This window comes from Pleurodeles waltl, chromosome 1_2 (genome assembly GCF_031143425.1).
Source record: "Pleurodeles waltl isolate 20211129_DDA chromosome 1_2, aPleWal1.hap1.20221129, whole genome shotgun sequence".
Lineage (NCBI taxonomy): Eukaryota > Metazoa > Chordata > Amphibia > Caudata > Salamandridae > Pleurodeles > Pleurodeles waltl.
The window spans coordinates 1,119,500,598-1,119,788,955 of NC_090437.1; the positions used below are offsets into that span (position 1 = coordinate 1,119,500,598).

The 288,358-nt window shown below is 45.2% G+C and overlaps 2 protein-coding genes across 2 annotated transcripts; one reads left to right on the forward strand and one right to left on the reverse strand.

The window, feature by feature from the left end:
- Positions 1-4,212: 4,212 nt before the first annotated feature.
- MED28 (mediator complex subunit 28) lies at positions 4,213-39,229 on the forward strand. The gene is made up of 4 exons (XM_069202250.1): positions 4,213-4,392; positions 27,068-27,134; positions 30,151-30,263; positions 38,818-39,229. The coding sequence occupies exons 1-4, from the start codon at positions 4,243-4,245 to the stop codon at positions 39,013-39,015; spliced, it is 528 nt and encodes a 175-aa protein (XP_069058351.1). The 5' UTR covers positions 4,213-4,242; the 3' UTR covers positions 39,016-39,229.
- An 11,589-nt stretch (positions 39,230-50,818) lies between these two features.
- LAP3 (leucine aminopeptidase 3) lies at positions 50,819-210,286 on the reverse strand. Its single transcript, XM_069202263.1, has 13 exons — positions 210,058-210,286; positions 178,729-178,838; positions 177,959-178,013; positions 157,814-157,919; positions 155,534-155,693; positions 117,694-117,858; positions 109,435-109,593; positions 81,227-81,351; positions 79,315-79,403; positions 70,470-70,572; positions 64,059-64,138; positions 61,516-61,628; positions 50,819-51,155 (listed from the first exon to the last, which is right to left on the reverse strand). Exons 1-13 carry the CDS (start codon positions 210,157-210,159, stop codon positions 50,960-50,962), a joined length of 1,563 nt encoding a protein of 520 aa, XP_069058364.1. The 5' UTR covers positions 210,160-210,286; the 3' UTR covers positions 50,819-50,959.
- Positions 210,287-288,358: the final 78,072 nt, after the last annotated feature.

Here is a 288,358-nt window from a genome sequence, read left to right on the forward strand (position 1 = left end):
TGTAGATAACTTCTACACTGGAGTGCAGTTGTTCAAGGAATTGTTTAAAGTGGACACTGTTGCTTGTGGCACAATTCGTTGTAACCGGAAAGGCTATCCAAGGGAGCTTGTTTGTAAAAAACTTGAGAGGGGACAGTGCTGTGCCTTGCGGAATGATTTTCAGACAAGAGGGATGTCTACATGCTAAGTACCATCCATGATGAGAGTACTTCCCCTGTGACTGTTTGGGGCCAGGTTGCTGAAGTGCGCAAACCTGTGTGCATTTTAGATTATAATAAGCACATGGGAGGTGTAGATAGAGTTGATCAGAGGTTGGAACCTTATACTGCTATTCGTAAGTCTTACGTTTGGTATAAGAAGTTAGCAATTCACCTCTTCCACTTAGCAACCTTCAAATCTTTTATTGTGTTTAGGGATAGGTCTCCAGAGTCAAAGATGACATTTGTGAAATTTCAGGAGTCAGTGATAGGGAACCTTATTGTGGTGGAACAGGCCAGAGTTCCTAGAGAAGCAGTGGTGGAGGATGTGGCTAGATTGAAAGATCGCCACTTGCTGAGCACATTCCTCCCACACCCAAAAAAGACTTTCCAGCTACAAAATGTAGAGTGTGTTTTCAAAGAGGTATCCAGAGGGAGACTCGAATGTACTGCCCAGATTGTCCTTCAAAGCCTGGGCTGTGTGTGGGAGGTTGTTTTAAGAATTACCACACCCAGAAGAATTTCTGGGAACAACCATGTGTGTAAACTCATGTCTGTTTTGTATTTTCATGTGTTCAGTTTCATGGTTAGCATTTCTGTCATGTACTTAGTTAGAGCTTTTGTGTTTGTAGTTTTGTAATTCTTTCTACTTAGTTAGGGGTTCCTCTGTTTAAAAAAAAAAAAAATGATGCCATTGTGTGTGGAGTGGGGCTTGGCTGAGAGTGTACATATTGACTTGCTGTTGGCTACTGCAACACACTGCCAGCCAAACACCAGTCCACACACTCCCATCAGCTGGTGTGATTGTTGTATCAGGCATGTGGGCGTATGTAAGTGATGGGCCCTTGAGTGGCGCTGTCTGTCGATGTGAGTGTTGTAATGTGCTGGGCCCGTGGCTGGCGGTGTGAATGGTCTTGTGCGTGTCATGTATGAAAGTTGTGTGAATGGACTGTAAAGCGGTAGGTGCCTTGTCGCGGCTTTACAGCTCACGAGCTGTGAGTCATTGGTTCAGTTTTTTGCCTTTCAGTTATTAACAGTGCATTTCATTTTTGTGAAAGCTCTTGTTAATAAAATTTGATCCACTGAACCATCACTCACCCTCGTGCCAAATCCAACCAGTATGTGTGGTAAAAATGACAAAACCTGCTCCGCTGTAATCAGGCGTCGCAGCACACCTGTGACACGCTAGGTGCCTCAGGTGGGACCCCGATGATGAAGCATGCCACCAACTTGGTTGGTGGGTGAGGGGTCTTTTTCACATAACCTAAGTGTGTTTCTTTTCACAATTTTAGTGTTTGGCACATCACGGACGTATGTGGACACATCAAAACGATATATTACAAAACTACCTGTGTTTGGGAGGAAGGGGGCACCTGTTTTTGGTCCTGGGTGCGGCCTTCATCAGGGAAACCTACCAAACCCAGACATTTTTTTAAACTAGACACCCCAAGGAGTCCAGGGAGGTGTGGCTTGCATGGAACCCCCAACATTTTCTTACTCAGACTCCTCTGTAAACCTCAAAATTTGCTTAAAAAAGCATATTTTCCTGACTTTTCTTTGTAGGATCACCGCTCCAGCACAAAATTCCTACTCCCCAGTGTTCCCCTCAGTCTCCCAAGTAAAATGACACCTCACTTATGTGGGTCCCCAAAGCAGAGTCAGTCTAAAGATGTATAAAAGAATATGTCCTTATAAACTCGCTGTGCTATCCCCTCTATCTCTACAAGTTTTGGGCCTTATTCTGTTGCAGGCACCTGGCCCACCCACACAAGTGAGGTATCATTTTTACCGGGAGACTTGGGGGAACGCTGGGTGGAAGGAAATTTGTCCCTCCTCTCAGGTTCCAGAACTTTCTGTCACCGAAATGTGAGGAAAACGTGTTTCTTTAGCCAAATTTTGAGGTTTGCAAAGGATTCTGGGTAACAGAACCTGGTCAGAGCCCCACATGTCACCCCATCTTGGATTCCCCTAGGTCTCTAGTTTTAAATAATGCACAGGTTTGGTAGGTTTCCCTAGGTGCCGGCTGAGCTAGAGGCCAAAATCTACAGGTAGGCACTTTGCAAAAAACAGCTCTGTTTTCTTTAAAAAAAATGTGATGTGTCCACTTTGCTTTTTGGGGCGTTTCCTGTCGCGGGTGCTAGGCCTACCCACACAAGTGAGGTATCATTTTTATCGGGAGACTTGGGGGAACATAGATTAGCAAAACAAGTGTTATTGCCCCATGTCTTTCTCTACATTTTTTTCTTCCAAATATAAGAGAGTGTATAAAAAAGACATCTATTTGAGAAATGCCCTGTATTTCACATGCTAGTATGGTCACCCCGGAATTCAGAGATGTGCAAATAAACACTGCTCCTCAACACCTTATCTTGTGCCCATTTTGGAAATACAAAGGTTTTCTTGATAGCTCTTTTTCACTCTTTATATTTCAGCAAATGAATTGCTGTATACCCGGTATAGAATGAAAACGCACTGCAGGGTGCAGCTCATTTATTGGCTCTGGGTACCTAGGGTTCTTGATGAACCTACAAGTCCTATATATCCCCGCAACCAGAGGAGTCCAGCAGACGTAACGGTATATTGCTTTCGAAAATCTGACATTGCAGGAAAAAGTTACAGAGTAAAACGTAGAGAAAATTTGCTGGTTTTTTCACCTCAATTTCAATATTTTTATTTTTCAGTTGTTGTTTTCTATAGGAAACCCTTGTAGGATCTACACAAATTACCCCTTGCTGAATTCAGAATTTTGTCTACTTTTCAGAAAGGTTGCGGTTTCTGGGATCCAGTGTTGGTTTCATACCCATTTCTGTCACTGGCTGGAAGGAGGCTGAAAGCACAAAAAAATCTTAAAAATGGGGTATGTCCCAGTAAAATGCCAAAATTGTGTTGAAAAATTGGATTTTCTGATTCAAGTCTGCCTGTTCCTGAAAGCTGGGAAGCTGGTGATTTTAGCACCGCAAACCCTTTGTTGATGCCCTTTTCAGGGGAAAAACCACAAGCCTTCTTCTGCAGCCCCTTTTTCTGATTTTTTTGAAAAAAAAACACAATTTTCACTGTATTTTGGCTAATTTCTTGGCCTCCTTCTGGGGAACCCACAAAGTCTGTGTACCTCTAGAATCCCTAGGATGTTGGAAAAAAAGGACGCAAATTTGGCGTGGGTAGCTTATGTGAACAAAAAGTTATGAGGGCCTAAGCGCGAACTGCTCCAAATAGCCAAAAAAAGGCTCGGCACAGGAGGGGGAAAAGGCCTGGCAGCGAAGGGGTTAAACTTTAGGTGTCTTTAAATACTATGTACTAATTAGTGAAAGTGCACTGAAAATGGCCGCTGCACCCTCACACATTACCGCGAGGGAACTGGAGGAGTGAGCCAAAGTACCTGCGCACACATGCTCGCAATAGCTACAAAAAACAAAGTTAATTCCTTCCTTAAACTATAGGTGTCTTTAAATACTATGCACTATATCCAATACCACAATCGCCGCCCTGGTCATAATTTGGCAGTCATTAACGCCGGTCGGCAGGGTTACTGCCACCATCGCCGGTGTGGCAGTCACCTGACCACCAATGTCATAAAGACCACCTAAATCTTTTCCAGCTACCAAACTTTAATTGGAATTTATTTAGCTGGAGGAGTGTGCCTTTAACAGCATTTCTATTTATCTCAATTAACAAGACTGGTGATGAGCACAAAATACACTGAAAAATGCTGCACGATGTCAACCCAAAGCCTGCATCCTTTCTTCACACATCCTTTCATCACACATTATCACTACACGCCTAAGAAAATACCCAACAAAAGACATTCACTGACTGTTAAACTAAGCGTTTAAATAATTTGCAGCAACAGCTTTTCTGTCTACCTAACAGTAAAAAGGATAACCCTCCACAGAATTTCTCAACTCTGTCTGTTCTCGCTCTAGATGCCAGTCTAACAAATCAGAAAAAAAATCGACGTGACCTGCGTGCTTGACACGTGATGCTGTGTCGGCGCTAGGGGGGCGTTGCTCTAGTGAACGCTAGCCACGCCTTATAATACAGATAGAAAATGGCGGCTTCGCTAAGCGGGATGTTTGCTGCTCAGGGCACCGGTGTACCGCAGGCGGGAGGTCTGCCTCCTGTGGGGCTGATGTCCACGCCGCCCGGCTCTAGAAACGCAGGAAATACGCTAGTAGACGAACTGGAGGCGTCTTTCGAGGTAAGGGAAACAATGGCTTTTTAAAGCTGTGCCGATGTTGTACTGCGTTTACACTTGATTCCTGAAACTTGACGTCGCAGAAGCAGGCACGGAGTTTGTGTAACGTGTCACTCTGGCGTCTAAGCAAGAAGCGAATGGTGGTGAGGGCCAGTGAAGTTCCAGTCTCTTGTTCCTCTGCTTACACATACTCAGTTGGATCGAAGACTGGGAGCTACTGAGCTCTCCCAGTTTGTGGTTTTATTTATTTATGCGGTGCATATCAGCTTGAACGGGCACCAGAGCGCTTCACAAGAGAATACAAGAAGACTTTATAAGACTGATAAAAGCAACAAGGAGAGCACACAGTTCCAGCAGTTTGTGTCCGGGGTGAAAGGTCAAGTAATTCGTTTCTGGACAGATTACAAAAGTCGAAAAAGGGAATGCGGCGAAATGATCAAGGCTATATCCAAAGTGCATCTCAAATAGGAGAATGTTGATTTCATCTTTACGTGGTAAAACGGGTTGTGCCAAGTGCTTCTGAAAGGTACTTTCAAATTATTGTTGCAATGCCATATAATGCCTGTTTAATGAAGCATTATTGACTGAAAATTCGAGGGTCTCGCAGGACGGGTTTGGTATTTCTCGATTCCACTTTCTATACCAGAGATTCTCAATTTTTCAACCAAGTTGAAGGGTGTGCTGTTGTGGGAATGCATGCACTCTTCAACTGAGTTTTTGCTTCATTGAGAAGCCGTTGTGACGTTTGGAGAACTGCAGACATGTGATCACATTTTCAGAGACCTCTTACAAAGCAGGTAGCTAAATAAAGCTTTGAGGAGACCAGGCAGGTGAGAGTACCTGTTTTCCAGTGTGGAGAAGACCAGCGCATGAACTACAGTTTTCAGGTCCTGAGGATGAACTGCATAATGTTCCAGTTTATTATCAGTTGATGGTAGGTGCTCTTTGCCATGAACAAGATTATTCTGAAGGTTAAAATGATTGTCCAGGATAAAACCCAGCGAGTTAGTGTACTCCACGATGCCCTGATTACAGTCCGTTCCACTTTTGAAGAATTGTATTGTCTGATGTCCGAGACATCTAGATTTATTTCTGTGCAATTAATTGTAATGTCTATTGTTTCTGAAGGGCAAGTAGACATTACATATAAACTAGGGATCGCACTGCTGCTCTCTCGTGTTAATAGCCGTGTCAAGAAGTCAGAAGTAGATCTTTCATCTCTTAAATGTGTGATGGCCTATGTTTCGGCATAAGCCCATGAGTGTAGTCACTATTTTGATTGTGTGGTCATCCATGAAGCCACCCGCAGGTAAAACGTTGCTTTTGATTGGTAGACCTATCCCGGGGATGCACCACAAAGCACTGAACTGGATCTCGTCATTTCTCACGGACAGGACCCAGAGAGTCCGCCTCCCGCTGTTCCTATCAGAAGCCTCCGGAATCACCTGTGGCGTCCCTCAAGGATCTTTGCTCAGCCCCACACTTTTCAACGTGTACATGGCCCCCCCTCGGCAAGAGTGCACGAACACACCACATCAACAGTCTCCTACGCTGACGACACTCACCTCATCTCCCTCACGAAAGACCCCGCTACTGCAAAGGACAACCTCCACAACAGACTCCACGCCATCGCCAGCTGGATGGAATCAAGCCACCTCGGGTTAAACACAGACAAGACAGAATTACTCATCTTCGGCACCAACCCCTCAGCTTGGAAAGACTCCTGGTGGCCCACCTCCCTAGGATCCGCACCCTCACCCACCACCCTCGCACGCAACTTGGGCTTCATCTTGGATTCCACTCTCAGCATGACTCAGCAGGTCAATGCCATTTCCTCTTCCTGCTCTGCAAAATCTTCAAATGGATTCCCATCGAAACCAGGAACAGTCACCCACGCCTTGGTCAGTAGCCAGTATCAAAGAGGATCACCTTCAAAATCCTCATTCATGCACACAAGGCCCTCCACAACACAGGTCCCGCCTACCTCAACGACAGACTCACCTTTCACCCCCCCCCCCGCAACCTTCGCTCCGCCAACCGCGCCCTGGCCTACGTTCCTCACATCCGTTGCATGACCACCTGGGGAAGATCATTCTCTCACCTTGCCGCAAAGACCTGGAACTCCCTACCACTCCACCTCCGCCTGACCCAAGACCTTCTATCATTCAGGAAACGCCTCAAGACTTGGCTTTTCGACCAATAGCAAACCCCCCCCCCCCCCCCCCCCCCCAAGGCCTTGAGACCTTACCGGGTGAGTAGTGCGCTCTATAAATCCCTGATTGATTGACAATACAGGCCCTAGGGAGCTGTTATTTGTGAAAGGTAGATTGAACAAGAGTGGCTCAACCTTGCAGATTTGAGACGCACGTCATGGAGCAGTGCAGTACCACTCCCATTATTACTGCCAGGTAAGAGGCTGGAGGCAGGGGTGCAGCTTGGTGAGTACGTTTTTGGCTGGGTGTGAACTTTAGATTTTCCGACAGTCAGGCTGGCATATGATGTTAAAATACACTGTATGACAACCAGGGTGCATGAGAGAGGCATATGGGCAGTGCAAAGGGAGATGAGTGCAGTTTGATGGAAGTAATAAGAGAAAATACAACATTCTGTAACCTTTGCTACTCAACTTATTCTTGTGTTAGTTTTGCCAAGATAACCCAGGCAAGGCAAATGGCTCTGGAATCTTCGCAAGCCCTCTAAGATGGGCAGTTGTCTCCTATGCGAAGACCTAGAAGTCCTTTTTGCGCCTCTAAAATTAGGTTTTGGGTCTGTTGAAGATCTACAGACTTGTCTCCACGTTTCAGGGTATACTTTCATTCGGGCTACTGGTGATATAGGTTCCCATACCTTAGGCATAAACCTGCCTCCCTTGCTGCTCATCCCACCATGAGCCCAGGCCCAAAAGTTTGCTTTATTACAATTGTGTATGAACAACAGTTACCTAAAATAAAATATTTTACACCATGTGAGACTTTGATGTAAGTTAGACTGCAGTCCGCAGATCTGTCTCATAATAAGAAAGGAGCTCTGACTCCAGCCCTTCAATGCTGAGTTAGAAAACCCGTGCCTTGCTGGAGAAAACATGTTGGATGTTATTCAGGCCAGAAATTCTAAGGCAGATCTCTGTATCATCTGGATATTGATGATCAAGCATTCCAGAGTTAATCAGTCTTTCCACGTGGGTTGTGTTAAAGTTTAAACAATGTTGGGAAAGGTTTGAACTCTCTGGAACCTCTTCTCCTAAGTCCGTCTTGCTGGAGACCGAGCTTCCTCTTTTAACTGTTTGTGATTAGTTAGACCAATATGAATCAAAACATTTTAGTGCAGCAGGGTTGAGTCCCATACGTTCTTTTATTATGTTAATCAAAGCAAAGTGGTTGACTGTTTGAGAGGTAGCCTAGAGGTCTAGGCGCACAAGTTGCTCGAGTCGTTGCCGGAGTCGAGAATGTAGATGAAATGGCCCATTGTTGGTAGGAGGGCTATTTCCGTTTTGTGGTCTTGTCTGAAAACAGATTATTAAGCACCAAGAGGGATAGTTGCGTAGATATGAAGGGAGAGTTTTGAAGCTGCACAGCTTTCTAAAACCTTCCTCGTGAAGGAAGAATTTGAGATTCGGCAGAAGTTGTTCATGTCATTGATACCAGCTTTGGGCTTTTTAAGGAGGTGCGGTTTCGGCCAATTTTTTAGACTGTCCGGGAAAACACCTTGCTTTTTCAGGGCAATCAGCTAATATATAACAGACAGGAGCACATTCAAATCTGCCCTGAGATGGTACCAGCAACTCATCTTGGGCGACTAAATACACTGCTGTGATGGATCGCATCAATGCAAGCACCAAAAGAAGTAAAGAAATGTTAACCACCATGGGGGAAATAATTCATCTCACCAGCATCCACCTTAATCTTGAATACCCATTCACAGGTTCTCTGCAATGATCTGTTAATTCTTCAGCAACAAAATCACTACCATGTACTACAACTTCATCCCACAGCCAGACCTCCTGATCCAGGTTCCGATCTCCTCTAAAGAATCAGCGCTGACCACTTGGCCCTTTATCACCTCAGACGAAACCGCTGCCACCATTAAGTTCATCTACTCATGGATCCCGTCGACGCTTGCTCTGACCACACCTTCTCAAGAGGAATCCACCCCATCAGCGCCATGGTCACAGCCATCCTGAACACCTTCACCTCTTCTGTGGCTCTTGGAAACACAGCAGACCTTCTCTTGCAGAACATCTCTGCAGACCCATCTAAGCTTTCCAACTATGGATTGATCTCCTTGCTACCATACCAGGGCAAAGCATAGAGAGAAGCACCAACAGACACCTCACCAAATACCTCAGTGACTACCAACTTCACAACACTGCTTGGTCATAATTCAGCGACAATCACAGCACACTGAAACTACCCTCATCGCCGCCACTGACATCTGCATGATCCAAGACGATGGGAGGCACAGACCTTTATTCTCCTGGACCTATCTGTAGATTTTGACACATCAGAATCCAAGGAACAAGTACTCGGCTGTGTCTGCTCCTTTTCACCTGGTAGTACTCTGTCAGCCTCACTTAAAACTCTGGTGCTGATCTCATCTGCTGAATTCTGCAAGGATCCTCGGAGAACAGCCCTCTTCAACGCTTTCATGATCTCTCTGGCCAGCATTATCCACTATCATGACATCAACATACTCTTCTACACCAGTGACACAAAACTCATTCTTTACTTTTGAGGACAATACACCCACCACATGGAACAAGTTGATGGCCTGCATAACTGACATCTGAAGACCAACTGTCTGTAACTGAACACAAACAAGACAGAAGTTGTGGTTTTCAGGAAGAATACCTTACCATGGGACTCCACCTGGTGGCTGATGGAGCTAGGACTCGCAACCACCTGAAGCACCCATGCCAAAAACCCTGAGGATCGCCATCAGGATCGCCATCAGCAGCAAACTAAAAATGACCGCCCAGATAAGCTTTCTCACTGTCCTAAGCTTCCAAAAACCCTAAGATGCTAGAGAAGACTTTTAAAGGGCTACCGATGGGCACCTAGAAAACGGTCATGAATGACCTAGGCACAAGAAGTCTAAGCTTTAAAAATACACTGTACTCCTGGATCAATGAGCAACTCACCAGAAGGCTGTAAACTATTCCAAACTTGTTGGCAAACATTCACTCATACTGCCTTGCTGCTCTCACATCAGCCACATCACACTACACCTGAATTAGCTCAGTTGGTTGTCGATATAATTAAGACTTTTCAGCCACGCCTTCAGGGCACTACATAACATTTGGCCCAACGTTGAAAAACTGCATCTGCTTTTACAAACCAGCTGAATTCTGCTAACATCCCATGCATAGAGAGAACCAGATCCAGACGTTAAGCCTTCTCCTGCATCACTCCTAAAGGGTGGAACAAATTGCTGGCACAAATTGCTTCCGTCTCACTCCCTAAAATCCGAAAGGTCTTTTCCTCTTACTTGCTTTTTACTGGAGCAAATTATTTTGTTTTTAAAGAAGTATTTTTATTGGTTTCATCAAATACAAACCAGCACCAACAAATGCCAAGGTTCTTGCCACCATCCGTCATGTCATAGTGGTGGTTAATGTCTCACATTACGATCAATTTAACATAATAGTAATAAGTCCACCGTGCATCTGCATATGCCATCAATAATACTAGCTACCTTCGCCCACTCCCAGCATCCCACCCCTTGTAACAATCACACCAGGATCAGATCATGTCTCAGTAGAATCCTCAGTTCCTTCATTGTCTGATATGGAGGCAGAGCATACCCCCTGTGGTTGTATAAAGTTTTCCAATAGTCCCACCGATACCGCAATGTCCTCCTGAGCCCTCTCATAGTGCCCACACCTCCTCAAACACACCTGTTTAGTATTTGCCCTCTAAACCACATCCAACACTCACTGTTGTTCATTCTGTCCAGCCTCAGCCATCCAAGCAGTCGCAACTGGACTCTTGGCCAATAACAGCATCAAATGCATGAATTTAAAAGCCATCTTTGGGCCCCTCAGTTGATGGCTGTCACCCCAACAAACCTACCATGGAGCCTACAGTCGCAGGGATCCACACCATGGTCTTCACATGAGTCTTCATGTTCCCCCAATAGTCCTACACCTCCGGGCAGGACCAACCAAGCCAAGTGCAGGAAAAGTCATCAGGGCACAACACCTGTAACACTATTCAGTCCTACCAGGATCTGTTCTATGAATCAATACCAGTGTGACGTATGTACGGTGAAGGTAATGGAAATGCAGGAGTTTAAATTGTGCATTACTCAATAATGTCTTCACCAGTGCACATGAGGTCATCAGTCAGCGCCCATAGGTCCTCCTCCCAGGCCTTGCGGGCCCCGAACAGTACCCATATGGCGTACGCTGTCAACACCTTGTAAAGGTGTCATATCAAGGGGCGAGACTCATCCAGTGTCCACCGACATTGAAGTGTAAGTGAGGGGCTTGGGGCCCTGGGAAACGTGTGCCATAATGTATATTCCACACAACCGTAATACTTGCATGCTGGAAAAAAGTGGGCTGGCCCTACCCAGCTGCTCTCAGAATCGATTAACTCCTTATTAATCAACAGATTTCTCCCCCCCCCCCCCAACAACTTTACAACCACCTGCCCTCAAGGCAGTCAAGACCACTATAGCTCCCAACATTGTAACTGCAGGGAGACCCTACACAACCAATTCATGGACAAACGCAGCCTTACGCAGAACACTTAGCAGCATGTTCCCAAAGTGAAGTGGTGTGCCTAATGAGATATGGGGCATTCTCTACATCTCTGACCACCCCTGCCAGCCCACCCCCCCCCCCCCCCCCCCCCCCGGCCAGGTCAAGAACTACAGTAGGGTCGATCTTTGAGGGGTGTGGATGATAACCATGCTCATCCATCAGATGGAGGCCAGTTCCCAACAAAGTGGGACCACTGGCAGTCCCCACCCCCCCCCCCCCCCCCCTTTTTTTTTTTTGTTTTTTTGTTTTTTTGCAGGTAGCCAGATACCCTAATGGAATCTCAGGGGACTTACCATGATTAAGTTGGAGTCCTGATATTTCCCTGAAAGCAGTTGCATATGACAACAGGATTGGTAGAGTCTGCCAAGGGGATGATAAGTAAATAAGGGTATCCGCATATAAGGACAGCAGGAGGGTGACCCCTACCCACTCTAATCCCCCATTCGGCCATATGTTGCCGGATCTGAACTGTGAGTGGCTCTAGTACAATGGCAAAGAGGAGGGGACAAGGGACACCCCTGACACATGCTCCTCTCCATCACCCATAGCACCTATGTCCCACCCTTATCTGGACAGAGGGCTTTGTATACAATAGACGCACCCAGGAACAGAAATAGGGCCCAAACCCTATAGCCTCCAACACCAGCATGAGATATTGCCATCTATCTGTATCAAAAACGTCTGTCTATCGTCGCAACTGTTATTTCTTCGTCACAACTCTCAACCTCACTTAACACATGCTTCAGTGGCCGCAGGTTCATGGAGATACTGTGACCAGGTATAAATCTGCGTTGGTCTGTATGAATCTCTGCAAGATCTTCAAATGGCTCCCAGTCTCCACCAGACGCATTGCCTCTCAAGCCCTCGTCACCAGACGCTTGGACTATGGCTATGCACTCTACGCTGGAATTACCTCTCGTCTCCTGAAGAGACGTCAGACTATTCATAACTCAGCAGCCAGACCCATCCTCAATAGCCCCAGACAGACACCCATCAGGCCTCACCTGAAGAAACTCCATTGGTTCCTTTTCCCCAAGAGATGCCAGTTCAAGATTATGACTCATGCCTACAAGCCCCTGCACAACCATGGAGCAGCATACATCAACCACCACCTAAGCTTCCTCCAGACTTCTGCGTAGGCCTGGTAGAACTCGGTGGGGGAAGCCATCGCACCCTGGTGCCTTGCCCCCAGCAGCCGCCCCAGTGGCATGCAAAGCTCTAACGTGAGGGCCACCTCCAAGTCCTTTGCCTCTAGGTCTTCCAGCCATAGTAGTGACAATGATACCAGAAAGGCCCTGACCGACGCCTGCAAAGAAACAGGATCACAGTATACCTGTTCCAGGTCGAAGCGCAATGTGTCCAATATACTTTCCTGTGTGTATGCTTCCTGACCCTGATGAGTACGGAGGTACAAAATAACAGGGTGTGGGTCCTCCCTCTGCGGAGCCAGGCAAGTAGATGCCTGTTTCTGTCCCCCTCTCTATTGAGAATCTGACAATAAAATTTGAGTGTAAATTGATCTAGTGTATCCCTAACCTCTGACTTTGTATGAGTGCTCAGCCAACCTCAACATTTGGACACATTACCATGTCAGGCGTGTTTCTCAGAACACAACATGTTTTGTTATTAAAACATGATACAGGCCAAAGAAGGTTAGATAGGTCATTCCCCCTAGCGGAACCATCTCAAGCTGTGTTACTTTATTGCCACTTTGCTGACCTCAGCCCTGTCTCAACAGCCAGCGGAGGAGATGGGCAGACCCCTGTTTGTGTTGTGGGTGTTCCTTCCATGGACTAGTATGGGCAGAAAGGGCCATCACTGCTAAGCTCTCATGTAGACTCTAGAAGTGTTGTTAGGGACTTGTAGTTGCTTGTCTATTCCAATATGCTGGGACTGTCTCACACTTACCGTCACCATTCTAACTGTGATCTTTCATCTTCCTAATAATCGCAACTCACATAGTTTTATCATAAATTGAAGTCTCTTTAATAAATGCATTGACAACTGTCTTGCATCTCTTTGCCTACCTGTGGTTGTGTGAGACTTGTACTACTGAGATAAAGAGATAGATCTGCCATCCACAACTTCCCAGAGAGTGAGTCTGTATGTGTCAGGCTGCCACAAATCACCTTTACTTTTCATGTTTGGGTTTAGGTGCTGCTAGCTAGGTGAAAGGGTTAGGCTGACAGCTATTAGACGGTGTGGGTTCGACTTAGTCCCCTAGACGCAGTGGTGTTGTCACCCCAAACTAACAGTCTTGTCTCCATGGTGAGAGTCCTATGACAGGAGCGTGATATGACAAATAACTGGTAAGGTGCAGGACCTCAATAACATCAATGCCCAACGAAGCCGGCACAAAGTTGTGGTCAAGCCATCTGTAAGTGATGTACATTGGTGAATAACAAGTTTAACCCTTGGACAAGGGGTATTTGGCCTGCCCCTATATCACAGAGACCCAAGTGTAGCACTGTCTCACAGAAAGCCAACATCCTCTTAGGTTTGGTGCCCTGTTTCGGGGGTGGGGATGTGCCTATCCAGCACCCCACAATTGAAGTCCCCTATCCACATCACTCGTGTGTCTAGCATTGATGCAATGATATTCTGCACCTCCTCCCCCGTGGACCAGATTGATCAGATTTTCTATGCATTTTTAGTATTGTATCAGTTAGTATGTCCCTCAACAGAGAGGTGAAATACAGTCTTTCTGTGTCTCCAGACAGCAGAGATGGGCATCAGTCCTCCTATGTATTTATTTTTACTTTTCCTTAGTCCAAGAAAGATGGCAAGTCACGAAACAGAGAGGAGAAATAAATGGTTGTTCTTCTGTGTCTTCTTGTAGCAGAGGTGCCAGGAGAGACTACAGTCCTTCATCAGTTTTAACATAAATACATGGCCACTTCCACAAACGAAGCAGGGATAGTCCTCTTGTGTTCTAACAAACAAGGAGGAGTTAGCCCTTCTGTGTCTCAAAAACAGGGAAGAGGAAGAGACAGCCCTTCTGTGACTCCCAGCAGCAGAGGGCCAGGGTATGCTGCAGTCCTTTTTTCATTCATATACACTGTACATGGTTGCTTCCATAGCAGATAGGAGCCTGTTGCAGCAAAGGAGACGAGGCCTCTCCTGCAACTGAGGGAGGCCGTAGCGACCCCACAGGGAATCCATGCAACAGGCAGGGGGAGGCGAGCTATGTAGGCTTCCTGCATCCTCTGTACGCCTCTTACATCTTCTTTTCTAGTGCCATACACACGTGCCCAGGAGATTGAAAACCCCACTGAGAGAACAGGTTAGAATAAAGGTACATTTTCGTTTGTAGAAACTTAAGACAAGCTGCTCCATGCTTCCTTCAGTGTGGGTGTGCTGTCAAATGGATGGTATCTGCAAATGGTAGATTTAAATGGGTTCTGATCTGTGTATGCAAAAATCCTTTATTCACATGCATCATGTTAAGAAATTCCTCTGCTTCAGTGTAAGTCTAAAGAGAAATGCATTTCTTCTCTGAACTGTCCTTACTGCTTTCTTATTTTTTTTTTTTATTTCTGTTAGTTATGATCATACATGGCCAGCCTTTCTTTATACGTTCAGGACTGCCAAGTTTCCGGTCTTTTTGTGACATTTTCATGCTTGCAGGGCAGTCATACGTGACACTTTATTTTAAACATAGTAATTGAACCTAGCAGAAACTGTTATCCCTTGAATAGCAGACCTCTCAATTTTCTAAGATCCATACATGAGTAGCTAAGCCAGTTGAAGTTATCGTCTGTGTTATTGGACTGCTAGTCTATAGCTATATAAAATCAGACCTACAAGTTCCTAAGCGCCAAGAAAGCCAGGTCTGACTGAGCAACTAATGCATGGACCTGGGTATCCTGACTACTTTGCAGTAACAAATTCTGTAAGGCATAATTTAGGACCCTTTTCAGATGACTGATCTAACAGCGCCAGAAACTGACCCTGGCAGCACAAATGGACTACCTTAAGGCATCTCTGGATATCAGGAGAACCCTGCAAGCAATAATTTGCTGGATTCTTGCCTGCCACCATGACCTGCCCAATGAACCATTAACACTATTCGCATTCCTCACAGACCATTATATTTTACATTGCTTTGGTATCTCATACTGTCTTGTCCATACATGAGAGGAGGTTGTCATTTTGTAAACCTTAAACTGGTAGCTAATGCTATTCTGTATTCATGTTTTGGAAACTACCAATATGAAAACACATACCTAATGGAAATACTGAACGAAGGTGACTGTTTCCCATATGTGCTAATTAGTCCTCATACAGAGGCTGAACATATTTTTAGCTGTAAAATGTAGTTTATTTAGATGTGAATAGTCTGTTTAAACCTACACACACTTCCAAATAATAAAACAGGATGAACAGTCTTATTACAGAGACTGAAAAGCAGCTGAGGACTATTGAATACAGCAAAAAAGTTCATAATTACCAATAAATTCACAGCGGCTGATTGAGGTGTGTGTACGTATATGTGTGTGTGTATACATATATTTTTTTTTTAGGTGTTTAAAATCTTTTGACGCTTTAATTATTTATATATATATATATATATATATATATATATATATATATATATATATATATATATATGGGGCAGTTCTATAAGGAGAAATCCCTCTGTAAGCAGGAGATTGCCAGAAGACTATCTGAACTGTCTATCTGTGACATAACCTCAAAATGATATAACGGCAATAGTCTTTCTTCAGTCTCCCTCTATATATTTTTCTCTCCTCCTCCCTATTATTTTGTCTTTATATTTCCCCTTATTATCTATTTTTTTTCTCCTCCCTATATATACATATAGTTTTCTCTCCTCTTCCCTTTTTCTCCTCCTTTCCTTCTCCCCCTTTTTTCTTATCATTTATTTTCTTTTTTTTCCGCCTCCCCTTTTTCACTTTAATCAGTGCTGTCTGAGACTTCAAAAATTTGAAATTGGTGTGTGTAAGTAAGAGAAGGTCAAAAATGTGGTTTTAATATTATATATTTAGTCTTGTTTAATTTAAGTGGTGTGTGGGGTTTGAAATAAGTGTATTTTGTTTTCACTGTGTAGTGATATATAATTGCAAAGTTGGTGTGACTATATATCCCATAATTCCCCATAATGGCATGCAACAGAAGAAACTATAAATTAAGTTGTAAATGGATCAATTACCCACCGTGATCAAGACCTTGGTGGTTGAAGCGCGTTGGTGGTGCTTGGGTTACTCGTTTCTGTTGTAAGAATAAACATCAAACACAAGGATTCCTGTGTGTGCTGTGTATGACGGTGTCATTTGGTGGACATTTGTTTACATGGCTGGCCCGTCCCTGACGCGAGCACCGACTTAATGGAGTGCGCCCAGACAGGGGCCATTTGGCAAAAGATATATATCAGTCCATTGGTACCTGTGGTCCACTTACATTTGAAAACACAGATGCTGGTCCCGCGATCACTTTAATCCTTGCTAGTACTCCTGGGACAGAACAAGGGATTAGTACCTAAAAGAAAAAACCTAAGCTTTAATGCAGTGAACGGAAACAGTTTTTTTTATATAGGTGTCTTTCTTCATTCCCTAGAGAAGTGTGTAGGTTTCTTCTCAAGATCTGTATATTTCTAATGGAAATATGTAAAGCAGACCATTTTAGTAATTGTTAGAGGAAAAGCGTTCTATTGCTCAATCTTGCTTGCTATAGAATGTAGCTCTTTGTATAATTATACTGTGTTTCCTAGCAACTTTGCCCATTTTCTTTCATTTTTTGGGGCTCTTTGCAGCTAAGTTATGAAATTTCTATGTGGTCACTGCAGGATAGCGAATGTAAAAAAAATCTTAAAGGCTTACCTGCCTTAACTACCTAAAGGATTAAAATGAGCTCTCACCGAATTGTTGCATTGGATAGAAGGCTAAGAATCAGCTAGTGCTGGTGAAAGCGGAGAAAGACGATTACACATACTTATTAATTTTACTTTGCCTGCGGAGCAAAGTGCAGCTAAATTAAACTGTCACACTCTACATTGTGAGCAGTTTAGGGAAGTAGGCACATTCCATGAAGTAACACTGGAAAGCTGATTGTGGTCTGACAGGACTGCGCCTTCCCCTTTCTCAAAACTGTCCTTTGAGGCACAAGCTGTTTATACTTCATTCCCATTATGAGCTACATGCACGAAAAAAAGATAGTCTCCCACATTGTTGGCGGTATGCAAATTGATGCCTGCCATCCTCTGGACTGGTCTACAAAAAATAAAATAAGTTCTGACAAGGAAATATATTTAGTGAAGACAGTTCTTTGTCAGATCTCTTTATTTTATTCCTTAAGAGCCACACACAAGATGACCAGCATTGGTTTGAAACATGTAATGAAGATGATTTTCAGTGGTTCTCTGCAATTGTGGTCTAGCCTTATGAAAGCAAATAGAGGCAATATGTTATGAGTCCCCCCCCCCCCCACCCCCACCCCACACACACAACAATAAAATGTTCTTTATTTCACAAAATCAGAAATACGTTTTTTTTTTTGTTTTTTTTTTTTAAGCCCTGTTCTGAAATCGCACTGGAAGTATGCTGAGTGCCTTCTGTTCCTGAGAACAGTAATGGGCATTACTTCCTTCAAGCCTTTCGACCTCTCAAAAGATTCAGGAAATTCAATCTTCGATTCTGTTGTATCCAGGAATGGCTCAGATCCAGTCCTTCTGATCATGCAAGCAAGCTGGGACATGAGGGCTCTTTAATGGTGCCTCCTCAGACAACGGGCCAGCACAAGGAAGGCTTGTTGGATGCCATCAGATCTCCTGGGACACGCAGCAGGTCAGGCTTGGTAGGGGAGGAGGAGAGCCTCAGGGTAGGGATTTTCTTCAGCTGCCAGTAGTTGTGGCCTCCGTGATCAATGCCTCTGCTTTAAGATTGGGGGCCGGGGGACCCTCCTCTGGAGGAACTGGAGATCAGAGACGTCTGATCTCCAGAAGAGCAAGTTCTGCACAACAATCTGCTTCAGCCGGGGGCAACTTGCTTGACACTCAAGGCTTTCTTTCCTTCCTTTTGGGCCTTGTTGGACCAGATCTTGACAGACAATATGACTGGGATGTGGTATATCTACCAGCAGGGAGGAGTAGGTCTGCAGCTTCTGTCTGGATGCTCTGCACCTCTGGTCATGGGTTCAGTCATGGTGTTTCACTGCTGTCAAATTATATACCAGCCTCCGTTGGTGTCACCTTGCTGATCACGAGCGGTGCCTCCACCCGGAGGGGATTCAGAACATCTTTGCCCAGTGGGTCGCCCCAGATGGATTTGATGCCACTCACAGCAGCATGCATTGTCTGGAGTTCTGTGTCCTCTAGTAACCATTGCAGGGAGCCATTGGGTTTTTTTTTGGTAAAGTTGAATTTTTTTCCTCTTTGTTTCCACTCATAACTTTGATTTCTTGAGTTCCGAGAAAAATTGCGAAGACTGAGCCCAAGTCATTTTAAGTAGGGTATGGTACACAGACCTTCTGTACTTCTCCCTCATGCCCCTCCTACTCCATCGCCATCTCGCCCCACCTACTCCATCTCTCTCTTGCCCCACCTACTCCATCTCTCTCTTGCCCCCACTCCATCTCCCTCTCGGGCAGATATTTTCTCCCAATGAGAGGGGGGGGGAGGGATCGGGTAAAAAAAAAAAGGCATTAATGTTGGGGTTTTGATACTTCCCTCAGATAATGATCACAATATTATTAAAGTTAACCCTCAAAAGTCACTACATTAACCTATGCTCAACCTTCTGGTAGCAATGGTGCTGCACAGAGGGGGTTAACTTGGAAGCAGTGTGTAAAGTATTTATGCAGTACTAAAACAGAAAAACTGTTGGAATGAACAACATAAAATCCCCACCAAAATTAGGAGAATAGAGTAAAATTAATTACCAAAATGACACCTATGACAAAAATCCAATAGAGGGAACCGAAGATATGATTTTTAAAAATAAATTTAAGTGGAAACTGTGCCAAGAAGCGCAAAATGCCACTGATAATCTCTAGCTGAGGTAGAGGAGGATCTAGGTGCAAGTTTTAATGCTAACTGCGACGCAGCTACACCAACCATGTTCGTCCTGGGCAAAGATTTAAACCCTCTCCCCTTTGTTCTACAGTGAATTGGGCTTAGAATAACATTTTCAAAATGTCCAAAAATTACATTTTTAGTTTCCTAGGTGAAAACAAACTTTATTAATCTTAATTTTGTATCCCAGTGCTTATTCCTATGGAACAACCAAACCTGCTACAGTGAAAATAGCCTTGAGGTGCTAATCCCTGCAAGGACATGTTTAATGTTACATTTCAATGTCTACATATTCTATTTTTAAAAACCATGCACCCTGCTCTATAGGCAATATGTCTTACTTAGGAATGACTTGATATTTAAAAGAAAGTTTTAGGCCAGTGAAAAGGGGTTATTTTGAAATGTTGAATTTGCAGTTTAAAACTACACAGGCAGGTTACACTAGACCTGGGACATGATTTATTGTGCCACTGTAGTGGTTGGCACAGTGAGTGCTAAAGTCCTCTTGTATATTTTAATTTCCAGGCCCTGGGTACACCTGTTGCGCATACTAGGGACTTGTAGGCATATTAAATAAACCGGTCGGGTTTATACCAATTTTATCATGTTTTAAGCTGAACACAGACACTTTACCGCTGGTTAGTTGGAGTGTGGTGCACAGAGTTCCAGCAAAAAGAGTAAAGGCAAACATCTGGGGGAATTACACGCGAAATCTGGTAACTGCCAAAAGGAGGCTGGACATTGAGCAGGGCAATTTAACTAACTCCAAAGGTGGTAGATGTAATTCTGTCTGCTCACTGTCATTCAAGACTCTGTACTCCGGAAGGTGGAATACATTTTGTTTTGGGCGGAAAGGAATGTGGGTCCCTTGAAAGCCCATTTGTTGGATATCCTGAGGTATACACTTACCTTTATATACCATGATTGCCCTGTGGAGACTGTCGAGGGATATTTAGCAGCCTTGCCGTGTTTTTTTTTTTTTTTTTTTTTTTTGCCCTCTTCATCTTCTGGACCAACGGTTCCTGTTCAAGTCCTCCCTTTTACGTTATCTGAAGGGTTTGAGAAATGTATTTCACCCACTTCCTTTGTTATGCCAGAGCGACCTCAAGCTGGTTTTAACCTTTCTTAATGGGTCTCCCTTTGAGTCCCTTCATAGTTAACAGTTGTGTCTGTTGAATTTTAAGACTGTTGATTTTTCTCGTAGCTATCACTTTGGTGAGACTTATCAGTGAGTTGCCAACGCTGAGTATATGCCCACCTTTTTCTACATTGTTTCCATACAAGTTAGTTCTTTTAACCAAAGCTGTTTTTTTTTTTTTCTTCTCTCCTCCTGATATTGTCACTCTTTTTAGTTGGGGCAGTCGCTCTTCCTTCCTCCTACCCCCTTCACATGCAACCAAAGAGGAGGAGATGCTGTGCAGGCTGGACCCGAAAAGGGCGGTCAATTCCTATATTGATGACACCTGGGAATTTAACTGACGGTTAAAGAAGAGAACCTTATTGGTGGGTCATTCTACACATTAAGATTCATTAAGTCTTAGCACAAAAAGAACCCCCTGAAAGTTAAGGGATCCATTTATACCAGAGTGAAGCTTTCCAAGGAGTCGTGCTGACCCTTTTGAAGGGTGGCAACATGGGCGTCCTTCATACTTTTTCTAAGCACTACCACTTAGATTTGGAAGTGTCAGGATGACCATTTGTCGTCTCCTGTCCTCCTGAACCTCCTTGTCTAACCATTACTTTAAGTTCCTCCTTCAAGTGAGGTACTGCTTGATGATCTATTCAGAAGGTGCGTAATCTGCAGGTAGAAGTATCAATCAGAAGAAAAAGTTCCTTACTTTCAGTAATGCTGTGTCTGGTAGATAATCTATCTGCAGATTTCTCACCATTCCCACCCTCCGCCCTATCTTTGGTTATATGCTACAATTAATGCTCTGTAAAAGGATGATCTCTTGAAATAAGGTTAAAAAAAGGTTCTTGCACTGCACTGACGTCTATGCCGGAGTGTTCAGTGACTTTAATACAAAATAACATCTGATGTTGACATGGAATCAACACCACCTATCTGCTTGCAAGAGCTATGAAAAGTTTCTGGAGCCTGGGATATTTGAAAGGTAAGGAATCTGCAAGTGAATAGAGTATCCACCAGATAGAGCATTACTGGAAGTAAGTAACTTGTTCTTTTACAGTTCGTCATCAAAAACGGTGAGAATCTGAAGTATGCATCAAAGTGTGTCTTAAAAAAGAACTCTATTCCTGGAGGTTCATTGTAGGTGTTTATAGACAGTGCACTTTGTAGTCTCAATTCATGGGCGATAAGAGTATTCACCTCCATTCAGGTTGCAGTGTACTTTGGAGATTTTGTTGGTTGAATGTAGCAAGCATCTAGGAATATGGTGCTACATGCATTTTTGAGACAGGGAAAGGGTCTCAAATATGACAGCAGGCCATTGTAGAGATGTTATTCTAAAGAAATTGAAAATGGGAGGATTGTTTTTGACAGGCCTTTAAGGGAGGTGAAGGATATAAGATGTTCTGAAGTCAAGAGTTTATGGTGTTGCCCACAAGTCCTGTGAGTGGTCTTCTGGTGGGTGTAATCTAAACGGGGAATGCATCTTGGGGAACAGTATGGTGCTCTGAATACAGACACGTGTCTAGTCATTTTTGAGTCAAGGGTGGCTTGAAGTGTTGATATTCGTGGTGTTGTGGGTGACTAACATTTCTAGAGTTTGATTTAATGAGAGCCTGGTAGTGCGTTTGGCGTTCAGGCATGTTGGCTCAGTTTTAGAATTGTATATATGTTGTGAGAAATGACCTGCCACACTTCAGGCCGGTTTCTAATATTTGTGCTAGTTTTCTCTTTTTTAAAATATTTTTTAAATATTTTTTATGTATTGACTCAACACAGAAATACTATAATTCACCATGCAATGTTTCATAAAAAAACAGCAGTACGTCATATAAAGTTTTAACTACTATATTTTATTTTACCACTCAGAATTGTACGCATTTTAAATAAAACCAGTGGAGTGATGCTTGTTTGGGCACAAAGTATAATCAAGGGGAAGTCATCCCACTGGTACTAAACCAGAGGAGAAAAAGGGCTTAGTGGGAATGGGATGTAGGGAGTCATAAGAAAGAAGGGCAGGCCATTTCAGCTAAGTTGAGGGTTAAAGGAATAAGGAGCTATATCTTTCCGGCTTTGATATGGCTTGAGATCAGAATCAGCTATTGGACCCGCTGTGCGCTTAAACTAGCCTGTGCATTTCAAATTATTAAATGGTTTGTTCTTAGACTGTGGACAGTCAGTGTGGTTGGGCAAGGAGCAAGCACTTCATGGTGTGGCACGGAAGGCAGGTGAGCAGAGGTTGGGTTGCACTGTGTATCAAAAATAATGGGGTGGATTGCACTATAAGTGCTGTCGAATTTGTGCAGCTTAGGAGAGGTGGAAAAGCTGTCAGCAAATCCTCAAAACCTGAGTAATAAAGTGTCCCATTCCATAAAGACAGGATATTTCCGGAGTCCTTGGTCCTCCTCCCTTCTCAACACAGGATTTTTGGCCTCTGCCCATACCTGGAGCAAAAGCCTCCCTGCCACTGGAGCAGTGAGCAGGGCAACCCCCCCAATGACATGTAAATATTCCCTTCTCTAAGACTAGGGCCAAGTTGAGGATGCATGTTTCAGGATGATATTTCACAGAGTGTAGGAAGCGGCCCAGAGTAAAGGGGTGCTGGTCCCGTTAGATGTGCATGCTGTGTAGTAACCTCAGCCCAATACTGAGCGGGTGATCACCATACCCACAACATGTGGTGTAAGTCTGTGTGTGTTGAGGGTTTGGCAACTGGGACAGGCAGTGTCTGTCCCCCAGGAGAGATAGTTTCGATTTACTTTTTGCTGACGTCAAATGGACTCTGTGTGTAACATGAGGAACTGTTTAAGTTTTTAATTTAACATTCTTGAAGATTACAGCTGACTAAGCAAGCTCTCTGTCCCATTTTTTTATCAATAAAGGGTTGGGCCAGTTCTGCCTTCTATTTCTCGTGAATGCGTGCTAGGGAAGTCTAGTTGTGTTCCATAAGGGCTCCAGACAACCAACTGACAAGATTGCAGCCATTTATCATAGCGTGTATGAGACAGCAGTTCCTTGGCTGTGATGTTCCAGGCGGAATTGTAGCTCACAGGACAGAGCAAGATCATTTTAAAAATTGTACCCGAGGTATGTTGCATTGTTAAGATTGTTCATTATACACCATTAAAGCACCATTGTGAGAAAGGTTGTCAAAGTTAACTCCCTTAGCCTTCCATTTCTCCAGTGTCTATTCCGATGATGCCCCTCAAGTACTTAAGGAACCCAGAATGGGGACAGCTGAAGCGTAAGGCAGTCACTAATGCGTATACTCATGCAATAACATGAAAACACCACTCTGAGGATGCGAGGTGAGGGGGGCACCCCCTACTCTGAGTAGGGTAGAATAAGCATACCAAGCAGCCCTTTGCCAAGAGGAAGGTATCAAAATTGTATCATGTTTGTGGTGTTCTGCAAACCAACTGCTTAACCACTGTACCTGAGATGCCAAATAATCAAAATCTGGAGTGCCGAGGCCTCCCCTGTTGGCTGATCCAATTTGGCCAGGGCTATCATACGATGGTCCCCTCACCAAATAAGGTTTAACAAGTTCAGTGAGTGAAAAACTGATGTCAATGATATTGGGTGGGGGGTGGGTTTGGGAGGTTGGCAAAATTGTACAGTAGGTACCAGAGGATGACTATTTTCGAGAGTACTGTTCTGCTAGCTGCGGAGAGTGGCAGGGTATGCCCAAAAGAGACCTGACAGCAGATACCAGTTACGGCCGTACCTTGTCAAAACGTCCTCCTCATCTTGACCGATCTGGATCCCCAAGTATTTAAATGCTTGTGGCTGCCAAGCAGAAGTCTGCTGCCCATATCTACTGACGTTGGCACACAGGCTGGAAATCTCAGCAAAATTTATGTAGGTAGAAATATTGGGATGGTCTTCCCTGGCCTCCAGAATATAAAGCAGTATATTGTCTGCTTATGACTAAACCACATGAGTTCTGTCCCGGGTGGTGTCCCCCATTCTGTGCCCCCCACCCCCCCTTCCTCACCCGACCAGATGAATGACAACCTGTTCTTTAGCCAGTTTGAATAAGTGGGGATAGCTTTGTGCTCCTCTGTTGCTCTAGAGTGGCGGAAGCAAGCTTCCCTGTCCTAATTCGTACAGCTGCCGTATTGTACAGGAGACATTTTTTAATTGTGGGATTTACGCAAGTAAATGTAGACCCAATTCAGAGACCTAAAGGCCTGCTGTAGGTCAAGTATGAGGAATGCTACTTGGGCCATGGTCCCAGGGCAGCCTCCAGGACCCCAAGAGCCTAAAAAAAAATTAAATACTTCTTTCTATCCGGCACAAATCCATGCTGATCAAAATGTACCATCCGTTGGGTCAAGGGGTGTAGGCATTCAGCCACAATCCTGCTGAGGACCTTGTAATCTGTATTATAGGTATTGTTAGTGGTGTATGTGAGGCGATGTGGGATGTCTCTACCTGGTTTAGGAATGGCTATTAGTGTGGCTTCCCAAAACAGGGGAAAGATGGACTGATAGAATTTGATTGGGAGACTGTCCGGGACCAGAGTTCTGTTAGTTGCCAGGAAACCATTGCTTCCTTAGTCCTTCTCTATTGAAATTGGTGGAATGCATTCCCGTTGTTGATCTGGTGATATGTGAGGCAAGGGAAGGTCTTTTAAGAAGGCTGTAATATCCTTGTCAGTAGCATTCAGAATGGGGCCACAAAGCTTTGCTTAGTAGTCAGTGAATACCATGTGAATATCTGCTTGGGTATGGGCACATTTTGTTGTGATTCAGGCAAAATAAGGACCTCGTAAAAGTAGATCTGTTTTGCCTGATCAGCCAGGCAAGGAGAGCACAAGACTTGTCCACCTCATTATGGGTTTGTGCAGTGTGAGTAGTGTGATTGGCACATCAGAGCTGATCCAACAAGATGTCATGCTTGGTTCGCGCTGCCCGGTGCACCTCCCAGATGGCATCATCCGGGATAGCCTGGGTCTCTAGGTAGAGCAGAGAATTCTCACCCTCCTGCAGCACCCTACGAATGCTGATCAATGCTGATGGAAGTGCCTCTAATCGTGACCTTAAAGATGTCACATTCAATAACTAGATGTAAAATGAGATCTGTTAACAGAAAGTAGCACTGAGTACGTGGTCTTCTAGTAGGAAGGGTTAAAAACTTTGGAGAGGCCCTGGCAAGAAAGAGGGTAGTAGCTAACTCAAAGGAACTGAGGAACCTCTATGGGCCTGTTTGTCTTTGCTAGAGGGGGGTCGAGCGAATAGAGTGCCAAGGAAGTGACAATGAAGCTGCGAGGATAGGACCCACCGGGGGGGGGCCTGTTCGTGTTTTTTTGTTTTGTTTTGTTTTTGTAATCCCAGAGTCGAATAGAGCTATCTTGAACCGGCGTGTGACCTGTGTGTTTTGAGGCTCTGTGTACAATTTCCTTTTATTAAACAAACCCTTCATGCAATATGTGGTTGTGCTAGTTGCAGAAGGTCTTTCGTTGCTTTGCAGTGTTAGTGTGACATTGGGACAGACTAGACATAATAAAATGGGGGAAATCAGGTAACCAAGTGTTTTGGAAGATACTGCAGTTAAGTTACTGACTTTCAGCGAGCTGAGCAGTATCTGGTGGTGAAGCTCATTATTAGTCAGTCTTGTTCAGAGGACAAGAGTAAAGAAGCTGCCGATGATGGAAGCATTGGTCACCATGCTAGCCATTGAAACAGTGAGGGTTACAGGAGAGTCGAGAATCAAGAACAGGAGTCTAGAATAAGTGCTGGAATAGCACTTTTTGTTGGGTACAGGATGTCACCTGCATTACTTTTGGCACCTTTGAGCACACCCACTCATAAAAACTCAGTTAAAGAAATACTCTTGAATTGAAATGTTGAGGAGCAGTATCAACTTATTTTGATGCTTGTACCTCATCTGGTACAATTGGTAGTGTGTATATTTTATCAGATCGGTAGACTGGTTTGAAATGCATATTAGAACATTGGAATGCTGGGGGCTCCATTGAAAACAATGGAGTGCTGCGGGCTTTTACTGGCCGGTAAAAGCCCGCAGCGCCAACATTCCAATGGTCGCTTTGTTCACAGCAACAGCTGTGAACAAAGCCTCACGGAGCCAGAGGGGATTTAAATCCCCTCGGGCTCCCTGAACATTTTTTTTTTTTTTTTAATAGAACATTCTGCCCTGTGTGGCCTTCGGCTCGGGCATTTAATGTGGGGAGCGTGCCTTTAATAGCCGGTAGAGCCCACTACGGCGGGTTCTAAGGCTATAGTAGTCGTCGGTGACCTCGAATTTCACCTGCAGGATGAAGTGCTGATTTATCCAGTAAGGCATTTGTTTGCCCAATTTCCACTTGTTCTCACTGCATACACGCTCTTAGGAGTCACAGTTATAGCACCAAGATGCACTTAAACAAATATGGTATATGGTTATTACTTATTATCAGCTTGATCAGGAAGACTTTGTTTTAAGAGAAAGTGTGCCTTTTCGCGTCATTTTGAAAAGTGCCTGGCATCTTCATTATTCTGGATAATATTAAGTGAATCCCAACTGTTAACAAATTGGCCTGTGATCTACATCCGATCGACATGTATGTGTCCTCTTGTGTTTTCCTGTCTAATGCATGTTCTCTTTTGGAAAGCTATTGCGGTTTTTGGGAAAATTTCCTTATTTCATTGTAGAAAACAAGTTGGTAAAAGCTTGACTGCATAAATATTGTTGTGTTTATACACAGTGATTGCAGCCTCCATTTTATAAAAATGAGATGCATTTGTTTTCATAGGCATGCTTTGCTTCACTTGTGAGCCAGGACTACGTGAATGGTACTGATCAGGAGGAAATCAGAACTGGTGAGCTATCTTGTTTGCTTCATAACATTACTAAACAACTACAAAGGGCTCTTTTAACAAAATGTACTTTCTTTTATGTGGGATTTTATATTTGAATTAACGTAACAAATGTTTTTCAGAATTACTATCTGTTAAATACTTAATTGTGCATTGGTTGGCAACTGTTGTTAGTTAATGGTGTTTTTTTTTTGGTCTGCCATAAAGGCAACTTTATTGCTAGCCTCGTGCCATATAAAAGGAATTCCTTCGTGTTCTAGTACTACAACGCTTACAACGGAGCTTTAAGTTGCCTGGCTTCAGCGGTTTCTCTTTTTTTTTTTTTTTTTTTATACAGTTACGTCTGCTGGACCCTTCTGGTCGCGGGAGTACATAGGGTGTTTCATTGTGTACTGGGTCTACAGCAATTCAGTTGGTAAAATAGCGAGAGAAAAATAGGTATCTAGGAAACCTATGTCTTTCGTAGATGGGCACAAGACATTGAGTTTAGAAGTAGTGGTTATTTGCACATCTTTGAATTTGTGGGTACCCATATTAGCATTTGAGTTAGAGGGCATTTCCCAAAATGACTTTCTTTTTACAAATAGCCTTATATTTGGAAGGCGCAAATGCAGAAAATGACAATTGGCAACAACACTTTTCCACTATTCTGTGTTCCTCTCTAAGTCTTCCGATTTAAAAAAAAAAAAAAAATGGTACAGCACTTGTGTGGTAGGCCTAGTGCCCGTGACAGGGAATGACCTAAAACGCAACATGGACACACCACATTTTCCCACTGAAAACTGAGCCTTTTTTTTTTGTTTTTTTTGCAGTGTGCCTAGCTGTGGATTTTGGGACCTAGTTCAGCCGGCACCTAGGGAAATCTAGCAAACCTGTCCATTTTATTTTTTAAAACTAGACACCCAGGGGAATCCAGGATGGGGTGACGTGTGTGGCTCTCACTTGGTTCTGTTACCCAAAATCCCTTACAAATCTCAACCTTTGACTTAATAAGCACATTTTAATCACATGTCTGTGATGGAAAGTTCTGGAATCTGTGGGAAGCCACAAACTTCCTTCTGTTTAGCATTCCACCATGTCACCTGATAAAAATGCTACCTCATTTGTGTGGGTAGGCCTAGCGCCCGCAACAGGAAACTGCCCAAAACATATTGTGTAGAGATCAGTATTATCTATCACATTATAACCTGGTTTTTGCAAGAGCGTTGAGGCTCCTCCAGCGTCGCATAAACTGAGTGACGGGGAGAAGTTGAAGGGAGACAGGACCTCTCCAATTTCTTCTTCTTACCTGTACCTGAAGATCTTGAGGAAGAAGAATAGTGGTGGCTTCGCGAATGATCAAGACCTTCCTCTCAAGTGAGACCGGGACCACTCTGAGCACGACTTCAGGTCATGGTCGCGCTCCTGGCACCACAAACCTGATGCGGATCAGTCACCGGCATCATGCGGTGACAGTCCTCGCACGGATTGAAACCAGTCTTTGGTGACATCCTGGACGCACCAAAAAACTCGACATAAGGTTCTAAGTCAGTCAAAAATAGACCAGGGTAGCCATCACAGCACCACAGTGCCTGTGGAGTCGACCGACGCCACCTACTGACACGCAAGGGTATTGCTTGAAGAAAAATGTCCAGATACAGTCTGACGCCTAGGGGAAATTCTAAGGTAAGGAATTTGTAATTAGAATATGTCTCTACCAGATATTTAGTTACCAAAGGTAAGTAACTTGTACTATATGTATATATAAATTATTTACATAGTTAAGGCTTCTTGAATGTTTATTAGTTGCTTCGAAGCTTGCATTTCCCCAAAAAGATGTCTAACTGAATTGTTTCCTGTAATCATGGTGCTGAATTAGTTTGCACACTATTTGACTTTTCCTTAGCAAATAAAGTTAGCTTTTTTGTCTTTCTTTCATTGCGGGTGACGAAATAGGCTTTCACAATAGCAATGCTGATCATAGACCATTAATCAGCTCACCTTTGCAGGGTCACTTAACCTTGATGCAACCATCTGCCAGTGGATTGTTGGGCCTTGTGGTTTGTAAATGTTAACAACCCTTGATGGCAATATAAGCCCACATTACATTGTTTGGTGTTCTATCTACACTCTCTTCAAGAAGCTTTGAGATAGCCCTCTCATCCATTGGTCTTGTCATTCACATGTTTTCCTCCGCCAACTATACTATGGGGCACTAGATCAGTCCACTTCAGCTATTGGCTAACGTCACTGTGAGTGACATCATCCTACTCTGTCTCAAGGAAGATATTTGCACACCGTTATTCCCACTAGTGCCACTGATTACTATTGCAGTGTGTGACCAATAAAGAGCCTGTAGTCCCACTTTTTTTTTTTTTTTTTTAAGTAAACTCAAGATGGCCTTTTAGTGCCCACAACAATAATGTTTTACAAAAACGATGGCAGCAAAGCAAGCACTGACAAACCAAAAAGGCTGGCAGGCAATGGCATACCTATTGGCTTTGTCAATGCTTGATATATTTTTGTTTTTTTCTGGAAATATTGTGTGAAGTGAGGAAAAATATTTAATCATCTTGTTCAGGTGTTACGTTTTGTAGCTATTTTCTGAAGAATTTAAAATTAGTTTGCGAAACGACACACTAAAAAGCTGCATGAACAAGCTACAATTGTACATATGCCTGTAATGCACAATATTGTGCATTTTACATCAGACATGTGTTCGTTACATTGTAGGCCATGAGCTCAAGTGGAGGATACAAAGCTTTTATAATTTGAACTTGCGTTTAAAAAAAAACGGTTTCATTTTTTTTAAATGCCTTGCACTTTTTTTCAACCTCATGAATAGGCTGAATAACCAAGTACAAATCCTATATTGATTGGAATTTTTATGATACTGTGTATACCTTGTAAATGATTATAAAGATAGTGAATCAAAATGGTACTAATTAATCCTAATACATTTGTCTCTGGTACCCTACACAATGATCAATGAAATGAGATGGATGATATGTAACAATGTACATTCTTTTTTCTTTTGCAGGGGTAGATCAGTGTATTCAGAAATTCTTGGATGTTGCAAGACAGACAGAATGTTTCTTCTTACAAAAAAGATTGCAGCTATCTGTCCAGAAACCTGAACAAGTTATTAAAGAGGTATGGTGGGGGATGAAAGAAGTATGCTGTGTAGGCGTTTCCTGTAGATTTTAGGGTATGTAAGTTCCATCTGTTTGAATGTCTACCTTCAACCACAGTACTTGTGTGGTTCCGGTAAGAATTCATTGACATTAGGTAGTTAATTTTAATTTTCTACCCCAAATCTAGAATTTTGGCATTCATAAAATAGTGTTTTTTTTTTTTTGTCCTTCAAGCTGTGGGCCAGACATGAGTAAAATATTCTATGCAGGTTTTCATGCTGTCATTGAGGAGTTAAATACAATAATAAACATGGGTAACCCTTGGCTCTTTTCACTGCTTGTAATGTTCTTTTTACATATCCTATTGTGAATGTTTCAATTTGTTTTGTATTTTTGGTGCTATTTAACTTATTTTGTGTCTCCATCCCTGACAAGGCTGGCACTAGGAATATTGTATTATATATATTATTTGGATAGGACCCTTACTTTGGAAAAAGTGGCCATAATTTTTCCAACAATTTAAGTAAACTTGCATACTTATCTTCATAAAAATCAATGCATAGTGGACATTCCTATGTGGGATGCTGTAGACAATTGGGAAGACATTACTCAAGAGAGCCTCAGGTTTCTTAAATCAGTTTCTTAGAGAATTTCAATAAAGTAAGTAATATGCACAAGATAACTAGCAATAATGTATTTCTTTATTGATTAACTTTTGTGCAGTTTGAAAAGTTCGGGGTGGCTAAACACATTACATAGAGCTATTGTTTCTCGTACGTAAAATGTGAACACAAGATGAAACCGGTCATATGGGAATCAGTGACATTAAAGACAATACAAGCTATATATGGTGGTGGGGGAGAGGAATCAAATCGAAGTTATGCACAGAGCAGCAGTACAAAAAATGTTGGAAAGATTGTGTTCTGACTCCACTATTTCTTTCAAAATGTGCATTTAAACTCTTTCTACAGCTTAAAGAATGTTATTTCTACTATGAAAATGAAAAGTTTTAGACCTGCTTGCATCATATAAATCCACTTTCTAGTGTTTTTGTTATAACTAAAATGTATCAGCTAAAGATAATTGAGCTGGCGCGTTTACTTTCATGATGGTGTCTCCTCTTGCGAACTTAATTTAAACATAGTTGTCTGCAGTTGTTATTTTCAACAATCTCTTGATTAGGCCCAATAAAAATCAAGATTATAGGTTAGAGAGGAGCTTTTCCATGAATATCACAGATTAGTTCATGCCAGCCAGATTGCATCATTTGCTCTGCCTAAGAGACAACCATCAGAGTGGCCTTAACAAGTTGCTGTTTATGTTCAGGAGGGTTGTATGACGGAACCACTCATGCCATTACCATACATGGTTACTCCAGTCATTACAACAGCTACAACACATTCAATTATGACAATTGTTACCATGAATATGCCTTTACCACGCAGGCCTTTACAACAAAACTCTCGTTGTAGAAGCATGTTTGAAAAAGGCATACCTGTGGTAAAAATTAAATTGGTAGGTGTGTGTGTGTGTATATATATATATAATATATATTTTACCCTAAACCACTTGCGCTAAAAACCCCTTACCACTCAAACCCATACCCACCCTAAAAATACCCTTACCACCTTAAAAAAAAAAAAAACTCGTACCGACCCTAAAAAAGGTCCTTACCACCCAAAAACCCATACCCAACCAAAAAATAGCCTTACCACCCAAAAACCATACCCACCCTAAAATTACTCTTACCACTCGTAAACCTATACCCACCTTAAACTCTAGAAAAGTGTCTCATAAAGTAGTAGGAACGAGTATTCGGGCCGGTGGCAACTCTCTAACTAGTTACTCTGATGCCGTACATGGGGTTTATTCTACTAACGGGCGGCACACGACCGGGCCCGTCTCGCGTTTCCCTGTTGCCACCGGCCCGAATACTCGTTCCTACTACTTTATGAGACACTTGGTTCTAAAAACTCAGAATCTTTCCACATTTGTGCTTACATGCACACTATGGATAACGATACTCTTCCAATTGGAATACTTTCTTTGCCCTGAAGAAGCCCATGTTTATAGGGCGAAACGCGTTGGCTGTTTGTCCTTGTGAATTTAATGGTGTATCAAGTAAAGCCTTGTGGAAGAAACCAACAGATCCTTCGTATTATTTGCCTGATTACATTGGACTCTCTGCATTTATTATTTATTTGACACATTGAAGTGGTGCACCCCCGTATTGTGTTTAATTATCGGGGTTTTTCTTTACCCCTTAGGCCCTTTTGTGCAGCAGTGGAGTTGCACACCACACGTGCTCAAACTAGATATTATTGTACAGATTGCAACGTATTGGAAAACAATAGGGATTGGTGCGTTTTCCTTGGGCTTGCTGCACTTTGTCTGTTCAATATATTTAATACTTACTTGTAAAACTTTTACAACAAATATGCCATTGCCATTCATGCCTTTACAATGAAGTCCATTGTAATGGCATGCGTGGTAAAGGCGTATTGGTTGTAAAGGCATACGTGGTACTGTCACGTGCATGGTTAAGCCTGCGTGGTAAAGCCATGCCGGGTTTAGCCTTCATTGGAGATTGTTTCCTGTTCCAGAGCTGCATTAAGGTGATAGGATATAACTACTATGCTTTTTCAGAACAGCACAACGGATCCATGCTGTTTTGTAAATGGGTGTAATGTGGGCACCATCTCTGGTGGAGAGTGTTAGACTAAGTTTCAATAACCACTTTAGAATTCCTTCTGTGTCCTTTTTAGCTTTCTTCACTGCCATACTGTTCGTATTCTGTGTGGTTGGCATTCACATTGTATGCACTAGGCTAGGATTTTAATTTTTTAAAAATAGGCATACTTTTTCTTAATGTTTCTTTTTTAATCGACAGCTCTGGCAGGAGGCACACTCAGCCCTTTCGGTCCTGCAGGACGTTGTGGTTTGAGCTATCCCAAGGATCCAGCACCTTAAGTGGTATTGCTTTGATATCTCTTCACAAGCTGAGGAATCTGTGGTTAGGAATATCGGAAGAACAAGTTACTTACCTTTGGTAATGTTTCTGGTGGATACTCTGACTGTAGATTCCTCACTAGCCATCCTACCTTCCTGTTCCATGGAATTAACACTTTCTTTGTCTTTAGAAAGGTCCCAACGTATACCTGTGGTGTAACAACCCTGGTGGTGCCGGGGGCCCCTGAGCTCCGGGGTGCCACCTTCCCACACTCTGCGCAGGAAGCGGGCCCTTGGCCTAAAAGCTCATGACCTGGTCCCGATTGTCAGGGGGTGGCTCAAGGCCACCGTAGTGAGCTGCACACCTTTAAATCTGATTAAGGGCTCCGTGCCAGACGGTACAGACCGAATTTTAAAAAAAGCTGACTTCAGCACACAGAGGTGGTGGCTATATTTGGCCTCCGCATCATTTCTGGGGCGTAACCTTAGCTGCACACTGTCACCTATTGGCGCATGAGGAAATTCTACGGATCTGGTCTGGCTCCTGGAAGGTATTCATAAGGTGAGTTTGGTGCAGTTAGAGTATGCATTTGAAAGAGCAATACCAAAGGTAAGTGGTTCATCTCAGGTCTGGTAGGCTTCCCAGTGTATTCACCCTGCAGGCTCTCACGTGTGCCTAGGTTAACCTATGCTATTGTTCTCCATCCGTTTTTTCAGGATTCCGACTGCTATCTCCTGCAATTACCCTTTCAAGACTCCACCACATGCAGTTGCCCTGTTTTAGGGTTAGTCTTGAGTAAGCTTCTCTTTGTGGGCCTGGATTGCCCCTACAGGGACCAGTAGTCCTCAGATTGCCCCAAATGTAAAGCGTCTGCCTGTTGGGGGATGTCCTGGGCTTGACAACGTTTTACCTTCCCTCCCAGTCCTCCCCTCGCACTTATGGATCCCCCCCCCAGTCTTCCTCGGTGTACAGGCCTTCCGTGACTTCCCATTTTCCACCATGCTTGCACAGGTCATTTTCATTTGTATGACTCGTTATGTGTTCAGCAAAAGTAGTCAACCCCTGGGCACTGCCACTGCAGGCCCCGAGTTCCATTTACTGGGGAAAGTCTCTCTCTGACCCTGCACTTCCCCCATCTGAGCTCTTGAGTGGCAACCAATTCTGAATAGGGATTGCTGCCGAAAGCTCACCTTACACTGGTGGTGCTCATATTCTGTACCCCTGGGGGCCCCTGCTTGCTTCACTACCGCAAGTGACTTGCCTACTTACCATTCATCATAGAAGGGTCGGTGGAGAATGGGCCTCTGAATGACCCCATTCCTTGTTCTCGCCCACTTGAGGGTGCACATAGGAGACCAAGTTGCTCCTACCCTCTGATGTGAGGGTAGTGTTTGCTTGGCATGTAGGATTCCTTTAAAGGGAAGGGTATGCCCAGACGTGGGTCCCTTGCTCACTGTGCCACTGGATTCAAGCTAGCCTGGCTGATTAAGGGTGATACCCTGACACCGGTCCCAGGATTCATGTTTCCGGTCCAGGGAGGACCTGGCTTGGCAGTTCGCGCTGGACTGTTCCCATGAGGAATAGGGTCAAGACTGATTTGCATATGGCTGGGTCCAAACTAGGGTGGCATGGTGTGCAAAAGAATGATGGATTAAGCCCAGATCTGTGAGTGTTTGCATTGTTCAGCACTCAGTCCTTCATCCTTTTTTTGTTGCTAATGATTCCTTTATAGGCCAGTCCTTTTCATTTTGGTATACACAACTGTGTGCCACCTACTTCCTAATGCTTAGATTCAAAATATAAAATGAGCTGTTTGTTTTAGTAGAACATTTTCTGACCTAATCGGCAATAGCTTTGCAGTTCTAGCAAATGTAAACTTTTAACTCTGCCTCCATTTTCAGCCATAGATTATAAAGCTTAACTGGGGGAAAGTCGGGGACAGAAATACTACCAGTATTCCGCCTTTGCTCTTAAGCAGATTGGCTGGGATGGCTTAGACCTGCAGAATTGTGAGAACTTTGAGAAGTTGATGGTGCTAAAGTATTTCTCCTCTGTTTGTCAGAAGGCAGCTACAGATAAAGATAAAGATCTTGTAGATGCAACAGCAGTGATTTTGCCTATTTTGGCTTCATTCAGATGTCTAGGAAGCGAAACCTGTCATTTGATGGTAAAACACCTCTGTGACTTTTTATTCCATATCTTTGTCAAGAAAGAGCAGTTACTTTCTGAGATTTGAAATCTGAGATCAGCATTCCGTCTGCCCTTTGACTGAGCTTAACACCAATAGATTTCACAACAATAGGTCCTGCTAGAGTGGGAGAACCAGCTTTCATTTCAGAGGCTCCACTTTGACCCTTACTTAGACAAGTAGATGACCAAGGCCCAGTTGAACAATGCCTGACATGTGAATCTTCCACTCATTTGTAACATTCTCCTTGATCTGGTATTTTTCGTAGCCCAAAAGCAGTCCTGTGTGCTCCCATCTCAGAGGATAATCTTGTAGCAGAAGATGTAGAGATTTAAGAAATCATTGTGGTTCCAGAAGCTTTTGTTGCTTGATATGCAGATCTAAATGGTTTGTTTCCAGCCAGGTGCTAGTGTCTCTTAATTAATGGCCTCCAGGGTTAAATCCTCTGGAAGGACACAATTTTAAGCCGCAACTGCTGCAGTTTCAGTGACCACACACACTTCTCAATGTCTTGGGATGCCTGTGGAGCTTTCTGCACAGTCCATCAGACTCGTAGCCTCTGGATGCTGAAGGACGTATCTATAAAATCAACCACATGGAGCTTTTTAGGCTTGAAGTCTTTACTTCCTCTCATCCGATGGAACATTGTCAACGCTGTCATGACACCACTGCAGTGTTTAATTAAAAAAAAAAAAGTAGGGGTGAACTCTATTTTACTCTCTGCACACCCTTGTAGTTCAGATGTGAGGCTGTCCTCTGATCCAAATGGTTACCTCAGTATCCACCCAGGTTTAGGAGAAGATAAGTGTTTAAGCAAACTTCCTTAGGAGGCCGCATCGTACACCAGACAAGTGGGATTTCAGTTGGGATGTTCTTTAGAATGAAGCTAGAGCTTCTCTAGAGCAAAACAGTTTGCTTAGAACAACACTCAGTTTTGTGTTTTGCATTCCACCTGAGATTGGAAGTAAATCATTGGCAGCTGTTCTTCTGAATTGGTCCCCGAGATTTTTAGTTTCTGGGCTTCTCATTTATTAGATACTTTCTAGTGGCTAAATTCTGGACACTCCAAACATTTGTTAAGGAATTGCTAGCTAAGGTTCACTTTCCGCTGCTTTGTTAGGTTCGCCATACCATTACAGAACTGGAGGGGCTGGTTCAGGAAAGGGTAGTTTTTACTTGCATTTCAGTGTATTTTAAGTAGATGTAGCCGTCCTGTATGCAGCTTGAAAGGATTCCACTAGACCGAAATGGCAATTAAAATAGAAACCCTTTGTCTCATTGGACACGACATAAAGCTGGTGTCCTGTTTCTCTCGTTGCCTCAGACATTACAAGATGTCTGTATGCAAAAAGACTTATTGTCCGCTTATAGTAGAGCCTGCACATTTTTTTATTTTTAACATTGGTTGGCTTTGTCACTTTCATTTGTTTGCTTTTTTATTTGTTAGGTTTTGTGGGCTTGCCTTCTCCTATTTGTGTCTCTCTCACCTGGAAAATGGCCTCTACTTACGTCCTTTCACTTATGTTTCAGATGCTGCCTTTTTCCTTTTTGTTTTAAAAACTCCACCAGAGTATGTTTTCTAGCTGTCTCCTTAGTGCATTTCTCTTCCCTTTGTGTTGCTGCCTCTCGTCTGTGGGTTTCTTCCCCCTCCCCTCTTTTGTCCACGTTTCTTCTCCCAAGCACCACTTGACTTTTTCTGGCCTGTGTGCCAGGCTGTTGGTTTTGGGACTGGTGCGCTCTCTTGGCGCACCACCTATCTTATGAAAATAAACCTTTTGTGAGGCCCACATCTAGGGTAGGCCCTGGACAGCCCAGAGGGCAGACTACAGTGTATTTAAAAGGTTGCACATGTACTGTTACGCTCAAAATGTCCTTGCAGTGGAAAAGTGCCTGCAGCCTCTCTGGTCACATGACTGGGTGTAGTTGGGATTTGTGTATTCCGTCTAGACAGCCACACATTCTGAGAACTTGGGTGTGACTGGATGGGACATCACTGGCAGGATGGGAGGGAGGAGTTGAGCCTAGCCTTTCTTACACTTGAATTGCCTGTATCTTGTCGCCACACGAAGTGCTTAACAACCCTGCATTATCAATTCTGCCTGTTTGCAGGTGGGGAGGGGAGGTAGAGAAGTCCATGCACTTCAAAGACACTATCTAGGAGCTTCTCCCACCGTGCAGACCAGGACATGAGGTATAAAAGGAGGAGCTCTGACACCACAACTTCAGCACACTTCAGGACCAGTGGATACTTTGCTAGAAAGGACCATTGTTCTGCTATAAGGACTTCCACTGCTGGGTTGTTGTTGCTGTGAAGGAATTGCTCTGCTTGCCTGCAGGACTCTTGCCTGGGTTCTAAGGAATGAATCTACATCTCTTGAGCCCAGAGAAACTTCAAAACCTAGTTGGCTGGCCTCCTGATCAGAAGTCGCAGGCACATAACAGACTTCCAGCAACCTTGAACACAGCACCTGGACTCTGCAATCTTGGAGTCCTGCCCTCCCAATTGGTGCCATTGCAGCCCTGATCTCTTGGAACTGGGCTTGAAGGTACTCCTGTCAAGCCAAGCTGTGGTCCTTATTGGAACAGACGCATAGCCATGCAAGCCCTCACCACACAGCTGCCAGCGTCATCAAAATCTATGCAGTGTGATGCCAAACCCCTCAGTCTCTCTGCACAGCTGCAAGCTCTTCTGTACCGAAGCGAGCTTTGTCGCACAGCTCCTCTTAAATGTTGCAAAGCTGTACAGCTCCTCATACAGGTGCAAAGTGATGCCAGGCCCCTCAGAGCCTCACCGCACAGCTTCCTCAGTACCGGTGCCAGACACTGCCAGGTCTTGCAAACCGCCCACCAGTATTTAAGGTACTTTAGTCGGTGGACCTTTTGGATCCCTATAGCTGGCCTGCGGTCAATCACGTTTGGCCTTAACTTTGACTTTGTCCTGGGGCGGCACGACCAAATAAACTGTTGTCACTTTTTAAGTGCTATTTTTACCTCCATCTTTAAAATTGCATATTTCAGGATCTTCTGTTTAGAGTTTTTTTGTTTGTTGTTCTGGTCTTGGTTTATTTATTACATTAAGCTGTTTTTCCACCCTGGTATGGAATACTTGTGTGGTGTTTTCACTGTTTTACTGCTGGAAGTGTTGCACAACTACTTTACACATTGCCTCTAAATTAAGCCTGACTGCCCTGTGCCAAGCTACCAGGGGGAGTCACAGGTTAATTGGGGGGGAGGGGGAGGGGAGGCTGTTGCATATGCCTTTCCCTTACTAAGCTTGTGTTTGCTGCTTGACCAAAACCCACACCCCAGTCAACCAGACCCAACGTAATCATCCTTAGTTTCACTTAGTGCTTCTCGTTTTTACTACTTTCTGCTCGTAAAGTGGAGGCTAGTCTGGCATAGTAAATTGATCTTTTTTTTTCCATTTTGTTGTAGGATGTTTCAGAACTAAGAAACGAATTGCTTCGTAAAGAAACATTGATTCAGAAACACCTGACAAAACTTCGAAACTGGCAGCAGGTCCTGGAAGATATCAACGTGCAACACAAAAAACCACCGGAAATGCCCCAAGGTCCCTTGGCATATCTAGAACAAGCCTCTGCTAATATTCCAGCTCCTTTGAAACAAACATGATCTTTTCTAATACCAGCATTGAGCTTTTGTATGTTAGGGATACACTGAAATAATACGCCTGCTGCTTTTCTTATTCACTCTGTGTATTCCTTACGAGGTAATTTTGAATTCAAAAGGAATTTGTATAATATCTTAAATGTTATATATTACTAGTGTTGTGGACTTTGTTACATAAACAGTTTGTATTTGTAAATAAAATGTTGTATTTATTGAACATGTGAGTATCTCCATGTATTCTTGTTTCTTACCAGATTAGTGTGATCACTAAATCTAGATTTATGGTTTTTGGGGGAGGGGGGGGGGGTTAAGTTTATTTTAACTAAAGGTTAGCAATAGTTGGAGTGCTCATCGCTGTCAGAACAATGTAGATACTTTACTTCATCCGTGTTTCTGGTGGAAGTAAAATATTTTCTAAACTTTCACCAGACTGTAAACCCCCTCCCCTCCAAAATAAGTTAACAATTGAGATTTTGAAGTGGGGGGACGATTAGCTATACATAGATATGGTACTTTAAATAACATTCCCTAACCCCAATGTTCATGCATTGTGGAGAGTATTTTATTGTACAGTTAATGCCACGTTATTATAGCACTGTGGTGCTGGGTTTCTGATAACATTGGCCAAGTAATCCTCTCTGGAGTTTAGGGCGAGTGGGGGAACCTCAACAGGTTTCAGGTCTTTATTTTAGCAAGAGCTAAACTCTTGTGACAAGGTCTAAAAGAGGGCCACTCTGATACCAAAGAGTAGAATTAAACTTATCTTGACTAAAGATAAGATGGAGGTAAAAAAGTGCATGCCAAAAATCTACCTGGCAAAGTGCCAAATGTTCTCTTGGGCGTGACTGTCAACAAACATTAACTGAGGTAGATAAGAGTCCAATTACACGTTATGGCCTTAGGGATAGTCCTGTCTGTGTGTGTTTTTTTTTTTTTCTTTTGTTTTTAAAGACCAGGTGGATTACTGAAACAGTACTCAGTTGGTCCTAAGGTGCTATCCTACATGGGACTGCATTTCAGAATTTGCCAGCTTCACTAAAGTTTTTGCAGTGCCTGGGGCAAATATGGGAAGAGAGGCACGCATTGAAGACACTGGTTAAACTGGCCTTTTAGGGTTAGTGTTATCAATTCAACCAGAGAGATCTCGAACTGTGGGAGCTTGGCAGATTGTTCAAACTGTTCCAGAATCATGCCGATCTGCTCTAGTCAGTGCAACCTGAACACAAGCCATTTGTGTGACAGGAGACTGCTTCCTGGCTATTCCTTGGGTGCAGAGGAGTATGGGGAATAACCTATGGAGATGGGTTGGGTAAGGTACAGGTTCTTACTGTTTCCTGTCTAAATGTTAAGGAACTGATGCACAACGTAGATTGTGCGCTTCTGTTTGATCTTCCTTGGTCTTGCTCTGCGGGTGATACAACCCTGGCCAGATACCCAGGTTTCCCCTCTCAGTGACATTCCCACTCTTTCTGGGAAGGAGTCACCTACTAATAAAGGCAACTGGTTGATCCTGGCCTTCAGCATTCAACAGTTTCCCCAGCCCCATGATCAGAAGCATCTGTTTGGACAATACGCTCTCTATTGAGAGCAGGTGCTGAACACTTAGCTTCTTGCAGGGTATCACAGGCCATCTGGCACTCTTCAGTGTATAGAACCTTCTTGGTTTTTAAATTTATTTTTTTAGGTGAGTTATGTTGGGAGGGGGGGCTACAGTGGTGCCATAACCCTCTATGAATGCACACTCAGAAACCAGGTCCATGCAGGTCCTGAGCGTAAATGATGAGCTGCAAAGCAGCCCAGACCTAGATTGCGAAAGTTCTGCAGTTGGTGCTCATTCAGTCATAACTTGTACACTCCTGGTTTAAATAGGCAGCCAATTAGGCTAAATCAGGTTTCTCTGTGTAGTGTAACCTCTGGGATAGCACCCTTGCTGAAATCCTGCACCACAAGAAGGGGGGGGGGGGGGGAGAAGTAGAAGTTGTGTTTGTACTGTAGACAAAACTCATCCATCTTCCTAACGCCATTGTTAGGTAATCCAAATAATAGGTGCACAGTAAATGTTCAAACAGCCTTTTGCCCTGCTCGCTCACGTTGATGCTGACTAAGCATTAAGCCAGCAAGGACTCTGCAAGTTAATTTATTAAGTAAAAAAAATAATAATACGAAGGAGGTCTAGTCTTCCTGAGCATCTGCACGTAATTTACAAAGGCTGCCGGTGGACAGCTCACTCTGTGACCATAGGCAACTAAAAAAAAAAAAAACTATCCATATGCTACAATCAGAAAAAGGGTTAAAGTGAGTGTTTGCTGCCAAAGTAAAACATTTACTGGTAAACTTGCGTGCCAAACATCTCGGGCTAGCACAGCTGCCCTGTTTCGGGGACTTTGGTCCATGCAACTAATGAGTTGAATGAGGGGAATGTAGCGGGACTGGTTTAAAAAATAAAAAAACTGCACTACAGAGTTTTAAGTAACCGGATGTGACTGTAAAGAATGGAAAATAGGTTTTCCAAAGTTCTTGCATGATGGGTTGAGTGAGCATGCCATTAAAAGGCATACATTGTTCGACGAAAGGCTCAAGAAATTTAGGACCAGGTGTATGAAAATAGTTTGATTTCCCAATTGCACATTTTTGCGTTCCACAATTAGGAAATTGCAAATAGCAATGTACTAATGTGTTTCAAACACATTTAGTGATTCCCAGTGGGTCACAAATGGACCTACCCCATTCATAGTCATGAGGTAAGTCGTAATTTGTAACCCATTGGTAAATGGCCAAATATCACAGGGATAATGGCCTGCAGGGGTTAGCAGACCACCATGTCTGTGATTGCATTTTTAAATAAAGCATTTTTTTAATGCAGCTCGTTTTCCTTAAAGGAAAATGGGATGTTTCAAAAAGAAAATACGTTTTCTTCATATATATTTTTTTTTTATTAGACAACGTATGGCCCAGGATAGAAAATGAGGATCTATAAGTGTTTATCTTGCACACTTGTTAGCTTTACCACGCAGTGTGGAGATGGGGATGGGGTGGGTGGTGAGAGGATTTTCCCTGAAAAAGTCGTAAGGCACACGTTTAAGCTCCAGAGTCTAAATCATTAGAACTGGTATTTTTGCAGTGCTTTCTGTAGCCCTTATAAAATACTCAATGTTGGGGGGCGGGGGGGCTAATATCTAAAGCCACAATTCTGCTCCCTTACCCTAGTGAAATGGATTAATCGTCTGACCGTCCTACCTTATCCCCACAAGGAACCAAACCTTGTAGGGGGTTGTTTAAGCCTCTTGCATCAAGCAGGGAAAGAAACACTTACCATGTATGCACCCGGATGCTGGTCTACCTCTGACTCATCTGGGACTAGACCTTCCCAGATCTGAGAGTGTGTGTGTTTACAAGTTGTTTTTCTTCTAAGTCTTTTTTTTTTTTTTTAAAGCCATGGGATCGAGTGACTCCTCGTGGTGATAGTGCGCATGAGCATGGACTCCTTTGTTAGAATGTTTTCCTGAAAGAGGGTGAAGAGTTGTATGTACAACTATATAAAAAGTAAATAAGATGCCCATGCAAATGTGTATATACATATGTACAAATAAGTACTGAAACGACTACAGGCTCCCAGGGAGGGTGCATGTGCATCTGCAGCACTACATGCCACAAACAGATGTACACTGGGTAAGTGACATTTTCCGTTCGATGGCATGTGTAGCTACAGATACACATGCTGTGCTTAGACTAAAAAGCAGTTCTCCTCCCAAGTAAGAGGTGGTTAACCTGTAGGAGTTGAAGTAGTTTAAAATGGTGTTTTTAGCACCGCTTGTCTAGATAACACTTCCACAAAGTAATGCTTGGTGAATGTATGTGGTGTGGACCATGTGGCTGCTTTGCATATATCGGCCACTGGTATATTTCCTAAGAATGCCATGGAGGCACCTTTGTTTTCTTCTCTCTAGTGGAATGTGCTTTTGGAGTTATTAATAGCTGCCTTTTTGCTTTGAGGTAGCATGTTTGAATACATTTTACAATCCATCCAGCTAATCCTTGTTTTGAAATGGGATTACTTTTTATGAGGTTGTTGGAAAGCAACAAAAAGTTGTTCAGTTTTCCTAAAGTACTTTGTTCTGTCCATATAATACATTAGAGCTCTTTTGAGATCAAGAGTGTGGAGAGCGGTTTCAGCAGTAGTCTGGCTGTCGAAAGAAGACTGGCAATTCCACTGACTGATTAATGTGAAAAGGTGAAACTACTTTAGGCAAAAAATTTGGATGTCCTAAGTACTACTTTGTGTACTTGGAAGAAAGGTTCTTCTAGATTAAATGCTTGAATTTCACTTACTCTTCTCAAGGAACTAATTGCTACCAAGAAAGCAACCTTCCATGTTAGAAATTGAATAGCGCAAGAGTGCATGGGTCCGAATGGGGGACCCAGAAGTCTTGAGTACAATATTAAGATTCCATAAAGGAGCTGGTGGAACTCTAGGTGGAATAATGCATTTGAGCCCTCCCATAAATGCTTTTAGGGCAGGAACTCTAAACTGAGAGGTATGTTTATTTTGTAGGTTGGCGCTATGGCTGTGAGATGAATTTATATAGAAGTATAGGCAAGATTTGCTTTCTGTATATAAAGCAAATAAAACACAATATCCTGTACTGATGGTTTAAGTGAATCTAGATTTTTAGGTTGACAGTAGTATACAAACCGTTTCCATTTATTTGCATAGCACTGTCTGGTTGTTGGTTTAGGTGCTTGTTTTAGAATGTCCATACATTTTAACGGAAGCTGCAGGTATCCAAATTCTATGACCTCAGGAGCCAAATCGCCAAGTTGAGCACACTGGGATTGGGATGCCCGACTTGACTGCTGTTTTGAGTGAACAGGTCTGGTAGCTTGTGATGTGGTACTACTGACAGATCTAGCAGTGTCGTGTACCAGTGTTGGTGTGCCCATGTGGGAGGTACGAGTATCCTGTTGAGGGAAGTGTGACACATTTTGTTGACCAGAAATTGAATTAACGGGAAGGGGGGGGGGGGGGGAAGGAGAGTGTAAGTAAATATCCCTAACCAGTTGATCCATAGAGCATTGCCCTTGCACTGAGGGTGTGGGTATCTGGATGCGAAGTTTTGGCATTTTGCTTTTTCGCTTGTCCATGTTTGGGCTTCCCCACATTTGAAAGTAATATTGAATTACTTGTGGGTGAATCTCCCATTCGTGTATTTGTGGCTGCATTCTGCTTAGGTCTGCTAGCTGGTTGTGTATCCCTGCAATGTATTCCGCTAGCAGGTGAATGTGATTGTGAATTGCCCAGTTCCATATTGTTTGAGCTAGAAGGGACAATTGGGATGAGTGTCCTCCCCACAAAACTGTTTTTCCAGATAATACATTGTTGTCTGTTCTTATTAAGACTATTTTGTGTATGATCTTGGTTGAAATGCCTTGATGGCTAAGAAAACACAACTAATAATTCCAAGTGGTTTGTGTGATTATTTTTTTTTTTCTTTTTTGTATTGAATCCCATTCCCCTTATATCATTAGATTGTTGAGATGTGCTCCCCAACCTGTCAGATGCATCTGTTGTGATTATGGTCTGTGCACTGGGTCTTGAAATGGCCTTTCCTTTAAGTTGTTGTGATTCCACCATTGCAGAGATTTGTAAGTTTGGCGGTCTAACACTAGATCATGTACTCGACCCTGTGCCTGAGACCATTGTTGCGAGAGACACCGTTGCAGTGGTCACGTTTCGCTGTGCATTTGGTACTGTTATGCGTGATGCCATCATTCCCAATAGTTTCATGACAAATCTTATTGTGTACGTTTTTATTGACCTGAACTCGTGATATGAGGTAGTGAAAAGTTTGTATCCTTTGCGGATTTGGGTAGGCTAATGCTGATTGGGTATTCAGAATTGTGTCTAGATCTGGTTGAATTTGTGCTGGTGGAAGATGAGATTTCTGGTAATTGATTGTGAACCCTAATGTTTGTACGGTATCTATTGTGTTCTGTGTGTGTTGTTGGCATTTTAGAATGGTGCTGGATTTTAATAACCAGTCGTCTAGATAAGGGAAGACCTGTATGCGCTGTCTTCTGAGGGGTGCCGCTACTACAGCTAGACATTTTGTGAACACTCTTGGTGCTGTTACTCCAAAGGGTAATACCTTGAATTGGTAGCGCTTGCCTGAAATTACGATCCTTAGATACTTGCGGTGAGCTGGATGTATGGGACTGTGGAAGTAAGCGTCTCTTAGATCTAGCACGGTTATGTAATCTTGTTTTTGTAGTAGGGGAATGACATCCTGTAGAGTGGCCATGTGAGAATGTTCTGACCGGATATATAGATTTAGAGGTCTGAGATCCAGAATGGGTCTCAGTACCATCCTCCTTTGGTATAAGGAAGTATACGGATTATACTCCTGTTCCTTAATTTGAGAAGGGAACTCTTTCTATTGCCTTCTTGAGTAAAAGAGATTGTACCTCCTTCTTTTAGTAGAATAGTGTGTTCTGGAGAGAGTCAGTGAGAACGAGGGGGAATATTTGGTGGAGTACAGATGAGCTCTAGGCAATAACCATTGCGGATAATTGAGAGTACCCATTGATCTGTGGTGAAGATTTGCCAGTGAGAATGGAATTGTTGCAGTCTTCTTCCCACAGGAGACGTGTGGGATTGTGGGATGTTTGGGAAGTCATTGTTTTGTGGGTGTGGTAGCACTCTGTGAGGCAGTAAACTTTCCTCCGGCTATGGTTCTAACCCAAAGAATTGATTAAAAAAAAAATATAAGCCTGCACCAACAGACCCAGTATACATTACCCAGCAAGTGCCACCAGACTCCATTGTGGTCAGTGCAGCTACGAAAAGGGCTAATAGTCAGTCTTCATGGGATAGCCCACCCCCTGACAAGAAAAGTAGGAAGTTTGATGCTGCGGGGAAAAGGTTAGCTACACAAACAGCCAACCAATGGCGTATTGCCAGTTCCCAGGCTCTGTTGGCAAGATACGACAGGGCACATTGGGATGAAATGCAAGAATTCTTGCAGTACCTACCGAAGGAATACCAAAAGAGCACAGCAAATTGTTGAATAGGGACAGGCTATTACAAATAACCAGATTAGATCTGCCCTAGACACAACCGACACTGCAGCTAGAAGTATCAACACTAGCGTAACAATCCGACAACATGCATGGCTAAGGACCTCCGGTTTTAAACCCGAAATACAGCAGGCAGTGCTTAACATGCCTTTCGATAAACAGCATCTCTTCGGACCTGAAGTAGATACTACTATTGAGAAACTCTGAAAAGATTCAGATACTGGAAAAGCCATGGGAGCCCTATATACACCACACCTTTTCAGGGTTCCTTTCGGAAACAACAGTTTAGGGGAGGTTTTAAACCACAAACTACAGAGGCTTCCACCTCCCATCCAAAACAAAATGCAGCAGTATTATTCAAGAGGGTCATTTAGAGGCTCTTATAGAGGGCAAAACTTTAGAGCCGGAGACACTACTACAAAGACAAGATTACATGACTGCTTTAGACTTCAAGGACGCCTACTTTCATATTCCCATACATCCAGCTCACCGCAAATACTTAAGATTCATAATATCAGGCAAACACTACCAATTCAAAGTACTTCCCTTCGGCATAACAACTGCTCCAAGGGTTTTCACAAAATGCCTAGCTGTAGTTGCAGCTCACCTCAGAAGACAACATATACATGTCTTCCCTTATATAGACGTTTGGCTAATAAAATCCAGCAATATTCTACAGTGTCAACAACACACTCAATGCACAATAAATACCCTACACACATTAGGGTTCACAATCAATTACCAAAAATCTCATCTTCAACCAGCACAGGTTCAACCTTATCTAGGTGCAGTTCTAAATACTCAAAAAGCATTAGCCTACCCAAACCACAAAGGATACAGGCTTTTCAAAACCTCATATCACAAATACAGGTCAATCAAAATTACACTAAGATTTATCATGGAATTATGGCATCATGCATAGTAATAGTACTGCATGCAAGACTAAACATGAGACCATTGCAACTGTGTCTCACAACAATGTTCTCAGGCACAGGATCTGGTGTTAGACAGCCAAACTTACAAATCTCTGCAATGGTGGAATATCAACAACTTAATAAAAGGGAGGCCATTTCAGGACCCAGTGCCACAGACCATAATCACAACAGATGTGTCTATAAAAGGTTGGGGAGTGCATCTCAACAACCTAACCATACAAGGGAAATGGAACTCAACACAATTAACTTATTACATAAATCATTTAGAAATGTTAGTGGTGTTCTTGGCCCTAAAAGCATTTCAACCTCAGATCACACACAAGACAGTCTTGATAAGAACTGATAATGTATTATCTGAAATTTTTTTAGGGGGTGGGGGGGTTGGGGCACGGAAACAAATTCATCCCAATTGTCCCTTGTAGCCCAAACAATATGGAAACGGGCAATTCACAATCAGATTTACTTACTAGCGGAATACATCCCAGGGATACACAACCAGTTAGCAGACCTATTAAGCAGGATGCAGCAACAAATACATGAGTTGGAGATTCACCCACAGGTACTTCAACATTACTTTCAAATGTGGGGAACACCAGACATAGACCTTTTCTCAACAAGCGAAAACATAAAAATGCCAAAACTTTGCATCCAGACACCCACACCCTCTGTCCAAGGGCAATGCTCTATGGATCAACTGGTCAGGGATATTTGCATATGCCCGCCCCCTCCCCCGTTAATTCCATTTCTGGTCAACAAAATGCATCACACCTCTCTCACCATGATACTCATAGCTCCCATGTAGGCACGCCAACACCGGTACACAACTCTCCTGGATCTGTCAGTAGTGCCCCATCAAACTTACAAACAGACCACATCTGTTGACACAGAACAAAGGTCAAATCCAGCATCCCAATCCCAGTGTACGCAACTTAGCGATTTGGCTCCTGAAGTCAGTTTGGAAATTTACACCTTCCATTAGAATGTATGGAAGTTTCTAAAACAAGCATGCAAACCAACAATCAGACAATGCTATGCACACAAGTGGAAACTGTTTGTTTACTACTGTCAACCTAAAAATATAGATCCACTTAAAGCATCAGTACAAGATATTGTGTGCTACTTGCTTTATTTACAAAAAGGAAACAGCTTTTTCCTCTATTAAAATTTATCTAACAGCATACCTACAAACCATACAACATACTTCTCTCTAGAGTTCCTGTCATAAAAGCTTTTTATGGAAGGACTTAAACGTATTATTCCACCAGAACTCCATCAGTTCCTGCATGGAATCTTAATATTGTACTCAAAAGACTAATGGGGCCACCATTTGAGCCCATGCACTCATGTGATATTCCATTTATCACATGGAAAGTTGCTTTCTTAGTAGCAATTAATTTATTAGGAGTGAGTGAGTGTACACAAAGTTATACTTAGGACAAACCCAAAATGTTTACCAAACGTGTTTTCACATTAGTCAGTGGAATTGCCAGTCTTCTTTCCACAGCCAGACTCAATTGCTGAAAGAGCTCTACACACTCTTGACCTTAAAATCGCTCTAATGTACTAAGTTGACGGAACAAAAGATTGTAGGAAAACTAAACCGCTTTTTGTTGCTTTCCAACAACCACATAAAAGTAATCCCATTTCAAAACACAGATTCGCTAGATGGATTGTGAAATGTATTCCAACATGTTACATTAAAGCAAAAACGCAACTTTTGATAACTCTTAAAGCACATTCCACTAGGACAAAGGGTGCCTCTATGGCATTCTTAGGGAACATACCAATGGCAGACAAATGCAAGGCTGCCACATGGTCCACACCACATACATTCACAAAGCATTACTGTGTGGATGTTTTATCAAAACAAGCCAATGTTTGACAAGCAGTGCTAAGAACATAATTTCAGGCCACTTCAACCCCTACAGGCTAGCCACTGCTTTATTAGGAGGATAATTGCTTTTTAGTCTAAGCACAGCATGTGTATCTGCAGCTACACATGCCACTGAATGGAAAATGTCAGTTACCCAGTGTACAACTGTTCGTGGCATGTAGTGCTGCAGATTTACATGCGCCTTCCTGCCTCCCCAAGTTGTTGCAGTACTAATTTGTACATATATATTTAGATTTGCATGGACATCTTATTTACTTATTACATGTAGTTGTACATTTACATCCTTTCACTATCACTTCTTCCTATACCCTGCGGGGAAAAAAAATCTAACAAAGGAGTCAATGCCCATGTGCACTATCACCGAGAGGCGGAGACATTCGATCCAGAGACTTGAAAAAGGACTTCTTCGAAGAAAAACAACTTGTAACACTCAGAGCCCAACACCCGATGGCAGGATATGCATAGCATGTGAATCTGCAGCACTACATGCCATGAACATATGTACACTGGGTAAGTGATATTTTCCATATAGATATATATAATATATGTGGCACACTTCAATTTTGTGCAACAGTGCACCTTTTAATAGGTGCACTGGGCACAAACAGGGAAAGTGCGCCCTACTATACAGCATGCGCGGGGGGGAAGAGATCCATCCCATTTTAGGTGGGTGCACTGAGTGACTGCACCAACCTGCAAGGGGAATTCTGTGGGAACTCCACCGCCCCCTTTATTCTTCCCCCCTCCTCCAGAGGGCTGCCTTTAGGAGGCACACAAAGTGGGCTTCCTAAAGGAATGTTTGCCTTTGAGCCAGTGTCCATAATACGGTCCAGGTGCAGCAGGAGAGTAATTCCTTCATTTGCATGGGGCCATGTCCCCATGCAAATGAGGGAATACCCTCATGATAGCATTGGTGCACATGTACCACTAGTGCGATCAATATTAAGGAAGGGAATGTGGCCCTTTCTTTAATACCATTGTGTCCCGTGGGCACACATGCCCGTTGCGGCCCAGGGCCTAATGTCTAACACAGCCCCTGGTTTCCTCATTTGTTATGCAAAAAATGGTTCTGAAGTTAACATTGAACAGTTGATAACCTGCTCTGCGCTCCACTGAACCAGGGCCTTGAAACTGTTGTGTTGGGAGCAGTAGGTGGCATCAGAGGCAAATCATTATTGGCTGCACAAGAAAAAGCTGAGGGCAGATTTGGTGGTAAGAAGACCTGACCCTGGGAAGTGGAGGAACCGTTTGTCAGCATAAGGGATTAGTTGATGCGCTTCAAGGGTGACAGTGGACTGTTTGAGGTCTTGACACCATCCATGCTCCTTCAAAGTGATCATGAATAGTAGAGGAGGAAATAGTGCCTGCTTTTCTCTGCACAGTAAGACAACTGCTTCTATATTTTGCAGACTCCTAACCTTGAAGCAGTGATTCTTAGTTTTGAGACAATACAATGAACCCCACTGGTGTTTCTATTGCCAGATGTATGAAGAAATTGGCTTTTCAAACACCACTCCAAGCATCACTGCAACAAAAAAGCGGGACCGAGTTCCTTTATTTTTTTGACTGCCAACAGCAAGAAAAACTACCCCTATCTTGGATAGCCTTGTGATTCCTCCACGGTAATAATTAATAGGAGCCAGATTTGTAGATCTGTTCTACAATGCTCAAGCATCGACACAGGCTGAGATGTAAGATTATTTGCAGACCAAAAAGGACCTCATCTGTGGGCAAAGAGACACACACACACACACTCAGCCATCATTGTGAATCTTCTCTCCGAAAAATCTCCTTTGTTGCAAAACATGACGGAAGTTGCATGTGAGGATTTAATTGTTTTCAAATTAAATACAAATAATTGGATCACTTCTCAAAATGAACAACTTTAAGAAATAGAGCAAAATCTATTTTAAGGATACCTTTATTCAAACAGCAATATGTTTATAGACCAACACAAATATATATATATCTCAACAGAGAAGACCTCCTTTATATGTCATCTGCATGATTTAACATTGGCTAGGTCAGTACACTACATTCTTTTCTAATTCTTTTGTGACTCTTCGGAGAGACGAGTTGCAAACTCAACTAAAGTCCTCGTGGGTCGCCCTGCCATGCCTTTGCGAAGGTAGGGCACCTCATCTTTGTTTGACATCACTCCAGCTATGTCCAGGTGCGCCCAATGAGAAGTGGTCACGAACTCCTTCAAGAATGCAGCAGCCGTGCACGCTCCTCCCGCCCTACAAACGGAGAAATACAATGCTTCTGAAAATGTCCAACGTAACATCTCACTTAAACAAATGGTAAAATCTAACTAAGTACTTACTAGCCGCCCCCCTTTCAGTGTTTTCGCTGAACAGTAAGTAAACTGCCCCAAAACTTGGCGGTGTACCAGAGGATTCCCAGGATAGGCCAATTATATTGGTTCGAAACCTCTTTAGAATATCATAAAATGACATGATGGTCTTATAATAATTGGTTAGAAATAAATGAAGGTTAAATAGCTAAGCCTCCCAATGCGAGTGTACAGATAAAGAAATTGAAAAATCGAAGAGAAGAAAGGAAAAGGAAAACAAATGTAGTGGCGGAAAGTTGATGCAGAAAGGTGTAGTTAACCTGTAGTTCTGCTCTGAAAAACAAGGTCAATAGTGTTTATTCCCCCAAACAAGTTACAATGGACCTTTGGTTTCTGCTCCGGGCAAAATACAGACAATGTTGACACCCATAAACAAGCAAACAGAAATACCGCTCCACCCACTGTTAAGGTCTGCTGAGAAGGATGTTAAAAGTGACTGGAAAGCTCTTACCTGTGACACTTTAACAACAAAAAAATCCAAATGTAACTACTTAATACAATAACTATAAGGGAAGTATCCCTTGAGGATGTCACAAATATGAGCAAATCTACAAGACGCATAATTTTAATATAACGGCACATTATTTTCAAGTTGCATTTGCATATATTCCTAACACTTAGACAATAATTCTCACTTCTACTTGGCACAGAGTAATGTAAACAAGCATTCCATGTAGTTTGGATTTTTTCCACTTCCCCGGCATCCACGTCCTTCGTGCACAGATCGTTTGCTGTTATGCAAAGCCCTAGTAGTACCCCATTCAAAGGTTCGATCTCTCTAAGCCACAGACCACATCTAAATTGTAGAAAATCACTTTTTGTATTTAGTCAAGACAATTTTACTCCTACTCTGAAAGTATCCATGTGTGGAGTCAATTTAATATGCACCTTCATGTTAAAAATTCTCTCAGAACGGTCGAACTGGAATGCAGTCCCAGAATGTCTGATATTTATAAAAAAAAAAAAAGCAGCCTTTTTTAAAGCATAATCAAAGGGAGCGCTCAACAAGACCCACAGCAAATAGTATGGACCTATGGTTGTATATCTTATTACGAATTATCAATTGAACAAGCCTTAAATTTGATTGTATGACCACTTTTCTCAAATGGGAGAACTCTGCCATCATCACTGTAGGTCAAGTTGTGTTACCCTGTATGTAGCGCCAGTCTGTCTAAGCCACTATGCCTTAGAGCATTTTGTACTATTCACAGTTTGGAGATGCTGATCATGTCCCCAGGCTCTGTCCTTCTGATGGGATTGGAATTGCCGCCAGTATCTAGCTACATGAGAATCTGGTATCCCAATTTTTATTTTAGGCCCTGACAATATGCTAATCTAGCAAGTGTTCAGAGGCCTAGGTCTGTCCATGACAATTGGAGGTCCAAGACCTGTCCTGTGACATGAAGGAATGCGTTAAGCACATCCCAATAGTAGACAACAGGATACTGTTTGCTCCTGACCTTGGTGCAGCACAAAGTGGGGGTTGGCAAGTACTGTTTAATTATTTATGGTTATATGGCAACGCATGCCTTTACCACACAAAGCAAGTGTGTGTGTGTGTATATATATATATATATATATATATATATATATATATGTTTGATGGCACGTGTAGCTGCATAGTCCTGCCATCTAGTGTTGGGCTCGGAGTGTTACAAGTTGTTTTTCTTTGAAAGAAGTGTTTTCGAGTCACGGGATCGAGTGACTCCTCCTCTTCGGCTCCATTGCGTATGGGCATCGACTCCATGTTAGATTGTTTTCTTTCCGCCATCAGGTTCGGACGTGTTTCTTTTCACTCCAATAGTTTGAGTCGGAAAAGTTCTAAAAACTCCCTAATTTGTCGGTATTGTTTCGATTGCGTAACATCTCTCATCGACACTTCGGTACCGGCGGATCCAACTTCTTTACTCGCCCTTCGGGACACCTGCGCCCAACTCTGGCCTGGTCGGGCCGACCGCATGGAAGCCTCATGGACCAGACCCCATTTCGATTTGGTCCTCAGTGCTACGCCAAGTTCCCATATACAGACCAACAACTGGTCTATAATCTTTGTCTTTCTCCAGAGTATCGAGAGGATACTTGTGAGGCCTGCAGATCCTTCCGCTCGAAGAAGACCCTACGAGACAGAAGAGCGCGAAGGTTGGAAATGGCGTCGAGAAGCACAGAACATCTTGACGTAGAGGAAGAGGAGATTATGCACACCGCAGTCTCCGTCCAAGGGTCCGATTCCAAAGCAGGAGTCTGAGGAGGACAGACCGGTCACGGCAGGACAGCACATGAGTACACCTGCCCCTGTCCAATCCAAGCCCAAACACAAGGCATCGGGAACGCCACTACCAGAAGGCCATGGCTCCACCCGCAAAAAGGCTTCCGGTGACCAGGCAACAACTTTGGCACCGAGAAAGGCCACGCAACCGAGGCCTTTGGATTTGAGCCGAAGCACAGGCTCCGAAACAGGCAAACACTGACACATCCGAGTCGAATCCCTTTCGGAGCTGAGGCCAACATCCACTCCCCGCCTTTCGATCCCGAGAAAACCGGCTTCGGAACCGAAAAGACCCATCTACACAGAGGAGCATGGACTTTTGAAACAACCTAAAGAAAGCCATAGATTTTCGGAGGAACTCACACAAATGGAGGAAATTGATGAAAGGCAGGCCAGAATTCATATTCATAAAGACAATGGCAAGATTATAACTGCACCTCCTCTGAAGACTAAGAGGAAGCTAGCCTTTCAAGGACAATTGGACACTGATCAGCCACCAGCTAAAGTGCCAAGGCCTAAGCAAAAATCTCCACCCCCACAATTTTCACCTCATCAGTCTCCTCCTCATTCTCCGCACCTGATTGTCTCTCCACCTACTACTCCTACACCTGCACAGTCTCCTGTACACTCTGCAGATTCACAACACGACAATGTCTACCCATGGGATCTCTATGATCCAGATCCCATTTCCGATAATAGCCCAGACTGCTCTCCTTCCAAATCATCACCACCACCACCAGAAGATAGCACTGGATACACTCAAGTTCTAGCTAGGGTAGCATCATACTACAACGTCACCATGCACACCGAGCCTTTTGAGGATGATTTTGTCTTTAATACATTATCCTCCACTCACACTACTTACCAGTCCCTTCCCAGGCTTCCAGGCATGTTAAAACATGCACATCAAATATTTCAAGAGCCAGTCAAGGCCAGGATCATCACTCCCGGAGTGGAGAAAAAATATAAACCACCTCCCTCTGACCCAGCATTCATTACTCAACAACTGCCCCCTGATTCTGTAGTTGTGAGTGCGGCAAAGAAAAAGTCCAACTCCCAGTTATCTGGTGATGCACCACCACCAGACAAAGCGAGCAGGAAATTCGATGCTTCTGGTAAATGAGTAGTCTCGCAAGCAGCCAATCAATGAAGAATAGCCAACTCCTAAGCACTACTGGCTAGGTATGATAGGGCCCACTGGGACGAGATGAAAGATGATATCCAGCATCTCCCCAAAGATCAACAGAAGAGGGCACAGCAAATAGTTGAGGAAGGGCAGGCTATTACTAACAACCAGATTAGGTTAGCCCTAGACTCAGCTAGGACAATCAATACTGCTTTTACTATTCAGAGATACGCATGGCTTCGGCCGTCGGAGTTTAAACCTGAAATCCAGCAGGCTGTCCTTAATATGCCATTCAATGAGAAACCGCTTTTTGGCCCTGAAGTTGATACTGCCATTGAAAAGATGAAGAAAGACTCAGACACCGCTAAAGGCATGGGTGCTCTGTAGACTACACAATACAGAGGTTCATTTCGGAAACCTCAATACAGGGGTGGTTTTAGAGCACAAACATCTGAGGCATCCACCTCACAATCCAAATCATCTTACCAGCTTCAGTACCAACGAGGTGGGTTTAGAAGAACTTATAAATGCCAATTCCCCAGAGGTAGGGGAAAATATCAGCCTGCAAAACAAGCCTCACAGACAAAATAGTGACTCGCTCCACATCTTCCCTCATCACACTTCACCTGTGGGAGGAAGACTGCACAGACAACTGGGTATTGTCTATTATATGCAATGGTTACTGCATAGAATTGGCACAAATTCCCCCAGATATACCTCCAAAACCACACAAACTCTCCTCCCAACACATCTCAATGTTGCAAGACGTACAGTCACTATTACTCAAACAAGCCATAGAGCTTGCACCACAACATCAGATAGGAACAGGGGTTTACTCCCTGTACTTCCTTATTCCCCCCAAAAATGGAACCTTGAGACCAATACTAGATCTCAGAACTCTCTATCTTTACATCCTATCAGAACACTTTCACATGGTAACACTACAAGATGTAGTCCCACTGCTACAACAAGATTTCATGGCAACATTAGACCTCAAGGATGTGTATTTTCACATACCCATCCATCCAGCGCACAGAAAATATCTCAGGTTTGTAATACAGGGAAAACATTACCAGTTCAAAGTGTTACCCTTCGGGATAACAGCTCCCAGAGTATTTACAAAATGCCTTGCAATAGTTGCAGCCTACCTAAGAAGGCAACACATCCATGTCTTTCCATATCACAACGATTGGCTAATAAAATCCAACAGTAATACACAGTGTCAAAACCATACACATTATGTAATACAAACCCTACACACTCTAGGGTTCTCTGTAAACTACTAAAAATCCCACTTGCAACCTGCGCAAATTCATCAGTATTTAGGAGCCACACTAAATACGCAAACAGCACTTGCAAGCTCAAGTCCACAAAGAGTGCAAACATTCCACAATGTATTGGCACAAATTCAGTCAAACCAACAGTACACAGTCAAATTTGTCATGAAACTGCTGGGCATGATGGCATCATGCATCGCCATTCTCCCAAATGCAAGATTAAACATGCGGCCCTTACAACAGTGCCTTGCAAAACAATGGTCACAGGCACACGGTCAACTTCAAGATCTAGTGTTGATAGACCGACAAACACACACATCGCTTCAGTAGTGGAATTCCACAAATCTAAACAAAGGGCGGCCATTTCAAGACCCTGTACCTCAAACCACACTTACAACAGATGCATTAATGATTGGATGGGGAGCACACCTCAACAATCACAACATTCAAGGACAATGGGACACCAAACACAAACAAATTCACATAAATCACCTAGAATTGCTAGCTGTATTCCTGGCACTCAAAGCCTTTCAACCTCTTCTCGTTCACAAACACATTCTTATCAAAACAGACAACATGACTACAATGTATTACCTAAACAAACAAGGAGGGACCCACTCATCGCAACTGTCCCTTCTAGCACAAAAGATTTGGCATTGGGCAATACACAACAACATTCACCTAGTAGCACAATACATTCTAGGGATACACAATCAATTAGCAGATGTTCTCAGCCGAGATCATCAACAAACACACGAGTGGGAAATTCATCCCCAAGTGCTTCAGACATACTTTCATCACTGGAGACACCAGACATAGACCTATTCGCCATCAGCGAGAACGCAAAATGCTGAAACTTCGCATCCAGGTTCCCACACCCTCTATCCAAGGGCAATGCTCTATGGATCAACTGGTCAGGGACATTTGCTTATGCTTCCCGCCCCCCCCCTCCTGCTCATTCCATTTCTAGTCAACAAACTGCGTCAAAACAAACTCAAACTCATACTTATAGCACCTACGTGGGCACGTCAACCAGGGGACACAACACTATTAGATCTGTTAGTAGTACCACACATCAAACTCCCCAACAGACCAGATCTGTTAACACAAAACAGACAACTGATCAGGCATCCATATCCAGCAATACTCAATCTAGTGATTTGGCTCCTGAAGTCTTAGAGTTTGGATATCTACATCTTCCAACAGAATGTATGGAAGTAATTAAACAAGTTAGAAAACACACTTGCCAGGCAGTGTTATGCGAACAAATGGAAAAGGTTTTTGTTTTACTGTCAATCTAAACAGATTTGCCCCTCTTTCAGCATCAATACAAGACATTGTAGGTTACTTGCTTCATCTGCAAAAAGCAAATTTAGCCTTTTCGTCCATCAAAATACATCTCACCGCTATTTCAGCATATTTGCAAAATATACAACACACCTCTCTATTTAGGGTCCCTGTTATCAAAGCCTTCATGGAAGGACTAAAACGCATCATACCACCAAGAACACCCACAGTGCCTTCGTGGAATCTAAATATTGCACTGACACAACTCATGGGCCCACCATTTGAACCTATGCATTCATGTCAGATTCAATACCTAACATGGAAAGTTGCATTCCTAGTTGCAATTACTTCATTAAGGAGAGTTAGTGAAATCCAAGCTTTCACTATTGAACAACCCTTCATACAAGTACACAAACATAAAGTAGTACTTCGGACAAACCCAAAATGTATACCAAAGGTGATATCACCGTTTCATATCAATCAAACAGTGGAACTCCCAGTCTTCTTCCCACAGCCAGACTCTGTAGCAGAAAGAGCGCTGCATACATTGGACATTAAAAGAGCTATAATGTATTACATTGATAGAACTAAATCATTTAGGAAAACCAGTTATTTGTGGCGTTTCAAAAAAACCACATGCTGGTAATCCTATCTCAAAACAAGGACTAGCTAGATGGATAGTAAAATGCATCCAAACATGTTACCTAAAAGCAAAAAGGCAGCTATTAGTAACACCAAAAGCACATTCCACCAGAAAAAAAAGGAGCAACAATGGCATTTTTAGGAAATATACCAATGACAGAAATCTGTAAAGCAGCCTCTTGGTCAACACCCCATACATTTACCAAGCATTACTGTGAAGATGTGTTAGCAACACAACAAGCCACAGTAGGACAGGCTGTACTAAGAACACTATTTCAAACAACTTCAACTCCTACAGGCTGATCACCGCTTATGGGAGGAAAAACTGCTTTGTAGTCTATGCATAGCATGTGTATCTGCAGCTACACATGCCATCGAACGGAAAATGTCACTTACCCAGTGTACATCTGTTCGTGGCATGTTCTGCTGCAGATTCACATGCTATGCATACTCCTGCCATCTAGTGTTGGGCTCGGAGTGTTACAAGTTGTTTTTCTTTGCAAGGGAGGAAGGAGGGGTTTAAAAAATGGGGCAAAGCTTGCTTTGCCCCATTTTTTAAAGCCCGGGTCAGGGCAGGCGGTAGGGGACCTGTGGGCCTATTTCCATGGTGGAACACCATGGAATAAGCCCATAGGTGCCCTCCCCAGGCCCCTTGGGCACCCCCACCCACACCAGAGGGACTGCGGAGGATGGGGGACCCCATCCCAGGTAAGTACAGGTAAGATTGCATTTTATTTTTGAAAGTGCCATAGGGGGCCTTGAAATGGCCCCCCATAAATGGCACAGGGTGCAATGGCCATGCCCAGGGGACCCTTGTCCTCTGTGCTGGCCATTGGGGTGGTGGGCATGACTCCTGCCTTTTTTAAGGCAGGAGTCACGTGGCATGGTAGGTTTAGCACCATAAAATGACGCTAATCTGGTTAGTCTTTTTTTTTTTTCCTCTAACCTGCCTAAAGTCATTTTTGGGTGCTAAACCCTCTTCTCCTATACTGCCAGCCCCACCCGACTAAAGTCATTTTTTTTTTTACTCTAGCCTACCCTTTGCACCGGCTTGCACCATTCCATAAATATGGTGCCCGGCTGGTGCACAGAAACGGTGCAAGCCGGTGTTAAACTTTTTGGTGCAAAACTGAGTTAGTGCAGTAAAAAGTATAAATAAGGGCCAATATTTTGTAAATTTGCACCACTTTTACATCAAAAAATGACGTTAATGCGGCAAAAAAAAAAAGTATAAATCAGGGCCTTGGTGCTAGACGGGTCTACCACCAAAGTATAAATATGGAGTTAATTTTGCACCGAATTAGAGTAAAAAAATGCCGCAGAGTATAAATATGCCCCTAAATATGGCGTTAAGGCCATAGTCATTTTTTGCACGGGAACGCCTACCTTGCATCTCATTAAGGCAAGGTAGGTCTCCACTTCCAAAAAATTACTAACTCCATAAATTTGGTGCTAGACGGGTCTAGCATCAAAGTATAAATATGGAGTTAGTTTTGCACCGAATTAGAGTTTAAAAAAAGGACGCTAATTCGGTGCAAACAGAGTATAAATATGCTTCAAAGTGTCTTATATCTTCCTTCTATGAATAAAAACCTAACATATTTTTCCTCCCATGGCTAACCTATCTGTAGATAGAGTTCCTCCAAATTGGAGTTCATCCACACAATTACAAGGGAGCTAGCCAGAGGTAACCCTGAAATTACAGCAGGGAGATCTTATCCCCTTCTATTTATCAGTGTATCTTGATCAATGAAAATGTTGGGTTCTTTGGGATTCAAATTCGTGCTCTCCGTACAGGATAAATGTGTCCTGAAGGCCCAATGAGGAATGTGTGGCAGAGTATTCAGAAAATTAATACGAGTGATATAATTTTAAACAGGATGACCCTATTAAGCAGGGATAAGGGTAGTTTGTCACAGAGTATGACATTGTCACTCAAATTATTGATGAGCACCAAATGAGTGATTGTGTGCCCGAAACTGTTCCAGGGTTGCAGCAACTTTCACAGCCCCAACAACTTAAATGGTGAAGTCATATCTCACAAGTAGCCCAAGTGTTTTACCGGGAATAAAGCAAACCTAATCCAATTAACAGTGATCCAGAAGGGCATTCCAACACCTTAAATATATACAATACTCTGAGCACCATGAACCAAAGAACAGAAATAAATGTGAATGTTGTCTACATATGAGAAAGGGTCCTTGTTGCCATCACTCCACCAGAATCACCTGATCAGTGGGCTCTGTCTGATCAAGCATACCAATGATTCTATTGCTAAGGTAAAAACCACTGAAGAAAGAGGGAAGCCCAGTCTGGTTTCTCCTCCAAACTTATCTGGCAAGATTCCATTTACCTTAACTGCTGCAGAGGGTTTGTAAACAGGATAGCAAGCTGGGGCATCAAAACAGACCCAAAGCCACTCGCCTGTAGGAGTCTGAATAAAAACAATATTAAATGTAATTTAATTATTTAACAGCTCTAGGGATCATATTGCCAATGTGACAGTCTGGATTATTTCCTGGCTTGACAATTGTAGAGATGGTGCATGGACCTGAATGGCACAAATATAGTCTGGTCAGGTTGGACTATGGAGGAAATGGATGGAGTGAGCACATCAGCCAGAACTCCGGTTTGCACAGCAAATGATAAGACTGTCATTACTTCATAGGTTTACCCTGTTTGTGCTGTGTAATAATGTAACAACTCATATCTACAAGAAGGCTAAGTGTATAATTATGCTTATTATACAGAAACACATTCCGTACTCAGTGACGTGACCCCTTTCCTGGACTGCCTAAATTCGTACGAGGTGGGAAAACCCCAACAGCATGGATCCCCCCAGCAGCACATACCTTACTAACAATATTGATGATTTTTACTTTAAAGCACTGTTTCATATCTTACAGAATACTAACACCAGATCACCCGCTACCAGTATTACATATCAGTTTGAGAGCGTCGTCTTTATCTCAATTTTTCTTTTTTTTGCCTGGAGCAGGGTACTGGATCAGGGTACTGGATCTCCCACCTTAGGTACAGGCGCAGAATGTGCTGCTGACTGGTCAACAGACTCTGGTGCCTCTGACTCTTTTGACAGGTCTCTAGAGGACTCCTTACCAAGCGACGGACCTCTGGTCTGTGTCCTCGGGGGTGGTGACTACAGTCACCTTCTGCCCTGAGGTCTCTGAATTTCCTCCTACATTAAAGCTCCTTTGTTGTTTCTGGACGGCTTGTAGTATTTGTGCGTGGGGTTGGACCCCACTTTCCTTGTTGCTTTCAAAATGTTGTCCCAGTTACGAGGAGTAGATGATTTACCTTTGTTAATCAACTCTTTCCAGTGGATACTCAAAAGATTCCTCGACGCCGCCCTACTTGCCGTTCTGTGGAGTGGACTTAAGGACCGATTAAGGTTCCAAGTTAGATCTGCTTGTTCCCACCTCATTTCAGTCTGTAAGCCACGCTGGATAATGAACTGAGATCAGCACCTAGTGGTTGCACCTACATGCTGCTCCTTCTCTTCATGTCTGGAGGCAAATGATGTCAAGACACTGATGAGCAGCTCGTCAGCGCACCTAGACAATTAGGGTAAAGAACCATTGGACAAATAAGCATCAAAACAGAGTGCAGTAAAGTAATAGTCGAGTACCTGCTATATTTGCCAATATTGTTTAGATCTGCAAGCTGCGACTCTGTGATCTGTTTGGTGTAATGTTCAAAAAGAGGCATTCTCCACACACGATCTCCTGTCACAATGCTGGCCTGCAAATACACCATAACAATTTACACGTTTTGTTAAGCATACAACTTTATTTGCAAAACAAGGTCTAAAAATATTACTCTTGTTATTTAGGTCTTGAGAATGCAGCGCAAGCACATTGGATCAGTGGTTCCCAACCTTTTGACTTCTGGGGACCCCAACTTTATCATTATTGGAACCCAGGGACCCCCACAGAATCATTATTGGAATCTGGGGACCTCTCCACTGAGTCTTTACTGAATGCTGGGGACCTAATGTGTTAATAACCTTTCATTTTCTAAGCACTCGCGGACCCCCTGAGGAGGCTTCGGGGAACCCGAGGGGTACCCGGACCACAGGTTGGGAACCACTGCATTAGATAACTACCTTTCTAGGTGCTTGTCCCTTCAAACCATTAAAGAACAGGCACTAATAAGAACTATAGATCTCTGCTCTAATGTTTTTTTGATTGCCACTGGTGAGTGAATGAATAATCTTTCAATGGTTTGTCTTTAAAGGAAATTCATTCCAAGGTGGCTGCCGATATGCATCGAAACTTATGACAACCATTCTTTATTTACTGTTCTAGCATGTAGGACACTTATGAATGGTGAAATATGGTTAAAAAAAAACAGTGTACACAAGTGCAAAAAAGGGAACGAGAAGCCTAGTAGTACTTTGAGGTTGGTAGGCCATCGTTAAATAAATTAAACTAAAACATAAAAATTAAAGTGGGGAGGAGTGAAAAGTAAGCAGTGACCGATAGCCCTTGTAAGCTGCTGGGTTGTCATAAAAAAACAAACAACCAAAATTAAAACCTACTTGAAATAGGACAGTGGAGGAGTGAAAAAAGTGCACAGTGTGGCTGACACCAAGATACACGTACTCCCATGGAGTGCTGATTTAAAAAAAAAGGAAAAAAACAGGGGCAAGAGCAAGGCAACAACATGCACTCTTATGGAGTACTCATAAAGAACAAGCATTGCCAAAGCCAATTGGTTTCGCCTTTCAAAGGTGTTAGCTGACCTTTATATTTTGCCAGTGCTTGTTGCCAATCTGGAAAAGCTTTGCCAAAAAGGAAAAAAAAAAAAACATTAAAAAAAGAAAAGAGCAACTCAACCCAGTCGAGTGGCATGGAGCAACAACGCCAGCAGGAAGGGATAGGGTAGCAATGGATACGTTGGGAGGGATAGAGTGGGATTTTCAAAAAAACAATAAAAATCTGATTGGGAGGGGGGAGCAATGAACACGCTTAAGAGCAACACTGTGATCGCAGGGGGGAGATGACATGTTAGTAAGCAGCACAAGAGAAAGAAAGCAATAAAACACGCACTCCTATGGAGTCATGAAAGAAAACAACAACTCAACAAATGTAAGCAGAGGAAAACATGCAAAACATTCAATCCAGACATCCAATCACCTACAGGGGAGAGACAAACATGCACAGGAAGGGGAGTCATCAAATAGGAAGAACGTAAATGAGACAGACATGAAAGCCAACCGATTATGAAAAATGGGCTGACTCGGAGTCCATTCTAGCCATTGGTATTGCGCACAAACTTTTTTTTTTTCCAAATGGGCAGTTTAAAGTTATCTGTAGACAAGACCTACAAGAGCCCCCGGCAGGCAGCTGTGGAAGGTTTCAACTCATCCAGTCAGTACACTGTGACAGAAGTGTTACTCAGTGAGAAAAATAGAACAGGGAGGAAAGCCACAGAATCCAAAGCCTATACCTGACACAGACAAGAAAGTCATCCAACCACGGGCAAAGTGCTGTCCCAAACCACATTCTAAGTAAATAATATGTATTTTGAAACAAAGCGTTTACCAACAGTTATCTGTAGTGAGACTGGCTGGACTCACTGGGTGTTCTTAACATCCACAAACCTCACTTATGGCCCCTATTTTTTTTTATTAGCATACAATGAAGAGTTTACCACATGTTTGAAGACTAAAAACCTCAAGAGTTCCATTTCTAGGCAAGAATACTAATGATCATTGATTGTGATACATCTTACACTTTTCGCCAGTTTTACTTCAGCTGTCCTAAACAAATCTAAGGGCCTTCGATCTGCTGTTCTGCCTGCAACAGCAATTACTGAGCTCAATAAAGCAAGTTAGAAGGAATCCCATCACGAACAGCATGTTAGGACGGTTAATATTGTTTGTACCAAGAGAGAATCACTCTCGTCTTAAGATTTAACAAGACACTCTTGCTATTTCAGACGTGTCACCAATGTAGGGAGGCAGTGTCGGAGTCAAGATAACAAGCGTGCGTAAGGGTGAACCTTTTACATGCCACAGTGAAATGATACACTTGTTTTAACTCGTTATTAGAGAACCTAGGATACGACATACTAGAATTCAAAGTATACCGAGAAGTGTAATACAAGTTCTACACATTTTAGTTTTTTCTATCCTAGAAAAGTCGATATATCAGTGGACAAATATACCTCATGAAGGTGATTCCAAAGCCAGTTTGAATTTGTAAAAACACCTGTTGCAGCAGATCCTAATGCAACATCCATGGCACCTGTAAAATATGCAGGCTAAGTAAATTAGCAGAACCAATCACAGCACCCTGTACCACAACTAAACACCATTAACCAACGCTACAGCTTAGGCAACTAATAACGTATACGTGTTATGAATGTGCATTTCAAATACAGTACATCTCCTGTAAACTGCATATACTATTCTACATAATTTACAAAAGTACTTCAGAACATTTATTCAGAATCTAACCATCACTTACAGTTTTCGCCATATGTACCAATAAAGCAAAAAAAATAAACTGCAGAAAAAAAGAACAAAGCAAGTTGATAGCCACGAAGAGTAATGTGGCTCAACAGGTTTTCATCAAATGTTCTGCAGTCGGCTATGATGATCACTCTATCTATAAGAGAATGACAATAAGTTCTGTATAAACTTAGAGCATAAGTATTTCCTGAGTTGCTCCAACATAATGATAATAAAAACTGCACTTGAGTCCTTAGAAATAAAAATAAGGATTTATGTATTGGAAAGCAAATTGTCACTTGGTGAAAGGACTCTGATAGGTACTTTCTGTAGTTAAAATGGCATTGATATTTTTGGCAGAAACTGGCAAATGATTTAGTGCTCTTTGAACCGCATAAAGGCTAATTAATCAAGCCAATTCTGTATCCAGTACCCGAGTGGTCAAGGCTTAAGGTTACCACTGGCTCGCTGTACAACACTGTTCGATTCTGGATAGAATGAGAGTGAAAAAATTACGTTTTTTTGGCAGGAGTAACGAAAAAATAATAGCGAGCAAGGGATCATTCTTTAAAAAATTTAGGATACGAGTGCCAAATCCTGGCCTGTTGTTTGAGGTTATTAGTCTTGGTTAAAATTAATTGCTTTTATTTTATTTATAACATGTGCACCTGATTTTCCAGGAAAAGTCTTGAAGAGTGACGCCTCATACTAAGCAAGGTGAGGAGTTATCCATTGATGACTTAGTCAAACGAACTGTGAAAGCAGCACAACCGAAAGGGTATCTCGGCATTTCCTTAGCCTTTTCTATTTTACTATTAATAATAATGATAAATCTTTACCTGCAATTAAATGATTTTTCAATAAAAACGTATTACACAATACAGCAGCAGATTAAAACGCAAGATAAAAATGATGTGAGCGGGAGTCCCAGATACAAAATTTAAAACATCTACTAATCACACTTAGGTAATGTTACAAGAGCCATTATTTTACACCATATATTCAAAAATGTAATTATGTTATCGCAGGTCTCAGAGGGAGCCTTCAAACAAAAGCACAAAGCCTCTGTTGTGGCGTGAACAGAGTTTCTTACAAAAGGTTTTCTACTAAGCACATCTGGGAAGTTACATGAAAAAGTGGATACAACTACTTATCTAGCCCGACAGTAGACAAGGTTCAGAAACTGAACCTTCCAGCTATTATAATACTCGAAGGATGGCGAATACAATATTGTATAAGATAAACATTTTGCTTAATGGGTACATAAAAAGGATAAATAAGAGGACTGGACATCAATAGAACAAGTGCTAAGCAGCACTTGGCCAACCTTTGAGTTTTAAAGCATTGCTCGAGCTTCATTAACTAACAATTAGCAATTAACACTTCACTTGAGAGCAGCTTTGTTGCACACAGCACCATACTAAACATATGGCAAAGTTTAGCTACAAGTAGGCTCAGGTAGTGTAGTGGTTTATCCAAAACAGCCGTTACTTTTTATTTATATTTTTTAACAAAAAAGCAACTTAAATATATATCTGCCTTAGTTGTTACCCAGGGCGAGAAAGTCATATCTCGTGTCAAGAACCATACAATGTCACATATGAAGTGACATGGTGGGCTAAATATCCACATCTATGTTCTTTGGAAGTGCATTTAGAACCTGCCTAAGACCTTTCTAAATAGCAATTATTGACATGGGGAAATTGCTTATATAAGGACTCTGTGTACTTTTAATGATTTATTTGCCATTAGTTTACCCAACAACAATCTAAAGCATCATCCTCGGATCTCTATACTATTAGGTCAATTCCTCATAAAAGATCCAAAAGAGGAGGATCCAGAAACAATTGTTTTACATTTGTAAACTAATGTTTCAGCACTTCAGTACCAAAGCATGCTATAAAAATCATTTCAACACAGGAATGCAAACCGGCAGGTCCTCCTGCACGTTTGTGCTACTATGTTCATGGTGAAGCAACTGCCTCACAGTCTGCTCTAGAGAACAAGCAACCTAGGAGCGACTTCAGTCACCCTAAGTGGGAAGGGTATGTCCAGACAAGGGTTGTGTGCTCACTGTGTCACTGGAACCAAGCTATTCCTGGCTGGTGAGCCTCAAATAGGGCAAAACAGGCCCTGGATTTTTTGTGTTCCGGTTCAGGAAGGACCCCTTCCTATTGGAGCAGGGTCAAAACTGATTTCCATATGGCTGTGCCCAAACTTAGGTGGCATGATGTGCAAAATAACAATGGACTGGGATGCAGCCCTGACTACTTACCAGTGGCTGAGATTAATTCAAGCATTCTATCCATCACCTTTCTGTATACTTCCCTAAGGCTACGTAAATAAAGCTGCTGGTTTTCAAGATGGTGCGCGACGCAAGGGGAGACAATAGACTTCCATCAGAAATGGGCTTATATGATCAGATTTCTTTCAGCCATAGATGAAACATGCTGTGAGATGTAGGATGCCATTGTGAAGTCCAGAGGCAATAGAACAGGGTGCTACCACTATCCAGATGTGGGAGTTTGGGGGCTTGAACAGCAGTTTTAAAGTCAAACTCTGGAACAAAGTTTCACTTTCGTTAGCAGAAAGAGCTGGTACCAGGTAATCATTTTGGCAATGCAATCCTTGAATGGGAGGCTGGTGTCCAAAGAGAATCCAAGTGACTTGGCATTCAGTGAAGTTGGGTTTCTAAGCCATGAAGGTTTTTGTCATTGAGTCTGGTTTGTACGATGTTCTTGGGAAATACTGGAATTCTCTTTGTTGGCTTGTGCTTCAGGAATGCGCTAGACATCCTGTTCTGGATGTCCCACCCATCTAGCCTCTTCTTTTGACTGACTCAGCCGGGCCAAGAGGCTTCCTGCTTCATCTCTCACTATGTACAGCTTGCTCTGTGTCAGATACTGCTGACAAGCCACATTCTGCTCCTCATTTAGATATTCAACCCTTACCAATGCTAATTCCCTGTTCCGTTCTACTCTGGCCAGGTGACACTGTCCTCTCCAAGTTCAGTACTTGCTTCTTCAGGGGTCTAATTCTCTCAAACGCCTTCCCGCTTCTTTCTTACTATTATGTTTTGTGTGCTGTTGCAGATATTTGTATCTTCACAGATTTATGATAGAGAATCCACCGTCTCAATATGCTCATTAAAATAAAACACAGAATCCATCTGGATCTCAGCCATCATCTCAGGGACTCTCAGCTCCCAGGCATTTTCCCTACAAATAGTCTCAAAGCATTAGTATTTCCTTCCATCAGTGGTGAGTGAACAAATACCCCAACTACCAGATTATGTACCTCTGTTATGGAAGGGGCTTTTCTCCCAGTATGAACACATGGTCTAGCCTTAAGAAGGTTTTGTGTGCCTGAGATAAATAAAAGTACTGATTATCTCATGGGTGTTTCAACTGCCAAACATCTATAAGGCCTAAAACTCAGACTTATGGAGAAAGTTGCTTCTCATTAGGCTCATGGACGTAGGTAGATTTTACCCTATCCTGTTCTGGTATTATTACATCATTAAAGTCACTCCCTATAACAGGTAGGGTGTAGTCCACGTCAAGCAGGCTCAGACCAGTTTTCTCCAGGGCCTCCCTTTGCAGTCTCGTGAAGAGTTCACATTAATTAAGGTGGAACCCAAGTTTAATAACCTGGTATTCTGAACTCCCACAATACAACTGCGAGGGTCAGGCCAAGTGTTAGTAATCAGAATGGGAGGGCTTTTCCTGGCTAGTATTGCTACCCTTAGAAACCTTCAGGTAAAACCTGCATGTGCCTCTTCCCAGGAATTTACATTCTATCCCGATCTAAAACTGAGTAGCCTGGCCAACATGGGTTTCGGAGGGGGCCCTGGGACTGGGGGAACACCCCGGCAACAAGGGTACCCTTTCCACAGTAAAGAAAGTCGAAGGAGTTCTGTCACACAAATTTTGAATGAACCATTTCTCTTTGAATAGTTCTGCACTTTGTCCTTACACATTCTCAGGCAACCCAACAATCCATACATTGTTGCTTCACAAATGGCCTTCAGTTTCTTCCGCTTTCTCCTGCAAATGTGTTACTGCCACCATCAGGTCCTATTTCGCAGCTGCAACTCCTCAACTGCTGGCCCCCAGTGTGATCAGCTTTACTTCAGTCTCAGCTATCCTTGTGCGAGTGTCCTATGGTCCGCTGTAAGTAAACCAACGTCAATCCCCATCACTTTTAGTCTCCAAGATCCCTTTCATGTCCAAAATTGTATCCAGGATTTTATTAAATTACTCTGCATCACCTTCGAGTGCCCATTCCAACTTCCTGAGCATGAGCTTTTTGACATTCTTACCCTTCATTAGAATAGGTTGGGACTCCTTTATAGTGTGAAGCTTATCTGTTTTCAAATTTATCATCACTGTGGCATCCTTCGTCGCCTTTGTTGCCCCCTTCCAGTCTTTCATTGATTCAACCCCTCACAGTCTTTGATGCAGAGCTAACTGATTAGATCCCTTCCTTTTCAAGTGCCATGGTAGCAGATGCTCAGGGCAGCCTGCTCATCGCCAGATGTCATCTATCTCTTGGGGGCGGGGACCCCAAATCTCAAAAAAGTAGCCAGTGGAGTTGCAGTCCTTAATTCTCCTCTTCTAGTGCTCCCGTCGTTCACCAGCCCGCTTCACTCCTCACTTCATTGTAGTGAGGAATGCAGCAAGGACTCCATGCATCTTTTCTCTCAACTAAGATGCATGGAGCTGGGTTGGCTCAATCTCCCATATGAGTCCCACATCTCCTATGTCAGGCCCAGGGAAGCGCAGTCTACTTTGGTGCTCCTAGTGACCACAAAGGCAGCACAGTCTCAGGCTCCTTGATCCTCTGGGCCTCAAGCGGCTCGCCTATTATCAAACTCCCAACAATAATGTCTATAAGGGTCCCTGGGGTGTCCTCAATATCTTTCCAACACTGGAAGAGAGAGTCCCATCTTCTGCAGATCATCTCCCTAGGCCTTGCCCTTTTGACCTACTGCCAAAGTTTTCATCTATATTAGTCCGCCACCACTGCTCCTCCTCCAGCCCTTTCAAGGGCATCTCACCCACTACAGAACTCTTCTGTATGGGAGGGAGGGTGGGGAGAAGTGGGCTCTCCTCACATTACTTCAGTCACGCTACTGGGGTGGTGGCTTCCTACCCTGTTCTCCTCTGAAAGTGGGGGGTATAAGGGTGGGTGGGCGTCTCTGCACCCCCCATCAGCTACTGACCAGCCTAGGCCCATGTTTCACCAGCAGCTTCTGTACAATTTCCAAACACTGTCCTCAGACCTAGCAAGTCGCTGTCCTAAGTCTATAAGGGGCCCCCTCATGGATACTCTATCCGCACATGGGATCGATGCCAGTGTGTGGTGCGCAACATCCACAGGCACCCTTGGGCGGATGGGATATGATTTTGCCATAATATTTTGACTAGTGACCGTTAATTGCAACAGGAACACACCACCTTCATGGGTTGCAACATGCCAAGTTGCAATCCATCAAGGGAACTCAAAGGGCTTTTGCTGTTCCACACTACCAAATATATACAGGCGGTTTATAAAAAAAGAGACACAGCCTTGCATTATCAGGATGAAGTACTCTGGTGTCTAATCCTCCTGCCATACAAAATTACCAATATACTACATGCCTAATGCAGCTACTGATAAAGGTTAATCATGGAATCCAGGGCCAGCATTAGGCACTGAGATGGCACTAGGTTTTGATACATGTTTTGAGAATGGATATACTGAATGAAAGGTTAGGGTTTATAATTAAGATTATCTTGCTTACAATCCCATCCATGCTTGTACATGGGCAACCTGTTTCCTGAATGGTCTTGAAATAGCCGAGATATTGAAAACCAGAAATCAGGCAAATCTTTGCTATTTTTGTGTTTTATAGAGTCAACTATCAATCTTTTCTTTTGCACAAGATTAAAAAGTATTAGACCTCTACATAACTCAATAGTTTGACCCATTTCAAAGAAGCTAACATTGTCCAGGCTGAATACAAACAGTTACACATTCAGACGGGAAATTTGTAAGTTTAACATATCCCACTAAAATCCAAAAGCTTGAAAAATGATGTAGATCCAAAATAAAGCCAAAGCAACTGGCATAGAAACACTTACCTGTCAATGTTGCTGCATTCACAATGGCTCTTGCATTAAATGTGTGTGCATAGCAGAGAGCATCAGCCAATAGCAAACGCCCTTCCGCATCAGTATTGTCAATCTGTTTAAGGAAAGAAAAGAAACAAATTAAAATACAATTTGCTTATCATCAATACATAAAAACAAACTGACCTACAGTAAGTTGAATCCTATTGAGAGCCCAAATATGTTTGATCACAGTCCACCGTCAACAAGCGAAACTACACCATACAAATTAACACTCAACAGAATATCTGAGCCTTTGCCAGGAGTCAAAAGTTATAAAGGGATCTTCATGTTCCTTGGATCATTCCAGCTTTACTGGAATAACTCTCACAACATGCAATATCTTCTGCCACATGAAGACTTGTGTGTTTTTCTTCCTGTGAGGTAAACCCTCTGCAACGCTCTTTGCCAGAGTTGTCCACCCACATAACTATATTCCACAGTTTCAACCCAACACCCAATGCAATATATCTACATGGATCTAACTTGCCTCTATTCTACATTGCTTTCAGACTTTTGTTATCCCCGAAACATAATATCTGCCACATTGTTGTAGCTGCTTGCTTTCACCTATATTGCACTCTCATTTTTTGCCTTTTCATATTTTTAATGCACTTTAGTTAATTCAGCCTACCACTGCTCTTTTCAGGTCTTGGCTGGACAGCGCTTGCGCGGTCTCTTCGAGACATGCTGTATATATTTTGTGGGCTTGTGGCCCACCTATAGGCTTCCCATTTGCTGGTTCCATCCTCGCTCTTTTTTCTTCCCATTTCTCTATGGAATGCATTTGTTGTGTTTAGTCCTCCCCAAGAGCAGGGATAAAGAACAATACTTGTCACCATTATGGCATGTATTTCAGAGACTACTTTCTTCTTTGTTGAAAAGCAATTGACACAATGGGTTCTGTTTTCAGTCCTTTGGAGCTCCCTTGTAAACAGGCCAGTAAATCCTGCTCTTACCTCCTCACACTTGCTGTGCACTCCAAGACTGAGGTCAAAAGTCAGACACTGTTTGCCTGTCTTCGGTGTATGTTCGGCACCCGTTGCTACTTGTTTATTAAAGAATTTCTGAAGCTGTTGCAGTCACTGCTCATGTGTGGTATGTGCAATATGATACAGCAATCTCAAAGCAGCGGGCTTAAAATAGGCAGCAAGACAAATGGTACAGCACCAGCCTTCCATGTGTGCTCTAATCGCTTGATGTGCCAGGATTGAAATGTCTGCATGCATGCGTGGTAGGTGCAATGGAACAGTCCAGTTGGAACTGGCTTATCTGTGTTGGGGGACGCATTTAGGAGGGTGGTCTTCTCCCACAGAGCAAGGGCTGAGCCAGGTACACGCCTCTTCACTGAGAACCAGGCACAGGAGAGAGGTGTAGGGCAGGAGCAGGGCACATGGGGGGGGAGGTGGACAACACCACAAAGTGCAGATAAACTGAAGGTTTAACTTCCAAACATTATTACATGAGCAGCCTACGTAGCGCCTCCTAAGGTGCTAGTAGAGACTGTCCCTCATCCCTCGTTGAATGCATCAAACACAGTAGATATGGGAAAAGTTGAGTTCGGATTGGTTAAAACATGTAGCCCCGCAGCCCCACCTCTCTAGGTTCATGAGTGGATCCATTCCTTGATTGGGGGTATCCGGCCGTGGAGGTTCTTAAAGCTGTGAGAAAGGGACTATATCACACCTGTCAGCACCAGTGACATCCTCCCATGGTCCCTTTCTATGGCCCACTTTGCCTTTTATTGTCAGTCCACGGAGTCGGAGCCTGGGATTGTCCCGAGAGATGAGGGAGATGGATTCCTTCTAAATATAATTGCCCATGGGGTTTAACACTTCTAAGGTTCACAATGGGACTTTTGATCCCACAATTTATACAAATGCAGTTGTTTAGTTTTCCGGATCTAAAAATATACGTAGAATCAGGCCTACATGCCACCCCGCCCCCTTATAAGATGGTATTTATGTTTCATTGCCTCCCTATGATATCGACAGAGCAGAAAAGACCGGTCACCCATTGCAGAGGGGAGCCTGGACATATATTGTTCCTTCAAGATTCAGTCTGCTGTCTGTCCAAAAACAGGTTGATTACTTACATCTTCAAAGAAACTACAAGGTGAAAACATATCTTTCCAAAGGAACGGTAGTAATCGAAATGCAAGGTGTCACAAGAGCATAACTGCTTCTCACACAGAGTGACCTCTCGCTCATCCATCTTTTGCTTCCGTCTCTCTCATTCCTCTCTTCCTTCTTCCCTCTTTCGTCCCTCTCTTCTATTTCTTCCTTACCTCTCTACCCTCTCTCGACCCTATCTTCCCTCCATCCCTCTCCCTTCCTTCTCTGCCCTCCCTCTTTCTTCTCTTCCTTGCCTCCTTCTTCCTCCCCTCTCTCGTTCCTCTTTTTTGTCCCTCTCTCTCGTCCATTTTCCATACCTCTTTCCTCTCTTCCTTCCTTCTTGTCACTCTCTTTCCTCTGTCTCATCCGTTTCTTCCTACCCTCCATCTCTTTCTTCCCTTTTCTGCTCCTGTTAGTCTGCTGTGTCTGGACCCATTCATTTCTCTAGTCAGTCTGCAGCTCCTGTTCTTGTTCCGCTCCCCATCCACACCCAGTGCACAGTCCCTTCTGCTCTCAGTTCCTACTTCTCCTTCCTGACAGACCTGCACTGTGTTGTTTCTAAAGCTGGCAGTGCTTCTCTTCTGGAGCTGGGGGAGGCTATTTGAGAGGGAGGGCAAAGGATATTTTACTAGAGAGGGAATGCTCCATGTTTGGATTGAAAGTCCAACATGAGCCTCCAACCTGAGAGGGTGGCAGTGATTTTATTTCAGGGGTACAGAGCTTTCTACCTGTATATAACAAGCTGAACTCTGATGTACATGGTGCCTTCTGCTACCCGCCCCCCCACCCTAGGGTACCTTGCCTATCGTCCAGTGGATTTCGTGCAGATGCCATGTGTTTTCTGCTTCTATGTTTACTGTAATTGAGCTAACAGCAGTGGCTGCGTGCACACAGTGTGCCTCTCTACACATGGTGTCTCAACTCAGACTGCATTGGTCTATGCTATTCTGAACAGACTGCATGTCTCTGTGCGCAAGACCTCTTCTCCAGTCAGATCCCATCTGCTTTATTGGGAGAGTTTACAACCCATTCCTTTCTTTTGTGTAGGTGTTGGGTTTTCTATACTGCAACCCACCCTCTTCCCCTCTTGTTTACGCTCCATTCCTTTCATTACCGTAGGTTTCCTTTTCTATACTCCACCCTGCCCTCCTCCCCTCTTGTTTACACACCATTCCTTTCTTTAGTGTAGGATTTCCCTACTATAGTGCAACCCGCCCTCCTACCGGTTTACTTCAGTATAGGTTTTCTCTATTATACTGCAGAACTGCAGATAAGAGGTCATTGTACATGTGTACAGACAAAGGATAGGGGTAAACATTAATGGGTCGCAGCTTAGTATACACATACACATACACGCATCTGTGGTGGGTGCACATGTGCATGCCTCTAAGCTCTCTGTATAGATGGAGGGATAAAGCACCTGTGTTTAGTGCATTCCTGCATGGATCAGTGTCACAGGCACTGACAAAACCAAGGTGTAGATTAAGGCTTGGTTTCCATATACATGCATAGGTGCTCTGTGTGTATATACATTGAACAGAGCTCAGTGTACACATGCACACACCTGTGCTCCTTGTACATGTCTGCACATTCAGTATATACACAGAGGAATTAAAGCTTAGTGTAAACAAATTTGTGTGGATAGATGCACTGATCATAGGTGAGTGTATACATGTGCACATCTGTACTTACCGCATACATACATGGATCATAGGTCAGTGTACATACACTGATCAGGGCCAGGTTGTGGATCAAGGCTCAGTTTACATATGCATTCCTCTGTGCTCGGTGTACAGCTGCACGCATCCAAGCTCAGTGGATATACTTATGGATCCAGAGCATAGTGTTCAATGCCCATGTATAGATCAATGCCAAGTGAATACATAAACACATAAGAGCTCAGTGGATGCATGTGTCAGCACACGCATGGATCCGAGCTGAGTGTGCACATACATGGGTGATGTATACATGCAACAATAAATATCTAATGTAGATGTGTATATCAGAGCTCATTGCACATAGGCACACATCCAAGCCCAATGTCTACATGTATGGATTAAGGGACAGTGTATACATGTATGTATCAGTGCTCAGTATGCATATACACGCAGAGCTCATTGCACGTATACAGGGCTTTGATCTAGGTGTACACATGCAAAGGTCGGGAGAGCATCTTCGCATGACCATATAGCCCAGACTATGCATGCATTAGACCTTTGTTTACTTTTATCAGGTATATTTATGTAACGCAAAACGAGCCACTGGAGGCAGATCACAAAGGTGTTACAGAGGGTTGTGAAAACCTGCATGCATTGCGAGCTGGACCAATGTGGTGGTATTTGGTTGGGCAAGTGTTGAGATGTCATGAAGCTAAGTGTATAAAGTGTGGAGCTGAGAGTAGTACATCTATATTTAGTGTGCTTTACTAAATTGTAGTAATGGATGCTTTGGCTACAATATTTTTGCAGCACGATATTTAAAATAAGATATTCTGGTATTATACCATTCAGAGACAGTGTTTTGTGATGACAAAGATTTATTATTTTTAAGTGGTAGTGCAAAGAGTGAATAACTGAGCTGTGAAGTACCCCTGGAGTTATTGAAGGGATAGTTATGTATAAAAATTGCATTACGTACAGTCTAGGTATTACTGAAATCTATATTTTGGAAGCACTATTTTATTTGAAACCTTTTTGCACATTTTGTAGTAGTCTATCTTATACTGTGTGTGATGCAAGTTTCAAATAATGACTTGCATATTCACAGTGCTTTCTCTCACATGCTGTGACCTTGTAGCACTAAAAATACACATGCTGCTATTTGACATGGCTAAAAGACATTGACAATGCCAACTAGATTTCCGCAACCAATTGGCTTTGTCAATGCTTGTTTAGTGCTGTTCTCTGCTTTTCTGCTAGCCAGTCCGGTTTTCCTTTTCTGGAGCTTGGAATGGTTGGGAAGGAATTCCCCATTTTGGGAGTGTCTAGGATGCTGTCTGAATCATGTCTGCAATGTAATCTGCAGTCCAGCCCATATGTGCCACTACCCCGAGTTCTACTTAAGTGAAAGCAAAGTTTATTTGTGCAGCAGGCACGCTGATGCTGTGCCAAAAGCAAGCAAGTCTGCGCCTGTCGAACACTAGCCACAAAACATGCTACCGGTTTTAACAGCAATGTGCAACACTATACAATTCCATCTAAGGTAAGAACTATTTTAAATAAGGAAAACGTACGCTGCATTCTCCCTTAAAAACCCCATTTAAGCCCTCTGTTCGATGCCATATTGATGCCACATCTCCTCCCTATAAAGTTTTTCCCAGTTATAGAACTTAAAATACTCTTGTGCTCTGTAGCAGTGAAGCATAGAGTCCAGGTTGCGGAATTGTGCCAATTCCTAACATAATTATCCGGTCTGACCCCACCTACTTTACACCTACTTTATTATCAAAAGAGGGAGGTTGCGGCTATCTTCAATGACACTCTAGAGGTGAAACATATCCCTTTAAACTGTGTAGTTAAACATGATTCCAATGCTTTTTCGATCTTACTGCCTTCCCTAATACCTTAGGCTGCAATACAGAAGCACTAATGAATGGTGTTTGCAATTTTATAATAAATATGTAATAAGGCTATGGTCCTAAATGACTTATTTCTGGCAGGTCCAACCACTGGGTGCCTCCATGCCTTTTTAAATTATATGACTGCATGTATCCTACCTCTGCTAAATCAATCGCCGACACACAAGACCTGCTAGACGCAATTTTTACTTCCTATGATCTGCTGTATTCCATCGATGAAAATCTTTCATTACCATGGTCTGACCATCCCTTTCACTACAGATCTGAATAAACCATCTAGGATGAAACAGAAAAATGCCTTGTCACTATATGAGATAGGAGACATTATAAAAAACCTTGCACACAACGTTCCCCTCACCCTGTTAAAACAATTTATTAATCATCCTACTGATATCAATATCCTCTTATCTGTAACATAAAATAAACGTTTAGCTTATTTTGACACAATTCTACTTACTAAGACAATCTAATCCATGGTTTAAGGACGAGTTGGCTTTGCTGAAACTTGAATCCCACAGGGAAAAAAGGTGTCACAGAGCCAAATATGAGCCCAGTACCAATTTTCTATATTTGTAAGCTCCATGTAACTATTAGCAAGGTGTTTGCCTAGCTAAATGTCAATATTATACAGCTCGAATTATTAACTGTAATTTGTCTAGACGAACCTCTTCTGTTATCAAAGATTGAGCTCGACCCCTGGTGAACCATTAATTTATGGACTCCCCTCAGGTCATGTGCAAAAGATCAGAGTCACACATTTTTACCATAATTGACATAATGAAAACATATGTTGTTTCCTGTTGGAAATGGTCCTTCCAGGGTTATCCCCAAACTTTTTGCCTTCTTCCTCCGATTTTTCTGACCCTCTTTTTGTTGGCTTTTACCTGTAAGTCCCTTGGAAAGAGGTATACCATATACCTATCACCTGTAAATTAAATGCTACTAGTGGGCCTGCAACGCTGATTGCGCCACCCACAGGAGCAGCCTTTCAAACTTGTCTCAGGCCTGCCACTGCAGTACCTGCATGCACAGTTTACTGCTACATTGACTTGGCAGTATTACCCACACTGGGGAAGTGCTGACTTCTATTCTTGACTGCTACACAACCTAGTGCGTGGAGAAAGTCCTGTAATTCCCCTCTGGGTCACCACCAGCACAAAGTGGGCACCTGGTTTCCCCTCGCTGGTCGTGAGGGCAGCAAGGTGTCAGGCGGCATGAGTTTGTGGTGCTCCAGTTGCGGTGTTTTGTATGACTCAAGACACTTAGGCAGCATATGCGCAAGTCATCAAGCCTCCTTTGTCATCTCTGTGTTGCAGGTGCCATCGTGGAGGACTAAGTGACGTGCTCTCACCCCCCTCCTGCGAAGCAGCCTGAGTCGCTGGACTCTGCGAAAGCTGCACTTCAAGAACCCCCTCAGAGGGGTCCTGACAGTCGGACCAGCGTGCCGCTCTCTGTTCCCTGACGGGACCTCATGGTGCATTGTTCAGCAACCACAAGCGGAGCCACTTTGGGATCACAACTTGGCTGGGGGCAACGACGCTCGACCGTCAGAATACCCCCTTCCTGTGAGGCCTCCTTCTGCTGCAAGAGGTGCGGAGAGCAGGGCTCTCATGCCGCAGACCTTGGCCCCCAAAAAGAACTCACCAGGATCGAGACCACAAAAGGTCAGAGCACAGTTCGTGCTTCACTCGCGGGCGGCCCTGTGCTGACACAAGAGGCTGTATCACGGTTCTGGACACCTGCACCACGCTTTTGGCTGGCAGTTGCACTCGCCTTGTCTGCACATGGGTGATTCAGTGAGGTCGCCCCTCTAGAGCCTACTGTTTGTCCTTGTCCTTCCCCTGTACTGGGAAGGATGCGCTTTGTTCCCCTCTTAGGGGAAGGACGGGATGAGCCCTCGACTGAGGCCACCACGTAGGAGCAGGGTGCTTTCTAGAAGAACTGGCTCCCAAGATCACCATACTACAGATAAGAGGCACATAGGTGTCTTTCTGTCTATGCCTTCAGCCTGATTACCACAGTAGGTGTGATAGGGGCACAGGTACGCCGTGCCCTGAAATTTCATGAAGGTGTGGGCGCTGGACTATTCAATGTCCAGAACTGAAATGCTTACAGCAATCTGGCTGATATTGGTGAGTTATGACTGCTGTTGATAGTTCATGTAACTTGTCATAATTTGTTTTGCATGTTAGAACCCCAGCATTTCTAGGTCACATGTTACAGATCATGTTGATAGCTGCACAGTCATTATGATTTATGTCACTTTTTGTCTATTGGTATATAGTGATGCATGAGGTTACTGACCTAACCTACCTGCTGTGTTCCCTGCCCTGAGGTTGTGGTGTGTGACAATTGTACCCTTGCCTAACTAAGATAATGAGTACCAACTCAGAATCTGCAGAGTAGGCATAGTATTCATGAATACTGTCATTCTGGATTATGGTTTAGGCACAAGATACAATATACATATATTTTTTTTATAACCCTGTGTGGAATCTGGTGTATGCGTGTTGCTAAAACACTTTACACATGACCTCTGGGGATAAGCCTGACTGCTCTGTGCCAAGCTACCAAGGGGTGAGTATAGCTTATATCTGGTGTGTAACTGACTTGCCCTGACCAGATTGTTGGGTTCTGCCTGGCTGAGGTGCATACTCTAGCTAACCAGAAACCCAATTTCTAACAGTAAGCAGGCTAATTTTACTACAATTTGAGCGATAGAAAAATCTGACAAAAGCGATAGTCAGAGAGATTATGTTGTGCCCTTCCAGTTTTATCTGGTGAACTGTAATCTGGAATTAAAGGTTAGCCGCCACTCAAGATGTTTAACCTCACAAAACTAAACTGTTGGCCTATTAACAGATAGAACCTTGAAAATATGTGTTCTGTATGGATTAATGACTTCGACCTTCGAATTACTGCTTGTCAATTTCTACTACCTGTAAAGCCCTCTAGCTACTCATGAGACCCAATGTCAAAGCAACAGTTTGGTTCTCTGGTCTTTAATGCAAAGGACACAATGTACAAGTGTTTAAAAACTTCTACCCAGTCTTGGCAGCACAAATGTGGATCAATAAGGACTGGTTAGTCTTACGCATCAGCTTTTGGACCATTATGAATAACATGCCTGAATCGTCTTTCCGTTTTTGGCTCTGACCACATCTCCTGGCTTGTTCGCTCTACCGCTGGGCATATTTTCACAAAGTGGAGCCAGACCTAAAAATGAAGGAAGGTAGAGATAATAGGAATAAATGTCAGTGGCATAGAGGAGGCACAAATAGGCACAGCAAAGTAGTTAATGCATCACAGAATCACGTATTTAAGGAACCCTCATTATAATAAAAAATTTGTTTTCAGTACACTTCCAACCAATTTTATCTCAGTATGTTAGAGGTGAATGCTCTTGTATCAATGTATTAACAGTGGCTCCAACGTGACTAACTGTACAGAAATAGAAAACAAACTTCTGAAATAAGATGAGACGTAAAAGTTTTGAGATTACTGTAAATATTTACAAATAGCTGTTTCTCATTGTCTTTGTTGTTATAAAATAAGGGCTTTAAAAAAAAAGAAGGCATCCCTGCCAGGTGCCACGCATCCTGCGTTACATTAACGCAAATCATTGAGGAGTACCTACTGCAGTCCAGCACTATAACTTTTTTGCACGCAATTTTGAGACAACTTTTGAGCTGAGCAACAATAGTTCTTTGTTGCCACCCAGAGGAAAAAAGTTACGTATTTGTCAGTGCTGTGGCTAGAAGTGTCTGCAGCAGGGATAGATAATACGGGGTCAGGAAAGGTTAACTGTTGTCATGGTTACACCCTCAAACAGTGTGCACTATTTTATAAGGCTGATGATGGGAGTCCTTGCTTTCTAGTCACAGGCAACTTTAAATGCTAGTCTGCTGCCAGTGAGCACCACTGCCTCCATGGAAGCAATAAAATTTGAACAAAAATAAAGTGGCAATTGCTTCTAGAGTTTCAAGTGGTGCCAATGGGGATACTTTCTGATATGTGTCTTGTTACACGTTTTTTCAGTCTATATTTAATGACAATTAAGTTTCACGCTAAATGTCGCACAAAAGGAATAGAAGGCGATTCATAAGCTCACGTTGATAATGTCACAAATCTGATCTGAAAACTTGGCAGCTATGAGCATGTAATGTGGGCTTGTCACATTGATCAGTGTTGATAGTCTTAATGTATCTAGCCTGGAGCATACCATACTGCCCCCAAAAGCCCTACCGTTCTCTAAATATAGTCTGGAGGGTTCTTTGATCAGCAGTTTCTAAGCAGTGGAGAAATCAAGTTAGACCAGTAAAAACAAGCAAGCAGGTACCGCCACCATTCATTCATAATACACAGCTCATCTAAAAACAACAATAAAACAACAGTCTGTGTTACAACTGGCGTGTAATCCAGATTACCAACAAAGCATTTTGTCCTCATTCTTTTAGTACTGCTAGTCCTAAGGCATCTCTTAGCCTAGTCTGCTGTGGCATCTTCTCAGATACAAGGCAAGAACTAGATCTTTTACAGCCCGCATTAAAAAGAGAAGAATCTGAAAGATCATGCAGTGGAATGACAGCCCTTGTCCTCGCTGCAACAACAAATGCATGTTGCCAGGGCTGCATGTAATACTGCCTGGATAAGGCATACCGTTCTCAATGTTCAACCTATAACATGTCAGAAAGGAAAAAGCAAGTTGAAGAATTGGTATTTAAGGTAAGTTTATTTATTATCGATGAAGACAGGACAGCACAACACCAGAACCACCTCTGTCCCCGTCCCAACCGTTCTCATCTGTCGAGTCTCGTGCCCATAGAATTCCAGAACACGCACGAGACTCGATAGAACAACCCAACACAAGTCATAGAAGCTGGCAAGGGATATTTGCCAGTGTGAGGCACCAAAGTCCTACTGATAGCTTATAATGCGTTTGGAGGCAGATGTAAAAAGGAAAAACAAAGCTGAGAAAAAATTGTTAATCGTTCGAGAAGACAGGCTTGGGGGACGGCCTCCGTACCACACATACTCACCGATAATATTAAGTGGCAGCTGAAGTGCTGCTGCTGTGACAATTGCAGAACAGATCGTAGCCGCCCCTCCCATATCCGCTCTCATGGCGTCCATCCCTGAAGAAGGCTTCAACGAAATTCCACCACTGAGAACACAGGACAAAAAAGTTAATAAAGATCTTAATTCATATGTGAAATCAGGCGCTGTGGTGGTTTCAAGTAATTTAATTTGGAAGAGTTAATAATACTCTGAACGATTTACTTATTAGAACTAATGCGAAATACTACTTTCAGTGCATAACAAGGCTTTTTGCTTAGAAAAGATAATAAATACAACTGGTTATTCCGTATTATCTGCAATAAATCAAAAGTAATCAGAGGCTAACATGTTTTAACAACTATCAATCAATCAATATTTGTAAAGCGCAGCTACTCACCTGTGAGGGTCTCAAGGCGCTGGAAGGGAGGGGGAGGGGCCTCATCCAAAAGCCAGGTCTTGAGGTTCTTCCTGAAAATGGTGAGCGACATGCTTTGTCTGAGGTGCAGGGAGAGGTTGTTCCAGCTCTTTTCTGCAGTGTAGGTGAAAGATCGTCCTCCGGCGGTGGTTTTGCGGATGAGAGGGACGACGGCCAGGGCCAGGACCACCTGGGCGGAGCGGAGGGATCTAGGGGGGTTGTGGAAGGAGACACAGTGGTTCAGGTAGGCTTGTCCTGCATTGTGTATGGCCTTGTATGCATGGGTGAGAAGCTTGAAGGTGATTTGCTTCTCAGCCAGTAGCCAGTGGAGGGTCCTCAGGTGATGTCCAGAATGAGTCTGGCGGTAGCGTTCTGGATGAGTTGAAGCTTTTTGATGTTCCTAGTTGTAATGCTGGCGTAGAGGGTGTTGCCGTAGTCAAGCTTGCTAGTGACTAAGGCGTGGGTGACTGTCTTCCCACTGGACACCATACATTTCACCTCACTCCTACCTTCTCTTCTCCTCTAAAGCGGTCTACTCACTGAATCACTTCTACTTTCATAGGCTAGCTCAGGACTGCTCCACTCATTCACTATTAGACATATAGAACACGCTTTCCTGTTTTTCCATCCAGAGACCTCGCCTTCTAATAACTAGGGTCTATGAAGTGCTCATGTGTGCCATATAGAATCCACACAGGATTCTGTGGCCATGTCCTGTGATACCTGTGGTAACAAAGCCATAACCCTGGACACCAGTGAAAGTGTTAGGAAAAACGTATATCCCTAAAACAAAGTAAACAGAAAAGAAATATCAATTTCCTCCGATTTAACGTTACTTAAGCCCCAATTACGAGCAGCCTAAAATTTTCAGACTCCTGCTTGTAGGAGGCTGGCCTGGCTTGTAGTGGGTACCAGAGGTACTTACACCTTGTGCCAGGTCCAGTTATCCCTTATTAGTGTAGAAGAGGTGTTTCTAGCAGCTTAGGCTGATAGAAGGTAGCTATGGCTGAACTAGGAGACATGTAAAGCTCCTACTATACCACTGGTGTCATATGCACAATATCATAAGAAAACACAATACACAGAAGTACTAAAAATAAAGGTACCTCAGTATGAGGATAAGTTATATACACAAGATATATATATGTACACAAACCAAAATTAGGTAAGTAATAGCAAGAAAAGTAATGCAAACAGTGTAGAATTACAATAGATTGCAATAGGAGCACATAGGTATAGGGGCAACACAAACCATATTCTCCAAAAGTGGAATGCGAACCACGAATGGACCCCAAACCTATATGAGCTTGTAGAGGGTCGCTGGGACTGTAAGAAAACAGTGAGGGTTAGAAAAATAGCCCACCCCAAGACCCTGAAAGGTAGGTGTAAAGTGCACCTTCTACCCCCCAGAAAGCACAGAAGTCGTGATAGGGGGATTCTGCAGGAAGAACAAAACACCAGCAATGCAACAACAGTGGATTTCCGGACCTGAGTACCTGTAAGACAAGGGGACCAAGTCCAATAGTCGCGACAGTGTTGAGAGTGGGCAGGAGCCCAGGAAATGCCAGCTGAGGGTGCAAGGAAGCTGCCACCTGTTGGAAGAAGCTTGGAGTTCTGCAAGAAAGAAGAGGACTAGGAACTTCTCCTTTGGAGGATGGATGTCCCACGTCGCGATGAAGCTTGCAGAAGTGTTCCCACGCAGAAAGACCGCAAACAAGCCTTGCTAGCTGCAAGGGTCGCGGTAGAGGGTTTTGGGTGCTGCTGTGGCCCAGGAGGGACAAGGATGTCGCCACTTGGAGGAGGAGACAGAGGGGGCGCCCAGCAAGTCAGGGAGCCCTCACAGAAGCAGGCAGCACCCGCAGAAGTACTTGAACAGGTACTTGGAAGTAGAGTGAACCGGAGTCCACGCGAAGTCACAAAAGGGAGTCCCACGATGCCAGAGGAAAACTCAGAAGGTTGTGCACTGCAGGTTAGAGTGTCGGGGACCCAGACTTGGCTGTGCACGAAGGAAATCCTGGAAGAGTGCACAGGAGCCGGAGCAGCTGCAAATCACGCGGTACCCAGCAATGCAGTCTAGTGTGGGGAGGCAAGGACTCACCTCCACCAAACTTGGACTGAAGAGTCACTGGACTGTGGGAGTCACCTGGACAGAGTTGCTGAGTTCCAGGGACCATGCTCGTCGTGCTGAGAGGGGACCCAGAGGACCAGTGATGCAGTCTTTTGGTGCCTGCGGTTGCAGGGGGAAGATTCCGTCGACCAACAGGAGATTTCCTCAGAGCTCCTGGTGCAGAGAGGAGGCAGGCTACCCCCAGAGCATGCACCACCTGGAAACAGTCGAGAAAGCCGGCAGTATGAAGCGATACAAGGTTGCTAGTAGTCGTCTTGCTACTTTGTTGCGGTTTCGCAGGCGTCCTGAGCAGTCAGCGGTCGATCCTTTGGTAGAAGGTGAAGAGGGAGATTCAGAGGAACTCTGATGAGCTCTTGCATTCGTTATCTGGTGAGATCCCCAAAGCAGAGACCCTAAATAGCCAGAAAAGGAGGTTTGGCTACCTAGGAAGGAGGATTGGCTACCAAGAGAGGTAAGAGCCTATCAGAAGAAGCCTCTTATGTCACCTGCTGGCACTGGCCACTCAGAGCAGTCCAGTGTGCCACAAACACCTCTGTTTCCAAGATGGCAGAGGTCTGGGACACACTGGAGGAGCTCTGGGCACATCCCCTGGGGGGTGCAGGTCAGGGGAGTGGTCACTCACCTTTCCATTGTCCAGTTTTGCGTCAGAGCAGGGCTGGGGGTTCCCTAAACCGGTGTAGACTGGCTTATGCAGAGATGGGCACCATCTGTGCCCATCAAAGCATTTCCAGAGGCTGGGGGAGGCTACTCCTCCCCAGCCCTGACACCTATTTCCAAAGGGAGAGGGTGTTACACCCTCACTGAGGAAATCCTTTGTTCTGCCTTCCTGGGCCAGGGCTGCCTGGACCCCAGGAGGGCAGAAACCTGTCTGAGGGGTTGGCAGCAGCAGCAGCTGCAGTGGAGACCCCGGAAAGGCAGTTTAGCAGTACCCGGGTTCTGTGATAGAGACCAGGGGGATCATGGAATTGTCCCCCCCAATGCCGGAATGGCATCGGGGTGACAATTCCATGATCTTAGACATGTTACATGGCCATGTTCGGAGTTACCATTGTGACGCTGTACATAGGAAGTGACCTATGTACAGTGCACGCGTGTAATGGTGTCCCCGCACTCACAAAGTCCGGGGAATTAGCCCTGAACGATGTGGGGGCACCTTGGCTAGTGCCAGGGTGCCCACACACTAAGTAACTTTGCACCCAACCTTCACCAGGTGAAGGTTAGACATATAGGTGACTTTTAAGTTACTTAAGTACAGTGGTAAATGGCTGTGAAATAACGGGAACGTTATTTCACGCAGGCTGCAGTGGCAGGCCTGTGTAAGAATTGTCAGAGCTCCCTATGGGTGGGAAAAGAAATGCTGCAGCCCATAGGGATCTCCTGGAACCCCAATACCCTGGGTACCTCAGTACCATATACTAGGGAATTATATGGGTGTACCAGGATGCCAATGTGAATTGGTAAATTTAGTCACTAGCCTGTTAGTGACATATTTGGAAAGCAGAGAGAGCATAAGCACTGAGGTTCTGGTTAGCAAAGCCTCAGTGAGACAGTTAGGCATCACACAGGGAACACATACAGGGCACATACTTATGAGCACTGGGGCCCTGCCTGGCAGGGTCCCAGTGACAAATAGACTAAAACAACATATATACAGTGAAATATGGGGGTAACATGCCAGGCAAGATGGTACTTTCCTACACTGCGCAAACCTGTGTTTAACAAGAGTTTGAAATCAGAGCTGTGTGGCGTTAAGTGTATCCACCATGTTAATTACAGAGTAAAGTCTGAACCTTCCTTTTAATTTCAGCAGGTCGAACCTGTAGTTATTTAATAGGGCAAAAGAGAACACTATGGCCCATATTTATGGGCTTTCGGCGCCTTGATGCGCTGCCCTGCATCAGAATGCCCAGTATTAAAGCAATATGGCGCATTCCTGTCCTTTCCCACTGCGCTGGTGCCGTTTTGGCAGACTAGCTCCAACATAGGCACTGCTGCACCATGGTGCAAGGGTGTCGGCACTGTAAATTGTTTTTGTGCAGGACGGGATACCTGCTGAATTCAGCACACATAGAAAGAGGTAAAAACAAGGAAAAATAAATATATTTCTCCTCGTTGCGCCTTCCCTGGGGAGGCGGTAAGGATTTTGTGCATCCCCAGGTTTACAAGCTCTTGTAAATCTGGGGATGCATCAAAATCCATGCGTGTTGCATGGGAATACCCACCGCAATGCTTATGGAACGCCTCCCTTGTGCAGAGCAGGATAATGCAGCGATTTGCACTGCCTTGCCTTACTCCATATCTATGAGGCCGTTCAAAGCCACGCAAAGTGGCAACATAGATATGAATTCAAGGTTTGGTCACCCTGCAGGGAACAACTTCTCACGTCTTATATAGTAAAAGACTTATAAGCGAATGCAGGGCACCAGTGAAAAAGCACCATCTCACCGTTCAGTTTGACCAAACCTGTACACATCTTTTTTACTTAAGAGTGGTGGAGAAACTGGATGCAAGTACAAATAGGAACATTACTGTGGGGTAGAAAGGACCCCAATGAACTCCACATTCTGCAGTCTTTAAAGGTGCCATAAAATAGATTTGGCATCCCTGTGGTGTTTGTATGTCCATGGAACATCTTTTTTGTTTTTACAAAGGCTCGGTATCTAGTTCAGACCTTAACAAAACAAATATAAAACTTCATGCTGGAACTTTACTTTCCTAACCTTTAGTCCCCACTGGGATGTGATAGTAGACCAGTGAAAGATTTCGATTAATGCTGGTAAACATTGATGGATCCGAGTGGGTCTCACTACTCCAATGGTAGGTAATGATGTAGTTCTGGATTGATACCCACTGTAGGGTAGAAAGTGCGGCAATGAAACAATGAGGTCCTTTTATTGTGCCTTCAGAGCGTGGATAACTGCAGACTAGGCTTCGCTGTAGTCCAGGGTGTAGGTGCACAAGCAGAGATCCGAGCGCTGGTATAATGTGTGCTGCAAGTCAGGACTGAGATTCATTCGTGGAGCCGTTTACCCGGTTTTGTGACACCAAAGTTGCTGCAGTCTAATGAGCATCGGGCACTCTGTAAAAACTGTACGTGAAAACAAGGATAGACAGGGCAGAAGTGCTGCAGCGTACATCGAGGAGCAAGAAAAATAATTGGAAATCATGAACTTTCCTCATGTGGTCATACCAGTTGATGATGTTCCTTCTCAATAACTAACAGTCCAATATGCTAGGATGGGGCATAAGTATTGCCACTTGTCAGAAACATAACTGCAGCCACACGCGTTTTGCTCGGGATTATCTGCACAAGAGCTTTTCCAACAATAAAAGCCCTGCAGGTGAGATACAGGGTCGAGGTACACAAGTTGTGGCAAGGGTATGTGAGGTTCTTGCTACCAGAACAGCATCTGATCCCTGGATCAAGCAGCACCAACATGGATCACTTCAGTGTCTTGCAAGTACCTGCTGGTGGGGAGAGCAGCAGCATCGTCTCCCCTTGCAGGAGCAGCGAGGGGTAGGAGTTCAATGTGAGGCAAAACTATCACTGGGGAATCCATTAGGACTTGCTGTTTTTGAAGCAACTATGCCTTTCAAAGGCTGCAATTGGCACTTCCCCTTTTCAGGAATAGTATAAACACTGCTGATGTGGAGGTAGGTGAGATACAGTAGCCATGGTAGGTAGGATAGGTAGTGGAAGTATTTATGGTGAGCAGGCATTGTAGGTTGTGTATAATAGGTAGGTATAGTATGTCAGGTATGGTAGGTATAGTATGTCAGGTATGGTAGATCGATAGGTAAGGAGTTGTATTTAAGGTAACTATGGTAGGTATGGATGGTATGTAGGTTGGATATCGTAAGTTCAGTATGGCAGGTAGATAAGAAAGGGATGGTAGCCATGTTAGGTTGTGGAAGTATAGTAGGGAGGTATGACAGGTAAGCAAGATAAATTGATGTTTATAGGTCTGGTAAATAGGTTAGGTGTCGTAGGTTGGTAAATTCGCTATAGTAAGTAGGTAGTTATCAGTTACATATGTTACATAAGATAGATATGTGTGCTGATATATTTGTCATTATTGCAAGTTAGATATTGTATGATATAATATATGTGTAAGATAATGGAAGTGTTTTCAGTATTAAAGCATTTTATACATTTCTTGCTTATACATCGTAGCATTTTTAATGGGAAGCACCAAATACAAAGTTATAAATAAAGCACAGTTTTTGCTGATGGCGAATGGTTACTATGCATGCAGATGTTTCCCCTTCTTCTTCTTATTGCAACAACAATAATAATAATAATCAGAGTAACAGGAACAATAAAAAAGACCTATTGGCTGAACAAACTGCATTAGCAGAGTTCGCTGTAATCTCAACTAAGAATATTAGGAAACTGATATCAAAGACGTTTGCACGGTAAGTAGTGAGCGTGCAAGAAATACACATCAAAATGCTGCATAGTAGATACTTTTAACAAAAGGCCAGTATTTTTTATTGCTCTGTAAGAACTCATCCGTTCTGGGAAATATAACAACACATTATCATTACAATAAAAGAAACCAAATGGACACACAAGCACAATTCAAGGATAAATGTAACAACATTATGCCTTTGTTTCATGACAGGCTTAGCTAGGAATACAAAAAGCAAGTCACAAAGTTAGAAATCGGCAATGAAAATGTTGTTGTGCCATCAAAGAAATACTTTGACGAACAGCACATCCAAGCAATGGCAAACATGAAAGACACAATAAAGCCAACTGTTGAAGGGGACTGATTAAAAAGTTACTCTCTCTTCCTAGCCTTCTTTGTACTTCTTTATTTTTTATATATATATATATATATATATATATATATATATATATATAAATTATAATATATATATGATGACAAGGGCTCCGCAACAAACTGCTAACGTTGCATATAGCAAGACCTACAAAGAGGGGAGGGTAGTGCAAAATGTATCTCTCTGGAGTAACAACACACATTGACATGGCAATGTTGAACGAGAGATAACTTGAGGACTGAAGTGTTAAATGTTTGAGAACATTATACTTTTTCCTAGATTTGCTGCATAGGAGAGTACTATTTTTTAAAAAGACCAATATTTCATTTTCACAACACCAAGTAATAGTTCCTAGAAAAAGCTCTTGCATAATGAGAGATCAACATATATAATACCTATTGTGTGTTAAATGAAATAGCCAGCAATCTCACAGATGTCTATCTTTCAAGTTATTAAAAGTATATAAACTAGTACAGTGTGTTGCAAGTGTGTCACCTTTATTCCCTTATTGCTTAGCAGATAAGATTGTTATACAGCTTTCCTTTGAAAGTGAACATAGTGCTTGAATCCTTGGTAGCTAGAGCTGACACAATGTGCTCTCCTTTGCCCGAGTCAGTTGGACAGGAGACATCATAGGATCTAATTCAGGGGTGTCATCTGCCATTTAGTGGGGTAATTCATGACAGACTCGTATGAACTCAGTACCATACAAGCTTAATCTAAGAACAGGAGGAATCAAATCTTACTACTTCTATAAACGCTGCCTTTCCAACCTACAGTACTCACCTGTAGCAAATCCAAAACAAAACATTTTATAATTCCAGCCAGGTTAAAGATGCGGCATAACCTTCTTCTAAACTATAGATACGACTTAGATTTCCTTTTTGGATTTTTATATTTAGTGACGTGGAGTTCAACATCTTGTCTCCTGGGCTCTTACCACTACAGCCTTGGCAAATTACAAAATGTGCATCTTAGGATCCAGCATTTCTGCCATTCCTTTCCTGAAACACTCAGCCAAGTTGGACAAACCACTTAAGAAAATATGGCAAGGAATTCACACCAAATATCTAATCCAAATCAACACCAAATGTAACACCCAAATAACCAAGCAAACTAATGTAAAATGTGCACTATTTAACAAACAGCATTTACTTATTTCCTTTGTGTGCACAAATTAGGGTTTCTTTTCATAACTGATACTTGGTGCAATACCACTTCACCAGTCTCATTTGACAGTCAGTACATATACATTACATATTTTAGAGGACAGTGTATGATTCTAAGAAGACACTTATTAGAGGCCTGTCTTAAAGCATCAATGATATCTAAGATATATAAAAAATATTCAGAATGTCTGAGATGCATAGGAGCTGAATCACATGAGGTATGGCCACACAAGTATTGCCCCAATGAAATCTATTATCTAATGCATTTCAGTAATAAACAAGATGTATTTTCTCAAATTATAGTGTTCCATTTTTTATGAATATGCAACATCACTACACTTCAAAAGTGAAGATTCATTGGCATGATCAACATAATGGATCCAATCTCCAGAGTCGGTTGATGACAAGTCTCATGTTTATTCCCCTTAGTTTACTCCAATGCTTGGATGAGATTTGTGACTTTTGAGGTATTCACACAAATAAATCACAGGATATTCCTATAAATCAGAGTAATAAACAACCAATCACACTACTGAGCAACTCATATTTGTGTAATTTTTCTAACTGGAAAATCCGAAGGGCATTACCATATTGAGCTTTTTTTCTTTCAAATTACAGAAACGATTCTCATTGTGAAGAAAAACCTCCCCCCCTTGGGTAAGTAACTCACTCCTGCCCTTAAAATGAGTAGTTGAAGTCAATTTCCAGGGAGAAAACTACCTCCAAAATGTTGGAGAATACTGAAATCTACATGACTTTGTTGGCACTCAATTCATTTTACAGAGCCACATATCTCTAATCTCTTCAACATCCCCTTTCCTACAGCTATCTCTAAATTTACAGTGGTGAAAAATCCACTATAATAATGTATTTTCTACTGTCAATTTACAATCAAAAGGTCAACCATTCTTTTTTTTAAATAAACAATTGCTCAATATATAGCAGACACAGAGGATGGATCAATCGTACAGTATACACATCAAGTAGAGCAGGGCATATTACATACATGAAAGCAACAGTTGTCATGAGCAAAGCTTTCCAATTTACAATTTCCACTTTACACAGATGTTAGTACCCTCCCAGGTGGGACTGAACAGTTAACACAGGTCCATCCTTTACTCCCAACACTTCTCTCCTGTTCAATAGCCTCTGTAGGTACGTCAGCTACCCACAGCTTATCCCATTCTTAAGGCAACCCCTGCTTTCGTAGACTATTTGCTCTGCCCGTTGGCACCAGTCCATATCAGTTTCCCAGTCTTCAACACGGGGGCATTCCTATCCACCAGGCATGCGCTAAGTTGTGTTTAGCTACCCCTGCAGCCACAACTAGCCAAATCCTTTGGTATCTAGACCAGGATTCCTCGCCTGCGATATTCAGAAGGTGCCATTTAGCTACTAGAGGAACGTTTAAGCCAGTGACTTGGGCCACTGCCCGCACTACTCCTGTCCAGCAACGTTGCATTTCTAGGCAATCCCATATTATGTGCAAAGAGGTGCCTTCTTGCTCGCAATCCCTGAGACATAAAACAGTGTCACTCCTCCTGAATTGATGCAGAAGCACTGCAGAGTAGTACGATCTATGTAGTATACCTAATTGGACTAAATGAAAACACACTCATATTGCCACTTCCCTAGGGCTCTGCACTACCTCCACCCATCCAGCATCCTCAATCATCCTGATATCACTTTCCCAGGCTTCTTTCAAGGCCTTTAGTGGGTCTGGGGAGTTATTCATTAAGTTTCTGTATATCGTGGAGATGGCCTTATCTGTCAGGGGGGTCTAGTACGAGGCAATCCTCCTGCGGGGCCACCTCTGGCAGTTGCTCTTCCTCTAGAATATGCCAGTGGAGGACGTGCCCAAGTTGTAGACGCCTGAAACATTCTGACTCTTCCAACTCATACTCTTGCTGCAGAGCCTCAAACGTCACCATGGCCTGTCCTCTCCATACCTCACCCAAATGCTCTATTCCAATCAGTGGCCATTTTGAAAAACTCTTCAGGCTTCCAACTTCCAGCAGGAGGTCACTATCCCAAAGGAAGGTCTTGTCTGTCAACCTACCCTCCCATCCCAGATATCTAGTCGCATTGCGCCTCTCCCTCACAACCATCTGGGTATTTGTTGGCAGTGTGCACTTTTGCTCACGCCTATAGAGAACCAGCACATAGCCTCTGCTTCCCATAGCTTCCCTGTCTACATGATATGCTGGCTTTGTTCTGTCTGCAAACATCCAGTCATTGACCACCACTAGATGCTTAGCCAATAGTATTTGAGTTTGTCAGGGGCCACCAGCCCCCCCCCATCACAAACACCTCCCTGGAGTTTTCAAAACGCTTTTCATGAGCTGCCCCATCTCATAATAATTGTCATATCTCAGACAACGGTACTGAAAAAGTCCGGACGGGGGGGGGGGGGAAATCTTAAAGAGAATGTTCTGTAGGACATAGAGCGTGTGTGGGAGAGTCATCATTTTAAAGAGGGCTGCTATACCCATCAGGGATAGTGGGAGTGTCTGCCAATATGCAACATCACTACGAAGTATATCTAACTGTTGGGACAGGTTTTTATTGAGAAAGCCTCCAGAATTGTGTGCGACGTATATGTCAAGATATGGGATAAATTAAGGATTTATCCCAGTTGATACAGTACTCAGAATGGTCCCCAAAATTTTGAAAAATTTGTAATAGTCTGTCAACAGAATGAAGGGGCTGCATGGCGTAGAGTAATATATCGTCAACATATAGAAAAATGCGCTCCACCCAATCTCCATTTACGTTTACCCCCTGTATGAGGGGGTCTTGTCGAACCAAGGCTGCTAAGAGTTCAAGTGACAGCGCAAAAATCACAGGGGATAAGGAACACCCTTGCCTTGTGCCATTCTGTAAGGCAAAGACTCAGGACAGTGGGTTATTGACCCATACTCTCATTAGCGGGCCCTAGAAGAGGAGTTGGATCCAGATACGAAACTTGGGGTTAAAGCCTATTTTGTCAAGGGCTGCGAAGAGGTAATTCCATTCCATACTGTCAAACGGCATTCTGGTGTCCAATGACAGAAGTCAAGCCCACTCCATGTGTGGTGCTTTAGTCATATGCAACACCCTTCAGAGTCACCACAGGTTTAGTCAGGTTCCTCTATGTGGCATAAAGCCCGATTGGTCTGGATGGACCACTGTGGTGATCACCACCCACAGGCCTGCTCACCAAAGCATTTGTAAGAACCTTAGCTTCCAGGTTAAACAACGATACAGGTCTGTATGAACTGCACTCTACCAGTGGTTTATCTTTCTTGAGAATAAATACGATAGTGGTGGTCCTCTGATCCTCAGGCAGACGCCCCTCACCTTGAGACATTTGGAACACATCCATACATTTATACAATTCCACCAGCAGTCCGTTGGGCCCCACCGCTTTCCCAGCCTGTAGGGCCTGTATTGCTTGAGCTATTTCCTCTGCAGTCAAGTCTTGCTCTAGGGTGACCTTGGCTTCATCTGGGAGGGTTGGGAGGGTTAGGTTCTTTAGGAAGTCAGTACAGTCCTCCCCAGACATTGTAGTCATGAAGGTGTATTCCCCATCATAGTATGCAACCAAAGTTTCTGCTATGGCAGCACTGGTCGTCTGGAGCGTCGCCACGCTGTCTCGGATCTCCAGGACCCAATTTCGTCCCTTGTCCCTCTTGTCCAACCACGCTAGCAGTTTGTTAGCCTTATCACCTATGTCATATGGGCGGCGCTGGGTCACCAATGTGTATGCACGTGCCCTGTCTTCTGCCAGTTCCCGTAGTTCATGCGGTGGAGCTGGAGGTCAACTGCCCCCCTTGTTAGGAAACAGGTTTCTGAAACGTCAGTCTCGCTCAAGTGGCTTGCATTGTATCTTCCAATCTCTCCCTCCCCCCATCACCCCCCTCCCCTGCAATGAGGGCCTGTGCATGACCTCGAATACCCACCTTAAATGCTTCCCAAAGTACACAAGTGGAGTTAACAGTACCCTTGTTTTCCTGGAAGTATTGGTTCGCCCTTTCCCTTAATAGGTTCTGTCTTTCAAGTGCAAAAGATACATTTTAGGAGGTAGCACACTATCTCTGTTGGGGCCACAGAACACCTCCTCAGTTGGGGAATGGTCCGAGATGCCAAGCGCTTTATGTGCTGCATCCCTAAACTTGCCGTATGCAGTTTCTGAGTAAATATGTGACCTAAGCAGGAATAACTACCATGAGCTGCTGACAGGTAGGTGAACTGTCTTATAATTGGATTGTGCTCATGCCACTAATCCACCTGGCTCACAGCTTCTGCAAAAGCCTGTAAAAGGCTTGACTTGCCCGTAGTTGGTGACTTAATTTCTCTTTCTTTGCCAGGATCTACCACAGTGTTTATGCCCCATCCCCACCTCCTCCCCCCACTATGAGTATCCCTAAGAGTAAGGCACTAAGTGTGGGGAATGTCACTATGGGGGTTATTCTAACTTTGGAGGAGTGTTAATCCGTCCCAAAAGTGACGGAAAAGTGACGGATATACCACCAGCCGTATTACGAGTTCCATAGGATATAATGGACTCGTAATACGGCTGGTGGTAAATCCGTCACTTTTCCGTCACTTTTGGGACGGATTAACACCTTCTCCAAAGTTAGAATAACCCCCTATGTGTAGTTTTAGTGGTATATATAAAGAGCAGATGTTCAGTGTGTATTCCTCCCAGCTGCTTTCTGCTGCGTCTCATTGCGATTAGTGCAGCCTTCGTCCTCTGCCGGTACACCCCCTCGGTGTCTCTTGAGTGTTCCATCAGCCAGAGGTGCATCATCCCTTTAACCAGTCCCAGGCCTCCTCTGGTGCATTCACCACTGCAGTGTAGCTGGGTATAGCATCATATATTTGAGTTTCTCTTTCCTTAGCACTTTCTTGACTTCATCGAAACTGAGTTGTTGGGGCTGCACCTGCAAAGTAAAATCTGGAGAAAAGCAAATCGTGAAATGTTTATATTTTAAGTTACCATGGGTGTGGGTCACCTGCAGGATCACCTCCCTGCAGCGATAGTCAAACACTCTTGCAAAAGGCACCCCCCCACACAACACTGATGTTGTTTATCCCTGCCCTTCCTCTTGGGCTTAGAGTTAGGTAGAAATGGTGGGATTTTGTTTAATCAAGTACTGTACTTGGTCCTCTAGTTTCTTAGCCATGGACTCTAATAGATTAATATGGATTCTGCCGCTGTCACTTTTTGCGGAGATCCTTTTAAAGTCTGCTTGAAGGAGAGTCACATCCACAGTCACAGCGTCCACCTCAGGTTCTAATGGTGCCATTAAGGTCCTGTATTGCTGCCATGATTGCGCTTAGGGAGGGTTCCGCAGCCGCGCAAAGGTCTATGCACTGCCCAGTTGCAGAGGGGGTGCCCTGGTTTCTGAGTACTTGTCCGTTTTGTTGGTTTATGGAGGTGCCAGCCCCTTATTTCTCTCCATAGCTCTTGGTGATGCTCTCCTATGGTGCTTGGCATGGCCAGGTGCAAACACCCAACCTCAGCAGCACCCCCAAGCTCGACCAGTCACAGTATCAGAATGGTGGAGTGGGTGTGGGGGGCACACGTTAACACCGTCATGCGATCCCAGCGAGAGCCGCACGCTCTGGGCCACGCCTCCCCCATAGGCCGCACCATCTCCTTGGGGAGTGCAACCATATCCTGGCAAGGGCCAGGCCCAATCCTCCTTGTTTCACTCCAGAGGGCAGCCAAACAACGTTCGAAGTACAGAAATGGCCTCTTATTGGCCCCAATGGCCCCTTCACAATAGCATATGGAGCCAGGCCACGTGCAAGTAAATCGCTAGATCTGCATCTGGGGGAACTCGTCAGCAATTGTCCACAAGGACCTGCAGGTGGCCCATTTCATTAGGGCCCTGTCTTTCCTTCACTCCCCTGTGGCTTCCCAGGGCTCCCCTGACCGGTAAACAGTGCTTTAGATCAGTTCTGCTCCTCCACTGGGATCCCCGCAGTGCAGCCCAAATGGAATTGCACCGGCAGGCGTTGGACGTGTTCTTTACAGATTCCTCTCGTCTCCAGTACCAAAATCATGAGTGTACAGGCAGGGAGCGATCTCACCTCCAGCAGCCACGTTGTGCAGGCCTCAAGTCGTGGTTCCAGGATCCTTTGCACCGTTAACCTCCTAGATCCACTACTCTTGTCGGAAAAGGGGGAGGGAGAGAATGATTCACTGGCTGAGCGGCAGTGCTGTGATGGGAACTGCAGCAGTCACGGCGCCCGGTTTGGACGTGTCTTACATGGGGACAGATGGAGAAGAGCAGCGTCTGCTTACTTTGCCACCTGTATGCAGCAGCTTGGGCTCCCCCAAGGCGTGCTCTTCATGGGCCCTGCCGGCGGTTCCTTAAAGTATGTAATGGGGGCTCACTGCAAGCCTCTCCCTGATCGCCAGCAGTTTTGGCTTGCTACATGAGCCACATAGCATCAGGTAGGACCGGAGATTTGGGCGGATGGAAGGGGTTTAAGTGCTCATGGCCGCGGAACTCACTTTGTGTGTGGCCATCTTGGCTGGTGCCTAGCCAAACTCCCCCCCGCCCCACCCCTAACCAGTTCCACCATTCTTGATTCTGTAATCAGGCTGTGCAATTTTGTGCATATATGTTATGCTCATACGGTAAAATTGTACTTTGAAATTACTACGTTCTTTCTTTATTTGTAGGTTTATTTTGTCTTGAATCCTGATTGTAAACGTACATTCAAGTCTCACTATCCTTATATGTATATCCTGTTGCTATGTATAGCATACTGTACACTTTTAGGACTAGGGTCACACTTTACATATTCCTGAAATAAAATGTAAAAACAAATCCATGGCCTAATCCTGATTTTGAGGTTAACGCATGATTATCCAATCACAACTACAACTTTTTCTGGCCACTGAAGACCGCTTTCATAGCCAAGGGGAAACAGAAGGGCTCCAGAAGTGGATCTTGCTACAGGCTCCACAAGAACTTCTCTTGTGAGCTCAGTGGGGCCGGATCGCAGGCAATGGAGGAGACGGTGAGCAGAGGCGCTGGGGGTTGCTGCCAAATCCCCTTGCTGTGAGGCGACGTGGGTCAACACTTCTGCTGAGAGGATCCATGGCTGTCTGCCCTCCCATTAACTGTGTAGGGCCTGTTATCATCCTGGGTTCGTCAGGGCAATGGTCATGGCCTGGACCAGGAGGCATCACCAGAGGGGTGGGGCAAAGCAGCTGCAGAACCAACATCCCCGACGCCGAGAGAGAGCTGGAAAATGCCTGAAGGACCCTGAGGCATGGCACTTTGCCTACTGGACCCCCGAGGGGGCCCTGTGAGACAGTGCAACACTACTTATAAACTTTGAGTACCCCTGACTACTCTGCATTGTTGTGCCCCACTGGGCCCTTGCGAAGGGCCCCTTCGAGGCCGGGACAGCACACAGATGTGGACACTGCTGGTCGCCCCCCACGGGGACCACACAAGGGAATTACCTGTAACACCATTCAGACCGACCCACCCCGGGCGGCATGGCACCCGTAGAGGGGTGGGGTTGGGTCTCTGTCCACTAAAACTTGTGAGGGGGATGAGTTATCAAGAAGCACACACAAACCCTAAATATCAAACTGGACATCTTTCAAACCAGGTCTCTGCTACAGTGCATTCATAGTTAACAACATAGTTCCCCTCTCCACCCCCCCCCCCCACCCCATTCGACTACCGGGCCTGCGCGTACGGTGGCACACGGATGATTGGGGTACAGAGGACACCCACCACCAGGGCAATCTCATTATTTTAGTGACAAAGCCACCTCATATATTGGCAAACCAGAGAATGATCAGGAGAACCACTGAAAGACCCTTGAGATTGCCGTGGGCAGACTGCGCACACACCCGCCTGCCCCACTGGCTGCGGCATCTGGCCCCTCATCCACCACAGATGCAGCAACCCCAATGAGGTTTGAATCAGACACGCCCACAATATCTGCCAAACTTGACCAAGTACTAGCTGTCATTGCACAATCCAGGCTCTCCAATCAATCAATCAATCAAGGAATTTGTAAAGAGCACTACTCACCTGTGAGGGTCTCAAGGCGCTGAGGTAGGGGGGGGCAGGTGCTGCTACTGCTCGAACAGCCACGTCTTGAGAAGTCTCCTGAAGGTAAGGAGGTCTTTGGTCTGACACAGGTGGGTGGGGAGAGTGTTCCACGTCTTGGCGGCAAGGTGCAAGAATGATCTGCTGCCAGTTGTAGTTCTGCGTAATCATGGGACGGTTGTGAGGGCGAGGTCGGTGGAGCGGAGTTGCCGGGTAAGGGTGTAGAAGGAGAACCGTCTGTTGAGGTACTGTGGTACAGTGTTGGGCAGTGCTTTGTGAGAGTGGGTGAGGAGTTTGAAGGTGATTCTTTTGTTGACGGGGAGCCAGTGCAGGTCTCTCAGATGGCCTGTGATGTGACAGTGGCGGGTTCAGGATGAGGCGTTCTGGATGCGTTGCAGCCTCTTCTGGAGTTTGGCCGTGGTTCCTGGGTAGAGGGCATTGCCATAGTCCAGTTTGCTGCTTACGAGGGCTTGGGTGACTGTTCTTCTGGTTTCGGTGGGGATCCATATGTAGATCTTTCGGAGCATGCAGAGGGTGTTGAAGCAGAGGAGGAGATGGCGTTGACTTGCTGGGTTCATGGATAATGAGGAGTCCAAGATGAATCCTAGGTTGCGTGCGTGGTCGGTGGGAGTCGGGCGGATCCGAGAGTGGCAGGCCACCAGGAGTCATCCCATGTGGAGGGGGTGGAGCCGAAGATGAGGACTTCCGTCTTGTCAGAGTTGAGTTTGAGGCAGCTGTTCTTCATCCATTCTGTGATGGCCTTCATTTCTTCATGGAGGTTGGTCTTGGCGGAGTCCTTGGTGAGGGAGAGGATCAGCTGGTAGTCGTTGGCGTATAAGATGATATTGAGGTTGTGAGATTGGGCGATGTTAGCGAGCAGGGCCATGTAGACGTTGGTACACCGCAGATGATTTTGGTGGCTTTGGAGCGGAATCGGGGGAGGCGGACTCTCTGGGTTCTGCTGGTGAGAAAGGAGGTGACCCAGTCCAGGGCTCTGGTGCGGATTCCTGAATTGCTGAGGCGTGTGCGTAGGGTGTGGTGGCAGACGGTGTTGAATGCGGCTGAGAGGTCCAGGAGGATGAGGGCCTTGGTTCTGTCGTTGTCCAGTATGGTTCTGGTGTCATCAGTGGCGGCGAGGAGGGCAGTTTCGGTACTGTGGTTGCTGGGGAATCCGGATTGTGAAGGGTCCAGGGTGCTGTTGTCCTCGAGGAAGCGGGTCAGTTGTCTGTTGACAGCCTTCTCAATGACTTTTGCCGGGAAGGGGAGAAGGGAGATGGGCTGGAAGTTCTTGAGGTCCTTTGGGTCCGCCTTGGGTGTTTTGAGGAGGGCGTTGAGCTTGGCGTGTTTCCAGCTCTCCAGGAAGGTGGCGGACTCAAAGGAGCTCTTGATGATCTTACGTAGTTGGGGTGCGATGAAGGAGCTTGCTTTGTTGAGGATGTGGTGAGGGCAGAGGTCAGATGGAGAGCCAGAGTGGTTGGTGTTCATGATTTCGATGGTGCCATTGTCGTTGACGGGGGTCCAGGAGAGCAGGAGGTTGGTCGGTGGTGAGTCTGTGGTGTTGGTGGTTGCCGGCATGGTCTGAGTGCTGAAGCTGTCATGGATGTCTGCAATCTTGCGGTGAAAGTAGGAGGCTAGGGAGTCGCAGAGGTCTTGAGATGGCGGGCTGTTGTTGCTGTTGGAGCTGGGGTTGGAGAGTTCCTTCACGATGTTGAAGAGCTCCTTGTGGCTGTGCGCGTTGTTGATTTGGTCTTTGAAGGCGGTTCTCTTGGCGGTTTGGATGAGTCGGTGGTGTCTGCGGATGGCGTTTTTGAAGGCTGTGTGGTTGTCCACGGAGACGCAGTTGGGGGTCCCTGTCCATGGAACTCAGTCTCTTGCATGACGATCATCATAAACTGGTGGACAAGGTCTCTGAAGGGGAAAAACTGCTTTTGGGACTGCGGCCACAAGTGTAAGCATGCAACACTACGGGACCTCTGAGACCAGGTCCAACAGCTAGTGGCGTAGGCGGACAATGCTGAGGGGTGCTCCCAAAGAAGCAACATAAGGATTATCGGATTGCTGGAGGGGCTTGAAGGGTGAGACCATGTGACGTTCCTCGAGACTTGGTTTAAATCCTTCACCCCGAACTCTGATCTCACGCCCTTCTACACTCTGGAAAGAGCCTATAGGATTCCGGCCCACCGTCTGCCTCCCGGCTCACCTCTGTGCGCCATGCTTGCCAAACTCCTCCATTTCTGCGACAGAGACGCCATACTACAGGCTGCTAAGGGGGTGGCACCACTGAGGTACGAGGATGCAACCATGATGTTGTTTCCCGACTATACAAAACTGGTCCAGCAGCAACACACCTCCTTTATGGCATTCAAACAATGTCTCCGGCAGGTTGGCCTTCAATACTCCTTACTCTTGCCAGCCCACTTGAAGATCATAACCAACTAAAAGAGTAATTTCTTTACCAACCCCACAGAGGCCTGGGAGTGGCTGGACAAACGAGCTGGTAGCGCTGGCACCCACAATCCTGAAGATGTTTCAAAGTCTGCCTGCCCAAGACGGCGCCAGGTGGCCTGGCCATGTCAGGGGGTGGTGAGCACCTTCCCAGACTTGAAGCAAATCATTAAGGAGTGCAAGGAGGCTCTGGATGCAGAGGCCACCCTGGGTGTGGCGGCCGCCTCCACGGATGGAGATACAGGGCCCCAATTCTTCTCATCTAACAAGGACTTGATGGACTCTACCATCACACTTCAAATCTCACCAACGCTTCCTGCAGTCACACCACAAACAGCTGATGGCTTAATCTAACAACCACCACCCCCTGCTAGCCATCTATATCATTCCCTTTCGCTAAAGTGACTACGCAGCTGTATAGCTTTGGGAGGGGTGTTGGATGTTTCAATACCATATGCAATACAATGACTAGATTGCAAAATGTCAGCTCCTACGGACTGTCCCACTCCTCCGACACACCTGAAACTGTTGCCCCATCTATACAAATTCATGCAACAACACTCAAGGCCTGCAAGCTAGCCCGCCTTTCCTTCTGTGCCACTCCATCCACTACATTGGTAGATGACAAGACATACCCAACATTTGGGAACACAGCCGATTGGCCTATGATCCCCAAGTTATTTACACTCTATACACGGTTCCAATCTTACAGCCCTCTATTTCCCTTCCCCCTGGTAGCTTCAGGCTGAACACAACATGCCCAGACATCAAATGGCACCATTCAAGGAATCAATAGAGGGTCATGGAACAGAAGGGAGCCCGTCAACTTATCCCCCCCGCGCATGTTAGCACCCCACATGCAATCACTTTCGAGCAACTGATACCTTATGCTTAATGTGAGGGGCATGCACACAGCAAGGAAAAGATACATGGTCTACTCATATGTGCGTTGCCGCACAAATATAATACTCCTGCAAGAGAAGCACACTATGGCAATCAAACTGCGCAGACTATAGGCTGCAGGCGAGAGAACATACACGCTACCAAATATTCAGCATACATGTGCGGAGCCCTGATCTGGGTGAGACCTGGCCTTCCAGGAAACAGGGGTTATTGTGGTCAAAGAGGGCCTATATGTCCTACTGGAGGGTGGATTGAATGGTAAGCCATTATTGATCAGCAGCATCTACAACCCCAATACAGATCGACACCTTCTCTGGGGGAACTGTCTGAATTCCTGGCCCACAAGACCCATCTCCCCCTGGCTCCTCGGGGGCAATTACAATAATATTCTTGACATAACTTTGGATACGTCACACCCTCTCTTACACCAGACACTCCTGTGCCGACCAGCGACACAACTTTGTGCATGGACCAAACACTGGTCCCTCGCAGATAAATGGCGCACTTGATTCCCCTCAGACAGATTATACTGCTTTTATTCTCCACCTCATCAACTATGTGTCCATCTAGGTCACTTTCTATGTCCCTCCCTCCTCTCCGATGTGAGGCACTCTGACTACCTGGGGAGATTTGTGGCAGACCACGCAGTACTGGTTACCTCTGCGACCACCAGTCCCTCTATGGCGTCTCCAGTACAACACCTTAGACGACCCAGCTTTTTGGGATGCACAAGACACCCACATACAGCAATACTTCGCAGATAATCACAGCTCCGCAGGGAGCCGAGCCATAGAGTGGGACATATATCTGAGGTCGTAACAAAGGGAGTTTGTATAAAGGACATAGTAGGGGTCCGCAGGACAGTAGACGAGAAATACACGCAGCGGAATCACACTTGGCCACCTTGAGATGAAGTGCACGCAAATATCACTGCCCAACGTATCCAAGCGAAAGAGGCACTCGCATCTCAGCTGGAATGTCAGCAGCGTTTTAACTTCACAGCCCACGCAGCCAGGACCCCACCAGGCAGGAGATACGGTGGGACGCCTGCTGGCTTAGCTGGCACGCCAGGAATCGACCACTCCTCCAACTGCAGAGATCCACTCCCCAGCTGGCAGGAGTCTCCGTGGACAGAAGGAGATACTCTGGGAATTTGCTCATTACTATGCTGAACTTTATGTTGCCCCAGCAGCAGTTCCCACAACAACCCTTACTACCTTTCAGTCACAAATAGACCTCCTGTGCATCCTGGCAGCCAGAGGGGCAGAACTAGATGCCCCAATCACAATCCAAAAGGTTCACCAGACCATTAAATACTTAGCACAAAACAAGACTCTAGCCTAGACGGTCTTCCACTTGAGTACTGCTCTACCTTCGCATCCAAGTTGGCCCCTCCCTCTGACTAGGGACCCTGCCTGGATCTCTTCAGGAATTCCTTCTTGTCTCGATCCCTAAACCCAATTGAGATCCAAATTTACTGAGCCACTACAGACCAATAGCTATTTTAGGAGCGGAATACAAAATATTAGGCAAGATTCTGCAAGTCGATTCTCCCAGGTCATTCCAATGCTAGTCCACGGCGATCACAATGTTTTTTTCCCCCGGGCGAAACACCTCACAGAATATTCGCCGCTTGTTCCACGTCCAGGATCAGGTGCGTAGTTCCTTTCCTTACGCTGCAGCGCTTTCCTGGACGTAGAGAAGGCTTTCAACATGCTTTCTTGGAACTATCTCTTCTAGGTGCTGGCCTGCATGTGAGTCGGGAAGTGTCTTCTGGCATATACCTGCCTTTTATGCAGTAACCCCTCTTCCCGGGTGCACCTGGACCCTCTGATCTTGTATTTGTTCCCATTCCGGTGAGGGACGCGACAGGGTTGCCCACTGTCTACCCTGTTTGCCCTGGCAATGAAGCCAGAGGCAATCGGACTCCGGAAGGAGGGACAGCATTGGGGAATTTTATTGTCTGACAGAGTTCACCTAATCTCCCTCTTCGCGGACAACATGCTAGTATATCTGAAAGACACCCGGGCGGCCATTGTCCGGCTACACAGCACTTTAGAAGAATTTGCAACAGTCTCTGGCCTCCAGATTAACTGGGCTAAATCCACGGTCTAACCTTTACTATACCAGGGGGCTCCGCAGCAAACCGTTCACGATGGGCCACATGCACCTCCAATGGACCCCAGAGACAGTCCACTGTCTCAGAATCCGACTTTACCACTCCATGACAGATCTATACGAAGGCAACCTCCGCAGGGCACTGTCTGGTATAAAGGCACAGATGACGTTTTGGCAGTCCCTTCCCCTCGCCCTCATTGGCAGGATAGCACTCATGAAGATGCTTCTTCTGCCCAGGAGGTTAAACTACTTTGCGAATCTCCCTGCGCTTTCTTCAAGAAGCTAGATACAGTGTGGGGACCCTTGATCTGGGCCCGCGATGGCGCCGAGTAGCCCTTGCAAAACTGCAACTCCCCGTGGACCGAGAAGGCCTGGGAGCCCCTTCTTTGAGGCCTATATTTTAGCTGCCCAACTGCGGTGGCTGCCCCGCTGGACTGCCGGGCGCTACATGGGAGAAGCAACAAACCCAAGTGGTCCTCTAGGCATAATCATTGCCTAAACGTTGCTCAGTCTCCAGTTCCCCAGGCTGGCACCCACTTCCCAATGGCCACTGCAAGTGGGGTTCACGTGAACTTGCATGCTTTGAATACATCGCATCTCGAGAGGCAGACCCTGGTATGCTCCTAACATTCTATTGCCAGGTTTCCTCTGCTTTTCCGGGCCATCACACAACGTGTGCACTTGCAACCTGGACAGCCTGTGCCCTCTGCACTGTATGGGACCTTTATGCAGATGGCCAACTCCTCACATTTGATCAGTTAACCACAGATTACAATCTACAACCCGGACAATTGATCACATATCAGCAACTGTGCAGCTCCATAAGTAAGTTATGGGAACCACTGAAACAGAACCAGCCCTGCACCTGATCTTGCAGGCCATTTGCACAATGGGCCCTGGGCGGCACCTCATAACATGGCTCTATCGAGCAATAATAGAGCTCTTTGAAACACCGCTCACCTCACTCCGGACCCATTGGGAGGCAGAAATTGCCAGGGAACTACGAGATAAGGAGTGGGAAGTGGCACTATTATACCCTAAAAGAGTGTCCCGTAAGTCACGGTTTAAGAACGTTTGGTTTTATATACTCCACATGGCATATCTCACTCCTGCCTGCTTGAAAGGGTATTACCCCCACGGCACACCTTACATGCTTTCTTTACCCCTAGTTTGATGCAGATCTCAGTCATATGCTGTGGAACTGCCCTACGTTACACCACTATTGGACCGTGGTTCACAACACCTTGAGGGAAGTGGTAGAGCTAACAGACCTTCAAACGTGGGAGGCCTGAGCCTTAGGCATCTACAAGTGTAAAAAGAAAAAGGAAAAGAAAAAGCATAAGGTATGCACTTGGTTCGCAGCATTGGCACTTTTGTTAGCAATCCACACAATCACCCTACACTGGTGAGCGAACACTCTGCCATCCATGGAGGCCTTTAGAGAGGCAATGAATAGGTGGGGGGTGGCAGAGGCGCTACACAGCAAAAAACTGAGCATCCTCCGCCACCGACCCATCTCTAACCATTGGGCAATGATCTTAGCTCATTTTCAGCAGCACACTCAAAATGATACTTTGCCACCCAAAGCACCCACTACATACAGACACCATGACACCAGCCAACATTAGCCAACGCTACTGCTAGAGGTCATAGTTGGGAAAGCTCGACTCAACCCTGCGTAGGTGACCCGCTAGTCTACAGCTGTCCTGGTAGTGCAACACCCACCAGCTGGGTGCCTCCATCTTTCGAGATAACCATCCTATAACAGTTCTCCTAACTTATCTCATAGTTCAATAAATCACAAATAATGTTTTTTTTTAAAAAAATAGGCCTGTTCTAATGGTCAGCCCCCAGTGCCGTATGGCCTGACAAGACAGCAGCTTTTCAAGATTTAACATTATTCAGTGATGTTGGACTTGGCTCTCTCTGCAGGGTCACCCCCAAACTTTTTGTCTTCACTCCTCATTTTCTGAACCTGTTTTTCTTGTTTTTTCTGACTCTGTTCACATTTCCACTGCTAATCAGTGCTAAAGTGCTTGTGTTCTCTCTTTCAGATATGGTAAAACTGGCTTACACCCAATTAGCATGTTTACGTTTCTTTTAAGTCCTAGCAAATGGGTACTACAAATACCCAGGGCCTGTAAAGTAAATGCTACTAGTGGGCTCGCAGGACCTGTTGTACCACCCACTTAAGTAGCCACTGCAGCCTGTGTGTGGTTAAAAACTGCCAATTCGGCCTGGCAAAATAAATCTCCCTTTTTAATACATATGTCAGCTTTGCAGTAGGCTCTAAACGGCCCATAGAGCAGGGTGCATTGTATTGACAAAACTGGACATGTAATTTTAACTTTTACATTTCCTAAATTCATTTTTTACTACTGTGAGGCCTACCTCTCCCATAGGGTAACATTGGGTTACATAAATATTACATTTATTAAGTGATAACTTTTGGCTAGGAACAGATAAAAAATTATATTTGGACTCAAATTAATTGTAATTTAAAATCCTCTTTAATCCTAAAGTCGGATTTTAGATTACATTTTTGAAAATGCCAATTTTAGAAAGCTGGACTTTTCCTGCCCTAAACTTCTGAAGCCTTCTAGGAGTTTCTAGCTGTCTGGACCTGTTAATTGTGCCCCAATCAGGAATGTGTATTGGGGTCAGACAGTGTAGCTGGGAGAGGGCCCTCCTTCGAGGATGGGAGAGGTGGAACCATTCCCTGCCCCACTTACATTTCAAAGGCTGCCTCCGGCACACTCCCAAAGAAACGGACACCTGTCACCCAGACCCTTTCTTGCCTAGGCAGGGAGAAAGGAAATTCCAGAACCAACTGTGAGGGGAAAACTCTAGAAGTTTCTAACACTTCAAAGCTGGCACCAGGTCTAAAAATAGGCCCCTCAGACCCACTCTTCAGTACACTCCTGGACCTGAAGAAAACTACAGAAGGGACTGCCTTGAATCCCAGAGGGCTGCCCAGCTGCTTGAGGCCTACCTTGTTTCTCAGAGGACTGCCCTGCTGCTTGAGGCCTGCCTTGCTCCTCAGAGCACCGCCTCACTGCTACTAGAGAACTGCCGTGTTGCTTGAGGCCTGCCTTGTTCTTCAGAGGACTGCTCCGCTGCTTCAGGGCCTGCCTTATTCTCTAGAGGACTGCTCTGCTGCTTGAGGCCTGCCTTGTTCCTCAGAGCACTACCTCAGTGCTACCAGAGAACTGCCCTGTTGCTTGAGGCCTGCCTTGTTCTTCAGAGGACTGCTCTGCTGCTTCAGGGCCTGCCTTGTTCTCCAGAGGACTGCCCTGCTGCTTGAGGTCGGCCTTGTTCTTCAAAGGACTACCATACTGCTTGAGGTCTTCCTTGCTGCTTGAAAAAGAGACGACCATCTCCTTGAACCCAGGACTACCAGAGTGACTCAAGGGTCAACTGGCTGACGTCCTGTTCTGAGCTACAAGGGCACAACAAGCTCCAGTGGCCTCCCTGCAACTGCCCAGCTGACCTGCTGGAACTGGCCCTGCAATTGAACCTGCCTGAGCCCTGCTGGTCTCTCTGGACTCTACTGGAGTGAGTTCCTGGTCACCAAGAGGTGGATCCCAAAGTTGTGGACCCTTGGCTGGCATCAGTCAAGCTCCTTCTGTGAAATCCTGAAGTTCTGAACTCTGCTTGCTGGACTTTGAGTAGTAACAACATCTCCCTGCATCTGGCCTGACCTCCATTGCAGTCTCCCAGAACTTGTGACTTTCTCTCGGTCTAGCGTGACAAGGTACACACAAATAGCACTTTCTGCTTCTTGGTGCTATTTTTACTTAAACCTTTAATATTGCTTATCTCAGCTTATACTGACTGGATTTTTGTCATTTTGGTCTCATTTGTAGGTAGAACACGCTAGTGCTTTGACCTTATGAAAGTACTGTGGGCTTTTAACCACGCCCATCACTTTCATTTGTTCCTGGGCTTGCCTTGCAAAAATCACCTGATGTCATTGGTAAATGCTTTACTTTTGTCCCGCCTTGAGGCTGTTTTTGTCATGTCTTGCAGACTGCCCCTGTTACATGCATTATTGCACGACTGCCGATATACTTCAGCATGGGTGAACTATTTTTTCTTTTGTCTCTCCCCTTCATGCTGCATGGTGGCCATGGCGCTCACATTGCGAACAGGCACAACAGTGTGAACTCGATCGGCGGTATTGGAGCACTGGTCACATTGTTCACAGTTACCTAATCAGAGTAATTTCTTGTGGCTCTCCCTTTAAAACACTTTAAATTGGTAAATGCTTTACGTGAAACGAAAATCCTCAAAGCGAAAGCGTCTCTCCCGGCACAGCAGGGGAGCTGATACTACAATATTCACTGCTCTCAGGGAAACTCGCCCCATAATGTTTTGCAGGGCATTACGTTTACTAAACATTCATGCTCATTGACTCAGCCTGTGGTGGTCCTAGGACAATGGTACCACCACCAAAACATTGACCACAATGTGTTCTTTCTGTCTACATCATCTCTGGGTTCCCACACTATGTTAGTGGGGACTCCAAAATAATAATCCCTACCACCATTCATTATCTTTTTACGCTCTCTCATGGCTGCAACTTTTGTTTCACAGCTGGGAGAAGCTATGTTTTATGGGTCTTGTTTGTAATATCATTGCAATAGGCCTGCTAGCCTTGAAAATGTGTAATGCACTATGCCCTCTAGGGGCTATGTATGGTTATACTGCATTACCTTCTCCTCATTCTTTTTCATGTTGTTATGCTCTCTAAGAGCTGCCCGTATTGTTACATGACCAAGTTTCTTCCAAATGCTATTTTTATTGTGGTGTCCTCTAGGGGCTGTTCTGAGCATTTTAGTCAACAAACTATAATATTCGCGGCACGAAATCTCAACCCATAATGCTTTGCAGGGTATTACTTTTACAAAACATTTTTGCTCATAACTGTGGTGATTCTAGGACAATGGGACCACCTTTAAAACGCCCTGTCTACATTATCTCTGGGTCCCCACACTGGGTTAGTGGAGACCCCAAAATAATAACCCCTCCCACTATTCAGTGTCTTTTAAGCTTTCTCGTGGCTAGCAGTTTTGTTTTACAGTTGGGAGAAGTTTTGTTTTAAAGGCCTTGTTTGTAATATCAATGCAGTAGGCCTGCTAGGCCTAAAATGCCCTCTAGGGACTAAGTATATGGCTACACTGCATTACTTTCTCTTGTTGTTTTTCATGGGGTTATGCCCTCTCGGGGCTAACAATATGTCTACATGACCATATTTCTTACAAATGATATTTTTGTTATGGTGCCCTCTAGGGGCTGTTTTGAGCATTACAGTCTAATGCCAAAAGTATATTTCTGATAAAGGTTTACATGATAATTGTATATGTTTTAATAATCTCTCCTTATTACAATTATGACCATGATTCAGGCAAACCTAACATCCTTATTACACTATGACTGTCTGGGTGTCCCTTCTAGTTTATTTCTCCTCTGTGGCTGTCTTGTGTCTTTTTTTTTGGGGGGGGGACTGTGTTAGCCAGCCAGCAACTCTGATGGTGGGGTGGTGAAAGTGGTATTCTATTAGAATTAGCATGGCAGATTTAAATTGGGATGCTAAATGGCAACATTTACATTTTGTGCTGCAGATAGAGGAAGAAGGTAAATGGAAGTGCTTCAGTTATATTCAGAGCCACTGGAATAATATGGCAGGAAAAGACAAAATTATGAGGCAGGGTTGACCAATTTATGTGGCAAGAAAAGTCCAGTTATGAATTTACAATTCCAATAGCTCTAACTCAAGCAAATGTGAGACCTACTGAATTGTAAATGCTTGTATTTATTACATTTGATTAAACTTTTTGGGTAAATTGGTGTGGTATATCTCGTGTGCTATGTTGTCACTTTGTTACTGCTTGTGTGCTACCTAAATACTTCACACATTACCTCCAAGTTAAGCCTGACTGCTTTTGCGGCAAGCTACCAGAGGGTTAAGCACAGGTCAATGTAGTAAATTTTGTGGTTCACCCTGACAAGGACTGTGGTTATTGCTTGAGGTATTTCACTCCCCCTAAGCCCCCCGCAATCAAAACCCTAGTTTCTCACACGAGACACTTCAGCTTTGATGGTTTACAAACATGCAATAAATTAATTACGTAGAATTCCATGTGCTTATTACCTGTCAAAAGTAACTCCTTTTCCAACTAGTACAAGGGGAGAGTCCTTTTCGCTAGAGCTTCCATTATAGTGAATTTCTAAAAAGACTGGAGGCTCATCAGATCCTTTTGATACACTCAAGAATGCTCCCATCTCTTGCTCTTCTATCCATGCTTGTGGCCTGTGATGGGAAAAGATGCATTAGTGTGCTGAAGTGACTACACTACACAGATATATATGACTCAAGTTTCATATAAATAGGATTTCAGCAATTATGCAACTGTTCCCGGTGCAGTGAACAGCACAATAAAAAGATTGCAGATTTACTTTTGAATCCCATATGGAGTTACACAGACCATTGGGGGTGTACACAAGTTTCACAGATACATAGTAACAACCGACTGGGTACAAAGGTAGTCCTTACAAGTACATTTTGGGAGCAAGTGGCTTTCAGGATTAGTAAATAGAACAGGTACAACTATAGCGTATCTGAGGGAAAAGATGCAAAAGGAGTATAATAAACCATGGTGGAGCAAGCTACAAGTTTAGAATTTTAACCTCTTTGGTGCGGGCGTCGGCCACTGGCCGATGCCCACACACCCTCCCTGGTGCGGGTCACGACCAGTGGCCGACACCAGGAAGGGCATTAATAAATGCTCGGGTGCGTTGCACCCGAGGTTTTTTTTTTTTTTTCAAAAAACTTCCCCCAGGAGACAAGGAAGCTTCCGTGTCTCCCCCTGCCCCCCACCCGCCCCTTTGTGACGCGGCGCGCTGACGTTTCAAAGGTGTTTTCCCCATCAAAGCAGGAAGCAGCCTTGCGGCCGCTTCCTACTTTGATGGGGAAAACGGCCTTTTCCACGTTCGGGAAGGCCTCGTAAGAAAGGGGAGTGTCTCCCCTTTCTTACGAGGCCTTCCTGAAAGTGTTTCCTGGCCCCCGGTCGCAGCTGTGCGATCGGGGGCCAGGAAACACCACTAGACACCAGGGATTTCACTTTAGGGGGGGTGGCCCCCCCGGAAAACGGGCCACCCCCCCCCCCCCCCACGGCATAATTTTTTATTTTTTTTAAAAGGTAGGTGCCCCCTGGGGGGGCGCGATCGCACCCCCCCAGGGGATTTTTTTTTTTTTTAAATAAAAATAAAATAAAATGAAATGACAGGGGGTTGCCCGTGGGTAGGGTGACCCCCTGTGGGGGCAATAATTTTTTTTAGATGTTGTAGGGTTTCCCTGGGGGCCATTTTGGCCCCCAAGGAAACCATACAACAACTAAAAAAAAATATATGTATATATAGATCTAAATATATCTATGTAGATAGATATATCTATGTACATATATATCTATGTGTATATATATATATATATATATATATATATATATATATATATATATATATATATATATATATATATATATATATAGAGAGAGAGAGAGGTAGATCTATATCAAAGAGATTTATAAAGCGCGCTACTCACCTGTGAGGGTCTCAAGGCGCTTGGGGGGGAAAGGGGCTGGGAGGTTCACTGTTCGAAAAGCCAGGTTTTGAGGACCTTCCTGAAAAGAAGTAGGTTTTGGGTCTTGCGAAGGTGGGTTGTGAGGGCGTTCCAGGTTTTGGGTGCAAGGTAGGAGAAGGATCTGCCCCCGGTGGTGGTGTGTTTGATGCGGGGGACAGAGGCGAGAGAGAGGTCAGCTGAGCGGACGTTTCGTGTGGGGGTGTGGAAGGTGACTCTCGTTGAGGTAGGCAGGGCCTGTGTTGTGGAGTGATTTGTGTGCGAGGATGAGGATCTTGAAGGTGATCCTTTTGTCAATGGGGAGCCAGTGGAGGGATTTGAGGTGTGGAGAGATGTGTTTGTGTCGGCGGAGGTCGAGGATGAGTCGTGCTGCTGAGTTCTGGATGCGTGTAGTTTGCGCTTGAGTTTTAGAGTGGTGCCGGCGTAGAGGGCGTTTCCGTAATCAAGCCTGCTGCTGATGAGTGCGTGAGTGACAGTTTTTCTGGTCTCTGTGGGGATCCATTTGAATGTTTTTCAGTATACGGAGTTTGTTGAAGCATGAGGAGGTAAGAGCGTTGATTTGTTGGGTCATCGAGAGGGAGGAGTCTAGGATGATGCTGAGGTTGCGTGCGTGGTTGGCGGGGGTGGGTGCAGGGCCTAGCGTGGTGGGCCACCATGGGGGGTCCCAGGTGTTTTTGTGTGGGCCAAAGAGGATTTTTTCGGTTTTGCTTGAGTTGAGTTTCAGGTGGTTGGCTGTCATATACAGGGAGTGCAGAATTATTAGGCAAATGAGTATTTTGACCACATCATCCTCTTTATGCATGTTGTCTTACTCCAAGCTGTATAGGCTCGAAAGCCTACTACCAATTAAGCATATTAGGTGATGTGCATCTCTGTAATGAGAAGGGGTGTGGTCTAATGACATCAACACCCTATATCAGGTGTGCATAATTATTAGGCAACTTCCTTTCCTTTGGAAAAATGGGTCAAAAGAAGGACTTGACAGGCTCAGAAAAGTAAAAAATAGTGAGATATCTTGCAGAGGGATGCAGCACTCTTAAAATTGCAAAGCTTCTGAAGCGTGATCATCGAACAATCAAGCGTTTCATTCAAAATAGTCAACAGGGTCGCAAGAAGCGTGTGGAAAAACCAAGGCGCAAAATAACTGCCCATGAACTGAGAAAAGTCAAGCGTGCAGCTGCCACGATGCCACTTGCCACCAGTTTGGCCATATTTCAGAGCTGCAACATCACTGGAGTGCCCAAAAGCACAAGGTGTGCAATACTCAGAGACATGGCCAAGGTAAGAAAGGCTGAAAGACGACCACCACTGAACAAGACACACAAGCTGAAACGTCAAGACTGGGCCAAGAAATATCTCAAGACTGATTTTTCTAAGGTTTTATGGACTGATGAAATGAGAGTGAGTCTTGATGGGCCAGATGGATGGGCCCGTGGCTGGATTGGTAAAGGGCAGAGAGCTCCAGTCCGACTCAGACGCCAGCAAGGTGGAGGTGGAGTACTGGTTTGGGCTGGTATCATCAAAGATGAGCTTGTGGGGCCTTTTCGGGTTGAGGATGGAGTCAAGCTCAACTCCCAGTCCTACTGCCAGTTCCTGGAAGACACCTTCTTCAAGCAGTGGTACAGGAAGAAGTCTGCATCCTTCAAGAAAAACATGATTTTCATGCAGGACAATGCTCCATCACACGCGTCCAAGTACTCCACAGCGTGGCTGGCAAGAAAGGGTATAAAAGAAGGAAATCTAATGACATGGCCTCCTTGTTCACCTGATCTGAACCCCATTGAGAACCTGTGGTCCATCATCAAATGTGAGATTTACAAGGAGGGAAAACAGTACACCTCTCTGAACAGTGTCTGGGAGGCTGTGGTTGCTGCTGCACGCAATGTTGATGGTGAACAGATCAAAACACTGACAGAATCCATGGATGGCAGGCTTTTGAGTGTCCTTGCAAAGAAAGGTGGCTATATTGGTCACTGATTTTTTTTTGTTTTGTTTTTGAATGTCAGAAATGTATATTTGTGAATGTTGAGATGTTATATTGGTTTCACTGGTAATAATTAATAATTGAAATGGGTATATATTTTTTTTTGTTGAGTTGCCTAATAATTATGCACAGTAATAGTCACCTGCACACACAGATATCCCCCTAACATAGCTAAAACTAAAAACAAACTAAAAACTACTTCCAAAAATATTCAGCTTTGATATTAATGAGTTTTTTGGGTTCATTGAGAACATGGTTGTTGTTCAATAATAAAATTAATCCTCAAAAATACAACTTGCCTAATAATTCTGCACTCCCTGTATATATATATCACTTTTGTCAATATGTGTGTGGTTTCCCTGGGGGGAAAAGGGTCCGACTTGTCTAGTGGCAGTTTTAGTGCCATAAAGAAGCGCAGAAGGTTTATATGCCTACTGCAAAGAGCACATCTGTATTTTATGTAAATAGCTGAGTACATTAGTAAAGTCTATGGAGAGATGAAGGGCACTTTTGCTGGGTGGTAATGAGGGAATCCGAGGAGGAGGGAGTGGGAGCACCAATAACGATTGTTGGACTGGGCGCAGGAGGTGCTAAAGACTGTGACGAATGGTATGTGACAAGGTGTTTTTTGAGTGTCTTGAAAGTACGTGCTGATTGAGGGAAGAAGCGCAGGTAAGGTGGCCTCTACTGTTGCACGTATCTCACACACACCATCGATTTTGTGACTGTCTACGTAGGCTAGTGTTTTAGACCTACAGTTTAGCCAATAGCAGAGATGGCATCTTGATGGATGACTGCTGCCTGCACTCGGGTTATAGAGGACCGCTCTGACATAGGATCAGAGACTGAGACATCAGATACTGAGACAGCATCTGAGGGATAGGACAATGGCGCAGACTCTGGGAGTGATTTTTCAGTCAGAGGAGTCCCATTCGAAAACTCCTCTTCCAGTACATTATGAGGGAGGTGATGAGGACAGTCCTGCTGTCCCTTCGCAAGCTGTTCGTGCAACTGGGTAATAGTGGGTTAGGCCAACCCAGAGAGCAGGTGAATGCGGCGGCAAGCAGATAGAGAGTGCTCTCTTGGGAGCTCCCCAATTTAGTTCAGCCCCAAATTCCACCACCCAAATCATATTGTGGAGACATCAAAATTGTCTATGGCAAAACAAACTGGTTTTGTAAGGCAGGCACCTGTGTTTTTGGTCCTGGATTCGGCGGCCATATAGAGAAACACACTAAACCCAAACATTTCTGGAAACTAGACATTCGGGGGAGTCCACAGAGGTGTGACTTGTGTGGATTCCCCAAAGTTTTCTTACCCAGAATACCCTGCAAAGCTGAAATGTTGAAAAAAACCTCAATTTTTCTCGCATTTCTGTCACACAAACTACAGGAATATGCTGGGATCCACAACATTCCTACCACCCAGTGACTCCTCACCTGTCCTGATAAAAACACTACCCCACTTGAGTGCCTACACCTAGTGCCTGTGTCAGGAATGGATCACCCCAGGGTCAACAGCTGCCTCACGTAAGGACCAACATTGACCGTTGTGTGATCTATTCCTGTCGCAGGCACCAGGCCTAACCACACAAGTGAGGTATCATATTTATCGGGAGACTTGGGGGAACGCTGGGTGGAAGGAAATTTGTGGCTCCTCTCAGATTCCAGAACTTTCTGTCACCGAAATGTGAGGAAAACGTGTTATTTTAGCCACATTTTGAGGTTTCCAAAGGATTCTGGGTAACAGAACCTGGTCCGAGCCCCACAAGTCACCTCATCTTGGATTCCCCTGGGTTTCTAGTTTTCAAAAATGTGCTGGTTTGCTAGGTTTCCCCAGGTGCCGGCTGAGCTAGATGCCAAAATCCACAGGTAGGCACTGTTTTCTATGAAAAAATGTGATGTGTCCACGTTGTGCTTTGTGGCATTTCCTGTCGCGGGCGCTAGGCCTACCCACACAAGTGAGGTATAATTTTTATCGGGAGACTTGGGGGAACGCTGGGTGGAAGGAAATTTGTGGCTCCTCTCAGATTCCAGAACTTTCTGTCACCGAAATGTGAGGAAAACTTGTTTTTTTAGCCACTTTTTGAGGTTTGCAAAGGATTCTGGGTAACAGAACCTGGTCCGAGCCCCGCAAGTCACCCCTCCTTGGATTCCCCTAGGTCTCTAGTTTTCAGAAATGCACAGGTTTGGTAGGTTTCCCTATGTGCCGGCTGAGCTAGAGGCCAAAATCTACAGGTAGGCACTTTGGAAAAAACAGCTGTGTTTTCTATAAAAAAAATAGTATGTGTCCATGTTGTGTTTTGGGGCATTTCCTGTCGCGGGCACTAGGCCTACCCACACAAGTGAGGTATCATTTTTATCGGGAGACTTGGGGGAACATAGAATAGCAAAACAAGTGTTATTGCCCCTTATCTTTCTCTACATTTTTTCCTTCCAAATATAAGAGAGTGTGTAAAAAAGACGTCTATTTGAGAAATGCCCTGCAATTCACATGCTAGTATGGGCACCTCGGAATCCAGCGATGTGCAAATAACCACTGCTCCTCAAAACCTTATCTTGATCCCATTTTGCAAATGCAAAGGTTTTCTTGATACCTCTTTTTCACTCTTCATATTTCAGCAAATGAATTGCTGTATACCCAGTATAGAATGAAAACCAACTGCAGGGTGCAGCTCATTTATTGGCTCTGGGTACCTAGGGTTCTTGATGAACCTACAAGCCCTTTATATCCCCGCAACCAGAAGAGTCCAGCAGACAAAACGGTATATTGCTTTCAGAAATCTGACATCGCAGGAAAAAGTTACAGAGTAAAACAAAGAAAAATGGCTGTTGTTTTCAGCTCAATTTCAATATTTTTTTATTTCAGCTGTTATTTTCTGTAGGAAAACCTTGTAGGATCTACACAAATCACCCCTTGCTGAATTCAGAATTTTGTCTAGTTTTCAGAAATGTTTAGCATTCCGGGATCCAGCATTGGTTTCACACCCATTCCTGTCACTAACTGGAAGGAGGCTGAAACCACCAAATATAGTAGAAATGGGGTATGTCCCAGTAAAATGCCAAATTTGTGTTGAAAAATTTGGTTTTCTGATTCAAGTCTGCCCGTTCCTGAAAGGTGGGAAGATAGCGATTTCAGCACCAGAAACCCTTTGTTGATGGCATTTTCAGGGAAAAAACCACAAGCCTTCTTCGGCAGCCCTTTTTTCCCATTTTTTTGGAAAAAACAAAATGTTCACTGTATTTTGGCTATTTTCTTGGTCTCCTCCAGGGGAAACCACCAACTCTGGGTACCATTAGAATCCCTAGGATGTTGGAAAAAAAGGACGCAAATTTGGCGTGGTTAGCTTATATGGACAAAAAGTTATGAAGCCCTAAGCGCGAACTACCCCAAATAGCCAAAAAAGGGCTCAGCACTGGGGGGGAAAAGGCCCAGCAGCTAAGGGGTTAAAGCTTGATTTCATTTTTTGTTTTCAAACAGCACAAGAAATCTGCCTTTATAAATTGAACATCTGCTTCACAGAATCATAATTTATGTGATTTTATTAACATAATGTACTATTACCACAGAGGAAATTCCTCATCCACTGTAGAGTGCATTTAGATTGCTAGTGGATACTTCAAACTGGGCTGGATCCTAAATAAAGGCAATCTGTAAGAAGAGGGGATACAGCAATGAATCCTTCTGGAATTGTCAACAGTCACGGGTGAATCATCTCAAGCAAACACCAAATTAATTTTGCCACACCAGCATCTGAAAAAGTCAGTTATTGGGTAATAAAACAGACATGAGGCACAGATAGAAAGGTTGCAAGGAGATGCTCTACAAATAGTCATTGTGCGTTTGGCCATGCCTGTAATGGAATGTGTTGGCTAATAAAAGCCTGGCCAACTGGCTTTGCCAATGCTTGGTTTCAATGTCTTTGAGGTCTCTCCCCTAAACATGATAATATTGGCTTATCCCCAATTGTCATATTTAATTTACTTCCAAGTCCCTAGTAAAGTGCAGTACATGTGCCCATGGCCTGTAAATTAAATGCTGCTAGTGGCCCTACAGCACCGATTGTGCCACCCGCTTAAGTAGCCCTTTAAACATGTCTCAGGTCTGCCATTGCAGAGTATGTGTGTGCAGTTTTAAACTCCCATTTCGACCTGGCAAAAAACGCTTTTGCCAGGTTCAAATCATCTGCTTTAATACATATACGTCACCCTAGGGTAGGCCCTGGACAGCCAAGAGGGCAGGTGCAATGTATTTAAAAAGTATGACATAAATATTTTTTTTACTTTCATATGTTTTGGTAGTGCAAAAACTCTTAAATTTGTTTTTCACTACTGCAAGGCCTGCCTCTCCCAAAGGATAACACTGGAGTTGTCTTATTAAATTTTATAAGTGTATCTTCCAAATGGGAAGAGATAATTCCTTCACTTTTGGTGTCTGTGGAATCACAATTTAGAATCCTAACTTATGGCGAAGTTGGATTTTAAATTGCAATTCTGAAGATGCCACTTTTAGAAAGTGCAAAACAACAGACGATGGACGGAATGCAAAGCAAATCAAACATTCACCCCCAGTCACAGATCTGGGTTTAATCCATCAGTTTTTTGCTTGCCATGCCATTCCAGTTTGGACCCAGTGATATGCAAATCAGTCTTGACCCTATTCCCCATGGGAACAGTCCAGCCCGAACTTCTAGGCCAGGTCCTCACTGAACAAGAAACAAGCATCCTGGGACCGGTTTCAGGGTATCACCCTTCATCAGCCAGGCTAGCTTGGAAACAACTGAAACCTACCTTATGTGTACTTTGGCATTGCTGTTAACTACCCGGAGCCTGTCTTCAACCACTTCTACAAATTTTGTAGGCGTTAAATGATTGGCGGGTGCTTCCATCAGATATCTTGCCAGGTTTTGACCCTCTGCGTACACAACTCCTTTCAGCCATTCTTCAGTGTCAGAGCTGTAAAACAAAGACACAGCAGCATTTTGATGCAACAATCAGGTTTTAACTACTTGTTAGTAAATAAATAGGTGCAAAGATACTAACAAAAATATCACAATGCAACAAGCGAGCAAACACACCCTTCTCAAGCCAAGGCCTCCTGAAAGACAACATGATTTTCCTGGCAGAAACGGAAAGCATGACCCACATCGTTAGACTAGAAAAATATCAACTTGTTAAGAGAAGGACACATTATAGTACCCGAGATGAGAGAATAACCGGAAGCTGAGAAGAGAAAACAGCCGGGAATGGATCTGAAGAGGAAGAACTCGGGGCTGAGGGAGCAAAGCAGGTGAGTGGAAGTGATGGATGAAATGAAACATAAAATTCTACCAATTTGAGCTGTAGACTAGTGCTTATTGTTGATTTTTACTGTCTACCGATTTTGCAACCCATTCCCCTGTGTTTTTAGGCCTGCCACCCTCTGCCTGTTACCAGAGAGGGTTACCATTTGTGACAAGCTGCTAACATACAGTTATTGGTGAAACTATGAGCTCTGTACATGCATAGCCTTGCCAGGGCGTACAGTGACAGATCAGACGTTTGTGCATTTGGATCTGTCTCAGTTGCTAGGCCAGCCTGACTCTCAGAGCCAATCATGGACCTAAAGGGGCGAGACGGGGAGCTGAGCTCTATGGGACCAGGGGTGCAGCCTGGTCAGGGAGATTTTTTTGGAGGGCGGGGGGGTTGGGGTGGAATTTCAAACATCCCAACTTATAAAACCAGTGGGCTGCAGGGTAACTGGGCAAGATGACCAAGGTTCGGGATGACTGTTCTCATGAGGAGCAGGGTCAGAACTGATTTGCAGTAGGTCTGATTTAGAGTTTGGTGTACAGGTACTCTGTTACAAAGGCAACAAAGTACCTGTCCACCATTCTCAAATGTCTGCCTGCCCAATTTTGAGTCAGACGGCCTGTAAGTTTTACACCGAAGGAGTATAATTTACTCCATCAGTGCAAAATGTACTCTGCTGGCCCAACAAACTAGGCCACGTCAGGAATAAGCCATCAGACTATCTGCCCTATTTATAGTGGAGAGACGGATAACCTTTTTTTTTTTTTTTGCAGTCACTCTGTCCACCACTGCTAAGTGAGAAAACTCCCACGGAGTGGAGGTCATTAGTTTGTTTTTCAAAAACAAACTAAATCTTTGGGTGTTTTTTTTTTTTTAAATAAAAAACTTTGAAAAAAATATGACAGTCAGCGGTCACATTTGACGTAGCTGTTAGTAAAACTTTTAGCACACTGACAGAAGCCACTATGATGGCGGGTCCTGCCAATGTATAGAGATGTTCGCAGGGTTGGCGGACATCTCTAAATTTAGTAGGCAGAGTAAAGGCAAGGTGACGGGTGTAAAGTCCTCCGATACTCTGTCTACCTTTACTCTGTCTGCCAAACCCTAAATCATACCCTTTGCCTAGAGTGGACCAAAAGCAATAGTTCAAAATGCTACCCCCAAAGGACTGCCAGTGTTTAGCCTACTTGCAAGTATTTGTCTCAACGTCTGGGTGTTTAATTGACAGTAGTATGCATGGAAACCTGAGATTGGCACAGCTTTTCAAGACTGCTACTGCCGATGTTTATGAATTCTAAAAAGTAGTACATTTGCATGTATTCAAGTAAAACTTCTATGAGTGCAGATTTGCTACTGTTTTGTAAACCGGTCACTATAAACATTTAGGTTCATTATAAAAAAAATGAACAGATTCAAACCTCTCAGTGAAATTAGGATGATGAGAAAAACCAACTAAGTCATAGCAGACTTGACTCAGGCACCACACCAAACTACCTGGCTAAGAATGCATTTATTTGGGGGATCTCACACCCCAAACACCACCTTCCCTCGAAGCTACACCACTGTCTGGTACCCACATTGTTTGAGTAGAACTGTGAACCATAAGTCTATCTGCCCATGTTAGGTCTGCTTGGGCAGTCCAGTCAGTAAAATTTATAAATCACTGTACCCAGCCCTAACTGAAAAGCTGCAAACCTGCACTGCTGCTCTCCAGGTCAGACGGTCCTATTGGGCAGTCAGGCAGTACCTGATAGGCTGGTATGACATGGTCAGTATGGGCCAGTTTTTTAACAGTGTGTGGGCCTGTTTTATGGGCAGGTTGGCCAGTCTTTACAGTTGATTTCCCAGATACTGCCATTAACATTGCATGCAGAAAGCACAAATGCAAACAAACAATAATGGTTCCGCGGGGCTCTCTTTTCATGTACGTATACACAACCCAACGCTCTTTCTAGGTCTTCAGATTACACAGCTCTGTTTATTCTCAAAAGTACAAATAAATGTCAGCAAAATCAATGAAAAGTGCAGACGGCGCAGTGCTCAAAAGGTGCAGTGATTTACATTGTGATTAAAATCTTTCATCACCCTTATGTGTTCCTTTTGTGGCCAGCAAATCAATTGAGGCCCTTTTGAAACGGTCACGCGACTCTTGGGATCAGGATGTGCTCAACATGCCTCCTGCATTTTTTGTAATTAATTTTCAGAAGACAGGGTCCATTTCCTTGAGTCCTCAAGTGGCTGCCACAACATATTGGTCAGGTTGTGGCCAGCCAGTCAGGATTTACTGGTCCCCCTTATATTGCCCAACCAGAGAATATCTATGCATCAATATTCCAGATATACCTATCTGTTTTGAACCCCTTTATGACTCGAGCACTTCTTCAGATACAAAATCTCAAAAACGGCTGAAAGGATTTGTACAAAATCACAAAAAGTAACGTCTAACCTTCTGCCAATTTTGGTGTAATTCTGTTCAGCATTGTTTTGCAGTAGCTGCTTTAAACGTTTCCTATGGGAATTAGCATGGAAAAAAAAACAACAACATTTTTGGTCCTCCCCACTTTTTTTAGCCCCCAATTGATGGATTGCCCCAAAAAGTTCTATAAGGAGCTGATGTGATTTTTGGGAAGTTTTATCAAGATTTGTTGAACGGGGACAATGTTACTAGCGAAACAAAAAATACTTTCTTATTGCAACAATGACCTATCTGTAACTGCACAGGTTCTCTCTCTCTCACACACACACGCAATTGCTTGTTGCGGGGGTCCCATCAGTTTGATCTGTACCACCTTTTGCGTCCCCTTACATATCACTTCTAGAGACACCACTGCGTTTGGTTCAGAGAATGCTTGCAAGTATGTTTAGCGAGGCAGACAGAGCCAAGCTACTGAATTAATTGAAAGTATTTGTGCAAAACAGAGCCTTCTTCAAAGACTGGACACTCATTGAGGTTGTATGATGGTGCTGGTAGACCAGGGCAGGCTGAATTGGATGCTTGAGACAAAATTGCAGGCTTTCTGAAGAGTGAGTGGCGATTCTTAGTAAGGGCGATTGGGAGGCTATGACAATAGCTGAATTTACTTAGTAGAGGGGTGTTCAGTGTAGACTATGCGAGCCAGATTCATGACATATTTTCAGGATATCCTTGACTACGTAATCAAGTTCCACTGAGCCTCTTTGTATGCAAATCTATTTTAGCACTACTTTGTAAAGGAAAAAAAGGTAATGCGTTAGCAGATGTCCAGGGGGTGGAAAATGTTTCAGCAGATATGGTTAACATGATCCAACTCAGCACTGGAACCATTTTTTATTAGCATGTCTTCTGTGCTGGAACCAACCGAGACGTACTTTTGCGAATTACGAATCTCAGACACTCCAGCAAATACACCGCCATCTGGAGATGATGAGAGGAGAGCACACGAGGACACTGGTTCATCAAAAGAATCTTGTCGAGGTACACTATCATTCAAATACCTCTGGCGCGGAGGAAGGCTACCACCGGTTTGAGCACCTTGCTAAAACACCCAGGGGTGGAAGAAAGGCCGAAGGTCAACGTTCGAAACTCAAATACCTGATTGTCCCAAAGGAACTGCAAGAAATCGGCAGTGAGGGAAGATAGGCACCGTGAGAGACGCATCTTGCAGATCCAGGTGGACTAGCCAATCCCCTGGACGCAGAAGATCCCTCAAAATATAGATTCCTTACATTTTGAAGTGCTGATAAGTCAACCACTGGTTGACCTCCCTGAGGTTGAGGATGAGACGCTGACCCCAGTCTCTCTTGTCCACAACAAAAAAAAGCAGGTCCTTGCCAACTTCCCCTGCTGCTATTGTCTCTGCCTGCCCACTCTTCTGAGTAGGTGCAGGCTGCAGGGTGCCACCAGGCCTATTTTAGGCTTTCTCCTGTGCTTCTAGGGCATATGCCCTTCAGGTTTTCTTCTTGCCCCCCGCTCTTCTGCGGTTTTTCCCGCCGCCATTTTTCCTGCCATTTTTTCACCCCTCTGCCCTCCTCCCATTGCCCTCCTCCCACCCTAGGACCTACTTCATGGCGGTTGCTGCACAACCTCCAACTGGGACAACCCCATCACCGATGGACCACACTCGCAACCTTGGCATTGTCATCAACAGCAAACTCACCTTCAAACAACAAATAAACGTAGTGGCCTCTGCCAGATTCCACAACCTCCGCATGTTATGAAGATCTTCATTTAGATCCCGCTCGAAACCAGTAAGATGGTCACTCAAGCCATCATCACCAGCAGACTTGACTACGGAAACACCCTCAATGCTGGTCTCCCCACCCAGCTCATCCACCGCCTCCAGACCATCCAGAACGCAGCAGCGAGCCTCCTCTCAGACCTTCCCAGAAGAACCCACATCACCCCCCACCTCAGAAGTCTACACTGTCTGCCGGTGCACAAGAGATGCAAATTCAAAGTTCTCACCATCGCCTACAAAGCCCTCCACAACATCGGACCTAAGCTAATCAACAACAGACTCTCCTTCCACCAGCCAACCAGGGAGCTCTTCTTGAGAATGCTCACACTCGCTCATGTCTCAAGAATCCGATGCACCCACTGTGGAGAGCAATCCTTCATCTACATAGCCTTCAAGAACTGGAACAACCTCCCCTCCCCCCCAACCTTTGCACCACGCACATCCTCCACAAAGTCAGAAAAAAACTCAAGACATGACTCTGCGAGGAGAGGCCTAAACATGCAGCGGCAACCTTAAGCACCTGGATACCCGTTGGGGTGATAAGCTGTGCTTTACAAATACGATGATTGACTGATTGCTGATAAAACTGGAAGGATGAGGCTCTGAAGGAACGATCGCCCTTTTGCCTAATTTCTTCCACCTCCCGATTTACGGGGTCCACCAGGCCTCATGAAAAAGACAAAGGAAGGGGAGGACACCCCTGAACCGGAGTCTCCACAAACTCTAGACCAAAACTCATCTGCAGAACCCACACATCCAACGTGACCTCCATCCAATTCTGCGCAAATAGAGCTAATCGTCCCCTTACCTTTATCAGGGAAGACTGGAGAGTCCCTACCTGGGGCAGATCCTTCAGCACGTCCACAGCCAGCTCCTCTGCCACCATGGAACCGCTGGAATAGTCTAGAAGGATAAAAATTGCTGAATCTTGTGGCATCTTGGAATTGTACCTGGGAGGAACCTAGGCCTTTTTGAGAGGCATTGGAGTGAAAACAGATGGGCGAGCACCCCTTTCCACGCCCAGTAAAAATCTCCAACTAATTAAATGTGGCCGCAAACTTGCCCAACTTCTTAATGAAGGAGTCTCCAAACAAACCACTTTCAGCCGAGGCACCTGCCTCAGAACTCAACAGGTCCCCCAGCTTAGGATCCACCTTGATCAAGAGTGTCTCTACACCGAGAGTGTGCAATTTGCATTGCCAAATAAAATCACAGCCCTCTGAGCCCACCTGGAAAGGACTTCAGGGGAAATAAGCTCACCAGACCGCTTGGCTTCCTCAGCCATATTCAAAATTTTGGTGATCGTCCCCGCAAGTCCAGGAGCTTGTCCTGACAAGACTGCCAAGAGTGGTCAATGTCCTTCTTGGGGTCTCTAATGTACTTTCCTTTAGAAGGTGACCACGCGTTCATCGAGCTCGGGGTGCAAGCCACCTTGCTCTCCAAGAAGGGGCGCGGACATTCAGCGTGCATGCGGGCCCTAACCTCTTTGTCTAGAGGTTTGCACAGTCTACCGGCAACATACATCACCACTTACTCACTAGAGTACACCTAGGATGGATCAACTCATCTGGATCGAGCATATCTGTCACTAAGGAATCCATGGTGGGAGCACGACCTTTCGAATTAGAGGATTCCTCAGAGGATGAGCACCATGGCCTAGAAGGACCCAGGTCTCCATCAGAATTGCCATGCGAGTCATCATCCTCTGGGGGGTGGGTATAGGGGGCATGGGAGGCTGTAATGACCCTGATGCAGGTGCCTATGGCGCAACTTGCAGAAAGGTCCTGTTCAGGTGCTCAAAAGCGTCCACATCAACGTTCCTGGTCAGCCGGGAGCTTAGAGGCTTGCTTTCTGGACTTCTGATTCTGAGCCAGCTGTTCAATCTTCTTCTCCAAAGGTGCCATGGCGACCACCTGCTGAATCAAAGCGTAAATAGCCTCGCAAAATTGCCCATCAAAGGGAAGAAAAGCAACCTCCTCCTCTTCAGCACATTCACCCCCCACCTCATGCATGGCCAAATAAAAGAGGGCTAGCACCCCAAGCAATCTGAGAAACTGTGACTCGAATATGGGACCAACACCTTTCACAATTCAAACGGAGAAAAAAACACAGACCTGGGCAGGTCCCAGCAGTGCCGCAGTGCGTGCAGGCAACTAACAGGGGAGGCACAGAAGGAAAAGCACTCCCGAAGGAAACAACAGCGCTCAAAGGCGCATGTCAAACACCAGCAATTGACAGTAATACTGCCAAGCCCTCAATTAGGCCACATGACCTCTGCTCTAGTGAGCAGCAACAGACAAAGGGGATCATTTTACCAACCCTTGGGGCATGGCGGTCACCGCTACAAAACCAAATGGAGTGGAGCGATCCCATGTACAGACCCGACAGGACGTAGAGACTTCAAGCTGATTTGGGACAACGCAATACTGGTCAAGGCTCCATGATGCAAGGCGACGCTCCAGCAATATGCTAGGAAACCAAGCATGCCTTGTGGAGCCCAACGATTGTCTCGCCCAAGCTGCAGCACCCCCTAAGGTGTGAAGCAAACATGCATCCATAGGAGTGCTGAAATGAGCTCCCGCGGCTGGCTGAAAGAGAAAAGGTTAACAAAGGCAGCAACCAGTACACCCTCTATAATAAACCATGCTGGTGCATAGTTAATACACTTAAATCACAGAAACATCAGGAGGCAAACTAAAACACCACTTAACTCATAACAGCGGAGAAAGAGGGAGCATAAACAGTGTCAATGGACTAGATTTATCAAGCTATGTATTGATTGGTTTTGGTGTTTTGCTTTCCCTGAGGGTTTCATGGGTAAAGTAGTTTTTTATGGTTGCTGTATAATAAAAAGTGAATAAAGATGGGCAAAATCCTCACCTCCGGTCCCGACATAGAATTGAGCTTTCCAGTTCTGGCTGCCTTGCGCAGACAATGAGCTGGAGCACCTATGAATTGCTCCAATTAATTTTAATACCTGAATGCAAGTCAAATTGATGGACCTCGGGCCAGGACCACCAGCAGATTGATTTCAGGATTCCTCAGAAAGGTGCCACCACTGGGCGAGTGGCTTTCCCACAGTTGGCAAGCAACAGGTTCCATAGCAATAGCAAAGAGTAATAACAAGAGGCATGCCTGTTGCTTGCCTCTACCATACTTGATAAGGAACCATTGACACAAACCCTTACGGATGGGAATGAGGTTAACTGTTTAGTGAGAGAAAGAACGTTTTTACCTATGTTTTGACGAACAAAGACTAGAAATAACCATTCTAAGGAGTGAAAAGCTTTTTTCTGCTTCCAACAGGACCGAAACTGCTTCAACCATAGGTCATTTTTGATGCAATGTCGTGTTGACCTTTTGGACCCAAGTTGGTGTCCCCATTTCTTAGCTTCATTTTAGATTTCATATTTTACACATTTTAGCTGCATCGCTTTTAGCAGTGACATTTTAAACACTTTACCTCACTTCGCCTGCATGATATTATTCTAGGAATATATTGTGTGAATTGCTAGTTTTGGTATGCCTCTCCTCAACATGTAATTGGTACATTCAGTCCAAGGCTAGGAACAGAGTACACAATATCCTAGTGATTGTGTTGCCCATTCAGGAGAGAGCATCTAACATCTAGACAGAGCACTGCATCAGAGCTATGCTTCTAACACAGTATGATTCTATTATATACATGCTTCACTGACCCGGAAGAGGCGGAGGGACATTCCAGCCGCAACCATCCTAGGACTAATGCTGTGTTCAACATGCAGCTCTGCTGGCGCTAATTTACCAGCTTCCTGAGAGGACTGCCATCTGCACTACAGACCGACTCCTGAGACCATTTCCTAGGAGGCTAATCCTATAAATTGGGCAGGCAGAAAGGTATGCCTGCTATGCTCTCAGTATACTCTTAGGGTTAGGTAGGGACCTCTACAGCTCATGTACCATGGCTGGACTGTTCATTATGCTGGTCACTTTGCTTTGTTTCATCTGCTTAATTATCACAGCTCATTCTCCCTATAAAAGATAATGACTGTTTCAATAAATGTATTGAAAACGTAGCTCGTATCTTTTGTGTTTCACCTGGGCATGCATGACTAATATAGTGAAAGGCTGTTTACACAACTTCCCTGGGGAGGCAGAGTGTCATGTTCAGGTTGCCATAATCATCTTTCATTCCAGCAGGGTTGGGGGTGTAGATGAGGTACTGTGATTTAGCCAGAAATTGGGCGGCTTCCGATGGTGTGGACGAACTTAGTCTCCTGCATTCTGAAGTTCTGTTGTCCTAAATATGCAGTACCATTATCTTAGTAGGAACTGTATAACACCAGCATTGTACTGCTGACTGCAAAGTGCAAAGCCCTACTGACCTGGAAGGACAATATTATACACAAGTATCATGGTCTCATGGCCACTATTTTAAGAAGGATTTTGTTACCTGTATTTAAGACGACTAATGGCCGGTACAAAGAACAATCTGTTGATTCACTGCTGGACTTAATCACATAATTACAGCCTCTCTAGTGGATATAGGTGGGATTTTATACTCAAGAGCTTCCTTGTAAATAGCCGATAAGAGAGTGTCTAAATTGTTTTTAAATTAACAGAATTTAGTGGCCAGTTTTGAGATCCAGGGTTTTACCACTTTCTAGGCCATCCAAGGCATTCTTTATCTTTTCCACAGTAAGAAGTTTGTGTAAAAAAGCCTTTATGGTCTCAGTCTATACAGGCTAGTACCACTTGTTTAAGTTAACTGTTTAGGTGTGAGGTGTAGGGGCTCCTGTAAAAGTCAGTGAAAGTGTACCGTAGGTCGCTAATAGTAAGTGGTCTGATCTCCATCTGGTTTATAAATCAGAGATATGTCTGTGTGGTTTGTGTTTTGTTTTAGGACCCAGGCTAGTGTTCTTCCTCTGTCTTTCACTTTCCATATTTCCATTCCAGGGCATGTTTCTCTAGAAACTTCATTTCTCTACCCGTAGCCTCCTGGAAAGTGGCAAGGTGTTTTATTGTCTGTCAGCACTAATGAAGTGTTTTCCAAGTCTACCATAGCCTATTATAACTGGTTTAACTGTGCCTAAATGGATTTGAAGATACCGGCTTGTTTTAAGATGAAAATCCCACAGGTATGTACATTTTGATATCTTCCCCCCACTGTTGTGTACTGGGGTACTGATCCCAAATTTATGATGAGTGATAGCAGACTCAATCTCAGCTTTGAATACTACCTCTACCAATGCCTTTAATGGGAAAGCATTGGCTATGCTTCTAGAATTCTAATATAACAATATAGTGGTCTAAAAGCACGTGTGGCATATATATTATGTAATTCACTGAGGGAGAAAGACTACTGTATATATCAGTCAGTTATTTATTCTAGAGGAACAAGTTACTTACCTTCGGTAACACCTTATCTGGTAGAGGCAGACTAGCCGCAGATTCCTTACCTTAGAATTCTCCCCAGGCGCCAGACTAGATCCGGCAAAACTTTTCAGCAGTACCTCTGCGTGTTGGTAAAGGGAGCCGTGCGACTCCATATCAAAGTCACCCACCGAATATGACATCAACGGAGTCCATATGATCTCTCCTTTGACATGCTGATGTTGGTTTCTTCTCTGACTAGAATCCGCGCAACAACACGGAGCCACCATAGAAACTGGCAGTGGAGCACTGTGCCAAACAGAGAAAAAGATGTAATTTTGAATTACCACCACTGAATGGAAATACTTGGTAGGATGAGACCAAGCAAGTGATATTAAGGCAAAATAAAGTAGTTCTCTGAATGGGGAGGATGGGTTGGTCGCTAAGGGATTTGCGGTTAGTCTACGTCTCTACCAGGTAAGGTGCTACAGAAGGTAAGTAACTTGTTCACCTGAAAGAGACAACTAGTCGAAGATTCCTTACCTTAGAATAGATACCAAAGCAATATAACCCCAGGAGGTGGGTCTGTGAGCAATGTCCACCCAAGTCTGACAAGAAGTAACCAGTCCAAATGAAGGCGGAGTAGACTGGCACAATACAGACAAGGGTGAAAAAAACATTTCTTCCCCTAGAAGAATAGTGGAAGACCACAAAACAGTGCAAGATGACATGGAATGCCATAGGGAGCTAAGCACATGGCAATGAAAAAGGGGACCACTGTAGACAACAATTAATAGGAAAATAAACAAGTATAGCTCTAAGAAAGGAGCTGGACCTGTAAAAGGGCCAATGACCTATTTTTTAAGAAATAAATTATTAATAGAATATGCAGAGATCCCACGCTCCATATCTGCGGTTTTATATACATGGCGGGATCTTGACCTGAAGGTATTGAAGCGCTTACATGAGCGCTGGTTATATTACATAAGAACACATTCATTTGTGGCCGAAACAGGAGGTATAAGTGATTTGCTCAAAATCACAGGATGCTGAGCTAACACTGAGATTGGAACCTGGTTACTCAGCTGCAATGAGTCTGCAGCTCTTGCCGTTACTTCCATGCTTTACTGTACATGCAAGATGATTGCAAAAAGCACTGAGACAATTCGGGGGGGGGGGGGGGGGGACACCCAAGAAGGGAGGGTCATAGAGAAAATCTAAAGACGCCTTCAAGCGTCCTTATCAGGATGCAGAGGCAAAACCATCATCAAATAAAAAAGTGAATGCCACTAGAAGAAAAAAGACGAGAAACAGATAGCACCTCTCTGGGAACACCGACGGAGGAGCTGTCAAAAAGTATAACAGAATCTAAATGGATAGTTTTTTTTTTTTTTTTTTTTAACACAAGGTGAACCATGGGCACGACAGATGATGGAAAAAATGACGAGGGCAGAAGAGAAATTGTTACATTCCGGCCTCCACATAGACAGAGGGAACGAAAAGGAATTTGATACCAAGGGGTTATAGAGATAGAGTTCAGGTAGATACCCATATACAGACATAGGTCTAAAACCGGATATATATGTAGACACACATATATGGAGACATAGAAAATGGAAAGAATGGTAAAACAACATGTTACCAGTGGAGAGTATTGAACCCCAAAAATAAAGAGGGTTCAGGGCTCCATATACACACAACCTTACATTAGAGCCATAGGCTCTGTAAAGAAAAAGAAAGGGGACTAAAACAGCAACCCTGTAACAAAGGATATGAAATAAGGTTGACACCAGACAGGAAATCGGTATAGGAGACAATCACCACCATAGAAGGCCAAGATAATGGCAACAAGTAAAAGGACCACTGACATACCGAAAATGGAACCCTAAACCTTTAGGATGAGGGTCATAACCACTAGGCCACAGGTGACTCCCACTGACTCCTAGCATGGGATCTGAACAATGGACCTGCAGGGGTGTATGAGGTAAAAGGAAATGTAAACATAGAGGCTACCACTCTGAACAAAATCATGAAATATGCCAGAAAGGGGAAATAGCTACAGTTGTGTATCCGATATAGAATGATTAATTAAGTGCTAGGACATAAGTAAGTAAGTGCTAGGAGAGGAATCCTCCGCACCAAATGCCAGAACCTAGTGGAGAAAAGTGGCACAAAGAAAGGGAAGGAACATAACCTGAGAGGCAGGGCCAGCACTCTTCAATAAGACAAGAACCCATACCCAGATTGAGATGAAGCTCCAACCTTCGCAGAAGAGGGTAGGGTGAAGGCACGCTGACCTTGTGGTATGACTGGAGCATCAAGTTAAGAAAATACCCTGAAAATACACAGATATAAGATATGCAGACATATATATGGTACATATGAAGGAGGTACATACCCACTCAGAATGTAGGACTACTATGAAAGTAAGGTAAGTGACAGCCGACACATCTCAACCAGAACTCCAAACCATCAGAGTAAGAGTCTAAGGCCTTCAATGAAAAGACAGGCATGGAACAGGTCCACTAAAAGGGCAATATAGTGTATCCTTTGATAGTGGAAATTTCAAAGGTAAAGACCAGTTGAGTCCTTTACTCATGTAAGAAACTAAGAGTAACTACTTCCAAAAGAAGTATCGAACAAGTTCAACATAGGGAACAGCCAACACTAAGATATGGATAAAAGCCTACAGTCATTGCTCTCAAGAGCAGAGAACTGAAAATGACCGTCACATGAGGAATAACCCTTTTGACAGCAAATCTTTTAGGCGAAATGCCCATAAGCAGAGACCCTGAAAATCCTCTGTAAGAGGAATGAGACCAAAACGGGGACATTAGGAATAATAGAATATGTCCCCAATAAGTGGTGCAAATGAGCATACACATGCAGATGCAGGAACACCAACAAAGGCGCTATGAAGTAGCAATATAATAAGAAAACACACCTGCAAGGAGCAGGAACACCACACCAGGTGGGACACTGTAAGCAAGAAGCACATCGACCATAAAGTCGGTAGAAAAAAAAATGCAACAGGGGAAGAATAACTACCCCTGAACAAATGAAGAAAACCAACAGAGGGGAAGCCCGCACCACCAGGAGGCGATAATATTGAGTGCCTCCATGAGCATCTCTAAAGCGGCATAAAGCCGAGTCGGCATGAACTCCAAAAATGGAGGTGCCATCAAAAGGCATATCAAGTAAAGATGCCTGCACAGCATTCGAAAAACTGGAGGGACGCAACCATGCCCGTCGACGCAGAGCCACTGAAGAGGCCATAGCCCTTCCAACAGAATCGGTGGTATCCATACCACATCTGATACTAAACTTGGCAGCTTGCTGACCATCCCGTACTAAAGGAATCAGAACATTACTAGCCTCCTCAGGCAGAGAAGGCAAAATGCGCTCTACTGAGTCCCACGAAACATGGGAGAAGTGAGCAAGGACACAGGAAGTGTTGATTGAACACAAGGCTGCGCTAGATAAAGCAAATATCCACCTACCAGAAGCGTCCAGCTGCCTGGCTACTCCCTGTGGCAGAACAGGAGGAACATTCATACGATTCTGAGCAGCTAAAGCAGTTTGCACCACAAAGCTTTGAGTAGATGGATGCCGACGGAGGCAAAATGGATCCTCTGGGACTGGTCTGTCTATGTGAAATAGAGAGCTCCACAGGGGGCCCAATTACCAGCTGGGCCCAAGCCCCCAAGAGGATATCGTAAAAAAGCCTCACAATAAGGAAGGACCGGCTCCACAGAAGACTGGTCAGGATGTAATATATCAAGTAAAAGGTCCGTGGACAATTGAACAGTAGGAAGGTCCAAGTGTAACCCTTCAGAAACTCGCTTTAACATGTCTGCTAGAGCAGAACTTGTCTCTGAAACCAATCAAGGGGATAACAAGAGGCTGGAAGCCGGGGAGGAGTCCAGGCCACTAGAGTGAGTAAGTGGAATGGTGTCTGAAACAGGAGGATGGCAAGCAGAACCGGGCCACTCCAATTGAAGAAGCAGAGAGTGAGCCTCAGAAGACATAAGGCAAGCACTGGAAATAGCCGACTCCATCGGCACCGCTACAGGCATAAGGATCGACATTGACCGACGTTGAGAGGGTGAAAAACTCGACCACAGAAGGGTCGTCAATCAACTCCATAGTGATGACAATCAGGGCATTGAGCAAAGTTGAGACCACCACCACCAGAGTCGGCACGTCAGAAGAATCAGGCGCAGAAGTTGGAAGCCGTAGAAGGCTGTGCATCGGCGCCGAACTGACTTTGGAAACGGAGTCAGGGGACCCAACGGGACCCAAGGACGAAGACACGGGTGAAGATCTTGTCAGGGCATCCTCCACCTCCTTAGGGCCCGAAGGCACTCCAGATGGAGGGGTGGGCCCACAAATGTCATGCCAGAGTCGTACCGGCTCCAGGAAAAAGATGGAGGCATGGGCCGGACTCCTTTGCAGACTCGTCCCCTGAAGAATGGGAGGAGCCCCGTGGGGGGCTGTGAAGCCAGACGTGGTAACATCAACAGCAGAGAACACCTACCTGGAGACATTGATGGAGCCACATGCTAACGACTCCTAGAGCATTTGCACGGATGCTTACCTGGAGACAACACCATACGGGTCGTGGAAGGAGAAGGATTCCGATGCCTTCGGGAGTCCCGGGGAGACTGCAGCAACTGTGCAGCCAGGAGCTTCATCCGCCACTCCCTCAGCGATTTAGGCCTTAACTGGTGACAGGCTTTGCAATCTTTGGTGTCGTGATGGGTGTCTGTGACCGACATCTGTCAAGCACATTACCCATAAGGCTTAAAGCTGAAAGGCACACACACTGTTCCAACTGACAAAAACTGTCAAAAAGGGAGGCCAATAAACGGCCAAAGGAACTGCTTCTCTGGATCTGCGTTGCAGAGCGGAAAAGAAGAAACTGAAGTCAGCGCGTCAAAGGAGGGATTATATGGACTCTGCCAACATCATATCCAGTGGATGGCGTCGATACGGGGTTGCACAGCTCCCTCTACCGACGCTTAGAGGTACTGCTGAAAAGTTTTTCCGGATCCAGTCTGGTGCCTGGGGAGAATTCTAAGGTAAGGTATCTGCGACTAGTTGTCTTTATCAGATTGAGTTATGTGTTGTTGAATAAAATGCGAATGCTGACTGAGCACTTCTGTGTACCCACCAGACGTCCTGGGGGCCGAACTATTCCTTTGTATGGAGGAGAGAGTCTCTAGACAGATGCTCTCAAGTGCTGCAACATGATGAGCAATATAGAGACAGATGAACTATAAGATTAATGTAATCTTCCCCAAATTAAAATAGAGGGCACCATCTGTCTGGCTACTGTAGCCAACGCATTAAAGACTCTTGAGGTGTTGACATCTGTGGCCTATAGGGTTACTATTATTCTGCATGGGACATCAAGCAGGGCATCATTGACCACAGGCAGTCTGCAGTCCCTATCAGTGAGTACTCTGTGTGGTTTAAAGTCTATAGATTTTCTGCTGAGACTGGTGACTCGTCTGAAATAGGAGCTGTATGGGAAAAAGTATCTAATTTCACTCTATTTGGAAGTGAAGGAAGAGGTTGTGGTCAGGTCTAGGTGTGTCTCTTGCAGAGGCGCAAAGTCAACTTTCTGTTGATTCAAATAGGCAATCGTCAGCCTGGCTTTCATGGGACTAGTGAGGGCTCCAATATCCCCAAGACATACATTGTATGTGTTGAACAAACCTACAGTGTACCATTGATGTGTGCGCAAGAGAGTGTATGAGACATACAACTGGCATGTCTAATCATTAATAAACATAACGACCCTTCACACCCCTCTCCTACCACACTGACATCCCAGATCAGTGACAGACTGCCCCCACCAATAACAACAGAATTCACTGTGAATTATAAAGTGATACACACTGGGAGTGTGTGGGGCAGCCAGCTACATGAGGCATTACAGCTTTAGTGTCCCTTTATGACATCCCACACAGAGGTGTTTTTATGTACCAGGCGGTAATATTTCAGTACTAAGGGAAGGCCATTGCATGTCACAGAGCATGCAGTATAAGCAAACTAGCACATTAAGTATGCTCATCACTCACATCACTAATGTTGCCATGCAGTTTAGCTGGACTGTCACCCTTTGACCAGGAGGAGCTGAGAGCCAGTGGCAGCTACCCCATTGACCATGTGGTACTTAATGTACTTGCAGGTATCTTTCAGGGTGTTAAAAATGTGTGTTCCCCACCGTGATACACTCTGAGTTGGGCAGAAAGAAGCATTGTGAGGAGGGATTGCTTTGCATTGACCAAGGATCGCTCTGCCTCCTTTACCACTGCTTTAAAATCAAGAAAGATGGAGAAGCCAGAGCCATGGTAATCTCTGGCAAGGTGTAAAGTGGTATCTCTGTCACAATCAGTTATTAAGAGCACAATAATGGCCTAGGAGGTGCTTGATGTGGAGGCCAAGGAGCCAGAGATTGATGGGCTTTTGTTCAGTAACCAACTAAATTAAAACTGTTCTCTGTCAAATAGGTCAGATCGCAAGTCCTCCACAAATTGTTCAGGCTTAAGCATTGCTGTGGACTCTGGCAGTCCTAGAATCCTAATGTTTTTGAACTTGGATTGGGATTCTAGATCCTTGTTCTCGGATTTATTCAGTGCAAAAACCATTTTCATCCACAACAGTGTACTGGTGGATTTTGCAGCCTCGTCCTCGACCTCCGAGTGTTGCTGTTCCAGCTAAGCAAGTCTTGTACCATGCTTGTCCAAGCGCTCCTGCATTTTCAGATGCTAAGCTGGTAACTAAATCTATTTTGCCATCTATTATTTTTAAACTGCATCTCTTTTCAAATACATTCTGCCTCGTCTCTTGTTCAGCTTTGATGTCAGCAGGAGACAGACACTGAGTTCCTGTGGCATCTTTCTGCTCTTGCATTCTCCCTCATTTGTGATCTCTTTTGCTCATTTTGAACATTTTTGTGGGTACGTTTCGATCCAGTTGAGTGCAGCCCCCCCAAATTCAAATGCAACTACAGTTACAGCATCAGCCTAAACAACAGAACGATATGGCTGTATTGGCAGCATCAGAAATTATGTGCACAGGTACAGAAGGAAGGAATTTGAAACTGGCCAATAATCTGTATAGCACAGGTTCCTCATTATATTACTGATCCTCTATACATTTCTCTATTATGGATTTGATCACTGATCAACATGCTGTCCATTAGAGTTCCTCCTTGTCCGGAATCCTCCTGAGTAGGGTATTTTAAGCAAACTAAGTTGTACTGTATTTTCCACTGTTTTAGCCTTCAAATAATAATCCATGTAAAATGTAAAAATAATGATCCATGTGAATCTGGTTATTCTGTGAAAGCCTTATCCAAGTCAACAGCTGATGTATTAGATCAAGTCCCATCTACCTGGTGGTTTGAACATACAAATTATGTGGGTTGAATCTCAACTACAAAGCCAGTTAGAATTAGGTTGGGTCCAATGAAGAAATTTTTCTTTGCATGCCACAATACCCATAACACGCAGAGATATGGAACCGCCCAGTCATTTCTGCCCTGTTTATTTAAAAAAAAGAAGAAAAAAAAAGGTTTTGGTATCCACTTTGTGTCTGTAACCCCCGTATTTTGTCCATTAAAATGGCTGGTAAAGATACCTACTGCTTTGTACATGGCCTTCGTGCCATAAGTGCTGAGGTATTACCTAGTTTAAATGTTATGCTGAATCCCACTACCATGCTGTTGTGCATACCAGATACACGGTATACTGCTGTAGATTTATTCCTTCATTCTGGAGACCCCGATAGCCAGTTTCCTTTCATGTTCACATTTTCGGGAGACCAACTCACACAGTTGAAGTTGCCACAGAGGTGTACTAAGCCACCTTCTATCTTTTCACAGGCAGCCAAGAAGGATTTGGACGCTGTTGATTTCCCAGGAGGATCCACTTTGGTTTAATATGTTGAAAATGTGTTGGTTGGTTTTTTAAATACTGGACCAGTGTAAGATTGATTCTCTAGATCTGCTTACTGAATTAGCTAAGAAGGTTTGTAAAGTTTCCAAAGAGAAACTGCAGTCCTGTTTAATCCAATGTTCAATAGTTAGGGAACAACATCTCAGCTGGTGAGGGACACCTGTCTGCCGGTTGCAGTGAAGTCATCCGTAAGCCATCTTAGTCAACCATTATCACATGTGCAGTTTGCTGGATTGGCTATGTTCTGAGGACCGATCTGACTACTGTGTGGCTCGCTTGGTGCAAGGAAGAAGAGCAAGCCTGTTTCTCTGAAATAAGCATCATCCTCAGCATCTGTTTTGGGGTTACTCAAATATAATGTATCTTTCACATTGTATTGCCATGAGAGGGAGAGGTTTTCCTTGAGAGTGCTGGTGCAAGATCATGGAGACAAAATTAAACACATTGCTTACTATTCTGCTCTCAGTGCTGTTGCAGTGGATGACAGTGGTGGGCGCAGCTGCCGCCGTGAAATGTCTGAAAACATTGTGGTTGGGCCACCTATTACTGTTGATCGTGAAAACACAGCACCTCGGCATTCCCAGAATGTCTACCGAGAAAGGATACATTTCTTACCTGTAATGCCAGTTCTCTTCATAAAATAAATAAATATATAGGAAGCAATCTGTGTATGTATATATATATATAAATAAACTCCAGCCTATGAAAAAGGGAAAGAAATTATCAAATTACATTTACTTTTTCTTTTAAAGTCATGACAATTCATGTTATTTAGGTAACAGGAAAACCTTTCACAAACCTTTATTTAAAGGCAAAAGGAAAGGCAATATGATGCATTGTTAACCAATAGGCGGCATTCAAAGAATAAACACACACAAAAAAACTGACACTGTGCCTTTAAGAACCTCACAGTAGCCCCTGTATATCATCATGCCCCACAGGTGACAGGTCAGATCATTTTTACAGGGACAAATATTTCTGTATACAAACAGTTGTTGAGAACTGTAATGGTTTCCATCCAGGGAGGTGAGTGGGTTGCTTATGACTTTGATAAGGATGCCCCTGGAAGAGAACTAGGATTACAGGTTAGCAATGTATCCTTCTCTTCCAGGGGATCCTAATCAATAGTCATAAGCATTGAATAGAATAGCTGGACCATAATTAAAAAACAAATGTACTGATTTTCTGATACTTTTTTCTTGTCTAGGTAGAATTTCAAAACCCTCTTTACATCCAATGAGTGCAAGGATCATTCAGCTGGATTCAAGGGATTAGGAAATAATATAGGAAGATAATGTGGGACTGATTAATGTGAAAGTTTGAGACAACCTTTGGGAGACAACTGGGGTGAGTCCTCATAACAACCCTGTTAGAGTGAAAAACAATACATGGCAACTCTGAACATACAGCTTGAATCTTACTTACCCTACAGGCGGAAGTGATAGCCACCAAAAAAGCAGCTTTACAGATGTGATGTTGCAAAGAGGCTTTATGAATTGGCTCAGAGGGCCCATAAACTTAGAAAGGACAATGTTGAGTTCTCAAGGAAAACAGGGATTCCTGATTGGGTGAAACACCTTCTTTAACCCCTCAAGAACATCTTTTACGACTGGGATTCTGAAAAAGGAAATTTGTGTGGGTGATTTTCTGTAAGCTGTAATGTCAGGAAGGTGCACTCTGATAGAAGATAACTGTAATCCTGATTCGACTAAGTGTAGGAAATAGGGAATAAGCACATCCTCCTGACAAGTGGTTGGGTTATGACTATGCTGTGTGCACCACAAATAGAACCTCTTCCATTTAAAAGCATATGAATGTCTAGTGGTCTCCCTGCCTCCCTTAGAATGTCCATACACTCCATGAAAAGACTTAAGTGTCTACATTGGATGAATTCAGGGGCCATGCTGCCAAGTTCATGAAGGATAGGTTAGGATGTAATATCTGCCTCCCCCCCCAAAAAAAAAACTTGGACAGGAGATCCTGTCGGCATGGGAGTCTCTTGTGAGGTTTCTCTGAGAGAGGTATAAGGCCTGTGTACCACCACTAGCGAGGCCACTCTGGGGCTATGAGAATCACTCTGACGTGAGACTAATATAGTTTGAGGGACAACGCTGGGATGAGAGGAGTCGGTGGAAATGCGTAAAGAAATCTGCCTGACTAGTTTAGCAAAAGGGCATTCCCTTGCGACACTGGTTGAAAGTAAATGGGCACAAAGTTTGTGGCATTTTTGGTTGCTGACATCTGCAAACAAGTCTGTGTGAGGATAACCCCACTCCTGGAATATATCTTTTAAGATGTCGTTGTTGAGAGCCCAATTATGTTGGTCTTGAAAATTTCGACTGATATCGTCTGCTTGCTCGTTTTGAGTTACTGAAAGATGAGTGGGTGTTACTGTGAGGTTTCTGGCTAGTAGCCATTTCCAGACGGTCTGTGCCTCTTAAGAGAAAGGACAAGAGTGAGTTCCCCCATGCTTGTTCAGGTAATGCATCATCATTGTATTGTCCGATTGGACAAGGATGCTGTTGGTCGTCAGCGCTTGGAAGAAAGACTTCAGAGCCAGATGGACAGCTCAGAGTCCCAGGATATTGATGTGGTATGTTTGGTCTCTGTCTGACCACATACCCTGTGTCTGGAGGAGATCCATAAGAGCACCCCATCCCTGAAGAGCTGTGTCTGAAATAAGTGTTTGACAGGGAAGTTACTGATGGAAAGGAACCCCCACCATGAGATTGTTCCTTTAAGAACACCATGGAAGAGAATGACGTGCTGCTTGACAGTATTAGTCTGTCTTCCCTATGGTTGGATAACTGGTTCCATTAATCTTCCAGATACTGTTGTGGAAGCCGCATGTGCAACCTGGCATTGGGATCTATGAAGATACAGGAAGCCATTGACCCCAGAAGAGATGCTGTCTGCCCTGCAGTCGGATGAGGAGACTTCAGAAGAGTGCAGTGATTGATGATACTCTCTCCTCCGAAGGATACACTCTTGAAGACTGAGTATCAAGCGTTGCTCATAGGTAGTGTAACATCTGGGCTAGATTGACTGTTGATTTCTGGAAGTTTATGTGAAGACCGAGAGTTGAGAGTGTCTGCATACAAAACTGGAAATGTTCCCTTGTTTGGGATATAGAGAAGCTTGTCGAGGTATGGATAAATGAATATATTGTATCTCCTTTGAAAAGCTGTGACGAAGTCCATGCACTTTGAAAATGTTATTTATGCAGATTTGAGTAGAACGTTGTATTGGTAATGGCGAGAACCCACCATTAAGCGGAGAAACATTTGATGCTTGCCGGATATCGGGCATGGAAATATGCATCCTTCAGACTGATAGCACACTTCCAGTCCCCCGGCTGCATTTATGGATATACCTGGTGCAGAGCCAGCATTCAAAACTTTTCTCGACGTACGTACTTGTTCAGCACTATTAGGTCTAGGATGGGTCTGAACTCCTGCTTTGCGCCTTTCTTGTTTACCAGAAAGTAACAGGAATAAATTCTCAATCCTCTTTGATGATGGAGAACCTCCTCTATTCCCTCTTTTTGCAACAAGGTGATGACTTCTGATTGCAGAAGAGACAATTGGTATTGAGATGTTCTTACTGGCGGTATAGCTGGGCAAGGGGACTTAAAGCGCAGAGTAGCTATACGGCACAATATTCAAATCCCACTTGTCTTTTGTGTCTCTGCCGTGTAGTTGCTTACATTTCCACCCATCAGAGCAGGTAACGGTGAAGGGGGAAGAAAGTCTTCATTGTTTTGCAGTAGACTTGCCCCGTGCAGCAGGTTGTTGCAGCTGCTGTGCACCTTTATCTCTTGATGGTCTATGTGGTTAATAGTGAGATCTTGCTTGCAGTTGATCCTGCTGCCAATGAAGGCTTTGAACCATCTGTTGGTAGAACCACCTATCACAGGGCCTGTAACATCTTAATATTTTTTTTTTCTCAAGACCCAACGCTTTAAGTGTCGAGCTCTGTTTTCATTTGTGGCATCTCTCCATCTGAGTGAGAGCCGAAGAGGGTGTTTCTAGAAAGTGGTATGTTTAGGATGTGATGTTGCGCCTCAGGCTTCAGCCCTGTTTAGAGTTGCCAGTAGGACCTCCTTGTATATACTCCATGTGCATAACCATGTGCAGCTAAGTCTGAAGCACCCGCTCAGCGCCATGCTTATGATCTGATTAGCCACTAAACCACCATCATTAAGGGCCTTGAGGAAGTCCTGTCTATCTTACTTTGGCAGTTTTTCAGTACATTTTGATAGTGAATCCCAAAGAGATCTGTCATAGCGACCAAGTAGAGCCGACAAACTTGCTACCTTCGTGACGGATGCTGAGGTCCCACACATTTTCTTTCCCAGTATATCCATCTGTTTCATTTCCTTATCTGGTGGAGTAAAGGATGAAGATGTGGCAGCTGCTATTATGACAGAGTCTGGAGGAGGATAAGCTCTGAGGAATAATGGGTCCTGATCTGGAGCTTTACATTTTTTAAATATCTGAGATGGTGTGGATCTTAAGGCTGCTGGTGTAAGGAACAATTGCATTCCAGGTACATAGCAGTCCAGGCACAAGAAGAAGGAGTGGTGTCGCTGCCGCCCTGTGATGTAGAGTTTAAAAAATCACAGAGGATGAAGCAGTGGGTTTCGGAATGTGTATATTAAATTTTGTGGTACCCCTGACCTCATTAAAGGTTAGCTCATCCACAGATAACGCTAGTGTTGGGGGTGTATCTGAAAGGGTGGGAGAGTAATTCCTAACTGATGATCTTGAGGTTGTGGACCAAGATGGTGTTCATATGTGCCTGGTGTGAGATCGAGACCTACAGGACCTTGTCTTAAATCTTAATCTGGTGTGACGAAGCCCTTGGCATAGATCTTGTGCTGGACCTTGATCTACTGTGGCGCCACCGTTCCTTACTACTGGATAATCGTCTCTTATGTAGCAATACTTTTGGAGTAGGAGTATGTGTTAAAGAGACAGTACCTGGTGAAGAACGAGGTGATGGCATCCTTTGTGGAAACGGTGTATGAAGCCTGGAAGACTAATATGCCTGTGAAAATTCTAAATCTGATGTAGCAGGCACTGGCTTTTTCTTCAAGCTGTCCTTATACCTGGGAGACAGGTGTTCTGGTGACTGACAGCAGTACCTTGAAGGGGCTGGAGGTGCTGGTACTACAAGTGACACTGGTATCTGTCCTTCTGTCGACGTGTTTTTCGACATCATGTTCCTTGACGGTGAGGCCGACTGTGTCCTCGACAATGATGCACGAAGAGCATAATGCTTTGACGGTGCCATTGACGTTACCCTGAGGGTGTGTGGTGCCTCGACCTCAATAAATACCTTGATGTCGATGGTTGGCGTCATGTTGACGATGTAAGGTGCCTCGACATCATGGAATTTCTTGACATCGACAGATAGTGCTGCACCAGCAATGTGATCTTCGACGAACAACGGTAGTGCGCCAAAGTCAATGGATGGCCCATTCCAGGCTTCGATGGCGAGCAAACAGGTATTTGACGTCCTACCTCTTGACATCAATCAGGACCTTGATCCATGACGTTTCTCACTGGATTTGCCCCTCTAGTGTTGTTCTGAATGAGAGGAAGGCTCTTTGGAGGAAGGAGAACGTTTCCCAAGGCTTCTTTTGGATGATCCTCTCTCCATAAGTCCATGAAGCCTTATCTTTTCTCTGTCCCTCAGAGTGTGCTTTGACAATTTCTGGAAATGAAGACAGATGTCAGGACAGTGGGAATCTGGGAGGCAAACAATACAGACATCATGGGGATGAGTCTGGGCTTTCTTCTCAACACATGATGAACACTTCACTAACAGTGAAGGCATTTTTAACAGAATAAAACAATATTTTCTGTCCGAAAAGAGGTTGTAAGTACAGCTGGTACCGACACCTCCCAAATGAAAAGCTTATTCTTAAATTCTTATGAGATTTTTTTCACTTTTTAGTCAAAAAGAAGAGCTCAATCCTCCAGGATCCTAACTGAAGGAGTCAGAAAAATGAACTGACCTAACTGTCACCTGTGGGGCATGATGAAATACAGGGGGTACTGGGAAGTTCTGAAAGGCACAGTACCAGTTTTTCTGTGTTTATTCTTTGAATGCAGCCTATTGGTTAACAATGCATCATACTACCTTTCCTTTTACTTTTCAATAAAGGTTTGTGGAAGTTTTCCTATAGTCAGCCTTTTTCTTTTCTTAAATAACATTAATTGTATTGCTTATCGTGATTTTGAAAGAAAGAGTAAATGTAATTGGACCATTTTTTACCCTTTTCCATGGGATGCATATTATATATATATACATATATATATATATATATATACATATATATATATACACATATATATATATACATACATATATACATATATATATATATATACATACATATATATATATATATATATATATGTATATATATATAAAAAAAACTCCAAAGTACTCTAAATTAACTCATGTGGCCCAAAAGGGGTGGTGCAAAAACCGGCACGAGCAAACCTGTAATTCGTAATCCAAAAAGCAAAAAATAATTCAAGGAAGAAAAATAATTCATGGAAGGTGTCAGCCGAAACACGTTGTGATTTGATTAAATATGTTTTTCTGAATATTCCCGCCCACTTGCGGAGACCTGGGCCCTTTACATCATATCTATATATATTTATATCTCTCTCTATATATATATATATCCAAAAAGCAAAAAATAAAATTTATTGCACGCTCAGGATTCAAGGAAGGTGAAAAACATATTTAATCAAAGCACAACGTGTTTCGGCTGACACCTTCCTTGAATCCTGAGCGTGCAATAATTTTTATTTTTTGCTTTTTGGATATATATATATATATATATATATCTATATATCTATATATATAGAGAGAGAGAGAGGGAGAGAGAGAGATATAAATATATATATCTATATATATATAGATATATATATATCTATATATATATATAGATATATAGATATATATATATAGAGAGAGAGATATGATGTAAAGGGCCCAGGGTCTCCGCAAGTGTGCGGGAACATTCAGAGATTATGACTAATGATAAGGATCCCCAGGTAGAGAAATATGGTTATTGTCTGCTTCTCATTTTACATTAGTACTATGTCCTATGTTGAATTTAGCCTCATAGTTCCTCACTGCACTTGATGAAGAGCCACATGACTGTTTGCTTCCCACTGGCCACCATGCCTCACATTGACTTCACTGTCTCACTCTAAAGAATGGTGATGTTGTATACTATAATAATGGTTCTTGCCTCAGAAATAAAAAAAGAGCCCCAATTGGTGCTTATGTTGTTAGTTCCAAATCTGAAGATATTGAGAGTTGAGGTTTCCTTCCTATACACTCTGCCTAAGCAGTTGAATTTATAGATTTGTGTATGCATTTTAGCTGCACATAAACCCTACTCATTTCACTGACTCCAAGTATGCTTTTGAAGTGGCTTCTCTGGATAGAGCAAGGGTACCTCAACTCGGTGTAAGCCCCAATCAAAAATAGATTTTGTGAAAAGGGTTTGACTGATCCTCTCCTGCTGCCTCCTAAAGTTGCTATTGTTCAATGTGCTCCTCATCAAATCATCCAGGATTAAGTATATAAAGGTAAAGCTTTTTCTGGTAATTTTACGAGGGCGGGTGAGGTTACACATGCACACATACACATCACCCATTCATTAACACGCACTCACACACCCATTCACAATGCTCACTAAAAAATACACAGTCCTACAAACACGCACGCACCAAAAATAAATAAATAAATTAAAGTTTAAGAGCAGCAGGAAAGCCTTGGAGGTGCCAGGAGGGTTGGGACTGCTGCCTTCCCTCATTGGCTGACCTAAGGTCTCGTCACAAACTGGAATGGGGTCAGTGAGACTGCTGCTCCCACCCCCACTATTTGACAAGGTGTCACTGATTGACGCTCAGGCCTAGGCTTAAAATTGAAGTGTCCAGGTCTGAGGCAATCAGTGAGGCTCCCCCTCGTCATGCGAGGGAGGGGCTTGAGGCACCTTTGTCAGGCTGAAGAGGTCACGCCAAAGAGCTGCGACTTCTTCAGCCCAGCAAAGTTCCACTCAGGCAGCCAGGAGACTGTGCATTTAGCGCATGTCCAGCTCCTGGCTGCCTGACCTGAACCAGACTTTTGTTCAGCCTGACAGACAATCTTCACATCAGGAAAAAGGTGGGGGCATGGCCAAAAAGGATGCTCCACCCCCAAATTTGAGGAAACTCCGTATGTGACCTTAGTCATTGAAACAAATACACAGAAAGAGAGCAAGGGAAGCAAGGCTAACCCACACCGCTTCCCAAAAGAAACTATATAATCACAAAAGGTGTGGGGTAGTGGGAACAGGGGGTAAGACTGGGTTAGTCTTTTAACCAGTGTCTGGTTATTTTAGGTTGCTTGATATGGGGTGCTGTGTTGACCTACAGGAATGGCGGGGGATTTTCCTTTACGGACTAGGTGGTCTCACACACATAGTAGTGTCATGCTTCATCATATGACCACCTAGCCCCACCTAAGTAAGATGATACTACTCAGGCGGACTCGACCTCTGGTTAAAAGAACTAGAGGGAGTGCTGAAATTAAATTGACTGGATAATTACAGTGATCCAGAGGGGGTGAATAATAAAATTACCTAACATGTCACCGGTGGCTCTTGTTAGTTTTAATAGTGGTGCATGTTGGTAAGACTAAAACTAAGGGGAAAGGCTTGTTAGAGGATAATGTCTCTTGGAGTCTAAAAGGGGTTGTACATGACCAACATGTTTCTGCCCTCACTAAGTGCTGGTAGGTCAGGGGCATTCGTCAGGGTCGGAGCACGTGTAATAAGTACGGTGCTCAAAGTAAACGTGTGTGTCCTACCTGAACATGTAGTTCACGGTGGGGTAGGCCTATAGTAAATAATAAATAGATCACAATTAATTCAGAGTGACAGAAGGGTGGCAAACCACAGCACACGACACAGCAATCAGTGAAAAATTTAAAAGAATGCACACACACATGCATGCAATTGTGACTTACCCCAGAGCTGGGGGCGTATTGCCTCTGGTCTGGCTAGAACCGGGGGGGAGGGGGGGGTTTCCCTTGTAGTCACACTCTGAGGAGATTAGGTGTTTAGCAAGGGGGGACAGGAGAAAGAGGGGAGCTGAGGACGCTAAGTGCAGAAAGGAGGAAACTACGCAGGGTGCGCTGCAGACAGGGGGAGGCCGGAAGGGCAAGTTAGTGAAGCAAGGGAATGACAGGAGAAGGGAAGGTAAAGAAAAAGATCTAGGTAGCGTGAGAGAGAGACGGAAACAGTGAAAAGAAAGAGAAAAAGAGGATAGAGGAAAAGGAAACAAGAAAAAAGAAGGAAGCACAGGAAGTACAGATAGAGAAGGCTACCAGGGGAATGGCCGGTAGCAGTTAAAGGAAAGGAAGATTTCATGGGCCAAAATTAGCCCACACTTACCACGCCAAAGGGAATACTATGGGGGTTACCTACGTGCCGGAGCCAGGCCGCTCTGGTACTGACTGACCGTTAGGCCAGGTCTTTATGAGGAGGTCCAGCCAATTAATGCGGAGCTGCAGAGGTCGGGGGCGGTGCCCGGTAATTACGCTCAGGTGTACTGGATGTCGGAGCAACAAGGCACAACTCCCATTGTGTCGTAAAGGCCGCGCCCCCTCGGGGGCCGTGCGGGGCGCGGAGCCTCAGGGTCCCTGATAGGTCCACGCGGAACGCACCGCCCCGCGGGGGCACCCGGGTATGGGGCCCCGAGGGGAAGGTCGCGTCCGGCGACGGTGAGCAGAGGCAAGACGCCCCGCCCGCGGCGCGGCTAACGCGCACGGGCGAGCGTCCTGCAGTGACGCGCCGCGCGAAAAGCGGCGCGCCCCGTAGTGACGCGTCGCGTCAATTGTACCGTGGGACTCTGGGGGAGTGAGTCCCACGGGGAAAGACCCGGTAGTCCAAAGAGGGCAACCAGGAATAGGTAATGCAAGCGGGGAAAGAAGGAGGGCGAGGGGGGAGGGAGGGGGGGGGGAGAGAGGGGGAACATTAAAGAGAAGGGGCACAGTAATAAAAGGAAGGTGACAAGAATGAAGGAGAAGAGAAGGTGGGGGGGAGGGGAGGGGGAAAAAGGGAAGGAAAACGGATGGGGGGGGAGAAAAGAAAAACAGGGGGAGGGAGGTGGAAAGGAAAGCATGGGAAGAGAAAGGGAAGGAAAAGACCGGGGGAGATGTGATGATAAAAAGAGGGGAAGAGAAAGGGAAAGAAAATATCTAAGGGTAGGGGGGTTTGAAAGCAGGGAAGGGGAGAAGGGGTTATAGATGGGGAGGGAAGGAAGGATAAGACGAGGGGGGGAAAGAAGAGGACGAAAATTATGAAAAGGAAAGAGGGAAAACAGCCCCAGAGGCGGGGAGTAGAGGGAATCCAGCAGATGTTTAGAAGATTGAAAAGGAAGAAAAGAAGGGGTGGAAGAAAAGGGAAAAAAGAAGAAAGGGAGGTGGGGGAAGAGGTAGAAGGAACGACAATGACAGGTATACTATGGGTCGGGGGAGCTACTCTGGTAGGTAAGGTAGGGTTCTGATACACAAGTATGGAAGATAATAAGTCCCACAGTGGGGAATAGGAGGGCTCGTCAGACAAGTTATCTAATACTACTTAAGATCCTAGGTGGGCGGTCATAGAATGAAGGTATCATTTTGGTATTTAAAGTCATCAGCCTAGAGCTGACCATTGAATATTGTCATTTAGTCCTAAGGTGTCCGTACGCAGCCTCCAAATCCATCTCTGTTCATACATTAGGAGCTTGTGTTTGGCATTGGTTGCTATGGATTTAAGTTGATCCAGTACCACCCACTGCATATCATCAGGATGGTGATTGCTGGAGATGTAGTGCTCTGTGAGTCTTGTAGCATCTCTTTTGCACCGGATGGTGCTTCTATGCTCGCAGATGCGTGTGCCCACTCTTCGTGTCGTCATCCCAATGTATTTCTTGTCACAAGGGCATGTGATCATGTACACCACATTTTTACTGTTGCAGTTCGTTAGTTGCCTAAGCTCCCAGGGTGTTGGTAGTCCCAAGTCAAGTGTGAGGGTTTTCTTAGTAAAGGCGCAAACACTGCAATTGCCGCAAGGGTAATGTCCTTTAGGAGGGGGAAGGTCCCAGAGGGTCTTCTGTCTGCTTGTGGTGGGATTTATCCGAGGGCGGGTATGCACAATCATATCCCGGATGCTTTTTGCTTTTCTGTAGGCATTCATGGGGATCTCAAAAGGGAGACCACCAGAGGTGAGGATTTTCCAGTCTTCATTTATTATTTTTTTGATCATGTTGGACGCTGGGTTGCATGTGGTCACACAGATCAAGGGATTTCCTTTACTGCTTCGACTGCTTGGGTGCAGTAGAGTCTCTCTGGGGCTCACACGGGCCCGTTTATCTGCTCTCCTCAATAGGTGATCTGGGTATCCTCTTGCTCGAAGTTTGCCACTCAGTAGCTGAGCATGTTTTTTATAGTCCGTTAGTTCCGTACAGTTCCGTCTGAGGCGGAGGTATTGCCCTACAGGGAGGTTTTCCCTGAGGGACCGAGGATGAAAGCTCTGAAATTGGAGGAGAGTGTTCCTATCAGTGGGCTTGTAATACACTTCTGTTATCAGAGAGCCATTTCTCTCAGTTATTAGTAGGTCGAGAAAGGAGACTGCTGGGTTGCATATTGTTGCTGTAAATTTTAGAAAGGGATTAAGGGTGTTTAGCCACGTGATAAAGATGGTTGCTTCTTCCCTTGTACCTCTCCAGATAATCAGGATGTCATCGATATATCTTTTCCATAACCTGATATGGTTGACGTAAGGGTTCTCTTCAGAAAGAACCATTGCTTTCTCGAAGTGATCCACGTAGAGGCATGCCAGGCTGGGTGCAAAAGTGCTCCCCATTGAGGTGCCCTGGATCTGTAAGAAGAAGTTGTTGTCGAACTCAAAGAAATTTCTGGTGAGAGCTAAATGGGCTAAATCCAGGATGAATTCTGGAGGGGTGATGTAATTCCAGGTACCCTTATTTAATAGATCGTTGACCACTTCGAGAGTTGCTTCTTGTGGAATATTAGTGTATGGCGACTCCACATCCAATGTCATGAGATGCTCGCTATCTTTGTCAAATTCTAAGGTGTTTAAAAGGGAGAGCACGTCGGTTGTGTCTTTTAAGTAGGTGGGAATTTGCTTCACGAATGGTTGAAGAAACCAGTCGCAGAATTGCGACAGAGGTTCCAGCAAAGAACCAATCCCGGAAACAATTGGTCTCCCTGGGGGTGGATGTTTGTCCTTGTGGATTTTGGGCAGAATATAGAAATACGGAGTTTTTGGATCAGGTTGAGTGAGGAAGGAGGCCTCATGTTTGGTGATCCACCCGTTGCTCATGCCCTTGTCTACAAGGAAGGTGATCTCTTCTCTGACCTCTTCTGTAGGGTCCCTTGATAGTCTCTTGTAGTGATGGTCGTTGTTTAGTAGGCGTAGGCATTCAGAATTGTACATCACTGTGGGCATTATTACTATCGCCCCGCCCTTGTCGGCTGGTTTAATAGTGATGGAAGAGTCGTTACTGAGGTCATTGAGGGCTGAGAGTTCTTCAGTACTGATGTTGTGGAAAGACTCCCTCTGAGTCTTCTGTAGATCGTCAATCCTCCTGCTCACCGATTTCTCGAATATAGGGGCAGGAAAAAGGGAGTCAGTTGGAACCTAAACGAGGGACCAACAGACGACGAATCCCCCAGCACCAGCAGAACGTAACTAAGGGGTCCACTACAGTCGTTAACTTAAGCTCACGAGTGCTAAATACTAACGAACTCCAAGCCTTAGAGAAAGGTCTGGGTTTCGTCCCCACCCCAAAACTTGACGTCTTCAAACTAAGGACAGAACTAGCAGAGTTCTTTCGAAAAATCAGGCTTAGAACCTTCTTTCTCCAGAACCCCGAACCCAACCCGGAACGTGACAAAAACACTGGGCTACGTCCCAAATCCAAATTCACTCCCACCTCCCACCTCATGCCACCCGAAGTCTTGGCATTCGAGAAATCGGTGAGCAGGAGGATTGACGATCTACAGAAGACTCAGAGGGAGTCTTTCCACAACATCAGTACTGAAGAACTCTCAGCCCTCAATAACGACTCTTCCATCACTATTAAACCAGCCGACAAGGGCGGGGCGATAGTAATAATGCCCACAGTGATGTACAATTCTGAATGCCTACGCCTACTAAACAACGACCATCACTACAAGAGACTATCAAGGGACCCTACAGAAGAGGTCAGAGAAGAGATCACCTTCCTTGTAGACAAGGGCATGAGCAACGGGTGGATCACCAAACATGAGGCCTCCTTCCTCACTCAACCTGATCCAAAAACTCCGTATTTCTATATTCTGCCCAAAATCCACAAGGACAAACATCCACCCCCAGGGAGACCAATTGTTTCCGGGATTGGTTCTTTGCTGGAACCTCTGTCGCAATTCTGCGACTGGTTTCTTCAACCATTCGTGAAGCAAATTCCCACCTACTTAAAAGACACAACCGACGTGCTCTCCCTTTTAAACACCTTAGAATTTGACAAAGATAGCGAGCATCTCATGACATTGGATGTGGAGTCGCCATACACTAATATTCCACAAGAAGCAACTCTCGAAGTGGTCAACGATCTATTAAATAAGGGTACCTGGAATTACATCACCCCTCCAGAATTCATCCTGGTTTAGCCCATTTAGCTCTCACCAGAAATTTCTTTGAGTTCGACAACAACTTCTTCTTACAGATCCAGGGCACCTCAATGGGGAGCACTTTTGCACCCAGCCTGGCATGCCTCTACGTGGATCACTTCGAGAAAGCAATGGTTCTTTCTGAAGAGAACCCTTACGTCAACCATATCAGGTTATGGAAAAGATATATCGATGACATCCTGATTATCTGGAGAGGTACAAGGGAAGAAGCAACCATCTTTATCACGTGGCTAAACACCCTTAATCCCTTTCTAAAATTTACAGCAACAATAGGCAACCCAGCAGTCTCCTTTCTCGACCTACTAATAACTGAGAGAAATGGCTCTCTGATAACAGAAGTGTATTACAAGCCCACTGATAGGAACACTCTCCTCCAATTTCAGAGCTTTCATCCTCGGTCCCTCAGGGAAAACCTCCCTGTAGGGCAATACCTCCGCCTCAGACGGAACTGTACGGAACTAACGGACTATAAAAAACATGCTCAGCTACTGAGTGGCAAACTTCGAGCAAGAGGATACCCAGATCACCTATTGAGGAGAGCAGATAAACGGGCCCGTGTGAGCCCCAGAGAGACTCTACTGCACCCAAGCAGTCGAAGCAGTAAAGGAAATCCCTTGATCTGTGTGACCACATTCAACCCAGCGTCCAACATGATCAAAAAAATAATAAATGAAGACTGGAAAATCCTCACCTCTGGTGGTCTCCCTTTTGAGATCCCCATGAATGCCTACAGAAAAGCAAAAAGCATCCGTGATATGATTGTGCATACCCGCCCTCGGATAAATCCCACCACAAGCAGACAGAAGACCCTCTGGGACCTTCCCCCTCCTAAAGGACATTACCCTTGCGGCAATTGCAGTGTTTGCGCCTTTACTAAGAAAACCCTCACACTTGACTTGGGACTACCAACACCCTGGGAGCTTAGGCAACTAACGAACTGCAACAGTAAAAATGTGGTGTACATGATCACATGCCCTTGTGACAAGAAATACATTGGGATGACGACACGAAGAGTGGGCACACGCATCTGCGAGCATAGAAGCACCATCCGGTGCAAAAGAGATGCTACAAGACTCACAGAGCACTACATCTCCAGCAATCACCATCCTGATGATATGCAGTGGGTGGTACTGGATCAACTTAAATCCATAGCAACCAATGCCAAACACAAGCTCCTAATGTATGAACAGAGATGGATTTGGAGGCTGCGTACGGACACCTTAGGACTAAATGACAATATTCAATGGTCAGCTCTAGGCTGATGACTTTAAATACCAAAATGATACCTTCATTCTATGACCGCCCACCTAGGATCTTAAGTAGTATTAGATAACTTGTCTGACGAGCCCTCCTATTCCCCACTGTGGGACTTATTATCTTCCATACTTGTGTATCAGAACCCTACCTTACCTACCAGAGTAGCTCCCCCGACCCATAGTATACCTGTCATTGTCGTTCCTTCTACCTCTTCCCCCACCTCCCTTTCTTCTTTTTTCCCTTTTCTTCCACCCCTTCTTTTCTTCCTTTTCAATCTTCTAAACATCTGCTGGATTCCCTCTACTCCCCGCCTCTGGGGCTGTTTTCCCTCTTTCCTTTTCATAATTTTCGTCCTCTTCTTCCCCCCCCTCGTCTTATCCTTCCTTCCCTCCCCATCTATAACCTCTTCTCCCCTTCCCTGCTTTCAAACCCCCCTACCCTTAGATATTTTCTTTCCCTTTCTCTTCCCCTCTTTTTATCATCACATCTCCCCCGGTCTTTTCCTTCCCTTTCTCTTCCCATGCTTTCCTTTCCACCTCCCTCCCCCTGTTTTTCTTTTCTCCCCCCCCATCCGTTTTCCTTCCCTTCCCCCCCCCCCTCCCCCCACCTTCTCTTCTCCTTCGTTCTTGTCACCTTCCTTTTATTACTGTGCCCCTTCTCTTTAATGTTCCCCCTCTCTCCCCCCCACCCTCCTTCTTTCCCCGCTTGCATTACCTATTCCTGGTTGCCCTCTTTGGACTACCGGGTCTTTCCCCGTGGGACTCACTCCCCAAGAGTCCCACGGTACAATTGACGCGCCGCGCTGCGCGACGCGTCACTACGGGGCGCGGCGCGTCACTGCAGGACGCTCGCCCGTGCGCGTTAGCCGCACCGCGGGCGGGCGTCTTGCCTCTGCTCACCGTCGCCGGATGCGACCTTCCCCGCGGGGCCCCATACCCGGGTGCCCCCGCGGGGCGGTGCGTTCCGCGTGGACCTATCAGGGCCCCTGAGGCTCCGCGCCCCGCACGGCCCCCGAGGGGGCGCGGCCTTTACGACACAATGGGAGTTGTGCCTTGTTGCTCCGACATCCAGTACACCTGAGCGTAATTACCGGGCACCGCCCCCGACCTCTGCAGCTTCGCATTAATTGGCTGGACCTCCTCATAAAGACCTGGCCTAACGGTCAGTCAGTACCAGAGCGGCCTGGCTCCGGCACGTAGGTAACCCCCATGGTATTCCCTTTGGCGTGGTAAGTGTGGGCTAATTTTGACCCATGAAATCTTCCTTTCCTTTAACTGCTACCGGCCATTCCCCTGTTAGCCTTCTCTATCTGTACTTCCTGTGCTTCCTTCTTTTTTCTTGTTTCCTTTTCCTCTATCCTCTTTTTCTCTTTCTTTTCACTGTTTCCGTCTCTCTCTCACGCTACCTAGATCTTTTTCTTTACCTTCCCTTCTCCTGTCATTCCCTTGCTTCACTAACTTGCCCTTCCGGCCTCCCCCTGTCTGCAGCGCACCCTGCGTAGTTTCCTCCTTTCTGCACTTAGCGTCCTCAGCTCCCCTCTTTCTCCTGTCCCCCCTTGCTAAACACCTAATCTCCTCAGAGTGTGACTACAAGGGAAACCCCCCCCCCCCCCGGTTCTAGCCAGACCAGAGGCAATACGCCCCCAGCTCCGGGGTAAGTCACAATTGCATGCATGTGTGTGTGCATTCTTTTCAATTTTTCACTGATTGCTGTGTCGTGTGCTGTGGTTTGCCACCCTTCTGTCACTCTGAATTAATTGTGATCTATTTATTATTTACTATAGGCCTACCCCACCGTGAACTACATGTTCAGGTAGGACACACACGTTTACTTTGAGCACCGTACTTATTACACGTGCTCCGACCCTGACGAATGCCCCTGACCTACCAGCACTTAGTGAGGGCAGAAACATGTTGGTCATGTACAACCCCTTTTAGACTCCAAGAGACATTATCCTCTAACGAGCCTTTCCCCTTAGTTTTAGTCTTACCAACATGCACCACTATTAAAACTAACAAGAGCCACCGGTGACATGTTAGGTAATTTTATTATTCACCCCCTCTGGATCACTGTAATTATCCAGTCAATTTAATTTCAGCACTCCCTCTGGTTCTTTTAACCAGAGGTCGAGTCCGCCTGAGTAGTATCATCTTACTTAGGTGGGGCTAGGTGGTCATATGATGAAGCATGACACTACTATGTGTGTGAGACCACCTAGTCCGTAAAGGAAAATCCCCCGCCATTCCTGTAGGTCAACACAGCACCCCATATCAAGCAACCTAAAATAACCAGACACTGGTTAAAAGACTAACCCAGTCTTACCCCCTGTTCCCACTACCCCACACCTTTTGTGATTATATACCTTAGTCATTGAGCCAGTGATGCCCATCTTACAGGGTTTTGCTGAGTTGCAAGAATATGCCCTGCAATCAAAAGAGCATGGTTGAAACATAATTGTAAAAGAGAACCTCCACAAAGAAGCGAGAGGAAAACAGGGAAGACTGCGTGATTATACAATGGTGATGCTCATGTTAGGAGAGGTGGCATGATTTGTGCCGCAGCAACCCCTCTGGCTTACACTTAACTTCTCCTTAATAGCCCAACAATACTGTCAACCCTCTGTCACTTGCCAAAGCCTATAATGCTAGAAAGTGTTTCAAAACTACTCCAGCAGCCCTCATACACCTCCTTAAAGCCCCTTTGACATGTAAAGGTTAATTTTATCCACATGCCATGAGGCGGGTCTTATGCCTATGTATGGTGCCGTGTTGCACGTTTTCAGGCTGAATTAAACCCTACCCATGTGTCCGAGCTGAAGCTATTTCTCCTGCTAAGGGACTCCTCTTAAACTTTACCCCTAGGTTTAGAATCTGCCTTTGGATAGGGTGAGACAGAGGAACACATTTTATGTGTTTCATAGTTCACAAACTGTGTAACTTGTTAGTGATTAAATAACACTTTTGTTGTGCAAACTTCCTCAAGTCCTCGCGGAAAGTAGAGGGGCTTAAGGGTAGTCTAAAAAACAAAATATCTAAGACCTGCAGTGAAACAGGCTCAAAGTGCTTGGCAGTCAACCTTTAGCACGCTGGTCAATTTGAGCTTCCCCCAATCAAGAAAGCAGAGTCCTCAGTAAATCAGAATGGTTTGACCATCCTTGATTTGTACCTGAATGATGATGGGACCCTACATTACTGCAAACAACCGATTTGCTGCCTCAACAGCTTCTGTTGTCGTGTGCAAGTTGACCAACTCTACCAGGTTAAAGGCCATCAGGGAATGTCAGAAATTCATTCCTATTGATGTGACCGATATCAAGTTCGACTTCAAATGCCAATAAAACCAGGTTGATCTTGATATTTTTGCAATGCCTAAGGGCATTAGGATGGGCCAAATGCCACCGGAATCAAGAAGGCTAGCCCAAAACATTTCAAGGAGCCTTGAAGTAGTAGAGAGGGTTGATTGATCCCTAAAGGGTTCTTACAGGGCCCAAGGCAGTAGATCTTGGGTGAAAAATGCTTCCAAAGGCTCCACTCTTCCAGCAGTGTCCACGAGAATCAACCAGCGCACTTTGCTGGTTAAAGGTGGCATTCAGAAAGGCAGAATTTTGTGTTAGCTATTATTATTTGGATCAAATATCTCTTGTTAGAGATGAGAGCAGATTTAGTAGTGACTGAGAGGTAGGAAGGGGCCAGACAGAGGAGATTGGAATTGGAGTTAACTTGTGTAGACATATAGAACAGCAGTTTTTGCAACACTCACAGGTCAGAGAAAAGCTGAGCCAAGGCTGAACAAAATGAGAAATAACAAAGCTACGCCATGCTGCTGTCCTAGCTGAAACAACAGAAACGTGGTACGGATCCTTTCACCACATGGCTGCTTTTTTACCCTGAAATGCCATTTCCTACTAATAATGAAAGTGGAAACTGTCCGTGAAGAAATTCAAGGAAATCCTCTGTTCACCTTTTTTGTGTTTGATGTACCGCCCAAGTGGCCAATTGTATGCCCAGAGTGGACCCTTAGCTCACCGTTCCACTGGCACCAAGCTAACCCCACTGAAAAGGCCAAATCAGGCGAGGCTGGCGCTGTGAACCTACCTATATGTTTTAGTCTTTCTCCTCCCCCTTAACTAGACTACCTATGACACAGACCATCCAGGAAGATTCCTGGCTCTTTCTCTAGCACAACAGAAACCATGAAACAGTCCGTGGCCTGCAGAGTAAATTAGCATCACCAACTAATTACAATTATATATCTCACACTTCCTCCTACATCACACTGCTAGGCGTTTTTTCCCTAAAAAGAGCACTTTTTGCCACTCATGTATGACACTAAAATGCTTCCCACAAAAAATGACAACAAATACAGCACTGCCAACCATGCACGTCCTCGTTGCGGGGCGTGTTACCTGTCTGAAAATGTGCTTTGGTGGCCCACACGGGATAGGGAGCGCTATATAAATGCTCCAATACTATAAAACAGTTCGTAATGAAAATAAAACGCAGCAACAGAGTCTATGCATCACAATACATTCCAAAGGGGCCGTGGCGTCCTCGATTAACTTTTTTGGTCCACGTTGAGAATCACATGCCCCAATGCCAGGCCAAATATACGTGGAAGACCTCAAAGATCTGTTCGCTAAAAAGCGCCATCCACCAGCCATACGCAGAAGCCGGTTCGATCACACTTCACAATGAGCTATCCGTTGTTTTGCTTCACGTCTCCACTATTTCAAAACGTGGGAGTATAAATGCAAATGTCGCAGTGTTTAATAAGTCAATGGCTGTTCAGGTGTACCTTCCATGAATCCGAGCGGCAACAGCGGTTTTCTTTTTTTTCTTCAGCTCGTTGTACTCGAACAGTCCGAGAACAGCGCCCTCGGCCGCCGCCTGGGCGTCTTCACAGGGGTCCACTTCCACGCAGGGGATCTCTAGATCCTGCACCTGCCGGCAGCCCGCTGAAACACGGAAATAACATGTGGAAGTTAACGGAGGGCCTTGGCGTGAACAAGTGCTTTCTGCAGAGCGGAAGATATTTCAGAAAGGGCCTCCAGCGGCTGTCTGTCGTTATTGATGCAGATGAATTATATTAATACCTTTGTGGCTGTTCATTTAATCACATTATAGGGCTCTCAACGTTATTTACAACTGAGATGTATTCAGTCTGTGTCTGTGCTCTGCATTTAAAGGTACATCTGAATCACATACGCATAGATTCTATACGAGGAGTGAATGTACAAGAACAAATGCTGTGCATATCGAACAGTGTTGCCAAATGCGGGTTTCATAAATCTGGGGATGATGGGAGTAAATGATGGGGATACCGGCACCTCGGTTTCAGTTCAGAGACCCTCCAAAACCCAAAATGTACCAATCTTAGATTGAAATAGTAGGGTAAAATGAAGAAAATAAGCCGCATTATATTTACTCATACAACACTACAGAAAATATTTTCTGTAAATATTTTGTAGCCACATTGAATGAAAAATATGGAAGGCTTTATAAATCATTCTGTTGTGTTTCTAAAGTACTCCATTCCATACCAGCGCACAAAGAAATAGTTCTATCGGCAAATGACTCGATTAAAGCATTGTACAACTTTTTAAAGCAATGTGTGTAGTTTTTAAAGAATTAAACGGGATTGGTCCTACTCTATTGAACAAGACGTTTTGCCACTATACGCCGCAGCAGCAACTATGGTCAGCATCTGCAAAACTGGTTTGTGTACCAAGATTTAAGAAAGTGAGATCAGGTGGAAGGTTCTTCCAGGTGACGGCTGCTCAACTATGGAAAAATGTACGCAATTCCTTAGAAAGGATGGAAATTTGTATTATTTAGTATTTTAAAATTTGTATAATTTAAAAACCTGTTTTTTTCCTCAGTTGTAGGAGAACGTGGGGTTAATTTCTCTGCTTCGCTCCATGTTTTACAGATAGTTATATAGCTTTAGAAGGTTCTAGAACCTGGCTCTTCGCTAAGTTGTGGTAGCACCAGGGGTAAACAAGCTACCAGGGTTTTTGCTCAGTACCTTGTGTTACAGGCAATTTGTTAGCGCCATGATTACTGCTGAAGTGAACACTGGGCGTTATAAATGAGTGTTCATAATAACTAAATACAACACAGAAAAGTGGTATTGCTAGCTCTAGGGCACCGTGGAGGCAAGTAAGAAAACAAAATAATTCCGTGCTTATAAGCCAGCACCATGAGGTGAATGTAGACATGAAGGAAAATTGATTAAAATATGAATCTTTAAACCACCGAACAAAGGAAGGGGCAACATAAGTTCTGTGAAGTCCACAGGTAATAGCAAGAGCTGTAGCACCAGTTGTAGGCGCTAGTAAGATAGACTAGAACAACCCCTTCTCCCAGTAGCAAGGAAGAACAAGGAAGGAGATCGCAACTAGTTCTCAGAGAGCAGTCACTAGTGATGGACAAGAGCAAAACCCAAACATGATGACTGCTCAGAGGTCTTGGAAGGTACGAACAACATCCATCAACACCAGCAGGGAACACCTCTGCTTCCAATAAACATTTCTGTTTTACATTCTTGGAATGTGCTAAGCATTTCTTTCATTTTACCCTCAATTTACTTTCCCAAGACCAAGTCCAGGTAATGGAAGTCAGAAAGTTCATTATTACAACGTACAAACTCCAGAAAACGCACACCATCGGGGATGGTTCACCAAGGCTGCTTCCCATGTGTCAGTGACAACAAAAACAAAGCTGAAGATGAGTAATATGGTTGCAGTGCTAAGTTTTACGTTCTACGTGGCTCCTGTGGCAGCCTGCTGTCCTCTGCCTTTAATAGATGCCCCATTACAGTCTGGCAGAAGAGGCCTTTCATGGAACTGCCTGCAATATGCACATTAAACCTGTGTCAGTTGTTCTACATTTGCATGATGGCTGACTGACATCTACCGGAATGCCATTAACTGTGAAGGTACAATGCATTATGGAATGAACTGCTGTATTAAGCTATGGATGAAAAATAAGCGTGTTATTATATATGTACATTGGAATATAGTGCAAGTGAGACTTCAGTCAAAACATTATGACTTCGACTAAATTAAATACCTACCCGAGACAGCTGAGCGAATGTTTTCCTTGCTCTCATTCCACTGTTCCAAATGGTTAACTCCAGCCGACCTTTTGCCAAGGCCAACCAGGACAACACTGGCATAGTCCTAGAAAAGAAAAGTGAAACCAAAAACTTTAGGTTCCAATTAGAAATGGATATAAAACCTGTGACTAAAGGAATAGGCGAGCAATGGGTTTAGGTGGCTACCGGTCTACATACACAGCACTATGAAGTAACCCAACGACTACATGTGCCACTTTTACAAAACTTTCTATTACATAGATACAAAGTAAAAAAATCATTCTAGCTATGTTCAGATCACTACTAAAAATCAGCAGAGCACTAAGATTTAACAGACATCGTAAAGGCAGTTGTTTTAAATAGTTCTGTGTGTCAGTTTTATGTGTCCACCAAAAACTAGGAAGGTATTGTCGGGTAGAGCAAACCCACTCCCCTGTCCAATCACTCTACACCTTCCTGCTGCGGATGGCACTAAGCAGAGCTCCCTCTTGGCTGGGTCACATTGTGGCAAACATGGCAGCCTGGAGAAAGAGTTTATTAACCGCTGATGACAGTCATTAAGGATAACCAAGAACTCCATATAATGACAAATGATTCTAAAAGTAAAAACAGCCAGAATGGGGAGATGGCTTTTGTACAGAACTTGCACTGAAATCTTGACTCGGGGGACAAACAAAGAGGAAAGGAAAAACAGTAGCTTCTCCAGGAACTCGCTCGAATCTCAACTTCCCGTGGACCATCCTCTTTGGTAGCCTAAGTAAAGCAGGTTTCGTTACAAAGATGTTTTGATAATCTCCGAATTAGTTGTGTTCTCAGATCTTTGAACTTTAGCTCAAAATTCTCCAAACACACATTTCACCGAGGTCTTCCTCTTACCCAGGACCGAGTCTGCTGCACTGTTTTTATTACTATATCTATCATTGTTACAATGGGTTTGAATAGCACGTTCAAATTCAGATGCCTTACAAATAAAGCTAACATTCATAGTTGTTGCTAGTATTTGTTTCACCTTGAGGCCGTGTCTATTTTCTATCATTTTCTTTTCTTTCCTGCTTCGCTCGGATAAACATCGTTATTTTACCCGATTCCACCAGCAAACCTTTGTGCTCACTGGCATTCATTTATTTACTCTCAAATAAATGCTTATCCATCCTGTCGGACAGACGGACACTTTGGACTCATTTAGTTCTCCTCCAAATGAACTGTACAAAAGAAAACAAATCTGGGTTTCTGTTATAGAGGAGGTTTACTCCTCTGTGAGAAATCTGCCTTAGTGATCGAGCTCCTTGTAATGGCTGTTGGCGACGAAGCTGTAGAACATCAAAACTCCTGGCAGCGGATGTGCCGACCTTGATGGGCTTCAGGGCGTCGTAAAATGGTGGCCACAGATTGCCTAGTTATAAAAAAAAAAAAAGGCATTTCAAAGATCCCGTTTTTGACGTCTGGAGTGAGAGAGGCACAGCATAGCCAGCCCTGTCAATGAAGGTCAGTAAATTCTGTCGCACCTCTGAAGCCCATATTTGCGTTATTCTTTGCTGCGTCGAAGACCACTGCTGAAGCAATATTTTCTAACTGGAGGATGGCCTTAGCCTCCTCCCACTCGAATCTTATCCAGGTAGGAAGCCAAGGCTGCCAACGTCTGTTGATGATAACTAGCAAGAACGGACACGCAATAGTTACTCTGAGGAATGTGGCAGCCATTAAAACACTCATTTTCAAAGCTGTCAATCCTTTTGCCATCTCTATCCAGAGAGGCTGCCCTGGGGTGTGGGAAGGGGAGGCAGGCTTGCAAAAATAATGAGTTTGCTTTGGGGTAGTCAATAAGACTAGTGGGTTTGTTGCCCAGGTTTTTATACTTATTGTCCACTGCCAGTCACTCCAGCGTCTGGAACTTCACATTTTTACTCGACTGCCTTGTGAACCTCGGTGGTGTAAGCTTCTGCTTGACAGGGTGGGTTGGTGGCGAGGGGGAATACTGTGGCATCCGCTGTCTGAGGTGGCAGCAATAGTGGTTGAGTTTGGAGCAGAGGTGGTTGAGTGTGTTACACTAGTTGAGATTACTTTGAAAGTCTTGTAAAGACATGCCACGTCTGCTGGACATCTCTAATCAGGTGGGCAGGGACCTTTTTTATTTTTTTATTGTTTTCTGTATTCTGTCTGTATTCTAAGCCATGGAGTATTAAAGGAAAACATCACTCAGAGCCCAAAAAGAGCTCCAAATTTGAGAGATGAAAACATGAAGCCTTTCGCATTAAATCTCAAATATTGATCAAAGCAGAACTTCCCATAAGGAGAGGTCCAAGAAACTCAGAGTCTTAGGGCATGACTTAGAATACAAACTTTTCCTTTATGGAATGAGCTTTATGCACTTGCTCTTATGGTGATGATTTATAATGATTTACATTTGATTGATATTTTGTTGATGAACAATAAAGGTTTACTTACTAAAATATTTTAAATAAAGATTTGAAACTCACACTAACTCTCATCATTAACTCCCAAGATTGAAATTGAAATGGTGATGAATATATTAATTTTCATTTACAGTTCTTAATTAATTCTTGTACCAGCAAAGGTCTGTCGGCCTTGGGCCCAGTAAGAATGGGGACTTTATCTGGATAAGCTGGTAAGATTTACACCATAAACCACATATTTATTTAAAGTCCCTGCTTCGCCAAGTGTGTAGAGTGTTTATCTATTTTTAGAAAGAAACCCTTTGGGTCCAAAAGGGGATATTTTATAGTATATATACAAACCTGAGAAGTGACGTTTTGTATATAGCCACTCTACCCGGCAAGAACAATTGGAGCTTTGGCCAATATGACACAACTGACCTAAACATTTTCTGAATTCTTTTCAGGTTGCATTTATAACACTCTTCCATGCCTCTAGTGATACCTAATCAAAGCGTGTCAAAGAATGAAATGTGATATGATGGGTATCCCTGCCAAGTAGCTTGTTTCAGTGCTAAAGTTGCACACGTTGTTCCATTTACCCTAACTTGGGCCCACACAACAGAATGGAGCCATAAAACACAGGCAGTGCTCCGTGCCTAAACCCATCTTACTACGACCCGCGAATAGGAGGCTCCACTCACAGAATCAAATGCCTTTTAGACAGGCAGTGACCACAGTACCGTTGCTTCAACTACACAGCGTGCATTTTAATGTACTGTTCAATCTAGTATGGATACGCCACATCATCCTTCCAGGCAAAAAAGCCCCTGATAGTAGTTCTCAGTAAACTAGTGTGCCTATACAAGTATAGAGTCCACCGGTCAGTCGTGGCCAATCCCGTGGTCTCAATATTCAGATTGACTTGTAGGAAGTACAGTTCTCCGGGGACTTTCCTGGCTTTCATAACAATATTATCATGGGGATGAGGTAATGAGGTAAACAACATGACCTCCATTTACATTCCAAAGAGATGGTTACCTATTTTGCTAAAAAAAAGAAAAATAAATAAATAAAAAAAACAGCAAAAGAGTTTCGCCAGTCATTCATTGGCCTTGAGTTCCCACTCTTATTATAGGTGGGAAATCACAATGGTGGCCACATCAACTGCTATGTTCCGATCAAGCTCAAGACTATTTGCACACCTCAAACAGGGTAAAAGTCAGGTCTGCTACAAATTTCTCACTCTCCTTCTCATTGTAAGATGCATAGGATCTGGACAGAGCTTCGAAATGACCAATGAAGATGTATGCCATAGGTCTGTCTCGGAGTGTCACTGCTCCGTCAGTTAACGTAACCCTGCGAATCCACCAAATGCACTTGTCTCTCTTGTCTAACAAGGCTAAGAGTTTTCTTGCTTTATTTCACATACCTCTGTTCACGTAAGTTCAACTTTCCATCATCATTCTCTATCTCTGCCCTATATTCCTTCCTTTTTAAATCTCAGGTACCCCATCACTTCAAGAATGTGTTGTCTGACAATCTTATTCTGGTTTGAGCATGAACCCCAGGTATAGTACCTTTGGAAAACAAAGAAACAAAGACATTGCACGGAGCCGGGGAGGTGAGGCGTCACAGGAGCTGGAGCTGGTACGTCATCAGTTCCTTACTTCTAACAGGGAGGTAAGGCATTGGTTCCTTACTGCTAGGCAGGGGAGGTGAGGCGTTGATTCTTTACAGTTGCAGGGGAGGTGATGCAGCATCAGTGGTAAAACGTCGGTTCCTTACGATTCAGCAGGGTCAATGAGTGTAGCAGGTTAAGACGCGATGCGTTGACTTCGCGTGTCGCAAACAGACCACAGGGTCAAAGGTACTGGGGCAGAGTCAGGTGTCACTGGCATCAGGTCCACGGCATTTGGAACTCATGCTGTGGCAGGACTTCAGGAGCACTGCAGCAGTATCGGGCCTGCGGAGTCAGTCACAGCATTGCACTCAGCGTGGACCATGGCTGTGGTGCAGGCAGCAGCGTGGAGTCAGGCAGCGGCACCGGTTCTGAAGTCACTCTGAAGTCAATGTACTTGGTTTCTTCTGGTTTACATCAGAACTCACTCCCAAGGGCCCAGGAACTGGATTTGGCTCCACTTGGCAAGTCAGAACTCTCAGCAAGAGAGCCCAGGTGCTTGCAAATGAAGTCTTTGATGTATGCAAACTCAGTCCAAGCCCTTGGAGAACCTTTGGAGCCAGGATGTAGAAAGCAAGGTCCAGTCCTTTCACTCCAAGGACAGAAGCAGCAAACAGCAGGCCAGCACAGCAAAGCAACAGAGTGGCAGTCCCTCCTACAGCATCTAGCTGTTCTTCCTGGCAGAATGTTCTCAGCCCAAAAGGATTTTAATGTTGTGGGCTCAGAGGTCCAATACTTATACTCATTTCTGCCTTTGAAGTATGCAAACTTCAAAGGAAAGTCTTTGTAGTGCACAAGACCCTGCCTTTCCTGCCCTGACCCAAGACACACTCCGGAGGGTTGGAGACCGTTCTGTGTAAGGACAGGAACAGCCCTATTCAGGTGAAAGTATCAGCACCTCACAAAACTCTAGCCCAGAAAGATCCATCAGGACATGCAGGTCACACCTCAGCTCTCTTCATGTGGCTGTCTAGAGTGAATTCAGAAACAGCCCAACTGTCATCCTGACCCAGACATGTACTCCACAGGAAGGCAGAGGCACAGATGGTTAAGCAGGAAAATGTCCATTTTCTGAAAGTGGCATTTCAAACTTACAATTTAAAAACCAACTTCACCAAAAGATGCATTTTTAAATTGTGAGTTTAGGGACCCCAAACTCCGTATCTCTATTTTCCCTCAATGGGGATTACACATGAAAGATATTTTAAGGCAATCCCCATGTTAACCAATAGGAGAGATAGGCCTTGCAATAAAGAAAAAATAATTTAGCACTATCTTACTATCAGGACATGTAAAACACACCAGTATATGTACTACCTTTTTAATACGCTGCATCCATGGGCCTGCCTTGGGCCTACCTTGTAGAAGAAACTTACATGGAGTAAAAGGAAAAGTTTGGGCCTGGCAAGTATGTGCACTTGCCAGGTCAAAATGGTAGTCTAAAACTGCAGTGGCAGAGACATGTTTACAGGGCCACTCGTGGGTGACACAATCAGTGCTGCAGGCCCACTAGTAGCATTTGATTTACAGGCCCCGGGTACACATGGTGCACTATACTAGGGACTTACTAGTAACTCAAATATGCCAACCATGGATAAACCAATCACCGATAAAATTTAGACAGAGGACACTTGCACTTTAGCACTGGTCAGTAGTGGTAAAGTGCCCAGAGCCCTAAAGCCAGCAAAAACGAAATTCAGCCCAGGATCAAATACAGGAGGTCAGAGTCCAAAATGACTGGGAAAACAACACCAAGAGCTGTCAGGTCTAACACATATCATGAAGCTGCATTATCACCTTACTTATCAGCTTTGTCTTCTGTAGTTTGGGTGGCAGGTTTATACAGACTAACAACATTCTCTCTTCATCCTAAGTACCTGTCCCTGCAAATGTACTCACTGATCACCTGGTACAAATGGCAGTGCACTCCCAAGATAGCCAGCATCAGTGGCTCTTTGTGTCTGTTATATGAGAAACAGGGTCGATTGTAATCTGGATGGCCAAATTGTCAGCAGCAAATTTTCTTCTTCTTCAAGAAAATACCAATGACCATTGTCATACATCTGCTAGGCATCATGATCACCCTGGCTCTCCGAGTCTGCAACTTAATCGGCGCCCTCAACATAGTCAACCTCCTAACATTTTGGGGCATATTTATGAGCCCCTAGCGCCACATTAGCGATATTATTTTTTACACTAATGTTGCCCAACAAGGTCAAACTCCCGGCACCATATTTACAGAGTGGCACAATGCATGCATTGCACCACTTTGTAACCCGTTGAGCTACATTATGCATGCGCCATTTTTTCAGCCCCCCAATGGGGGAACACCCCCTTTGCATAGGGGGCGTTTCCCCATTAGGGGGGCTGGAAAAATGGCGCAAGGAAATCTCAGATTTCCTTGCGCCATTTCTTTTGCCACTTTTAATGCCTGCTCAGAGCAGGCGTTTAAAGGGGGCTTCCATTATTTAGAATGAACCCCTATGTATACTGCAGAGTACATTAATATCATCACATAGCATGACGCTATTGCCCCCTACTTTGCGCCATGGTGCACCGTATTTTAAATACGGCGCACACATGGTGGTGGTAGGGGCTGCTCAGGTGCGCAGGGAAAGTGGCGCTGCACTCCGTGATCTCTCATGTTAACTTGCTCAAGGCCTGGGAAGAACCCCAAACCGCTACAACCGCCCCAAACGTTTCTGTTACCCAGATCAATTTTGTTAATATATATTTATTTTTTATAAACATCTTTATTGATTTTATTGTTATAACAACTTGATAACAGGTCACGTCTACACCGTCGGCTTGTAATCACTGTATTACACCAGACAGGGTTTTGATAAAAAAACTTTCTTAAAACATTGTATCCCCAAACGAATTTCACGTTGAGCAATCAATACCGTACTTGAGTGTTTCATTGTCATCAAATATCACAGGACCCCCTTCCATTTACCCAACATCTTATTGTATTTGGCTGGACATCCTCTCATTTCATAGACTAGCTTTTCCAGCTGAGCACACCAGTCCACCCCTTGCCTCCACCGAGTAAGTGTGGGCACCACCTCTGATCTTCAACTGGCAGCTATGTCTCGCTTGACCACCAGGTATGCTATCCCCAGAAAGGCACAATCTGCCCTGTTGTTTCCCACTCCCTCCAGGACACCCAAAAGGATTGGCAGCGGGGCCATCTCCATCCCCAACACTCCGGATATTTCGGTAGTCACTGCCCGCCAGTAGGCCTCTATACGTGGGCAGGCCCACATCATGTGATAAAAGTCTGCATTAGTCTGTAAACAACGGGGGCAGGCAGAGTGAGGCTGGAGACCTGCTTTCTGCATTTTATCGGGTGCGAGGTATGCAGCATGTAGGTAGTATGTCTGTACTAAACGGAGGTGGGAGGCAATGGCCAGGCCCCTCGGGGCCATCAAGGCGTCCTGCCAATCCCTCTCCTCCATCTGCTCCAACCAGCCCTCCAATTTCTCTCAGAGACTCGTAAGTGGCTTCATCGTGTTCGGACCAAAGTTTGATATATTTGGGAGACAGCGCCATTGCCCAAATCACCCATCAAAACCTTTGCCTCTGCTGGGCTAAACTTAGGGAGGACTGTGCCAGCCTGGATATGGGTGCTCAGTGCATGTCAAAGCTGTAGGCATTTGTGAAACTGGGTCTTAGAGAGTGAGTAATGTTGTTGCATTTCCTGAAAGGAGAGCATGTTAGTACCCACCCAGACATCTCCCAGGAGCGAAATACCTATTGTATCCCAGCTGTGCAAACCCTCCAGAGTGGAAACGTCTCGAAGCCACGTCCCCTGCCACAGTGGAGTCTGCTGGGTGAGACGCACCCACCACCCTGTTTCTCGCTATGCGCCCCATAAGTACCATCCTTGTCACTTCGGGAATTTCTCGAGGTAGAGGGACTCCATACAGCAGTCCAATGAGCTTCGGGAAGCCCACTGTCAGGAGTTCGAGCTGATATGCTGGGTCTGACCACCCACCCCCCAAGCAGTCATTAAGTACTAGCAGTTGCGCAGCTAAATAGTAAAGGTACAGGTTAGATATTCCAAGCCCCCCTTCGTGAACTCCACATTGGCATTTGTGTAGTGCACGTTGTGGGCAGGAGTTATACCACATAAATTGCCATGCACGGAGTCCATTTCCTTAAGCCACCACTTGGTGAGCTGGTAGGGAAAGTTCTGAAGAAGGTAAAAGAAGCGGGCAGATCATCTTGTATAAAGCAATTCTCCCCTGGACATTAAGGGTTAGGGTTTGCCATCTCCTAAGGTCTTCCTTCTACTTCTGGGTAAGTGGCAAGATGTTAAGAGACTACCAGCTCAGGCAATAGAGCAACAGTGATACCCAGATACCGGAAGCTATTACGTCAGATTGGTATATTAGCTTGCCAGTAGTAGCAATCCTTCACGGGGTGCAGCAGGACCAGTACAGATTTATCTGGGTTAGGCACTAGGCCAGAGGCCTCAGAGAACAAGGTTAGCAGTTGCTGACACCGGGGCTGCTACTGGCTGGGTTTGTCAGGTAAACAAGTATGTCGTCCGCGTATAGGGCAATGCAGTCTTTTCGTCTGGTGGGCCAAGCCCATCTGTTGAGTAATGGGTCTTCTCTCATGATTTTCGCCATTAGTTCAATTGCAAGGGTGAAAAGGATTGGGGATAGCGGGCATCCCTGGCGGGTCCCTCAGCGGATGGGGAAAGGGTCTGAGATCACTCCATTCACCTGTGCACGGCCGGTCAGGTTGGAATAGAGGAGCTGCACCATCCTTCAGTATCTGGGCCAATCCCTGCTTTTGTAAGCATTTGAAAGAGATCTGACTAATCGACTTAATCAAAGGCTTTTTCGAAATCTATTAGTCGTAGTGCCAACTGTGAGGGTAGAGAGTGGTGTTAGTCCAACGTGGGTGTGGAGCCGCCGGAGGCAGTTTCGAGAGCTTCTGGTTGGCATGAACCCTCATTGTTCTGGGTGGAGTAGGGAGGGTAGCACCCTCTTCAGTCTGGTAGTGAGTATGGTGGAGTGGATTTTAATTTCAGTGTTTAGAAGGGAAATGGGACAGTAGGCAAAGCATTGTAAGGAGGGCGGTGGGACTTCAGAAGTACGACAATAGCGGTTTGGTCAAGGTCTAAGGGGTATTATCCAGCCCGCTTGTTCTCAGCATATAGATTCAACAGGTGCGGGCTAGAAGGTCCCCACACTTGTTGTATAGCTCCACCGGAAACCCATCCGGTCCTGGAGTCTTACCCGGGGTCTGCGTCGAAATAGCCTCCTCGATTTCCTCTACTGTTAGAGGGTTCATCTAGGTCCTTTTTTTCTATGGCAGAAATGCGGGGAGGGAACATGTCGCGTGGCAGTGGTGCCTCTCTCTCCAATTGGGGCCGCGGACGCTCTTCATATAGCCCAGTGTAATAGGCCGCAAAGCTCCAGGCGATAGATTGGGCTGTCGTACAAGAGTTGCGCGAGTCATCTATGATTTCGGAGACAATTCTACCAGCCAGGGGCCAGGATGCCAATCAGTGCAGCAATTTCCCATTCTTGACCCCCCATCCATAAATTCGGGCAGTTGAGGCACGCCACGTGTTTCGCTGATTCAAGGTTGAGATGACGGATTTCTTCCCTAAGTAGCCCAGTTGCCTAGTGGTTAGCGGGGTAAATTTGCCTTTCCAGATGTAGTGCTTGGACCTCAAGGCTCGTCACCCGCTGGTTTTTCATCCGCTCTCACACCCTAAGGAGATGTCTACCATATCCTCGGATGGTGGGTTTGCAGATGGCCCTCACCGTGCCTGACGACTGCACGGAGCCAACAATATGCGTGAAGTAGTAGTCAAGCTCTTTTTTCAGGGCTTGGACATATTCGTCATCCTGCAAGTACCAAGCATTTAACCGCTGGATCATCCATCTGCACTAGAAGTGGTGCATGGTCAGAGATCCCGTACGGGAGTATCTGCGCACCTGTAACTCAGCAAATGTCTGATGCTGGCATAAAAAGGAGGTCTATTCTTGCACGTGTATGATGTGCAGCCGACGTGTGTGTGTACTGCCTCACTCTGTGGCGCCACACATCACAGAAGCCCAGACAGTCAGCCCAGCGGCACAGTTGCTTGGCTTGGGCGCTTTGGTTCACAGATGGCGCACCAGTGCTGTCAGCATCTGGGCACATGACCGCGTTAAAGTCAGCCCCCGAGATGGTCAATCCCGGGGGAAGTTGCACCAGAATCTCCTGGAGGGTCCCCAAGAACCGTTCCAATGTACTGGGGGGGTGTACACATTTAGGAGATTAATCGGTTGGACATTCAGTGTTCCCGCTACAGTGACATATCAACTTGTGGGTCTAGTTTGATCCTGGAGGTCACTATGGACGTCAAGGGATGAAGCAGTATTGCCACCCCCATAGAGCCTCTGGTAAAGCCCTCATGGTAGGCCCTGTCGTATCCGCCACGCAATAACATAGGGCACTGAGTGCCAGCAAGTGTGTTTCCTGGAGCATTATTATAGAGAGGGCAAAGCGACTAATAGAGCCAAAAACTGCTAAGCGTTTGATTTTATCTAGGAGTCCGTTTACATTTAAGGATAAGACTGCCCTAGGGGGCCCCGAAGTGCACGAGGCAACAGTGTTGTAAGGCATTTAAGACTGTGTATACATCTAGATCCCCATGGGAGGTGGCCTGTGGTCAAAAAGCTCCAATAGGGGAGCCATGTGTAGAGAGTAAATCTAAGGGTATGACGGGACCACCTGAAAAAGAAAATTTGTTAACATACATGAAACATAACAGCAATTTGTCTACTAAACTTCCCATGAGTACTTCCTCAAACCACCCAACTGCACCCAACCCATACTTCCATCCCCGCAGCATCTGTCAGAGTTCTGCAATAAAGCACCTATCCCGCTTTCATTCCTGGTCATGAAATTTCCCTTTCATTTCCTCAGGACTCACAGGGGAGCAATGTTTGTTTTGTACTTCATACTAGGGAGGGAGATTGGCTAAGGCGGTCAGTTACTTGAGTCATTAAGTTCTGCCCCTCCACTTTGTTTCCTGCGGCGGGATCGCTTGCACCCTGGGTTACGCCTCAGTCCCAGCGAGTCATTTCGTCTGGATGTCGGGGAGCCCCCTGGATGAAGGGGGGGTCCTCTTCTGGCAACATGGTGTTCTTCAGTCCAGTCCCAGGCAGTTTCTGGTGTGTCAAAAAAGAAGTACTTCCCATTTAGTAGGATCGTGAGGCATGCGGGGAACAGCAGCATATATGACAGTTACATTGCTCTAAGTTGACCCCTTCATATGAACGGTGCTTGTTCTGCAACTCCCACGTGTAATCCGGAAATATTAGAATTTTGTGGTTTTCCCATCGGAGGGCAGTCTGTGCTCTCGCTTCCCCAAGGATAGCATCTCAGTCCTTAAAATGAGAAACCTGGCGTTTATTGGCCTCCTTTGCCCTCCCGGCAGGGGTTTGGGCGCCAGTGATCTGTGGGCTCGTTCAACTGCAAACCATGAGGACAGCTTTTGCTCTGATAGCCAGGTTTGAAGCCACTGCGCCAGGAACTTGGCAGTCTGGTTCTTCTCCACACTTTCAGGGAATCCTACAAAGCGCAAATTATTGCGCTGGGGGCGATTTTCTGCATCTTTGGCTCTGTGGTATAGTTTGCCTGTACGTGTCAGCAGCTGGGTCACCTTGGATTTAAATTTGATTATCTCATCTTCAATTGTTGAGACGGCATCTTCTGCCACTTTAATACGGCCTACTGCTATCCGTAGGTCCTGTCGGAGCAGGCCCACATCTTTGTGCACTTCGCCGATTTTAGTCTCAACGCTTGTTGTGAGGACTGAATCGCTTGGAGGATGGTGTCCAGCCCCTCCACCGCTGGGGTCCCAGGTGTCATGGCACTATTCCCCTGGGGGTTCAATTGAGTGGCGTACTGGTCGATGTGCTGCTGTGATGCCTGTGGTTGTTTATTGAGTTTCTCCTTCCCCAATGGTGGGACCGGAGGGGGCTCAAAGTTACAGCTGCACCCCCCCTCCCTCCTTCTTCGACATGGGGGTACACCAACCATTGTCTGGCGGATACGAGCTGAGTGCTGGCGCTGTCCTTGTATTTCCTTGGCACCCAGGTTGTACCCTTGTCCAAGGGGTCTCTCAGGGACAATCAATGGACATGACGAGGGGGAGGGGAGGGAGGAAAAATCCTAATGGCCCTGCAGGTGAGGCGTCCCTCACAATCTCCCCTCTCTCCCCTGTTGGCTACTTCACTGGGGTTGCTCTGGGCCCCAGCACCCCTTGTGGTCATGTGGTTTACTGGTCAGGTGTCAGGACTTGTCGGTAGTTTAGCTGAGCCCTCGTGGGCACACCCTACCCGCGGCACCAGGGTGGGGGGCACAACTTGCAGCCTCACCCCAGGCCGCACCTTCACTGCACCCTTCGCTCTGGCTTCTTCATCAGTGCGGCCTGGTCAGTTTATGCTTCTCGTGTGGTTCCCCTCGGGCCTCCACCCTGGCGCACACACTCGGGTCCCCGCTATGCCTTGTGCCCTCACACTAGTCTATGCCGTACACCTGGCCTCCAGCCTGATGCCGAGACGGGGCCACTCACCTGAAAAGCAGGATGTCCTCCTGGAACACCTCTCTGGACTTCGTGATGGACACAGAAACCCCGGCAGATGTCCCAAAAGGAAAGGAGGAGTGGAAGAGAAAGAGACAAAACACTGTCGCATCTTGCCGGTCCAGCCAGGAACCCTGTATCTTCGGGGGCAGGTTGTTGTTGACAGAGTGATGGTAGAGTTAGTGCACTCAACTTCCTTGAAACTGAATCTCTCATTCTGATATGGGCATGGGAGCGGTAGAAAAACACCTAGATGCTCCAGCACTTTTCTTGGATAATAATAACTGTTGGCACAATTACTAACACTGCATTACCAAAAACCCAAACTGAGTACCATAACAATAATTACTGCAACACTAGGGCTGGTTTCACAGAGATTCACTTTTGCACACTACAATTAGAACTGTGGTTGCACTTATAATGCAGAAGAAAGACAAACAAGGGCATTAATTATATCACATATAACTTTCCTGCATGCATAGGTTTAAACTAAAAGGAACAAAAACAATCCAAGAAATACAACTGTCCACTCTGGGTTTAAACATTTAGGGTGGCACAGTTTGGTTTCACTGTGTGTGTGAAAAACCCTTCAAAAGCAAATTCCTCATACCTGAAACACAGGCAAGAATGACACAATTTAAATCCAAGAGTTATGCTATTACAGAAAGAAAAGTCACATAAATGCTCTTTTAAAATTGCACTGTCACTTTTTGTAGTACTTGAGCTCAAGCAGATTTCCTGAAGCACATTTAGGCAAGTAACTACAATAATAATGTAGAATGTTCAAAAATGCATTTGTCTCTTCAAGATAAGCACTCTGCCAAAATACGAGGTCTGAAATACACCAGCTGTTCTAGGAAAGCGCAGCGCTCAAAGAACAGACTCCCTGGAGAATACTAGTCACTTAGCTGCAGTCTTTTCCGGAGTGCTGAAGGAATGCCTGGTGTCAGCTGGTACAGGGACGAAGAAAAGAATTACCTCAAAAGTCCTGAATACGAGGATGACAGCAGGCGCTGGACTGCCACATCAGATGCTGAGATCAGGAAGCAAAACGAAGCCAAGCAGGGAGGTATGCTTCACTTTGCTATTTATAGCCAATCAGGAAAGCAGTTGAGTTTCCACATATGGATGAGTCACCACACACAATTAGAAGCACGTCTACACCACACCCAATTAGAAGCACATGTCTACACCTGCTCACATTAGCAAACAAGCATTGGTAAAACAAGCATTGATAAAACCAATTGTGTAACACAGCATATTATGTTTACTTAGAAACATGAAGGTTAAACCAAGAACAGAGATATGATTTAACCCTAATCCCTGGGGATGCTGACAGATAACGCAGGAGGCACCTTGGGGATTCCTGACACCCGACCGCACGGAACAGCACTCTCGGAATTAGTCAATGTGTCCTCCCGTCCCCTGTTTTCGGCCAGAGCGTACACTGTGGTTACTCCCCTTCAGTCTCCCTGTGCGGTCTTTGCTTCTCACCTCCCGGTCTGGTCCTCCGTTAGGCATGACCCTCAGCTGGGCCTCTTTTCTCGGTGCCAGGGGTTCAGTCACCGCTCCTGGCATGGACCCAGTCGCACCCAGCTTGCCGGGTGGAGCCCACAGCATGAGCCCCCGCCGCGCTGGCTTTTCTCCCTGTAGAGGATTCACCTCCGCCAGCCCGCTCCTCTGGCCTGTCACTCCCGCCAGGCCTGCTTGTCGCTCTGGCCACACATGTGAGGTGCTCCACTGCACTCCTGGGCCCTGCCTGGGCTCCCCCAGCCGACTCAACTGCCCAGCTGGGCGTCCCAGTGGTCCTCTGGGCCTTATAGGTACCACAGCTTCCACAACCCCTTTACTGTGTCATAGGGGGTTACGATCACAGAGGATGAAGTTTTATGTGCAGGATATTAGGGCTTCTAATGGTGGATTGCAGAGGGGTCCGGAGCACTCTCAGAGTGCGACCGCCATCTTGAGGCCCGAAGCCACGCCACATTTTGGTAATATTGATGACTATACCTCCAAGACCCCAGTGGAGTCACCAATAGAGGCAGTAAGGACTGGTACTACCCCGACTGAGATACAGAAACAACAGGTAACACATTGTTGAGCCAGTATCCGGGCCTACTATCAGAAAAACCCAGATGCACGCTCTTAATTTCCCATGACATCCACACTGAAGGAACTAAAGAAGAAAGATTAAGACCCTACTGTATCCCAGCTGCGAGGAGACAAGCAGTAGAGCAAGAGGCAGAAGCCATGTTGACGGCAGATATCACTGAGCCACCGAGTAGCACCAGGTGTTCACCTGTAGTAACTGTACCAAAGAAAGACGGGGTCTGCGATTTTGTATTGACTTTCACCAACTAAATGCCATATCCACATTTGAGACATACCCCATGTCCTGAGTATACGAGCTAGTGGAAAAATTGGGGAATGCTAGAGTCATGACTACCATCGACCTAACAAAGGGATATTGGCAGATACCTTTCTCTCCTACAGCTAGAGAAAAGACAGCCTTTTTGTCCTCTTCAGGTCTTAATCATTTCAAAGCACTACCTTTCGGCCTGCATGGGGCCCCTGCTACCTTTCATAGATTGATGGACATATTGTTGCGGTCCCCCATCAGACCTATGCAGGCGCATATTTAGATGACATCGTAGTATATAGTCCTGACTGGTATATGTACATTTAACACCTCAAACAGATATTGACAACATTGAAGGAAGCAGGGCTAACTCTTAATCCTAAGAAAACATTGTTTGCTACTGACCACATCAAATACTTAGGATACACTGTCCATGCAGGGACTATCCGCCCCAGTTGAATAAACTAGAGGCGATCCAAAGTATTCCACGACCTACCACTAAAAGAGAGGTTTGCTCTTTTCTGGGTCTCTTGGGGTACTACAGACGCTTTGTTCCCCAGATCTTGGAACTTTAAAGTCCTCTCATGGACTTATTATCCCAGAGGGTCAGGGGGAAAACTATTCTATGGACTGATGCACAAAAACACAGTTTTGTACAACTGAAGAAAGTACTGTGTCAGGCCCCCATTTTACAGTGTTGGACTCTGAGAAAACCTTTGTTTTGCAGAAAGATACCTCAGGCTGTGGACTGAGGGTCGTACTGTCCCAGCTGGACATGCGGGATAATTAAGACCTGTTCTGTATCTGAGCCATAAGCTGTTCCCCAGGGAAACTCATCAGCCATCATTTAAAAATAGTGTTTGGCTATTAATTGGGCTATGGAGTCCTTGTAATATTACCTGCAGGGTCGCTCATTTCTGCTGCTGACTGATCACACTCCCCTCACCTGGCTAACTCAGCACAAAAATACAAATCCTAAGGTGTTCTGCTGGTATTTATCCTTTCAGCCTTTTTCGTTCCAGGCTCTCCATGTTCCGGGGAAACTACATGGTAATTTAGACTTTCTTTATCGATGTCCTGTTCCTGAATGGCCAGATCGTCCATTCCTAAAGAGAAGGCAGTGCAATCTGGTACCAGAAGATTCTGGGACTCCCAAGATGGCCACGGTGGATGGACAGACTACTGATAGCGCTTGTGTTCTAGCAGGCCGCTGTGAAATAATCAAGGGTCCAGAGCACCTGACGACCTCAAAAGACGACGCCAATCAGCTATGCAGCACATGTGTTTAGAAGAGGAGCGACAGAGGAGAAGAGGAGAGAGAGACTGAGCAAACGGAAGAAGTGTGCCGGGGAACGGAGAGCAAGAGCAGACCCAATCCGGAGGCAGAGGACGGAGAACGTGATGGGCGAGCAGAGGCCGGTGAGGTGCAGGAAAAGAGTGAGTAGAGTAACGTATACAAATCCAGTTACCAGGTGAATCAGAGGAGGCTGTGGTTCCAACTGCTGCGACCCAGGAGGGTCTCCGCTTCAGGCAAGTCCTGTGGGTGGGTGCATGTGCCTTAAGACAGTGGTGGGAGGGTATTTGTTTTACAAAAGAGTAAACAATTTATGTTGTATTGAAACGCACTACTAGTGCACAGGTGATACCATTATTACTGTCACAGAGAAGCTACACATAGTGGGCTGCATCCAGGAGCACGGGCGACGGATTTTCATTTACCAAACTAGCCATTGATACTCATGCTATATTCTGTTTAAGGGTTACCACTTCCCATCCCCTAAAAGAGGACAAAAAGGACCCTGAAGAAAAGGATGAATATCAGGAACTTCATATCTCGGTGGTGACCAGGAAGACGCTCTGTCCAAACCAAATAAATCAGAAAAACCTCAGTACGGTCTATCATGCATCAGTGGGACGGTGCTTAGGTTCATAGAGGTATGATTCAAACATGTCAATCTATGAAGGCCCCAAATAGTTGTTTTTCACCCCACCCTACCTTCTCCTCCGTTCACCCCATATTTGGTCCACGTCATACCACTACTACTGCCCTTTGCTGCCCCCTCAGTCCTTCCCTCTCCTTCCCATCTCTCTATCCCCTTCGTTTTGACCTGAACTGCCAAATCAGGGTTCTGCGTGGCGTTATTAAATAATTTGCATTTCCACCCAACTTTGGTTGCCCTATACCCATGACATTGTTCCTCCATCATCCAACATAGCCATTTCCCTCTTTCTTCCTTGACGAAATTTAGAAATTCATGCTCCTAAGACGTACATACGTACCCCTGACTTTTAATGGGGAGGAATCCATGAGGGCCTTACATCTTGGACAGCCTGAACAACAGTAGTCACTTAAGAGCAATACTTGAGGGGTATCCATTATGGCAGGATGTACCTTCATGCACTCCAATATATTGAGGATTGTATTTAGAAAGTTACATTTTCGTCTACTGCATATATTACTTATCAGTTGACCTCTTGGGGGGAATGCAATGTTACAACAAAGTTACAACAAGCATTGGCAAACCTAATAGATCTCGCCTATGCAATAGCTATTGGCTTTGTCAATGTGTTTTAGACATGTTGTTCACCAGCGCAGATGCTGTTCAGCATGACGAAAAGTTAGTGGCATAGAGGAGAGTGTAGTGTTGTAGAGTGGAATGGCAAAGAGTGGAGTAGAGTGTTGTAGATTGGAATGGCAAAGAATGGAGTAGAGTGTCGCAGAGTGGAGTAGCATGTATTGCAGTGGCACAGTGTGGAGTTGTGTAGACTGTTGTAGAGTGCATTGGGGGCGTAGTCTTGCAGAGTATAGTGGCACAGAGTGCAATGACATTGAATTCCACAGCGTACAATGCAGTGTCTTGGAGTGCAGTGACATAGATTAGAGTGGTGCATAGTAGAGGTGAGAGGTGCAGGGTGGAGATGAGTGGAGTGGCGCAACGTAGAGTGGTTAGAGTGGTGCGGCGTAGAGTTGAATGGCGCAGAGGGCAGTGGTGCTGAGAAGAGCTGAGTGGCATAGAGTGCAGTGGTGTAGAGTACAGAGTAGAGCAGAGTGCCATAGAGGGCAGCGGAGTAGAATTGCCAAAGAGTGCAGTGGTATAGGGTGTATTGGCGCAGAGTAGAGCAGCGGAGGGTTCAGTGGCAGAGAGTGCAGTGTTGCAGAGTACAGTGTCAGAGTGTAGTATAGAGCAGTAAAGAGTGGTATAGAGTGGCGTGGAGAGCAGTGGCATAGAGTACAGTGTTGCAGAGTAGAGTGTGGTGGCATAGAGTGCAGTGACAGAGTTCTGTTGTGTACAATACATTGGCATAGAGTGCAGTGATTAAGAGTAGAGTGGCATAGAATGAAGTGGCATAGACTGGACTGGTGCAGAGTAGAGTACAGTGACACAGAATGCAATGGCAAAGATTAGATTGTTACAGAGTAGCGCAAAGTGGCATGGAGTGGAGTGGAGTGGTACAGGGTATAGTGCAGTAGCGAAGAGTGGCATTAAGTGTAATGGCTTAGCAGTAAAGTGGTGTAACCTGCAGTGGCATAGAGTACAGTGGAGCACAGTAGATTAGAGTGGTGTACAGTGGATTGGTGTAGAGTGCAAGGGCACAGAGTTTATTGTTACTGAGTAAAGTGCATTGATGTATAGTGTATTGGCATAGGGTGCAGTGTTGCAGAGTGGCGTAGAGTACAGTAGTGCAGAGTGGTGTTATGCAGAATACATTTGTGTGCCGTAGACTGGAGTGGTGTATACTGGAGTAGTGTAGAGTGCAGTGGCGGAGAGTGCATTGGCACAGAGAAGAGTGGTACACGGTAGAGCAGAGGCGTAGCATAAAGTGGTGTAGGGTGGAGTACTGCAGAGTGCAGTGGCATAGAGTGGTGTAAAGGGGAGTGTTGCAGAGTAGAGTGCAGAGGGTATGGAATGGTGCAGATTAGAGTGGGGCGGCATAGAGTGAAGTATTCATGTTGGAGTAGCAGACTGCCATTACAGACAACCCATTTTCAATTGAAATGGCTATTGCATTTACATAGATATACAGTTCTACTAATAAAATTATACAGTACACAGAGGAAAGTGTGTGGCAATGGCATCACAATGATTCCTTTTGATTATATTAAATTATTTGTTTCCAGCACACTTTAAAAATTACAAACAAATGTGCTTTACTTGTGCGTTCATAATTCTGATATTGAAAAAACTTAACAGTTCATTTAAATGTTGTGTGCTAGAAAAAAACTCTTTCCGACCCCCAGTATCCAGCAAGATTGTATCATAAATCCTCTCAGTTTGAAGTCAGAGAAAGGAAAGTAATGAAGTGCACTTGGAAGACAGAGTCTGACATTTAACCTCTGTCTTTGAATGTACAGCAAATGTGACGGCAAGAGAACAAGACTGAAAGAACAAGACTGTTAACAGAAAGCAAGTTTGTGGAAGGATACAGAAAACATAGTTTAGGCAAGGGGAAGGACGAACTGAACCTGGAGAGCCTAAAGCAAGTAAAGCCAACAAATGGAAAGCCAGAAAGTGTGAGTTACAAAACAACAAAGCCAACCGTAATCAACAAGTGGAATGCATTCCTGGGTCAACTTTCTGAAAGTCACCAAGATATATTTAGCAAACCAGACAGCCGTGTGTCTGGAAGACAGCAACCAAAAAGGACACAGCCGTACATAAGAGTAGCAGACACATTTTGCTGGGTATCTTCTTAAACAATTCTAAATCCAGATAGGTTCCTCCTACAATAAAGATAATAGATAGTGGGTCAACCTGTTAGTTGAAAGGTTAGAGAGATCCTCATGAAGCTTGGTTCTCCCGTCCTCTCTGAAATGCAATGATTTTTGGGGTGAACACTGGAGATAGAGGCAGCATCTTGCCTGCTAACGCACTCCTGGAGTGGCCACCCCAACAGAAAATCGTCCTACTGTCACCTGAATTGTCTGCCACAAGGGCAGACTAAAGGAAACAAATCAATGTTGGTCATCATTTCCATTCTTCCCACTTGCTTAAGTTCCCCAACTAGGAGTTACAAACCATGTTGTGTGGAAACATGTAAGAAAATGTTTTCTTACGTATTGATAGCATTAATACAAGCATTGCTTTCTTACCGGATGTAGATCATGAAAAATGCGTGTTCTGCCTTTCTTTATTGGGGGTCCGGAGCTAAGAAAAAATAAAACACAATCAGTCAAAGAAATAAAACGTTGCCACCTAGGTGTCATAGAATTCCTGACTGTGGAAGTCTTTATGACTTCTTTTTTTGCAATGCCTCTCGAAAACACCTTCATTTTTTCAATATCACTGAACACATCACCACCACCTCTCTTGTATGTGTTTGAACTGTTTGGAACAGTAAAAGAAAGAGAAAGCATAATCCTCGCCTCCGTGTCCTTAATAGAACTGAAAATTCTTGATGCGTAAGCTAGAATTATTTTTATTTTCCCTCCTAATTCAAGTTCAAGGTGTATTTAATGAAGTCGACCTTTATGCCTTTAGCTCCAAAAGAGGATCAACTAGGTCTTTGAGTAATTTAAATTAAGACACTTGGCAGTCATTCATCACTGCCTTTTAAAAACACCTTCTGTATAGGTGTACATGGGGCAGGATCTGCTAATATAACGTAGATACAGGAGTCGTCAGCGTATGACTGGACATGGGCAACACCGGTTTCTTTGCTCCATTCTCTACAGTCTGAATTTCACTTTCACAGACTGCTGTTCATTTTTGCTGCTCACCTTCTCCGTGTAAGTGTTGTATTCATTCACAACTATGCATTGAGAGACATATCAAAAACTGGCCTTACCCAAACGTTATTGTAAACACTCACTGAAGGTACGGCAAGCACTCTTTACCATCGCATGTGAATACTGTCACTTACACTGCCAACGTTTCTCTCAGTTTGCCAGATATGAGGTGATCAAAGGCGTCTCCTGCCTTAGTGAGCAGCAATGCATCTTCTTCCTTCTCATATATGCCCAGGACGAGGCCCTAAGAAACAGAACACACAAATGTAGTAAACAAGTTATTATACAATATGATATTTTTTTAGAAGAAGTACTAAATTGCACCCTTAAGTATTTATCCTGCTTCTGTCCCTCTCTTGTTCTGTCAGTCCTTGTTTCATAGGAAAGATATATCTCTAGTTTGAAATCTTTAGACTCCTCCTCATAGGTCTCAATAATTACTATTATAGTGGAAGCATCATAGCACGCGCACTACTGCAATTGTGGGGGGTATTATAGCATTCTTATTAATGCCACTCTGAAGCCATCAAGGATTAATATTGCTTTTTATTCATTAACAAGTGTGGACTTTACTTCCTCTTCTTGTGTTTGTCTCTTCCTTGGAGCATGGACACATTACATCTGCCCTTCCACTACTCCCTTTTAAGGGGCTACTTTTTTTCCTTTTTGTTTTAGCACTCTAAGAGTTTCTAGCTGAATCCATAGTGTACTTCTTCCCCCTCAATAACACTTGCTCGTGTTGCTCTTTCGCTGCCCGTGTGTATCTCCCCCACCCTTGTCTGTAATGCTCTAGTGTGTTACCACTGCATTACTTTTCCACGCAAGAGCTTCCCCATCCCACTTTGCGCTCTCTCCCATCCGCTTGCCCCTATGTTCTCTGTTTGTTTTCTCTCACCCACACCCTCCATTTTCTTTTCCCCCATCCACACCCTCCGTGCTCCTTCCCCCACCTGCGACCTGTATTTCTTCCCCCATCCACTCCCCCACGTCCTTTCCCCTCACCTGCATCCCCTGTGATGGTCCCCTCAGCCCACACCACCCATGTTGCTTTCCTAGATCTGTACTTCTGAACACACACTGAAGCATCTGTTTTGCTCCCCTTCCCCCACACCAACACGTGCACCTTTTTTTTTTCTTTTTACATATAGATCCAATTCGGATCGACAAACTAAAAGAAGGAGAAAAAAGCACTTGTATAATTTTGCAGGTGAGTACATGCTTGATGCTCGCACCTCCAAAACAACGCTGCTGGTTCTGTCATAGGCTAATTTTTTTCTATAATTAAAGCCATGCTGCATCGCATTGGGGCTGACCTACAGCATGACTAGAACCACTATCATTATTACCTAAATGTTTAATAACACCGATGATGTGCCACAAAGGCCCTGTACTCTTGCCCACTTTCTTTGTATATCAATCAAGAATGTTTACACAAAGAAACTCACTTCAATGATATACAGAGCTTGCCAGCCTGAAACTGGTGAGACGTTTTATTTCTAGGAACAAATACTGTATACATACCCCCCAAAACGTTGTACTTATTGACCTAACATTTTCATAACAACCTCTTGAGGCTTTCCACAAACCACACAATTATCACCTAGAATTCCTACAGGTGAAACAAACTGGAATTATAGCCTAAAACCATTCATTCAAGCCAACCTTTCCAACATGGACAGGGTACGAATTACAATAGAAAACAATAGCCAGGAGCCTTATATTCCTTTAACAGTGTATTCTGAAACTTCTGGTGATTAGATTTCTGAGCACGCTACTATTCCATTAGCTGAGTTATCTCATAAGCAAATACAATCACATTCTCTTATCCTGACCCCAGTTCCACAGAATATTTTGTACCAGGTTCAGGATTTTACGCATTATCAAGTGCTAATTGCTAACGCGTTAGGGGTCAGGCCACAAAAATCCTAAATAGGTCCCTAGAGATGGGAGCAGTGCCCAATAAGTGGAAACATGCAGTCATTAGACTGCTGTTAAAAAACTCTACCTAAATCCTATGGATATGAACAATTACCACCCATATCACTCCTTCCAGCACTGGAAAAGATTCTAGAGAAACATGTTTTGTCTAAGCACAGGATCAAAGTTATTGGCAGTCGCAGAGGAACTTAAAAGGTATTTTGGATTCGGGATGAACAGCTGCTATTATTTTGCTAGATTTAATCGCTGAATTTGACACTGTTGATCATAAGATTTTGATGCACAGACAAAGAAGTAGGGGTGAAAGATAAAGCTTTGAAATGGATGCAGTCTTTTGTAGAAGAACAAACCTTTCAAGTAATGGAAAATGCATGCTTTTCAGATATCATGGCCTCTAAATGTAGGGTGCTCAGAGATCTGCCCTTAGTCCCATCTTTTTTTGACATATACCTAGGGTACCTAGCTAATATTGTGATGGAGAATGGGCAATTGTTAGACTTTTTGTCTCTGTTCCCCAGGTTGTTGATGTGTGCTGGACCCTGATTTTGCAGTTTTTGTTACTCTGGGCACTTTACCACTGCTAACCAGTGCTAAAGTGCAAGTGCTCCTATACAAAATGTGTATGTAATTGGTTCATCCATGATTGGCATACTTGATTTACTGGTAAGTCCCTAGTACAGTGCACTAGAGGTGCCAGGGCCTGTAAATCAAATGCGACCAGTGAGCCTGCAGCACTGGATGTGCCACCCACATTAGCAGCTCTGTAAACATGGCTCAGACCTGCCACTGCAGTGTCTGTGTGTGCAGTTTTAAACTGAAAAATCGACTTGGCAAGTGTACCCACTTCCCAGGCCTAAACCTTCCCTTTTCTTACAGGTATGACACCCCCTAAGGTAGGCCTTAGGTAGCCCCGAGGGCAGTGTGCAGTATATGGTTATGGTAGGACATATAGTAATGTGTTTTATATGTCCTGACAGTGAAATACTGCTAAATTTGTTTTTCACTGTTGCAAGGCCTGTGCCTCTCATAGGTTAGCATGGGGGCTACCTTTAAATATGATCAAAGTTTAGATTCCCTTTGGGAGCAGATAGACGTGGAGTTTGGGGTCTCTGAGCTCGCAATTTAAAAATACATCTATCAGTAAAGTTGATTTTAATATTGTGTGTTTGAAAATGCCACTTTTGGAAAGTGAGCATTTTCTTGCTTAAACCATTTCTGTGACTCTGCCGGTTTGTGGATTCCCTGTCTGGGTCAGTTTGACAGTTGGGCTGGTTGCACCTCTCACTAGACAGTGACACAAAGGGAGCTGGGGTGTAGTCTGCATTTCCTGATGGGCCATCTGTGCTAGGAGGAAGGGAAGGAGTGGTCACTCACACCTTAAAGGGCTGTGCCTGTCCTCACACAATGCAGTCTCCAACCCCTGGTGTGTGTCTGGGGCCTGGCCTGGGCAAGGCAGGATTTCACAAACAAGAGAGACTTTCCTTTGAAGTAATCCTACTTCAAAGGGCAAAATGGGTATAAGAAGGGCACCTAAAACCACAGTCTTTAGAACACTTCTAGAAACTAAGAGGAACCTCTGCCTGGAGAAGAGCTGAGGAAGAAGAGCTGCCCTGCCTGTGACTGTGCTTTGTGGAGCTATCCTGCAGTTGCTGCTTCTGCCAGAGTAAGAGTGCAAAGACTGGACTTTGTGTGCCTTCCATCTTGAGAAGAAATATCCAAGGGCTTGATTTAGAGCTTGCCTCCTGTTGTTTGAATTCTAAGGGACAGCAAAGACTTCTCTCTGCTAGCACCTGGAGCCTCTGCTGAGACTCCTACCCTGCCAAGTGGTGCCCATCCAGTTCCTGGGGCCCTGAAAGGAGAAGCAGGTAGGACAAGAGTGAGAAATCCACACACCAACCGCCATGCAACGCAACTCCGAGACGCAGCTGAAAAATTGATGCGCCGCCAGCTTCACGGCTGAAAATAGACGCTCGGCTGCAGCGCGACTGAAAGATCAACTCATGAGGCTGGAGAAACAACGCGCAGCATCGCTGACGGAGGCTGGTGAGATCGCAACCTGCACTGCGTGGTTTTCTGATCATCGAGCGGCACCTTTTGCGACGCAAACATCGCTCGGTGTGTAAAAACGACGCAAGGCCTGCCCAGACCCGAGTGTGTGGTTTGAATCAATGCATCGCTCTCCTGCGGAGAGAAGAAATGACGCATGCCGACTCGATTGAGGAGAAACGATGCACGGTCTCGCTCATGAGTTGTATTGACACATCGCAAGCCCTTTTTGATGCAGACTCGCCCGTGCGGGGTTATTTTTGACACACCAAGTTACTTTTCCATGCTAACAACATTAGCATTGTGTTTAAAACTACATGAAGACTCTTTTGGTTTTTAATTCATAACTTGACTTGTGTATTGTGGATGTTTGTCCTTTTGGTCTTGTTTTGTTTAGATAAATATTGTCTATTTTTCTAAACCTGTGTTGTGTCATTTTGTAGTGTTTTCATTAAGTTACTGTGTGTGTTGGTACAAATACTTCACACCTATCACTCTGAAATTAAGCCTATTGCTTGTGCCAAGCTACCAAAGGGGTGAGCAGGGGTTAGCTGAGGGTGATTCTCTTTTACCCTGACTAGAGTGAGGGTCCTTGCTTGGACAGGGGGTAACCTGACTGCCAACCAAAGCCCCCATTTCTAACAGCAATTCTACTTTATCGTATACAGACGATACCTTACTTAACTGGTGGTTTCATTGGCAAAAAAACACATTCTTGACAACTGCAGTTGGCCTCATTCCTAGAGGATGTGGCCAAGTGGATGGCAAATTGCTGCCTTAAACTTAATGGAGAGTAAAGATGTTTTTGGAAAATAACCCGCATGCAACCGTAGATGTAGGATGGCTGGATTGTTTGGGTAGCCCTCCACCTCTTAAATCCCTTATAAAAAAACTTGGGTATGTGGATGGATAATGCCCTTATGATGGATTCACAGGCAACAAAAGTTGCCTCTAGCTATTTTGGCATAATAAGGACAATCAGAAAAATCATTAAACTTCTCCCAGAACACTCTAGAAGTACAGTTGTACAGGCCCTGGTAATTTCGTGCCTGGACTATGGAAACTCTAAATACTTAGGGTCTCCGAAATACATTACAAAAAAGTTACAGGTAGTACAGAATGCAACGGCTAGAATGGTACTGAAAATCCCTAGTACAGAATCAGCAACAGAGGCGCTGAAAATGCTGCGCTGGCTGCCCATCGAAGCGAGAATCGTGTTTAAAACCTTAAGCCTAGTGCATAAATTGGTTCACACCAAAGGCCTGCAGAAACTAAGAGGCATTTTATTGCTTTAATGCCCTGCCAGACCCCTTAGAACAGCTATGGTGCATTTCCTGAATATTCCAAGAGTTAGGAAATCAGGATGAGGAGGGAGACCCTTCACCTGTCTGGCACCGAAACTATGGAATTCCTTACCAGTAGAGATAAGATTGATTAAGAAGGAGCCAAGATTTAGGAAGATGCTTAAGACCTGGCTCTTCCCATAATTTTCACTACACCAGTAGATGTGGTTATATCAGACAGGAGTACATGGTAACTGTCCCTCTTTCGCACCTAGCCCTAGGAGGCCTAAGAGTAGCCATGCACTCTACAAATTTTCAAACATAAACATAAATGTACTGGTGCTCTCATAGGTGGCATCCATAACAGTCTGCACCTTTCCATATCCAAATTCCCATGTGTCTCAACACATGCTTCAGGTTAGTTTTCAGAGATGACAACATCTATCAGAAAAACAAGTCCAAGAGCAGATGTAAACTTAAAAATTAGAAACACCATGATGCTAACTACATCTGTACAAAAGTAAAAGAAATACTTCAAATCGTTCATAGCTGTTGAGAGATTGCTTCAAACGGTGCCAAGTCTACTGGCTCTGCCATAAATGCTAATTGTATGTGTATGTGAATAGTGTCTTTCATTGTTCATAGGAGCGAGTACTCATTACAGAAAATCATTGACAGAACAAAAAAAACAAAAAAGAACAAGGGTGTCAGCACCAAAAATGTAATCCTATAATTGAAAGCTGCACCACTTTGGTTTACTGTAACCTTAAAAGATCACCCTGCTCAAAGAAGGGATGCATAGTTATTTTTAAAATCAGACATTTGTAATGGAACATAAATGTAAAAAAAAAGCCCAAATAAATCCATTCAAAATCCCAAATCCTGCACCCCAAAGTCCATTTTGCTTCGAATCTAATGCCAGACACTCATGAAATCAAGTATTGATTTGCTCCCAAAGTCAACAAGTCTAGGTATCCCAAAAAATGTGTTTCTAAAAGACAAAATCATACTCAAGGGAAAAGTTGTCCCAGTAAACATAAATTCTGCAACAAATCCTGCCAGAGATGTACCACGCTTGTAAACAAAAAAAGAAAAAAAAAAATCAAAACCTCAAAACAGGTGGACCAATACGAAACAAAACTGATTCAATTCTAGAAGCCAAAGGAAACCTTGATCAAAGAGATCAATGTACGTCACCCCCAAATGCCTTACAAGCCAGGGATAGATCATCTCCTGAACTCCAGTTGTCAGACTGTGGGGTCAAGATGTTGGAGAATATAAGGAATTATCAGAGAGATCTAGAGAGATTTTGAGTTATAGTTTCATCAAAGAATTGTGCTAGCGAGTTTATTAAAAAAAATACTCTGTACATTTACAGTGGTATAGGTCCACAGACTACAAGATGAAAGCTATCCAGAAGGCCCTATAGTCCCATACAGACCGCCTCTTACAAGATGAAAGAGGAAACTATATTTCCAGCTCTCTTTTAGACAAAAGTTTTGAGAATTCTTTATCTACAAAAAGGTTCCACAGGAGATGTATTGTATTTGATGTTGTGCGACGTTTAGACAATCTTGTCAAACTGTCACAAAGTATAGCAGAAATCACCATCCTTGGTACCTTTAAGAATAGTCCCTTTCATTGTTAATGGGAGAGAGTACTCATTACAGAAAATCATTAACAGAAATAAACCCAATGGTGGTTACTCAGCGTTATTACATGATGGGATCAACACCTGCTGAGCAACAAGTATGGCAGAGTTGCTTTTGGAATATATCACAGCAGAGGTCCTTATGGTAGCTGGGGTGTAGTAAGCCCAGATGGATATCAAACACCTGACTGCTAGGCTTTGGAGAACTGGATTTTTCAAACATTAGCCTGTTGTTAAAGGTCTATACCATTACTAGGAGTGGAAGTATTTGTCCACATACATGTCCTGGACAAATAGATATTCACCGAGAGGTGAAGGGCTAAGACAGATTGTATTTTTTGGCCTTGCAGCCTTTTTTACCCATCTCAAACATAACAGGATTTTAGGAGTGAAGTATCTGTGTCCACATTCTGACCATATCTATAGCACACATTTGTCAATAATTGTGAAATGCACTGTAAAGTGTGTCATGTGGACCTGAGTCACAAAGTGAAAGGCACGCAATGTCAATCTAATTTGTCATTAAAACAACTGCTTAATTTACCACAGACAGACCGCAAGCACCTGCATGATTCAAAGCATCCCCAGAAAAATAATAATGTGATACTGACAATATATCAGCTTTAACCACAAATGCAAACAAAGAAAATGTCTGAAGTGTAAAATTATTTTTTCTGTTAGAAAAGTGCAGAAATGTTACACAACCACAAACACTCCTCAAACCAAAACTGAAAATTATATTGTAGTTTTATGCACCAAAGAACATGTTGTTCACCAAATAATTTATAGTTTTGCTCACCAATTAACTTTTGATGAAGAATGGCATTTTATTGCCCTGTCTGTGTAAAAATGTCAATTATCAATTTCTTACATAAAGAATTTACAGGCTACAGAATGCTATCCTGTTATATTAAGATATGCTTCATCTTGCAAAATCGTATTTCCTATCAGACTGAGATAAAACACCCAAGGTTCCAAATGATGGAGCTCACAGTGGTGCTCCTAAATATAAGTTTCCTCAATTGTCTAAATTTTCTGTCTAAAGAATTGACTAAATTGCCAAAGACATTTCATTTTCAATTGTATCGAGGTCAAAATCACCTCAAATCGAAGCTATGTGGATTCTTCTTGTTTGCCCAAACATTATGTTGTACATTTTATAATGATGTAATGTTGAGAAAAAGGTCCTTTTTGAAATAGTGCAACAAAAATAAATGCAAAATCATTGATTATCAGGCAGAGCTAAATGCATGTTCTGAAAGATTTATTTCAATGATCAGGAAATATGTAATCTATCTACAGACGAGGTTTAACAAATGGCATGACAAGAAACTATTCTACACTGGAATATCCCAGCAATGGTAATAAGTGTCAACTGCATGAATATCTTTAAATGCGTAAAGCGGGCTTTAATGTGTATGGCTACCAACAAGCACACTGACTGGAAATCTCTTCCTCATGAGGAAAAATTTAAATATATCAATCTCACTTACCTGAACGATGGCAAAACAGAGGTCAATCAAATATTCGTTATGCAGTTATGTTTACCCTTATTTTAGATGAAAAAAACAACCAGTACGACATACCTGTGTCAGGGACATTGATGTTTATGTATGTACGTCTGTATATATGTATGCATGTGGTATTTCTATTGCGCAAACCTGCCCAAAAAGCAGTGGAGCGCTGTACAGGGCAAAAGACCCGAATAAAGTCAATGAGGGGTAGGAGAGGTACCTAGTTTGTAGACTGTTTACTCATTGTGATGGAGTGTTCTTTAAAGCGGTGCATCTTTAACTCTTAAAGTAGCACTGGGGCAGTCCTGATGGATAAGGGGATGTTATTCCGGATCCTTGGTGCATAGATGAAAAAGGTATGCTGCTTTGTTATTCTCTTTTAGACATTGTTTGTAATTTGTTGATGTCTTGGCTGTGGGTGTGCAGAGAACCACCAAAGGTGGTGAGCAGAATAGCAGGGTTGTTGGTTATGATGGCTTTGTATAAGATACAGCTGGTTTTCCTGCCAAGAGGAGCCAACAGAGTCCCATCATGATCATATCTCTTCAGGCCCTGGATAATAGGTGTTGCAGCATGTAATCAGCTCTTAGGGGGGCCCAGTGTGGACCTTGAGAGGCCCTTCACTAAGGCGTTATCACCATACAAATGTAAGAATAACACAGCTTGAACAACAGTTGCGAAGACTATTTTTGGAAGACCCAGTTTCTCTTTCTTTAGAAGTGCAAGTTAGTACACCGTCTCTTGTTTTTTCAGTGAAAATTGGGGTTCGTAGCCTTTACGGTTAAAGTCACTGAGCCAGATTTGTACTGTTTTTGTTTGTTCTTGACAAATAACAGGAATTCCGTCTTAGTTGGGTTGAGCTTCAAGTAGGCACTGAACATCCAGGTCTGATGTGCAGGCAATGCTTGAGGTCTTAGATGTCTGAAGCAGAGGAAACTTTCAAGTAGAGTTGTGTATTATCAGCATATTGGGCAATCTTGATGTTGTTATCTGTAAAAACAGCATTAAGCAGCTTCATGTAGTGGCTGAAGATGAGAGGTGACAGTATGGAACTCGGTGGGATTCCGCAAGTGATGGGGGATCATTTGAGACCTGGTGGTGCCCATGTGAACAAAGTGGTATCAGTTGGAAATGTAGGAGCAGAATCAGTGAAAAACATTGTCAGTGAATCCCATTCTAGACTCCATGGTGCGTATGACAGTGGGATAGTCAATTGTGTCAAAGGCAGATCAGAGGTCTAGCAATATCCGAAGGCAGGGGCTACTTCCTCTACAGTTACGAGGCAATCGTCTATGACGTGTAAGGTAGCAGTCTCTGCTATGCAGCACGATCGGATGTGATGTGCTTGCACTTCACTAGCTCCAATTTATGAAAATATATTCATATGTTAATCTGGGAAGACACAATTTGAATAACCCAAAAATGTAACCACCTGAAGATATACAGATTAACTGATTACATTTTTTGACATAGCAAGAGACCAGGATGAGTTGAGGATGAGTTACAAAGGACTAGAGAAGAATTGAATGGAAAACACCACAACATTAAACTTACATGCAAAATAAATAACAAAACCCAGGAACATTTTTAAGTGGAGATTCACTGAAAGTATAGCGGTGTTGCATCCATGCCGTAAGTTTAAGAGAGACAGTGATTATCCAGAGGAAAACATTCCACTTACCACCCAGCTCATCTGCTAACATGATCACCCAGAGGGGTGTTCTGTCACTGGCAAAGAGCATTAGACAGGAAAGATGTGCAGTGTCTGAATAGCAGAGTTCTGCATTTGGTAAAATATATCAAACTTCTTCTTTGCATACTTAGTCAACACCATGAGTTGAGTGATTTGCCCTTTCGAAATTAATGATCTGGTCAGAGACTTTTTTGCTGGTTCTAAATCCATGATGAAATTGAATACTGTGATGCCAGTTCATGTCTAAAGCATACATAAAAGGCATTAATAACTGAAGGATACATTGCAATGTATTTTTTCTTATATTTTTCATCTCATTCATCCTTCATTTTGTCCCTGGTATTTGCTCATTTGCAGTTGGATTTATCTTTGGATTTTCTGCTTGAGGTCCCACGAGGCTCTTTCTCCTTCTCGAATATTAGGCAAATCTTGGTGCTTAGCTCACCTACGTCCGAGTTAGTTTTCATTGTCAATCAAGAGCTGTGAGACCGCCAAAGATTTTTTTTTACCATTGTGCTTTTTTCTCTTAACTGGGAGACTGTTACGGTGACACTTGACACCATTTGCATGTATACTGAAGCGCAGCATGGCAGTGTGCACATTAGAGATGCACTTACCTATGGCAATTAAGAAGAATACTTAACAAACCTGCTCAGTTATCAGTCCTTAAGAGGAGGAAAGAAAAGATAACTATTTACAATAACAACTTATCCAAATAATTTGCTTTTCCTCTAACAGCTTTCACAACCCGAGGCTAAAGTATGTGCTATATTCCAAATCACGTTGCAAATTCTAAATCATTGAACAGCAAACAAATTATATTTTGGGGGTGAATATTAAAGAGATGAACGAAATATGTAGAAGAATTGAGAGTAATTGGGTAAAGTTAGAAAGTAGATTTAGCTAATTTTCTTATTGATTTATTTTTTACTGATTTTTTATTGACATTTTCCTTTTAAAAAATAAACCCAGTGTGATGGGTACAGCATGGTACAATCCATGCACGGGCCATATGTTCAGGAGAACAGAGGTGGCAAGGAACATTGCACTCGAGAGGTAGTTCACAGTAAACAAATAAGTCAAGTTGACAATAAAGGATGTCAAGGGGGTGAACAGTTTTTAACAAAAACTGAACTGTGTATAAAACCTAAGGAAAAAGAATCTGAAACATTGGCTGCACTCGTGCTAAGGTACTATAACACAAGTGTCACTGAGGCACCAGGGGGCGGGGTGGGGAGAGGAGAAATAAAACAGAATGGAGAAGAGAAGAAAGAGGGAGAGGGGCATCGTCAGCATATAGGGTTAAGAAGTGGGCGGGGTGCTCGCGATTCCCTCGCAGAACATGTCCAGAAATTGCATTTAGCTAATAAACAAGCATCTAAAAGGAGTATAAAAAGTCTGTTCACGACAGAACAAAAAATGAAAAAAGCAGTTGGCACAAAGTAGAGAATTAAATAAATTCACATTGAAACACTCAAATCTATTCACGCCTGATGAATAATTTGAAACGTTATTCCGCATCAGACTGATTTTCACGTGTGCTCAGATTTGAAGAATTACCTGATGCCAGTGGAATCAAGGTACACAAGTTTGAAACATGCCAGGGCCGAAAATGTACGAATGGTGTACATTTCCCTGATTACATAGCACTCACTGTAATGTGATTAAAAGGGAATATTTGAGCCATCCTTGAGCAGGAAAGCAAATCAGATACCCAACTCGTGAAACAGATCATTGCATCTACACAAATACATGGCTAAATGGCTTTGTGGATTGGATGATCTGTGAAAAACTGAGAGAAAAGCTAAAACCCTCAAAAATCAATATTAGAACTGGGAACTTGGGAAATCTTCTGTAGCAACACTCTTTCGACAGATACATCATATTATTAACCAGATTTGAAATGGAATATTTGAAGCGGTAAAACCCTAGTTGGAGGAGTTATTATTAATTATATTGTTACAACACACAATGTTCCGGATCAGGTTTTATTGAAGAAAGACTTGAAGTGTCTCATCCTCTCTTCTGGTTGCTGACAAAGGAAAAGGGAATTAAGAATTAAAAATTTAAAATTCATCTACAGCTGACTCGAGACAATCTCCAGTCATACCAAACAAATATATCAGAGTGTGGAAAACCGGACTGGACAGCTTTGGCTTGAGATACATTATGTGACACAGCTACGAAAGTGGTGATAACTTTAAAATCTGAATGGTAAAATAAATGAAGCAGTCTTCAGATGAAGAGCTAATAGCGAAATACATTAAAGACAAAATGCATATGTTGTTTTGAAAAAAAAAAAATCAATGAAAATAAAGAGATTAGTGTAACTGGACTGCCATGCAAAGAGTCCTCAATATTTCCTACATAGGATCACTAATCAAGAAGTACCATAGACCTGCCTCAACATACACCAATAATGAATGTGGTCTGGTCCCTAAGAAAACTGATCAAAACAACAACACTGACGTACATTTCCAGCTTCCTTGACTAAAACATCAAATACCCAAAACAAAATGGTTTCTGTTCTTCGTAGAGGCAGGGAATCTGCACTGACCTCATCACGTCTACGAGGTATTTCTGCTGCAACTGACACAGTTCACCTCCTCTCGCTACTAAACAGACTACAGGGATTGGTACTGGCATTACGGGAAGCACCCTTGACTGGATCTTCTCCTACCTCTCCAACAGATAAATCACCAAGGAAGGTGTACCTAAAGGATCAACCACTTCTCCACACCTCTTCAATGCCTGCTTTAGTCCGCTACTGCATTTTATTAAATACTTCAACCAGACGGTCTAAAAGTATGCCAATGACATTCAGATCACTGGAAATTCCAAGGAACTGACAACTCAAGACCCGAGGACTGTCTACAAGCACTTCACCAATGAATGTTGACTGATCACTGTTGGAGGTGGCACTAGCTGGTTGGCAAGGCCCCAAGCCAGGCAGAAACCGCCACTCCCATCAAGGGTAAGTGATAACACTCACTGTAGAAGATGTGCTCACCCTTCGGTAGCCAGGCACAGAGCAGTCAAGCTTATCACAGAGGCAAGGTGTAAAGAAAAGACAGCACTTCCCTGCCACAACTACGCAGCATGCACAAAGGAGGCTTCACACACAGTGTATGTATAAAAAGACTGTATTCAACACACCTATTGTCAACACAGTATGTTTATAATGTAACTTTGGTCCCATACCCCAAGTAGCAATAGAAGTCATGATATAAGGCCCAACTCTGTTAAACACTAACTACTGTATGTACATGTGAGGAAAACAGTACATTCTCTCCCCACATCCACCTAAGATGCCAAACCTCGTCAGAACAGGATCCACCCTAGAATTCCCCATAATCGATGTAACACATAAATTCAGGGTGCTACCCGGTTCCCAATGTTAGCAGCAAAATGTACATACAAGGTTTACAGCACTTTCACTAGCGAAACCCACGCTAGTTAGACGTAATGCCAACTGTAAGAATTCACTGAGAGGATAAACGTGACCAGCAGTACCACAGTACTGCCTCAGCATTGACACACACTCGCTCCCACTCTGCACCGTTGTGTGGTGCGACAGCTATCAGTCAGCACCAGTACTCATTCACTCCCCGGACCCTAATGTGGTGCCCTGGTATCCGGACTGTGGATGCCACTGTGTTTGCAAGCACACTGGGTCCCAAACCTCTCCTCACCTACCAGCCACCTTCGGCTATCCTGCCCCTCTACAAACCAAAGACTGCATCAACCTTTTTCTGGTTACTAGACCGCAGGCGGCTAAGTCACACTTCTCATGGGTCGGGGTCAATGTGGGGGAAAGGAAAGACAGCAGCCGGTAAATAATTCAAAAGGAGGCGTTCGGGCTCCACACACAAGGTTCATTCAAAGGTCTGCAAAACACAGGTAGAGAGTCATTGAGGCTGCCATTAGACACCAGGGCGCCCAGCCCAGCCAGACAGTTCAATGTTACCATATAGTTAACAATTTCAGCACCTCCGGAATGGAGAGGCGCCATTGTAGCTTGTTTACTCAAGTTGCCCTCAACACTTCAGTTGCTCACAAGTTATTAGGCCCGCACCTCCTGTGCCAAGAGATGCCACCTCTGGGGCACAAGGACTCAAGTGACAACAGACAGTTATGACCCAACCTGAAAAAGTGCTCAGTGCCGTACTGCCACAAAAAGAAGGCACAACATCACGGGTCCGATGATCTGAGCGGTCCTGACCGTACGTTCATTCACAAGCCAATTCAACAAGGTGGTACCTCCTCGGACAGAGACACCTGTCTGGTGCTCGATGACTTGAACTCCCACAAAGGATGTAAATCCCGCACCCCTCTGGGAGGCACAACGTCTAGCATGTGATGACTTGAGTTGCACTAGACCATCCGGTCACAGTCAGAACTTGGTTTTCTGTACCTCTCTGGAATGAGACACACTGTCTAAGACACGATGACTTGAAGTCACACCAGTCTTCCCGGTCACACACTTCAACGGAAGTTCAGCTGTCCCATATGAGGCCAAGTACAGCACAACTCAGATTGCACCCCCACCTCCGAGGGTTGGAAGCAATGAACAGGACATCGCACACAATAAGCATGCAGCCGAGGCTCATTCAAGAGAAATGTGACACACTCGAAAATAGCAGGCCCAGCGGCGTCCCGCACCTGGTGATCCTATTCACACCAACAAGACCTATCAGCGTTCAGTGAAGGGCCACTCACCTGAAGTGCAGGCAGTCCTTGGCAAGTTCTGCCCCAGGCGATTCCAGTCTCCAGACACAATATCTAGGCCACGCTAACGCCGCTGCTGCTAGGTGAAGTCCAGCATACGATGTAGACGCAGCAGAGGGCACCCCTCTCCAGATATTACCCGTCATCAATGTAATTTCCTCTCAGGAGGTCTTTGATGTCCCTGAGACCTCCTCAAAAACAGGGGGCAAGCTAACCTGCCCTTGTTGAGTTACCCATCAGGATGCTACACAGCAGCAAGTAAACAGCCCCAGGCCAGTCTCTAAGCAGGAAGGGGAGCGCTGATCCTCTCCTCAGACAGTTATCCTCCTGGGCACAACAGATTCCTCTGTCAGTGTACCCATGCAGTCCAGCAGCACTGGTCCTGTGTCTCCATAAAAGGTTATTCTCCCTTGCAGAGGTTGAGTACCTTGGGGTGGTTCAAAGGAGAACCCTTTGAACAACAGATATTTCCCCTACATTTCCCCCCCTCTGCCCTGAGGCTCTGGAATGCAGATCTTTATCTTTAGTGAGGCCATGCCCTGGCTCACAGAGGCCAAGTTTCAAAAACCTCTTTCCCCAACCTATCTATCTAGGTCCCAAATATCAGCAATCTGTCATTCTGGATGCCCATGTTTTATAGCAGTCGACTGGGAAATCAACAGATATGCTCTACGCCCATGACCCATGGAATGAAGCCCAATTTCCAAGACATCAGAACCACTTCCGAACATAGAAATGCCCACTTTCTAGAAGTGGCATTAATGAACATTAATGAAAACCACTTATACCATCAGTAGGGGGAGTTTGTCATTTTGAATCCAGCGATGCTAAACATCACGAGGCTGCTCCCCTGCAACCCACTATTGCAGCCAGACTTAATAAGACTCATTCTCACATGTTACCTTATGGCAGAGCAGCTCTCATAGGTAGTGCGAACACGCATGGGTATTCCGCACTCCCTGGGGCACATATGCCCTAGGGCACTACCATGCTTGCCAGGGCATGTGAAACACTTTCTTTAAAGTCACCACAAAGGAGCAAGTGCACTAATACTAGCCTGGTCTATCAGGCTCAGTTCCTACATTAGAAAACATGTGCACAAATGTGCACACCCTGGCAATTAATGCCAGCTCCAGGACCTCCTTAGGAAAACCACCCGGGTGCAAGTTGTACACACAGTCGAGGAATACCACTCTTCACTTACACATGCAACATCCGTTTGCAAGTATGCACACACTGGCAAGTTGTGCCATTCTCATTTAAGCATATGACGACCTGCTGCAAGTAGGGACCTAGAGGCCAGCTATGCCAACCTTCCCATATATATGAAGTCCCAAGTGCACATGGGCACGGAGAGGCCCCTGGGCGTGGCTCACTATATGATCCAGAACCGCTCCACAAGGGTGCACCTGTTATCAAGCTGTGCCAGGTGCAACATACATGAAATCCCCCATCTATAAGTGTGCACCCACTGGTCTTGTATGTCAGGCTCAGTACCTCTGAAGGTCCCATGGTCTCTGTGCATCTCCACACACGTTAGTCAGCGCCACCTCACCTCCAGGGGAGGAAATGTGCACACACTTTCACCCTGCCCATACAAGGGAGCAGTGCCCAAGGCCAATAGAGGAGGACTGGCCCACCCTTCTCAATGCGGTTGCCCCCACCTCTTTGGGAAGGCAACATTCACATGGAGGTGCTTCCATGCCCGGACAGGGTACAACTTTGTATGCCCCCTGCCCTCTGCCTACCACCAGCCCTGCCATCTGGGACCACTGAGGAAGGCATAGACAGATCAGGGTTGTCCCCAGCATAGGGACTGCCACCCTGAGAGCAGGTGCACTAGGACATGGTAAACAGGGATCTTCGAAAAAAAGTGGTGCAAAGAACAGACATTGGACAACAACACAGCCTTCTAAAACGCCATCTGCATACACCACCAACTCATCCGACCCGCCAAAAGAACTGCCTTCAAAGAACACAGACAACAACGCACACAGCTACAAGGAGTTCTTCAACATTGTGAAGTAACTCTCCAACCCCGGCTCCAATACTGACATCCCGCCATCACAAGACCTCTGCAACTCACTAGCCACCTTCTTCTACTGCAAGATCGAAGACATCCATGACAGCTTTAATACCCAGACCCCACTCCCCTGTCAACCACTGACACCACAGACTCACCGCTCCCCAGCCACACCAGCCTCTTGCTCTCCTGGACCCACGTCAACGACGACAGCACCATCAAAGTCATGAACACCATCCACTCCGGCTCACCATCCAATCCCTGCCCTCACCACATCTTCTCCGAAGTGAGCTCCATCATCGCACCCTAACTCTGGAAGATCATCAACAGTTCCTTCGAGACCGCCACCTTCCCGGCGAGCTTGAAACATGCAGAGATCAACACCCTCCTCAAGAAACCCAAGGCAGACCCAAAGGACCTCAAGAACTTCCGGCCCATCTCCCTGCTCCCCTACCCAGAAAAAGTCATAGAGAAAATTGTCAACAAACAGCTGACCCGCTTTGTCGAAGAGAACAACACTCTGGACCCGTCCCAATCCGGATTCTGCAGCAACCACAGCACCGAAACCGCCCTCATTGCCGCCACCAACGATATCAGGACCATACTTAACAATGGCAAAACCGCAGCCCTCATCCTCATGGCCCTGTCGGCCACATTCAACACTGTCTGCCACCACACCCTATGCACAGGCCTCAAGGACGCAGGGATCCCCGACAGAGCCCTGGACTGGATCACCTCCTTCCTCACTGGCAGAACCCAGAGTCCGCCTCCCTGCATTCCGCTCTGAAACCACCAAAATCATCTGCAGCATACTCCAGGGATCGTCCTTCAGCCAGACCATCTTAACATCTACATGGCTCCGCTCGCAAACATCGTCCGATCTCACAACCGCAACATCTTCTCATACGCCGATGACACCCTGCTGATCTTCTCCCTCACCAAGGACCCTGGCACCGCCAAAACCAACCTCCACGAAGGAATGAAGGCCATCGCCAAATGGATGAAGAACAGCTGCCTGAAACTGAATTCTGACAAAACTGAGGTCCTCTTCCCCTGCTACACCCCCTCCGCCTGGGACGACTCCTGGTGGCCTGCCACACCTGGAACCACACCGACACCCACCGACCACGCACGCAACCTGGGATTCATCCTGGGCTCATCGCGATCAGTGACCCAGCAAGTCAACGCCGTCTCTTCCTCCTGCTTCAACACCCTCCGCATACTTCGGAAGATCTACAATTTGATCCCCAGTGAAACCAGAAGGACGGTCACCCAAGCCCTTGTAAGCAGTAGACTGGACTACAGTAATGACCTCTACGCAAGAACCACAGCCAAGTTCCAGAAAAGACTGCAGCGCATACAGAACGCCTCATCCTGGACATCCACAGCCACATCGCAGCCCACCTGAGGGACCTGCACTGGCTCCCCGTCAACAAGAGAATCACGTTCAAACTCCTCACCCATGCTCACAAGGCACTGCACAACACCGGACCAGAATACCTCAATAGACGACTCACTTTCTACACCCCGACCCGACAGCTACGCTCCACTGACCTTGGCCTCGCCACCGTCCCACACATCTACAGAACGACCGTTGGTGGCAGATTGATTCGAGGGGGTGGCACGCCCAGTGCACGTCCCCCTAGCAGCCAGGGCCGTACCCGCCCCAGGTTTGTGGTATACCTGTTTCACAGGGTCCTCCTGGGTACAGCATCTCAACTATGTCCCTACCCACCCTTTCCTATCATGGGTAGGATGGGCATGCCCACTTTCCCACTGCCAGACAGTGGGGAAGTGCCCAGAGACCTAAGGTCACGCACAGAGAGTCAGCAAAGATTGGGAGAAAAAAGGTCAAATTTTCAGGAAAATTCCCTCAGCAGAGCCATGTCCAACAATCACCTTAAGCTTAATGTGTCAAAAACAGAGATCCTGACATGCAGAGATTGGCAGAATTAGCAACCTCGACAACCAGGCCAAAGGAACCAGAAATTTAGCCAACGAAGTCAAAAGAAGTGAAAAACAGAGTGCTCAAGGTCTTCAACGTATCCTATGGTCCCAAAAGAAAATTTATATAAAGCACCTTCTTCACCATGCATACTATATGATGAATGTCGCCTGCATCTAAGATTCTTGCAGAAGAATAGCAGTCTCTCATTCTGTCACATCTTGACTATGCAAATGGAATCCGCATGGGGGTTATGCTGTCCCTCTTGAAAGAGTTACAAAGAAGCCAGAACATTGTGGCAAGACACCTTTCACATATCTATCCACTTGACCATTTCTTACTGGCAAGAAATTCACTGGCTTACTGGACACTTAACTTTTAAGGCCATCTCTATCTATAGCAAAGATCCTGCCTTCATCCAATCAAAGTTCAAGTGATATTTACAAAAACCCTGCGCCAGAGACTAGTATCTGAGCTACTTCTGATTTCGCAGAGAAATGCAACAGTCGAACGTCCTTCACCATAGAATCAATAAATCTCTAGATATCTATTCCAGCAAAGTAAAAAAAATAAAACATCAAAGATCAACTGGAATTCATGAAGGAAGAGAAGATGTTGATTTTTCAGAGATTACTATACAACAACTAAAGGTAACTACCGCCTACGACTAGGATAAATACACCATGGTTGAGCCTGCTGCTCCTTAGTGTTCTTTGCGGAGCATATACTATGTCTGGTTGTAAAATGACTGCTCCTCTGGTGGTCATAGGGGAATCCCTCAGTACACATAAGGTGACTACTCTGGTAGGCTTGTACAACATCCATCCCAATGGGATAATCCCTGCAGCTCCTAGTAGGATACTTAGGTATATACTAAGTGTAGAGAATAACCATCTTTTGTGTGGTGCTTGCCAAGATTTTTGCCCTATCTGTTTTTGTTGGCTGAAGAGCTCTGTGCTCTTTACCCCTACTAACCAGTAGCAAAATGCCTGCACTCCCTCTTTAAACATGGTTGAAATGGCATAACCCTAATTGGTATGTTTAACTTATCTACAGATCGCTAGTATGTGGTACAAAGTGTACCCAGGGCCGGACCTGAAGTTAAATGCAACTAGTGGACTACAGCACCTATTATGCCACCCAATACATAGCACTGCAAACATGGCTTCAGGCCTACCACTGTAACCTGACTAAAGCAGTTTTTAAAATGCAATACGACCCTGTCAAAAGAAACCATTTTGGCAAGTCTAAATCTTCCTTTTAAATATTGATACCTCATCCCTAAGCAAGCCCTGTAGCACTAAGTCAGAGTGCATGGTATTTAAAAGTAGAACATGCAGAAAGTTCATGTTAAACACGTCCTTAAAGTTACTAGCATCTAAAAACTATTTTCAATGTAGCAAGGCTGGCTGCTCGATAAAGAAATACTGAAATGCAATACTAAATTAAATAATGCTATATTTGGAAAGGAAACAGCTACAGATTTCATTCTTGGACTCCTTATCATATTCATGAAAAGCTAAATTCACTGGTTAATATTAAGGAAAAGGTACCTTTGAAAAGTTACTTTTTCCCTGCATGAAGCCTCTGAAGGCTAATTTTCATTAGCCTCCAGCTGCAGCCCTAGGTGTGCTCATCCCTGAATCAGGTGTGAAAACTGTTCCCAGAGCAGAGACAAAAGGCTTAGGTGTAGGGGGAAGTCTTTTGGTTTCTCTGACAGGATAACCATATGGGCAGGCCCCAGGAATGTATTTACCTTCAAACTGACCTCCTGTGTCACAGGCAGATGTTAGATGACACCTGCATAGGCCCCTTCTTAGTTCACTGGCCACACCCCTCAGGTGGGCACACAGGTTCTGCACAAGGTGAGAAGGGTTTCACCATCGTAGATTTAGGCAACGAAGGACACTGTGGGGTTGTTTACAGTAGGGTACACAGGAAATGGTACAAAAGTGGGTAGGGTAACCCCTCAGAACTTTTACTCAATTGGTTAGTGGACAACCAGGTACAACCCTCATCCACCAGCTGATGCCAGGCATAAATGTGATACTCCCAGTACCTTACTAAGATCACCACTGGATCTAAGGAAGATTAGAAGGGACTACCCCTACTGTCAGAGACTTGAGAAGATCCCTGAAGGACTGATTAGACGTGTTCTCTCGTGTACCCAGGACAAAGAATTGGACTCCAGGGGTCATAATGCTGACCTCCTGTTTAAGCTACAGAGACACTGCAAACTATAAGAGGCCTTTTCCCTGCAGGTACCCAGCTAACCAGTTGCAACTGAACCGGTGCTTTCTGTTGGCCTCTGCTGAAGTGAGTCTTATTCCCCCTAAGTGCTCTTCCTTTGCACCTGGAACCACCTTGTCTGGCTAGACTTATTCTACCACCCATGAAAGCAAAGAACTTGGAAACTTTGTGGCTCCAAAGACCTCTGGAGCACCTGGACAAACCTGCCAAGCGGATCCAACCAAGGTGCACTGCTGATAAACTAGAGATTTGGGTTTCTCCCATTCAGAGCTTTTCTTCAGCAGTAGATCCGATTCACCGGGATCTCAAGGAGATGTTATTAGGCCTTGTGGAGCCCTCTTCAGCTACAACCTGCAGCCTTGCCGTGCTGGAAAAAGCAGTGCTACAAAAAAGTGACTAAGTGCAAACAAAGAAATCTTGACCTGGTGAAGGTGCTAAAAGTATGCACCCATTGAGGGACCTTTATTTGGTGTGAAATTCAAATTTCTTCTGCTCTAAGATTTCCCGCTAAAAACCAACAGCTTCACTGGGACCTCGCTATCAACCTTGTGAAGCACTTCTTAGCTACAACCAACTGCTTTGCCCCACTGAAGATTTTGGACTTCCATTTTTTAGACTAAGCCCCAAGGTAACACTTTAAGACCTGTGTTCCATCGAGGTGGTCATCAAATCATGCCTAGGTCCTGGTCTACTGCAATCAGTTGACTTCGGTTTGCGCTTAAAGCTATTTGGTGCTACTTTTATTTTAAACCTTAAAAAATTGTAACTCCAGTTTCCCTTACTGGATGTTTGTAATTTTCGTGTCATTTCATTTATTACAATTTACTAAATTTTTCTAAATTGATCTGGATTTTTTTGGGGGGATGGGAGATTTTTCTGGTGTTATGATTCAACTTCATTACTATTTTGGTACTGCATAAGTAATTTATATAGTCTCTAAATTAAGACTGTCTGCTCTGTGTCCTAATTAGCAGGGTGTTAAGCTCAGATTAATCTAGTGACATTAGTGGTTCACCTTGACAGGGATTGTGTCTGGTGCTTACGGTGGGTAGTCCCCTCCTTAATTAAAAACCCAATTTCTTACTATATGGATGTGTATTATAGGTGCTTCTCTGCTACTCAAGGGTGAACTCTTCAGGCACGTACTGTGGCTGAATCTTTCATGTTTCTGGGAGGACCCCATATAGCATATACTGTGGCTGGTGGTCTACAGTTGCACCCTGTCTCCCGGGGGCAGACGGACTCCTCAGAGCATATCTACTACCCAGATGTATAACTACCCAGTCTTATGTATTACTCCCCCAGCACCGCTGCTTCCAGGTGTAGCTCTAAAGACTTCTTAATAGTAACAGCTTTCTGAGCAGTTTCCTAAACTCCATATTAAACGTTGGAACTGTGCATAAGGGGGTCAGTGCATGCAATCCATCACCTTGACACCCCTGGTGAAACATTAAGGTTTGCCCAGTCATCATGGATGCAGGGTGGGGGCCATATGATACAGGGTCTGGTAACTTCCCACTGGCTATTTTAAGGTTTGGTAAATCATCATTCATGTGTTCTGGTTTAAGACCTGGCCTGAGCATAAGTTACAAGGGGTCATATATAATAACCAGATTTATAACTAGCCAGTCCCCTATTGCTTCTTGGTGTAGCTCTCAAGACTTCTTAATACTAGCCGCTTTCTGAGCAGTGTCCTATACTCCATATTAAACACGAGATAAACTGTTTAATGTAGACTGCTACAAAAATGGTAGATATCAACATGCGTAACAGTGTCTAGTCTCCCACATTTTCTCCTACTTCAGTGCATATGTTCAGCTACACAATCCTCCCGCATAATTTGCGAGGTCTGCCATACACAACCAAAACATTTTCCAAATATAGTGCATTACACTCACACACCGTTTGTTGTTCCAAACACCAGCAATCAATGCGTAAGCACCAAATCTGACTTTTGTTTTTTTGCTGTAATACATACCAAACGCACTGAGCAAATAGGGCTGTGGTCCTCACACCAACTCGAAATACTACTCATTGATGTCTCATTACAGAAGCATATTATTATGACCAAAGGGCTTCCACGAAGTAGCATGCTTACTGTCCAGAAATACTGTTCAACACCATGTCCATGTTATAAAGCATTCTATAAATGCAACTATCACACAATTTAATGGAAAAACAACAATCCCAGATCTTAAAATGCAATTCAGTAATTGCGATAATAATTTGTTTTCCATACTACTTATGATTATGAACCTGGCTTCCACACAACACATCAAACTGTGGTACAACCTAGAATGCTGTGTCCCCATGTGGAGTTTGGTGTCAGGTCACACATTTATTTGTCAACATTCTGACTGGATCATTCATTCCCTGGCCTTTTGCACAATCTTGCAGTTATTTCATATGACACTCTCACTGTAATGGACTGGCTCCTGTTGCAGTAACCCCACCCCCCCCCTCACACACACACTTTTTGCCTGGTTTCTGAATGCAACTTGGACTGGAGTGCACTGAGATCCTGCTAACCAGGTTCCCAGTGCCAGTGTTCTTTCCCTAAAACAAGGTAAAAGTAATCGGATACACCTTTAGCTACCACTATAAGTCCCTAGTAAAAGGTACTTAGGTACCCAGGGTATATGGGGTACTATGTGTATGCCCCTGAGGAAAGCAGCACCGATTGTGCCACCCTCAAGGGCTATGCATCCAGAAGAACCCAGCACTGCCATAGCAGGCTGAGTGTCCTGGTGCAAACCTAAAATACAAACTCAACATGGCACCCTCTCTGTTTGCCTGTCCACCCTACACTGCATATGTTATGGGTAAGTCACCCTTCTAGCATGCCTTCCAGCCCTAGGGCAGGGTGCACCATACCATATGTGAGGGCATAATTGCATGAGCAATATGCCCCCACTGTGTCCCTGCCAAACATGGGACATAGTGAGTGAAAAGAACAGCCATTTTAATATATGTGCTGGACACTGGTCAATACGAGTTTCCCAGCTACATAATGGCTACTCTAAACCCTGGGTTGTTTGGTATCAAGCAACTCAGAATAATAAATCCAAACTGGTACCAGTACTGGATATATTATAAAAAGCACCCAGGGGTCACTATCCTGGAATGGTTTCTGACTGGTTCCATCCAGCCTGCTGTCTCCAGACAGCCAATCCACAAACCTTGGGGGAGAGCCCTGCCTCTGGTTTGTGAAACATAACCCTTTCTGGATAGAGGAGCCAACTCCCCCTCCCTCAGGAATTTGCAGTGCCCTGGCAGTGAGCTTCAAAGGGCTACCGCCCTTGAAGCTCGACCCCCAGGCCTGCTGCTAGCAGCAAATTGCCTCCCCCTTTGCAAACCCCCACTCTTGGAGGGAGCAGAGGAGGGAAACCACACAAAGGGTAGGAGGAGTGGCCTCGCCTAACCTGCACCACCATTAAGGGGCTTGCAGGCAAAGTGGACCCTTCATTTAATTTTTCTCCATCTTGGAATGGAGGAAAATAGCCAATCAGGTTTAGGGAAGTGACCCTTCCCACAGAAAGTGGTCACTATATTGGGTGTAGCCACCCAAGGGTAAGTGTCCCATTGGACACTACCAGGTCCTCCCTAAAACGCCCACTAAATTCAGTATTTAGTGGGATCCCCTAGACCAAGACTTTAGATTTGAAAAGGACTCAAAGAAGATTCCAAGAAGACAAGAAAACCAGCACCAGAGAAACTGCCAAGACGAGAACAGAGGACCTGCTGCACCAGAAGAGGTGCCAAGACCCCTGCCTGCTGCATCGGAGTCCCGACAATCGCGACAGCGGAGGAGCTGAACACTGGACCGACCCCAGGAAACCCAGGGGACCTCCAGGCTTCAAGGATCACCCCAGATCTCCCTCCTGAGTGGAGGCAACACTCAAGAAAAGCAAGTAAACTGTAAAAGACCAAGAAACCAGTGACGGACACTTCACTGAATCACCAATATCTCCGCGACCGGAAGTCACAGCTGGACCCAACGACACAGAGACGACAGTCAGGAAGTGCCCTCCAACTGTACCAAGTTTCGTGGCACTGCGACCCCTGGTGGTCGAGATAGAGCAATAATCTGGGTCCTGGTCAGCTGACGTCGGACCAGGAGAAAACCAACTCCCCCAGAGCTAACAAAGGATCAGGAGGAAGCCCGAGTCGAGGGACGTCAGGAACACCCTGGACCTCCGACCAGAGGGCCCATGTTGTTCTGCAAGTGACCCCCAAAGAGACTTACCTCCAGCTCCAGAGGACTCCGTTGCGCACAGCATCCAAGACCTCCAAAGCGCCCTGAACCTGGCCGCCCTGTGCCTTACATCACAGTTTCTGCTGTGTGCCCCAGGTCTCCAAGCGCTTGTGACCTCAGCAGCCAAAGGGGACCCCCAGGCACCACTTTGAATTTGCAAACCAACCCCTATTCCAAGTGGCCCATTCGGGTGGCTCCATGCCTGTACCAAGAACTTTGCCAACGCTGCTCCCGCAGAAACCAGGAGCTGCCCGAAGCTCTCCAGCTGGCACAAGTTGCCCACCGACCTCTGCAATCATCCTGCAACAAAGAGACTGGTAACTCAACCGTACAATTTTTAATGCATTTTTAAACGTGACTGCCTATGGATTCCAATGGTGCGTAATTGCGCACAGAAAGACTAGCTTTGCTAAAACTTTAAAACGTCATAACAAGAAAAGTACTTAACCTATTCTAAAGATTTTGGTCTTAAAAATTATATAAAATCTGGTCTTGAGTTATTCATGGAGTGTGTGTGGTGCATGATTGGATTTGAGAGTACAGCAAATTCTTAGCACATCTCCTGGATTAGCCTAACTGCTCAGCAAGCTACCTTAAAAATTAGAGAATTAGGTGGTCTGATTTTTACCCCTGAAAACTAACATGTGGTTGTTTGGACCCTCTGCATAGTGTACTTGGCTTTTGTACACTACATAGAGGGCCAGCCTCCAACACTCACATTCCCATTAGGAGAGACATCCAGGCTTTCACAGTACTACTGAAGCAAATGTTTATCTAAATTGGGGTCTAAACATTGAACTCTATCAGATTTTGCTGGGCTTATGCTCCTCACCATAATAATTCATGTTAGCTTTCCACCAAGGGCAGATATTTTTATTACCCCTCAAATCCATAATTTAGTCATTTAAGAACACTGGATATGGGAGATGGGCATACAGCACATCTTTATTGTCATAGGTGTGGCCAAGCAGTCATACACCTGGCATTCCTTCGTACTGTATATCCTTATTGCAGCCCAAAGGTTGATATGCCGGAGTTTGCTCAAAATAGGCAGGTGTGTTGAACATAAAGGACACCCCTTCTGTACATTTAAGCATTGTGTGGATCCAGTTCAAACACACAACATCCTAAGCTGCAAACTGGCCAAATGCAGTGGAGGGCGCATTGAAAGAAGGAGTGATTTATATTAGGAAAAACAGAAAACTGCTATCGGTCAGTTCTATAATGGTCTTAAATGACAACACGCCGTTATGGGGCGAAATACACACATGGCAGCTATTCTCCACAATTACACACACGAGCACTAGAAAACTTAATGTCATGTTTGTACGTGGAAGTTAAGGGTGCCAAGAAAGGTGATTGTGGTTAACAGGGTTGTTTTTTATGCCATCTTCCCTACAGGGTGCAGTTAAAAAGGACAGCATCCCAGGGACAATGAGTTGCCACCAACTGGTAGCTGTGTCATGGCCTCAATATAGGGACAGAAGAGTACCAAGTCAAGAGGTCTGGTGTTGACTGTCAGCCTTTTGACTTTGGATAATCTTGCTTTTTCTGTCACAGGTTGTGCAAAACGGTATTGTTAGGGGAGCTGCAGGGCCCTCAAATCTAAGAAGCATTGAGTAAGGGGAAAAAAATATTTTGGGTCCGAAAAGGTACACATTATCATAGTAGTCCCTGACACTAAAGAGAACTTCTTTGTGTGGATATGCTCTGTGTGAAAGCGAAACATGTTGTAACTCACACTGAAGTCATAATACGACTTAAGTGGGCTGTGTTTGGAAGAAAAATGTGAATGAACAACAACAGACTTATGAATGAAGTGTAGCTGAAAACACCCATAAGTTACTATGTTATGCACATAATTTTAGTTAAATTAAAAAGGTCCTAGTATAGTAGAGCTGAGTATCGTAGAGGGGCATGGATCAGAGTGACACAGAATGGAATGGGTGGAGTGTCACAGAGTGCCATGGAGTGGCATGTAGTTGAGAGGAGTGTCACGGAATATCACAGAATTGAGCAGATTTTTGCAGAGTGGAGAAGCATAAGTCGGAGTAGAGTGTTGTGGAGTAGAGTGACATACAGTGGAGTAGCGCAGAATGGAATGGCACCAAGTGCAGTGGAGTGTTAGAGTCAGAGTCAAATGTTGCACTGTGGCGTGGAGTAGAATGTCATAGAGTGGCATGTCAGAGTGGAGTGACGTAGAGAGAAGCGGCATACAATAGAGAAAAGTGGCATAAAGTGGAAATGCGAAGAGTGGAGTAAAGTGGCGTGGAGTGGTGTAAAGCGGAGTAACGTGTCCAGTGGCATGGCACAGAGGAGGTTAAGTGGTATGGAGTAGCATAGAGTGGAGTGGCATAACGTGCAGTGCAGTGCAGTGGAGTGGTGTAGAGTGATGTAGAAAGGAGTGGCAGAGTGAAGTAGAGAGGAGTGGAGCAGAGTGGCTTGGCAAAGAGTGGAATGGCGTAGAATGGAGTAGTGTTGTACAGTGGAGTGGAGCAGAGTAAAGTGGGCAAAGCAGTGTGGAGTGGCATAAAATAAGGTAGAGTGGAGTGGTGTAGGAGAAGTGGTGTGGACTGGTGTAAAGTAGTGTCGTAGAGTGGAGTGGCTTAGTGTGTTGTGGAGTGGTGTAGAGTGGAGTGTCATGAAGTGTCAGAGTTAAGTGGTTGTACAGTGGAGTGAAGTGGAGGGTTGTGGAGTGAAGGGCCACAGGGTGGCATAAGGTGGGGTATAGTGTCAGAGTAGAGTGGACTGGAGGGCCATAAAGTGGAGGGCATAGGGTAGCGTAGAGTGGGGGAGAGCAGTAGAGTGACATACAGTAATGTGCCATGGAGTGGCTTGGAGTGAAGTAGAGTGGCGTAGGATAAAGTGTCATATAGTGGAGTAGAGTGTTGTAGAGCATTGAGTGTCATGGCACAGAGTAGAGTGGCATGGTTTAGAGTGCATTAGAGTGGAGCATGCACAGTGTGGTAGCACGCTGCAATTACAGACAATTATTTTCAACGGAAATTAACCTTCAAATTTGCACAGACATACAATTTAACTGCTATAAATAAAAAAGTGCACAAAGGAGAATGTGTGGAAATCGGCATCACCTAGTGTATTGATTTGTTTTGACTGTGTTAAAATATTTGTTTCCACCATTCTTCATAATCACAAAAATGTGCTTCATTTGCACTTTCCTAATTAAGATATATTCTGAAATATTTGTACAATTAATTTACTGCCATTTACATTTTGTTGTGTGCTACAAAAAAATAACACACAATAGTGTTTCCCGGCAAGACTGTAACATAAATTCTCTCACTTTGCAGAGTAAGAAAAGTAAACAACAACCTCCCTTAGAAGACAGCTTGGCATCTGACCTCTCTGTCTTTGAACGCACAGCAAATGTGACAAGATTAAAACACCACTTAAGGCCTGTTTTTTGCTCGTTCACTTCTGAACTGCAGCATGGTTATTTTGGGGGGTGGTTCAGCATTCACCCACTCCCCTACTTCCAGTGGCTAAAGCACTGGCCTGAAATTGAGGAAGAAGATTGTTTAAATGACGCTATTAGTAAACAGCACTGACCAAAATAAAAAAGCTCGGAAACAGAACAATGTTCCTAACACACATTCAAGATTAGAGGCAAAGATGGGTAGAATCAGTCAAGCAGAAAGAAAAAAGGCAGGGAACTCCTTTCCGTTGTATAGCTTACAAAAAAAAAAAAGAGTTCCTAGAAAGCAAGAGCCGGTGGAGAAATGCAAAGAGCCAGTCATAGAGGTGGTAATTAGGCTATGTTCCACGAGAAGGACCAAGACATGCTGGACAGTCTAAAATAAATAAGGTCAGCAAACAGAAAGCAAGCAAATGTGAGTTACAGAACACAAAGCCAATGGTAAGTAATGGGTGAAATGCCTTCCTTGGGAAGCTTTAAGCATGCCCCTAATATGTTGTTGCAACCAGACACTTGTGTTGTCCAAGAGGCCTGGATCTAAAAAGCAGCTCCAAAAGGAAGTTACAGCATCATTGGGAGGCAACAAAAACATTGGCACTGGTCAACACTACCTTTTCTGTAAAAGTGCACTTTGTGAAAGAGCAAAATGCAGTCACTTAATGTGAAGTTAGCCATTAGCTGATGTAGGCTGACTCGCCGCTCCTTCCAGTGTGCTTTAAGTGCAAGCAAAATGTGAACGACACAACAACAGAGTGAAGAGAGCTGGCTAAAAGTCTCTTTAAGCAAGTAAGGTCATGGTTAACGTCAGAGCTAAAACGGAGTAAACATTCAGCGTTTTGCAGCAGAGCACCCATTCCTCTCGGTAACAGCCCAGCACTTTCCAGTTGGAGCACATCAAAAACCACATGCAGCACAAGCTGAAGGACTCGTGACACTGGTAGATTTCACAAGAAACCTTACAAGGTCGACAATAAATGAGAAAATTAGGAGCAAGTTTGCACGACGATACTGCAAAAGGAAACCGTATACCACTTTGGAAAGGAATATGCTTACATTAGTTATCCCTTCCTCATAAAACTTTTGGTTCAGTCCATACACCACCTTTGTAACTTTTCTATGAACTGAAGTAATGGGCCTGGTTTAAAGGAAAATGTGATTACTGTCTAAGATTTACAAGAGTCATCTTATAGTATAGCCACTATGTTTTGTGCATGAAGAATTATGGAGGTCATATTTGCGATGATCGTGAACAAATGTTAACAAATAGATCAGAAAAGGCCTAATTTAAACTCTAAATTTCTCCAGAGACGTATTTTTGTAACCTGGGCCTGGTCTCCAGATCTGCAAACTATACTCCAGCTCACACTTTCTCGATAGGCTTTACAGATGTCCAGGTTTAGGCTAAGCGTTAAGATGGACATACATGCCAACATTTTAAAGCCGGTAAGTGGGAGATAAAAAAAAATGTAGAGAAAATGTATTTTCTCCATTGGCATATTGAAGCAGAGACAATCTGCCTGAATCGGGTATATTGGTATGTATGGTGCCAGATAATAAAATAAAAAAAATCATATTTGGCACGGTAATAACATAGTGCAAACAAAATGCCTAAAATAAAATGTTGAAGTCTGTCGCATGCGGTAGTCTCCCCCATTAGGAATTAAGGATAAAGCTTTAACCTTTGATGTCAGAGGTGAATCTTGGAGTGGGAGATCGAAGCACGCTTGATATGCATATACCTTTTATTGCTAAAAGTTTTACTAAATTCTCAATTGGGTTTGTGCATACAGTAATCGGGAGGCGGGACACTAGCCTTAAAATCGGTAGTCTCCCGCCTGAATCGGATGGGTTGGCATGTATAGAAGAGTGCTAGACATGCCATAAAGTATATTAGTGTTTAGCGAAACTTTAGCTTAGGTTTGGGGAAAAAAAGACTTGTTTGTTCTGGTCTCCAGAAATCTTCAAGTCTAAGCTTAAAGAAAAGGCGGTAGTTATTGCACTAAAATGCACAAATGATATAATTAGGTATATCGTAGGTTTTCCTTTAAATTAGCAGGTTTAAGGTTTTCTGTCTAGTTGCAGTCAACTCATGTGTCAACTGAAAAACCACTATCAAGTTCAACCTTGATTTTCCATAATGAGGTGTGCATCTGCTGCTCTTCTATAATACTGATTTTGACCAAAGAATAACAAAAATATATATTAGATTTGGCCTGCAGTTCAATAAGAAACAACCTTCTTTGCAGCTTTAATAATTCGGGATCTATAAAAACTACTTATGGCAATAGCGTCCCTATTTTCTAACAAGAGCACCATGCATGCTGCAATCTTCACTGTCTTTTTTATACTGCTCATACATTACAAAAGTCTTAGAAATTGACGTGTTGGTACTTCCATCGACAATAACATTATTTGTAATCGCTTGCAGAGCGACAAATACTCAAGCTTCCTAAGTCCACACGCATGAGGGACCGATCTATTCAATATTTTCCTTTGCATTCTGGGAACTGTAGTCACGATTTTTTAAAGAGAAAGACGGCAACAAGTTTAGCAAAGAAAATAAATTGGATTGTCTGCTCAATTCAGGGAACCCAGAAAGTTGCATTGTGACGTGCGCTAAACTAACAAACGAAGCAAGTAGGAAGTAAAACTGCACGAGACCTTCGATCAGTTACAGCAGTACACTGTAAACTCACTCTACCTTTTTCTCACTGTTGTACTTCTGTTGTGACCCAGAAAACGCCCTGATACCGTGCCTGCTTATGTTCTTGGTGAAAACAGTCCTTAACGGTAGCAGCATCATTTTTTTCGGTGTGTACGAACACACAAGCACTCGTTTTCACTGTTCGTGCCCTTCACCACGTGTAGTACTCTACCGTGGTGCAAAGGGTACGGCAGACTGTCAATTCCGAGGAGATAGGCAAGGAAGGTGAGAATGTAACATTGTACTTTATTGGTCACTAACGCTAGCTTTTGATTGGACACAGTGTATTGCGTTCTCATTGGAGAACGTCATGTTCAGTGCAATCGTGCCTAGTTTTCGATGACTGAAACGGAAGTAGCAAAATATGACATATTCTTGTAATAGACAGCTACCCTTTCAGTCATCCCCACTGAAATCGGATATATATATTTTTTAACTCTGCTTTTACGCCGCATTTCGTTTGTACACTCAGGTCCCGATTTACAAAACTGTCACACAACGCAGCGCAGCAGGCAAAAATGTCGCGCTGCGTTGCGTGACGGGGACTTTTGCACCACAGTGAACATGAACGTAGCATAGCTTTTGTACTGGAAGGTTATCTTCCAGTACAAAATACTATTCTTAGACACTGTGTAAAACTTTTCCTACTTTGTATGTGTGCTGTACAGTGCACCACACATGCAAAGTCGGAAAAATAAAGGAGAAATTAAAACATTTCTCCTTTTAAGGAATGGTTTCAAAAGGTTTTATTTTTGGGTGCAAAACCTTGCCTGCTAATGTTAGTAGATAGGGTTTTGCGTCTAATAGCATGGGTGGTTGCATGGGAACGCCCATGTACCACCCAGTAACACCCCCTTGACGCTACGTAACGCAAAGCAGCGCTTCATGCTGGTTTGCGTTACTTTTTCCATACAAACCAAGGCAAATACCACTTTGTGTTGGTCTGTAGATCACAATAAAGGCTTTGCCACGGGTTTGCGTTAAAAAACGCAAATCTGACGCAAAAGCTTTTTGAATCTTGGCCTCAGAAGCTATCAATTTGTGGGTCACAGTATTCCTGTTTTGTATCTGTTACAGCACTTAAGGTGAATTGACTATGAATGTGTGCAGTTAATATAAAGGAGAACACATGCATAAGATTACCATGTTTTTATCAGAAAACTCGAAAGTGTAATATAATCCTTGGATTGTAATACTATCCTGCCCCTTTCAAGAGTTGATTAGGGGATTCCTCATAACAATCTTCATAGTCAAATAGGTTTAAATTGTGAATTTGTAAAGTCAGGACCTGTCGGCACGTAAACATATCTTAAATTCCAGGTGACGGAGCCAGATAACGGTCAAGACTAGGAGCAGTGTAGTCCCTATACGGACTTTGGTGCTCCCCTATTGGATCTGCCTCTAATACAAGTAGGTCGATTTCAATACAGAGGCTACACCATTCTTATGAGAATGACAGACAAAGGTTACATAAAGGGTGCCATTAGCAAATTAGCAACACAATCTATACAGATTATAAGAGCAAAAAACTATACAGTTCTATGGGAAATGTGACATAGATTCACCTTCTCAGAGTGGAGAAAAAGGGTTTCTCCTTTAGGACTTTAGACAAAGACATTCATACATTCTATAAAGATACACAGTTCTCAGGATATGCACCATTAGGGAACAAGAAGAAGAAATATTTTACTACAGAATATATTTGAGGATTCTCATGATAATAATACATTGGATTTTCAAACATTCATTCTGTAAATTCAACTATTTCAATTTATACATTTTGTGTCAATGGCCTGGGACAGTTGAAATGTCCTTGGTCATTTACAGTGAGAGAAAGTTTCTGGGAACACTCTTCTGCTTACAAGTGTTAGTTTTGTGATTATTTAGAACAAGAAAAGCAGTAGTCATCATGTGATGTATTGTGACAGCAATGCAAGGTGGAGGATAGTGTAAACACAACCTAGGTTAGCATAAGCTGAGCTTATTTGCATTCAATGTGAGAAATTAAAGGGCAATTTACAATCCCCCTCTGATGATTGCTGAATCACCACTCTTTTACTTAATTACAAAACATCATTCATTAACTTTGGATCCTTTGTTTCTCCTAATTTTATGTCAAGACCGGAGGCTCTATTATGCATTCTTTTCATACTTTATTTTATACAGCAGCAGTCAAGAACTACAGCTCCCAATAGGACTAGCAACAGGCTAGCCAGTGGGAGTAAAAAAGTGTCAAACGTTGGACCAATAAGGGAACACCCCAAACCATAGAGTCTACCCTTGATTGCAAGCAGCCCTCTTTTCTTGCTGCTCGCATTCAAGATAAGTACTCTTTCATGGTTTCCTTCAATTGTGGTTATAATACTTGTATTTTGCTTTTCTCTTTATTCATGGTTGTTTTATTGCCTTGTGGCTTCCATTATTGCTGTTTTCACTGTTTGACACGTTGACTCCTGCCCCCTTTCCCCTTCCCTCAGCCACCTTCTTCTCGCGCTGTGCACTTCTCAACCGTCGCGCGTTCTATTTTCGCCTTCTGCTGGTTTCTGTCAGCGCGCTGCGTGCATTCGCGCTACTGACCTCAGCGACAGCTTTTCTTGCTTCGCTCAGCTCCGGCGACGTTTTCGTTCTTCTCAGGCTGCTTGGCTCACCGCGCTGTTCCCTGCGGTCCGTGCCGAAGTGCTGGGGGCGCGGCTCCTTCCGATAGCCGGCTTCTTGATACTGCTCCGCCCTCGGGGAGTGGTTTGTTTGACCGAAGAGTTTGATGTTCAACTAAGTTAACCCCCTCCTGCCCAGGCTTTTATATTTGCTACAATTTCAGTCGCTTATTCGTATTTTTTCTGTTTTTTCTCTGTTTATTGGCCTAAATAATTTTCTTAATTTTTGTCTATGGATCCTGATAGTTCCCCAATTATGCCTGAAATAAATGAGGATGAGGAAGGTTTTAAACAGGATTTAAACATGTTTATCCAATCATCAGTGAAACATGCTTTACAAGCATCTATGGATAAAATGTCTAGGAACATTGAAAATACTGTAAAGTCCATGGTGTCCAATTCTCTGGCCCATTCTGCGGGGGAAGGCAGAAAACTAAAGCAGGCTACGGCTAAACCTTCTAAAGGCACTCAATTGGACAGTGAGGTTGCCTCACAACAGACTGAGGACTTGATTCCTCCCAGGCCTCTTGTGAAGGAGGGGAATACTACTAAAAAACTTTCGTCTTCTCATTTAAAATGTAAATTTAAATCGAAGCATATTGACGCGCCAAAAAAGATTGTTGTCTCAAAAATTTTGGACACCGATGATGAGAACATGGATGATTTGTCGCACTCTGACAATCCTGATGACTTCTTTCCTCCGTCCTCGCCTCCCTCAAAACGCCCCAAACTCTCTCTGAGTGATTCTTCTCCCAGCATTGTCGACTCAGAGGGTGTTCCGATGTTTGATCCTTTCCTGATTTACCACCCTAACTCTACCGAGTGGCTTCCGTTGGATCACGTAGGAGATTACATTTCATCCCGTCTGCTTCTTCCTCTGGACAAGCAGACATGTGCAAAGCTGATATCAGAATGCCCTAGGCCTTCTCTGGAATCTAATATAACCGCCACTCCTGCTATTGATCAGTCCCTCATAACTTTTTTCAAGAAACATGGCAAGGATCCCCGCAAAGGAGTTGACAAGGCTGGACGGCTTGCCAGGACAAACTCCTGGATGTAGTGGGACCCCTCGCTCAAATTTTAGATTTAGCTGAATCAGCCAGGCTGGAAGATTCTCTGATTGATCCTTCGGATCTTTTTCTTTGGACTCAAAGAGCCTTCTGCCTCTTACGGAACGCCAACTTATCAATCATCCATGAGAGACGGAAGGGTCTCCTGTTAAAAATGGATCCCAAGCTGGCTAATCTAGCCACTTTGGATCCTGGCATCCAGGCCGACAGCAAACTATTCGGTGACTCTTTTATTAAAGACCTCAGCCGTTATGTCTCCACCTTTTCCCCTTTAGATAAGGCCCAACAATCCTTAAAAAAGGTCTTTAACCAACAGGTTTTTGCACGGGCCGGTAGAGGCAGGAGCCGCTTTACCGGCCGGGCATACCGAAACCAAGGCACAAGAGGCTCCTCCAACTCCTTCAATTCCTACGGACAGGAGTTCAAACTGCAGTTTTAACCGCAAACGTTATGCCAGATCCAGCAATTCACAAGGTAAGCCAATTTTCTGGCCTTCCCGTGGGAGGCCGGTTACGTTATTTCCTTCCAAAATGGAGGTCAATTTCATCGGACCCCTAGGTTCAAAGCACTGTACAGGGTTACTACATCAAGCTTTTTTCTCCTCCTTTCCAGTGCCATCTCCCCCCTCCAAGATTCTCTCTGTCAATGTCCTCTCTCATTACTTCAGAAATTCAATCGCTCTTAAACAAAAATGCGATCCAACCTTGCATCCCGATTCTTCCGGTTTCATCAGTTCCCTTTTTCTTGTCCACAAAAAGAACAAAAAACTACGGCCGGTAATCAATCTCAAATCATTCAATCAATTTGTGGTCTACCGGCATTTCAAGATGCAAACTATCCTCCATCTCAGGGATATTCTACTTCAATACGACTGGCTGGTCAGATTGGATCTTCACGACGCCTATCTCACCATTCCTATTCATCCTGCTCACAGGAAATTCTTGCAGTTCCAATGGAGGTCAAAAACGTATCAGTTTTCCTCCCTTCCTTTTGGCCTTTCGTCGGCACCCTGGTGCTTCACGAAACTGTTGAAACCTGTTGTAGCCTATCTCAGGTGTCTGGGTATCAGACTTATAATTTACCTCGACGATATTCTTATCATGCATCAGAACATGTCTTGTCTTCTTTCTCATCTCCATACAGCAACTTCGCTCCTCACAGAACTAGGTTTCCTTATAAATCACAAAAAATCTATGGTCGTCCCTTCCCAACAAGTAGAGTTTCTAGGATTTCAAATAGACTCTGTCTCAGCAACTCTTCTCCTCCCTTCTGGCCAAGGTCGCCGCAATCAAAAGAGAACTGACTCTCACGCTTCAAAAAGATCTAATTTCTCTCAGGTCCCTCGCAAGGGTTGTGGGTCTTCTCTCTTCTTCAATACAGGCCATTTTCCCAGGACCACTCCATTATCGTGCTCTACAACGACTAAAAATTCTTCATCTTCGCAGAGGTTTGGCTTTTTCCGACCTCGTGTCTCTAGATGAGGAATCTCAGATGGAAATTCAGTGGTGGATATACCATGTAGATGCTTGGAACGGCAGATCCATCTTCGCCTCTGTGCCCGATCTTGTGTTAGAATCAGATGCAAGTCTCACGGGCTGGGGCGCCCGCTGTGGTTCGATTTCGACTGGCGGTATATGGTCCATAGAGGAGTCAAAATTGCATATAAATTGTTTAGAGCTTCTTGCAGGCTCCTTTGCGATCAAAAGTTTTACAAAAAACAGAGCCCAAGGCTCCATCCTTCTCCGTATGGACAACATATCCGCAGTACGATACATCAACCATCTTGGAGGCACCAGATCCAGATCCTTTGCCCTCCTGGCCAAGAGCCTTTGGGAGTTCTGTCTGTCCCACAAATTTTGCCTTCTAGCCAAATACCTCCCAGGCTCCTTGAACTCCACTGCAGATTGGCATTCCCGTCATCTCAAGGACTCCAGCGATTGGAAGCTGCACCAGTCAGTTTTCCAACAACTCGTGAACAAATGGGGTACTTTTCGCATAGATCTCTTTGCGTCGCGGCTCAATTCTCAACTTCCACTCTTCTTCAGCTGGTGCCCCGATTCTCTAGCCATTGCTACGGACGCTTTCCTCCAGGACTGGTCCCGGTCGCTCAACTACGCTTTTCCTCCTTTCATCTTAATCAATAGAGTGCTGGTCCAGGTGAGGCATCAAAAAGCATCTCTGGTCCTTGTAGTTCCCTTTTGGCAGTCCCAGGTCTGGTTTCCTCCTCTCCTCGAGCTATTGATAGACTTTCCCATTCTTCTTCCAGTGTTTCCGTCTCTCCTTCTGGACCCATCCAGATTTCCCCACAATCTAATCCTCAACGATTCATTAACCCTTTCAGCTTGGAAGATCTCCTGTTCCCCCAACAGGTCTTTCCAATTTCGACAGAGGCTTCAGAATTCATTAGTAACGCCTGGGCGCCTGGTACAAGGCGAGCCTACAGATCAGCCTGGTCTCTTTGGTCAGGCTGGTATGTGGGAAAATGTGCTAATCCCTTTTCAGCAGATCTTATTAATTTTTTAGCCGCTCAAGCTAGTGCAGGTAAGTCATATCGAACTATAAACCTTTATAGATCTGCTATTTCTATGCACCATTGTAATGTCCATGGAAGGCCGATTGGGGAACATCCTCTAATCTGTCAACTTTTGAAGGGTGTGAAATTGTTGAAACCTCCGTCCGCCCAGTATTCCCATATTTGTGATGTTTCTTTAGTCTTGAACTTATTACTTAATTGGCCAGACAATTCAGATCTTTCTCTAAAAATGCTTTCTGCCAAACTAACTATGTTGTTGTACCTGATTTCTATTAAACGAGTCTTGGATGTTAAATCTCTAGACGTCTCTAGTCAGTTCTTACCTACGGGTGTCCTATTTCATATTTCCAAACATACCAAAACCAATCTACATTCTGTTTTCTATCCTTTCTTTCCTGACAAACCAAAACTCTGTGTGGGTCTTTGTTTAAAGGAGTATGAACAAAGAACCTATAACCTAATAACGTCCTCTGCTAACCAACTTTTGATTTCTTTTCGTAAGCCTCATAAACCAGTTTCTTCAGCCACTTTGGCCCGTTGGGTTAAATGGGTCATGTCCCTAGCGGGTATAGATATTTCCACTTTTGGAGCCCATTCTTCCAGGGGAGATATGGCGTCTAAGGCATTCTCCCTGGGTTCCAGTTTGGAGGACATTCTCAGGTGGGCCAATTGGTCTAATGATAATGTTTTTAGGACCTTTTATTGAAAACCTGTTAGAACTGCAACTTCTTTAGTCATTGACAAGCTTTAAACTTGCATAATAGAGCCTCGGGTCGTGACATAAAATGTAGATTTTCCTAGTAATTTATGACGGAAAGTCTTAATTTTATTAAAGACACGGAGGCGAATATTATCCCACCGCTGCTTTCTACTAACTCGTATATTTTTCTTTTTCCCTCCCAGCGACTCCAGCATTACCACCGTCTTCGGGATAATTCCAGTTCCTCCATTTCCACTCTTGTCGAAGCAAAACCTCAGGATTTCACTCTCCACAATCTTCAGGATCTCCATCCTACACAGCGGTTTCCTGGCTTGTTGCCCGTGTTCAGGACTTCTGCTCTGCTTCCCTCGCTTTGGCAATTATTGGACTTATTTACCCTTTGTTTTATGACTCTATTTGATCTGCTCTCTCAAGAAAAGAGGGCTGCTTGTAGTCAAGGGTAGACTCTATGGTTTGGGGTGTTCCTTTATTGGTCCAACGTTTGACTCTTTTTTTTCTCATTGGCTAGCCTGTTGCTAGTCCTTTTGGGAGCTGTAGTTCTTGACTGCTGCTGTTTAAAATAAAGTAAGAAAAGAATGCATAATATTCGCCTCCGTGTCTTTAATAAAATTAAGACTTTCCATCATAAATTACTAGGAAATTCTACATTTTTCAGGATGTCGTAGAGTTTGCTTTGCATTTCCTCAATCATGATCGTACTGTTGTGATTTCCAGAAATGGTTGTATCTATGTGTGATATCTGCAGTGAATATTACCTGATCCCTTTTGAGTGAACTTTTGTTCTGTGTTAAACCTGGCAGGAACTCAAAAAAGGGACAACAACAGATATACCACCCAGTCACTAAAATTACTACCGGACTAGTATTTTTAAGCCAACACAAGTAAAATAATGGGGAAAACTATCACAATTCAACACCTTTTAACACTTGAAAAATAATGTCATAATAGGTACAAATGGTCATTATGTTTCTCTAAGAAAGATAGCATGTAGTCATTGATGATTGTGTTGCTCGCAACCCATTTTCTCATATCCTTACCAAGTGTACACCAATGGCTCGGACCGGGAGCAGTGGAGTCCCTATCTGGACTTTGGTGTTCCCGGAGACAATGTCAAATCAATAATAGGAGTTGTGAAATTCTCAATAAGAATGACAGACACAGGTCAAAATTGTAAGTTTATATAAAATATTATTAAGCAAAATACATGATATACATCATAAGCAGGGTTAGCAATAAGAATACAGATCATAAGTACAGAGAACTCAGTACAGTGCAATTTAAAACCCAGCATAGATTTGCCTTACCAAAGTTGGAAATGGGATTCCAAGTTACAAAAGAAAAGTATGTCATTTTATAGGACTTCAGACAAAGGATTTCATACGTTACTAGGCAGGTACCTGGTTCTCAGGATATGCACCAATGAGGAACAGGCTAGGAGAAACATTTTACTACAGAATACATTCCAGGATTCTCTTATTATACTATTTCATTGAATTCAGATACTCTCACAGTTTATTCAAGCACAATAATCAACACATTGTAAAAATGATAGTCAGTGAAAGTTGGGATGTCGTTGTTTAAAAACAGCATGTTGAGAAGCCTCTGGGAATGCTCACCGTCTCCTAGTGAGAAGCTTGCAATTCTTTAATATTACAGCTGAGAAATAACAGCAAGAACAATGGCTGTGTGGTACATCGTCATTTCAAATTGGAAGACAGTACATCTTACGTTAAGTTAGGGTACATTCAATTTCAAACATTTGAGAAGTGTAAAAGAGAAAACAACATCCACAACTGCCAGACATACTTCAGGCAGGATAGTCTTTGGCAGTGCGTGGCAGGGGTGTGGCCACAGAGCCTGGACTGTGGCCAAGCCCTCCATCCCCCCGCAGACATCCATCCCCCCACCGCGCACAGCCTTTGGATATGGTGGTAAGATCCATTATGCTAAAAACATGTGCATCCTTAGGTAAGCTTAAGGCTTCTGCAATGTTGGGTAGAAGCTGCTGATTCACCCAAATGCGTTAAGCTCCACACACATCCTAAGCTTGTTCCCGTTGTCCATGGTAGCTAAAGCAATGGGAACCAGCCACTCTGATGACTCTATTTCTTCACTCACTCCCAAGGATAATAGTTTGTTAATCTCACCCTGTAATGGTTTCGACATTACATTCAGCACCCTCCTGAGCTTGTGTACAACAGGCTTGGCGTTTTTCTTTAAAATAATATAGTGCTGAACATCTTTCAGTAGACCGAGCTTATCCTTAAACACATCCTGGATGCTTGTACAGTATCCAACCCTTCACCCACATTGGCAATCAAGAGAAGTTGGTCAGGAAAGTTAGGATTGAGAATGATGGCTAAGTATCTCTGATTTGTCACCTAAGGAGATTATCACCATGCCTGTCTATATAAACTTTTTCAGTAGTTTCTCTGCCCTTAAAATTGATATTCATGACAGTGTAAACAATTAGATCAATACTAGAACTTCCTCAGCCTTCCGAATTATTGTCAGGTGGCACAATTTCTATATTCTTCTTCCCATAGATTCTCTCCCAGTTCTTGTCATCCACCAGGCTGAAAGGGGAACCAGAATCAGCTAAGACCACAAGATCTTTCCCACCAAGTGTAATTTCACATTCAAGCATCTTGATCTGCCCCACATCAACCTTTCAAAGGAGGTACAATTTGTAATATAGCTTTCTGGCTAATATGCTGAATATCGTTTATTTCATGCACCTTGAAGTTCTTCACAGATGACAGTTAGAAACCGATGCCGCACAGGCTCCATCGACACCTCACGTCACCGACTCTGTGCAACATGTTTGTTTCCTCATCATTTTCCAAGGTACTGTAACCAAGGTCCGCCCGACTCCATGACCGGCCCGCACTCCGTTGCGAGTAGCGTCGCACTGTTGGAGACGTCCTGATAGCCCCAGGTGGAGGTATTGTGTTTCTAAGTGCTATACTATGATTTAGTCTTTGAAAAATTGTATCTTTGCTTGTGTATGTTAGATTTTTGTCGTTTTAGTCTTGTTTTATTCAGATAAATATTAGCTATTTTTCTAAACGTGTGTGTGTGTGTGTGTGTACACAATTACTTTACACATTCCCTCTGAGATAAGCCTGATTGCTTGAGCCAAGCTGCCAAGGGGTGCGCAGGGCTTTTCTTAGCTGTGTGACTCCCTTACCCTGACTAGAGTGAAGGTCCCTACTTGGACAGGCTGCAAACCACTGCCAACTAGAGACCCCATTTCTAACAATAACGGTTCCAATGGGTCATCCGGGAAACAAAAAATAAATTGGGATCCTACTAGAATAATAAACAATATACCAAAACAGAGGACTCACAGTACTATCCATAAAGTTTGTCCTTGATGCAAAGTGACCAATTCATTTTAAAGAACAAGGGTCCAAATTAGTATGCAGTTGCATGGGGATTCTAGGGCACTCACGTCCTTTGTTACACCACTCAGGCATACAGGTTTTTGAGGTTGCCTTTCAGGTTGGCCTCAGCTGTGACATGTTTCTAGCATCTTATAAAAATGGCGTTGAAGGGTATTGACTCTGTAATGTTCTTTCAAGGCAAAATCCTAGTATATGGAAGGGGCATGCAGAGTCATGACCTTGTCCTCAGACAAGTGTTGGCAAGACTGAGGGATAGCAGTCTTACACCCAAGAAAGCAAAATGCAAGTTTGAGGTTAGTTCAGTCTCCTACTTGGGCCATACCATTTCAGGGATGGTATAAATTTGACCTGATCAGTTCCATTCTGGAGGCATCTCCTCCCACTAATAAGAAACAATTTAGATCGTTCTTGGGCCTGGCAGAGTACTATGCTATTTATATCCTCAACTTTGCCTTTGTGATTCAGCCAATTAGGCTTCTTCTAAAACAAAAATGAAAGTTTTGACTGGTTTGAGGATTGTGAGAAAGTGTACAGAGTTTGTTAGAAATGGGGTCTCTGGTTGGCAGTTTGCACTCTGTCCAAGCAGGGACCCTCACTGTAGTCAGGGTGAGGAAGATACACACCTAGGATAACCCCTGTTCACCCCCTTGGTAGTTTGGCACAAGCAGTAAGGCTTATCTCAAAGGCAATAATGTGTGAAGTATTTGTACAAGCACACACAGTAACAGTGAAAACACCACAAAAGGACTCCACACCAGTTTAGAATAATAGCCAATATTGATCTAAATCAAACAAGACCAAAAAGACAAAAATGCAACATACACAAGCAAAGTTATTAATTTTTGAGTTAAAGAGAGTCTTTCTCCATAGAAATTAATGGATGCATTGTTTTTACACAAAGTACCTAGTTTGCATAAACAATAAAGCCGCCGGGAGACCTTGCGTCTAAAAAGTCAGCAGTGGGGCAATTCCTTACTCGCAAGTGAGGCCATGCATTGTTTCTTCTACAGTCGGGTAGGCAATGCACATTTTTCTCTCCCGCAGAAGAGCTATGCGTGGATTTCTGGACGGACAACCTTGGGTCCATGTAGGTTTACTGTGGTTTTGACACCCAGCGATGCTGCGTGCGAAATCCTGGCGCACAGTGGTGAAGAGCCGGGCTGCATGGGAGATGCGTCGATTTTGGCTGCCGCAAGCGGGTGTTGCATCAATTTTCCAGCCGTGATCGATTTTTAAGCCGTGAGGTGGGTGCTGCATCGATTTTTCTCCTGCTCGGCTCCTGTGTGTGGATTTCGGCCTTGGTTTCACCAGCTTCTCCTTTCAAGGGCCCAAGGACTGGATTGGGCACCACTTGGCATGGTAGGAGTCTCAGCAAGAGAGTCCAGGTGCTGGCAGAGGAAGTCTTTGATAGCCCTGAGACGTCAGAACAGGGGCAAGCTCAATCCAAGCCCTTGGAGACACTTCACAAGCAGGAAAACACAGCAACGTCCAGTCTTTGTCCTCTCTCAGGTAGCAGCAAATGCAGGTCAACCCCACAAAGAGACAGTTCTGCTCCTCCATCTCTTCAGCTCTTCTCCTTGGCAGAGGTTCCTCTTGATCCAAAAGTGATCTAAAAGTCTGGGGTTTAGGGTCCACTACTTATACTCTTTTCTGCATTTGAAGTAGGCAAGCTTCAAAGGAAAGTCTCAGTTGTTCACAAGATCCTGCCTTGCCCAGGCCTGGCCCCAGACACACACCAGGGGGTTGGAGACTGCATTGTGTGAGTACAGGCACAGCCCTTTCAGGTGTAAGTGTCAGCTCCTCCCTCCCCACTCTAGCCCACAAGACTCATCAGGATATGCAGGCTACACCCCAGCAGCCTTTGTGTCACTGTCTAGAGGGAATTCACAAACAGCCCAACTGTCAGTCTGACCTAGACGTGGATTCAACAGGCAGGCAGAGGCACAGAATGGTTAGGCAAGAAAATGGCAACTTTCTAGAAGTGGCATTTTCAAACTGACAATCCAAAAACCAACTTTACCAAAAGGCATATTTTTAAATTGTGAGTTCAGAGACCCCTAACTCCAGATCTCCATCTGCTCCCAATGGGAAACTGCACTTAAAATATATTTAAAGGCAGTCCCCATGTTACCCCATGAGGGAGATAGACCTTGCAACAGTGAAAACCAAATTTGGCAATATTTCACCGTCAGGACATGTAAAACACATCAGTACATGTCCTACCTTCAACATACACTGCACCCTGCCCATGATGCTACCTAGGCCTATCTTAGGGGTACCTTACATGTACAAAACGGGAAGGTTTGGACCTGGCAAGTGGGTACACTTGCCAGTTCGAAGTGGCAGTCCAAGACTGCACACAGATACTGCAGTGGCAGGTATAAGACATGTTTACAGGGCTACTCATGTGGGAGGCACAATCAGTGCTACAGGCCCACTAGTAGCATTTGATTTACAGGTCCTGACACCTCTTGTGCACTTTACTAGGGACTTACTAGTAAATCAGATATGCCAATCATGGATAAACCAATAACCAATACAATTTAGGCAGACAGCATATGCACTTTAGCTCTGGTTAACAGCGGTAAAGTGCCCAGAGTCCTAAATCCAGCAAAAACAGGTCAGAAAAAATAAGAGGAAGGAGGCAAAAAGTTTGGGGATGCCCCTGCAAGAAGGGCCAGGTCCAACAGAGTTGTTGAGAAAAGTTTAGCCAAAACACCTACCTTAGGACATTTTGATGTCAATAAAAAAAAATGACCACCACTGATGCAAGTATGAAAGAGCTAGGTGCTATGTTGCCCCAAGTTACTGATGGAGAATAGAGAGTGGTAGCCTTCACCTTGCACTCTCTTAGCGGAGTCGAAAAAAAGTATTTGGTCATAGAGCATAAGGCTTTGGTGTGCATATGGGCGGTACACCACTTGACGTTTTTCTTTTGGGTCTTACCCTTTGTGCTTAGGACAGATCACAAGCCTTCCATCCAGCTGTTGGGGTGCAGAAATATTGACAACACAACACCACAAATAACAAGCATTTGCAATGTAATAGGTCTCACATTTGCTCAAGTTAGAGCTATTAGCGCTGTGAACTCCTAATCGGACTTTTCTTTCCACATACATTGTCAGAAAAAAAAATGAGCGCGATCATGCTCTGTAAAACCCAGTGCGATTGCACTGTGTGGAAAATAAAAAGATAAAGTAGTGCAGAAACCAGGATGAAAACATGGAGCCTCATATGTTTTCAGTAGTTGGCCAGTGCGCTCGAGGAGGGCTAAACCTCAGAAAAGGCATGAGGTATATGCATGCCTTTCACTAATGAAATCAAACAGATTTTAAAAGGCAAGCCCACAAACCACTTTATTGGCCTTTCTGTTATTCCAGCTCCGCCAAAGCCAAGCTTCTTCTTATCACAGGGTTTAAGCAACCCCTTCCCATTGACCGTTGATTTACTTTCCTGCCAGCAAACATTGGAACTCCTTGCCTCTCTCCCTTTGTTGTGCTGATACTCATTTAGCATTCCACAACACCCTTAAGACCTGGCATTTTCCGAATCTTTGAGTGCACTAACTCCGCACCAGTATACCCTTGGACTATTAGTTTGTGTTCTATAAATTCTCCCTCATTCATTCATTCATTGACATCAGTTTAATTTCTTATCTCTCTCGGCTGGTATCTTTGGAGCAGCAGTTCAAGCGTGTGGTATCATAAGTGAAACAAACTTCTCAAGTGTCTTGTACACTACTTTTCTCTCACAGAAATTATGTGCAGTTTATGCTTTATATGCATATCTAATTACATTTTCTCGTGCAGCTAAATATTCCTGAGTGAATCATAATAGCTGATAATATTCCTTACTTGTGACTTTACTGGGTTTTAATTTAAAAACAATCATCTCAAAGATGTAATAAGCTTTGGGAACACATGGGGCCATATGATATAAAATAAACACTTTATAATTTAAGACATTGTCCCGTTTTCTCGTGCAGCTAAATATTCCTGAGTGAATCATAATAGCTGATAATATTCTTTACTTGTGACCTTACTGGGTTTTAATTTAAAAACGATCATCTCAAAGATGTAATAAGCTTTGGGAACACATGGGGCCATATGATATAAAATAAACACTTTATAATTTAAGACATGGTCCCTGCCACCCACAGTTTTGGACTGACCTTAATAAGTAAAACTTACAAGGGGACGCGAATAGGTCGATGAACCTTTTGACTCGCAATTAAGATGTTCTTACCATAGATCCAGTACATAATCCATAATCAATACACAATAATCAACGATCATTAGTAATCAATAAAATCAATAATCAACAGAGTCAGTACTTATTACGCACCATGACCTTTCAGTCACCAATAACCACACCTTAAGTAAAGTTTAAAATGTTAATTTCCCTATATTAACAATGCTAAGGTCATGTAGATTAATCTCAAAATCAAATGAAACACCTGCAGAAACAGTACTGGTTGTCCAAAGCGGGGGAAGAAACTTAATCTTAATCAAAACTTGAACTACAACACATTCTAAGGTTATAGTGCAATTCAATAGTAAAGTCAACTGTGTCAATGAAATGAAGTACATGAAGTTTAGCAAAGAAATTCACCAAGCATTAGTCCCTGTTATCATAAATCATTAGTGAGAATCCTTAACTAACATCAAATTAGCATCAGCACGATAGGCTTCATGGAAAGCAATTTAGTAACACAAATTTGGAAAAACATCTAACTATGGTTATATAAAAATAGCGCAGTTGGTACCTAGAAAGAAAAAGAAAATATGCATGATAATCACATTTCGGAATATACCTTTCCTCAGGGTGGATCAGCAAAGCAGAATCAGTCTTCGCCCTCAGGACATCAGTCGATCAGCAAAGCATCAGGCTTCAGCATCAGAATTTAAAGGGCAAAGTCATTAGGCATTCAAGTTAAGCACGTCTCTAGTAAAGACGCATAAGAAAGTAGTAACCTCTCGGTCAGGAAAAATATGGGCAAAAGCTGTCTTCTCTCAGAGTGAGTGACCGCATGAAGGCAAGGGCAGAATGTCCGTCTTCTCACTGTGCAGTGTTGTTAAGTCAAAATTGTCAAAACTATCCCCTAATTCCCTACTGGTCAGTTAATCATATGTTCGCACTCTTGTCCAATAAAACTAAAATCCCAAATCTATGAGTTCTAATATTACTCCGTTCTCATATTGTTGATTGGTTCGTCTTGCGATGTCTTCTTCATCCGGCTTGTCAGGTAACAATATTGTTGCAGCTTCCACTCTAGTCAGTATCATAATTTTTTTTGTCCTGGGAAGGTCAGTCTCACACACACTACACATAGAATGTTGCATTAGCAAGACCATTATCTCCTAGCAGTTGGTGCACACGAAAGGTTTTCGTTATGAGCACATTTAAGCAATACAATAGACATTTCACAGTTTAATTCACTTGGTCAGCATTTTAATTAAACGCTAAGAAATACAGATTTTGTATGAGGCCTGGCAAGTAGGCCAAGACACTTGCTAAATTAAGGCCTACAATTAATAAAGCTAAAGCTAAATTCATAACCCTCAATATGACATATTACATAAAATTTCATAGGTATTACATCATTGATTAGTACATTTCGTTAACATTGGTGGCCATTCTTCGTAATCACATTTTCAAATGCGTGCATTATTTTTCTACGTTGTTTTATTTTCTACATAAACGTATTATTCAAAATACGTTAACACTCAATAATTTTTATTAAGACACCGGCGCTAGCAGTGGTGTCTTAAATATTTGAAGAGTGAGAGCACCTTAGACACTGGTAAAGGTTATTTCTCACTGAAACTGTAAAGGAATGTGCAGCGGTTTGTTGAAAATGTAGCTGCATTTTTGAAAACTCTAAAGTAAATAACACAGCAAGCCAAAAAACATAAAGCCACTGAAAGATAATTGGGAACAGTGAAACCGAATGCAACACAACAACCAATATTGACTCGTGTATTTTTGTTTTAACATTCTTTTAGGTCTTTATAAGAAATTGTAAAGAAGTAATGCTTCTTATGACCGCTTGCGTTACGATCACAGTCCACATGCATTTTAGTTAAAGGTCAGCCTCGAGGGGGATGGGTTGTATTTCAGACAAACAACTGACATCCTATTCAGAAGAACGTCGAAAACGTTTGCTTCAGTTGCTGTCACAGAAAAATAGGGTGCAGGATAATCATCCTGAATGTCACCTACAGAAATGCCATAAAGCGAAGCGCATATATTTTACACGTGGGTGTTTATATTGTTTACTGTGGGCCACACGTTATAAACGAACATAGCTACCCAGTTGATTCCTACATAGTATATATAACGTGATGTTTTGCAGTGTGATACTGAGAAGCATGTAATTCTAATTTGAATGCATATATTTGTATCAATTTATGTATAAAATGTACACTTAAATGAACATTTTACATACCCGGAGTTCTCACGCAGGTTGTATGTAATACCTGAATGAGACAATGTGCTTTTGAGTTTTCTGCATACTTAAACATGCATTGCATTTTAGAAACCATCGACTAAAACAGCACAGGAGTTCACTAATGCGTTCTTCATTACTTTTTTTTAATTCAGAAGATTGTATTAGTTTTATCTTCAAGAAAAGCTGCCTAATACAAGTACATGTGGTACAATTTCACAAGACAAAATTAGAGTTACAAAAATTGATGTAGACAAAAGAAATTTCTTCTGCATAACATAGTTATCCATTACATTAGACCCTGTAATCATTCATGGAAGCTAGAGGACTGGAAAAGGGAGGGGGGAAAGGGGGCTAAGTGGTGCTCCTCTCATTTGTTCGAGTTAGAGCTATTAGCGTTGTAAACTCCTAACCAGACTTTTCTTGCCACATAAATTGAAAGAAAAAAAACGAGCGCGATCGATCACGCTGCATGGAAAATAAAAAAGATAAAGTAGTGCAGAAACCAGGCTGAAAACATGGAGCCTTGTATGTTTTCAGTAGTCGGGCAGTGCGCTTGAGGAGGGATAAACACCGGAAAAGGCCTGAGGAAGGAAACTAATGAAATCAAGCGGATTTTAAAAGGCAAGCCCAGGAACCAATGAAAGTGACAGGCGTTACATGGGCGTGGTTAAATCCCCAAAGAGAGATTACAACATGGGCGGATCGCTTGTGCGCTGGACCCTAAAAAGGTGGATAGAGTGTCTAATTGTGTACAATTATCAGGTAGAATATCTGCTGAGTATGAGAAACGTACCTGCAGATTGTTTGTCTAGGTTGCCAGTGCAGAGGGCAGTTCTGTCAGAAGGTGATCAGCCTGTCATGTGGGTCTAAGAAACAGATGTCAACAAATCGGAATGGGTAATGTAGGAGGATAAAGATGAGGCAAGAAAGCAAGTACAGAACATTGTGGGTGCAGGTTGGCCTGATCTTCATGGTGAACATGAAGAGGTAAAGCCTTTTTGAAGCATCAGAGAAGATTTAAGCATCCTTGACGGTGAACTTTACCGAGGTGAACAACTGGTTCCACTGGTAGGGTTATGAAACAAATTAGTGAATCTAGCCCATTAGAGACATTTGGGTAGGAATTTAACCAAGGCCAGAGTGCATGAATGTTATTGATGGTCTGGTGTGGATAGGCATGAGGAGGGAGTTGTTAATGATTCTCTTCAATGTGCTGGTAATAATAAGTCCATCAGGGCAAGATTCTGGATGAGCCATGGACCAAATTAGGTATAGATGTCGGGGTCCGTTTGACTTATTGCCATCTGCAGAAACATTTGTGCTGGTTTTGGTGGAATATACTTCTAAGTGAGCCACAACAAGATGCATAAATTATATGACTGCCAAATGTTTTGGAATTTTTGCACTATGTATTCACTTGTGAAGGGGTGCCCCAAACTATCATAACAAACAATGGGGTACAGCTTGTTTGTGCTGAAATTAAAGATTTTTTGGGTGATTTTGCAGTCACACACCATTGCACTACTTTGTAGTCTTCCCAAGCGAATGGTTTGGTAGGGAGCATGAATCACTTGGCAAGGGCATGTGCTCAGAGTGTTGTGGGGAACAAATTATCTTTGAGAGCTGTGCTTCTTGAAAAATTATGGGCACATCGTAAAAACCCTAATTCAGTCACTAAAATCTCTCCTTTCCACTGTTTAAAAGAAGATTGGCTGGCACTAAGTTAAATCCCTCCTGGTTGGGTTTTAAGAAAAGTACCAAGGTGGTTGATTCACTTGTGGTCAAACATTATCAACAAAAATATAAAAAACAGTTTCATAACAGTCATAAAGTATGTGGGGGCGAGTGGAATGTAGAGGGTTTGGTTTATGTAAAAAATGTATTTGGTTCCCTAAAGGAAAATCGAAGTTCACGAGTCTGAAACGATTTTGGAGTGTGCAGCATGTCATGCCTAACTAGAGATGGGGGAAAAGATGATTTGGAAGTGAGCACACATGAAACCTTCCTCTGGCTATGCAGAAAGGTGTAAGTGATGGGAGCATACAGTGAAAGAGGATGGATTGTGTCAAAGCAAGGTTTGTAGCTGTCTCCATCTTAGAAGGAAGCCATTACGCTTGGAAGATGATGTGGTAAGGGTTAATGCATTTGGTGGAATATTAGCTTTGACAAGGTAGCCTTAACAAGAGCACCATATTCCACTGTATATCCTCATTCCATTACTGTTTACTGTGACCCCTCACCTGTGCTCTCAAGACAAAATCCTATGGTACATATTTTGTATATACTTTCACCATGTTGAGAATTGAACCTATATCAATTATTTTCTTATGTCCTCGCTGCATATATTGTTTTTACTGCTATTTATATGTTCCATTCATGTCTGCACCATCATGTAAGGCTGCAACTTCTATTGCTCATTTTTCTTCTCTCCTATCTGGACAATTGTTTTTTATTGCCATTGAGAAATTTCAAGTAGTTTGATTTTAAAAGGAGAGATGTTTTATAGTCTGCCTGGACTAGAATGTCATTTGTACAGAGGGGTTCTATTAGATTCCTTGACTGAACTGTGACAACGATAGAACACAAGGTGAGAGAAGAGATTGACTGATGGTGGGATAAGAGCTGTGATGATCTGTGCTGTGTTGGTTAAATAAAAAATATAGATCTACAATATGCCTCGTGAAGTCATTTGCAACACTTTGCCTTTGCCAGCCACAAGATGGTAGGATGATTTAACTGTTATAAAGAAGAAACGTAGGAGAGGTTGAGTGCCGAAGTCTTTATTCCAAGTCTCCACTTTCCATCTCCATCATCTCCCTGTCACCTGGCCTCCCACACATTTAGCTCAATATTCTAAGGCAGACTCATTCCTCAACAGAAGGAATGTACCACAAGTGGAATCAGGCAGGGGAAGCTTAGTGGGAATAAGCCATTATCTACAAATGTCACCATGACAGATTATAACTTTTAACATGGAAAATTAATAATAACAAAACGTGCTATTGAGCACTATAAATGGTTAGGACATTACAACATTAACCTTTGCAGAAGTAGAGGTTCAACTGGGGCCCCTGCTATGCTCGTATTTGTAAGTGCTTCGGTTGAGGTTTGACTTTCTGTGAAACGAGCATCTGCATGTGTACTTATCCAAGGAGAGTCACAGTTTTGCATAGAATGTCTACCCAGTTGGAGTACTTCCTATTGGTTGATAAGTAAGTGCTACCTCCTTGAGTGAATGTCTAGTGGATACTCTACACTATAGCTGCGTGAAGGACCATTAGGTAGTGTCTCCAGTGCCCTATGCACATGTAATTTTTGCAGTATGATTGGTCCTCAAGCATCTTTAAACAGGAATCTCTGACAACATGAATCCTTGTTTAGTGAAGAAGACGACCAGTCAACAGACAGACAGTTGAATCTCCAGCAAACAAGGGTACTTACTTCCTCTTAATTAAAAGAAGTGTGTGCTTCTTTGTTTGGTGGAGATTTAATACTGTTCCTCTGTATCAAGTACGCGCCGCCAAAATTGTCAGGAAAACATGCTTGGGGCTCTTTAATAAGGTGAGCTGCCCATTAGCATGGGAAAACGGCGGGAAGAGAGTTGCATACTACTACCCACAAAGGAGCGGGGCAAAATGGATGGACGTTTCAGGTAATTATGTGCCCTTGCATACTCTGCAGTAATTGAAAGAGAGAACTATGGGCTATGCTCTAACATCAGGAGAAAACAAAAAAACACTTGTATTGTGCAGGCACTACAGAAGAGATTTTGCTCAAATAAATCAACAATGTATTCACCTCAATCAAGGATTTCAGATCATTTTTCAACGTTGTATTGTAGAGGGAACATACTCGCTTTGTCTTGGCCAAGCAAAGGAAGTTAGTATGGTTTGCCTTTCACAGAGGTATTTGGGCCATCCGCTATGCTCATATTTGTAAGTGCTTGTCGTTGAGGTTTAATTTCTGTGAAATAAGCATCTGTGCCAGAATGGAATTTTGAATATTCATCCAAGAAGAGTCCTCAGTTTTGCATAAAATGTCTACTCTACTAGAATACTCCCTATTGGTTGTTTAGTAAGTGCTTCCTCATTGGGTGAATATCTAGGGGAGAAAGGCACCCCCCTTCCCCAAGCCACTAAGATCCCTGGGGAATACATCTGCGGGGCCTTTCTTTTTAATAAGGGCAGGAGGTGAGCATCTGCCCCTCCCTGAACTAGTGGTGGCCTTTCATGGGTGCCCACCTGTGGCACTCGCAGTACAGAGAGAACACACATGCTTTGACCAAGAACACAAAGTTAGAATAGTTTGTCCTTTACAGAGGTAAAGCTTCAACTGGGGCACATGCTATGTTCATATTTTTTAGTTGAGGTTTAATTTCTGGGAAATGAGCATCTGTGCCAGAGTAGAACCTTGCCTGAGTATTTATCCAAGAAGAGTCCACAGTTTTGCATAAATGTCTACTCAACTAGAATACTCTCTATTTAGGTGCTTCCTTGTTGGGTGACTATCTAGGGTACGGAGGCACATGTCCTCCCTCCCCGATCCTCTAGGGGGAGCCTGGGACCCCTTTCCCTTGGGTTTTTTTTGTACTAGGGAAGGGGGGCACGTGGCCCATCCCAGAGTCAATAGTGGCCCCAGGGACCACATCCCCAAAGGCCTTAAATGGGTGCCCCAGAGCCCACCCGGGGCACACACTGTTGGGGGCTGGTTGAAGGAGGTCAGAGCCGCCCACAGCCCGCCAGGTCCCTACATGCACCCATCCCAGGTACATGGGAGCCAGCTTTTCTCCTACCTGGAGGGAGCAGCTTTTTTTCTTGCTCCACTGCAGGCAGGGAAGGCATGTCTGCTCCACCTGGTGGGTGCTTTAAAAGTGATCCCACCTATTGGAGGCAGATCTGTTTCCTGCCCGCCCTCTCGCAGGTAGGGAACCTACTGTGTTCTGTGGATGGGCTCCCAGGGACACAGTTAGTGAGCTGGCCCCGAAGTATGGAGTCCTTGGGCCTTAACAAGTTTGGAAAGGGGGCACATGTCTAAACAGACTTGGGGAGGGGGCCATCAGCCCCCTTGCCCTTTCAATACCCTGGGATCCCCAGAGCCAAAAACGGCTCAGGGAAGGGGTGCCTCCCCTTTAATTTTTAATCAGCCCTGGAAGTGAGGTTCCTGGGGCCTCAATGAGGCTCAGGTGTAGGGGGAATGAACACCCTCCCCATTTAAATTGTGCGGGACCCTGGGGGATTGGGTCCCTGGGGCCGTGATTGTCCTGGGGAGGGGGACCACTCCCCCCCTCCCCTTTGAAGTCATGTTGGGCCCTGGGGGATCAAGTCCACAGGCTCATGATCAGCCCAGATTGGGGGGGGGGGGGCACTTGCCCTCATCACAATATTTCGTCCCTGGAGGATCTGGTCCTCAGGGCATGAAAGAGACATGGGGAACACCTAACTAAAGCTGTAGGTTGTTCAAGCTTGAACTCTAAAAGGATAATCCCCATTTGGTGTGATTATCTCTGAACAAATTTACCATTCATTATGGCAAATCCACAACCGGTAGCAATTGCAGTCAATATGCGACCACCGCTTACTGCACATTTACTGGCACATGGCCTAACGGCCGAGGAGGGTCCAGTCACATTTGTTGTTGACACACATATAGAACAGAACTTTTTTATCCTTGATTCACATTTCCAGCAGTTAATGGGAACAAAAATACATTATGAGGGTCATTCTGACCCTGGCGGCCGGTGGCCGCCAGGGCCACCGACCACGGGAGCACCGCCAACAGGCTGGCGGTGCTCCAACGAGCATTCTGACCGCGGCGGTTCAGCCGCGGTCAGAAGCGGAAAGTCAGCGGTCTCCCGCTGACTTTCCGCTGCTCGTGTGAATCCTCCATGGCTGCGGAGCGCGCTCCGCAGCCATGAGGATTCCGACCCCCCCTACCGCCATCCTGTTCATGGCGGGAAAGCCGCCATGAACAGGATGGCGGTAGGGGGGGTCGCGGGGCCCCTGGGGGCCCCTGCCGTGCCCATGCCAACGGCATGGGCACGGCAGGGGCCCCCGTAAGAGGGCCCCGCAAAGTATTTCAGTGTCTGCCTTGCAGGCACTGAAATACGCGACGGGTGCCACTGCACCCGTCGCACCTTCCCACTCCGCCGGCTCGATTAAGAGCCGGCATCCTCGTGGGAAGGTCGTTTTCCCCTGGGCTGGCGGGCGGTTTTTCAGCAACCGCCCGCCAGCCCAGGGGAAAACTTGTAATACCCGCCGCGGTCTTTTGACCGCGGCGCGGTATTTTGGAGGGCGGCATCCTGGCGGGCGGCCTCCGCCGCCCGCCAGGGTCATAATGAGGCCCTATATCACTATACACCTGCAAATGTACCTGCATAATACAAAGCATATGCATATTTAGAAATACCTCTATCTTATGAAGAACATAATAATTGGCTTGATGGCGCCCTACTCCACACACTTTTAAACGTTAGGTTAGGTCCTCTAAATAATGATGCTCCTACCTGGCCTTTATTGGCCACTTATACACCTCACCCTGCTGCAGCGAACTTAACGGTAGCTGAAGTCCGTCAATTATATGCTGATCTGACGGCAATATATAGACGATTAGTAAAATTTGTAATGCAAACATTAAATACAAACACAGCACGTGCTGCTCCGGCGAAACCACATGCAGTAAAGCTAGGCATTAACCCTGCGACTGTATATTCGATCATGGGTAAAGTACCCGCCAAACAAAAAGAAATTCCGTTTTGGTTAGCTAGAAAATAAATGCGCTGGAAGCAGTATTTCCTCATATGAGACCTCAGGATAAACACAGAATATTGACAATGTGGTTACCATTTGGGATAGTTTCAACTGTAGATAATTGCAATACATGGGGCACGGTATTTGCCATGCTTTATATTACTGCACATGGTAAACCGGCACTAGCCAACTTACTGGAAGTGTTGAAACAAATTCAAGATGAATACAGGGCTACCCCGGCCCTGGACTTGGGGATGCAACTTTGCCACAGTATCCTCAATTATATTAAGTAACCTAAAAGGGGAAGCGGTCGCACTAGGCATGCAGCTTTGGGACGTTCCTCCACAGGATCAAGAACGTAAGCTGCCAAATATTATTGTGGAGACCTACTCTAGCATTGGTCGAGATAGTCTGGGGGTCAGACCAACAAAACCACAATTTCAGGGTAAATCTAATAAAGATTCTACCAAGCAAGCTCCTGAGGGTACTAAGAAATGCTGGGATAAAAACAACAAACACCTAAAAAAGAAACAGGATAATCTCCGCATACAGAGACCCCATAGAATAGCTATAATCTCAGAAATAGAGATAATATAAAAACACCTGACGGATATCAATATACTGATACACACCAATCTTGTTCCTTTCAGGATTCATCGGAAAAACGCAGTGAGAGAAATGGGCGGTCAGAGCGGAGAACTGAGTACGTGAAACCAAAACAAGAATCCAACGCTCTACAGAAGTTTCTGTTAAAAAAGAAGTGCAGTAGCAGTTCGACATGCCACTCAAGAAGAGGGCTCTCTTAAAGAACAAGGAGTGGGCACTAGTGCTATTAGACAACGCAGCAGAGGTCACAATAGTTCGCCGGAATCTTCTAGAGCACCTGGAGGTGAAAGCAACTGATGACTTCCTACAAGTAGAAACTGCGAACGTGCGTGTCTCTACACCTGATAGTGTGTACAAAGTAACGCTACAGTTAGAAGGAGACATAGAGTGCACAATAGACTCAATCTTTTGGGACCGCGCCATAAACATATATGATATTCTACTGGCCGAAAAGGATTGGCCACCTGAATTTGTCCGTACATGCCCATATGGGGAAGATGTTATTAAACCTTCTTTCTCCCCTGTTGTTCCCAGTGAGCTTGCAGTATCCTACGTCATCTACTGGGCATTGGCTCAGGCACCCGTGTTATATCACAACCATGTAGGTTGGGATAAAGATTACCCCTATCATGTAATCACTATTAAAAATCAACCCCAACCACAACCCCAGTATCCAATAAAACATGATGCCAAAGCACCTGTGAGGGAAATCCGCACAACTAGAGTACCAGGGCATAATCGAACCATATGTCTCACCAATGAATAATCCATTATTCCCAGTAGCTAAACCGGACCATTCGTACAGAATAGTCTTAGACTACAGACATTTAAACAGTCATACAGGCACATATGCTACACAAAAATCACATAGCACAGCACTCATGAACAACATAGTGCTAAAAAAATACAAGACAACACTGGACATTTCCAGTGGTTTCTTCTGCCAAAATATAGCACCTGAGAGTAGAGACTTAACAGGTTTCAGCGCACTAGGCTCCTAGAAAAAAATCAGTTGTTTACCCCAGGGGTACAAGAACAATCCAGGACTGTTCGCGGCTTGTGTGACTTCAATACTGCATGATATTGACCCTGAAGCATTGTCCTATGTAGATTATATCTATCTCACGGATGATGAATTGCTGCAATATTTAAGACGGGTAGCCCGCATTGTTGTGGGATTTGCCGAATTCGGCTACAAATTCAATTAAAAAAACAAAAATAGCCTTCTTTAGCATCCTGTTTCTGGGATATGAGCTATCAAGTGAAGGAAAGAGCCTAGCGTCACAGGTCTTAGAAAAATGCACACAGTTACTACCTCCAAATACAATTAAAAAAACTCCAATCCCTATTGGGTTTTCTAAATTTTGGCAGAACTTTCATTCCCGATTATGCATCACGCATAAAACCTTTATACAACTTAATACGTCCTGACTTTTCAAGTAAATTTTGGACAGTCGAACACACACGCATTCTCAGAGCTTTGCAAACAGACATGCTTGCAGCACAACACCTACACACAAGGGACAACAAAACACATTTGCTCATCAGAGTAATTGCTGATGCCATTGATTTTACCTATGTAACTTTCAACGAGGGTGAGACAGTCCTGATTGCATTCAAATCACATTTGTATTCAGCAGCAGAACAACGCTCTGCTCTCACTGAGAAAATTCTCACTGCTGTTCAGATGGCTGTCATTAAAGAAAGACCTCTAGCCCAAGGCAAATGTATTATTGTCGTCTCTCAAATCCCAGCCCTTGAGGCTGTTACTAAAGCCGGCGTTCCAAACGCTAAACCATTACATCCACGTTGGATTCAATGGGCAATGTCTTTGACAGCCACTGATGTAGACTACATTTTTGACCCAAACTTCCAAACTCAAGAATTTTTGCAATATGAACTAGAATACCTAGTTCTAGCAAATACACTGCCTATTGATCAGTATCAAAGAGTCATGTATACCAATGGCTCAGTGCAACCTGCAATTGGCACAAAACATCAATACTCCGCTGCTTGCGCAGTCGTAAGCGTCTACATGGAGGGTAATACATTTTGTCCCAAGAATTAGTTCATGCAAACCCTAGGGGATTACACTGCACAATTAGCAGAGCTAAAGGCCCTGGTGATGGCACTGGAACATACGAATCCTGCACAGCTAACACTGATTGTTTGTAATTCATACTACTGTGTCCAGTCTTTCAATGAATAACTGCATTACTGGCGCCAGAATGGTTTCAGAGATTCTAAAGTCAACACCATTAAACACAGACTTCTGTGGGGGAAAGTAGCGGATCAGAAGGAAACGCTACCAAACGTCCATGTTGTACGTGCACTTGGACACCAGCACATTGGAATACACGTTGCTCGAAATACACTGGCTGATGAAGCCGCGAAATCAGCAGTAGCAAAGGCTACTCTTGCTGCAGTAACCCGTTTGTGAGCGAAACCGGACAATGACATATGGGCTGCCGTGAAAGCTACGGCTGAAGGCACACCTTATCCAAAAGAATTTCCTGCTAACTATTCCTACCGAATGGGAGGGTTTCCAGAAGCCAAAGTAAAGATACCAGGCATGGGGGTTTGAGTAATTCCCAACAAAGACATAAGATCAGAGTTGATTAAAGCAGCGCATAAGGGGGCAGCATCTTCCCATGCTGGTATGGCGGCTACAACATAATTGTTGCAAGCACTTTATTGGTGGCCAGGTCTATACAAACAGTATGTCCTTTGTTGTGACATCTGCCAACAAATTAATGGTTTCACTGTCAAACGCCCACCGTCGACACCCCTCTTAATTTCTAACAAACCATTACAATGTGTGTACTTGGACCATTGTGGTCCCCTAACACCGGATAGTGCATACAAATACATTTTAGTCACTGTCGGCTCCTGCTCCAGATTTCTATGGGTGTGGCCACAAAGCTCGGCTGACGCTCGGACTGTTATTAAAGATGTGCAAGTCTTTATCGGTACATATTCAGTTGCGGCTTTCAAATCGAACCAGGGCCCTGCTTTCAACTCAAGGGCATTCAGGGACGCCATGGCTTCGTTATGGGTCCAACTTCATTACTCGTCTCCATTTCATCCTGAGGAAAATAGTGCTGTGGAGCGATGAAACCGTGATTTAAAGCAGTCCTTAACAGCCAGAGTCTTAGGTATGGGTCGTAGTTGGCTTAATCACCTGTATGAAGTCCAGAGAGCACTTAACAATCTGCATAGAAGGTCCCTGGGGGGTTGTGCTTCATATAAGTGCCTGTTCTGAAATCAAACATATGTTCCAGATCTTGATGGCCCAGGCGTGGAGGCGACAGAAACAGACCCTTTGACAGAAACAAATGTGTCACTGTCTTGCAGGAATTACAACAGTTCTGTGACGACAACGCTGCTGCCAGGAATTAAGGATGTACCAATAACACCTACTGGCTGGATTCCTAAGGATGGGGATCTAGTACGTGAAAAGGTTGCTGTGAAAAAGGAGTTTGGTCCTTCTTATCGTGCACTGGTCCCAGTCTTGGGAATACACGGTACCAGAACTGTCATTCTACCACTGTTGGCTGGTGCTAAAGAATCTATCAACAATGTCAAGTTACACCATGTGGCCGATCCTGCAAAGCAGACCAAGAGGAACAGTCAGTAGTTCATGAATCCCTATCAATACTGGTTAAGAAGTTCCTCTACAAATTGTGAGCAGCAATGCTGACACCTCTCCGAGCTTGGGGAGGATGGAAAATGATCTTGCATTAGTTCCACTAACATCTGTTTCAACAAACAATGCGGAAATAACTGATCGATTTGACACAACCGCAACACAGACGGATGATGTAATTTATTCTGAACAACCGCAGGAGACCCCTACCGGTTCTCCCCCTACAAATATGGCTCCAGTCTTTGCACAAACTACTTCTGGATACTTTGCCGACATCAACACACCTTCTCAGACTCATTCGCTTCTTCTACATCTGAACTATCAAAAACACGTAAGCTGATAAACTGGCTTAAAACAAATTACTTTATTTTCCAATGGAACTATCTATGGCTTTCTTTGACTGTACTAGCTTTCCTCCTTTGGATTGATTTTGTCATAACATTGTTTTTATTGATACATGGTTGAACTGGTGGATGAGGTCCTAAAACCCCATTTCTCTTCTCACAAGCCCCGTAGAGACTTGTCTTTTGTGAACTTTTCTGCTATACCAATTCCTGATGGGATTGTTTGGGATAAAGTAACATTTGATATTTATGGCCCCACAAAGGTCATCCAACTACTGTATGTATCTAAACTTTCAATGAACGATGTAATAATACCCGGGGTTGTTTCTGATGACTGGGATGTGAAAGCATTAGATTCTATGATGACTGAATTGCAGTATTATACTGTATTTGAAAGTGAAGATGTTTATCAATCTAAAGAGAATCATAGTGATATGGTTTTTTTATAATTATTATGGGCACCATTTCATTCACAGAGCATTTACCCCAAAGACTGTTTTAGTTACACACAGTGGGAATATTGTCTGACTCCACCACAGGGGAGTTCTAAAACATATTCTGAAAAGTTTGCATATTTTTCTGGGCACAATGTTAAAAATGCTGAGTCATAATATTTTAAATTGCCATCAATGGAAAATGTACATATATCATTGACAGATACAAAATGTATTTATTCGGATTCCTTTGTTTCCCGGTTGGCTATAGAAGGCTATGAATATTGGTTAAAGTTGATTGACTTAAATAGTGTGTGGGGAACACAAGATTGGCAAATAAGGGGGAAGGAAGCTTTGTTTAGAGCATGCCTGATACCTGTTCAAGTGATATTTTTAAATGAAACTATACAACAGACATGTTGTTTAGGCTTAGCAAAGATTAAGGAATTGAATGCGCCCAGTATTCCTGCCCCTGCAAATTTCACAAATGGCAAAAATATATAAATGCAACAGAAGATCAGCTTGATGAATGGGTCCAGAATGGCACATTAAATGCTTCACTGTCATTTACTGGCGGGTGGTTATTGTGGCCAATAGATACCAATGGGTGTCATAAACATTTTATAAAATCCACATTTTTTTTAGAACTAATAGGCCAGACCCTCGCTATGTGTCATCCGAACATGCGGGTATAGTAACAACATACAGTGTAGGGAAATTATGCCAGCAATCGTTGAAGAGTTCCTCACTAGATGCTGTTAGAGAACACCTCAGTCTCCTGTCTAATAACACTGACTTACAGGACTTCCTGTTAGGCCCCAGAAAACAACGCAGAAAGTGATTCTTATATGAAGTATATAAGGAAATTTTGAATCTTTCCCAACAAGAAGCTGCTGCCCGGTCGAGGCAAATAGACCAGGAAAACTTACAGAAGGCATTAACTGTTGTAGATAATGGGATTAATACCCTGTCTGACCGGATATACACATTAAACAACATTGTTTCCTCTGCAATAGACATAATACAAAGTGATATGTCTTCTTTACACCATGGACAGAGTCAACTAAGGTCCGTCATGCAGTTGGGTTGGACACTTCAGACTTTGAAGGCAGGTCGTGCTCCCTGGCAACACGTTATCACAAGGGACATTTTCTACATTTAATTTAATGCGACAACAACAACTATTGGCTTGAAGGAAACAACCTTTTTTTAAACATTGAAAAATTAGAAAAATTGCCTTTTACTGTGGCTGAAATACCATCTGCTAAGTGGTTAATACATGGGGTCATTTATCTGCCTATTTCAACACTTCAGTTCACGTCCTGTTTAAAACACATTCCAGTAGGCAGATATGAAAGGCTGGGAGATAGTTACATCCATGAGGTGTGGGAGCTGCCCTTCTTGTACAAATGTCTCAGTGGCATGAAAGAGGTATTGCTTAGTGGTAGTGAATGCGAGACTTCTGTCAGCCATTCGATGATTTGTAAACAGCTGTCCTTGCACAGGGTGTGTAACACTTCGGCAGCGAACTTGGCTTGTTATCTGAAGGGAGTTCCAGTCCCTTTAATTAGAGCTGCGTTCCAGGTGCTTTCAAATGGCATCTATGTTCTCTTCAATAAGGAAAACTGTTGTGGGATGTGAGCCGCAATAGTTTAAGTTGTTTCGGTCTCTAAGATTGTTACGTTCTGCAGGAACGTACTTTTTCCCCCCACAAGACGAAGAGAAGTATCTGACATTTGGCCCCATATTGCTACTTCAAAGTGTGAATTTTGACAAGTTGAGCAGACTCAACGCTTTATTGTTCCACAAACATGTGACGCTCACATCTGCACGCGAGACCTACGCACCTCAGGTGGCAAGGTCATCAGCAGAGATACAGTCCCTTTTAAGTACCAACTTTCCGAGACACGTTGGTGAGCTCGTAGGACTAATATTTAATGCATCCAGTACTACTGGAATCGCAAATTTCTTTAAGGCTGTTGGTTCTGGTTTTGTTCACACCTTCTCCTCTGTATTCGGTTTAATACCATCAGCCATTCACTCAATATTTTCCAGTATTTTCAGAGGATTTCCAATAACTTTGGCTATAATAGGTGGCATTTTACTATTGCTACTTTTTCTGCGCAATGGCTGTCCTGCCGCAACAAGGAGGAATGAAAGTGCTCCCACCAGCGCACCTGTGTTGTGAATGCATGATGCAACACTTCGGAGCTACACTCCTGGAGCAATTGGAGTGTGACTGGTCTCTGTCATTCAGACTGGTTTTGCATTGTGTGCAGCCCGTGTTTCGATGCCTCTGGTGCTCGTTCGAACATGCACTGAAAGTTTGTCTTTCTACGCAGCACTTGCTTTCATTGGACGCTGATCTGTTGATGTTCTCGCTGAGGGATCATTACCAGACATGCGCGTTGATGGTGCGTTTGCTAAGGGAAGCTGCTTATGAGTTGCCTTTCATGGAGGATACGTCTCTGAACTTATTAATGGGCACACCACGGAATGCTGCTGCCTTGGCTGAAGCTCAGGCTATGGAACACGAATGCTCCTTGGTTCTTCTTGGCGATGCATTTCCTACTTTAACACGAAGTGGAAGATTTCCTGTCTTCAATTGTCCCGGTTTCAATTGGCAACTTCCACAATGACTCTGACTCTTGAAATTCGGCCTTTTAATGCCACAAGTTAATATTTTTAAATTATCCTTTCATATATGCTCTGGTGTATTTTTTAACTTGTCATTATTGACATCTATATATATATATATATCTAAGGTTAGATATTGATAGCTTTTTTATATAATTAGACTTTGAACCACCTTTAAACCAGCAAGGGGAGGGTGTTGTGTAGGCATTTTAGTTATTGCTCCATGCACGTTATTTTAGCGCATTACGTCTGCAGCTGTGCACATTACCCTAGATATATTTTATTCAGCTACGTGTATTATTTTAACAATAGCCATATTTGCCGTCTTGTTTTGTTTCTCACTATCTAGCTGTTCTTTGCCTAGGCCAGCACTGTACTTTTAAAACAAGAATTGTTTTTCACTCTGTGCTTTTCTCAAGGCTGCAGTAAGATAGGTTGCCGGTAAACGTGGTAACATTTTGTCTATGGTATTCATAGAAACATACACATCCTTACGTAGGAACATTTTCTCAGAAAATCAGCTGTTTTATTATAACAACACTTCCCTGTCCCATACACGTTAGAGGGAGATTCCAGCGAGATGACCACGACTGTATGCTGATTACTCAACGCTTCGCTACAGCTGTTTATACAGACTTCAAATGCAAAAACAACAGATGATGGACGGAATGCAGAGCAAATAAAACATTCACCCCAGTCACAGATCTGGGTTTAATCCATCAGTTTTTTTGCTTGCCTTGCCATTCCAGTTTGGACCCAGCCATAAGCAAATCAGTCTTGACCCTGTTCCCCATGGCAACAGTCCAGCCCGAATTGCCAGGCCAAGTCCTCCCTGGACCAGAAACAAGAATCCTGGTACTGGTTTCAGGGTATCACACTTCATCAGACAGGCTAGCTTGAATCTGGTGGCATAGAAAGCACGGGACCCACGTCTTGGCATACCCTTCCCACTTGGGGCGACAAATGCAAAAACAACAGATGATGGACGGAATGCAGAGCAAATCAAACATTCACCCCCAGTCACAGATCTGGGTTTAATCCATCAGTTTTTTTGCTTGCCATGCCATTCCAGTTTGGACCCAGGCATATGCAAATCAGTCTTGACCATGTTCCCCATGGGAACGATTTTGTCGGGGTATCATTCTTTCCCAATCTGCAGGCAGAAGTGAAGAAAGACAACCACTGCAAGTCCATTGAAGATGAAGGTTCACATGGATGTTCTGATAATAACAGTAAAGAAGTGAAACGATCCCATAGGGGTGAAGAAGAATGGATAATGGTCCTTTTGTTCTAAAAGTTTTAAGAAGCCTTGAAACTAGGAAACATATCTCACTAAAAATGTCTTATACCTGCCCATTGAGCATTTAGTGTGGATGTAGATAACCTCATTTGAAAACCTTCTCTAAGAAGATCCAAAATTAAAAAAGATTACAAGATTTTGAATGATATATAATCTTTCTTTTAACAACTTTATTGTGCATTTTGAGTAAAACAATATGACACACAGTACATTTCCGGATGAAGCAGTGTGAAAAATACAGTATGAGAACACAATGCGATACTCTAGTTAAAGACAGTGATTACACATTTAGTAATAAGTATATAGGAAAACCCTGAGACCCCCTAACCGACCTCAATGAGCCTCAGCAATCAGTTTGGTATTTTATAAGTGTTCTCTTTGTATTTGAGACGGATGGAAGATTGAGCAGCTCTCTGCCAGAGGGCACCCTATGTGTCATCTGAAATCTTGATGTCCAACTCACTCTCACATTGCCGCACATACACATGTTTTTGAGAGGGAGCAAGGTTCAAGATTTATTGGTAAAGCCATGACATGCCTCTGCGGTGGATGTTGTTAAGGTTTATGGCCTCAATAGGAGTTTTTCGTGTTGCATAGCTAAGCCTACTGGGAGACTGCCTGCTCAGTGTAGCGCCTGACTTAGCTGGTAGGTATCTCATCTGGTCAGTGCAAATTTTCTACTAGATCCCCCAGTGACGGTATATCCCCATCGTCATAGAAATCTCAGAAGGAGAGTGAGCGCCCCTGATTCCAACTAAAGAAGGCAGGGCTGACCATGCCCAGGGAAAGTCAGGATTGTGCGACACGGGGGCAAATGAGAAAGGGCAGGTCATAAATGCCTGTTTCTGCTGCACCTCCTGCCAGTGTGCCAAAAGTACAAAGGCCGACGAGGGTAGCCACAGAAGCCCCAACAGGGGTATCGGGAAAAGACTTGTTCCACCTGAACCCAAGGTTTGCCTTTGGGGTCATAGTTCCAGTCACGGGAGGGGTGAAGTTGTGGAGGAAGTATGTATGTGATGATGTCCTGAGAACCTAGGCTGCCCTCCAATGTAGGCTGAAAGAGTGAGTCTCTCACTACACTTGAGGACTTGCCTGTCCCCCTCAAAGCCAAGAATTTTGGTATGAATCTGTATACGAGTTGTACTGGGGATGACAAGCGAGAGGGTTTAGAGAACATACAACAGACGCAGCATGACGTTCATTTTTAGGTTATTAAGCCTGCTTAGCCAGGACATTTTGAGCTTGCTCTACCTGTAGATTTGCCTGAAAAGGGAAGTGAGAAGAGAAGGAACATTGCTGTTATATATGTTGCTTGTTTGTGGGGAGAGTTGAATCCCCAAGTAGGTGATCACTGACGTCTCTCGTTGGAAGCTAACTCCCTGGATAGGGTCTTAGAGGCTATACAGTGGGTTGAGAAACTGATTTTGAAGTCTGATGCTTGAGAGAAGTCATCTAGTTCCCTCATCAGTGCCAGCATGGTAGTATCTGGGTCAGTAATAAAGCAGAGGATTTAATCGGCAAAGAGATCCAATTTTTACTCTCTGCCATCTATTGTCATGCCATGAAGTGTGGGGTTATTTTGATCCTGGCCACTAATGGTTCCATTGTGAGGGTGAAGACTAGGTGGGAATGGTGACACCCTTGCATGTTCCCCTAGTGAGCAGAATCAGTAGGGAATATGAAGCATTGATTTTTTGTTTGGCAGCAGGCTTCTTGAAGTTGGCTTGAATAAAGGTTCTCATCTTGGGCCCCAAGTGCATCTTATTCAAAACCTCGGACAAGTATACCCAGTCTACCCTGTCAAATGCCTTCTCAGCATTGAGAGAGAGGAAGACCATTGATTGCTTCTGCTGTTCAGCCACCTCCTTGACTTCCACCACTAGACATGTATTGTTGTTTGGCTTGTCTATTGCGGTTTGGAGCAATAAGAGATGGCCATATGTGATGGATACGGGCTACAAGGATTGACGCAAACAATTTCACATTGCAATTCAAGAGCTTAATGGGCCTAATGAGGAGCAGTGTGTAGCATTTGTATCTGCCTTTAGGAGAAGAGTACTACGAGATTCCAACATGGTATCAATAACCACTCCAGATGTCAGAAAAACACCTTCGCCAGAGGGTCTATTAAAAGGGAGGCATAGGAATTATAAAAGTTAGCCAAGTACCCATCTGGACCGAGCACTTTCCTCGGGGGTAGATTACTAATCACTGCCACGACCTCATCCAGGTTCTTTGAGGAGATGCATCTTGTCATTCCTATTCGGGGTGGGGGGTAAGTAAGAAGGTAATCATCTTGATGTTGGTCAGTGAAATGTTGGACCTGGTTTAGAGTGGACTAGTAGTGGTGAAAGGCATTAATTATGTAATGTCTCTCGTGGAAAGGGTGGCCTTCGCTGTCCTCAATGTCCCTGACATGATTGTGCATGGTGCAGATGTGCAGTTTATAAGCCAAAAGCCTATCCACCTTATTCCCCCGTTCATAGCAATTTTGGTTGCTGATCCCCACTCTCTGTGTATCGTCTCAACTTATTTTATTTGAGTTTCCATACTTGTTTGCGGAGTTTGGCCACTCGTTCAAATGTTGCTGTATGGGAGATAAGTTCCCCTCTAAAAAACACTTTCACAGCATCCCAAAGAGTAGCACGGGACACCTAGCCAGTGTCGCTTTCGGGGAAGTAATATTCGATTACATCTTTGATGTGGTCACAAAGGGTTTGGTCACGAAGAGCCCCTTCATTGATGACCTATGGCCTCGAAAATGGTCGCTGCAGGACAACGGTGCCTATGTATAATCTTCTTTGTACCCCATGATTCAAAATGGTTCCTTGTTTAACATAACTGCTAATAATAGATTGCTTCCTGGAACTTTGAAAGTCTACTGCCATCTCTGTTGAACAGCCTTGTTTCTCCTGTCCTACCGTCTCAGTTTCCAGGCCATTAGGTGAAGATAGTCTAATATCTGTTGGGAGAGAAGGGGATATTGTAGAGGAGATTGATCTAAGGGTTGCTCAACTGGAAGTAGAAATTGTATTTTGGTAAGCCTAGAGAACCAATGACGTCATGACCAAGATGGTGCTACTAACATTGTCATTACTTTCTCCTCCCAAATCTTCTTCAGCACCTTAGGGAGTTAATAGAATTGGAGGGAAAACATGAAGGATACATTTGACAAGACACTGCATACTCTCCCTGTGATGCTATTAATTGTGTTTGACCAATGACTTTGTGTTTCACCATTGCGCATATTAGTTTCTCAATGTTCACCAGTAGCACATTACATGTTGTATTCAGTTTAGCTGCCTATTGGCTTTAACATGGAGTTAGCCATTACATTCTGTATTCAGTTTAACTGCCTATTGGCTTTGACATGGCATTAGACATTACATTCTGTATTCAGTTTAGCTGCCTATTGGCCTTGACATGGCATTCGACATTACATTTGGTATTTTGGTTAGCTGCCTATTGGCTTTAACATGGAGTTAGACATTGCAGTTGAGACATTGCAGATGAGCTGTGTTTTTCCAAGCTGTGTTTTTCCACATGATCGACCAAGCTGTGTTTTTCACACCAGACCCTAGCTGATAAGAGAGAGTACATTTGGGGGGTCATTCTGACCCCCGCGGGCGGTGGGAGCCGCCCGCCTGGAGGGAGCCGCCATATGGCCGCTCCGCGGTCGAAAGACCGCGGAGGCCATTCTGGCTTTCCCGCTGGGCTGGCGGGCGACTGCCAGAAGGCCGCCCGCCAGCCCAGCGGGAAACCCCTCCCCACGAGGAAGCCGGCTCCGAATGGAGCCGGCGGAGTGGGTATGTGCGACGGGTGCAGTGGCACCCGTCGCGTATTTCAGTGTCTGCAAAGCAGACACTGAAATACAAAGTGGGGCCCTCTTACGGGGGCCCCTCCAGTGCCCATGCCATTGGCATGGGCACTGCAGGGGCCCCCAGGGGCCCCACAACACCCCATACCGCCATCCTGTTCCTGGCGGGTGACCCGCCAGGAACAGGATGGCGGTATGGGGTGTCAGAATCCCCATGGCGGCGCAGCAAGCTGCGCCGCCATGGAGGATTCTGCAGGACAGCGGAAAACCGGCGGGAGACCGCCGGTTTTCCTGTTCTGACCGTGGCTGAACCGCCGCGGTCAGAATGTCCTGCGGGGCACCGCCAGCCTGTTGGCGGTGCTCCCGCATCCCCGGCGGTCCTTGACCGCCGCGGTCGGAATGACCCCCTTGGTGTTTTCCTTTCTGCTCAGCCTTGGGAAGAGGAGGGGTCTAGTAGATCTGGCCCATTTCCAAAGGCTTACCTTCCTTTCCCGAGTCTGAGAGGAGGGGGCACATTTTTGGAAGGATGGCTCTGGACAACAGCAGAGTTAGTTAGATTGAAACTATCTTGACTTCAGACAGGAATGGAGACGTCAGTTGCCTGTCCCTGTTTGGGTAGAAAATCTCTTTCTCGCAGTTGAACCAGAGTCATCAACTTGAAGCCACAGAAAGATGAAGCTGAGTTATAGGCCCTACAGCCTTGCCCTACGGTGATGCAATTTTGACTTTTATGCTTTGCTTTGAAGTTATGCTATAATATAATCACATGTATTTTCTGTGTACATTGCAACTGAGAAGTACTTTGATATATTTTGCTTTCATTGCTGCGACTACTTGTGAACGTGGGCTTCCAACCTACTAATTTAATCTCTCAGGAACCTCGTGGTGAAGTAATAATAACAATAAATGACTTCTTTAAACTCAGAAGTGCATTCCAGAGAGGTTCTGTAAGCTCGGTCATAAGATAAGAGAAGGAAAGCAGAACACTCCCTTGCTGTGGCACTCATAAATGTTATCTGTCCCTGTAAACATAAACATAAACATCTGTCCTCATGAAGAGCCAACTTCATTTTGAAGCAGGGGCACAATGAATTACCTCTCATCTGGTAGTAGATGTGAATTTTTGATGCTCATAAGAAAACCCAGTTACTGTAGTCTTGAGGATACTTTCTGGTTAACCAATTCTGCCTTTGAAAAAGAGGAAGCAGATATTAACCAGTCATCCAGATGAGGATACCTGTAAATAACTTGTAAATGTAAAGATGCTGCAACAGAAGCTAGTACCTTTGTGAATGTCCTCAGGGCAGATGATAGTCTGAACGGTTAGAAATGGAACTGATAATGATCCTCCTGTACCACAAATCTCAGGAATTGTTTGTATCATAGATGTAGGGGAATATGAAAATACATATCCAGAATAATAAATTGTTGTTAAGAAATCTTGTGATTATTCATTCTGGATCACAATATGAAGTGAAGGGAGTATGAATGTTCATCCTCTTTGGATCTAGAATTCTATCCATTTGGCTTGAAAACAGGATCAGGTAAAAACCCCTGATCTTTATGATCCTGAGGTATGGGATTATCACTCGTTTGATTTAAAAAGAGCCTGGATATATTGTAACATGATTTGTGATTTTGCCTCATCCTTTGGAATAAGTGTATTCCTGCATTGTAGTTCCCCAGAAGGTCTTGTAACTAATATGAAACATCCATCTATGACTAAGGGCCTGATTTAAATATTGGCGGATGCGTTACTCTGTCACAATGGTGACAGATTTCCCATCTGCCGAAATCTAAATCCAATTATATCCTATGGGATTTGGATTTCAGCAGACAGGATATCCGCCACCGTTGTGGCAGAGTAACTCGTCCACCAATTTCTAAATCAGGCCCTCAATCTAGAACCAGTTTATGGTCTGTGCCCAGGTTCTTTGAAATAGCTGGACCCTTCCACCAACTTAAATAGTCAAGACTTTTGTTTCTGTTGATTTTGCTGTGTCTGAGAACAGGATTTCTCTATTTGCGCAGTCCAAGGCCTTGGCCATTAAAGTGGCATTTGAATTCTGGAATCTTCTGTTCTCCATCCAACTTCCATAATCTCAGGCACATCTGCCAACAGAGGCTCCCACTGCTGTTCCTTATGGCCATAAGAGAGAAAGTTTATATCTGATATAAACAAGGCCAATAGTTTCATGTTGCCCAGTAATAGAGTAAGGTTTTCACCCATATGTATCGCATAAGCCTTTAAGTAGTGATTGAGCAGCATATGCCGAAATGGAGTCTGCTCTGATTGAACATTTTGATGCATTTCGTTATGTCTTTTTTTGCTAATTCAACTTTTTGTCTAATGCTTCAGGCAATGAAGTGTCTTCTGATGCCTGGAACATTAAGAGTAAATACTTGCTAGAATTCAGTAATATGTACCTTTTTGATGGAAATCTTGGGAAATCTGATTTATCCACACATGATAATTTTGTGAAGAGGGAAAGAATTTATCACCATGGCTTCATAGTGCAAGTAACATTTGTCAGTGGTTCCAAAAGTTGGCTCTTGAAACGCCAATAGCTCTCTAATGTGCGGATGGGCTTTTTGTAGCTGGGATCCATGGATGGGCATTTTCCACTTTAGGTAGGGAATCTTGATCATCCTTGTCCACAACTAAAGGAGTGATATCTTGAAGATTACTTCTACTTTGAGGTTCTGTAGCCTGTATTGCTCAGGATACTATCTCTGCAATCATGGATTGTAAGTGACCTCTCGAAAGAGTTATAGGGGGTCATTACGGGAAAGCCCGTCCACCGAAGTCCCGATGGGTACGTTGCCACCAGTGCTGCTGCCTCCCCGCCGGCCCTATTAGAGTTTCCGCCCACTGGCTCAGCAGGAAATGGCCTACAGCATTGTCTCCGGCTTGTAATAGAGCCAGTGGCAATGCTGTAGTGCGTTGGGTGCACCAGCACCCATCGCAAAGTTCACTGTCTGCAAAGCAGACAGTAAACATTGCGACGGGGCTGGTTGGGGGGCCCCTGCACTGCCCATTCCAAGTGCATAAGCAGTGCAGGGGCCCCCTGGGGTACCCTGCACCTCACCTTCACCAGCCTTTGAAAACAATGAAACCGCTGGTGGACAGGGGGGGGGTTGTAATCCCCAGGATGGCTCTGCTTGCAGCGCTGCCCTGGATGATTAAGACTACCAGGAATCCCAGTCCATTCTGTGGATGAAAACTGGCGGTGCTGGCGGTCCGACCATGGCGCTATCGCCGCAGTCGTAATGTGGCGGTTGGACTACCACATTGGCGTAGGTCTGACTACCACTGTGTCCCTGGTGGTCATTAGACTGCCTAGGTCATAATAAGGCCCATAATCTCATCATCAGCCACTTTCACATGATGCCTTTCTTCTGCATACCTCATTACTTTAATGGTGAAAACCTACGTCATATAGGAAATATCTCCATCGGAGACAACCAAAAAGGTGCATGGAAGGCAAAGGGTGTGGTTTTTAGTGGGAGAGAAAGAACAGAAGATAGACTAAAAGTTTAGTCTTTCTTCCAATTGCATTACATAGGAAACTATGGTGGTCATTACAACCCTGGCGGTCGGTGTTAAAGCGGCAGTAAGACCGCCAACAGGCTGGAGGTAAAAAATTTGCAATTATGACCGTGGCGGAAACCGCCAACAAAAACAGCCACTTTAACACTCCGACCGCCACGGCGGTACAAACAAACAGCTTGGCGGTCACCGCCAACAGACAGGCGGAAGACAAAGTAACGCCCACAGTATCACAACCTACCAATCCGCCACCTTTTCCGGGGAGGATTCACCGCGGATAAAAACACGGCGGAAACAGGATTTCAAAGGGAAAACGCTCACCTCTACACACCCCACGAGGAACCAGGACACCATGGAGCCGGAACTCCAAATTCTCCCTGCGATAGTCTTCCTGCTCCTCTACCAGGAGCATGAACGCCAGAGGTGAAGAACACGGTGAGTACTGCACCTACGACACAGGGGAGGGGGGAGGGAAAAAACAGGGACACACACACACGCAACACCCCCACCCTCACCCACTACAACACACACACTAATACATATTTATACATGATAGTTACACCCTCCAAACCCCCCGGAAGAATGCAAAGACAAAAGAAAATGAGTGTAACCATTGTAATATATTAAAATCAAGTAGGCAAAAATATATATATACACCATAAACAAAATATACACCAAGCATAGTAGTCCAGGTAGTGCTCCAATTAAGTCCGTGGAACACTGGGCCCACACGGTATGGGTGAGGCCCACACAAGATCCCCGACCATGATGGAGAGAACACTGCAGGGGCATCAGAGAGCAAGAAAACAGGCACCTCAGGGGGAGGGAAAGGGGGGCACCTCAGCCGTTTGAGTGCACGACGCCAAATCCACGAGAGGGCCACATGCCCTCTGTTCAATCCTGGGGAGTGCAAAGCCACAGTCTCTCAAGTCTATACAGTGGGTGGGTTGCCCACTGTTCCATCCTGGGGAGTGCAAAGCCACAGTCCCTCAAGTCTCTACAGTGGGTGGGTTGCCCACTGTTCAATCCTGGGGAGTGCAAAGCCACAGTCTCTCAAGTCTCTACAGTGGGTGGTTTGCCCACTGTTCAATCCTGGGGAGAGCAAAGCCACAGTCTCTCAAGTCTCTCCAGTGGGTGGGTTGCCCACTGTTCCATCCTGGGGAGTGCAAAGCCACAGTCTCTCAAGTCTCTACAGTGGGTGGGTTGCCCACTGTTCCATCCTGGGGAGTGCAAAGCCACAGTCTCTCAAGTGGATAACAGTCTCCACTGGTTCTGGAGGGGGCATTGTGCCCAGAGTGCTTCATCCTGCTAAGGACAGAGGTAGTGGATGTATCTCTCCACTGGTTCTGGAGGGGGCATTGTGCCCAGAGTGCTTCATCCTGCTAAGGACAGAGTTAGTGGATGTATCTCTCCACTGGTTCTGGAGGGGGCATGGTGCCCAGAGTGCTTCATCCTGCTCGTGATGGACTCAATAGCATCAGTGCCCTTGGCGCTCATGGGCCAGCGGTGCTTGAGGCGGCGGTGCCCTGTTCAGCAGTGCTTGGAGCGGCGGTGCCCTGTTCAGTGGTGCTTGAGGCGGCGGTGCCCTGTTCAGCGGTGCTTGAGGCGGCGGTGCCCTGTTCAGCGGTGTTCAGCGGTGCTTGGAGCGGCGGTGTCCTGTTCAGCGGTGCTTGAGGCGGCGGTGCCCTGTTCAGCGGTGCTTGGAGAGGCGGGCTCCTTTGCAGTGACTCAGCTGCTGGCGGTCCTCTCTGTCCCAGCGGGGCTTGTACTGGCGGTCCTCTCTGTCCCAGCTGGGCTTGTGCTGGCGGTCCTCTCTGTCCCAGCGGGGCTTGTGCTGGTGGTCCTCTCTAGCCCAGCGGGGCTTGTGCTGGCGGTCCTCTCTGGCCCAGCGGGGATGATGGCGGTGGCCTCCTGGGCAGCGGGGATGATGGCGGTGGCCCCTGGGCAGCGGGGATGATGGTGGTGGCCTCCTGGCCAGCGGGGATGACGGCTGTGGCATCCTGGGCAGCGGGGATGATGGTGGTCTCCTCCGCCGTGCTGCTCTTCCTAGACTTTCCTGGTTTCTTGTGGCCCTTCCCCACCATGGAAGGTGTCGCAACTGACTCCACACTCCCACCGGGACCCCTGGGAGCGGCTTTGGTGGCTGGAGTCTTCCCCCTCTCCCGCCGGGCACTGGCCAACTTTTGATGCTTGACAGGCTCCGTGCCACACTGGCTGCCCTGGTGGCCGGTGCACTCCAGATTCCGGTGACTACAGGCACCACTGGTCCCGGAGATGTTGTGGCTGAGGTGCTAGTTCGGGACCTAGGAGACGGACAGGGTGGGGGAGGTGTGGGAAAGGGGTCAAGGTTGGACAGGAAAAGTTTTTGGGAGACACTGGGATGGGTAGCTGGAGGGGGTTTAGGAGTAGAGGAAGAGGTTGTGGTTGAAGGAGGTGTTCGTTTGGTGACTTTGGGTGAAGGTGCATGCGCTGGAGGCTGTCATGAGGTGGATGGCTGTTGGGTGGGTGTGTGCCTGCGTTTGTGTATCTTGGGAGGTGGCGTCACAGACACATTGGGAGAGGACACAGGGGACGTGTGAATGGTAGTGGGGGTGGTGACTGCACGTGAGCGGGGTATGGTGGTGTGTGTGCTGGTGATGGCAGTAGTGGCTGTAGACGTAGTGCATGCAGGTGTGAGTGTAGATGAGACTGGGAGGGAGGAGGTAGATGAGGAGGAGGGGGACAATGTGGAGGCAGTGGATGTTGGTGTGTCTGCATGTGTCTGATGCTTGCGTGAGTGCCTGTGGGATGTGTGGTGCTTATGTTTGCCTGAGCTTCCCTTGTGTGTTGACGTGTGTGCATGCTGGTCTGTAGGTGTGCTTGGGATAGGCTGGGGTACAGGGGATTGGGTCTGGGTGGAGGAAGTTGGAGGGGGGAGGCTAGAGACAGGGACAATGGCTGCCATCAGTGCTGAGGCCAGAGTCTGAAAAGCTCGCTGAAGGGCCTCCTGACCAGAATGAATGCCCTCCAGGAATGCATTGGTTTGTTGCAACTGCCTTTCTACACCCTGGATGGCATTCAAAATGGTAGACTGCCCAACAGTGAGGGACCTGAGGAGGTCAATGGCCTCCTCACTGAGGGCAGCAGGGGTGACTGGGGCAGGGCCTGAGGTGCCTGGGGCGAAGGTGATGCCCACCCTGCCGGGTGTGCGGGCACGGGGCAAAGGCTGAGGGGCTGCTGGGAGGGAGGTGCTGGTAGGGGGGGTGGCGGCTGTACCTGTAGATGGGGGGGGCACAGTTGTTGCTGCCACCACAAGGGAGCTCCCATCAGAGGACGAGTCCGTGTCGCTGGTCTCAGCTCCTGTCCCTGCCGTGGAGCTCCCCTCGCCCTCCGTCCCACTGGTGAAGTCCGAGTCCGTAGTGTGGCCCTCCATGGCCATGTGGGATGCAGCCCCCTGGTGCTCCGGTGCCACTGCTCCTCTGCCTGATGATGCTAATGCACACAAGAACAGGGAGACCACAAAAAGGGGGGGGGGCGACAGAAGAAAGACATGTTGAGTGCATGCATTACCGCTACTGTTGGCGGACACCGCAGACACAGAAGCCCCCTGCATTACGCCGCGCTCTTGGGCTCCACTGTTCAATTCCTGGGAAATGGCCTACTAGGCTATGGATGACATCTGCACACATGGATGATACAGGGGCATGACTAGGTGTACTTGGAACTCTACAGAGGTGGGGTGGGGTGCCACATGGCCTGCCTTACGGAGGAACCTTGCCTACGGAACTCGCCCTGGCCTAGGGAAACCCACAGCCCACCTCCCCCACCCAGACACCTCCACTGCGCGCAAAATCAGCAGGATGAGAGTGTACTCACCCCCTTGTGGCTGCTGTGATGCCTTCAAGTGCCCATCCAACTCCGGTACGCCACTGCCAGGATCCTGAACATCAGGGGGATCATGGTGCAACGGGCACCCCTCCCACGTTGGGAAGCCATCCCCAGCTGAGCCTCCGCTGTCTTCTTGCTCCAGCGGCAAATGTCCTCCCATCTTTTCCGGCAGTGAGTGCTCCGTCTGTGGTAGACCCCCAGGGTCCGGACGTTCTTGGCTATGGCACGCCAAATATATTTTTTCTGGTGGGCGCTGAACTACATGAATTGTACAGGGGGAATAGAAACTTATTACTAACTGCACCGTCACAGTCATTGGCCCCCATCCCTACCCTTGCCATGTGGCACATGCACTCACCGTCGTTTCATGCACGCCGCAATCTCCCCCCCTTACATCCACCCCACTCCACACAGGCATAGCCCATACAGCATGCTCCCAGTGTATTTACCTGTTTGTCTGGAGGACCGTAGAGTAGCGTGTACTGGGGGAGGACCCCGTCCACGAGTTTCTCCAACTCCTCCGATGTGAAGGCAGGGGCCCTTTCCCCAGACACTCGAGCCATTGTCTCTTCCAGACCGAGGTCACAGCAGCACTTAGAGTGTAGGTCCTCTCCTGTCGAAGATCAGGTATCGAGTGATTGAACAGATAGAAAATGGCGGTCACGTCCGCGGCGGTGCGTACCGTCACCGCCGGTGTACATCGTCATTGGCTCCTGGGACCCATAGGGTCCAATGTTAACCAATGCAGCATTGCGCTGCGGTCTTCGACCACCTACCGCAACGGTGTACAACGCCAGCGCAGTTACCTCACATCCCATTGTCCCACTTTACAGGTCAGGCAGCCGCCATTTCAGGGGCCCACATGGCTTCATTTTTAACTGCGTCACACATACCTAGGCCTAGACTCAACACACATACAGGCCACTTTTTGGATTATGATTCGTGTTCTGTGTAAGCTGTGGGTACGTACCTCTGAGTTGGTTGACTCTGTGCTTGCTGTTGTCCTTCATAGGCACAGTTCGCTGGGACATGTGAGGAGATGGCGGCATCCTCCGGTGTACCGACCGTTGGTGGACCTGTCGACAATGGAGGAAAGACATGTGATCATCACCTACAGGCTTGACCGTGCCACAATCCAGGAACTGTGTACCCAGTTGGAGCCAGACCTGATGTCAGCTATCCGCCATCCCACAGGAATCCCCCCTGTCAGTGCTCCATTTCCTTGCAACTGGGTCATTTCAAACAACTGTGGCCATAGCATCAGGGATGTCCCAGCCTATGTTTTCCAACGTGTTGTCCAGAGTGTTGTCTGCCCTGCTGAAACACATGCAGAGCTACATCGTTTTCCTTCAGGTGGAGGATTTGCCTACAGTGAAAGGTGATTTCTATGCCATGGGACATATCCCCAGCATCATAGGTGCCCTTGATGGGACCCATGTGGCTTTGGTCCCCCCCGCAGGAGTGAACAGGTGTACAGAAACCAGAAGAGTTACCATTCCATGAATGTACAGATGGTATGTTTGGCAGACCAGTACATCTCCCATGTTAATGCCAAGTTCCCTGGCTCAGTGCATGACGCCTACATCCTGCGGAATAGCAGCATCCCTTATGTGATGTGTCAACTCCAGAGGCACCGTGTGTGGCTATTAGGTGAGCACCTGGAAGCAAGACAGTGGGAATGGTTGTCTGGGTCTGGGGATGTCCCTACAGGTTAGTGTGTGTCTAACAGTTGTCCTTCGCCATTTGCAGGTGACTCTGGTTACCCCAACCTGTCATGGCTACTGACCCCAGTGAGGAATCCCAGGACAAGGGCAGAGGAACGCTAAAATGAGGCCCATGGGCGTACACAGCGGATAATCGAGCGGACCTTCGGCCTCCTGAAGGCCAGGTTCAGGTGCCTCCATATGACAGGTGGATCCCTATTGTACTCACCAATGAAGGTGTGCCAGATCATCGTGGCCTGCTGTATGCTTCACAACTTAGCTTTGCGACGACAGTGCCTTTTCTGCAGGAGGATGGTCCAGATGGCGGTGTTGTTGCAGCTGTGGAGCCTGTGGACAGTGAAGATGAGGAAGCAGAAGAAGAAGACATGGACAACAGGGACTCAGTGATCCAACAATATTTCCAGTGAGACACAGGTAAGAATACAAACCCGCCTACTACATGTACTTTACCACTACTACCTCTCTACTGTCTGTCGTTTTCACCCAGTGTATGGTCACTGAGTTGTCACTTTCCCTTACGATTTCACAGATGTGGGTCCCACAGTGTGACATCTGCTTTGATTCATCATGGACTACAGCTGTGTGACATAGGTATGTTGACATTACAAATGAAATAGCTTTTTGACACTGTAATTGCTAATACACTATTCCTAAATCACAGACAGACTCCAGATTGTTTTGTGCTTTAAGGGTGTTTATTTTAGTGCTCAATATTGGAGGAGGTAGCAAAATGGTGAGGGTTGATGGCGGAGGAATGTCCATGGTAGAGTCCAGTCTATTAGTCTCACAGGTGCATTGCCCAAATAGGCATAGGAAGTGGCGCTGGAGCAGTTTAAGGATGGACAGGGTGACAAAGTGGGACAGAAGGATGACATTCAGGGTGGTCTCATTTCTTGGCGGGGGTCTTGGCATCGTTCTCTGTCTTTGTCCTGGATCTCAGGGACCGTTTGCGAGGTGGTTCTCCCTCTGCAGGTGCTGGGGTGCTGGTGTGGTGGTCCTGCGGCGGTGCCTCCTGTCCACTAGCGCCGGCGGAGGTGGTGGGCAGTTCATGGTCCAGGCTAGTGTCAGGGGCCCCTTGTAGTGCCACAGTGTCCCTCCTGGTGTTGAGTACTTCCTTCAGCACCCCTACGATGGTGCCCAGGGTGGAATTGATGGCTGTGAGTTACTCCCTGAAGCCCAAATACTGTTCCTCCTGCAGGCGCTGGGTCTCCTGAAACTTGGCCAGTACTGTTGCCATCATCTCCTGAGAGTGGTGGTAGGCTCCCATGATGTTGGAGAGGGCCTCGTGGTGAGTGGGTTCCTCCCCCTGTCGCACAGCAGCCCTCCCAGTTCCCCTGTGTTCCTGGGCCTCCGTCCCCTGGACCGTGTGCCCACTGCCACTGCCCCCAGGTCCCTGTTGTTGTTGTACCACCGTGCAGAAGACCGCAAACACACCGCTGCGGTGGCGGAATTCGGCTACAGCTATTACGACCCACAGCCTGAATCTGCCAAAATCCAGACATCTACACAAGTCCGCCACACCAAAGGTCAGTGATAAACTGCCGATAACAAAACCTCCACCGTCACGCCAACAGGAATACGCCCACACTATCACGACCCACGAATCCACGCGGCGGTCTTTCAACCACGGTAAACCATAGGCGGTACACACCGCCACGCTCAAAATACACACACATTTACAAAACACAACCAAATTGGACAATTCGAAATACACACACCTGATACATATGCACACACCACTCCCACACACCCAATCCAATATAAAACCCACACCCACATCACCCACAAACCCTTACGGCCAAAATTGAGAAAGAAGCCCAGAGAGAAACACCACCAGAAACAACACTAGCATCCACAGGCACACAACACCATCATACACAACATCCACGCACCTCACAACACAACACACAGAAACACATCCCTCACACATCACAAAACACACCACCTCACATATCACCAACACCACATCATGGCACCTCAAAGACACCCCAGGTTCTCTGAGGAGGAGCTCAGGGTCATGGTGGCGGAAATCGTCCGGGTAGAGCCACAGCTATTCGGATCACAGGTGCAGCACACCTCCATTGCTAGGAAGATGGAGCTATGGCGCAGAATCGTAGACAGGGTCAACGCAGTGGGACAGCATCCAAGAACACGGGATGACATCAGGAAGAGGTGGAACGACCTACGGGGGAAGGTGCGTTCCGTGGTCTCAAGACACCAGATTGTAGTACAGAGGACTGGCGGCGGACCCCCACCTCCTTCCCCACAACTAACAACATGGGAGGAGCAAGTCTTGGCTATACTACATCCGGAGGGCCTCGCAGGACTAGCAGGAGGAATGGACTCTGGTAAGTCAGATCTTAACTATTACATCCCCCACCCTACCTGCATGCTATTACATACCCCACCCTCACCCCCATCACTCCAACACCACACAAATGTCCCACTATCCCAACCCACCCATCCCAACACCAAGCCCTGCATGCAACACAAAAGCATGGACACCCATCACCAAAGCATATCCACTACAGATACCCACACAGACCCCAAACCAATTATCACACAAGATCCTAGACAAGAATGCAAGCACTGGAGTACAGGGTCACCCACCCATTGCACACGATGGCACACACAGATGCAATAATCATGCCTTTACACCCCTGCAGGACCCCTAACCAACGTCATTGGACAGGAGGTTCCAGACATGTCCACTCCCCCTACAGAAAAGGCCCACAGTGATGACAGCAGCCCTGTCCAACTGGATCAAGATGACCAGCCCGGCCCATCTGGGACCTCGGGACAGTCGGTTCCCCTGACACTGGCACTTGCCACCACAGAGCCACCCCCTCAGGAAACACCACCACAGCACCCACCCAGCGGGCCCACCACTCTGTCCCCAGGACACGTCAAGCAGCAGTGTGCCCACCACTACAGGGAACCCAGGCAAACCCACCACCCCAAGAAAATCAGGGACCTGGGGGCAGTGGGCACACGGTTCAGGGCACAGAGGCACAGGAAAACGGGGGAACTGGGAGGAGTGCTGTGCGACAGGGGGCGGACAGGCCCAGGGAACCCACTCTCCACGAGGCCCTCTCCAACATCATGGGAGCGTACCATCATTCCCAGGAGACGATGGCAACGGTACTGGCCAAGTTTCAGGAGACCCAGTGGCTGCAGGAGGAACAGTATCTGGGGATCAGGGAGGAACTGAAGTCCATCAACACCACCCTGGTCATCATTGTAGGGGTGCTGAAGGACCTTGTGAACACCAGGAGAGACACTGTGGCACAACAAGGGGCCCCTGACACTAGCCTGGATGATGAACAGCCCACCACCTCCGCCGGCGCAAGTGGACAGAAGGCACCGCCAAAGGACCATGACACCAGCACCCCACCCCCTGCAGATGGAGAACCACCCCGCAAATGGTCCCTGAGATCCAGGAACAAGACAGAGAATAATGCCAAGACCCCCGCAGGAAATGAGACCCCCCTGAATGTCATTCTTCTGTCCCATTTTGTCACCCTATCCATCCATCAACTGCCCTAGCTCCAATTCCTATGCCCTTTTGAACAATGCACCTGTGAAACAAATAGACTGGACTCTGCCATGGACATTCCTCCACCATCACCCCTGCCCATTTTACAACCCCCTCCACAAATTAGCACTGAAATAAACACCCTTGAATCACAAAACAATCTGGAGTCAGTCTGTGCTTTCACAAATGTGTATTTGCAATAACTATGGAATATAGTAATGTCAATTGTATTGTCAACATACCGATGTAACACAGCTCTAGTCCATGAGGTAATATAGCAGAGGTCACACAGTGTGAAATGGAAAGGCAAAGTGACAAGTTAGGGTCCATACACTGGGTGAAAGTGACAGACTTATGCTAGCTCAAATAATAGGATGAGATGTGTGAGGCAGTGACATCTTCTTATCTGTGTCTCACTGGAAGTATTGTGTATAACGTTGTTTCTGTTGTCGATATCCTCTTCTTTTGCCTCCTCTTCTTCACTGTCCACAGGCTTCACAGCTGCTACAAGACCTCCTTCTGGACCATCCTCCTGCAGAAAAGGCACCTGTCGGTGCAAAGCCAGGTTGTGCAGCATACAGCAGGCCACGATGATCTGGCACACCTTCTTTGGTGAGTAGTAGAGAGAACCACCTGTCATATGGAGGCACTGGAACCTGGCCCTCAGGAGGCCGAAGGTCCTTTCAATCACTCTCCTAGTTCGCCCATGTGCCTCATTGTAGCGTTCCTCTGCCCTTGTCCTGGGATTTCTCACTGGGGTCAGTAGCCATGACAGGTTGGGGTAACCAGAGTCACCTGCAAATGTTGAGGGAAATCAGTTAGACACACACTAACCCTTAGGGACAACCCCAGACCCAGACAACTATTCACAGGGTATAGGGTCCTTGTCCTCACCTATTAGCCACACACGGTGCCTCTGGAGTTGCCCCATCACATAAGGGATGCTGCTATTCCTCAGAATGTACGCGTCATGCACTGATCCAGGAAACTTGGCATTCACATGGGAGATGTACTTGTCGGCCAAACACACTATCTGCACATTCACAGAATGGTAGCTCTTCCGGTTTCTGGACACCTGTTCACTCCTGCGGGGGGGTACCAAGGCCACATGTGTCCTATCAATGGCATCTATGATGTTGGGGATATGTCCCAGGGCATAGAAGTCACCGTTCACTGTAGGCAAATCCTCCACCTGAGGGAACACGATGTAGCTGCGCATGTGTTTCAGCAGGGCAGACAACACTCTGGACAACACGCTTCAGAGCATAGGCTGGGACATCCCTGATGCAATGGCCACTGTAGTTTGAAAAGACCCACTTGCCAGGAAATGGAGTACTGACAGGACCTGCACTAGAGGGCGGATCCCTGTGGGATGGCGGATTGCTGACATCAGGTCTGGCTCCAACTGGGCACACAGTTCATGGATTGTTGCACAATCAAGTCTGTAGGTGACTATTACGTGTCTCTCTTCCATTGTCGACAGGTCTACCAGCGGTCTGTACCCCGGAGGATGCCGCCATCTTATCACCTTCCCCAGCGGACGTGCCCTATGGACGAGAACAGCGAGCAGAGTCAGCCAACACTGAGGTATTACAAAAAGTCAATAGCACACATTTGTCAATCTGCAATGTGCCTGTTACTGTGTGTATGCAAGGCCTAGATAGGTGTGACGCAGTTATTATTAATGCCATCTGGCCCCCTGAAATGGTGGCTGCCTGACATGTAAGGTGGGACAAGGGGATATGATGTAACTGCCCTGGCGTTCTACACCGTCGCATTAGGCGGTCGAAAACCACAGCGCAATCCTGCATTGGTTAACATTGGACCCTATGGGTCTGAGGAGCCAATGACGATGTACGCCGGCGGTGACGGTACGCACCACCGCGGATGTGACTGCCATTTTCTGTCTGTTCACTCACTTGATACCTGACCTTCGACAGGAGAGGACCTACACTGCAAGTGCTGCTGTGACCTCAGTCTGGAAGCGACGATGGCTCATGTGTCTGGGGAAAGGGCCCCTGCCTTCACTTCGGAGGAGTTGGAGAAGTTAGTGTATGGGGTCCTCCCCAGTACACGCTACTCTACGGTCCTCCATACAAACAGGTGAGCATGCTGCATGGGCAATGCCTGTTTGGAATGGGGTGGATGGAAAATACATGGGGGGGACTGAGCCCTGCCTGAGCGGGAGGTGAGTGTATGTAGGTCAGGGCAAGGGTGGGAAGGCAATGACTGTGACAGTCCTGACGGTTAAAGTATTTCCTTTTCCCCTGTACTATTCCTCTAGGTCAGCGCCCACCAGAAGAAGGATATTTGGCGTGCCTTCGTCAAGGATGTCCGGACCCTGGGGGTCCACCACAGATGAAGCACCCACTGCCGGAAAAGATGGGAGGACATTCGCCGCTGGAGCAAGAAGACGGCGAAGGCCCAGCTGGGGATGGCCTCCCAACGTGAGAGGGGTGCCTGTCACACCATGACCCCCCTGATGTTCCGGATCCTGGCGGTGGCGTATCCGAAGTTGGATGGGCGCTTGAGGGCATCACAGCAGCCACAAGGGGGTGAGTACGTTACATCCATCTGACTCTGCACGCATTACGAGGAGTCTGGGTGGAGCAGGTGGGCAGTGGGTTACCCTAGGCCAGGGCGAGCATTGTAGGCAAGGAACCTTTGTGAGCCAGGCTATGTGGCATCCCAACCCCACCAGTGGTAAGAGCCCTCTACACCTAGTCAGGCTCCTGTGACTTCCATGTGTGCAGCAATCGGGCATAGGCCTTGTACCCCATGGGCATGTGATTAATCAAGGAACTATAAGTGCATGGCGTAGTGCAGAGGGCTGCTGTGTCTGTAGTGTCCGCCAACGGTAGTGGTATTGCATGCATGCACTGAACATGTCTTTCTTCTGACTCCCCCCCTTTTTGTGGTGTCCCTGTTCTTGTCTGCAATAGCATCATCAGGCGGAGGAGCAGTGGCACCGGAGCAGGAGGGAGCTGCATCCCACTTGGCCCTGGAGGGCGAGACAACGGAGTCTGAAGCCACCAGTGGGACGGAGGACGAGGGGAGCTCCACGGCGAGGACAGGAGGTGACAGCAGCGACTCCTCCTCTGATGGGAGCTCCCTTGCGGTGGTGGGCCCCTGTGTGCCCCCGCATAAAGAGGTACAGCCACCACCCCCCCCTACCAGCACCACCCTCCCAGCAGCCCCTCAGGTTGTGTTCCGTGGCCGCTCACCCAGGAGGGTGGGCATCTCCTTCGCCCCAGGCACCTCAGGCCCTGCCCCATTCAGCCCTGCTGCCCTCAGTGAGGAGGCTATTGACCTCCTGAGATCCCTCACTGTTGGGCAATCTACCATTCTGAATGCCATCCAGGGTGTCGAGAGGCATTTGCAATAAACAAATGCATACCTGGAGGGCATTCATTCCGGCCAGGCAGCCCAACAGCGAGCACTTCAGGCTCTGGCCTCAGCACTGATGGCAGCCATTGTCCCTGTGTCCAGCCTCCCCCCCCCAACTTCCTCCACCCAGACCCAATCCCTGTACCTCAGCCTATCCCAAGCACACCATCAGACCAGTATGCACACACCTCAACACACAAGGGTGGCTCTGGCAAACATAAGCACCACACATCCCACAGGCACTCACACAAGCATCATACCCATGCACACATACCAACATCCACTGCCTCCACTGTGTCCCCCTCCTCCACGTCGTCCTCCTCCCTCCCTGCCTCGTCTCCACTCACACCTGCATGCACTACATCTTCAGCCACTACCTCCATCACCAGCACGCCCATCACCACACACCACTCATGTGCACTCACCACCCCCACTACCATTCACACATCTCCTGTGTCCTCTACCAGTGTGTCTGTGAGCCCTCCTCCCAAAGTACACAAACGCAGGCACACACCCACCCAACAGCCATCTACCTCACAACAGCCTCCAGCCCATGCACCTTCACCCATATTCAGCAAACTTACACCTCCTACAACCACTACCTCTTCCTCCACTCCCAAACCCACTCCATCTACCCGTCCCAGTGTGTCTAAAAAACTTTTCCTGGCTAATATTGACCTCTTCCCTACACCTCCCCGCTGCTAGCTGTCCCCTAGGGCCAGGCTTTCCAGGTCCCAGCACCTCAGCCACCACATCACCGGGCACAGTGGTGCCAGCAACTGCGGGCTATTGGAGTGCACTAAGCATCAGGGCTGCCAGTGTGCCACGGAGCGAGGGCAAGGACATTCCACCACCTGCAAAAGTAAAAAAGTTGCCCACATCCCGGAGGGAGAAGGTGAAAACACCTGCCACCAAGGGCTCAGGGAAAACGAAAGGCGATACTGGCAAGACAGCTGCGCCACCATCCAAGGTGGGGAAGGGCCAGAAAATAAAGGGCAGGTCAGGAGAGGGCATGGTGGCACCGACAATGGGACCAGGGTCACACCTTCTGCCCACGTCGACGCCAACCTGTACGGCAGAGACCGCCACCTGCACCGCCACCTGCACCGCCACATGCACCACCACCAGCACCGCTGTCATTGAGCCCGCCACCAGCACCGCTGTAATTGAGCCCGCCACCAGCACCGCAGTCACTGAGCCTGCCACCAGCACCGCCGCCACAGAGTCCGCCGCCAGCACCGCTGCCACAGAGTCCGCCGCCAGCACCGATGCCACAGAGCCCGCTGCAAGCACCGCACTGCTGTCACAGAGTCTGCCGCCAGCACCGATCCCACAGAGCCCGCCGCAAGCACTGCTGCCAGCACCAATGCCACAGAGCCCGCCACAAGCACCGCCGCAACTGACACCGCCGCAAGCACCACCAGCGGCCCCGCGACATCCTGAGCCAGTGACACCAGCGCAGACATGGCTGCCATCCCCAGTGGTCAGTCGTCCGAGCCTGGTGGTCAGTTCCAGGAGCCTGGGCAGCTTCCATGATGCACCACCTTCAGTGGAGAAAGGCATCCACTACCTCAGTCCTTGGTAGGATGAAGCACTCTGGGCACAAAGCCTCCTCCAGAACCAGTGGAGTATCACATCCACTCCCTCAGTCCTTGGCAGGATGAAGCACTCTGGGCACAAAGCCCCCTCCAGAACCATTGGCGTATCACTTCCACTACCTCAGTCCTTGGCAGGATGAAGCACTCTGGGCACAAAGCCCCCTCCAGAACCAGTGAAGTATCACATCCACTACCTCAGTCCTTGGCCAGTGGAGAAAAGGCATCCACCTGAGAGACTGTGGCTTTGCACTCCCCAGGATTATGCAGTGGGCAAACCACCCACTGGAGAGACATGAGAGACTGCGGCTTTGCACTCCCCAGGATGCAGCAGTGGGCAAACCACCCACTGGAGAGACTTGAGAGACTGTGGCTTTGTACTCCCCAGGATAAAGCAGTGGGCAAACCACCCACTGGAGAGACTTGAGAGACTGTGGCTTTGCACTCCCCAGGATGCAGCAGTGGGCAAACCACCCACTGGAGAGACTTGAGAGACTGTGGCTTTGCACTCCCCAGGATAATGCAGTGGGTAAACCACCCACTGGAGAGACTTGAGAGACTGTGGCTTTGTACTCCCCAGGATACAGCAGTGGGCATGGAGCCCCCTCGTGGAGCAGTGGCGTTGTGCACTCATCCGGCTGAGGTGCCCTCCCTTCCCTTCCCCCTGAGGTGCCTGTTTCATTTCGATCTGATGCCCCTGCAGTGTTCTCTCCGTTTGAAGTCTGGTACTTTGAAGAAATTTCAAGGAAATGTTCCTGAGAAGGTAAAATCCAGTGAGAAAAGGCAGCTGGCAGTGTCCTCGGAGGAAGCATTGTTGTTGGGGAGCGGCTGGATGAAGCTGCAGTAAAGATTTCTACATTTAGATGTTGTCACTTTTTAGATGTTGAAAACCTCCAGCGGGATGAAGCTGCAGGCTGTAGCAGATGAGGGCTCCAGGAGTTCGGATACCCCTCCTGAGAGGAGGCACTGAACAGGATTTGGCTCAGCAGAGAAGAACGTAGCGGGAGCTACTGCAAAGTCAGGCCGCTCTGCAATGTACCTTGGGCTGATCAGCGAACAGGTAGGTACCTGTCTTCTTTTGGTTTTCAGGCCACTTTTTGGTGAAAAATGTTCCAGTCCTAAGTTTCAGATTTTGGCTAGAGAAGCACCTTCAGAGAATCCAGGACTGCTTGGGCACCACTGACAGGCATCAGGCCTCACTCTAGGCAGAGGCCAGGTGCAGGGTTCAAGGTCTGTGGAGCTTGTTATGTCCCTGTAGCTTACAAAGGAGGCCAGCCACCTAGCCCTTGGAGTCACTCTGGTACTCCTGGAATCAAGCAGCAAGGCAGGCCTCAAGCAATAGGGCAGTCCTCAGAGGGTAAAAGGCAGGGTTCAAGCAGGAGGGCAATCCTTTGATAGCAGCAGGGCAGTCCTCTGATGTATAAAGCTGGCCTCAAGCAGCAGGACAGTCCTCAGGAGTAAAAGGCCGTCCTTTTTGGGGTCCTCCTTAGGTCCATGAGTGAACTAAAGAGTGGCTTAGGAAGTCCAATATTTATACTTGGTGCCATCCTTTGCAGTGGGGGAAACTTCTAGACTTCCCCTACATCTGGTTCTCCAATGTTCTTTTCTTTCCCTGCCCAGGTTCCAAGAAGTCTTGGTTGACAAAAGGCTGGCACCAAGTCCTTTGTGACTGTGCTGGAGGCAGCCCTTTGAAATGTAAGTGGGGCAAGGAACAGCTCAGTGCCTCCCATCCTGGCAGGGTGGCCTAACCTTCAAACACCTTGTCTCCCCCTTTGTCTTACTGTCTGGGAAGAATGCACAAAGGCAAACTGCCACCCAGGACACAGGATGCAGGCACCAAATGGTTGACAAGAAAATTCCAACTTTCTAAAAATCTGACCATGCCATTTAAAAGGATGATGAATTAGAGTTAATTTGAGACAAAACATGACACTTCTACCTATTTCCCTATTCCCAATCAAAGGTTAGCAGTTATTAAATGTAATAAAGTGGCCCAATGTTATCCTATGGGAGAGGTAGGCCTCACATTAGTGAAAAACCAAATTTAGAACTGTTTCACTACCACGACATACAAAACTCTAAAACGCATATACTACCTGTAAATACAATGCACCCTGTGCCTACCTGAGGGTGACTTATCTGTATTACAAAGGGAGTTTTAGGTCTAGCAACAGGTTTACCAGGTTGAATTGGCAGTTTACAACTGCACCCAGGCTGCCATGACAGACCTAAGACATGTTTTAAAGTGGTACTTAAGTGGTGGGTGGCACAATAAGTGCTGCAGAGCCACTAGTAGCATTTAATATACAGGCCCTGGGTAAATGTAGTACCTTTCTTCTAGGGACTTATAAGTAAATTTACTGTGCCAATAGGGTGTAAGCCAATCTTACCCTGTTTTAAGGAGCGAGCACAAGCACTTTAACAGTGGTAAGGTGCCGAGAGTCCTAAAGCCAACATGACTGAATTTCAGCCAACAGGAAGAGAGAAGGCAAAAGGGAAGACCACACCATAGGCTGTCAGGTCTAATAGTTCTGTTATGATATGTTTATTTTCAAAGCGCATTATCACCCACATGGGTATCCTGGTGCTAACCAGGTGTGTGTGCCTAGCCCTGTCTATGGTAGCATGGTGAATTGAAAGGCAGGTTTTCAGCTTGTTGTGCAATTCAAGAAGAGAGGAGGAGGCTTTAATGTGATGTGGGAGGCCGTTCCCACTTTAGGAGCGATGTAAAAGTGTGCCCATCCTCCTGATCTGCTTCGGTGTATGCTTGGGATATGTGCGATTAGGAGTCCTGCAGGTCAGAGGTGTCTTGGTGATTGGTGGAAGGATATATAGGTGTTCAGGTAGGTGAGGTCTAAGTTGTGAGGTATCATGAATGTGTGTGTGAGGAGTTTGAAATGAGCACGTTTGTGTGTCAAGAGGCATTGGAGCTCCCTGAGGTGTGGTGTGAAGTGAGTTCTCTGTGGGAGGTTTAGGATGAGTCAGGCTGTCGAGTTCTAGATGGTTTGTTGTCTTCTAGTGAGTTGCTTGGTGATCCTGGTGTAGAGGGTGTTCCTGTAGTCCAACTTGCTGGTGACTAGGTTGTGAGGGGGTGTGAAAATCTAAATTCTGAGCATTATATTGTCCTCTTAACACATCAATACCTAGGTGAAGTCTTTTAGTTATTTTATCACTTTACTGAAAGCTTTTTCAATTCAGTTACAAGGAGGTACTACAATAATTGCATTGTTGCAAAAGAAATGTCTGCAGAAACCGAGTGTCAGACCCTATTTAGGAAAGTTATTGGACAGATAGCTACTGGGCCACATTGACAGTGATTGGTAATTTGTTGCTTGTATCCTGGTCCCCGCCCTACTATGGGTATGCAAACTGGGCCAAGTACACCCTACTGGCACCGTTTGGCACTTGACTGTCAGCGGCTCTGGGAGATTCTACAGTTGGAACAGGAGAGTCAACTACAGAAAATTATTTCCAACACCTATACTAGTATAAGTTGGTATATTTGGGAGTTAAGCCAAAGAAGCCTGAAAATCAGAGTACTACTCCTAAGGACAGTACTAGACAAGCATAAAAGGGTTCTAAAAAATGCTGGGATAAGCAAAAACAAGATAACGACAGAAGTCAGAGAGCAGACTCTCCTCATCCGGAGAGCTCCGAAATGAGCTACAATCTCAGAAATAGAGAAACTTTAAAGGCTCCTGACAGCTATATGGACAGCAAGGCAGAAGTCACAATACGTTGTCAGAGTCTGAAAGATCATCTTGATGCAATAGCAACTAATGACTTTCTTCGCAGTCGGGAATACGGACGGGTGCCTTCTCCCACCCAACAGTTTATAATTTAAATATCCAAATTGAGGGAGACATAGAGCGCACCATTAGTGTAATATTTTGGGAAGAACTTAATTGTGAGATCCTATTGGCAGAAAGAGATTGGCCACCCAAGCACGTCCGTAAGCTCCCACATGGGGAAGATGTCATTTTGTCTTCTTTCTCTGATCTTGTTCCAGAGGCAGTAAAAGAAGACTGCGCTGTTGACTGGGATTTGGCTCAGGCACCTATGCTATACTGCAACCATGTAGGATGGGATGAGAATTCCCCCTACCATATCGTACCTATCAGGTCTATACCCCAGCCTCAGCCCTAACATCCTGTTAAACATGAGGCTAAATCTCTAGTGAGAAAGATCCTCACTCAGCTCGAGAACCAGGGAGTAAAAGAGCCCTGTGTTTCTGCAGTGAATAACCCATTATTCCCGTTGCAAAACCAGACCATTCATATTGAATAGTCTTAGATTACAGACACTTAAACAACTATACACGCACATATGCAATACAAAACTCATATAGCACCGCACTAATTAACAACATAGTGCATGAAAAATACACCACAACCTTAGATATTTCCAGGGTTTTTTTCTGCCAAAACGTAGCTCATGAAAGTTGGGACCTAAGTGCATTCTCATTTGACTCACAAAAAATGTTTCTGCCGTTTGCCCTAGTGGTATAAGAAAATCCCAGGGTTGTTTTCAGCCTGTCTAATATCAATATTGCATGATACTGATCCAGAGGCGTTGTCCTATGTGGATGACATATATCTCACAGATCACAACCTCAACATTCATCTTGCCAGGGTGGATCGGATCATTCTAGGATTCGCAGCCCTTGGCTACAAATTCAATTTTAGGAAAACTAAGATAGCCTTTCTCAGTGTATTGTTCCTGGGATACTCGCTTTCAAACGAGGGCAAGAGCCTGGCCCCGCACTTTTTAGAAAAATGTGGTCAACTCCAACCACCGAACAGGATTAAGAAACTACAGTCATTAATTGGTTTCTTTAACTTTGGCAGAATGTACATTCATGATTATGCAAAACGCATAAAACCACTCCATGATTTCATTCACCCAGATTTCAAAAGCAGACACTGGACAGTTGAACACACGCACATCCTTAGCGGATTGCAGCAAGACATGCTAGAAGCAAAACACATACATACATGTGACAACAAAACTAATTTGGCCATCAGAATAATTGCTGGTGCCATTGGGTTCACCTATGTCACCTTTATTGAAGGCGACACAGTGCTTATAGCATACAAATCACATTTGTACTCAAACGCAGAACAACGCTTTGCACCCACAGAAAACATTGGGACTGCTGTACAGATGGCTGTCATTAAGGAGAAGCCACTTGTCCAGGGGAAACACTTTATTGTTGTTACCCCAGTGCCAGCCTTAGAGGCTGTCACCAAAGCAAGTGTTCCTAATGCTAAAGCATAACATCCATGCTGGATTTAATGAGCAACTTCCCTGACTGCCGCTGATGTTGATTACATCTTTGACCCAAAACTTCAAACACAGGAATTTTTCCAATACGAACAGGAGTACCCTGCACCTCTTAACATCTTGCCACTTGACAGATACCACACTGTCATTCACACTGATGGTTCAGCACAACCAGCTGTAGGTACAAAACATCAATACTGAGCTGCTTGCACAACTGAGAGCGGAGTGATGAAGGAAGGTGTATTCCACCCCCAGATTACCTATATGCAGACCCTAGGGGACTGCACAGCACAATTGGCTGCGCTTAAAGTTCTTATCTTGGCACTGAAACATACGGATCCAGGACTCCTTACATTGATTGTGTGTGATTCGTACTATTGAGTCTAGTCCTACAAGTGTACAAGTACAAGTGTAGGACTAGACTCAATAGTACGAATCACACACAATCAATGTAAGGAGTCCTGGATCCGTATGTTTCAGTGCCAGTGATTAGCTTAATCATTGACGGTTGAACAGGTTTAGGGATTCAAAAGGAAACACCATAAAACACAGAACTCTGTGGGGGATGGTGGCTGATCTTAAGGATAAGCTACCAGATACTCATGTAGTACATACACTGGGCCACCAATGTGTAGGAGTACACATTATTGAAAGCACCTTGGCTGATGAAGCGGTGAAATCCACAGTAGCTACAGCTTCTGTTGCTGCAGTGACTCGTTCCCACACAAGATTATATAAGAGGCAAGCCTCTTCCAAAAGCGTACCCTATAAGATATTCCTATCAAAACAGTGCACAGAATGTTGTTTTTGTGGCAGTTCCTGGGGTGGGAGATCGGGTGATCCACAACCAAGACCAGAGATTAGATCTCATCAAAGCATCGCATGAGGGTGTCGCATCTCCTCATGTTGGTATCACTCTTACAGAAACACTTCTGGTGGCTGGGTCTATACAAAGAGGCCAAACAATATGTCATTTACTGTGACATATGCCATCAAATTAAGGGCTCAAACATCAAACGCACACCACAGACATCCCCATTAGGGTTCAATAGGCCACTACAATGTGTGTATCTGGAACATTGTGGTCCCTTACAACTTGATGGTACACACAAATACATCTTAGTCACTGTTGATTCTTGTACTAGATTCCTGTGGGTATGGCCACAGTGGTCGGCTGACGCTCAAACTGTTATAAAAGACTTGCTGGACTTCATCGGTACATATGTGGTTGAGGCATTCCACTCTGACCAGGGCCCTGCTTGTGCCTCTAGGGAATTCAAGGACACCATGATGACGATGGGTGTTGAACTCCATTACTCTGCCCCATATCGTCGGAAGGGTGTAATTCTGGTGTGGAGAGGAGGAATCATAACCTAAAGCAATCCTTAACAGCTAGACTATTAAGTTCAGGCCGCAGTTGGCTTCATCATCTATAGGGGATCCAGAGAGCACTGAATAATCTCCCAAAATGGTCCTTGGGAGGACACACTCCTTATAAGGTCCTCTTTGGGATACCTATGTATGTCCCAGATCTTGATGGCCCTAGTATGGTGGCAGCAGATATACCTTTTGACATAAATGAAATTCCCACTGTCTTACACAAGCCTCAACAATTTTCTGATTATAATTAATTTGCCAGTGCTGCCACCTTAGCAATAAGGGACTTGCCAACAACTTCTACAGGCTGAATTCCAAAAGTTGGGGATGTGGTTTGTGCGAAGATTGCTGTGAATAGGTAATTTGGCCCGTCCTTCAGAGCACTGGTTCCAGTCCTGGGAAAACAAGGCACCAGAACTGTCATTCTACCACTGCTGCCAGGTTCCAACTGCAACAGATTTGTCTCCATCTACAACATGAAATTGCATCATGTGGCCGATTCTGAACACTGGACCCAGATGTCCCTTGCGTTGTTACCAGTCCCTTCTCACTACCCAACAGGACATTCCTCTTCAAAAAAGAAACAACAACACTTCTGAATATACCAGCATGTACAGCAATGCTACAAATGCCTTCTCGAGCATGGGGAGGGCAGAGAATGAGCTTCTGCTGATTCCTGTTACCATTTCCCTGACAAGAACTGTCCAAGATGTGGGTGTCTTCTACTCCAATGCAACACAAACGGATGACACCGTCCACTTTGAACGTCCACACAAAGTAAATCCACCAACCAGTAATGCACCGGTTGCTGTGTTCGCAGAGAATGCTTCTGGTTACTTCATCGACTTTGATGACTTTTCTTTGACTTCATCTGCACCTGAAACTGTAAGCTGTACATGTGGCTTAAACATAACTATTTGGTTTATCCATGTCATTATCTGTGGATATTTCTGACTTTGCTTGCATTTCTGTTATGGATTGGTTTTGTAACTTTTTCCTTTATCCTGATAAATAGTTATTATCTTCCTGAACGTTCTTCTGTCAAGCCAGTGGATGATGTTTTAACACCCTATCTCTCCTCACAGAAGGCCTGGAGAGACTTGTCCCTTGTGAATATTTCAGAAGTGCCAATTCCAGATGGGATTGTTTGGGATAAAGTTCCTTTTGATATTTACAGGCTTACTGAGTTTATACAAAGTCCATATGTATTCAAAGTTTCAATGACTGATGTCATTACACCTGGTGTTGTTTCTGATGATAAAACAGTTGATTCAATGTTTGCTGAGCTGCAGGATTACACTGTATTTGAAACTGATGATGCATACATGAACACATCAGATTATGGGGAAATGTTCTGTTATAATCATCGGGGACATTACTATCTGCACCGAGCAACTAGACATGGATCCGTATTTCATTACACACTGTGGGAACAATGTTGAACTCCACCTGTGGGGAGTCCCAAAACATATATAGACAAATTCCCATACTTTTCTGGGCATGACACTACAAATGCAGAGTTATATTATTTCAAATTACCCCCTTCCAAAATGAGAAAGATTTTGCTAACTGACACTAAATTAATCTATTCGGAGTCCTTTGTTTCCTGACTTGCGGATGAAGGTTATGAATACTGGAAGAGCACTATCGATGTGAAAAGTGTATGGGGAACACAAGATTGGCAAATTCAAGGTAGGGAAGCTTTGTTTAGGGCATGCCTTATTCTTGTACAAATGTTATTTTCAAATGAAACAGTTCAACAAACATCCTGCCTAAGGTTAGCAAACATAAAGGAAATTAATATGCCCAGTATCCCCACACCAGCCAAATTCACCAATTAGCAAACATTCCTAAATGTCATTGAGGAAGAACTAAGGGCCAGATGTATCAATCTCTACAATAGCGATTACTTAATTGCGATTTTTAGCGAATCGCAATTAAGTAATCGCTATTGGAATGTATGAAACTCCAGGAGTTTCATACCGCTATTCACAAGGGCTCGCAAATTGACCTACCTCATCAATATTCATGAGGTAGGTCGCAATTTGCGAGCCATTGCGAATGGCTACAATCACAGGAATGGTGACCTGCTGGGCTCAGCACACCACCATGTCTGTGATTGCTTTTCAATAAAGCAATCTTTGTTTTTAGGGTCGAGTCTGCGTTGCATGCGCTCGCGCATGCGTATCGCAGCGAGACGCTTTAGTATTTAGAAAAGGGCTCGGAGCCCTGTCAACTTCACGTCAGTGTTTTTTATTGGTTTGTGGGCTTGCCTAATAAAATCTGCTTGCTTTCATTAGTCGAAGGCACGCATAGGTCATGCCTTTTCCGGTGGCTAGCCCTCCTCGAGCGCAGCGACCAAGTACAGAAAACATGTGAGGCTCACTGTTTTCCATCGGGCTCGTGGACTTCTTTTTCTCTAATTTACGAGCGCGATCTCGCTTGGCAGAAGTCGAGCGCTTTACATAGTTAATTTCACTTTTTCGGGTTATGTACAGAAATGCACTTTTGCCCGATAGGTGAAAAGTCGGGTTAGGAGTTTACAACGCGATCAGCTCTAACATGAACAAACGCGAGACCCGTTGCATTGTAAATGCTTGTTTTTAAATGCAGCCCGTTCTCCTTAAAGGAAAACAGAATGCGTTTAAAAATGAAAAGTGAAAAGTTTCCTTTTCATTTTTTAGGAGTAGGCAGTGGTCAGTGGGACCACTGGCTGCTCTTAAAAAACATTTTCACATGCATTCACAAAGGTGAAGGGTTCTCTTGGGGACACCTTCCCCTTTGCGAATGGGTTACCATCTATTTGAAGTAGGTGGTAACTGCGATTGTTTTGCGACCGCATTCACGGTCACAAAACAATCATACATAGCTCTGCGATTCGGTATTGGGAAGGGACACCCTTGACTCGCCCCTTCCTAATACCGAATCGCAAAGTGGACTTGTTAAATACCAAAACGCATGTTTGATACATCTGGCCCTAAATGCATGGATTCAGAATGGTACCTATAATTCCACAATTTCGAGTCCCGGCGGGTGATTATTGTGGCCAGTAGACACCAATGTGTATCAGGTGTGTTTTGTTAATTCCTCAGAAGGGTTTCAAGATTAGCTGGCCGGACCCTCGTTATGTCTCGGGTCAACACTCGGGTATAGTTACCACATACAGTGTGGGTAAACTGTGCCAACAAAGTTACGCACTAACACCTATCAGAGGAAGTAGACTTGCAGGATTTCTTGATGGGTCCAAGAAAGCCCTGCTTTAAACGATTCCTGTAAGCCATACACAATGAAATATGGAAGCCTTCTCAAATGGAAGCAGCTACATGTTTAAGGCAGATAGATTAGGTGTTGTCGATAATGGCATGAATAATCTGTCCAACAGAATATACACACTAAATAACATTGGCCCTCTTTACAACCCTGGCAGTCGGTGGTAAAGTGGCAGTAAAACCGCCAACAGGCCGGCGGTAAAAAAAATGGAATTATGACCATGGTGGAAACCGCCAACATAGACAGCCACTTTAACACTCCGACCGCCACGGCGGTACAAACAAACAGCATGGCGGTCACCACCAACAGACAGGCGGAAGACAATGTACCGCCCACACTATTATGAGAGGCCAATCCGCCACCTTTTCCGGGGCGGATTCAACGCGAACAAAAACACGGCGGAAACAGGACTTGGAAGGGGAAACACTCACCTCTACACACCCAATGAGGAACCAGGACGCCATGGAGCCTGAACTCCAAATACTCCCTGCGATAGTCTTCCTGTTCCTCTTCCAGGAGCACGACCGACAGCGGCGACGACCACGTGAGTACTGCACCTACAACACAGGGGAGGGCGGACGGGAAAAGAGAGTGACACACACATGCAACACGCAACACCCCCACCTCACCCACAACACCATACACACAAATACATGCTGCACCATTATATTTACATCCCCAACCCCCCCTGAAAGAACGCAAGGACGAAAGGAAATGATTGCAACCATTGTAATCAAGAAAAATCCATTAGTCAAAATTTATATACAGTATAAACAAATATGTACACCAAGAATTCAAGTCCAGGCATTGCACCTATATAGTCCGTGGGCCACTGGGCCTAAAAAGCATGGGCGAGGCCCACACTCAATACCCAATTGAAATGGAGAGAGCACTGCAGGGGAATCAGATCAAAATAAAACAGGCACCTCAGGGGGAAGGGAAGGGGGGGGCACCTCAGCCGGATGAGTGCACGACGCCAGCTTCATGAGGGGGCGCCATGCCCACTGCTGCATCCTGGGGAGTGCAAAGCCACAGTCTCTAAAGTCTTTCCCCAGAGGGTGGTTTGCCCACTGCTGCATCCTGGGGAGTGCAAAGCCACAGTCTCTCAAGTCTTTCCAGTGGGTGGTTTGCCCACTGCTTTATCCTGGGGAGTGCAAAGCCACAGCCTCCCAAGTGGGTGGTTTGCCCACTGCTGCATCTTGGGGAGTGCAAAGCCACAGTCTCTCAAGTCTTTCCAGCGGGTGGTTTGCCTACTGCTTTATCCTGGGGAATGCAAAGCCACAGTCTCTCAAGTCTTTCCAGTGGGTGGTTTGCCCACTGCTGCATCCTGGGGAGTGCAAAGCCACAGTCTCTCAAGTCTTTCCAGTGGGTGGTTTGCCCACTCCTTTATCCTGGGGAGTGCAAAGCCACAGTCTCTCAAGTCTCTCGAGTGGGTGGTTTGCCCACTGCTGCATCATGGGGAGTGCAAAGCCACAGTCTCTCAGGTGGATGCCTTTCTCCACTGGTTCTGGAGGGGGCTTTGTGCCCAGAGTGCTTCATCCTGCCAAGGACTGAGGTAGTGGATGTGATACTCCACTGGTTCTGGAGGGGGCTTTGTGCCCAGAGTGCTTCATCCTGCCAAGGACTGAGGTATTGGAGGCCTTTCTCCTCTGGTTCTGGAGGGGGCTTTGTGCCCAGAGTGCTTCATCCTGCCAAGTACTGAGGTAGAGGATGTATCACTCCACTGGTTCTGGAGGGCGCTTTGTGACCAGAGTGCTTCATCCTGCCAAGGACTGAGGTAGTGGATGTGACACTCCACTGACGGTGGGGCAACATGGAAGCTGCCCAGGCCCCTTGAACTGACCACCAGCCTCGTACGAATGACCACTGGGGATGGCAGCCATGTCTGCAGTGGTGCCACTGGCTCAGGATGTCATGTGTCCGCTGGCGGTGCTGGCTGGGGGGTCGAGAGCGGTAGTGCTCGCGGCGGTCATTGGGGTGGCGGTGCTTGCGGCGGTCATTGGGCCGGCGGTGCTGGTGGCGGCCTTACTGACTGCTGTGCAGGTGGCTGGCTCACTGACTGCCATGCTGGTGGCTGGCTCACTGACTTCGGTGCTGGCGGTGGTGCCAGTAGTGGCGGTGCTGGCGGCGGTGTCAGTAGCTGCGGTGCTGGTGGCAGACTCACTGAGTGCGGTGCTGCTGAAGGGCACAGTGTCTGCGGTGCTGGTGAAGGGCTCAGTATCTGGGGTGCTGGCGGTGGTGTCCGTGGCGGCGGTGCATGTGGCGGTGCCAATGGCGGTCTTTTCCGCTGTACAGGTTGGCGACGACGTTGACTTGCCTTTCTTTTTCAGGCCCTTCCCCACCTTGGATGGTGGTGCTGCTGTCTTGCCACTCCCAACTATTGTCTTGGCTGAGCCCTTGGTGGCAGGTGTTTTGGCCTTCTCCCTCCAGGATGTGGGCAACGTCTTCTGTTTTGGAGGTGGGGGAATGTCCTTGGCCTCGCTCTTTGGGACACTGGCAGCCCTGTTGCTTGGCACACTCCAGAATCCGGATATTACTGGCACCACTGTGCCCGGTGATGTGGTGGCTGAGGTGCTGGGTTGGGACCTCGAAAGGCGGGCCCTAGGGGACAGACGGGGGGAAGGTGTAGAAAAGAGGTCAACATTTGATAGGACAAGCTTTTTAGACACACTGGGACGGCTAGATGAAGGGGGTTTGGGAGTGGAGGAAGAGGTAGTAGTTGTTGGAGGTGTTCGTATGCTGACTTTGGGTGAAGGTGCATGGGCTGTTGGCTGTCGTGAGGTGGATGGCTGTTGGGTGGGTGTGTGACTGCGTTTGTGTAGTTTGGGAGGAGGGCTCACAGACACATTGGGAGAGGACACAGGGGATGTATGAATGGTAGTGGGGGTGGTGAGTGCACGTGAGCGGTGTGTGGTGATGGGCATGCTGGTGATGGAGGTAGTGCCTGAAGATGTAGTGCATGCAGGTGTGAGTGGAGACGTGACATGGAGGGAGGAGGGAGAAGTGGAGGAGGGGGACACAGTGGAGGCAGTGGATGTTGGCATATGTGCATGGGTATGATGCTTGTGTGAGTGATTGTGGGATGTGTGGTGCTTATGTTTGCCAGACCCACCCTTGTGTGTTGGGGTGTGTGCATGCTGGTCTGATGGTGTGCTTGGGATAGGCTGAGGTCTCGGGGATTGGGTCTGGAGGAAGTTGGAGGGGGGAGGCTGGACACAGGGACAATGGCTGCCATCAGTGCTGAGGCCAGAGCCTGAAATGCTCGCTGTTGGGCTGCCTGGCCAGAATGAATGCCCTCCAGGTATGCATTTATCTGTTGCAACTGCCTCCCTGCACCCTGGGTGGCATTCAGAATGGTAGACTGCCCAACAGTGAGGGATCTCAGGAGGTCAATAGCCTCCTCACTGAGGGCAGCAGGGCTGACTGGGGCAGGGCCTGAGGTGCCTGGGGCGAAGGAGATGCCCACCCTCCTGGGTGAGTGGCCACGGGACACACGCTGAGGGGCTGCTGGGAGGGGAGTGCTGGTAGGGGGGGGTGGCGGCTGTACCTGTAGATGCGGTGGGCACAGAGGGACCCGCCACCGCAAGGGAGCTCCCATCAGAGGAAGAGTCTGTGTCGCTGGTCTCAGCTCCTGTCCCCGCCGTGGAGCTCCCCTCTGTCCCACTGGTGACTTCAGACTCCGTTGTCTCGCCCTCCAGGGCCATGTGGGATGCAGCTCCCTCCTGCTCCGGTGGCACAGCTCCTCCGCCTGATGATGCTATTGCACACAAGAACAGGGAGAGCACAAAAAGGGGGGGAGAAAGAAGAAAGACATGTTCAGTGCATACAATACCGCTACCGTTGGCGGACACTACAGACACAGCAGCCCTCTGCACTACGCCATGCACTTAGAGTTCCCTAATTAATCACAGGGACATGGGGTACATGGCCTATGCCCGATAGCTGCACAAATGGAAGTCACAGGAGCCTGACTAGGTGTAGATGGCTCTTACCACTGGTGGGGTTGTGGTGCCATTTAGCCTGCCTCACATAGGGTCCTTGCCTACAATGCTCGCCCTAGCCTAGGGGAACCCACTGCCCAGCTCCCCCACCCAGAAACCTCCAATGCGCACAGAGTCAGAGGGATGTGACGGTACTCATCCCCTTGTGGCTGCTGTGATGCCCTCAAGCGCCCATCCAACTCCGGATACGCCACCGCCAGGATCCGGAACTTCAGGGGGTTCATTGTGCGACGGGCACCCCTCCCACGTTGGGAGGCCATCCCCAGCTGGGCCTCTGCCGTCTTCTTGCTCCAGCAGCGAATGTCCTCCCATCTTTTACGGCAGTGGGTGCTCCGTCTGTGGTGGACCCCCAGGGTCCGGACATCCTTCGCGATGGCACGCCAAATATCCTTCTTCTGGTGGGCACTGACCTATAGGAATAGTACAGGGGAAAAGGAAAAACATTAACCGTCCGGACCGTCACAGTCATTGACCCACGTTCCCACCCTTGCCCTGACGCACATACACTCACCGTCCGATCATGCAGGCCTCACCCCCCCCTATCTTCCATCCACACCACTCCAAACAGGCATTGCCCATACAGCAAGCTCACAGTGTACTCACCTGTTTGTCTGGAGGACCGTAGAGTAGCGTGTTCTTGGGGAAAACCCCATCCACTAGTTTATCCAACTCCTCCGATGTGAAGGCAGGGGCCCTTTCCCCAGACACATGAGCCATCGTTGCTTCCAGACTGAGGCCACAGCAGCACTTGCAGTGTAGGTCCTCTCCTGTCGAAGATCAGGTATCAAGTGAGTGAACAGACAGAAAATGGCGGTCACGTCTGCGGCGGTGCATACCGTCACCGCCGGCGTACATCGTCATTGGCTCCTGGAACCCATAGGGCCCAATGTTAACCAATGCAGGATTGCGCCTCGGTCTTCGACCGCCTACTGCAACAGTGTACAACGCCAGCGCAGTTACCTCATATCCCCTTGTCCCACATTACAGGTCAGGCAGCCGCCATTTCAGGGGGCCACATGGCATTAATTTTAAATGCGTCACACCTATCTGGGCCTTGCATATACACAGAGACAGGCACATAGCGTATTGACAAATGTTTGCAATAAAATTGTTTTTTTCCTACCTCAGTATTGGCTTACTCTGTGCTCGCTGTTCTCATCCATAGGGCACGTCTGATGGGGCAGGTGAGGAGATGGTGCATCCTCCGGTATACAGACCGCTGGTGAACCTATCGACAATGGAAGAGAGACATGTAATAGTCACGTACACCTACAGACTTGATTGTACCACAATCCGGGAACTGTGTGTCCAGTTGGAGCCAGACCTGATGTCAGCTATCCGCCATCCCACAGGAATCCCCCCTCTAGTGCAGGTCCTGTCAGTACTCCATTTCCTGGCAAGTAGGTATTTTCAAACAACAGTGGCCATAGCATCAGGGATGTCCCATCCTATGTTCTCAAACGTGTTGTCCAGAGTGTTATCTGCCCTGCTGAAACACATGCGCAGCTACATCGTGTTCCCTTAGGTGGAGGATTTTCCTACAGTGTAAGGTGACTTCTATGCCCTGGGACATATCCCCAACATCATAGGTACCATTGATGGGACACATGTGGCCTTGGTTCCCCCCCCCCCGCAGGAGTGAACAGGTGTACAGAAACCGGAAGAGCTACCATTCTATGAATGTGCAGATGGTGTATTTGGCCGACCAGTACATCTCCCATGTGAATGCCAAGTTTCCTAGCTCAGTGCATGATGCTTACATTCGGAGGAATAGCAGCATCCCTTATGTGATGGGGCAAGTCCAGAGGCACTGTGCGTGGCTAATAGGTGAGGACAAGGACCCTATACCCTGTGAATAGTTGTCTGGGTCTGGGGTTGTCCCTAAGGGTTAGTGTGTGTCTAACTGATTTCCCTCAACATTTGCAGGTGACTCTGGTTACCCCAACCTGTCATGGCTACTGACCCCAGTGAGAAATCCCAGGACAAGGGCAGAGGAACGCTACAGTGAGGCACATGGGCGAACTAGGAGAGTGATAGAAAGGACCTTCGGCCTCCTGAAGGCCAGGTTCCGGTGCCTCCATATGATAGGTGGTTCCCTATACTACTCACCAAAGAAGGTGTGCCAGATCATTGTGGCCTGCTATATGCTGCACAACTTGGCTTTGCGACGACAGGTGCCTTTTCTGCAGGAGGATGGTCCAGAAGGAGGTCTTGTGGCAGCTGTGGAGCCTGTGGACAGTGAAGAAGAGGAGGAAGAAGAAGAGGACATAGACAACAGGAACAACGTGATCCAGCAATACTTCCAGTGAGACACAGGTAAGAAGAAATCACTGCCTCCTACATCAGATAAAATTGTTAGACCTATCATCTGTCTGACGCTTTTACCCACTGTATGGACCCTGAATTGTCACTTTGCCTTTCCATTTCACAGATGTGGGTCCCACTGTGTGACCTCTGCTATGTTACCTCATGGACTAGAGCTGTGTGGCATAGATATGTTGACAATAGAATGGACATTGCAAATTTCCTCAGTTATTGCAAATACACATTTGTGAATGCACAGACTGACTCCAGATTGTTTTGTGATTCAAGGGTGTTTATTTCAGTGCTAATTTGTGGAGGGGGTTGTAAAATGGTCAGGGGTGATGGTGGAGGAATGTCCATGGCAGAGTCCAGTTATTTGTCTCACAGGTGCATTGTCCAAAGGGGCATAGGAAGTGGAGCTAGGGCAGTTTAAGGATGGACAGGGTGACAAAGAAGGATGACATTCAGGGTGGTCTCATTTCTTGGCGGGTGTCTTGGCATTGTTCTCTGTCTTTGTCCTGGATCTCAGGGACCGCTTGCGGGGTGGTTCTCCATCTGCGGGGGGTGGGGTGCTGGTGTCGTGGTCCTGTGGTGGTGCCTCATGTCCACTAGCGCCGGCAGAGGTGGTGGGCAGTTCATCGTCCAGGCTAGTGTCAGGGGCCCCTTGTTGTGCCACTGTGTCCCTCCTGGTGTTAACAAAGTCCTTCAGCACCCCTACAATGGTGCCCAGGGTGGTGTTGATGGACTTGAGTTCCTCCCTGAACCCCAAATACTGTTCCTCCTGCAGCCGCTGGGTCTCCTGAAACTTGGCCAGTACCGTTGCCATCGTCTCCTGGGTATGATGGTATGCTCCCATGATGTTGGAGAGGACCTCGTGGAGAGTGGGTTCCCTGGGCCTGTCTTCCCCCTGTCGCACAGCAGACCTCCCAGTTCCCCTGTTTTCCTGTGCCTCTGTCCCCTGAACCGTGTGCCCACTGCCACTGCCCCCAGGTACCTGCTGTTCTTGGGTTTGTGGGTTTGCCTGGGTTCCCTGCAGTGGTGGACACACTGCTGCTTGACGTGTCCTGGGGACAGAGGTATGGGCCCGCTGGGTGGGTGCTGTGCTGGTGTTTACTGAGGGGGGAGGCTCCTGTGACTGTGTCAGGGGAACCGACTGTCCCGAGGTCCCAGATGGGCCGGGCTGGTCATCTAGATCCAGTTGGACAGAGCTGCTGTCATCACTGTGGGCCTCTTTTGTGGGGGGGGGGACATGTCTGGAACCTCCTGTCCGGTGACATTGGGTAGGGGTCCTGCAGGGGTGTAAAGGCATGACTATTGCATCTGTGTGTGCCATGGTGTGCAATGGGTGGGTGACCCTGTACCCCAGTGCTTACATTCTTTTGTAGGCCCTTGTGTGATAATTGTTTTGGGGTCTGTGTGGTTATCTGTAGTGGATATGCTTTGGTGGTGGGTGTCCATGCTTTGTTGTTGCATGCAGGGCTTGGTGTTGGGATGTGTGGTTTGTGATAATGGGACATATGTGAGGAGTTGGAGTGATGGGGGTGAGGGTGAGGGTGGGGGTATGTAGGTAGGGTGGGGGATATAATAGCTAAGATTTGACTTACCAGAGTCCATTCCTCCTGCCACTCCTGCAAGGCCCTCAGGATGCAGTATAGCCAAGACCTGCTCCTCCCATGTTGTTAGTTGTGGTGTAGGAGGTGGGGGTCCGCCGACAGTCCTCTGCACTGCAATGTGGTGTCTTGAGACCACGGAACGCACGTTGCCCTGTAGGTCGTTCCACCTCTTCCTGATGTCATCCCGTGTTCTTGGGTGCTGTCCCACTGCGTTGACCCTGTCCACGATTCTGCACCATAGCTCCATCTTCCTAGCTATGGAGGTGTGCTGCACCTGTGATCCGAATAGCTGTGGCTCTACCCGGATGATTTCCTCCACCATGACCCTGAGCTCCTCCTCAGAAAACCTGGGGTGTCTTTGCGGTGCCCTGGGGTGGTGTGGGTGATGTGTGAGGTGGTGTGTGTTGTGATGTGTGAGGGGATGTGTTTGTGTGTGTTGTGTGAGGTGCGTGGATGTTGTGTGAGTGATGGTGTTGAGTGCCTGTGGATGCTAGTTTGTTGATGGTGGTGTCTCTCTCTGGTCTTCTGTCACAAGTCTGGTCGTAAGGGTTTGTGGGTGATGTGGGTGTGGGTTTTATATTGTATTGAGTGTGTGGGAGTGGTGTGTGTATGTGTATCAGGTGTGTGTATTTGGAATTGTCCAATTTGGTTGTGTTTTGTAAATGTGTGTATATTTTTAGTGCAGCGGTGTGTACCGCCAATGGTTTACTGCGGTTGAAAGACCGCCGCGTGGATTCGTGGGTTGTGATAGTGTGGGCGTACGGTGTCAGTTTTGTTATCGCCAGTTTATCACTGACCTTTAGTGTGGCGGACTTGTGTGGGTGTCTGGATTTTGGCAGATTCCAAGCTGCGGGTCGTAATAGCTGTAGCGGAATTCTACGGCCGCGGCGGTGTGTTGGCGGTCTTCTGCATGGCGGTAAGCGGCATTTACCACCAATGTTGTAATGAGAGCCATAGTGTCTTCTGTAATGACACCATTCAGAATGACATGTCTCTTCTACAACGTGGGCAAAGTCAGCTTCGTTCCATCATGCAGTTGGGTTGGACGTTACAGATTCTGAAAAATGGCCGCGTCCCTTGGAAATACACCAACAGTAGTGACTTGTTTGCTGCTTTTAATTTATCCAAGGAGCAGCAGATAATGTCTAAAAATTAAGTGAGTTACACCATGCTCAACATAGAAAAGTTAGAAAAGCTACCTTTCACCGTAGCTGAAATTCCTTCAGCTGTATGGTTAGAACATGGGGTTATTAATCTATCAATTTCTAACTTTCATTTCACAAAATGTTTGAAACATTTTGCTGTGGGCAGATATGAGCAGCTAGGAGATAGCTACATAAAGGAAAAGTGGGAGTTGCCTTTTGAGTTCTAATGTCTGAATGGCGAAACAGAGGTCTTTCTGAGCAGAAACGAATGTGAGACTCCTGTTAGTCATTCAATGATCTGCAAACATGTGTCACTTCACGGCTTTTGCAATGCGGGGGATTCCATATACTTTTGAATGAAAGTTATGTGGTCCTGAACAATCAGGGCTGCTGCAGAATGGGACTAGGAATTGCCTATGCAATTTCAGTCTCTCAAATTTTAACTTGTTGTACATATGTTTTATTCCCACACAAGAGATAAGAGCAGCAGAAATGTGGCCTCACATTGATACTACTAATGTAAATTATGACAAGCTGAGCAGACTAAAGGCGCTACTGTTCCAAAAACAAGTGATGTTGACATTGGCCAGAAAGACGTATGCTCTGCAGATAGTGAGATCATCAGCAAAGATACAATTCCTATTAAATACCAACCTCCCCAAGCACTTTAGAAAGCTGGTTTTCAGAATTTTCAATGCCTCGAGCACTATGGGGATTGTACACTTCTTTAAGGCTGTTGGGTCTGGATTTGTTTCCATCTTCCATACTGTCTTCGGAGTCATTCTATCAGCTATCCATTTACTCTTTTCAAGTGTGTTTCGTGGCTTTCTTGTGACAATGGTGCTGATTGGTGGGATACTGCTGGTGCTATTCCTAATATGCAGTGGTTGTGCTTTCTCAGCTAAGCAGAGTAATGGAGCTACTACCACCACCCCACCTGTGTTGTGATCTCATGGTAAGGTTCTTTGATGCTCCGTTGCTGGAAGCATTGGAACATGATTGGTCATTGTCTTTCTGACCAGTCCTATGCTGTGCGCAACCTGTCTTTCATTGCACCTGGTGCCTCTTTGAGTGTCTACCTTTGGTGTATCCTGCTGTTCAGCCAGTGCCTACTGTGGACAAGGAACTGCTGATGTTCCCAATCAGGGTTCATTCACGGTCAATGCCCATGAGACTGAGGTTGATTTGCGAGGCCACTTATGAGACAACACTGGTTAACTATTTGGCTCTATCGACATCAGGCACTATGAATGGTGCTGCCTACCCGGGTGATCCTGCGTTTAAGGCCTCTGCGCACTTCTGCTCTGTGGAGCTGTCTGCCAATCCTGTGATTAATCTGACATCTGACGATGTGGCGTTATTCCTGAAAGTGCTCCCATTCGATAACTTCGGAGACATTCTCCAAGAACATGATTATTGTTAAATGATTTGACCATTAGCTTTATTCAAAACTTTTAAAGTTTTATGCCAAATTGCCTTATTAATTCGATTCCCATTTAGCCTGTTGTGCTTGTCATGGCCAACATGTTATCTCTTTGTATGTTTTAGCTTAGTTCTTAATTAGATTTTAGCATATTTTTAGCTCAGAGCATTTTAGCATGGACTCATACACCCTCAATAGCATGTTAGCATCCTTGTTCTGGCAATGGGAAAGGTGTGGTGAATCCAATTTAGTTTTTATTGGGCCTCAGGAGATTAGCATAGCCCTTTGGCTTGCAGGCCTGTGCCCACATCACCTAGTGACTTTTAACCTACTTAGCTGGCTCTGTTTTAGTCCATTTATTTCATTATTTCTTTTAAGACTGCTGTCATTGTTTATGATTATAAAAATGTTTTGATTTGCATTATCAGTGCCACTCTATGCAGGCGTCACTATCAGTGTCACGATCAAGTGATGTATGTAGGTATTAACATCATGTCCTTTTCTCACTCACGATGATAGGAACATAATGTACATTTGTTGGGGTTTGTTTATATAATTGCCGCCACAAGTCCGTCTCAGTATCAGTTGTTTCGGAACATACCTGCGTCAGGAGTCCTACATGGTCTGTATAAATACTTCTCACACTCACAAGGTTGTTGGAGAGATTCCTTCCAGATGCCATCTAGGATGCACATCACCATGCTATAGAACTCAGCCTTTGTGTCACCGCGGAGTCTAACGTAGAGACCTCATTATAAGGTAACAGGGGTTGGGGGTGCTTCTCATGAACATGGTACTGGCAGATTAGTTTTATTGTACCTAGCTCTCCTTAAGTTAGAGATTAGGTTCTCCATGCTAGGGATTTTACATTTCATGTTTATTGTAAGATGGGGGGCGGTCTTTGTATTCACAGCTCTTGTCTTCACAATTATGCTTCTTTTATTGTTTGTTATCCTAATCATTACAGCTCATCCATTTTACCATAGACTGCAGTCTTTTCAATAAATATATTGAAAACGTTCCTGCATCTTCTTTATTGCCTGTGTGTGACTGAGACTTATTGCTAGCGTGAAAAAAGGGTAACTTCCGTTCCACCACGACTCACCTGGGATGTTGCAATCTAGAGTCCGCGTGTAAGACTGCCAGAAATCACCTTTTACTGTTTGGGTTTTTGGTGAGGTACTGCTTGTGAGCCAGGAGGGTTGGGCCGACAGATGCGACTTGTTGTAGGAGTGACTCAATCGCCTACAAACAAAAGTGCTGCCATACCTAAACCATCAGTCTCGCCTAGGAGCAAGAATCCAACTACAACAACACCTTGATTTATAAAATACAGTTTCAACAAGAAGCCCAAACGCACACATCAGAATGTTCTATGTACACCATTTTGTGTTTTAGCTGCTATAGAAGCAATAAAAATGTTCTATATGCAGCGATATTAAATACCTAAAATGAATCAATACAAAACTGAACAGGGCATGAGCTAAAAAGAATGCGGGTGTTTCAGAAACCAGTTACACGTTTGTAGCATAATAGTAGGATATGTGAGTAACTGTTTTATGGATCTGCAGTTGACTAAAAGAATAATATTAAATCATAGTATTTTTTATTTGTTTTCACATTGCCTAGAATTGTTTGTGTGCTGGGTGTTCTACCCTCATAATAAATGCATCCTGATGTTTTTGGCTGGGCCTAGGGACTCCATATCGGGATACTGGTGGGTAGCACTGGGCCGCTTTCAGGGCTGCAGGCCATGTGCTCCACCATATGTGGAAATATGTAAAACTGTGCTGTCACTGTAAGGTTTGCATCCGTAGACGTTAATGCGTCTACTATGGCCTATTAGCTAATCCCAATGTAGCGTTCGGTAAAGGTGCATGCTGATTGACTGCAGGCTTGTGTTTCAAGTTACTTTATAAGTGAGCACACTCTTTTTGAGGCTTGATATGAGATGGCAGGTCTGGAGTCTCTGCACTGCTTGACAGAAAATATACTGTGCACAAAGCTTCCACGCTGTCAGCCCCTATTTCTCATCTCCATATAACTTCCCTTCTCACCCCTCAATTCATCAGGGACATCTAGTTAGTTGTGTCCTAGGATTCCAGGTTAGGTGTCTCCTACCTAACTCTGGAACCAGCTCTAAGTACCTATCACCAGTGCGCATTATGTATCCCTCGAACTAAAAGTCAAACAACCACAGACGTGGGTAGAGTCAGTTAATGATCTACAAAATGAAATGTGCGCCCAGACGAGCAGAAGGAAACACACGGATGCTGACTAAGCACAGAATAAGTCCATCCTCTTTAGTACTTTTTTTAAAGAAATACCAGACCTTCTTACATATCCTACAGCTTTCCAGGACTTGAAAGCCCAGAGGGTACCTGTGAGTGCTAGATTGCATTTGTGTAAAATACCACACCATTGTTTGATAATTAGTAGTAACAGTTCAATTTCCATCTATACTCAGATACAAGTACTAAAGAGCTGAGTGCTCGTTGGCAGGTGAAAATTTGGAAAAAACCTCAGGCCCAAGAACTACCCAAACCTAGTAATCACAAAGCCTTGCTTTCTTTTTGCCCTAGGCCTTCAACTCGAACAAGGTAAAGAATGTGCTGACATCGCTGTTGTCAAAAGCTGTTCCACTGGGTCCCCTGTTTTCTTGCAACTGGGTCCCCTGTTTTCTTGCACTAAGGGAAGATTCCAGTGTAGCAGAATCCAAAAGAAACATGAGGCACAACCCTTGCATAAACGTTAATAGGCCAAATGTCGGGATTTTTTACTTCCAATATTTTGCTTCCTCAGTATAAAAGGAATCAAAGCATTTTTGAGCCAGGGAGCCATCTCTTTTCCTTCCAATGAAAATTGTCAAAAAAATATCTATTCTTCCCCCTTAGTTTAGGGAAAAGAAAATGTTGTCTAGAAAGCTGATTGCACAGTTCCTTCACCTGATGTCAATATTTTTCCAGAATATGCTTCATTGTAAGCAAAATGTGTAACGCCTACGCCAACTCTAGGAATTGTACAGAAATCTGGAGTCTATAACTGTGAAACAGGAACCATCCAGGTCCTGAAGAAATATGATCACATCATCATGTAGATCCTGACGGAACTCCATTGGCTCCCCTTGCCAGCCAGTACTTTCTTCAAAACCACGCCATATGGGAGGAAACTCATTGAGCCCTAAAAGCCATTCTGTCTCAAAGGGAATCCAATGGGTGGGGTTTCCTACTGAAGGTAGGAGAATTTGTAACGCTTGCATGGTAATAGACCCAGTACATGGAAAGGGAAACACGCTTCCAGCCGTAACATTCCAGAAGGAAGTAGCTTCTCCTCTTCCACGCAAAGGGGTGGTGCAGCTATTTATAATGTGATTTCAGCCCAACCCAGTGGTGTATAAAATACTGCTCTGTGCGCTGCGCATCAAGATGCAGAAGCTGCTGTTCAATTACACATGTGCTCTGTAAAGCGCTGCTAACTGCTTTGAGATGCACGCTATATAAAATAGGTAAAATAAAGTACAAATAAACGAGGGTGGTAGTGACTTTTACGCACACGCACTCTTTCGCTCTCTTTTTGTCTCTCTTATTGTACAGCAGGTACATTAAGCTAGCGTATTATTTTACTGATAATGGAACTTGTTCTGTGCAGGTTATACACTGTAGTTCATATATTGCAATACAAACTCAACTCCTGCTCTGTTTATCTGCCCTTAATCTGCTGGCAGCAGTTCGCATGGCATGGGCTTAACTCACCATCTAATTTATTGGTACCTCTTCTCAAGCTTTTTTTTACCTAACACACAGAGAACTCAGTGCTCCGACAGATTTGAAGGGATTAAAGATTGTTGTTTGCCTCTGT

Coding starts and splice junctions, on each gene's coding strand:
- MED28 (XM_069202250.1), top strand. CDS start 4,243: ATGGCGGCTTCGCTAAGCGGGATGTTTGCTGCTCAGGGCACCGGTGTA. Junction 4,393..27,067: donor AACTGGAGGCGTCTTTCGAG/GTAAGGGAAACA, acceptor TTGTTTTCATAG/GCATGCTTTGCTTCACTTGT. Junction 27,135..30,150: donor TCAGGAGGAAATCAGAACTG/GTGAGCTATCTT, acceptor TTTCTTTTGCAG/GGGTAGATCAGTGTATTCAG.
- LAP3 (XM_069202263.1), bottom strand. CDS start 210,159: ATGATGCTGCTACCGTTAAGGACTGTTTTCACCAAGAACATAAGCAGG. Junction 109,594..117,693: donor AATGCCAAAGTACACATAAG/GTAGGTTTCAGT, acceptor TTCCCATCACAG/GCCACAAGCATGGATAGAAG. Junction 51,156..61,515: donor AATATTGGCAAATATAGCAG/GTACTCGACTAT, acceptor CTCCGTTTGTAG/GGCGGGAGGAGCGTGCACGG.